At 37.7% G+C, this 272,500-nt stretch overlaps 7 protein-coding genes across 11 annotated transcripts in view; 6 read left to right on the top strand and 1 right to left on the bottom strand.

Annotated features, from left to right (window-relative positions):
* The window catches only part of tmem108 (transmembrane protein 108), a 67,653-nt gene extending 34,220 nt beyond the window's left edge, over window positions 1–33,433 (top strand). For both annotated transcript variants that reach the window (XM_039666663.2, XM_039666664.2), the window contains exons 2-5: window positions 14,690–14,773; window positions 28,614–29,843; window positions 30,075–30,226; window positions 32,835–33,433. In XM_039666663.2, the coding sequence (XP_039522597.2) occupies window positions 14,734–14,773; window positions 28,614–29,843; window positions 30,075–30,226; window positions 32,835–32,951 (1,539 nt within the window). In that variant the 5' untranslated portion in view covers window positions 14,690–14,733 and the 3' untranslated portion in view covers window positions 32,952–33,433. The remainder of the gene's footprint in view (window positions 1–14,689; window positions 14,774–28,613; window positions 29,844–30,074; window positions 30,227–32,834) is intronic.
* A 4,371-nt stretch (window positions 33,434–37,804) lies between these two features.
* Window positions 37,805–50,571, top strand: cdv3 (CDV3 homolog). 2 transcript variants are annotated; one of them, XM_039666661.2, is made up of 6 exons: window positions 37,805–37,885; window positions 37,990–38,244; window positions 43,942–44,018; window positions 44,317–44,444; window positions 44,527–44,692; window positions 49,257–50,571. In XM_039666661.2, exons 2-6 carry the CDS (start codon window positions 38,050–38,052, stop codon window positions 49,381–49,383), a joined length of 693 nt encoding a protein of 230 aa, XP_039522595.1. In that variant the 5' UTR covers window positions 37,805–37,885; window positions 37,990–38,049; the 3' UTR covers window positions 49,384–50,571. The 2 variants fall into 2 exon arrangements, with proteins under 2 accessions (XP_039522595.1, XP_039522594.1); XM_039666660.2 differs by having other exon boundaries at window positions 37,831–38,244.
* vps41 (VPS41 subunit of HOPS complex) lies at window positions 50,386–86,045 on the bottom strand. Its single transcript, XM_039666659.2, has 29 exons — window positions 85,832–86,045; window positions 85,194–85,232; window positions 80,958–81,065; window positions 75,362–75,439; window positions 75,180–75,254; window positions 70,409–70,471; window positions 69,882–69,947; window positions 64,655–64,774; window positions 64,420–64,566; window positions 64,273–64,339; window positions 63,282–63,379; window positions 61,686–61,815; window positions 61,453–61,568; window positions 61,302–61,358; window positions 61,123–61,184; window positions 60,943–61,024; window positions 60,028–60,120; window positions 59,297–59,424; window positions 59,064–59,208; window positions 58,787–58,828; window positions 58,653–58,703; window positions 58,421–58,558; window positions 53,904–53,958; window positions 53,639–53,779; window positions 53,408–53,544; window positions 53,233–53,332; window positions 53,105–53,149; window positions 52,313–52,392; window positions 50,386–51,229 (listed from the first exon to the last, which is right to left on the bottom strand). Exons 1-29 carry the CDS (start codon window positions 85,850–85,852, stop codon window positions 51,149–51,151), a joined length of 2,565 nt encoding a protein of 854 aa, XP_039522593.2. The 5' UTR covers window positions 85,853–86,045; the 3' UTR covers window positions 50,386–51,148.
* Window positions 86,046–107,932: 21,887 nt separating this feature from the next.
* Window positions 107,933–244,940, top strand: LOC120475868 (POU domain, class 6, transcription factor 2). 3 transcript variants are annotated; one of them, XM_039666655.2, is made up of 10 exons: window positions 107,933–108,175; window positions 109,693–109,858; window positions 142,182–142,279; window positions 153,161–153,383; window positions 184,738–185,150; window positions 214,652–214,789; window positions 230,728–230,937; window positions 234,278–234,434; window positions 236,019–236,187; window positions 243,339–244,940. In XM_039666655.2, the coding sequence occupies exons 2-10, from the start codon at window positions 109,699–109,701 to the stop codon at window positions 243,841–243,843; spliced, it is 2,073 nt and encodes a 690-aa protein (XP_039522589.2). In that variant the 5' UTR covers window positions 107,933–108,175; window positions 109,693–109,698; the 3' UTR covers window positions 243,844–244,940. The 3 variants fall into 3 exon arrangements, with proteins under 3 accessions (XP_039522589.2, XP_088981939.1, XP_039522590.2); XM_089125813.1 differs by lacking the exon at window positions 107,933–108,175 and adding an exon at window positions 210,198–210,272 and having other exon boundaries at window positions 109,139–109,858; XM_039666656.2 differs by lacking the exon at window positions 107,933–108,175 and having other exon boundaries at window positions 109,139–109,858.
* LOC148969589 (uncharacterized) lies at window positions 194,607–197,252 on the top strand. Its single transcript, XM_089125405.1, has 3 exons — window positions 194,607–195,691; window positions 195,809–196,323; window positions 197,155–197,252. The coding sequence occupies exons 1-3, from the start codon at window positions 194,700–194,702 to the stop codon at window positions 197,250–197,252; spliced, it is 1,605 nt and encodes a 534-aa protein (XP_088981531.1). The 5' UTR covers window positions 194,607–194,699.
* Window positions 244,941–263,611: 18,671 nt separating the features above from the next.
* Window positions 263,612–267,326, top strand: LOC148969588 (protein YAE1 homolog). The gene is made up of 3 exons (XM_089125553.1): window positions 263,612–263,890; window positions 264,133–264,254; window positions 266,567–267,326. The coding sequence occupies exons 1-3, from the start codon at window positions 263,780–263,782 to the stop codon at window positions 266,985–266,987; spliced, it is 654 nt and encodes a 217-aa protein (XP_088981679.1). The 5' UTR covers window positions 263,612–263,779; the 3' UTR covers window positions 266,988–267,326.
* A 1,552-nt stretch (window positions 267,327–268,878) lies between these two features.
* Window positions 268,879–272,500, top strand: part of LOC120475866 (uncharacterized) — a 13,040-nt gene continuing 9,418 nt past the window's right edge. The window contains exons 1-2 of the mRNA XM_039666653.2: window positions 268,879–268,983; window positions 271,136–271,550. Coding sequence (XP_039522587.2) covers window positions 271,402–271,550 — 149 coding nt within the window. The 5' untranslated portion in view covers window positions 268,879–268,983; window positions 271,136–271,401. The remainder of the gene's footprint in view (window positions 268,984–271,135; window positions 271,551–272,500) is intronic.

The raw sequence follows: 272,500 nt of genomic DNA, 5'->3' as shown, positions 1-272,500 counted from the left end.
ACGGGAGGAACCTCTGGGTGGTAAACGGGTTCAGGAAAGGTCTCCCGGAGCTTGAAGGACGCAGTCAAGGTGATGCGCAGAGGCGGGGCCGGCAGGGCGAGGCGCAGAGGCGGGGCCGGCAGGGCGAGGCGCAGAGGCGGGACCGGCAGGGCGAGGCGCAGAGGCGGGGCCGGCAGGGCGAGGCGCAGAGGCGGGCCCGGCAGGGCGAGGCGCAGAGGCGGGGCCGGCAGAGCGAGGAGTCTGGGCACGCTCACCGGGGCCTGGCGAACCAAACGAGTCCTCCTTCTCCTCCTCCTGCGGCGGCGCGTCACAGGGCTAGACACACTCGCTGGGCTGGACAACTCACTCACTTGAAGAGGAGATGCAGCACTCACTTGAAGAGGAGATGCAGCGCTCACTTGAAGAGGAGATGCAGCGCTCACTTGAAGAGGAGATGCAGCGCTCACTTGAAGAGGAGATGCAGCGCTCACTTGAAGAGGAGATGCAGCGCTCACTTGAAGAGGAGATGCAGCGCTCACTTGAAGAGGAGATTCAGCGCTCACTTGAAGAGGAGATTCAGCGCTCACTTGAAGAGGAGATTCACTCACTTGACTCGATTTGGACCTGGACACACTTGACTCACTTGATTTGGACCAGGACACACTTGACTCACTTGATTTGGACCTGGACACACTTGACTCACTTGATTTGGACCTGGACACACTTGACTCACTTGATTTGGACCTGGACACACTTGACTCACTTGACTCAGCCGTTGACTCACTTGACTCGGCCGTTGACTCACTTGACTCGGCCGTTGACTCACTTGACTCGGCCGTTGACTCACTTGACTCGGCCGCTGACTCACTTGACTCGGCCGCTGACTCACTTGACTCGGCCGTTGACTCACTTGACTCGGCTGGCACGCGCTCAGTGGAAAACTCTTGAGGCAGGAATGCAACGGAGCTCACGTGAAGTGTTAGAACAACAGGATTCACATGTCGCGTGGATTCGGGGGACTCCTCACCAAGTGCTGGTTCAACTGGGCTTTTATGTAGCGCAAACTCGGCGGAGCACGTGTGAAGCGCTGGTTCACCGGGAGACTCTAGATGCGTGGATTCAGTGGGTACCTTGTAAAATGCCGAATCGTCGGGTCCTCTGTGAAGCAAAAGTTCCAAAAAATCCACCGTAAAAAGCGAACCGCTCATGGAAAGGGCCAGACCAATATATTGGGAAAGAGTCCAGCTTGGACTCGGAAACGGTATATCAGAGCCGAGCGGTTCAGACAGTCCTCCCCGAAAGAATATCATTAAACAAAAATCATCCAAGTAGGACTGATGAGAGAGCTTCAAAAAATCCATCACAAAAACCTTTAGAGGACGTTCTCCTTGGCGGAGGCATACGATCTGTGCTGTGGGATCCATTGCAAGGTCCGTGTTCCTCTCAGCCGCTGGATCAGTAGTGGCTCAGTATTCTGTCATGAAACTGCACATGGAACAAGGACAGGGGTGATCCAAATGCAGGCTTTATTAAAGAGGAGAATCCAGAGACCGGTACAAGGAAACAGGCAGGGGTCAAAACCAGGTAAGCAGTCCAGATCAGCAATAAAACAATGCAGGGATTAGACAAACGGGAAGACCAGATACAGGCAGAGAGTCCAGGAACCATGAAACTAAGGAAACTAGCTAGGAAAACACTCGAAGCAGTCAGACATACACAAACAATACTGAGCACCGAACAAAGGGGAAACTCGGGCTTAAGACAGGTGAACTAAACAAGATGATAAAACACAGGTGCATGAAATAAACCATAATCAGTCCAGGGTAAAACATGAATGAAACAATAAACTAGGAAGGAGTGCCCCCCAGAGGCTCAAGCGGGCACTCCAGCCGCAGATCATCACAACATGTTGAAATGCTTTTTCGATAGAACACTGACCAGTTTCCTTGTCTTGGATTGTAGCTTCTGTGCTTGGGACGCATTTGTTCTGTTTAAATGTGGTCATAAACATACTACAAATAGGAATTGATCTATTGAGTTCTCTGCGCCCATAACACTGACCACAGATCAATCTCAGTAGAGCTAAAACAAGACAGAATCTACACAGCCTTATGGATTTCTTAGTTTATATCTTGATCTTTTACACGTTCTGGTCTTAACTATATTATTTTACCCAGAATAAGATTTCTCAGGAAGTTTTTAGATAAGTTATAGTAGCAAAAAAGACTATATAAATTTATACAATTATTGTACAGCATAACATTGACGATTTGGTCTTGGAAAATTTGATAAGAAATCTATGACTTCATATTTAATTTAACTTCTGATTGCAGACTTTGAAATTTTGGCAATTCTAAGCACTTTTTGTAACATTGTTGAGATCTCAGAACGTCTATGAGACACGTGAGCTATAGGATTTGAGAAACACAAGCTGGTGACAAAAATGTTGCTCTCCATTTTATTGTTTAAGAGAAACTGAAATATTAAAGGGCTCTCATTTTTGATGTTTCTCTTCTTTGAGTACTTTCTCTTTTCAGCATACTAATTAGTGTTTGAATAGTTGCATCTTGGGTATTTAAATGAGATTCTGCAAGTTTGGACACAGAGGACTGGAAAAGCGCTCTGCATTGTAAACGATCTTCGTCTGTCCCACTTGGGGTGGTTGGTTCATCTTTCCAAAGCATCCCTTTATCTTATCTTCCTTTATTATACTTGTTTATTTTTAATGTGCCCATGGGCTCTTTAGAGGCTTCTATAAGAAACCCATTTTACGATTAAAGTAGATCATGAATAACACCATTGTTAGCCACACTGTAGATTTTACAAGAAGTCTCTCATATGATCCAAAGGGACTTTCCATGCAGTATTTATTTATTGGTGGTATTTTTATTTGATAATTTAAGTATTATGCCTAGGATGATAAATGGATAGTGCAACATCTTTTGGCAGTGTGAATCACATTCAATTTCAACTGAAATTTGTGGGCAATAAGGTCCTAAGCAATAATGTGGGCAATAAGGACAATAATTGTCTATTGTCAATTGCAAATGTATGAAGCACACCTTATTCAAATCAAGCTTTCTGTTGGTCAACACAGTGAATTTACATGACCAACTTTAACCTGTTCAAATTTGCATTGGGGACATCCTTCGCCCTCACATGACATTCCTGATCATGTGGATTCCTATTGAAATGACTGGATTTCGGCTGTGAAATTTTGAATAACAGTACTGCATATTTTGCAATTGACTGCACTTTTAGCCAAGAATAATGAGCTTGAAAGGCATGTCTGACTGTGCCCAGTTATGTTGATAAACTGTACACCCATTACACACAAGCATAGTCCTATATGCATGGCCGCTCATGGTGAAAGAGGGAGGAAGTATGTAGCTTCCACTCATTTATTGTACCCTTACTCCTACATTACTCCAGACCACTAGACCTTTGACCTATGATCTCAGTTGATGAACGTGGAGAATGTGTCAGTATGTTTTTTGTGTTTGTATTTTAATCTTAATGGTTTTTGCCCAGCACTGAGCCAAAAGCAACTACGGTCTCTGAAATGAATTTGATGGTCACTTGGTGGCATTTCGTAGTTTTGTGACTTGTTTCTTACAATCGGATATTAAAATTGAAAATAATATAGAATATAGAAATATAGAAAATAATAATATTTGGGTTTTTTTCTTAAAGGTTTGACTATACATGAATTGCTCCAAGATAACTCATATTTTTTTTAAAAAAATCAACTTGGCACTCAACATAAAACAAAAGTTGTAAATTTGTATTGTCAACCAATATAGGTTTGTCAATGGCTCATATCTAAAGAGCAGGGTGGCTGATATAATATAGAAATATATGTGATCAAATTTACTGATATAAAATTATTCACTTGTTTTTTTTGTTTTTTGTATTATCTAAGGTTGTTTTGAAATCTACAGTAAGACTGGATCCTGTTTTTTTTTTCTCCCTAAATTGACAGCAACTTGTGCAGAAAGACAGTGTGAAATGTCAGTCCAAAGTTAACATATGCTAACTAGAATAGGTTTAGATGTTGTATGTGATAGGTGGCACGTATGAGAATTCAGCAAATAGCCGTCATAATATCCAGACTCTGTTTCACAGTTGCCCTGTCAGTTCTAGCCACGAACCAGCTCATCTTGCAAAAGGCAGCACAGAGTAGGTGACAGTTTGTCAGTGTGTATCCTCTCACACTGTCAGCCTCTCACTGAATCTGTTTATGGCTACATCCACCGAGTGCTCACACCATACTCTATTACAGCTGGAGTGCAAAACATCCCAACAAATGCTAACTCAAACAAGTTTGTTCAAAGACTATAGATATAGAAAGACGGTTCACTCCTACTTCTTATGAATGGGAGAAACTGTAATGTGCAATATGGTGAAATATGCCCCGCCTTCTAAATAAAAGAGCCAATTGCTGATCGGAAAAGTCATTGCATCACTACAGCTGTCGTTAGAAGCTCTGGTTACTAAGATTCGCTTAGGACTGCAAATGCATATTGGCTGGTCTAGCCTAAAAAAAAACATGCTTTTTTTAATGCTACTTGACCATAAGAAACAACATTTATGGGACAGTCCATGTCAAATTTCGTTGCTGATATGTTATTTAAATTTCAGTTTGGCAAACAGTTTTTGAGATTTCAGGATTCCTCCATTCAAATGGATATGACTTGGTCTTGGATGACTGAAATAGCTGCCCGAAGGCGTTGCGAATATGGCCCGCCAAGTGAACAGACATTTCTTGAAATGGACTTTGGTTTGTTCAATGTGTGTCTGTGTAGAATGCATATGGCATATGGGACGGGGCACCCTATGGGACTCTTGATCTTTGGAGCCTCCACGTGTGGCTCCTGGATGGGACGAAGCAGGTTTGAGTACCTACCACCAGCGGTGGCGGCAACCATCACTTCCTCTAGAGCGTGGTCCACGAGACACGAAGTGGAACCTCTTTCGTCAACTGGTGCTCTTCTCACCCAGAATACCCCCGGAGATGTTCGATCAGTGTCAGGCTTTCCTTCCTTCAAGATGGGTTGGAGCGAAGACTGTCTCCCTCCACCCTCAAGGTCTATGTCGCCGCTATTGCCGCACACCATGACCCAGTCGAAGAGAAGTCTGTGGGGAAGCATGACCTGATCGTCGGGTTCCTTAGAGGATCGAGGAGACTGAATCCTCCTTGCCCTCCTCTCGTACCCTCTTGGGACCTCTCAGTGGTCTTAACTGCCCTGCAGAGTGCTCCCTTTGAGCCTTTGCAATCAGTGGAGCTTAAGTTCCTGTCAATGAAGACAGCGCTCCTGGTTTCATTAGCCTCCATCAAGAGGGTAGGGGACCTGCACGCATTCTCGGTTGACGAAGCGTGCCTGGAATTTGGGTCGGCCTACTCTCACTTGATCCAAGGATTTGAGTCCAAGGTTCCTGCTACCACTCCCGATGGTCAACCTGCAAGTGCTGCCCCTAGAGCAGGCAGACCCAGCCTGGGCACTGATCTGTCCAGTACGTGCTCTCCGCATCTATGTAGACAGAATGCAGTGTTTCAGGACCTCAGACCATCTCTTTGTCTGTTATGGTGGGAACCTGAAGGGAACGCCTCTCTCAAAGCAAAGGGTGTCTCACTGGATAGTGGACGTAATTGCTTTGGCATACCAGAAGCAAGGTCAACCGTGCCCCCTTGGTGTGACTGCCCACTCCACCCGGAGTGTGGCGTCCTCTTGAGCTCTAGCGCATGGCACCTCGCTAGCAGACATCTGCAGAGCGACACCCAACACATTCGCCAGATTCTACAATCTCCGAGTGGAGCCAGTGTCCTCTCGTGTACTCGCTTCAACCAGCTAGTCCCGGACCCGCTCAGGTGTCTTCGCTTGATTCCTGTGCTAAATAGGAGTCCTTCGTCCGTGCCAGTCTCACGACAAGGATCTCAGATATACGCAGGGCACTGGAAGAGAGCAAGAAGGTGGAGTGATTAGACTGGTATCCCCACTCGTCGTCATCCGTGACAACGAAAGGGAACTGAGTAGGGAACGGAGACGATCCGTCTTCCTGCCACTTTCTTCCTGTCTTCCTGTTCAATCTCGACTCCTCAGTGAAGAAATATATCTGCATGTTGTCGGCATCCTCCTTTATACCCACAAGGTAAAGCGGAGATATGCTAATTCCACAGACCCATGGCATTTCTTTGCCATTGGCTTGTTTTGTATACTCGAAATCGATAGGCTTTCTAAGCGTAATTCCATTCGACGTCATCCGATGGAGCATCTCCGTTTCCCTACTCAGGGAACAAGGGTTATCCGTAAACGAGACGTTCACATGTGTCTGCCCTGGGTTCTCAGAATTGTCAAAATAAAAGTCCCACCAACGACACTTAACGAGGCTAAGGAAAAAACTTGTTAGCCAATGCTGATAATTAAAAATGGCAAATATTGACAGATAATATTGGCCTTGGTGATATATCGGTGGACCTCTAGTCAATTTTTTTTTTTTTTTTTTTGCATTTTATTTTTTTCAAATAACTGTTGTTATGATTGGCTTACCTCTGCGTATTTTTAATAATATGGTTTTGGTTTAGGGTTATTTGCATGTAAATATGCATAATTTACAGTTACTACTACAGTAAAAAAGTAAAATAACATGACTCTATTCTTTATTGTTTTTAGTTGATTATTCATTTTTTGTTTAATGAGGTGTGTAGTTTTTTTGTTTGTTTTGTTTTTTTATGTTTGCCTGTAAAGCGCTTTGAGAAATAAACTTTTAAAGGCGCTATATAAAATAAATGTATTTTTATTATTATTATTCTATAAGTGTAGTATATTTTGAGTGAATGGTTCGCTAATGGTTCGAGACTCATTCGACCCATTTCCCTCTTAGTGAAGCGTCTGAGCTGATTCACCCACACAGTATCAAACCCATGAGTTCTCAGAATGACTTTTGTGTTAATCTTTGATGGCACATCCATCATCTACACACACACTCATTCATACACCTACACTTGCACCTTTTTTGTGCCATGCTTCGTGACACACAGCTCAAACCCTCCATTTCTGAGCAGTTTCTAATGCCTCCTTTTGCCTGATGCCTGAATTTTAGATGCAAATTATTTACCCAAGAGCTCTCAACTTGCTAATAATAGCGGATTCAATATTCCTGACCTAGGCTAGATGGTTAGTTGTTTACATTAGTCGAGCAATAGAGTTGATGTCTAAACACAGCTATGTGTAGATTCCTAAGCTGTCCGTTCTAGTTTTAGTGACATACCAATATAAACATTTTGGGTGATACTGATACATATAATGGACTACAATTATTCTATTATTCTTTTTTCTAAATAAAAGAATAATAGCACACTAAAGATTAAAATGAATAATTAAAATGTTAATGAATTTAGCTGGCATCACAACATAATAATGTACAGTTTAAAAATAATGTCTTTTAATTTAAAGACATTTCAATTTTTATATTTTATTGTAAAAGATTAACCTTGAGCATACAATTAAATATCCAATACTGGGCTGATAAATAAAAAAATAAAAAAAATATTGACGAATAATTGATAAGGTACAGATCATTTGTGCATCTCTAATTTTACTGTTTTAAGTCTGTTTTGAACTGTTTAAAGTATCATAATATAAATTATTCAAAAGAAAAAGGCATAATTTAAATAATATATCAAACTTGTTTAATAAAACATTTTTTAAAAAAAGACCTTCATGTGCATTTAAAAAAAAATATTGAGGAAGTTATTACTTTTTTCCAGTTAAATCTCTGGCAAAAATAACTATATACTCTAATATAAAATGATTCATTTTGAAAGTCTGCCCCCACCCAGCTTGATTGAAAGTTTGTTTTTCAAAAGTGAACTGACATTGTTAAGACAACATCTTTCACGACTCATTTAGCGCTTAATAACTGAGCTAAATGCACTGTTGTGCTGTGTGTCTTATGAAGGGACATCATTTTAAGAGGCCCTTTGGCTTTTTTGGTGTTAGAGACTCTGACGTGTTTTGTCGCCTTCGTCGTGGGAGACGTGAAAGGCATGCTGGGAAGGTAATGCACTTTTAATGGGCTGGTGCAGAGCCTTGCAGCTGTGACGGCCCATGTCTGATTGATTACACGTCTCCCGGGGGCCGGCAGGAGTGACGCAGCAGCTGCAATTCATCGCTGAAGAACCAGTCGTGATTCAGCAGAACCCCGCACTGGTATTCACGCAGTCGTGCTCATAGGGGAGGTGTTATTGTCTCTCCTAGTGATTCATTTTTACATAGATTAATTTTTAATCTCGGGACATGGATAGAAACGTGGCACTTTTATTGAATCAGGTACTGAATACTGAGGATGCAGATGATGATTTTCTGATATATCATATCTGATGCTCATGAAACATCAAATCCTGTGGAGACAATCGGATATGATTGTAATTATTATAGGGTTAATAAGACAATATTATATGTGTGTATATATACATTAGTGTTCAAAAGTTTGGAGTAAGATTCATTCAATTATATAAAAAGTCACAGTTAAGACATTTATAGCAAAATATTTCTATTTCAAATAAATTATGTTATTTTAACGTTTATATTCATCAAACATATTCATATTTCAATATTGATAATAATAAGAAATGTTTCTTGAGCACCAAATCAGCTTATTAGAATGCGCGCAATGTGACGTCAGAGTGACGTCTTTTCCAAACTGAAATCTGATATTATTTTAGTCTTATATCTGATATTTAACAGTTGAGATGCACTCACCACTGTAAAAAAAAAAAAAATTCTTTTGTCAAATCAATTTAGATAATTTCTTTAGTTCAGATAACATAATATTTTGAGTTTCTGGTGATTAAATTAATCTCCTTCATTGTATTAACTTTTCCATTTCAATGAACTTACAATTTCAAGGCAACCAGGTTACTTATTTTTTTAAGTTAAACCAACAATATTTTTTTATTATGAACAGCTGTTCAATTTCTCATTAATGCAATTATGTAATCAACCAATCACATGGCAGGTGCTTCAATGCATTTAGGGGTGTGGTCCTCGTCAAGACAATCTCCTGAACTCCAAGCTGAATAAAGAGGGCCAAGTATGATTTCATGTTGACTAATTTACACAACAGTAGACCTACATGAAGTCAAGAGAGCATTTGCAAACTCAATTATGTGCTTATTCTCTGTGAGGTCAGAGTGAGTCTCTCATGGTATCTTGTTCACTATAGTCAAGGTGATTGACTTGGAATATTGACTGCACCCACTCACTAATTCATTTACAAGGACTCATTAATCCAATTAAACCTGGGCCACTCTCACATTCACTATGTATTACATGACATCATTTCCTCTGGGCTTCTGCATAAGCTAACAAGGTCTTGTAAATAAGATAAGATTGTTTGACATGTTGCTACTTTAAGAGGAAGCAATACAGTTTTATCTGAGCTCCTGAAAATGTTATTTGCATTTTAATGTGCGCTACACATGCTGTTTTTTTCTGTTAAAGCTGCAATACGTAGATTTTTCAGGTTAAAATTTATCCAAAATACATATTAGAGAAAATACTTAACAATGTCCTTCTGATATGTATCCTTGTTTTCGCATGGGTCCAGTTGCAGTCTCTTTTTTTCTGTAGCCACTCCGAAGTCTTTTGCATTTTACAGCAGGTGAATCTGTTGTCACAGGTGATTGTAGTTTGAACTTTCTGGATCCGCCATAAAATTGATACGTTTATTTATATCAAGTGCTGTGAGAAAAGGCTATAAATCTCCACCTCCAACATCCTCACGCGCAATATAGCCGACTAGCCGAGACTCCTTCTTTATGTGTACCGATGTGACGTAATGACGCAAAGACATGCTCGAATCTCTGTGGAATCACTGGAATTAAAAAAATGATTACAAGCTTACCGCTTTGAATCGAGCTACGGCAAGCAGATAGTTTTGAACATTTATTAATTGTGGCACAATTATTTATCTCTATAGTGTTGATATGGCAACTAGTAAATACACTAAGTTTCACATGTGTGGAAAGTTTTAAACCATGTGTGTTACAACTAGCCCAGCGTTAGTTTGTGCCCCCCTCACCATTATTTTTGCAGCAAATGCGGTTTCACAAACCTCTATTTCAAAACGGATGATGCAAACGTGCCAATTTCTCCGCCTTTGGGAGTCTAACTGTGAAATACAGACATACATAAAGACAGACGCTTTCTTATTCCTGTCGGCAGCGATCTGAGGGGATCCGTTGACAGCTTTTATTTCATGGCACCATCTCGGCTGACCTTGGCTCATCTCAAAGTCCTTGTCCTTCCAGACTGACAATTTAGAGGTGCTGTCTCAAAAATGACCCGGGACGTCTGCAAACCGTCATCATTAACGTAAACCAAACATCACCTTGGGAAAGGAGGGGCTGTTTTTTTTTCAGTCTGTTGGCTCAAGGGCTTAAAGCACACGTGGCTAATATCTCCATGTCAAGTTTGATTTTCTCTGTATGGTTCTCACAGTTGTGATGAGATTTAAATATCATTTTCAGTTCAGGTTGCCATGGTGACTGAAGCAGGGTCTCTGTATGTGCCAGTTACCATGCAGTGGTTTGTTAGAAAAGAAGTACAAATGCCACTGCATGGTATCTAAAAATTGCAGCGAGTTGTACCTCCCATTTTCAGGCTTTACTCGTTTTGTGGCCTCTCGATTTGTCTTGTTCTTGTAGTTTTTACTCTGCTGACCTCACATCTGTTGTCTGGGAAAATGTGCTTGCGTCTATTTGCCTCCTAGCGCAGGTGGGCATGACCCACAAATGGACTTTCTTCCTACACAAACTCACACACACGGTTGCTTTCATTGAAAATCTGTTGTGGATCACAGACTTTCTCACAGGTGCTGTGATGACGTTGCAGTGACTACTGCACACACACATAAAAGCGTTGTGTTCATTGATTGAGACATCATGAACTGTATTGATTGAGAAGTCTGAAAGCTCAGCGGTTGAATTTTCTCGACTGGCTGTGTTAAACAATAATGAGATGAATATTACAGGAACAGGTTTATAACCTCTCGCCTGTTGAACAGGTTGCAGATATAATGAACCAAATGGAAATTATTTGCAAAAATGTTCATTAACTTATTGTCGAAATCAAGTCTTATAATGGATAATAATTGAATTACATTGAGAAGTGAGGCAGTTTTGATGTGTGTGTGTGTGTGTGTGTGTGTGAGAGAGAGAGAGAGAGAGAGAGAGAGAGAGAGAGAGATTGTAATGCTCATTTCCATCATTTGATCAATTTTATGAATAACTGCTGCCATGATCTGTGAAAATGCACAAATATGTCTCATGAATAAAATTCAATTTAATGCCAGCTTTCCAGCACTAATAGCAGTTTTTGTGTGTGTGTGGTTTAATATTCTTTAAAGAGCATTATTAAAGGGATAGTTCACCCAAAACCTTTATGAATTTTTGGTGACACTTTATTTTGCAGTGCTGTTTCTCATGTACATACTATGTACATATTATAGTTATTATAACTACAATAACTGGGTAACTAGGTAGTAACCCTGAATCTACAACTAAACTTAACCCATGTTTTTACCTTATTAACCACTTTCTTCGGCAAGAACACTGTACGTACATGTACTGTAAGTGCACATACTGTAAAAAAAAAGGGCATCTGAATTTTTTTCTTCTGCTGGATACAAAAGATATTTTGAACAATGTCGAAAGAGAATCAGTTGATGCGCCCTATTGACTTCCATAGTAGGCTATGGAAAAAAAAAAATCATATGGAAGTCAATGGGGCGCATCAACTGATTGGTTACCCACATTCTTCATAATATCTTCTTTTGTATTCAACAGAAGAAAGACGTTAATACATGTTTGGAACAACTTGAGGGTGATTAAATGATGACAGAGCTCGTTTTACCACTCTCCCAGAGTTAACATGTTGAGTTTTACCGTTTTTGAATGTATTCAGTCGATTTTTTTTTTATATTTAGAAGAATATCAGTAAACAGACAGTTTCTGGTCTCATTGACTTCCATAGTATATATTTTTTCCTACTATGGAAGTCAATGAGACTAGAAACTGTCTGGTTACTGATATTCTTCTAAATATAATAAAAAAAAAATCGACTGAATGGATTCGAAAACGGCAAAACTCAACTGTTTAACTCTGAGATGAGCCTATTTCCAAAAAAAAGTGGAGTATGCCTTTAAGTATATTCTTTTAGCTTATGTGTTTCCATAATAAGTAGGCTACTCACAGGACAGTCCAAGTATGCTAAATCAAATTGTTATTTTACCACACAGAATGGTGTCAACTTTTTAATGAATTCAACTCTTTTTCTCTGATGTGTTTTGTTTACAAAAATAACAGATTTTTTTTTATTATTTTTTTTTTTTTTAGGAAAACATTTTAGCCATCTTTCAAAATCCCGTGAATCTATTGAGCCTTGTATTAGGCTGAAGTGATGTAGAGAGCTGTTTTACTTAGCTGCTTACTTTGTGGTACACATTTAGATTTACTTAGACTTGTAGCCTTCAAAATCAGTGCTGTCTCTTTAAATAGCATTGATCAAAAGCTATTTAGACGTGGTTTAGGTTGCTTGTGAAAAGGCTTGATTTGATCCAATGCTTATGAAAGACAGACAGCTCTTAATGAAAAGATTATGAAAAAGGATCAATGATGCGCTGTATCATGGTCAATGTGGTTGTGTTGGCGAGACGTTTAGATTAGCATGTGATTCAGACTTCCTCTCACCCAAGGGGGCTCAAATCTCATTTCAGATACTTTATCGCCTCAATGTCTTGTGCGGTGGGATGAGGTTCAGTCGCAGTACCCCAAGGACAAGATGAGAGAGTGACAATTTTGACACCTTGACAATCACACACACACACACACACACACACATATTCATGGACTCTTATCTCTTGAGAGAAAATGTGTCCGTGTCCATTTGCATTTAGCACTGTGACAGTTTCCTAAGAATGAAAGTGTCGGCTTATGTCAAATGCCTGAACACTGGGGAATAATTCTGGAATTTGAATGATAGGTCAAATAAATTTCAGCTTGTGCAAGTTATTATTTTCAGACCTAAACCTTTTATGCTCTTTTGTCTTTCATTTGTTGGAAAAATAGATACTCATCACATTATTGTTTGAGCTAATGTTGCTCTTTTGGGCTGGTTGCCTCACATGTACTGTAATAATACAATCCTTTTTAAAGGAGCGTCTCACCCATTTCAACATTAATCTTTATTGAAAGTGGATCATATATGTAGTCGAAATGTAAAATAATTTTTCGATTTGGTGCCCTCTTGACCGAGAAAAGACAGAAAATAACCCAGAGGCGCATTTATATGTAAGACAACAACTCCCACAATGCACCACATTGCACAGATCACTCTTCCGTCTACAAGGCTAACGTTAGCTGCCACCAGAGTTTGAAATTCATTTCACACAAAATTTCTAGTTAGTTGGCTGTGGCGAGGAAGACGATTGAGGGCGAGGGACGTAAGAGGACGGCGTGAGGCCGGTGGCATGAGTGATAATGAAAGACCTGTGAGACGCACGCCGGGTCTCGCGTTTCTCACGGAGGAGCGAAAGCATAAAACAGAAAGCGACGACTGCAGCGCGAGAGAGAAACAGGCCTGATTTTATGTTGTGTTTTGTTTCTGTTGTGTGTAACGGTAAAGCAGTCGTCAATGAGTGGCTGCTGGCTTATACTTTCGTTTTGTATTTGTTAATTTTTCTATTAAAATGTTTAAATCTTCGCCGGTTCCCGCCTCCTTCTTCCCACAGCAACAAACCCTGTTAACGTTACATTGGCAAACTCATTAGTGAACTACTTCTCGTTTGTATTCATTTCTATATGGTGAATTACTGCATGATACCTGGATGTTCAGTCAGGCGAAACTAGGATGGTTCGCATCACAACACAATTGTCTGTGTGCTCGTCTGATTCAGAGATTTCGTTCAGGAGAAATTGCCATCGTTGAAATTCTCTGCAGCAGACGGACTCTATGTGTCCGTAGTTAACAGCGAGAGCACCTGCACAGCAGTCCGCCTCAGCTCGAGCCAGTCCGGGCTCCTCGACTGCAACAGGCAGCCGCCTCCTGTTCCTCCATCAGCCTCAGATGCTCTTCACTATACTGCAACTCGTAAAGATAGCCACGAACATCGGATTCGAGCAGCAGAATTTCAAAATCCTCTTCTTTCATATCATGTTTAGTTTCTTCCGTCATTATCATACTCCCTATCTCCACAGCGCTTGTTAGCTTAGCTTCCAAACAAGATGGCGGATATTGATTCCGTGTCTGCAAGTGAAGTCCCACCCACTGATCTGTAATAGGCCTGTAGGGTGAGTGGGTCCCACACCCTGGAATAATAATGAGCTAATGTTTGTAGTCTCTACACTTTTAAATGAAATGTGACCTCCTGCTTATTATGACACAAAATGACGATTTTTACTTCACAATAAGCAGGAAGTAAAACACTTAAATCCTTATTTCTCCCATCTCAGAGAAAAATAAGGGAATAAACCATGGCCATTCAAAAATATGACTGGGTTTCTAAAGATGCAAAGCTTAATGCAAATGGGTGAAGTGTCCCTTTAATGATAGCAAAGTTCATTATGTTCTTTAAGTTCATTAAAAGTTCAGGAATGCACTGGCATGATAATCAGATTATAATTAATTCCCGTCTATCCTTTGTCCTGCAGAGAACCATGAGCACTGTGGAGGAGGAGCCGGACCACATGATACCATGAAGAGAAGCCTGCAGGTCCTGCCCCACCAGCTGCTGAGTAAGTCTCATGTTAATAAAGCCTTTTAATACTGATAAGCCATTTATAGTGTTTTTAAAAACTCTGTTCCTTCATGGCGGTTGAGAAAAAACGATAATGTCCAAGCAACTACTGTATGTGGAATCCTCATATGATTAATTTCAAAATATATTTATTGACATTTTCTGCAGATACAACAACAAAAACGCGGTAAACCACAGTTCAGTATTTTTCCCTCACTCCCCACCCCTAGCATCCCAAGGACAACCACCAAACAAATACCCTATAACAACAATACTATATATATAATAATATACTGTAAGTATAATAGTTGAAGGGTCACTCCACCTCTGGAAAGATGAATGCGTATTTAAAATGGGTCATTTATGTAGAATAAATGTGAAATTATTTTTGAATTTGGAGCTTTCTAGACTGAGAAAAGATTTTTTTTGTATTTTTTGGCTTATGTGGATGAAAGACAACAACTCCCAGAATGCACTTACTTCGCTGCCCTAGGAGGCCACGCCTACTGGTAACAACGCATTAGTTAAACAACAAGTCTAAACTACTAGTGATTCTCCGTGATGAGTCTGCCCGAAAATTTGTTTCGAGATCGTCCAAAATGTCCGGGATTCGGCTTTTGCGTTCTGATAATGGTATCAATGTAATTTAACAAAAGCTAACATGTTTTGTGCTAGGTTTTTAGAGACCTTTTTAAAGAGAAACTGATTTGTTCAAGCTTTAACCACAGGGATTTCTTTTATCCTTATGAAGCAGGAGATGCATGTTTCCACTTAAATAGAATAAGCCTCCTGGCCAATAGGGTGGTTAAAGCAACAACCTCTTGTATGTATGAGGCCAAATTAGGCTTAAAAAGGAATTTCAAACTAAGCTGTCGAAGGGTTTGGAGTGACTAATATATTAACTTTTTTTTTTTTAGTGCCACATATTTTAAACCAAATCTCTGTGAGTATGATTGGCTGAATACTGTCCACATCTATTGCAAGTGTTGTTTCTGTCTGGGTATATTTTGGCTAGTCTGGCATTGATGTATAATTGTATATACTTATACAGTTATATACTTCTAACATTGCTTCATTTATTAAACACAGTATAAATGAGTATTTATAGATGAGTGGTCTTTATCATTTCTGTGGATCAGACAGCAGAAAGAAATCCGGCTAATTTAACCATTTTAAAAATCCCATCGGCACATCCCATCGATGTTATCTTGGTGTGTTATTTTGGCTCTTGACTCAGAAAACTTGCAGAATATTAGCATTGGTGACACGCGCTTGATATCAGTCTGGCTGAGATCCAACACGAAAGTGTGAAATGTATCAGGAACATGAGGTCGGAAAGAGACTTTCTCTCTGTAGAACAACTTTAAAAAGAGATTTCATCACAGAAAATTCTGTTTGACTCCATGCTCACAAAAATCCAACATGAGTGTTATGAAAAGGTCTGATATCCATCAAAAAGTTTCAATGAAACATATTTTTAAGGCTGTGTGTTTTAGCGATTTTTTTTAAAGTGATCTCAATAGAGTTAGTGTCTAGGGAAAAAGTGTTTTCAGTGCTTGGAGAGATTCAGGTCATTTTTTTATTTGAATTCAGTGTTTCTGAGGCTGTCTGATCTGAGAATGTAGACACTGAAGACTACGGTGGTTCTGGTCCTCTGCAGGTGACTTTGAAATCTCCATATATGTGAACTGTTTAGTAATCGTACATCTATCATACAATCGTAAAGTCATCAGCTAAAGTATTTGTGTAAATAATGGGTCCCTTTTACCCAGTGGTGGAATGTAACGAAGTACAAATACTTTGTTACTTTACTTAAGTACATTTTTCACGTATCTTTACTTTACTTAAGTAGAATAAATAGTGCATACTTTTTACTTTTACTTTGTTACATTTTGCAGCAATTATTTTACTTTCTACTCCACTACATTTCTACAACTTCTGTTACTTTTTCATTACATTTTCTGATCAGTTTTTCCCCTTCCAAAATGTAATCTGACCGTCCGTTCGTTGCACGTTTGTCTCACCAGTGACATTTGGTTGCCATAGATACATCAACTAAATGCGTCTCACACGCAGTGTGTTTATCGTGCAATTTATACGCGAAAATTTGTTTTTAAGTGCATAGGAAACACACCGTGTGTATACGTTTCGTTAGGATTATGGCAAGCCAAGAGGTTCATAATTATACCATAAATGAATCGCGTTTACTGCCAAACATAGTTATTAACATAAGTTAGTATATGGTTTATATTGCCTAATTGCAAGCTTGTTTCAGAAATGGTGACAACAATTTTTTTCCATCATTATTGAACATCATTATAGGAGTCTTAGTTTGAATGAATTAGAATTAAATGTTTTATCAATCATTAGAAAATAGTCATTAAGAGAATCAATTGTTATGCAAGTACTTTTACTTTTAATGCTTAAAGTACATTTAAAATCAGGTACTTTTTACTTTTTAAGTATGGTTGTCATTGTGTTACTTCTACTTTTACTAAAGTAAATATTTATCTGATTATTTGTACTTTTACTTAAGTACTGAGATTCAGTACTTCCTCCACCACTGCTTTTACCCCATGCTGGTGAGCCTGTTACGAGGTAAAAAGCCAGCATATAGCCACATGAGCTACATTTATATGATTTTTACACAAAATAAACTTCGTTTGGGATTTATTTTCACACAAAAATGTTCAATACACACACATATTTATTGTCTGCATAATGCACTTTGGGAATAGTGAAAAGCAAATTTGTTCTTAAGGTGTGCCTTTAGCCCCGTTGTACCCTACTGATTACAAGCGCAATCTTCTTTGTCTCACTGTTTGTGTCTTCCATGTCTATCTATTCATCTGCACACTCATCTGCAGGGAATGCCACCATTCGATTAAAGTAAACTAAATTTAGCGGATGGCTTTCTCGTGCAGTTATGACATGATTGCTGTTCTCCCTGAAGTACAGATGGCAATTGTGGGGCTATTTGAATTAAAATGGCTTTTGCCAAATAACATCCTAAATTGGAAAATAAAAGGAATGCTCCTTCAAAAGTCCCAATGCACTGTTTCACTGCCTGGCCGTTATTTCATTGTCACAACTATTTTGAGCAGGAATATCCCAGTGATATTACTTATGTGTTAGGAATTTCCTGTTTAAAATGTTTACTTCCTGTGCAGCCAAAGGAAACTGTTGGTGCCCCTTTAAATGACAGACTTGATGTATTCGGCAAACAAATTGATTATTTTGTTGCCCAAAGCACCTCGTTCGTCCGCCCTTCTGATTGGATAAACATCCGAAAGTTCAGAGGCATTGCAGAGGACCAGCGCAACCTAAATCACAAAACAGGAAGCCATTATCAGAGGGTGTTATGGTTCACTCCTTATCTATGAGCTCACATCTGCACCACCCTGCCCCTCCCTCAACACAGGAAGTGCCCAAAGCAAGCCACAATCCTCTGGGGTAACTATCCCTAACTTTAAAAAACTGCCAACTCCCAAAGAGACACCGATGGAATTTTTTTGTTGTTGGTTGGATTCATTGTTTTGGTTTTGTTCACATTTATAGCTTAAAATAATCCTTTGTGCGACTGTCAAAGAGAGATTCGATTTAGCATCTCACTCTGTTAGCATGTCAACAGCTAAAATTTGGAAGACAAAGGAGATTATATTTTAGATCATGGTTCCAGTAAAAACGTTGTGTGGTCTGATCACAAGTGTTCAAATGAGACATATTGCCATTTACTGTACATCTGATATTGACGTGCATCTCAAATGTGTCAAATATGGTAAAGCATCAAGATCAGTTTATCTTTTAAAGGGTAACTAAACCCCTGGTCAGAGCCTGACTCCACCCACTGGCAATATTTGAAAAATGCTGGAAAAGTGGGCAGAGCCCATCGGAGGGGGGCGTGCACCTGAGACGCATCTCTTTGTATGGAACTTGCCTACGTCACCAACAACCGCTGTGTCACGTACCACCGCAAACATCCAATAGGAGAATTCAACTGCAGTAGCCACCGTTCCAACCTGAAGAGGGCAGCACTAAGACGTTTTTACATCATATATTGTAGAAATAGAACACTTTATAAACAAATGCCAAAAAAGTTACTCGAATCAATGACTGGTATTAATAAAGATCCATCCTTACAGATCATTAACTAAAAAAAGTTGGCTAAGTGTTTTATTTACTCTTTAAAATATCAGTTCATTTTCATTCAGGATGTAACATTTTGTGATCGAAACCTCTCAAAAATGAATTTTATTGATATTGATGTACTGTACATAGTAGTATTTATGAATTCAAAATATTTTTCAAGCAAAATACCACTCAAAAGATTGGGGTTGGTAAGATCTATTTATTGTATAAACTGTATTTTGTTGTATATTTAAGAAAAAAAGTTATTCTTCCCAGATACAGTTGTTAACACCAGGTGTATACATGTCTCAGAAGGTTTCTGCATCTTATTCTGTAACTTATTAGACTTTTATCTCAAGGTTAAAAACATACGCTGCTTCAGAATACTAATTTCAGCTGGTTTCCCAGACCAATTAATGTGACAGAGATTAAACACCATTTATAAAAGAGCGAGGGGGTCATGGGAGGATATAAAGGTTCATTACCAAAAGAACAGTGTTTACATCTGTTCTTTTGGGAAACCGCCAGACTTGCTAGTTATTGAGTGTCTCTGCAAAGCACTGTGCTAATCAATGCTTTGGCTAAACACCTAGAATAGGCCTTTTCCCTGCACCTTCCCTTTGCATTTTCTGCTTGACTCAGTGGCTAGTTTATCACTGTGAACCAGTGTGGTTTTCGCTACAGGGAAGCTTGTTCAATTTTCCACTGGGTGCTCATCATGTAGAGTGGACATGTCGCCGTCTGCTGTATGTGTGCAGCTAGCAAAGCATTAATGCTGATGTGTGCGATTGTGTCCTATTTTCATTCGCATATTGCCTTGGAAAACAAAAAAATATATATGTTTTTCACAATAAAACCCAATTCACAGTTTTATGCGAATGATTAGGCAGGATGTTTTTCAGATTTCAAAAGTAATGTGCATGGACGCATATTTCGTATGTTTTGTGGCCTTATTTCAGAAACTTTCATTTTTAGTTTTTTCAATAACCACGCATAACAATATTCTCTCAAAAATACAAACATATACATACATGTTGGTCACATATTATGGTAGCCCTGTTTGTGCTAAATATAGTGTAATTTCACCTGTGTCATTAATTTGTTTATAAGCAACTGAAAAAAGCACACGTCACATGACAAAACATCTCAAGGACCCCCAAAACACCTTAGACCACAGAGGGTTAAATATATTGTATAATAATGCAAAGGGGGGAATATTTGTGGGACCTGATAATGCCAAATGTCTTATGTTACTAGTAAAAACCAGCCTACATTATTTTAAATATATTTAGTCAGTGAAAGAGTGCAAGCATATTCATCTAATAGTTTTCAGCTTCAGAATCATGAATATTTTTATTTTGTTCACCATCAAAGTCAAAGCCTATTCGTTGACACCCACAATGTAATATTAAATTTAGCATTTTAATCAACAGTACATTTTTTGTTAACTTTTTATCATGTCTTGGAGTATTGCAATAATATCGTATAGTGAGTTCAGTATCGCAATATATGTTTTGAATCGTGACATGAGGGTATCGTTGTTTAGGGTATTGTGACATGAGAGTACCTGATGAATAGAAATGACATCATTATTTTTCCAATATTCACAGTAATTATCTAAATAATTAAATGGCCGACATAGTTTAAAAGAATTCGGGTCTTCTTGGGTCCATTCGGAAAAAGCACATTTATTTGAAATTACCTGAGACCCAAGGCCACTAATAATCGAACCCGACCCGTGTCTTTCCGATCCAAGCAGACCGTTTTGTCAGTCAACACTGTTCAGCCTCATACTGCAGATGCCATCTTGGCTCGTTGTCTCTGGAGGTGAGGCTAGTGTGTAATACTGAATGATGGATGGGAAGATAAGCTGTAAACCCATACAAGCTGTCGAGGCCATTTGAGATCTCAGTATCTGCAGCTTTAATGTGAGAGACATGCAGACAGTTCAAGGATCACAGTGTGCAGGATGGTTCTTTCATGTGATTTATTAATGTCAGCTATATGTATGATTTTAGGAATGTCACAGGCTACATAAACATTCCAAAGACTTTTCCTTTCTGTTAATTTCCCCCTTTCCGTGACCTTGCATACATTTGAAGATGGAAATTATAATCAAGATTGTGGTTCAGGCCTGCTGGAGCAATACATACTAATAGCTAGCTGGCTTTTGACCTGGCACTTAGGGTTAAACTGCCGCTCACTGATGCTTAATAGTATCAATATCACCGTTTCTTTTTTGGGGGGAATACAAAACATGTTTTAAAGATTGTTCACAAATATACTATGGGCTGTCAAGCTGTTGAAATTACAAGAAATTGCCATAAAGTAAAAAAAAAAGTCCATATGAGATTTAAGATGTTATCTGCAAAAAAAGTTCTTAAAAATTTGGCACGTGCTGCACAACTTATTTTCAGTAATTAATGGCTTAAATGATAATCATATGGACTTTTATGGTACTATTATAGCACTCTTTTCTTGTATGAGAAAAAGCAGCGTGAACATTTCTCAAAATTTCTTCTGGAGAAACAACATTTTCATAAATCTTCTTTAATTATTTTTAAGAAAGTTCCAAAATATAAAAGACCTGAAACAAAAACTGTGATATAATTCTACGTCAGAGAAAGACTCCTGCCCCCATCCATCTGTGAACGTTGTATTTTAAATCAGCAGTTGGCAGCGCATGTAATTTTGTAATGAAAGTCATTTTTTTAGCACAGAAACAGAGGAAGCAATTATTGCAAGGTTAATCATTCCATGTGCAAGCTCTAGCTTGTCAAACTAATTTATCTACTGAACAATAACAAAGAACTTTTGCATATGCGTTTTCAATTATATTCTACGTTTTATTCGGGTTCTCAGCTATTTTGTGCATGTTCTAGTGTCTTGTCACTCTCTTTTGATTCGCAACTCTCCTTTCTTTACAGCACCATTCACTCCGTTACATAATGAATGTTTTTGCTGGACTTTCCATCATTTTGGTTTTTGAATTTGCTTTCTTTGCTGACACCTCTTCTGTTTCTGTGTGAAAGAGGAGGTCTTTCTGTCTGTGTTAGACCTGGTTAGGTTTACTCTATCAGCATAGTGCTGTTGCTCTGGCTAATTACACCTGACCATAACATTGCATGCACACACACACACACACACACACACACATATGCTGTATGTGACATTGATTAATACACGCACACACACACCCCTTCATTCTGTGAATGGGTACTTCTTTCTAGGCTTGGCTCATTTGACTTGTTAAGGCTAATTTCATTGTGTGCATCCTAAATGCATATGATTTTAGATCATAAAATGATGTCAAATTATTGGTACTAGTGAATAAGAACTGTTGTTTTGAAATGCATCACAGTTTCCACAAAAATAAGAAATGTTTTTGAGAACCAAATCAGAATATTAGTGTCAGGTATATTCATTTGCTCATTTAGTTTCATTATAGTGGATTTCCTGTTGTCTTTGTTCATGCTTCCTGTGATCGTTAGTTGCTATGGCAATTCATCTGATCATCACACCTGTTAATCTTTTAGTTTGTTATCAGTGTGTATTTAAGTTCCTCGTTTCTCTACCTTGATTGTCTGTTATTTTTTTGGTCTTTCGTTACTTGTGGATTATCTTGTTTGTTTGATTAAATACTTTTATTTTTGAATTCATCTTTATCTTCTTCTGTGGACCTTATATTCACTGTGATCATGACAATTAGAATGATTTCTGAAGGATCGTGTGACACTAAAGACTAGAGCAATGATGCTGAAAATGAAACTTTGCTGTCACAGAGATAAATTAAATTTATTAAAATAGAAACCAAACAAGTTATTTTAAATTGTTATATTTCATTTACATTTATTCAATTACAATTGCTATGTCAGAGGTCGCACGCCTCTGGAGCAACTAGGGGTTAAGTGTCTTGCTCAGGGACACATTGGTGTCGATTTGAACCCGGGTCTCTCACACTAAAGGCATGTGTCTTATCAACTGCGCCATTACCACCCCACACAATATAAAAATGCATTTTTCATTAAATAAAGGTGACTTTAGTGAAGAAAAAAAAAATATTACCACCCCAAAATCTGGTATAGTTTTAATAAAAATCAAGCACCGAGGCATTAGAAGTGCATGTAGTTGAGTTAACTCCTACATGCCTCTTGTGGTCCAGTGCTCATCTTGCAAAGTATCCAGTGTGTGTTTTCACCCAGTGCTGTGATTGTGTTATGTGCTGTCCTCCTCTGCCTCCCCCGCCTCCCCCTCACTATTACACTGTGAGTCAGACAAGTATAAGAGTGTGTATGAGCATAAATGTCACAAGAGAGTGAGTCATTCGTTGATGGATGGGAGATAACCTTGGTAATGCCAGTGTTTTTAAAAGCAAAGAATAGTAATATTTATCTTGCCTTCTTCAGAACTTCCATTCATTCACACATACAACCACACACATACAGTATGTCATTCGTGGATTAACATGATTTGCTATTGGACATGTTTCTGGATCATCCTTTGTTGTTTCTGGAACAACATCTCATACTCCTCAAACAATCATACTCCTAATCTGTGACTCAGACAGACCACCCACAGTCTGTTCACTGATGGTCCTACAAGGAAAAATTACAAAAACAGCCTGAAATAATCAAACTGACGATTGATAATCTGGCAATTCATAACCTGTTATGCTACTTCTGGGATTCTGCTCAAGCTTTGGATTTTTCAAAGATCACCTTAGTAGTACCAAATCTTTTAAGGATACTCATCACTTTTCTACACAATTCCATAACTTTCTGTACATTCTAGTATATATGCTAGTTTTCCATATGGCAGTTAGATACAGTAAAGGTAGTAAAGGTACTTATCCACTATTCTATGCCATTTTGTAGTATAGAGTGTGAGTATGTTCAAGCTAAAAGTTCCAAAAAGAAAAATACCTGGATGATGTACTTAATTAACCAAAAAATCTGATGTGGGGAAAAGTGTGGAATGTTGGACACTTCAAGCATAGTATCCTTTCATATATTATCCTGTACTAAATATGAGAAGTACCTCCGCAGTCTGCATGGCAGTGGGTAGATCCTTCGGGGGGATAAAATGACAGGATTTAGAATAGTGATCCACAACTGACAGAACAGTTGAAAATTCCTGAGACGGAGGCAAATCAGTTACAAAATCTGCGGCGATGTGGGACCATGGGTGTTGAGGCACTGGAAGTGGCTGTAAGACACCGGCAGGTTTAAGGTGGGAAGATTTGAAAGTTACAGATGGAACAGTCCAGCCCATCAGCCCAGAGTGTGGACCACCACAAGCGGTTGGAAACTAGCTGTACTGTAGCAGAAATACTTGGGTGTCCAGCGCTGAGTGTGCAGTGAACCCATTGAAGCACCCGATCACGGAGTTTGAGGGGTACGAAAAGGCGACCCAATAGACATTCAGGCGGTACCGGAAGAGCTTGTTGTGCCTCAGTCACCTCCGAGAGAATATTCCACTGCACAGGAGCCGCAATCAAAGTAGAAGGAAGGAAGGGTTCTGGCTTGGAGATTTCGTTGAATTCCTCGAACTGGCGAAACAGAGCATCGGCCTTCCCCCGTTCTTAGACCCAGGTCTGTACATGATCTTGAAATTGAAGCGGGAGAAGAACAATGACCAGCGAGCCTGACAAGCATTCAAACGCTTGGCGGATGTGATATATTGAAGATTTCTGTGGTCAGTGAGAACGGTGAAAGGCTGACGTGTACCCTCCAGCTAGTGCCTCCACTCCTCCAAGGCCGCTTCATGGCCAGAAGCTCAATTGCATTCTGCTTGCGGGAGAAAAAGGCACAGGGAAACATTTTAGAGGGGTTACCGTGGCGTTGAGACAGGATCACACCCACTCCAGTGCCTCCACGGTGAACACCTCTAGGTTAGGATGATGGAGAATGGGTGCAGACGTGAACCTCTCTTTCAGCCGGGTAAACGCTGAAGTCTCCCCATATCCTAGGAAGGCGATCCGGGTTCTGATGAAACTCGCACTCTGAATCTTGGCATATAACTGGTTCTCAATTAAGCGTTTGAGGACTGCACGCACACCCTGGATGTGTTTCGAGGGTCTCTGAAAAAATCAAGTTGTCATCAATATAAACAATAACCTTCTGATTCAGCATGTCACGAAAGATCTCATTAACAAATGACTGGAACACAGAAGGACTATTGGACAGCCTGAACGGCATAACCCGATACTCATAGTGCCCTGTGCTTGTAGAAAAGGCCGACTTCCACTCATCACCCCTCCGCATGCGAATGGTGTTGTAAAGGTTTCTCAAATCCAGCTTGGTGAAGTAACAGGCTGAGCGAAGCATATCCAGGGCTGCTGGCACTAAAGGCAGGGGATAACAATATTTCATGGTTACCTCATTGAGACCTCGGAAATCGATGCAGGGTCGAAGACTCCCATCCTTCTTCTTTATGAAGAAAAACCCAGTGGACGGGAGATGTGGAAGTGGTGATGAAACTTTAGCAAGCTGCTCCTCGGTATACGAATTCATAGCCTCAGTTTCCGGTTGTGACAGTGGAAACACTCAGCCGTGCGGGGGAACGGCTCCAGGTAGAAGGTCAATAGCACAATCGCTGGCCCGGTGCAGGGGTAGAAGTGAAGCTTCTCTCTCGCTGAATGCCAGGGCAAGATCATGGTAGACCACAGGAACTCCTTGCATGTTCAACTTCTCGGAGGAACTGTGGCTTGATTCAGGACCACAGAGAGCAGGCAAGCAGTGGACCTGACAGAATGGAGACCATTGAGTAATTCTCCTCTCAGCCCAGGAAATTAGAGGGTTGTGTCTCTCAAGCCAAGGCAATCCCAGAATTACAGGATGAAGTGGTGAGCTGATTGTGTACAACTGAATTCTCTCTGTGTGACAAGACCCAAAGTTGAGAGTAAGAGGTTGCATGATGTATTGTACCTCCCCTGTCCCCAGGGGGCGTCCATTCAGGGCTGCCACAGCCACACGGGACTCAGAAAGGGATGAGAGAGAGATGATTAGACAAAGCAAACTCTAGATCGACAAAATTCCCTGCGGCTCCAGAGTCAATAAAAGCCCTTGTTTCACAAATACTTCCTTAGACTGGGAGAGTTGGGAGGATTAATCAAAGAACGCACCACAAAAGGATTTCTGGATCTGGATCTCACAGGACAAGAAGCTCTTAGATGACCAGCTTGAGCAGAGTACAGGCGCAATTTATTCCGCATCTTCTTCTCTCACATTCCTACGTGGTGAGACGTGTGAAGCCGACCAGCATGGGCCTGAAATCCATGCTGGCTGGTGGATTAGCGAAGAGACTGGGCGAGAAAGGTGCGCTTCGAGAGTGGATGAGATTGTCGAGACGAATGGCGAGCTCTCCGAGGGTCCTTCCATTCATGACAAGTCAATTCCCCTTGCAGATTCATATCCAAACCACTTCGGTAAAGCAACTTAAGTGGTTCCTCCGTCCAACCCGTTTGTGCTGCCAGGGTGCGGAAGGAAAGCGTGTAGTCAGCCTCGGTGGAACTCCCTTCACTTAATGCGAGGAGCAGCTCTTCTGGCTCCTTACCTCCTTAAATAGGTCGCACTGCAACAGAAATCCTCTACAGGCAGCAGATGAGCCATTCAACTTCTCAGGGAAAGATAATTTAGGGTTGCTTGAAGTCGTACTCACGCTTGATGTTAAGGGAGCAGGAGCTGCGGAAGCTTGAGCAACGGCCGCGTTCTGCTGAGAGAGGGTTTGCACGGACTTCACAAGCTCGTCTGTGAGATTAGTTAACTTGACCAGCTGTTGTTGGTGTGCGATTAACACAGATGCCTGGGAAGAAACCTCGGAAGCAAGACGCTGGAAGGCTGCTGGATCATGTGGTGGCGAAGTGTTCTGTAATGACGGAGCTGAGGCAGTCAAATCCATCTGCAATACATCTGCAAGGAATCAGTGCAGTTCTTGAACTGGGATGACAGGGAGCGTGTGAGGCCGGAGAGAGTTGAAGGCTCAGTGACAGCCGCGCGTTCAGTGACACTATGCTACTATTCCATATGGCAGATATAGTAAGATTAAATCAAGTCAAGTCAACTTCATAGCGCTTTTTACAATACAGATTGTTTCACTGCGATAAGATTGTTTTGGCTGTACAGCAGATTAGCATGCTAGTACAGACTAGATTAGCATGCTAGAATGCTTGTATTTTGTCTTTAACGATGGGATCTCAGAGTTTGTTGGCTTCTGATTTTCTCATTTGCTAATCTTTGATATTACACATCATTCATATCAACAGAACACAACCCAGAGGGAGGGAACAGACAAGCCATCAAAATACCAAGATAAAAACTCAGTCCAAACTGAGTAATCGCTGATTTTTTTTTAATGCTAACAGACTTGAAAGCCATTTCCAAACTTTTAACATTTTTTAAATTATAAATTATAAAACATGACTTGGCTAATAAGACAGTGGTGTGTTTACATGGGACCAAGGAGCTCATGATCAGATGATTTCAGTGGCTGTGTGAACCTTCAGATCCACGGCTTGTTAAACGCTCTGGGATGTGTTCAGAGGGGAGCGAGCTTGAGAGCTTGTGCCTGATCTAAACGCGCCACTTTGTTGTGAAATAAGCAGTGATTCATGTTTTATTTACAGGGTGATGTTTTATTAATGCTGTGTTAGATTGGAATGGCTGAATGGGAGATGTAATATCTTTTGATTCCAAAAAAAGGGACATGGCAAATACTTTCAATTCTGATGTACTGTTTTTAGTGAACGTTGAAATCAGCATGGTCATGTTGTCATCATAGCCATGTCGGTTTCTAGCATGGGCATGCTTGTGTTTGATATGGTAATTATGAATTAGCATTAGCACTTAAAAGAAAAACTGTCTGTTTTTCTCTTTTCTTCACAGCTTGTTCAGCAAGGGCAGATTGTGATTGGTAGGAAACTCCTGATTCACTAATCCTTTACACAATCAACTTGTTATCTTATTGTTGATCGATGCAACAGAGTATGTTTGTTCCAATGAAGTTTGTTATTCATGATAGTCACTCGTGAAGTGTTTGGGACTGTTTGTTTTTGTGTTGCAATCAGCCAATCAGTGGTGTCATGATGTAATTTTCCTTTACATCATGCTTTGGTCGGGTCATTAAGCTTTGTTGTCATTATTGAATAAAGAAAGAGTCTTAGAAGGGACCTTTGTGTATAGCATTAAGCACATATCTTAAAAAGAATGTCACATTTTGAACACTTACAGGTCAACAATGACGTCAACAATGACAATTGTTCAGTAGCTGGTCTTGAACTGACTCAGACTCAGATGTCTTCTTGATATTGTTTGTGATGTTGCTCTCTCATCTCTCACTGCCTTCCATCTTCTAAGAGCTGAATCTTGGTTTCTATAGCAACTAAAATAGCATGCAGATGAAACAATGTCCTTACTCTGATCATCAGGTGTTATCTATGTTTTTAAGTATGGATTGGTGACATAAAACACCATTTTGAACCATAAAGCAGGGTCCCGCCCATTTGTGCTGATGTCATCAAGACACTTAGTAACCATACCAGCATTCAGACTGTTCAAAAGTGTTCCTTGACTCATCTCTGAATGGCGCTGTAAGAACCTTATTGTGGACTAATAAAGCTTGAATTAAATGTTTCCTTGGTGCAGTGAGTACTTGATTTGGTATTTGCATAAAAGATTTTTGTCTAAATTCCTCTCACTGTTTTCCTTTCTCAGGTGTTCTACTGATTCTGTTTGCGCCAGTTGGGCTGGTGTTCTCTGCAGAAGAGCTTTACCCCAGCCAAACCCTTCGAGACCTTATCTCCATGTCAACGAGGACAAGAACCCTCTCCACGCTCTCACCGGGGTCCTTGAGCTGGCAGGAGGGTTCCAGCACTGGGGATCTGCACAACCAGGCACTGGCCTCTCTAGAAGCCATCCGTAGACCCACTACTGTCGACCCATTCCAGACACCGAAGACCATTGTACCTTCTGCCATAGTTCAGACATCAATAGTAGGGGTCCATCCAGTTGATCCCAGGGATCAGGAGCCACCTCGTAACCCTCTTTCAAAAGCAGAAGCCCCCCAAATGACCTCTGGAAGTATGTTCAATAGAACGACCTCTGGGTTTTTCGCCCCCAGAACACAAGAGCAGAACTTTAGCACTAATACAGATACGCCGAGTACAATCAGTAGAAAGCCAGTGAACCGGTTTGAGCCCTCAGGTTTGCTCTATAGGAATCAGATCAGTGCTACTGCATTGAACAGTGGAAACCAAACCACAAATTCTGGCTTGGGTCATTCTTTATTCTCAGGGACTGAAAGTGATGTGACCCCTAGTGCAAAGGGCCTTTTGGAAAATCCAGATACTGGAGAGATGGGAGTAGAGGACCCCATGGATCCTATACAACATCAGTCATCACCATTAATTTCACCCTTAAAAACCCACAAAGGGCAGAATGAGGACAAGTCGGCTCCACATCACACCATTACATTGCGTGACGTGTCGTCAACAGAGAATCCCACTCTCCCTTTGGAAACGTTGGGAGAGACTTTAGCACAAACTGACATCCAGTCTCCTTCTCCAGCTCTAGCCCCACCTTCTACCACATCCAATAATTCTTCAGGAGAGAGTGGAAGCTCTGCGGAAGTCCAAGGTGGTAGTAATGGAACCACCAACATGACCATTGATTCCCTTGTCTCCCTGACTAATGTCACAGACGTCATCAACAGCACTGGAGCCTCATGGCCTGCAGCGAATGATCCGGACACATCAGAAGCACCCTCCACCGCTAGCGGGAGCTTCATGAACAGGCAGGTCCCAGCCACCACACAAGGCCCATGGGGGTCTGGAAACCAGTCGGGCCCTGCGTTAGGTCCTAATCACAAAAAGTTCACCATCTGCCTGAACAAAATGGACATTGTGTGGTTGGTTCTTGCCATTAGCGTGCCTGTCTCCTCATGCTGTGAGTAACCAATATCACACTTCACCCAGCTTTGAACATTTGTGCTTTCTGTCATCATTTTTGACAGGAATTTTCCACAGAAGCAGCATAACATAATATTCCCTTTGTGGCTTGGTATATTTTGCGTACAACTTTTCTGAAACGCATCATACCAAATTCAAAAGTGGTCTTAAAGCTAATAGAGCTAGATGTTGAATTTTAATCTTTTAATTCATGTCTTCTTCTCTTCAGCCGTGCTACTTACCATATGCTGTATGAGGAAAAAGAAGAAGTCATCTTCTCAGGAGAACAACTTGAGCTACTGGAATGACGCCATCACCATGGATTACTTCACCCGCCATGCTGTGGAGCTCCCACGCGAGATACAATCACTAGAGACTGAGGTACTGACTGCTACTGCTTTTTGTGTTTATAGCTGTGATGTAACGGAAGTAGCAACACATCTTTTCTTCCGTTTTGTGATGTACCATTGACGTAGCCACGGGTGTGCCAGGGTGTGCTATTGCCACCCACACCTAAAATAAGATGCCGAATTCATTTTCTTAAGGGGGCACTTGGCAACTCTAGTTTTATCTTCACTCATTTCCACTTTTGTTTTGGCATGTGTTCTCATCAGCGCCCCCTACAGCTGTGCAGCATAGCTATATTTCACAACACTGTCATAAAAACACTCACTTGCGGCGCCTTCCTCCCCCTTTCTACCGCTGCTCATGTGCTTCTGTTATTATTGGAGCCGGCCAACTCTATCGCGTGGAGCTGTATCTACCGAGTGGGTAATAAATCATACACAATATGATAGAATTATGTCGAATTGCCACAAAGCTGTTTGTGTTTCTCGCTCGTTCTTGCTTCTCACGAGACATACTGGGACGTTAGTCCTCATGTTTCAAGGTTGGTTTCCCGCCTAGGGACGCTAGGAAAAGTGTGGAAAGCCACCATTCTCTCCAGAACAGGTTATTGAACCATTCAAATGGACCATTCTAAATGGTTTTATTAAGTTGAAATATTTGCCAAGTGCCCCTTTAATAAACAACGTCTTAATAAAAATGTTTTTCTCAACTCTGGCTATTGCATATTTGTTCATTTAAAATTTAATTAAATGCTTTAATTATCATTGTTAAAAAAATCCGACTAATGCCAACTAATCCGCAAACAGCCGCTGACTGTCTGACAGTAAAAAAGGCTTGTGCTTGCTTACTGAATACCATCCATCACGATTGAAAATGTGACTGATTTCATATGACAAGTTCAATAAACAAGTAATTCATATGAAGTCACTTACATTTTAGACACAATATTACATTTTTTGTGTGAAAATATTTCCAAATAAAGATCATAACAGTACCAGAACGCTTCTCAAAGGAACACTCAACCGCATTTTCATTTCTGAACGAATCAGCCTTTTGAACAGATCATTTGAATAAATGGCTCAATGACTCACTCATTAAAGGGATAGTTAAAATTCTGTTAGTAATTACTCAACCTCATGTTGTTCCAACCCCGTAAGTCTTTTGTTCATCTTCAGAACACAAATTAAGGATCACTGGATAACTCCTCCATAGGCTTCTCTAAGGGATCGAAACTTGCCGGCCCAAAAGTTATTAAAGACATCGTTAAAATAGTCCAAGTGACTACAGTGGCTCAATCTTAAATTGATCAAACGATGAGAATACTTTTTGTGTGCAAAAAACTAACAAAATTAAAGACTTTATTCAACTATTAATTTCTTTCTCTGTGGGCCTCGAGATAACGTTGTGAAACTGGGCAGCGCTTCTAGGTTGTAGGTCACACGCATCACACACATGACCAGCATTGGCCAATAGTGAGCCTACATGTGACGTACAACACAGAAGCACTGCGCAGTTTATTTCGGGGGTAATTTCTCAGCCAAATTTTATGTACGATTAATTGAATGCAATTCATGTAATTAATTAGATTACATTTTTTTTTTCTTTTTTTGCTGGCATATCATTGGCATATCATATCATTATGAAATGAACAGTAATCATTGCAATCAAGACAATGTGTGCTTGAAAACTCACTTAATGGTAACTGAGAGTGTTTTAACATGATTTCCCGTTCACGTTACATATCGCCACCTGGTGTCCAGTGTATAAGTTCTATATATAAAATGCACTAGTTTATAGTTGTTTTTTCCCCCTGAACCTTTTGCCAGATTGTTACCATAATCCCTTCATTGACATTTTCCATTTCAACATCTCCATGCTTCTTGTTTTCCACCTTTTCCTTCCTGCTTGCTGGCATTTTCTGACAGGAGTGTGATGATGATGATGGGGATGATGATGATGATGAATCATGTTTTGGATGCCGGTGACCAGGTGTTCATATCTTCCTTTATCTCTCTTTGAGAACCAACAGAGACATCCACTCCCTTCCTTTATTCCTTTGTCCTCAGTGTTTTTTAGTTGACTATTGTATCTTATGCCATTGACAATTTTTCGTAGTCCCTCAGTATATATATATATATATATATATATATATATATATATATAGATAGATAGATAGATAGATAGATAGATAGATAGATAGATAGATAGATAGATAGATAGATAGATAGATAGATAGATAGATAGATAGATAGATAGATAGATAGATTTGAGAATAGTTAAATCAATGGATGTATTTATTTTGATGTATGAATTAGAAATCCCAATATGTGTGACCAAATATGAATGAATGACAAAACATCGTATTAAAATCTAGTCTAGAGCCTCATAATAAGTTGTCTTTCCCCACAGGTGCAATTTAACCTGCTTCTTCCTTCATTTCCTCCCATTTATGTCACAGACGGCGTCTCCATGGCAATAGAGCTCAATCACTACACCATAGCACATTTGTGTCTATAAGAAGAACATAGAATACCTGTTCCTTTCACCTTAACTGCATTTAGCTTTGTAGCAGCTGCTTTTGAGTGATTAGCTTTTTAGTTAGCCTGAAAGCAAGTGCTAATGTTGTTTTTTGTGTGTTCAGGATCAGGAGACGTGTCTGCCCCCTAATGGTGACTACAGCGACAGCGGCGTGGTTCTGGTTAACCCCTTTTGCCAAGAGACTCTCTTTATCAACAGAGACAAGGCCTCTGACATCTAAACATATTATATTAAAAGGAGACAAAATCCCTGAGGATTTTCCAGTCTCTTTTCTTTGCTTGCATTTTTTAAGAATATATATAAATAAATATAAATATATATATATATATATACACATATATGTGGTGGACCTTCAAAGACTGCGGTTTATATATGAAACTGGTTTCAAGGAGCTGAAAGAATATTACAAAAATGAACAAATGTTATTTACTATGAGGGGGAGCCCTTGCATATTTTTCTGATGTGGATTTTCTACCAATGCTTCATTGTAATAAGGGTTTTTATGTCTTTTTTCAATAATAACAGTAAGTGTTGTTGCTCATATGTTCCAGTGGCTTTGGTTGTGCAGAGTGCTGAGAAACATGGCGCGTGGTGTAAGGATGCTTGTGTGACGTTACCCAAAATACTTAATATGATTACTTAAAAAAAAAAAGCCTGCCGCACTTGAATTACGTATGTAAGGGGATGCAAGGGCATTGATTCTGGAACGGTTCTGGGATGGGTCCAATGGGTACTACAGCAACCCTCACTTCCAAAATGGAGAAACTTGAGTTGATTGCCTGTTTGCATTTGATTGATGACGAATCATGACTTTCTGAGATGTTTGTCCCCAGATGAGTCACCAGCCAATTGTCCCATTCCTTAGATGTCGGAGATGTTTTCATGAGTGTATATGTCTTGTTGCATGCATCTGAGGTGTATGTGTCTTTAGACTATATGAAACAAGATTTTGTTTCTATCAAGGTTTCGTTACACCCTAACACCCTAAAATTCACGTCGACAGTTGCACAAGCAAGTAGAAAAAATTATTTAATGCAAATAAAATGTCTCATACAAAGGCCGTTGTATGGTAATATTACTGTGCTCCACATTTCACATCATATCTTTTCATATTGTATGTGTTTGTGTTCAACTTAGCAGGGCTAAGCATTATACTGTATAACTTAGTGGAAATGCATTTTTTGGCACTACTATTGCTTTACAGGTTGGCACTATATATATATATATATATATATATAGTTAGAAAACACTTTTTTCTTAGTGAAGGGTGAATGAGTGTGTTTGTTCTGTTTATCTCTGTCCCTTGTGTGAACATTGACAAGAATAAATGAGACCAAAATTAATTCCTTATATTTCTCTTTGATTCTCAGTGCTTACTGCTCTATTGTACAGGTTTTTTTTTTTTTTTTAATGAATGTCAATGATGTCACTGGATGTGTAATTGTTAGATATAAAGACATACAGAGAAACTATTTTATTTTGTACTTTCTTTGAACATGTGCCACTAATGTTGGTAACATGTTTTAAGACCATATTATCATCTTTTCTCAATACATATCTATTTTTTTTTTTTTTTTGCTGTATGCTTAGCAGATATATATATATATATATATATATATATATATATATATATATATATATATATATATATATATATATATATATACATTTAAATATATATATATATAGTTTAAATGTATTTGTTTTTTCATTGTTTCCGTCCTTGCTGGCATGAGTTTTAAATATGTAAGCAGAAGGAGCGATAATTGCTCTGCTGACAAGAAAAAACTGCTCTCACATATGAATCATGTCTAATCTTTTGTAGCACATAAACTGTACTTTTTACTGCTGAGCGATACAAATAAAAAGGCTTTTGAAGCTTACTCGGTCTGTAGTTCATTTTTTTATCTATCTTAGGGTTTTGTATCTGTTAAAAGTGTCAATATTTAAAGCAAAATATGTTAAAAAAGCAAAGTAGAGCACAAATGCCAATGTTTTCTTTTCCCCCTGATTTAAATGGGTTACATGGTTTCTGGAATTTTCCCTGTTCACACTATATGCTGAATGAAGCTTTTCTATTCACAAGCTGTTGTGCGTTACTACTGGGACGTTCACCCATTCATTCATCGTCTCTCAAAAGGCGACAGATGTTTGTATCCCTTTTACAAACCCTCTCGATCACATGCCAGAATGCAGTTAGGTGTTATAGTCTTAGTTTAGCAAACTCTGGATTGAGTTATTTGAGAAATATTCCCAATATAAAAACAATTCAAATATATTAGGCTATATAGACATACTGTAGACACTTGCGCATAGACGCTTTATGCTGGTGTGTTCCATCTGAAAAAAATAAAATAAAATCCAGTTCAAGAGGGATGCTTAAACTAGTAACTACAAATACTGGGTAATAACTAGTACTAACCCTGAACCTACCCCTGTTCCATGTACTTATCTTATATTAGCCAGTACTTTCTAGATAAGTACTACACTGTAAGTATACTGTAAGTACTGTACTGTACCAAGACTTTTGCATTAAAATATCCTAACGTTTCCACTTTTACTGCTGTAGAAACTAAGGCTGCATAAGCAAAGCTGCCTTTGATATCCCACAATCCTATGCATTCCATTTGCATTCCATTTGGCCTATTTGTTCATGTAAAGTTGTAACAAAAAGTAATAGTGTTGTCAACATATAACACTTGTAAGTGGTTTAACAAAATGTTTTTATCATGTATTTTTATATTCACCCACTTTCCGTTAGATTGTCAGAACGTAGCTCATGCACGCAATGTTGATGGATTTTGACAGTCTGACAAGGTTTGGTCAGTTTTGTGAAAAGATTGTTGGTTCAGTTGACTAGTTATAACAACACTACCAACTATGCCTCTTCAATCAACTTCCATTGAGTTCCAGGGGTATTAAAATTGTAAGTACAAAATATTTTTTCTCTTGTGCTTGTGAGTGGGTGGGGAATAGCTAATGTAAGCTTGGCATTCGAAATATTGCCATGCTACTCAGTGCGGCTGGCTACGCAATACTCGTTCCCTTACTCTCAGAGAACCAAAATGTATGTTAGTAACCGAGTTCTTTCTGATTGCATAGCTATACGCAGTGGGGACGCCATGCAAAATTCTGCACTGAGTAGCTGGTTGAACTGCAGCTCTAGAACTTACAGAGCCAGCCAGAAACCAGTGTATACACCGTCAGGCCTCATAATATACCTTTCTATAATGTAATTTCCAAACATTCATATTTTCTTTCAGCCCCCTAACATAAGACCAGACACAGTCGGGTCTTCGAAATTAAGGGAATGATAACCGGCCAGAGGCGGGTTTTTATAAAGAATGAATGAATGTGTGATTATGACATTTCACACTGAAAGGACCTTTGCCTGCAGGGAAGGAACCTCCATATTATAGAATTTGACAAACAGAAGGCGAGGACCAACCAGCCGCCTTACAGATATCGTGAATGGGAACCCCAGAAGACCAAGCCCAAGAAGAGGCAATGCCTGACCCACTGAGGTGTATACCAGAGAAATAGCATCAACTACTGTATACATCTGGATGTCCTCTGCTTTGTGACGCAACCCCTTGGACCAGCCACCAAAGCAGACAAGAGCTGTTCTGATTGTCTAAAAGATCTCAGTGCTCTGACAGGACAGAGTAGATTAGCCTTCCCATCCTCTGAGGAAGGGCCAATTAAGTGATAAACTAAGTAGAAAGCACTTTAGGCACATAGCCATGTCTGGGTTTGAGAACAACCTTCAAGTCACCAACACCAAACTCCAAACAAGAGGGGCTCACCAAGAGCACCTCAAAATCTCCAACTCACTTGACAGATGCCAGTGCCAGCAGGAGAGCAGCCTCGCAACAATATTATTGATCTGACAGTACTGATGCTGTGGTATGAGAACTGAAATGAGCTTAAATGATTATGGATTTTAAGATTTAATAATTGATGTTTTTTATTTACAACAGAACTGAATAAACACTGAACTGACTTGAGCTGAAAAGCAGCCGATATGCATAATTTGCCTGTTATAAGCTAATAAATTAATTAAGGTGGCTTGACTTGAACTGTTGTCCGTCTCCAGGCAACAACATGTTTCATTATTAAACGAATCTATGGCTTTGAATTAATCAGGAGAGTCAATAATTAAATGATCTATTCATAAATTACACTTCACTTGCTTTGCTTTTGAATGAATGAATCGTTCAGTCAATCAATCAATGATTCACTCATTAAGACAGTGACTTGTCGCCACCAACTGACGATTTAATTTAATATTTTAAAATAAATTTACCATCCTTTAACTTTTCTTTAAAACATTATCTCATGACACTGTTTATGCCATTGTAATTGCAATCTTGACACCTCTGAGCAGCATTAAACAGTGTGGAAATACATCTTTTGTTTCATTTGGTTCAAATTGTTGATTTAGTTGAATGTATTACTTTATTCATAACATCAATAATTTAATGGAATTTTAAGAATTTGACATTAAACATGAAAAATGTTATTAATGGATAAAAATGTTTTAATGGAAACGACGTGACTGCAGTCAGTTAAAGAGGGAGGTACGCTGAAGGATGTTTAATGCCCCCACTTTAAAAAAGTTTGGGAACATTTTTTATGCTTTACCTTTTGTTTTGACTACATTTTAAATATAAATAGGCATATTTTGTGGTTAAGTATCAGCTATTACAAAGAGTATATTATGTGTATTGTAAAGCACTTTGGGTCAACTCCTGTTGTTTTTAAACATGATCTAAAAATAAAAGTTGGGTTGAGTAATATTGAGAAAAGTTGAGTAATTTCTGTGTTCATCTTTTATGCAAACGTGTTTTTTTTATTCAGTATAAAACGGCACTACATATGTAAATGTATCAGTATAAATGTTTTCTTTCATTTGTTTTTGTTTACAAAATTACTCAACAGGTCTTGTATAACTACTAAACAAAATAGTTGCACAATCTGACAAAATCTCACTGTGCAGAATCTTCACCCTGCGATGTGATTGGTCGAAAACTAACATAGTGCTCAGCGATTGGATAGCACAACTGTCAAACACAAATCTGCTTTCCCATCCGGGTCAGATCGGAAGCAACCCTATCCGGTGCATTGGGCGAGTGTGTGTCACACTTTCAGCTGGTGAGTGCTAGGTTGCTCTCAGCACACCGTTAACCTGCGGATTCACATGAAACACGGATTATCGGGCAGGCACACACGCAAAGGCTCTTTTGCTGTCGTTTCAGACGCTGATCTGATCATTTCTGAGCTTGTTTAGTGTCAAGGGAAGGAGATTTGGGGATAAGATGGCGGATGTGGCTCCGGCCGGCGTGGAGAAGAGTCTGGATGACTTCTTCGCAAAGCGCGACAAGAAGAAAAAGAAGGAGAAGGTCAAGGGAAAGGAGCAGGCAACCGGAGGAGCCGTAATGGTGTTGAAAAAGACGAAAAGGGAGAAGGAGAAGTCGACGAAGAGTGAGAATCAGGACGCGCAGATGGAGAAGGTAATGCAGAGTCAAAAAACACACCGGCTGCGTCACAAACCCGTGAGCTGCCTTGCCTAGGCCAGCGAACATTCAAAATGCGCTTGAAACGTTGAGCAATGTGGGCTAAGCACTTTGTGACCGCTAAATGACACTAACAAAAGGTTATATGTTTAATTTGTCTATAAGAGAAAGTTAATGTGACGCTGTGTTGTAGCCAGCATGTGTTTGTGATTCGCAAAGCTATTAGACTGCTTAAATTTTACAATTAACTTTGGTTAATAAATTTCGGTCGTCATTGACTCCCCCTCCACGACTTTTCCTCTTAAAAAATAAAATACGAAAATATCAAAATGAGGTTTTTAGCAGAACAGTAAAATATTGACAGTGTCACTCATTTACTTGCGTTAAAAAAATAATCTTACAATTAAAGTCAATAGACCGAATAACAGTTCTAGTCACTAACATTTCAAATGGAAATGGAGCAACAGGAGGGTGTGTAAATGGTATTTTTGGGTGAACCATGCCTTTAATTTTGTCTTAAGTTGAAGTCGTGTCTGAAGTGACGTATGTTGGGTGATATGACATCATACTGTTCCATGGGGAATCAATCCTCTGTAAGTCTTGCAGCCGCAGGGGTCTTATCTGATCCTGTAACTGTCTTTTAACCCCACCATATGCTCGATTCTCATGTCATTGCAGAATAGCTACGTGGTAATGAGCGATGCTGTTGTATGATTGTACTTTTACAAAGACATCAGATCGCTTTAATTAAATCCTACGCTTTTCAATATTGTGATGCACATCGAGAAATATTGTAAGTCATTTGTGCTGCATTCCAATTTGCCCACGGTGCCCTAAAAGTACGTTCTCTTTTGAGAAGAAAACGTATAGCCTAGTTTTGAATGTGTAACACAAGGCAGATTTCGAGACATACTAGTAGTACCACGTCATAATTGTGTCTGAAGTCAGTGAAATGGAAATTCACTCTATCTATTTTCTAAATGCATGACATAGATATTATGTGATCAATGTATGCATGGTTAATCTTTCAGATTTGTTGACCTCTTAGTGTTTAGTCGAATCAAAGCTGGACCTTTCTGTGAAAATGACAGACTGGTGTCATATACAGGTCTTATCCAATTGTTTCGTCTGTTTAAAGTCGCCATAAAAATACAAATTAACCGCAATCTTATATCATGATAAACGATATGCTTTTGTGACACTGTAGCACAGCAACTATAACTCCAAAATCTCTACCGGTTAATTGCAGCAATTGCAAATGATCCAACTTTCCAACCAATTCCTGATGGACAAAGCCCCACCCTTACTTTTGTTTTATTGTTTATGCCATTTTATTTAGATATACATCAGAGAAGGAAGCACAATAGCAACTTCCGTCAGCTTTAAATTAGGGCTGTCAAACGATTAATCGCATCCAAAATAAAAGTTTGTGTTTACATAATATATGTGGGTGCACTGTGTATAATTATTTTATATGTATAAATACACACACACATGTATATTTAAGAAAAAAAATTATTTATATATAAAATGTTTATATGTATATACTGTATATGCATGAAAATTTTCTTAAATATATACATGTGTGTGTATTTATATATATTAGGGGTGGAACGGTGCACAGAAATCACGGTCCGGTTCATACCTCGGTTCAGACCTCACGGTTCGGTACGATTTCTTTACAATGGAGGGAAAAGCAAAACAAAAATACAGGCATTGTATTTTTTAAATACGTTTTATTAATAAAGGCATATAACCAGTTAATTTGTAGTGCACTGACAATAGTTTTATATAATTAGTCTATTAATTAAATGAATAAAAAGACTGTGCGATATGTTTGGTAATTGTTCCTGAATTCATTTAAAATTATTTTGCTATATTTCAGATCAATATATTTGTTTCCCTTAATTTTAATTAACATTATTAGTTAACAATGTAACATTATTCTCATCTGAATTATAATTAATTGATTTCTGTATAAAATAATACTACCATTAAAAACACATTTGATTTTCTTTTTTTTAATCAATGCAGAAGGTGTAAGATTAATGCTCCGAGGAATATGACGAATGTCCAATAGATGGGAGTTGGATAATTATGTTTTGCTTTTAAAACTGTGTGTGTGTGTGATTTTGGTTGGGTGACAGTTGTAGGTTACAGTTACAAGAGTTTACAGTGTGACAAAAGCACAATGTTATTGAGAATGTACACAAATATAAGAACAGTTTTCATGTTTCCACTGTTCTATCGCGTCTCTCTCTCTCACACACACACACACACACACACACACACACACACTCTCTCTCTCTCTCACACACACTCACTCCAGCATTGCAATCTTGACATCGCAGCTTGTTCATTATGCGGGCACACCAAAGTCGAATAGAGCGCCAAATTTGCGTCGATCGTGTCTAGTTCGGCGCTAGTCCAAAGCGAGGATGCGTGTATAAAGCCAACGTTTGAAGTGAACGCGCGTTCAGAGCATAGACGGTTCAGAGCTAGCCGATGGTACAGATTATTATGTGTCCCTAAAGAACCTGCGTATCTAACAGTAGTTCCGCATTACATTAATCAATTAGCACGCGTTTTTTATTTATTTTTATACCGTGTATTCTCTGTTTAAATTCGTGCACCGAACCGTGACACCCGTACCGTTTTCGCTTCAATACAAATATATATATATATATATATATATATATATATATATATATATATATATATATATATAAAGTAATTATAAACAGTGCACCCACATATATTATGTAAACACAAACTTTTATTTTGGATGCGATTAATCGCGATTAATCGTTTGACAGCCCTACTTTAAACCCACCCCTGCGCGGTTTTCCACTTCTCAAATCCAACTGACAGCAGATAGAGAGAAACCAGGACCACGCCCTTTTTCATTGTGACGTTAAGACCATGCTCCCACAGACACCCAACATCCTGTCAACTGGCTGGTCAATCATCGTGTCACTGATAACGTCTTCATATACACATTTTAGTTTTAGTCGATTCTATTGATGTTAATCTGCCACTCGTGGTTTTTTAAAATGTATTTGTTTATTTGTTTATTTTAAAGCTGCATAAAGCTGCAGTCCGGTGTTTTTCATTTGTTGCCATCTCTGTTCGAAATCTGCAATACATGAGTTGTAATTCAACACCCTCGACATGGCACAGGGTGGATGAACACAATGTTTGAGGAGACTGTGAGGCTGTCAGTCGCCGCGCCGGTGTGAATACTGACATTCAGAATCACAGATTATTCTTTTTGGAAGTATGACCAATATACCTGAATTTTCACCAGAAAATGTCATCTGAACAAGTAACATCCACTTTTGCTCTGGTTCTGACATTGCAGTAAATCGCGCTGATTGAATCTAACAGTGGCTTATAAGTTATCATATCACGCAAAACCGTGCAAATTATACTTTGTTCTCAAATTGTTAATGTTAACAACGTCAGCATTGCGTGACTATGTAATGTCCTTCCGGTATGTGTCCTTGTTTTCGCATGGTCCGGTTGCAGTCTCTTTTTTTCTGTAGCCGCTCCGAAGTCCGAACGAAGTCTTTTGCATTTTACAGCGGGTGAATCTGTTGTCACTGGTGATTGTTGTTTGAACCTTTCTGGATCCGCCATCAAATTAATAAGTTTAATTATATCAAGTGCTGTGAGAAAAGGCTATAAATCTCCACCTCCGGCTCCAACATCCTCGCACACAATATAGTCTACTAGCCGAGACTCCCTCTTTATGTGTACAGATGTGACGTAATGACGCAAAGACATGCTTGAATCTCCCGCGGAAATCCACCAGTAACACTGGAATAAAAAACATTATTACAAGCTTACCGCTTTGAATCGAGCTAAGGCAAGCGGACAGTTTTGAACACTGGCTGGTTATGTATTTTCTCAAATAAGCTACGAACTGCAGCTTTAATGGCCAAACATGTATTTTTAAAAGTTCACAATGTTGTTGCAGATGAAATTGCTTCACACAGCTTTTTCCAGCACTTCAAAGCTCTATTGTGAATGATTGCGTTGCAACTTGGAGGTCGATTTAAAAGTGTCATGACAATCCTTTATGTTTTAGCTTGGTCGGTTCACCTCGGAGTTGAAAAAATTTCAAAAAATGGGTGTGTGAAGCTGTGGAAAAGTGGGAGTCTAGTAGAGGGTGGAAATAGGGGAGAAAACAACCAATAAAACACAGACCTGCAACACTCTCATGAATATTAAAATATGACCTCAGAGAGAGAGAAAAAAGAGTTAAGGGTTAAACATCTAAATCTATAAAACAAACTGGCAAAAACCAGGAAGAAATGTCTATATAAATATACTAATTATGTCTATAACTTCACTTGAAACGCGCTTGCTCCGGTCTGTATATGAACGATATGATCCACATTGCGAGCGCTCGACACAGAAGCTAGTCTCGGAATAGTCTCGATAAGTCAAACCACGACCGTCGTGCTGAGTGATCTGAACTGTATGAAGTTCAGCAAACTTCTGAACTGTATGAACGGCATTCTGGGATCGACTTATCGTGACTATTTTTTAAGATGGCTCCTGTCTATACGCGAAGTGAACTGTCTTCAAAAAGTATCTTCTTATTAAACGATCTGTACACTTCTCAATGCTTCGTTTTGCATGTGTGGAGCCTCATTATGTTACTGTGTTAGTGTGGGGCTATTTTGAGCCTTGTTAGTGGTATAAACTAGTGATTTCTTTTTACTTAGTCAGTGCCCCCATTACTAGCATTATACGTTAAACAGTTTTTAGAGATAAAACTCTTTATATGTGATTATCATGAAAACAAAACTCAGAGAACGATTGACTAGGTACCAATGTTTTATTAGACCAAAGGTTCATTGTTCGCCGGAGTTCTCCTTTAATTCTTAGGCAGTTTTTTTTTTTCTCATTAGGGTTAGAACTTAGGTTTGTTTAATTCCTCCTGTGTGGTTGTTGAGAATATATTTGATTTACAATTAAGGGTATGTTTACACAACAATGATGTACTTTGCTTTTTTTACATACTGATGACAACATTGTCAAAACGACGGATGCGCAAAAAACTACTAAAAACACTGTATTCTGCTGCCAGGCCAGTAGTTGGCGATGTTACTTTGGAAAGAAACACTGAGCCTATAGACTGAACATGTAATGCACTTGTGAATGACGTTACAGTTTTTACAAATTCATGAGATGGTATACTGGTATTTTCAAAAACCTGCACTTTGAAACTTGTTTCAGGCCCCCAAAATGCTATTGTTGTGTAAATAAATGGGCAAAACGCATAAAATGTTCCATTTTTTTGGAAACGGTGTCAGTTAAATAGCTCCTAAGTCCCTCTTTTCTCCAAAAAAATGTATTATTGTGCTGGTAACCACAAACTTGGTTACATAGACTTCAATAGACCATTTTGCAAGATGTAAACAACACTGGTCCAGAAGCACTTCCTGTTTCAGTTTTTTAACACTACATAAAAGCTGGGATAAAATACAACCAACAAAAGATATAAAACTAAATCAAAAAGTTAAACAAACATCTTTCAGATGGTTTCTTTACATGTGGAATAAAGAAAACAGTTACAAACTGAAACAGGAAGTGTTTCTGGACCAGTGTTGTTTACATCTCGCAAAATGGTCTATAAAGTAGTTTTGCAACGTAAGTTTCATGTCTCTTTCCCTATCTCCCCAGGAGGATGAGGAATGGAAGGAATTTGAGCAGAAGGAGGTGGACTACACTGGACTCAGACTCCAGGCCCTGCAGATGAGGTGTGAAGAGAAAATGGTTGACTTAAATAATGCATTTCATCCTACTGATGATCACACATTTGATGCTGTTTGCATGACCATTTCTTATTCAAAATATTCTCAGTAGTTTTATTTAACACGACTATGAATTTCTATGGTCGCCCTGATGTTTTAATGTTTTCTGCTAGCAATTTCAGAAAGCGCATTTCAGCAACTACAGTTTGACCTTGGTTTCCAGCTAACACAAATGTCTCAAAGCACTAAATGAATTTAAACATGAGCGCATCTCTGTTGTAGTTCACATGTTTATGTTTGACAGTGATGAGAAGGAGGAGGAAGAGTATGAGAAGGAGGAAGTGGGCGAAGATGGTGAGATCATCCTGGTCAGCGGTGACAAAGTCTCTGGACCCTGGAATAAATCCGGCGCCCCCCCGTCAGCTGCTCCGGGTGAGTCTGAAGCATTAGAAGAAATGGCTAACTAATAGTTTTAGTTGAGATCAGTTCTTAATAATGTGTCTATTTCTGTTAGTCGAGGAAGTTGAGGTTCCTGAGCCCAAGGCACCTGGCGTGTATCGTCCCCCAGGGGCCCGGCTAACCACTACTAAAAGAGGCCCAACTCAAGGGCCTCCAGAGATCTTCAACGACGCCCAGTTCCCCTCTCTCCTCTCCACCGCCAGACACGTCGAGACTCGCAAGTAAGCAGTCACTGAGCTTGTTAGGGATGGCATACTCGTACTTTTTCTGCAGTGTGTGTACTGTACAGTGTGTGAATCTTCTCTGTGCGTGGAATAATCACAAAACAGTGTCGTAATTTTGTTAACTAAAATTAACTTGTTAATTTCAATAAATCCTAAATATAAATATTGGATGAAGTAAAAAAAGAAATGTTAAGGCACGTAGGGGTGTAACGGTACAAGTATTGGTATTGAACCGTTTCGGTTCGAGGCTTCCGGTGCGGTACGCATGCAAACGAACGATTCCTTGGACCGTTTTTCCTGCCGACGGAATTCGTGCTGGCGCGGCCACCACAACGGTGCGCAACATCAAATGGCAAGCGTAAAGCGGAACGAAACTGCGCTACACAATTATTATGTGCTTCACGGATCGTTTATCAGTTCGGACCAGCAACATCTGTGCAGCGCGAGCTGATCTTGATCAAGCGATACTGTTGCTACACAGCGCTAAGAGATCCAGTAAAAAAAAAAACATTTGAATTCGCCACTGAAGTAATAACATCACTGCGAGATCTAGTGAGAAGCATTTACATTTCTCTGTTATTAACTGTAGATCTCTATTAACCCTTTATGACCTGCCATAGAACAGTTCCACCAGAGTATATCTTTCTATTTTTACATGCTGTGCTGTCATTCTTTTGAGCATTTTCATATGCCATACATCAAAATAATCCTTACTTTCTCTACTTGAAGGCTATGTTTGTAATAAATCAAAAGTACCTAGAGAAATATCTCAAAAGTGCAATAAACCAATAAACAAAAATAATAATTTTTTTTTAAAATTCTACATATTTTATTCAATACAAAAATGATAAATGTCAACCTCAAACTTGTCAATGAGAAAAATGTGCATAAAACAGTTTAAAACTACAGAATTGATTTTGAACTGTTTTCATCAATTAGTTTTTAAAGGGCATATTGCAGGTTAGAGGACCCAACGAGTCAATGCATAGAAAAACAATGTAGGAACTAGATTTTCTTTAAAATATACGTATAAACACGCCACAGAAGCTTCTGCAGTCGTTTTTGTGAGAAAATTTTACTTCCGCGTCTGAAAATGGGCGTGGCGGGCGTGACGCAATGAGCGGGAGAGCGGTCGATTCACACAACAGGAAAACAATGAATCGCAATGACATTTCGGACGCTGAGGAAATACTCGTATGACGGATCAAGCCATAAAGTTATGAGCCTGCTATGCTAAAGAGATCAGGGACAGGCCAGGATAATGTCAGACAGAATGGTCAGAGAAAAATTGAGCTGTGATGTGAGGAGAACCAGTGGAAAACAGGACAGGTGCCTTTTAGGTGAGAGACGTACTTATAGTATACGTTACACGTTCGCTAACGATATACACTGTGCTCACAATATTGTACAGATTATTATGATCCTATAACAGGCCAGCAGACATTAGTATGTTTAGGGTAGATTTATATACTATTAAATGTATAAAAACTTTACTTGAGTATATTTAAAAGCATAGGCTATACTCGGGTAAATTTTTAATACATATTTTTCACCTTGGTTATAACATAAACAGAACATTAAAGGTTTGAGTATTTAAACAACCAATTTTGTTTTTCAATTACAAGTTTTATTTAGGGCATGACATGACTAAGTTACCTATATAACACTATTTGATGCCATTGGTACGACGATCAATATTCTTGCTTCGGCATACCATGTTGAACTCCATCATATCGCCGGGATGCTAATCATTTGATCTGGAGTGAACGCTACACACGACCGTGTTTTCCGAGCCGAGAGGAGAAATCCCGTCTCTTCACCTGCTCAAACCGCACCAGGAACGAAAGATAGGCTATATAGCACAGTCACTTTTATTGTAATGGAAACTTGTGGACTCGATCTTGAAGTCCTGACAGGCTGGAGTTTTTGCAATCTCCACAAACACAATATTTACCATGACGATGATAAATTAAAATGCAAAAACTAACGAAAGCACACACTGACTGACGAGCGCTCTCACTGAACACCAGCCTGCTCTCACTGAGCCGAGGCTGCGGCTCCCTGCTATGACGTCAAATGACGCGACGTTGAAAAAAAATCCGTTTTTACTAGCAGTCCAAGAAACGCTCACTTTATCTTCTAAATTAGTGTCCTTATGTTGTTTTAAAACATTTTAAATCCTGCATTAACTTTTCATATGGTATTTTCATACAAGGTTATCTATAAATTTCGATTTTTTTTTTACCTGCAATATGCTCTTTAAGATGCACTCATTCAAAAAAGGGAGTAAAATGCCATATGTAAAATATTAAATTACATTTGTGGTCAAACAGATAACATTTTGCTTTTGAATGTTGATTGAACATTGAATTGGTTAGAATATAAATTAAATAGACCCTGTCAGAACAATTAATAATAAAATAAATCAATTAAGGCGATGAGCAGACGGGACTCGGTGCGTCCGTGTACTTTCATTTTGACATAACGTTGCACGCATGCCCGCACGTGTGTGTGTGTGCGCGTGTGTGAATGTGCTTGTATTAGCGAGTGTATAAACGAGAAAGAAATGATGGAATGAAGCAATGGTAAAAAGACAATAATGATAAGAAGGAACATATAGCAGATGGGAGTCAAGTGCGAGTCAAACCTATTATAAGTCAAACGCATGGCCAAAAGACGCAGCTTCTGACGTCACTACATGCGACACAAGCTGGGGTCATAGTGCACAGGAAGTGATGTCGTGATCCGTCCATGGATCCGTCATCGGAAGACGCAACTATCAATTGCAGATCTACAGAACATGTGTGCAAAGACGTGCAATGCATTTTTGTGTTTTTTTGGAAACGCATTATTACAGACTCATTAGAGGTTGGAAACCGCGCAACATGAGCATGTTAAGGCTTGATCTGCCATAGTGCACCGAACGTGATAGCTCAATGCGCCATCGGAAGGCGTTACTATCAATCGCAGATCTACAGATCATGTGTGCAAAGACGTGCAATGCATTTTTTTTTTTTTTTTTTTTTTGAGAAACGCATTTTGTACAGACTCATTAGAGGGTGAAAACAACACAACATGCGCATGTTGGAGGCTTGATCTGACCATTTTACATCTCTGGTTTTGTATGCAAAAAGAATGATTGAGCTAGCCACTTGGTTTCAGTTTCTATAGGCTGTTAAACAGACACACGCAAACCGGAGCGCCGACGCCTTTGTCGGTCTTAAAGGGTTAAATCAAACAGCGCTGACGTGGAAACTGGGAGAAACATTGTGCCGTGATTGAACTAGTAATACTTTACGTCCACAGACCAGCAACATTCACCATGGATTTAATATAGTAACACTAACTGGAACCAGTTTGGCTGGAATAGTGAAATGCCAGCACTTCAAATCTTCACACATCTTTTTCCAGCACTTTAAAACTCAAATATTATATAAATAAATATATATTTAAATGTTATTTTTAATGTGATGACCAAAACATAATTTGTTAATCCTTGAAAGATGACCCCCGTTTATAAACCTGAAAGTTTTAAGATGTAGAAAACTGTATTTAAACATATTTTTTTTTCTTTTAAGAAATAGGAAATTTCTCTGGCATTTCTTTCTTTCTGCTGTATCAAAAACGTACTTGACTTTAAAACCGAGGTACGTACCAAACCGTGTTTTTTGTGTACCGTTACACCCCTAATCACGTGAAAAAGAAAGTACACCCTTTTAAATTCTATGGTTTTATGTATCAGGGCATAATAAAAAACAAATCATCTGGTCCCTGGCAAATCTTATAAGGATAGTTCACTTTGAAATAAATTTTTGATATGTTTTAGCTTACCTCAAGGGCATCTAAGATGTAGGTGTCTTTGTTTCGGCAGTATTTTCAATTTTGATATTTTTAGGTCAAACCGTTCTTGTCTGTCAGTCATGTAATGGAGGTCTATCGGGTCCACCTCAAAGAGCATGCACAGAGAAGTCCAAATTAAACATGATTTAATGACTCGTAAATGTAAGTACACATTGATGGCCTAAGACATGAAACGAGCGGTTTGTGTGAGAACTAACTGTATTTATATCGTTTTTACCTCGTGTAATCACAGCCACGACAAAGTGATCTGAGGATGCGGGCGCTTCGGTCTGCGCATGCGCCGGAAGTGATCTCTCATGCGTGTACGTCACTCATCATTTACACAGAGATTTCAGAAGTGTTACCTTTTACTGTGAACATCTAAACCTATTTAGATATACATGAAATTGCAATGGAAGGCGATTTCGATATATCAACAGAGACAACGTTGAATTTTTTTTCACAACCTTATTTAGATCACTTCCGGCGCTTGCGTAGACCGAAGCGCCCTCAGATCACTTGGACGTGGCTGTGGTAACGAGGTAAAAACAAAATAAATACTGTTCGTTTCCTCACACAAAACGCTCGACAAGATAGAATCGTTGGGTGACAGTTGTTGAGGATTTTGTTGGACAGTTGATTCATGGTAAATTTTAAAAAAAAAACTGAACCTAACTGATTATGCATAACGATGCTGAGAGAAACTGTTTGCTTGTCGTAGGGACCGAGAGATGGAGAAGACTTTTGAGGTGGTCAAGCACAAGAGCCGGGTCCGAGAAGGGGAAGGCCAGGGGTCCATGCAGCAGTTACAGTTAGATAATCAGTACGCCATCCTGGGGGACAAATAAAAGCCATCTCCCCCTCCCCCCTCCAAGCCTACCACCAGTGGTACAGTAAGACTCGCAGGGGGAACATGACCTGCAGCTGTCTGATGCAGTCCTGACTGAGCTGGAGACGCCTGTGCCCTTCCACACACACACACACACACACACACACACACACACACACACACACACACACACACACACACCTAAAATCCTTGTCAAGCAACATCCACAAATGAATGCATTTTGACACATTTAGCCATTGAAATCCTCTTACACACACACACACACACACACAGGGCCGATAAAGGCCCTCCCTTATCAACTGCATTCAGACGGGCTGCAGCAACAGGAACTGACTGAAATTTCAAATTCTGCTTTATATGACACCAAGTTCACCAAGACGTATGATACTGCATCAAACGAACAAGGCACCAAATGTTTATTTCGGTGGATTTCCTCATGGGGTTGGTTGGCCGGCAGAGCCACTGGACATCGGCCAACCCTGAGAAAATGAGAAAAGCCACTTTGAGGATGGAGTTCAAGACATTGTGTGAGAATTTAAAAAAAAAAAAAAAGAGAGAGAGAATGCCGATTTTTTTTTTCTTTTCTTTGCTACGTCAGTATAGCTCCTGAACCATTTGATTTTTTTTTCTTCTTGCAATGTGATGACAAAACTGGGAGTTTTCGGTTTGGGCAATAGAGGGGAGACTACCTCAGTTGCATATCTGTGGTTACCATGTCGACCAGGTCCTGGGCTCTGATTGGCTACAGGAATTAACACCAGTCCAGCCAAAGATGAGCGATTCAGCGTTTCAACTTTAAACTTGAAAATGATATTTTTTCCTCCCCTTGTCAGGTCTTCAAATTAATTTTTTAAAGTGGCCTTAATGTTGAAGAAACTAAAATACTAAAGTGTTGGGGGAGATGTATACATATATATTTAGAGAATGCGTTCTGGAAGGCACTTCCTTGTCGTGTTGCAGGTAAAGCCTGTTTGATTTGATTCTTACCACTCGTGAGGAGTAAAAAAAAAAAAGCCACCGTAACCCTCTGAGAATGTAGTTCTGCGCTAGTTTGTCGATACATTGCGAATAATGGATGTTCTCTAACAATGTCCCTTTAACCTTTTCATCCATGTTCCTCTCCTCATTTTATTTGATTCCATGATGATTGACGAAACATTATTAAAGTTTAACCTTTCTAATCTCACATCATGTTTCTGGTTTGATGTGTATTTGTATTTTTCTTGCTGTGGCCTGTAGAGGGCGCTGCGGTCATTGCTATGAAATATGCAGTGTCAAAAGCGTTCCTGTTTATGTGTGGAGCTGTTTTGCCATGTTAAACTATAAATGTACGCGTATAGTTAGTATCAGAATCCCTGCCAAAACCTCTCAGACTCACCATGTTATTTTTCTGACCGGATAAACACTGCTGGGTTGTTTCATTATCTGAACAACTATTGTAAAAATGTCTCTGAATTTGAAGTATATTACATCAGTAAAAATTACTAGAGGTAATAAGCATTTTGAATCCTACTAAAAGTCAGTAACTTTTAGCAATCAGATTTCTTAGTGGACCTTGAGATTTGATGAAAAAGGATATGTTGCACCATATCTTTTATTGTGAGTATTTTATTGGCGCTGTTTGTGTCAAACAATCTAACATGAAGATCACAAGCTTGGATTAATAAATACTGTTACTAAAGGGAAGCTCATTTAATCATTGCATTTGTAACTGTTTCTAATGAGTGTGTGGTAAATGTGTAACTGTAATTCTAGTAGAATGATTATTTCTTCATATCCAGTATGCCACTGCCCGGGCCTCTCCGCTTTGCACTGCAGATGTTACAATACTGTGTTCCTAGAACCTGTCAGAGAGGACACAAAATGGACTTTTATGGTGAAAAAGTAAAGATTGCTCAACTTTTAAGGCTTCCAATGTGAAGTGTGTCATTCCTGCATCTGTAGCATCATTGAATGCTATTATCATCATACAAAGTAATGGTGTGACGGTGCCACATATTAAATGAGTAGTTCACTTTTAAAAAGAAAACTTTTGCTGATAATTTACTCACCCCCATGTCATCCGATGAATAAGGGTCTTATCAAGCGAAACTATCGCTCATTTAAAAAAAAAAAAAGTTTTATAAGCTCAAATGGTCGCCTTGCTCTGTTCTGTGATGTGCGTTCGTGACTCTCCTGTTCGAACTCGTTTATCAAAATGAACGAATCTTTTTTCGTGTCATTTGGTTCATTCAACGAACGAAATGAACAAATTGACTCTGGGAAAGACTTCATTTTGATGAATGAGTTCGAACTGGAGAGTCGTGCATCACAGAATAGAGCAAGGTGACTATTTGAGCTTATAAAACTTAAACTTTTTTTTTTTTTAAATGAGCAATCGTTTCGCTTGATAAGACCCTTATTCATCGTCTGAAATCATTTAAAGCCCTTTAAGCAGTTTGCACTGAAACTGTCTTTTGGACCTTGGACCATTTGGTTGGACCAATGTTTTCATCAAAAACCTTAATTTCTTTTCGACTGAAGAAAGAATGACATGGACATCTTGGATGACATGGGGGTGAGTAAATTATCAGCAGAAGTTTTTTTTTTTTTTTTTTAAAGTGAACTACTCCTTTAAAGGAATAGTTCACCCAAAACATTTGTCTTTCCAAGCCTGTATGAGTTTGTTTCTTCTGTTGAACACGAAAGAAGATATTTTGAAGAATCAGTTGACTGTAGCCATTGTAGTATTTTTTTCCTATATGAATTTCCTATATGGTTACCAACATTCTTTAAAATATCTTCTGTGTTCAACTGAGGAAAAACTCATACGGGTTTGGAACAACATGAGGGGGTGGGTGAATGACACAATTTTCATTTTTGGGTGACCTATCCCTCTAAGGTGGATTTTAAAAATGTGCAATGTGTAAAAATGACAGAGAACTTACAGTTCCTGGGGACGGGAGACACTCCTTGTGGAACATGTGTCTGCAGTGAAAAACCACCACACCAAACGCTTGAGCCGTGTCTGAAACAAACAGAGTGCGTCAGTCAAGCAATGAGGAAAAAAAAAAAAAACACAACTACATAGTCAGCATCATTATCGCATGATTTGTGAGGTGGAAAGATGCATAAAATTTGGGAAAAAATTGATGATTGAAAGTGATTATTGAGCAAAGTATATATTGTGCACATCGTCACCTTAAAAAGATTTAAAACTTTGTTTAAGTAATTAATAAAATAATTACACATTAAATAAACATTATATATAAACACTGGTCTACAATGTTTTAGAAGTCAACTGCTTTAGAGATAAATCTCATTCCTGCTGATTAATGCTCACACCCAGCATAAAGCTGCCCCTCAGAAGAAAATGTAGTTATTTTTCACTGCTTATTGCACTTAAACAGTCAAATACACACAAAATAATGTCAAAATGTCAGTCTTGTCTATAATTAATTTTAACTCAGTCAGTTATGATTTAAGTGAACATTTAAGAAAGAAAACACAAGTTTAACAGTATAATTGATCCAAGTGTCAGGTCTTAAAGTGACAGCAGCCTAATGTACCTGCTGCCAAATTCGAAGATCATATTACAATATCTATACGGCACAGTTAATTTCAAGCCCTGTATACAAGTATATGCGAATAAATAAAAGAAAAAGACAAATATAATAGTCTTATACATGTTTGTTTGTTTTTTAACTGCATTTATGTATACAAACAGACACAAGGCGTACCTGGTGGTAGAATAGGAGTGTGGCAGGATTCACAGATATTTTCCTCTATGAGAAACGAAAGAGATTTTTTTTGTTGAATTTCTAGTGAAAATTTCCTATTTGTGACTAGAAGCCAAAAGTTTGATTACCATCCACCCGCACTCCTCTCTTCTGTGTCCTGTGCATCCTCTGTAGAAGAGACAGCGAATCGGCCACCAGGATCTTCTTACAGCCCTCTCTCAGTAAGATCTAGAGGACAAATGATCACAAAACGATTAAGCAAATGTATCTAGCCTGATCGACGTGTTTGGTTTTTCAGCACACCTGTAGATTGTAGTCCTGTAGGATTTTGACCAGAGAGTCTCTGAGGTTAGGAATCTCCATCCCTTCTTTAATGCGGTGAATGAGCAGGATGGGGTCCACGTGGGTTCCGATGTTATTCAAGAGGCCTGTGATGAACGCTAAAGTGAAGAAAACATGAGACAAAAATCATGACTGTAGTCTCAAACAAGCATCAGGAAGCAGAGAGAGCTAGCGTAGGTTGGGTTCTCGTACGTGGTTTGTCTATGGAGTAAGAGATGAGATCCTCCCAGAGTTCTCTGTCATCCTGCTCTTTGGCAAACTCGATGGCCTTGTCCACATCCGCCAGCTCCTCCATGATCATCTGTAGGGCACGTCTGCAGTTTCCCATTCGACCTGAGAGGAGAAACCATCAAATGTCAGAAACACTGCACTGGATTACACCTGCAGTGTAAAAAAAACGATAACACTCGTTCAATTTCCATGACAGAAATGCACAGATCAATGATTCAGAACTCACTGAGCAGGAAGACCGTCTCTTCTACAAAGTGCCTCTGCTGACAGATTTCCAAAGCCTGAAACAGACGACACAGAGCAACAGTTTAAAGACTGAGTGTGTAAGGATATTGTAGGAGCCATTTTGTGATTGTGACATTTACGTTGAAGTTAATTTAATGACCCCTGCTGGTGAATCATGATCTTGCGGTCTTGGAAGGCCTTGGAGCAGAAGGAGTTAAATTTGCACACCTGTGCCAATTAGTGGCATAAGGTAGACAAACAAGGAACCCATGTGTTGAACAGTTTTGGGAATTGGACGTTGGAAATGCATGGACGTGGTTTTCAATTTATTCACTTGTCGGTTTATTTATCAAGAGAATCAAATACTATATTGGAATGCTATACAGATTTGAAAACCTTGGCTGCATTGGAACATTTGCAAGTTACCTGTGTTTGGAAAGTTTGAAGTATGGATTTTCCCATAGGATACTTGGAAGAATGAGAGCTGCATTTCTAAAGTATGTGGATAATACATGTTTCCCACTGGGAGGATTTAACCTTTATCTCCTGGGATGTTGGTGAGTAAAACGTTGAATTGGAGGGAGCCGCTGCGCTCACACAATGACTTTGAACGTGAGCCGCCGTGCTTACACCACAAACTGAATGGGCTTTCACTTTTTTGGACTTCACCTGAACAAATGTATTGGGACAATGGCAGAGTTGCATTCAAAAGAACAGCATTTATTGTAAATATAACTTGTTTTAATATTTATTAATTTCATAAATGTCTTTTTAATTAATTTAATATGCCTTTGCTAAATAAAAGTTTATATTTATTTTTTAAATCTATCTCAACCCAAACTTTTAAATGGCATTGTATAACTAGAATGTAGTAAGAGAGAAAAAACTCTTTATAGAGTACTAGGGTACTCCATAAAAAAAAAAAAAAAAAATCACAGGACAGGTTAATAACTTTTGGAAGCTGGCTCTATTTATCATCAAAACAAAAATAAATGACAGCTAGATTAGGTGGATGAGGGCGAGGGTGATCCTCGCTCTGATGCGGGATAACAGGTCATCAAACTGGGCGCGGGACAGGCGCAAGTACAGCTGACAGAAATTAAGAAATAAGAAATTTTCACTAGAAATTCAAAAAAATAAAATAAATAAATCTCTTTCATTTCTCATCTGTGAATCCTGCCACACTCCTATTCTACCACCAGGTACGCCTTGTGTCTGTTTGTATACATAAATGCGGTTAAAAAAAAAAACAAAACATGTATAAGACTATTATATTTGTCTTTTTCTTTTATTTACTCACATATACTTGTATACAGGGCTTGAAATTAACTGTGCCGTATAGATATTTTAATGCACATTTCCAGAAGAAAATGTGAAGTGGTGCTTGCAGTGGCAAAACTCACCACCCGGTTGCTAGAGTGTGGTACATTGTTGCATACGAGCCAAAAACCATGTTTGTGCGATGTTCTTGTGCTGAGATATGGCTTGTTTGTGTGGTTACTAGGGTACTCTATATGGTTGCTATTGTGTGATTATACAGTTTATGAGATGATATTTAAAGACCAGTTGACAGTCAGTGTCAAAAAAGGCCAACTTCATGTTTCTTCTATTTTCTGGAGCTGATATTTGGCTTGTCAATGTTGTTTTATGGTTGCTAGGGTGGCCCTAAATGGTTGCTATGATGTGGCTCTGAAGATTTTAGGCCATTACTTATTGGCTGCTTGATGTGTCTGTGTCTGTGTGAAAGTGACAGTTGGGATTTGAATTTTTGAAAATTCCCCAATATTAAGTCAATGGAACTTTTTTTGGCTGCTTTTTCGTCCGCTGTGTGAACATCGTACACCCGATCTCTTATGGCACGTTCACACCGGATGCTAATAGCGAGTCAGGCGCGAATGATTTCAATGTTAAGTCAATGCAAAGACGCGTTACGCGCGTGAAAAATTCCTGCGGATTTTTGGAGCGCGACGCAGAAGACGCGGATACGTCTCATTCGCGCGAATTGAGTGTCTGGCGCGTTAAGCGCTAATGATTTAGTTAGTACCATTTGTGCATTCACGCGTTTGACGCGAATCCGAGTTAAAAAATCTGAACTTTGGCGTGAATTTGCGCCGCGTTAACCAATCAGGAGACTAGCTGCTTGCTCACGTGGTGAAGTGTCTGGATGCTTCAATAAATATTTTGTATATGACTAAATGCATGGTGGGATTATGCACAACAAAGCAAATATTTTATCACTTAAAACATAATTTCTATATAAGAGACATGTTCATTTTGTATTGAATGTTATTCATTCCATATCTAGATTATATGAAATAGTATTATGATGTAAAGACAATCAACATATGTGCATAAGTTCGTGTCTGGACGTGAGAGAGAGTGAGTAATGGGTGCTGAAATTCAGCTTTGCGTCACAGGAATAAATTACCTTTTAAAATATTTTATGACAAAAACCAGTTAATAGAAATTGTAATAATATTTCTCAGTAGAAATGTAGCCTTGGTGAGATTAAGATACTACTTTTAAAAATATAAAAAAAAACCTCAATGTTTCCAAAATTTTGACCGGTAGACTTACATACATGTGAAACTCGAAAAATTAGAATATCGTGCAAAAGTTAATTTATTTCAATAATTCAACTTAAAAAGTGAAACTAATATATTATATAGACTCATACATGCAAAGTGAGATATTTCAAGCCTCTATGTGTTATAATTTTGATGATTATGGCTTACAGCTTATGAAAACCCCAAATTCAAAATAAGAATATTGTGAAAAAGTTTTCATAGCAGTAAGCCATAATCATCAAAATTATAACAAATAAAGGCTTGAACTTTCACCAGAACATGTATGAATATACATGAATGAATGAATGTATGAATATACATGAATATACTATGTATTTTTAATAAAATGTTATTCATTTCACAAAACTTTGTTAAAGTCATTGTCTTATAACTAAAACATGTTAATTGAACCTAAAATATGTTATTTTTACCTTTTATTTGATGGTTGAACAATTTAGTAATTAAAAGTATTTAATTATTTTTAATAATGTTGTATAAATGTTTTTTTTTTTTAAAACATACACTACAGTAAATACAGTAGGGGGTGGTAAGATTTGTATTGTTAAAGGAGTAGTTGACTTTTAAAAAAACTTTTGCTAATAATTTACTCACCCCAATGTCATCCAAGATGTCCATGTCTTTCTTTCTTCAGTCGAAAAGAAATTAAGGTTTTTGATGAAAACATTCCAGGATTTTTCTCCATATAAATGGACTTAATTGGGAACCAAACGGTTCAAGGTCCAAAAGAGAGTTTCAGTGCAAACTGTTCAAAGGGCTTTAAACGATTGCAGACGATGAATAAGGGTCTTATCAAGCGAAACGATCGCTCATTTAAAAAAAAAAAGTTTCCGTTTTATAAGCTCATGTGATGCACGTGTGATGCGCGTTCGTGACTCTCCTGTTCGAACTCGTTCATCAAAATGAACGAATCTTTTTCCGAGTCAATTTGTTCATTTTGTTAGTTGAATGAACCAAATAACACGAAAAAAGATTTGTTCATTTTGACAAACGAGTTTGAACAGGAGAGTCACGAACGCTCACCACAGAACAGAGCAAGGCGACCATTTGAGCTTATAAAACTTATACTTTGTTTTGTTTTTAAAATGAGCAAACATTTTGCTTAATAAGACCCTTATTCATCGTCTGCAATCATTTAAAGCCCTTCAAACAGTTTGCACTGAAACTGTCTTTTGGACCTTGAACCATTTGGTTCCCATTGAAGTCCATTATATGGAGAAAAATCCTGGAATGTTTTCATCAAAAACCTTAATTTCTTTTCGACTGAAGAAAAAAAGACAAGGACATCTTGGATGACATGGGGGTGAGTAAATTATCAGCAAACATTTTTTTTTAAAGCGAACTACTCCTTTAATGTTAAAAATAAAGTAAAAAAACAATAATATAGTGAAATATGTCCTTTATTCTTGTGATGAAAGCTGAATTTACTCCAGTCTTCAGTCCACATGTTTCCATCCAAAGCTGTGAATTTAACTTAGCTCAAAATGGGAATATTGCATAAAACTAATAAAACACTGGTTTCTATCCAGTGAGTTGAAGAAAACCAAATTGTCACTTCCTGATAAACTGGCACTAAATATTAGCCTGGGTTTCCCCATTCTGCCTTGCCGCAGCGCGATTTTATTTGCGCTGCTAGGCAGTTTGGACACCATGAACCAAATTGTCCCCTGAAATAGGGAACCAATCACAGAACGGGGAGGGAGCACAGGTGCATTTGGTAGACGTATATGCGCATTTGATAGACATTCGTAGCACCCAATAATACGGCTCTGGGCATTCGTAAACCACGCCTCAAATACGAGAAATTGAACATGTGGTTTCCAGACAACGTTTCATTCTCAATGATATGTGGTCTGGCGTCTCAATGATATGTGGTCCTTAGAAAAGTAGGAGAAGCCACTGTATATAATCATTTTCATAGATAACAAATGACCTTCTCCAGCGGGCAGTGCATGCTTTCCCTGAGGAAGGGCAGTAGGTTGGGTCGGTCGAACTCCGCATACAAACTGATCTGCCTCTCATGGTACTTCTGCCCCTTATGGTGGTCTCGCTTAAACAGCTTGTGCAAATACTGGAAGAGAACAAGACGTAAATGAAGTTAAGCATCGTATTGTATTCTTCATACACATCTGCATGATTAAAACAGCTCATATTCAGCAGCATACCACATGTAACAGCTCAGGTCTGTCTTTTAATTCATCCACCACTTTGTCGATCTGAGGGAGAGAAACACAGATGTTCGACTTTGCAGAGAGTTTGAGGTTTAATCAGACGAGAGAAGCCACTGCAGTGAACTCACCGATATTTTATCTTCATTATCCAGCAGCATGTCAACAGCTTTCTGAAAAAACAAGAAAGAAATAGAGAACAAAGAGGCGTATGTATCCTTCAGACACATCACTGAGACTATAAATCACATTCTTCCAAAGTCATCTATAATATATATATATCAGCAAAACAATCCATAACTTCCTGAACTTATGCGCTTGACATTTCATTTCAAGTTTCTTGTATTAAATTCTAAAACAAAGGTCCTCAATAATGTCAAAAACAACAACAACAAAAAGATGTTTTGCCTCTTTGTCAAAATCCATGAGCAGGACAATCTTGTCCTTGATGGAGGAGAAGAGGTTGTGTTTGTGAATGAGCTGGTAAACATCTTTATGTCTCAGTTTCAGGTAGATCTCCAGAGCGCGATCGTAACGCTGATCATACGTGTACCTGCACACACACATATAAGACCAGACTTACTTTGGGTAGAGCTACAAGCTTTTAGTAACACAATGAGAAACTGTCAGCATTCACTGACAGCTCAGCCAGTGTGGTGAGGAGAATGCTGTTGGTTTGGTCCTTCTTCAGGTGTTCATTCACTGCCTGAACTATAGCCATGTTGTTATACAGCTCTCCTGGCCATTCACGAATCAGTGTGGCAAAACCCTGTGTGAGAAACAACAAAAGTAAAGGGATTTCCTTGCTACCGTAAAGGATGTTTCTGTGACGCATTCACTTTTGGAAACCTTAAAGGGATACTCCACCGTTTTTTCAAGTTATTCCCTTAACTAAGATGCATTGATTCCCTCTCTCGACTCTGGCGCACTAGACACTTTGAAAAGTGGATAACTATAATATGGTGGAATACCACAGCAAGTGCTTGGGAGCACTTCGACTCGCCGCAGTAATATCATGACTCGTGAAAAAGTCTTCTCCCGTTGAAAAGCGCAACGTTTTATTTTGTGTCACCATTTTTGGTCGAGTTACACTACTCGTGTAACTGTGTTTAAATAGGGAAAACATGGAGGTGTTTGGTCGCTTCTCTACTTGGATCCTAATGAATGAACTGGGCTAGTTCAGTGCAATCAAAGTGTCTCGCCCGCCAGAGTGATTGAGACGACAGAGGTATGCATCAACTCGTCTTAGTTAAGGCAATAACATAGTTTAATATGGAAAAACGGTGGAGTATCCCTTTAATCTTGTGGCATACCTAACAGGTTACAATGTCATGTTTGTGCAAATGAAAGAAATGTAAAGTAAAACACATACCTCATAATCAGTCTTGAGGAACTCATGAAGGATCATCTCATAAATCGCTGGTCTAAGACGTAGGTCTCCTCTTGGTAAGTACTGACTGATCGCCTGAGAAAAAGAAGAATGGAGATAGCAGGTAGTGGATGTGTAAATGCTGAAAAGAAGCATTTTAAGTTAAGATTATTATTTTAATATTTTTATATCTTAAAATGTTATTAATTTCTCAGACATTTTTTTAAAATCAGTGTAGTAACTATTAAGTGATAATTAATAATAATTATAATACCACACATATTATTATTATTATTATTATTATAACAACAAAATAGTAATAATAAAGACCACACTGCAAGTCATTTCTCAGAACTGTCAAAGTAGTAAATAATAATAATCAATCAGATTTTTTACATTATATATTAATACTTCTATTATTCATAATAATTTCAATAACATAATATTACATAATAGCCTAAAAATAAGTTTCACTTCTCAGAACTTTGTCAGTCTTCGAGGACTACCTCTAATAATAATATCATCAACCTGATTTTGTATTATCGTTTATTATTAATAATTGCAATAATAATCATTATTATGACAATTATTGTAGCAATAATAATAATAATTATTATTATTATTATAACAACATAATCATAATAAAGACCACACTAAAAGTCTTGGGGAAAAAATAAATAAATAAATAAATAAAAAGGTAAATTATGTTATTGTTCTAATAACACAAGGTTCATGGTTACAAGTTTTAATATATTATTCATATACTTTTCATATTAATCGTTAATTTCTCTTGGCATTAACTTTGTTAAAGTCATTGTGGTACATAACTAATATTTACAATAATGCTAATTATTATTATACAGATATTATATTATTTACTACAAAAGGTCTGCAGGGTGGCAAATAATGTTAACTCACTTTCAGCTGTCCAATGGTTTTGAACCTGTACACCTCATTCTCCCAGAGATCCATGTTCTTTCCAAGCACTTTTTGACACTTTCTGTCAATGAGGAATATAGAGAGAGAAAGGGGCATTGAAGCTTCTTCTTAATTTAAACAGGTAACAGGTTATTAAATCAGAGTCTTGATGTCCTGTACCTGGCAGCCGTGTCATAATCTCCTCTCTCCACCAGATGATTAATGTACGCCATTCCAATTTTCTATTCTCAAAGCACAGACAGGAAGCACACATATTGTGATTTCAGGATATCATCTGATAGTGTTATACAAAAAAGACACAGCATCAAATCCACATTTTAAGATTTATTTGTTTTCACCTGTACGTCATGACGTTTAATGTTTTTGAAGCTGATCTCTGCAGCCATCAGTGCTTCCTGTTACAAAGATCCAAATCAGAAATCATTAAAGTACAACTCAGATTTTTTAATGTTATGATATAAATGCATCCTTAGGCCCCCGAACTCATACCTCATATTTCTTCTTCTCCAGAAGCCAGTCGATGTGGTCATCCTGGTCTCTTTCTTTAGCCACTACAATGTCTTTAGGACTGATTATATAGAATAGAGACTCTCCCTCTGAGTGTTCTGGAAACGATTATATCAAAATGGGAATTGAATCGATTAAACTGTGGATTGAAGGCGATTTGTAAGCCTCTGCATCATTATGGTATTCCAGTTGTTTAATCATTGTCTTGATCATACCGAGCCTGTAGTCCCTGCACTGGTTCTCCTGGAAGTTGCGTACAGTGAGAGCATCGGATGAGATCTCCTCACAGCCCTCGGGTAACGGCTGGATGATGTCTAAACGAGGCCGTGTTCTGAACTCTTCCTCCTGTCACAAACACACTTACATTTATTAATTCGTGATAACTGGGATTTTTGAAAAAATAAAATATTTACAAATAGTCATTTCTACCCAATAATTTCAAGTTCAACATAACCTAATACAAGTTTATATCTATTTATTTGTTATAAATGCATATTTTTATTTCAATTCATATTTATTATAAAACATTCCATGACTTAAAATTTAAAACTTCAATTCTTTTCATATATCCAAGATTTCCAAGTTTTTTAATAAACTGGCAAGTGTTGAGGGACGAATTAAAATAAAAATGTCGGAAAATTACATCTTGAATTTTAGCTTGAATCAAAACTTTTTTTGTCTTATTTGAAATCATTTTAAGTCGTCTTGCTCAATGCAGAACCAAATGATGTCTATCTCTACCTCTGTGTACCTAATAGGTGGAGTTTGACGTAGTTGTATTGAGAGGCTACTCTCTGAGGAGCCAATAGAGGGGTGCAGCTATGACATCACTTTGTAGGCCAAAACACAGACGCGAGTTAGCATTCCGGTTCCATTGTCCTGAAGTCAATTGGTTTTTTGAATGGGGTTTGGGTTAAATGGCTGAAATAAGGTCTAAGACCTTTTCACGTTTTAGATTCTGTGACATAAATTACATCAGTATTACCCCATTCAGGATTTTTTGAAGCTGTAATGTGTTTTGAAAAAGGCGGTTGCTAACAATTGGCTAAATGGGTTTACAGAGGCTGTGGAGATTAAACGTCATCACGCAGAAAAGGTCAACTCAATCCGCTTTTACTGCATCTTTGCTTATAATTGTGCTCTTAGAAACTGTTCTAACTGAATCATTCTGGGAAAATGTTTTAGATAAAAAAACTGAAAGAGTTGTCAGAAGCTTGGTGATGGTGACGAAGTCGTGGGACTGTGGTGTAGTTCGTTTATAGCCCACCTTTAGCTTTTTACATGGCGACTGCAGCTTCAAAATCTTCATAAAAGTAGTGTTCATCTGTGATAATTATCTTGATGGACAAAACGTGCAAGTATCATACACTTTTGTTAAACATAGCCTGTTTTTTGCGATAATCTAAAAGCCTATGGGAAGATTTTCTTGAGGGAACCAGTGTGATGCTATCTGACAGTTGGCCTACAAAAAAGTGACGTCAATCATCAAGCTCCCTAACCCTAGATCACACCCTAACCCTACCCATAACCCTATTGCTATACATAACTCCACCCATTTAGTGGAGTTATGTTCTCCAGCCTATGTTTAGGCATACTGTTATTGGTAGTGTTAGGGTGTGGCTTGACTTTCAAGCTCCACCCATTAGGTCCACCAATTGGTTCTGGAGTTAGCAGCCTCTTGACCTTCTGGCCTCCTTGGATATTTGATAAAGCTGAGAACCACTGATCTAAAGGATATCCTGGAACAGTTTGGATACTACATCTAAAAGCAGACTTTTTCAGGTAGCACTGGTGAGAGTGGGCAAAATTACCATGTCCTCAGAGCTTTCTTTGACATAGTACAGAGTGACTAGCTGATCTGCTAAAGGCGCCAGTCCACTAATGAAGAACTCTGTCTCAAATGCTGACACTGAAAGAAATCAGAGAAACCAAAAAAAAAAAAAAAACCAACAAAAAAGTCATAAAGTTATGCTACTGTACAACGTGAGAGTGAGTTAATTAATGACAGAATTTGAAGTTTTGGATAAACTGTCCCTTTAAAGGGATCATATGATGCCATTTTAAAAGTTCACTATTTTGTTTATTAGGTGAAAACGATTAACCTGCTTTAATGTTTAAATATTTTTAAATAAATATTACATTACTGGAGCTCCTCTATTCCCAGTCTGTCTGAAACACACTGAGGTCAACAACGCCCCTCCTTCCAAAAAGCTCAGTGTTCTGATTGGCCAAACACTTCAAGAGTGTCAGAAATGTAACGCCTCATGCCATAATCACGAGCTTCAGCTTTCGAGGCTTTAAAAGGAATATTTCACTTAAAAATGAAAATTCTGCCATCATTTAACCGGACAGTTGATGGACCCCATTGACCAAAGAAAAAGAAAAAATACTATGGAAGTCAGTGGGGTCCATCAACTGTTTGTTTACTGACATTCTTCAAAATATTTTCTTTTGTGTTCAGCAGAAGAACTAAATTCAAGCAGGTTTGAAACAACTTGAGAGTGAGTAAATGATGACAGAATTTTCATTTTTAAGTGAACTATTCCTTTAAGCAATTGTAAACACACAGGTAAACTGCACTAACTATGAGTTGCATTGCTCCGGAACAGCTTTATAGATAAATCTAAACCTCTAATTCCTAATTTCATCCGTTTTTCTTTGAGTGAGACTACAAGCTTTGTAACTTTGCAGATAGTATAGATGCACTAAAGGAAAAGGAAAACATTAAAAAGCATCATATGACCCCTTTAAACTTGATGATGTTACATGTTCTCATTATGTGTATGCCTGTTGCTTCAATACCAATCTCAACGTAGCGACTGGGTAGATCTCTCATCTCTGTCGGGTCACGCTCTTTAACAGCACATATCTGAGAAAAACAAATGAACCAAACAACATCAAATTTCCGATTATTAAAATACTTGCTCTGTAGTTGTTCTGAACACACACCTTAACAGAAGAGCCCCATCCGATGATCAGTGTGGTGTTGTCTTTCCAGCAAAGACTGCAGGGATACATATCCGGCCTTAGACTTGTGTTGTCCCGCAACACATTAGTGATGCGCTGTTTACTGGCGATGTCATAGATTTTCACACCCTGAAACACATCAAGTACATTTTAGATAAAATCATGACTAGTAAGGCATCGTAATTAATATGTATAATGTTTCTAAATCTGATCGTACCACATTGTTTGCCCAGGCAATGAGGTTGCCTCTCCACTTCACATTGGTTATGTTTCCCTCTCCTTCATGCAGAACAGAGGTCTTCCAACGGTTCAGCCAGTTCCTCTCATAAAGCAAAAGCTGTGGGACGCATTTTATTAACGTTAGTGAGTATTTGCTCACAGAGATTCACCCACAAGAAACAAAATTTGCTGTATTGCTTGCGCTAGACACCAGAGGGCAATAGAACATAGAGCACAAATAAGTCGATGTGACTGCAAGGGCATTTAATTCTGATCAGAAACCACGTTTATCCAACACTCTCTGGGAAATAAATGCAGATTAGCTGTCACTGGGACTGTACCCTTTTAAAAGCCAGTAATATTATAATATAAAAATATATCATATTTTTAATGTTTTTGAAAGAAGTCTCTTATGCTCACCAAGGCTCCAAAAGTATTTGAGAGAAAAAAAGTAAAACAGTAAAATTGTAAATATCATTACAGAACCCTTTTCTATTTTGATAAGTGTTAATTGTAATTTATTCCTGAGATGAAAAGCTGAAATTTCAGCAGTCATTCATCCAGTCTTCAGTGTCACATGATCATTCAGAAATCATGCTGATTTGAGGAAACATTTCTTATTACCGGTATATTCAAAAACATTGGGCTGCTTAATCATTTTGTGGTCATTTTCGGGTTTCTTTTTATTTGATAATTAGAAAATTCAAAAGAACAGCATTTATTTGAGCTCTAATGTTACTTTTGATTAATTTAATCCATCTTTGGTGAATAAAAGAATTAATTTCTTAATTTCCAAAAAACGGTAGTATACATTTAAGGTACTAATATGCACCATCCTTTTATGTTTAACAAGGTAAAACAAAAATCGAAAGGCAGTTTTATGCAACATTTTTCAATATCAGGTACAATATTTTTCCAGTGTAGTACAATTTCTTTGCTTTATTATATTTTTCTAAAGTATCGGATTGGATCAGTGTATTAGGCAGATTTATTAGCCTTATCATGCTGTTAAGGTCATATCAGGCAGTAGATTCAATAAAAATCATAATACAAGATCCATTTCACAATCAAAATCCGTTTTACGAAAAGGCAACATTCGGTTCAACCTTTAGATAATGTGATATTCATAAAGTCACTTAAGCAAGGCGCAGTATGACACAATCAAACCTCAGAAACAAAAGCAATAAAAGATGCCGCGTATTGACATCTCATGAACAGACTCAAACAATGGAATTTCTATTAAAAGGTGTTTAACGATTCGCTTTCCTTTGATACGTCTGCGATTTTCTGACATTATAGGTGCAAGAAGGACATTTTCTGAAGGATTGTGTGATAATAATCACGTGCAAAAAGCGACAATGTGGATAACCTTGAATCGAAAAGTGTCAAAAACGCCACGCACAATCACACGCGGCCAACCTGACCTGACCGCGGAGAAAGTGACTGAAAAGCAAAGACGGTTCAATGTCGCTTCAGTTCTACACTTTTGGCCATGTTAACAGATCACAGCGCAGCAATAGGAGATGACACTCCAAGAGCCGAGCAGACGGAATTGAATTGCCTTTGACAAGATGCGTCTTCAGTGGAAGCCGTATTGATTTTCATGGCAGGGCTGCATTATGGAGACCTTAAGCCAGGGAGAGAGAAGGAAACAAGCAGAAGTGGGAGGAAAATGCAGAGCTTGGCCACCGTGGTGCACAATGGACGCCGTTAATTGCTTCTGATAAGCACAATGCAGTGACGGTGTGGAGCCATTTTATATGAATCAACCATGGCACGGTGGATAAAAATCTATGATTTACAGAAATCGAGAAGACTCTATTTGAGTGGTCCGAGATTTGTACGTCTCTAACAGTCCACTTCACAAAGAACCAGAGGAATTTATTCAAATTCACTTTCTCAACAATTGAAGTTTTTTTTTTCCAGCCACAAGATGTCTGATCACTGCATGCAAACAGATCAACTTCTTCTAAGAGCTTTTATGACAGACCCAAACCCTGTTTTCATTTCTATAGATGTATGGGCGTCTGGAATGTATCAGACTATGGCATCTTGGTTTGGTAGCATTGTGTCCTTTGAAAAATGAGTGTATTTGTTTAGTCCATAAGCCAAAGAGTGTTCTACATGTTGCGAACACTATGGCACTCTATGTAATGACAGTTATTTATTGCGCAAGAAGAGACAACATCTCTCTAGTGAACAACACTTTGGAGAAAATGGACCACTCTCTGTCTCTCTCTCCCTGATGTTGACCACGATGTAAGGCCAAGATGGTAAGAGCGTTTCATGCCGAACAGTTTCAGTTTGAGTAACCACTATACACGGCACTCAACGTGACGAAAAATGATTTCATTCTAATAATTTAGCTTAACCCTTGTGGTGAAACCTCAAGAGCATCAAATGATAGAGACCACACAATGTGTGTTTAGACTTCAGGCATGAATGTGGCTTTTGTTTTTATTTTTATTTTTTAAGGCATTCAAACTTCCTTTCAAAATTCAGAACAGTGGTTAAATAATGTGCCGTTTTCAATAAACGATTTTTCTTATTTTTGCAATAAGCCTGCACCCAATCTTAAATATTTATAATCCCGCTAAAAATTGAGATAGTAGTTTTTTTTAATGTTTTTGAAAGAAGTCTCTAAGGCCGTGTGTCCACCAAAGGGTTTTTAGCCAGCTGAAAACGCCAGACGCTCTGCTGAAGACGCCGCGCTTTGGGCGCTTGAGAGCGTTTTGGAAGCGCAGCGTTTTTTCTGTTGAGACGTTTCGTTGCTATGATACAGAATATCTGCTGCAGTTTGAATGTTGTGACAGTTGGTCGGTGTGGTATTAGTCCCGCCCCTCCTCCACTGTGATTGGACGGCTGGGTAAAAAGTGACAGTGATGAGCGCTGCGTTTTATCCAAAGTTGAACATTTTTCAACTCCCAGCAACCAGTAAAAACGCTGGGCGTTCGGCGCTTCAGCGTGAAAAAAACGCTCAGCGCCTAAATACGCTCATGGCGTTTAAAAAACGCGGCGCTCCCATTGAAATCAATTGAAAACATACGCCAGGCGTGTGAAAAAACGTTTTGGTGGACACACGGCCTAAAGCTCAGCAAGGCTGCGTTTATTTGATCAAAAATACAGTAAAAACAGTAATATTGTAAAAATATTATTCCCAATTTAAAATAACTATATTCTATTTTAATTTTAAAAAGCAATTTATTCCTGTAAAGGCTAAACTGAATTTTTAGCATCATTACTGCAGTCTTTGGAGCTGATTTGGTGCTCAGGTAACATTTCTTATTATTATGAAATGTGGTGCTTTTTGATGAACAGAAAGTTCAAAACAGCATTTATTTGATTTTTTTTTTTTTTTGGTGTGATTTTAAAGAGTTTACTTTCACTTTTAAACAATTTAGTGTGCCTCTCTGAATAAAAGTATTATATGTAAATAAAAAAAAAAATAGCATTGATGATTGATCCCAAACTTTTGAACGATAGTGATCCTGGTTCAATCCCTCAATGATGTGCGCGAGTCAGAAAGTTTAGTGGAGAACACTAAACGTGTTTAGTACTGCACTAACCACTACAGCTTTCCTTTAGCCAAACAGTAGAGAATAGGCGCTTGCAACGCCAAGGTCATGGTTTCATTTCCCAGGGAAAGCAAGAATTGATAAAAGTGTGAATGTGATCTTTGAAATGCAATGTAAGTCGCTTTGGATAATAGCGTCTGCCAAAGGCATAACATTTACATTTATTCATTTAGCGGACGCTTTTATCCAAAGGTACTTACAATTGCTTATTATATGTCAGAGGTCGCACGCCTCTGGAGCAACTAGGGGTTAAGTGTCTTGCTCAGGGACACATTGGTGTCTAACAGTGGATTCGAACCCAGGTCTCTCACACCAAAGGCATGTGTCTTATCCACTGCGCCACCACAGCCCGTTCTCATCCCAAGGCATCATATGCTGATGCTTTTGACATTTCGTCTACATCCAACGCACATGGCACCCTTTATGCTACGTTCACACTGGACTCAAATAGCACGTCAGGCACGAATGATTTCAATGTTTAGTCAATGGAAAGACGCGTTACGCGCTTAAAAAATTCCTGCGGCGCAAATGAGGTGTGGAGCGCAGCGCGGAAGACGCGAATATCAACATTATGTGCATAAGTTCGTGTTTGGACGTGAGAGAGAAAAAAAAAAATCACAGGACAGGTTAATAGCTTTTGGAAGCTGGCTCTATTTATCATCAAAACAAAAATAAATGACAGCTAGATTAGGTGGATGAGAGCAAGGATGATCCTCGCTCCGATGCGGGACAACAGGTCATCAAACTGGGCGCGGGACAGGCGGAAGTACCGCTGACAGCGGCCATCATCCAGGCGCAGCTCATGGAGCGAGCAAATGGTGAAACTAGCCAAACGGTTCGCCTCCAAAGGGTCCGGTGGACACAAATACGGCGACGATGATCCCCATGCCGTTGTTCTAGCTCTCCAGAGCAAATACAGTGCGGTGAATCTCTCGATGAATGCTCGATCAACATAAACAAAGATGGCCGTCAACGGGTTTCGGTTTTGACGCGCGAGTAAATTTCGCTTCAAACTTTTTATTTTACCTGCGTCAGTTTCGCTCTTGACGCGCAAATTAACACAAAGTGGTCAAGCGTCAAACTAGATGCGGTAGATGCGAATTTGACGTGCTATTCGCGTCCGGTGTGAACGTAGCATTAGCGTCAATATGAGACGCAGATATATATGGGCCAGAAGGCGCCTCCTAGTGGTGTAACCCTAAACTAACCCCAGAACTAAACCTACCATAACCGAACAAAGCAGACGCTAAAGGGTGCCATGTGCGTAGATGAAATTTCAAAAGTGTCACTATATGACGCCCTAGGATGAGAATGCGTTGGCCATCACCACCCTGCATAAACATGTAAAATGTACAAAAATGTGGGATTGGGACCTGACCCAGACCAAAATGTCCCACGAGCAAGAGGGCTCAAGATTCTGGAGCATGTGCATGGTTTAAAACTTTGAGCAGCTTCTGAGTGATTGGAGTCCTCTAAAAGTTGAGATCTATAAAGATATTTTATAACAACTGTGAGATTTGCTAAATAAATGTGTAGTAGAGAGGGAGGAGCTACTTGTGTGAGTACAGTGAGGGGAATGGTATCCAGGCATAGCTTAGACCAGATTCAAAGATGTGCCTCCAACACACGTGATTCTGAAACTGGACTCACCTTATTTCCTCCAGTCACAAACTGCTTATTGTTGGACTTGATGAATTGAGGGTGTAGCGCCATAACCTAGAATTGAAAAAGGCATTTCAGTTTAGTTTACAGCAATACCTGAGTTAATATCAATGTCCACTCCAGTATTTCCAAAGCCATATAGTGCCTCAGAGGGGGTTAGACTGCATCCAGTCAGAAAACATGCTCAATAAAGTCATTTTTAGCCCAGGAAAAGTTAAAGGATCGATCCTCACAGTCCAATACACAAAAAGTATCGATATTAAAAAATGACAGCAAAGGCTCTCTTTATGTGTGCCATAGGTGACATCACTCATGCTCAACAAACAGGCGGCTCATGCATGATATGAAATACCCTGGAGAAATCAATTAAGACGAGTAGCAGGGTGAAATTACATTGTTTTCGAGAATTATCAATGCTTGCTGTGACAGGAAATCGAAATCAAAGGGCTATTTCCCATCAGGCAGCAAAAACATTGCCGGGGGATCGACGACTCGCATTAACAGCAATAAGTTACCTTGATCGGACAGTCAAAGTTTTCGTGGAAGCCCTCCCTGGTGTACAGGCCGAACACTTGTACCTGAAAAAGACGAGAGAGAAATTGAGAAAGAGAGACAGAGATGTCTTTTTGAGGTAAAACCACCGTGGTCCCGAGATGAGTTCTGAGCTAACGGTTGACTTGGGCAAAGCATCAAACCATCCAGCGGGCTAGTTAACCGTCTGCCAGACTCCCAATTAGTGGAAAGGTCAACTCTTTCTGCCCTCGCACGCTTTTATGCTACCGACTTAATCGCTAGCTGTGCTGCAGTCCCCGACGGCTACAAACAAGCCTTAACACAACATTTCACCTACACCTGTCTGAAACAAGAGCGGTGAAAAATGATTGTGAGCTCTCCCTTTCTCTCTCTCTCTCTCAAAAAAAAAAAATCACTATTGAAAAGTAAAGTATCCTCTCACATTTAAGATGATGGTTTGAAACGAAACTACTAACTTTGAACTTTTCATATGTTTCCTTTTCTGGTATTTAGCTAATCTCAGTTTTGGAAAAACCCTATTCTTTCTCTAAAGAAATTTGTCATATTTTGCATAAAAATGGTATCAAAGCAGTCGGTAACAGTGGAGAGAAGACAACAATGGCCTCAATTTCGATTTTAATCAAAGTTTAATGTACAAAAACAGTCACCATTTTATCTTGTGAACTGCAAACATCACCACCAACCACTTCAACATTTATGCCATTAAGAAAACTGAAGATTAAAAATTAAATTTCAATTTCTAGTTTTACAGTTTGGGAGCAAATGATCAACTATATTTTAAAGCTAATACACCATCTTTATCACAAGTTTGTTCATGAAACGTCAGTTGCATCCTATTTTACTTCGGAAACTACTGAATTTGAATTGTTCATAAGTTTCCCAAAACGTATGAACAATTCAAGTCTCAAAATCATTATTTTCAAAGCGTAGTTTATATTTCTTGGGGATCGGGAAACGAATAATGAAAAAAAAAGACTCATCCTCTTTTAAAAAAGGTATCATATTTTGTGTACCGACGGTAGCAAAAGCAGTCGGTAAGCCAGGCTCAACAGTGCAGAGGAGCGAACAATGGCCTCCATATCGATTTTAATTGGTGTATGTGCGACAAGATCTCACTTTGCCATAGGAACAGGGATAAACGTGGTCTATCACACCACAGATCAGCCTGAGAAAGCCACACAAGGTGCTGATGATTAGCCTCCGTGGACTGATAACAGCCAGCTCATGATCAATGAGCAGATAGATGGAGAGGAGCAATAGAAATCACGGAAGGATCGTGGAGGAGAGGTGTTTTTTTTTTTTTTTTTAACCACACATTTTAAGATGGACCAAATGCACACACGCTGTTTCTGCAGGTGTCAGAGTTGACGGAGCTGGTATTGAGTAGGAAGACAGGCACTGCATCATCTCTTGCAAACAGAGAAAGATATGAAAACTCAAGTAAACAAGTTCCTAGATTCGCATGGGGAAATTCACTGAGAATGAATCGAGCAGTGCTGATAGCGAGATCCATTTAGCACCCAATTCACTAAAGAAACCTGCAAATCATGTAATGGCATAAACACAAGAATTAGTGCATGCATGATTCGACTGCAATTTTGCATACTTTGCTGAAAGTGTACAAACTCATTCTACAATGTAAAAAATGTTCAGTTGACTTAAAAAAAAATGCGGTTGCCTTAAAATTAATTAAAATAAATGTAATGATTAAAAGACAAGTTCTGTATTTTACAATTAAAGCCCTGTTTTTTTCTGATGAGATAGAATGGTTAAGATTGTTTTTTAGACAGATGCTGCTGTCCCGAGAATTTTCAGTTTCTGTGGTTGCACCCCCCCCCCCCCCCACCTTCAAATAGATGCACAGGAACAATCCTTCATAAAACGCATAAAACTTTAGTTTACAAAGACGTGAAACTCACTGAGTGGTCTGGGGTGTTCACTGATATGCTCATACAAAAATTGCTGCAAAAGAGGCTTTCCAAAAGGTGTTTTACCAATCGTTGTAAAACTGTAGGCCTATTTTTCCGAACACCTCACAACCGTACATTCTTCCGTTGAGAGCTTGAATAATAGACACTCCAGCCCAGTTGGTGGCGATAATGCACCTTTGCCAATTGCAAGCAAACCACTTGTATAGTGTAGCCTACGATACTGCGACTGCATAAGACTACAGAAAGAATACAAACAACCCCATTTCCGGCGGCGGAGTAATACTATACATCACAGAACATACAATACAAGTCAATGAAGTTGTACAAAAACTACAATAAAACCTGTTGGAAAGCGTCTTTTGCAGCGATTTTTTGCTACCATTGTGAAGGTGGGGGGGTGCAACCACAGAAACTGAAAATTCTCGGGACAGCAGCATCTGTCTAAAAAACAATCTTAACCATTCTATTTCATCAGAAACGATCTTAAAACAGAGCTTTAATTGTAAAATACCGAACTTGTCCTTTAAAGGAGCATTGCGGAAGTTCTGAAATTTCTAACCGTTACTGACACCCAGGGGCGTAGGAGCAATTCTGAACCTGGGGGGGACATTAAATGCTAGGGGGGTCTGGGGAAACCCCGTGAAAGTTTTTTGAAAAAAATAAACCATTAAATGACACTTTCTGGAGAGTTTTGTGCAAAGAAATGGAGAAATTGAGGCTTACCTGATGTGTGAAATAACTGCAAGGTTGAGAGCATATACTTTGCATTGTTGTATCAACATGTATTACGGTATTTAGCATTTACATTACTGTTAATCAGCCATGTACTGATTAACTCAAATAAATGGTTGATTTGATTTCCATTAACTATAAAATACTAAAAAATAAAATCATTCTATCCCTTGTGGAAAGGTTGCTTGGTAGCTAAAAGTAGGTCTAGAAATTATATTTCAAGTTTTTCACACAGATCAAACACAAATATTCTGACTGAATAGATTGCTAGTTTATTTTGAGTAGCCAGCTAGCAGTTCTCTTGGCAGTTTGCTTATAATCCGGTGTCTGAAGTAAAATGCTCAAAACATCTCCTGAGAAAGATACCAACCAAGCCTTGTTTTTTTTAATTTTGGTTTAGTCTTATTTTCCTTACCTTGTTATTCAAGGCCAGGGCACTTTTGTACATTTCTGTAACTTTTGCGCGCTTCCACATCCCGTGCAACTACAGATCTCCCAGGAACATATTGATGCGTACATTTATCCATGTCACCTAGATGCGCATGCGCGAGCGGTGCGCGATGCCGCGATCATGGTCGACTAACGACATAAGCAGCTGAAGAATACCGGCCGTTTTTAAGAATTTAATTATGTATTTAAAAGTTTCAGAATGGATTAATTGGGTGACTCCAAAATTGGTAGAGATAGGTAGGCAATGCAAAACAAAATCCTACATTGGGAAATAGTGGGGGGGACAAAACTTAGATTTTGAAATGTGGGACGTATAATGGCTTCTACGCCCATGCTGACACCAGTGGCCATTGCATAAACTGCAGCCAGTCTCATGCTCGATCACGGTGCATACGCTCGTTGGCCGCACTAGATAAGGCTTGTTGTGCTGGAGGCTGGTCACTTCTTTCCGTCCGTAGAGTCCATTTGAAACACTACTACTAACGATTGCCGCTGCTTACTAATGGCTGCCGTATGGATGTAAGCCCACCAACTCGGACCCGACTCCTCCACACACAGCCACCTACAGGCTGATCGAGGCAACTGTGGTAGACAGTCAAAGTGTCATTCTTTCTATTTCATTATGGTTGGCTCATAAATGTACAAATGAAGACTATCTAAAAGATTTTTTTTTAAGTAAAAAGCTACACATAGCCCCTTTAATTGAAAAAAAAAAGTTTATGTGAACATGACAATTACTTTTTTTTTTTGATTAAGCATGAAGTTTATTTACTCAATAAGTTTAAGGCAATGGGTTTCTTAATTTTATTTTTCAATTAAATGAACTGATCAATTTTACAGACTTCTGAACAGTCTTTTTAAAATGCCAATAGTTCAGTAGTCATTTTATGTACTGCATGTCTCTTATTTATTTTTCCTTTTAATTTAAAACTTTATTTCATTTTAATTAATTTATTCAATTCTTCCATTTTTATTTATTACTTGTTTTATAATTAATTATTTTTTTTCTTTATTTTTATGACTAATCATCTTTGTGTAAAGCAGTTTTAATTACCATTGTGCATGAAAAATAAATAATTAAATTAAAAATATGAATAAATAAAACTTGCCTTGCCTACAATAGTGTATGGTATGGTGATGGACTGTCTGGATATATGCGTGTTCATTATTATTCGTATTCATCATCAATAACTTTCTGCTACCATAATATAACATATACAAAAATGTTTCAACCAATTCATTGCCAAATTTCCGTGATTATGATTTCAGACCAATCTGTTCTGGCTTCTTCTTCTTCTTTTTTTTATGACAAGCAATCTAACAAAACCTAACTAGGTAGCCTAGTTGTGACAAATAATGTGTAATATGATTTACAGAAGCAGAACTTGTTTCTGGATCAAATTTTTTTGTCCTGAAGCAACGTTCTGATCAACCAATCATTGCCCTTTGATTTTAGGAGAAGGGTTCAGGAACTAAGCCTGGAAGTACTGACTGATAAGTCACTGGGGCTCTCATTTTTTTATGAATAGACTGAGGGTTAGGGTTTGGATTAGATTGGGCTATGATTGATTGATCATAAAGGACTAATAAAGGAAGATAAAGAGAAATGGGAGCTGTAGTGAATAAAGGAAATTATCACCTTTCCATCCTCAGAGCAGACGCCAACATGATCACCGCTCTCATCCAAACTAATCTGGTTTATTTTCACTGGACTCTATAAGGATAAAAGAGTACAAAGGAGGGAGAAACAGTCACTTCACGTAATCAAGACATAACATGGCATCTATAACAATCAATCACACAAGATAATTTCAGACTTACAATTTCAAACTTCTGTGTAACATTTCCTTGGATATCCAGAAGGTAAACCTTCCCAAAGTGTGTCCCAAGAGCCAGGAACTGAAGGCAACAGAGGACACAAACATGCCAGACACACAAGTGAAAACCATGGGACATTCTGCACTTATACAGAGTTAAAAGCTGTGGAGGAGGTATTAAAAATGAGCTTTACCAGGCATGGCTGCGAGGCCTCAGTGTTTGTGCGTGCATGTGAGAGAGTGTGTGTGGTTTCAGCTGGACCCTTCGGGGGCAAAAAGTGTGAAATTGCTGGAGGACAGGAAAGCCTATTTATCAGAGCGGCCCAGTGTGAAATAGCGTCTTTTCCCTCGACATATCAAAACGCTTCAACATAATATATGCACCACAGGTCACACATCTCTGCCCTCTACACCAACACTCTGCCTGTCAGACTAATGCAATTACATTTCATGAAAACTTTTCCTATTTTCTCTTGTGAATTGCCAGTATCACCACAAACCAATTCAGCATTTACAGTTTGGACAGTCTGGGAGAAAATTATAAAATTATGGTATAATTATGAATACTCACACACCAAGTTTGTTGAAAGCTACTTACTCCAAATTCTAAATTTTGCATGCATTTCCATTAATTCACTGAAGACAATTGCAATTCTAACTGAAGCTAGATATACAAACTTTAATTTGAGCAATCAGACATTAATATGATAGTGCAGAGTGACAGGTCGTTTGAGGGGCGGGGCTTATAAAGAGCTTTATGTGATGTCAGCAGAAAAGAAAAGTCATTTTAAAGGGATACTCGACTTTTTTTTGGAAATAGGCTCATTTTACCACTCCCCCAGAGTTAAACAGTTGAGTTTTACCATTTTCAAATCCATTCAGCTGATTTTCTGATATTTAGAAGAATATCAGTAACCAGACAGTTTCTGGTCTCATTGACTTCTATAGTAAGAAAAAAATATACTATGAAAGTCAATGAGAGCAGAAACTGTCTGGTTACTGATATTCTTCTAAATATCAAAAAAAAAAAAAAAATCAGCTAAATGGATTCGAAAACGGTAAAACCCAACTGTTTAACTCTGGGGGAGTGATAAAATGAGCCTATTTCCAAAAAAAGTGGAGTATCCCTTTAAGAGTCAGATCAAGTTAGAGTATTAGGCCTTCACTAAATATTACAAATAAACACTTAATTTTTTTGTGAATAACACATTAATGAATCATTTGAAGTGAGACCAGGAACGTCTATTAAGTAATAAGATACAGTTTCATGCAGAGTCACTCTTTAGTACAGAAGTATCAAACAAACACCCAGTGTTTCCTCACATATTCAAGCAGCAGAACATTATTTTTTTATAATGCATGCTGACAGGGCATTCGGCAGTTTAAAGTTTGCGTGAACCAGTAGTTGTGACTGACTTTACTTTAATATTGTGATATATTTTCTGAGTGAAACAGAAAATTGAATGAGGAAGAATAGAGGGTGTGGCTTGTTTATCAGCGCTCGCAGCAGCAGACCAACAGTGTTCAACCCAAGCCGTCAAACTGACATCATCAGTGACGGAAAGGCCATCCCAAAGGGGAAGTACATTTTCAGATTTTGATTAAAGATTACAAAGACAAATGGATGAATTGTTTATTGTGTGGTAACAAATTAAATAGGATCAATTTTTACTTCCCGCTGACTTGAATACTTTTTCAGCTGAATATGGATTAGTGGATGAAACAACTGTCCGACAGCTAAATTTCACTAGGACAAGTAGAAGTAAAAAAATACTAGAATCAATATTAATATTAAATATTTAAACGTATGTGTTTCAAAATCTTCACTGATTATTGGATGTCACGCTTTAATATTGATTCCTCTAATTTTGACTAAAATCAGGCCTGGGGATGCAATTAAAAGGAGTGTTTGTTTGTTTTTTTAGGCCAACTTTTTGCTAATTCCCTTTCTTTTACCTTATTATAGTTAAATGTTTCCAACCAAGACCAGTGAGTTTGTGTTTTCTTGTTATTGTTTGAATATGTGATTGTGTTATATGTCCTAATTACCAATTTCATATAATTCCTATCTAAATGTAGCCTGGTAATGCCAGACTCTGCTACTTCACTTTGTTTCGTAGACAGAGTCTGGAATGGCATAATAGAGAAGTGTTTTCTCTCTCGCAAGGGGGCGCTTGACTGAAGTTTAAAATCATTGGTTACCCGTAAGCCAATCAGATAAGTTTATTTGTGACGTATGTTATGCCCCGACACAGCCAGACATCATGCATCAAACTCAAATCTATGATCGAACTTCCACTGTATACAGGGAGCGGTGCTTTTGTGAGGGCTGCAAAATGTGTGCCAAACGGGACTGAACAATTCACAAACTAGGTTATTTATATGATTTACTGAGCTGCGACCGCCCCGCAACGTCGGCACGCCCTGCTCAGCTCTCACGAGTCATGACTGGGTAATAGGAAGTTCATTTTACTGACTCTCTGAGTCATTCGAGTCATTTTGTTTATTTAAGTGGCTTTAAATGTTATAATTTTAACAGCCAAATTCCCCGATCACATCCACCTACGCAATGTTGATCATATTCTGAATTAAGAAATTATAATACAGTAAAAAATTATTTACAGGGAACATAAAAAAATCTCTTTACCTTCCGAGTCTAACGTGACATACGCAATGAACAGATCGTTCATGAATCCCCTATCTGGGACTACTGCAGCATGGTGTCGCAACGAAATATGGTGGATTGTTGTTATTATTATGATAATAATAATATGATAAGAGCACGTCAGGAGCGTTCACAGCCAAGGAGACCAACGTTCTTGTCATGGCCGTAAAAGAGAGAGAAGTGACGTTGTATGGGCCAAATAGGCCAAACAGGTCTGATCCGTCATTACTACAATTAGCCTGAAAAATTTGGGTAGTCTAAGGCCGTGTGTCCACCAAAGCGTTTTCAGCTAGACGCTCTGCTGAAGACGCCGTGCTTTGGGCGCTTGAGAGCATTTTGTCAGCGCAGCGTTTTTTCCGTTGAGACGTTTCGTTGCTATGATACAGAATATCCGCAGCAGTTGAATGTTGTGACTGTTGGTCGGTGTGGTAGTAGTCCCGCCCCTCCTCCACTCTGATTGGACGGCAGGGTAAAAAGTGACAGTGATGAGCGCTGCGTTATATCCAAAGTTGAACGTTTTTCAACTGCCAGCGACCAGTAAAAAACGCTGGACGCTCGGCGCTTCAACATGAAAAAAAACGCTCAGCGGCTCGGTACACGCATGGCGTTTAAAAAAAGTGGCGCTCCCATTGAAACCAAATTGAAAACATACGCCAGGCGCGTGGAAAAACGCTTTGGTGGACACACGGCCTAAATGTGTAAGCTTGAAGTGTTAATATGTTTCATTGTTACAATGTATGATTTGCAAAAATAAAAATGGCTGTATCTGTGTTGATGAGAGAATCAAAGTGTATGCGCGTTGTGCACAAGCTACATAATGGCCAAGCATGCGTCCTTAAAATAGCATTATTAACAACGTGCAAAGCGCCACTGACTTTAGACTAGTTTTTTCGCGTTATATGTCATGTTGGTCTTTGTTTGTTGTTGCTGGTATACGTTGCAAATAGAGGGGCGGCAAAAATTGTTCTTCGCCTAGAGCGGCAGAAATGCACGCGCCGGTCCTGGCTGTAAACACTTGATGATGTGAGCAAAATACCGGAGTGAACATGGCTGTAAACGACTTTGGAATGTTCTGGAATGTTCTCCATAACAGAGCGAATTGCATCCCGAGTCTCGTTTCCCATTTCTGCGGTCGTTTCGGTTTTCGATTTCTCTAACCTGCAATGTAAAACTCGGCGCTTAGCACCTACGTCACGGCTCTCAGCCCGCCCTCTGTTCGTTGATTGGCCGGCTGTTTTCAGACCGGTGGAAAACTGAAAGATAGGCTGCTATCTCAGACGGACTACAGGAGCGAAATGAAATTAGCAGAAGTAGGTTCTAAATAATCGAAATGCCCCTTGTGACTGAAATTGGTCAATTCAATGTTCCCCTTTTGTTCCAGAAATACTGGTTATTAGAGCAGCAGAAGAGAATGTATTGTGCATGTGCTCTGCATAGTGTCACTAAGGTTAAACGAATAAAATGAAATCAGGCCACATAAGGTGATGTTCAGTCCAGTCCGACCAGCAATCTAAAATTAGTTTGACATCCATGCAGATTTAGGTCTATTGCTCTGCCAGCTAAAAAGTGGACCGAACTTTACAAAAGCATCCAGCCACACTATAAAACACACACAGAACGAGTCCATCTCTGAAACTGAGGTTACCCTGTGTCCAAACACATTCACACACACCTGCTTACACATGCACAGACCTTTCCCTGTCGCAGCACACCGAGCCGCCCCATGCTTCACTGCAGTCTATAATGAAATGCTTATATTTACAGGCACAGCCGAGCATGTCCAACAAAACCCCCCGCAATCTCCCCAAATAAAATCAGACAAAAATAAATAAATAAAAGGGGTGGCCTCACCAGCCTCAGTAGCTCTTAAAGGGATTTATCAAAATGGAATTGCTGAAATGAAATTCGGAATCCTGGCACTTAAAATATGAGGCAACATTAGGCAGGTGGTGCTCTTGTGTGTCTAGGTGCCGGAATGCACATTGGAGCGCATGCATAAAAGACTACAAGGGAAGAGACGGAAGAAGAGAACGATAGAGATGTGAAAGAAAAGGGGGGACTCTCATTTGAAATTCAGCTTTTCAACGTCTCCTCTTCTTGCAAGCTTGCCTTTTTTGGGGGGGAGAGATGGAAGAGGAGGAAAAGGAGGAGGAAGTCCCAAGGGAAAAGCAGGAAAAAAAAAGAGGGGGGGATTTAAAATCAATAGCGGTTAATAAAACATCAGGTGAGGAGACATAACTAGGTATGACTATTCCTCCACAGCGTCTGTGCATGAGTGAGCCGGCTGCCATGACGATTAACCAAACCCACGTAGAATGTTCCACCAACAAAAATATCAAACCCAGGGAAAAAACTGAAAGAAGACAGGCAAAAAAAAAAAAAAAGAAATCTAAAAGCAGAGGAAATAAACAGGAAAATTAGCGAAAGGGTGGTGACCCGTGAGCATGTGTGCGCAAGCAACTCTTGGTGATTAAATTATGGAACGTCACAGTCAAAAATGCTATATTCAGTATTATACAAGAGGCCGGTAATAAAAAATAAATAAACAAACAAATAAATATATATATTTTTTTAAATTAGAAGACCAATAAGTTATGACAATATTTTTTTTTTAAATTTCTTTTTAAATTGCTTAAATTTTCTACTTTTTTTTATAAGCTATACAAGATTCAACTAATTGTTTTAAATTAATAATAATTAAAAGCTCCCAGATTTTTTCTGCTTTTAAGAATTTAAAAAGTATATGGTTTTAGAATTTTATAATAAAAAAAACAATTAATCTACAAATACATTTTAAACACGCAATTCAAGTTGCAATTAGGTTTATAATTAAAATCAGTTCAATTTATTTCAGATTCTTTATCTGTGCTATCTGAAATGCATTAAAACGACATCATGTCTTCCTAAAAAATCTTTAAAGCTGAGTTCTGAGGACCTTGTCATGCACCGTCATGCAGCTGGCCGCATCATTCTGCAAGATCTCTGTCACGCCATTGGTCAGCCTCTCGTACTTCAGTTTAGGCTCCTCCTCCGTGTCCTCCTCCTGAACAAACACAAATACACCTTCCTTCATTAGTTTGGAATCTTCCACAGAATATACAATTGATTCAAACATTCATACATGTGTTCAAAAATATTATCCATTTAGCATTTTATTATCTTATATGTATTATGGTGCAATTAGTCTTTCCAGATATCCAGTAATAATTAAGCACAAATGTTAATGGGACCATGATTCATAGTACAATTTTTTTTTAGTAGTAGTAAATTTTTTTATCAGCCGAACCCTTTTGACCTAAAATACTCACCTAAATGATTATTAGGAACACCATACTAATACTGTGTTTGACCCCTTTTGCCTTCAGAACTGCCTTAATTCTACGTGGCATTGATTCAACAAGGAGCTGAAAGCATTCTTTAGTTTGTCACTAATATTTGTAATGTTTCTTTACAAAACAAGACAGTTCTATATTGTTTCTAATTCACTGCAGAATACAGTATGTTACATGGCCCATGTTTACATTACAGTAGAAAATTATTCCCAGGTTGTCCTCTTTTGTATATAGTAATGAAATTGAAAGAAACTGTAGTTCAGCTACATCGCATTGTTTTGATAGTGTTTCAGTTTTTAGATTCAGAATATATTTCAGTGGTATTACTGTCGTGATGTAGCAAATTGCTGTCTTTTTGTATTATGTTATGTTTTGAAAAGAAAATTCAAACTAAATATTTAAATAAAAATCTTGTATTTTCTAAAAAACTGTAATGGTAACATGGCAGAGGTAAAATATGTTTTTAGAACATTTTATTATTTTTATTAATATTATTTTAAAAATATTTAGTTATTTTATTTGTGCATTCTGATGATTTAATTAATTTTATTAGCTTCTCACCAACTTTTTAAAATTGAGTACTGTGACGATCTGCGGCTGGAGTGCCTGCTTGTGCCTCTGGGGGGCACTCCTTCCTAGTTTATTGTTTCCATTATGTTTTTTCCCCTGGACTGGTTATGGTTGATTTTGTGCACCTGTGTTTGATTATCTTGTTGACTGCACCTGTCTTAAGCCTGAGTGGCCTTTTGTCCTTTGCAGAGTTTTGTCATACTGCATGCAGGGCGTTTTCCTAGTTCCTAGTTTCTTAGTGTCAGTTTCACAGTTCCTGGACTCCCTGCCTGTATCTGGTTTTCCCGTTTGCCTTATCCCTGCATGGTATGTTTGCTGATCTGGACTGCTAACCTAGTTTTGACTTCTGCCTGTTCTCTCGTACCTGTTCCTGGATATTCCTCTCAATAAAGCCTCACATCTGTCCCTGCCTGTTCCATGTGCAGTTTCATGACAATGTAATGTATTCATTAATTTTCAACGCATTCTCACCCCAAGGCGTCACCTTTGACCATGCTTCAATATTTGACGTTTTAGGCGCCCTTTAGCGTCACTTACATGACGCGATCCTACGGCGTCATCTAACTGACGCTAAAGGAAAGCGTCTGTTAGAGGACGCGGTTAGGTTTAGGTGTGGGGTGGGGGTAGGGTACACGCGATCCTAGGGCGTCATCTAACTGACGCTAAAGGGCGCCTAAAGCGTCAGATATTGAAGCATGTCCAAATGCTTCCCAAGGCGTCAGTTAAGTGACGCCTTGGGGGTGAGAATGGGCTGTAATTTTTGATTAAAATACTTTGCAAATACTTTTTAATGCGCGAAAAAATATGAAACATTTAGCTAAACATTAGCTTCTTTGGTTTAGTTAGTTATCTTATTTTTGTTTGAATTATTACATAATTCAAATAAGTTTTATTCAGCAAGGATTCATATATATATATATATATATATATATATATATATATGCCTTTCTTTTGAACTTTGAATGTACCACGTTTTCCACAACAAAAATATAATAATAATAAATAACAATTATATATATATATATATATATATATATATATATATATAAAGATTTATAAATAAAAATAATAATAAATAATAATTATTATTTTTAATGCCATTCTTTTGAACTTTGAATGTATCACGTTTTCCACCAAAAAAAAAAATGTTTTCAACATTGAAAATAATAAGAAATGTTTCAGTCAGTGCCAAATCAGCATATTAGAATGATTTCTGAAGGATCATGTGACACTGAAGACTGGAGTAATGATGCTAAAAAATAATTTAATTTAATTTAAATTAAAAAATTATTTGAAATGATAGTCAAATAGAAATAGTTATTCATTATAATATGCATTACATTATAATTAATATATATATATATAATTAATTAATGAAATATAAAATATATATGTGAAGCGCTTTGAGTGTCCAGAAAAGCGCTATATAAATGTAACGAATTATATAAAATAATTACATTAATCTTACTGACACCAAACCTTTGAACAGTCGAAATATACACGCATATATTTACACATACAGTTTTTACAGAATAAATATTATTTTTATTGCTGGACAACTATGAATTCGATCACAGGCAGATTGACAGATTGGGTAGTTTCACTTTATCAAACATTTTGTCCTCCTCATCACAAACACCTCCATTGTCCATTTCCTGTTGTGTCCAGATGTGAAATTTCTAATGCCTGAGCATTTGTCATGGTCCACAAAGCCATTACAGACGGGGACAGAGAGACGGAGAGAGGAGGGAAATATCCTGACAAACTTTCTACGATGGGGAGGGGTGGATAATATCTCTCCTGTTTCGTATCCCATAATTTCTTCCTCTTGTTAGTGTTTGCCATCGCCACGCCGATGTGGTGGATGAGTGTTGTGCCTCATTCCCTGCCGCTCCTAATTGGTGCCCTTGGGAGCAGGGGATGAAGGGAAGGTTGTCTTTAATTGCCCCTTTTCTGGAGTGGTGTGACCATCCACACTCTCCTCTTTTGCTCATCCCTCATTCTGTCTCTGTCTTTAGTTACAAACTTTGTTGGAACGCTATACTGAAGAATCGGGCCTCAAAACCACAGATTAATGTCAAACCGCACAAGCATCTTTCCTCATTTTGCTGCATGACATTACATTTGGAAGCGGTGGGTGCGTCCTTCTTTCACGAGGCGGTCCATCTGAGATCACATTTACACAAAGCCTTCAAAACGTCCATGGTGACATCAGGAAGTGTTGAGAAGAGATAGATCAGGAGATCGAGCTCTACAATTATGAACCAAACAAACTGTGCTTTACAGTTATTCTAAGAAAAATACAACCATGCTCTCCGAGGTTCATGCAGCAGTTTGTGGACAGGAGATTGCTCCACGGACTTGAGATTTAATTTACGAAGAGGGCAAGGCTGTTGTTTCTCTCTTCCTGTTTTCATTTTGAATTGAGGGCTAGAATGTCTACTTGACATTTCATTCACTGTCTCACTTAAAGGCAAACTCTATCCTTTTTCAAAAGTATTTTCTTAAAGCTGGACTCAAGAAAATGGGCAAAATGTAATATGACCTTTTACAGTAGCTCTCATTGTAAACAGGTTACAGGCTACAAGTTGTTATTTTATATGATTCCACTTTAAGCATATTAAATAACAATTACATGACTGCATACTCCCAAAAAAGCATTTGAGTTGAGAGACACTTAAAGGCTAAGTTGGCTATTCTTATTTTTTTGGGGTGATCTTTGAAATCATTAATCAAAATAACTTCCCCTTCCTCTTGTAATGACATCTCTTCTCTATGACATATTTACTGGCATGAGGGCGGGACAACCTGTCACTCATATGACATGAGTCTTCAGCAATAACAAAAAGCAGAAACGTTCCAATCAATTCCTGATGGACAAAAGTACTAGCCTACATTTTTTTTCTTGTTCAAGAAGCCATTTCACTCAGATGTACGTTATATAGGGAAGAAAATCTTCCATTTCGTGCAAACTTCAAAAAAATAAAAAAAACAGTATGTGCACACAATAAAAATAAATAAAACCCAGTGGCATGTGCTAGGTTTTCGCTAGCTTTACTTTTTTTTTTTACATTTTTAATTGTAACCAAATGAGAGTAACCACAGATGTACAGTAGTTTAAATCAGAATTTAAATTATTATAGTTTTATTTTTATTTTTTTTTGCAATTATTCTTTAAAAGAAATACCATTTGGTTTCATACGTTGTTATCTAATCCATTTCAAAACTAGATCGATTATTCAGATAAATTGTGCAGTCCATGATTTTACCTCTGATTCATCTGTTGATTCTTCACTTAGTTTTCTTCCCTGGAAAAAAAAAACAAACAAAAAAAAAAAACAGATGTTTCAGAAAGATGTGTTAATATGAGATTTGCAGCTGAAAATATTATTAACAAGGCACCTGATTTGTCCACTCTTGTTAAAATATTTAGTATTAAAGGGAAATGCTGCACCAAAACATACAAAACAGTAATTATCTTAAAGTCCTATATTTAAAGTATCCCTCATTGTGTTAGTAAACTTGCAGAAGAAAAAAAAAGCCTCAGCTGATTTAAGACTGCCCAGTGGACAAGGGTCCAAAAGTGTCCAGTCTAGGAGAGCAACTAAAACCAAGACACGAGTTTAGCTAACAGTTTTAAATATTATTTTTCAACAGGGATATTAACATTAGCAGTAGTGGGCAGTGATATTGTCAAGTCAAGTGTCAAACTATCGCGTTAGCCTGACAGCTTACGTCTAGTAACACGTCTTAAAAATACTTGCATTAAAATATCCTGTACACAGCACACACAGTGCAACGTTACCTCGAATAGCCCACATGCCTTAAAAAATTAAACATACAGAAACAATGTAATATTCACAGGCGTTCTGTCATTTCACAAGATATTCTTCCTAGAGAAACCTACCTGCTCCTCCACTTCCGCCATGATACAGCCTCCAGATGTGCTATAATATGACAAATTTAGTCTTCGTCTATCAATATATGGTCTGTCAACAACGTAAATAATTTTTATTAACACTCAAATCAGTTAACGTTATTTGGCACAATATAAACCAGCGTAGCTAGTCATGCGATGTTCATTATCATGTATACCGGGTCACATGACAAAAACAGGAAGCGTCGCGAGTGCATCATGGGATTTGTAGTTTAAGGGCAAGAAAATGAACTGGCTTACAACCATTTTTTACAGCCTATGCTTACCACGGATCCTTTTTTCCAGCTTCGATAGATGCGATTTAATACATTTTTTAGCAGGAAACTCATTTTAGCCGACCTTCACATTTTATTAAATAAAATTGTAGGCCTAATTCAAAATCAGCTGACCCAAAAGAAACACTGTCGTCTTCCTTTGCTTATTCTAATAAATCAGCTAGGAGAACGTGTGATGTGATGTAATTTGACATTGTTACGTTTGTAACAGATAGACCGCCACAGGACAAGATCATTTGAGACAAGCTGTCAATGTGTCTCATACGTTTATGCTGATAGTGGCTGGCAGGGCGAGCTTTGCTCTTACTACAATACAGGTAATGAGTTGGAATATCAGCTCTATTGACTTAAATTTGGCGCTTACTCAGCAATTATTATAATTCATTGGCAAAGATTATGGAAATTAGCGTATAGCTAACACATCATAAATGTTGATCATAGGTATAAAATTAGACCAAAACCAATACAGCATTAATAATAAATTCTAAAATCAGCTCAAATGAAAACGTGGAACAGATAGGCTATTTAACATATTGCATCTTTCAATGTATTTTTGTGACCTATATTGTAAACATAAATGCATAAGTTAAATAGCCTATGATCTAATTTCATTGTATAATTTATCTTCAATGCCTTCTGCAGTGAGTAAAAGCTCTTTAAATAGTTGAACAGCTGGGGTCATTGCATCTCTGCCACATGTGTTGGTTCACCGTCTAATAATTTATGAGAAATGACCCACTGCGCCTCTGCTTATTGCTTTATTGGCTCAAGCCTTATAATGCTTCAGGCTGTTTTTAAATTATTCACTGGTAATGTACTATCTATTTTTATTTATTTTTTTACTATTTTTTACACATCCTATGGCTGATATTTATTCATTCTATAAAAGGGTCATGTTGAAGAGATGTTTTGTTATTCTTCTTTTTTTTTAATTAAACTGATATCCATCCCTGTAAAAATAAAATAAAATAAATAAAAGAGTTCATCTTTAATGATTAATTTTAGATACCAAAACGGTAGAAAATAAACAGAAGTTTGGGTAATTGCTTAAATAATTATTTTTGGGGGACCGAAATTGTACAACACAATGAAATTCTTTCTGAAGACATATATAAAGTAAAATAAAATAAATAGAAGCTCTTTGATAATTATTTTGGGTGAATAGAAATTGTACAAAATAAACTAAAATTTGAACAGAAATAAATAAAAAGTTTATCTTTATTCATTAATTTGGGGGGAACAAAAATGTACAAAATGAACAGATTTTTGAAGAAATTATGCTTAGTTAACCAGGCTATGCTGTACATCACAAATCTTCTGTGTCTAAAATGATGTGTCCTCCTATATTCCTGCACTCATTTCTCCTGAGGGAAAAAGTCTCGTCCTCAAGTTGAGACTGAGAGCCGTTCTCTTAGGAAATGACCTTTAAGTTCCATTTGGCGCGGAGGTCATTGTGGCGTCTCGACACACTCAAATCCACACACTCCTATCTCAGCTTCACCCCCGGCTTTCAGCCTCCTGAAGCTGCTTTTGACACATTGCCATCACAGTGCATTATTTATTAATATCTCTATTGTTTTATGTCTGATTTTGACCTGTCTTTTGAGTGGCTTTGGTTTCTACTAATGTTTTACGGCACAAACATTGTTATTTTTTTTTTTTAGAAAAAAAACAGACAAAGAAAAGTCATATGTTGCTATTGTATTTTTATAATTGACATCTCTGTTGAATTTGATTATCTGCAATGAGTCATATGGTTTAAGTGATTCTTCTTCAAAGAGACTAGGTCTTCTTCCGGCTTTGATTCTGCCACGTCTTCCACGGACTGTGAGATTCACTTTCTCCAGACCTTTGCCACGGTCAGCGAGGGGACGTGAGGTGAGAAAGAGATCACAACTGGACAAGTGTAGGCCTGTCTTTCTCACTCTGTCTTGTCTTGCCCTCTACAAACCACTTCTCTCTCTTAATATCTCTCTATCTAAACCTGCCCAGTGGCCCCCCATCTCCTCTCTTCTCCCCCAGAATCGATCTTGGCATGCTGGTGCAGCCTGACGTGGGCAGGGGGGCGAGTGTGGAGCGCTGGCCCTTCTTCTCACCCTCATCACCCTCGTTCTCCCCCACCGAGGCCAGAGAAGAAAGCCCTGCTGGGGATACAAACAACAAATTTTACCTTAGATTTATAGCCAATGCAACTGACCGATCCATAATTTTTGTTGTTTGAGAATCAAGATACTTTCGCTGTTCTCACTCAACTTGTAGGATTTACTTGATAAAATCACTGTAACAATTTGCACTCATTTTTTTCTAAGTAAATCTTACTGCTGTGATATCAAGTACAACTTACTTGCCGGTATCCCAGTATCAAGGAGTACTTCACTTTTCAAAAAACTTTTGCTGATAATTTACTCGCCCCCATGTCATCCAAGATGTCCATGTCTTTCTTTCTTCAGTCGAAAAGAAATTAAGGTTTTTGATGAAAACATTCCAGGATTTTTCTCCATGTAATGCACTTTACTGGTATACCAAACGGTTCAAGGTCCAAAAGACACTTTCAAAACAAACTGCAAACTGTTCAAAGGGCTTTAAACGATTCCAGACGATGAATAAGGGTCTTATCAAGCAAACGATCGCTCATTTAAAAAAACAAAAAACAAACAAAGTTTTATTTTAGGCTATTAAGTTCAAATTGTTTCATTGAATTTTAACATTGTGTTTTAATGCCTTTTGATACAGCATTGAGTTTGTTGTGATCTAAAGTTAGGTTTAAAACCATTACATTTTATTTTCATTAAAAATGTGACCACATAAAATGGCTGACATCATACAGGCGCTTGCTGCTACACATCAATGTTTAATTGGTGTCCAAGTTCACCCGATGAAAACGTAACGTTACTGCATTTTTTCTAAACTGTCCTTCTTTGGTGCAGACTAGCTTTGATAAATTACTTACTGCGAAATTGTCAGTGGATATAAAAACTAACGTTAGACGCTTTTAAATAAGGCTAACAGCTAACATTAAGTAACGTTACTTAATATTAGCCGTTAGCCTTATTTAAAAGCATTTCTGTCAGTGAAATAAATATGCCTACATTAAATTACTCATACATTAACTTGAATACACTTGTTCTGTGATAAGCATGTTGTAATTTCTGAAGTCAATTAATTTTTATGTTTTTTGGGGGGACAATATAATAGGTAAGTTAGGTAATTTAATAAAGAAAAAAAATCGAATTAAACAACGTAATGCTTGAAAAGAAAACCTTTAAAGTAGTTTGGCATTATTATTCTTTTTTTAGAAATTAGATTCTTTCAACAAAACTGATTCACTGTTTATTAAATGGACTTTGTGTAATATTCAGAAACCCTTGTTATTGGTGATATCGGTGGCCGTTAAGTGAACTGCAGCCAGCAACTTTTTGCACGTGATCGCACACGTGCCTACTACACACAACATCCACGCTTCAGACAGCGACGTTTGGATGAATGTGCTGGCGGTTTCCATTACAAAATAAACACATCAAAATGACAGCGGAAGACAGTCGTAACGAATCACCTGATCATATGTTTGCAAAAGCTCTGCAATTCAATGGCATCGTGTCGAGAGATCAGGTAGGCAGAATTATTGTTATTATGATAGTTTAATTATGATGTGTAGACCTACAGGCCCTTTTGAGATATGGCCTACTAGATCTGACTATATGAATTAAGCCATTTTCTTTGCATGAAACATTGATATTGCACAAATTGCTTTTATTTGGCATTATCCCGAACACTGAAAAAGAAGGTCAAGTGCGCATCTATGCTGCGCATAAACCTCACTTTTGATATTCCCGGCAAAAACGTCCCGAGTTCTTCACTGGCTTTCATTGACAATCTAAGTCAAGGAAGGTCTCGTTTTTTAAGTTTTGTTACAAGCTGTTTACACATTGCTATTTACACATGACATTGGCAAAACTAAAAACGATTAAAACATGAAAACCTATATATATATATATATATATATATATATATAGCAGTAGCACCTTTAATATTTGAAAAACTTTTGTCTGCAGCAGACGAAATTTCAGACAAAAATAAAACTGGAATTGAACGCAGCAATATCTCAATAAGTTATACCTATCAGATCTTACCTTTTTATGAAAAGACAAAATTAGTTGTCATGAAACAAAATGTATATTTATCAATGAATTATACAAATACATGATATTAAAAAAAACTGATTTTTGAAAACTGATTAAAAAAATAATTGTAAAGATGTGTAGCTACTCTCCTTTAAGTTGCAAGGAAATGATAATGGCATTTACATTAAATATTTAAGGCATTCAAATTGAGAGTTTTCTGGGAATTAAAAAAAGTGAAACCAACTTTAATTTATTACAAGGAGTACCCCCCCCCCTCCCATTTTTGTGGACCCATTTATAAGCTTTTAGTACTTTTGTGGAAGAGTGTTTTCCTAAGGAAAAAACCCCTCATCATTTAGTATTCTACATCGATGAATAGGACATCAAGAGTAAACTAATTGACATTCTTTGCTAGACCATTTCATTTTGATAGCTTAAATAATTAGGCCTATTTAGTCAAACTCATATTTTCCTATTAATTGGACATACTATATTTCTTAATCAAGTTCACAAAGTGCTTGCCTCTAAGTAATAAATACCCTTTATCTTATGCCTCACATTAAGCTGCATTCTTACTTGATTAAGTGAGCTATTTTATATTCATGACCAAAGCATAAATCACAAACAAGCCTCTTCGTTACATCCATGGCACCGAAGGGATAGCTACTAATTTTCCCCGAAAAGAGGACTAATATGGTACATAATTCTTATTTAATGTGGGAATTGGGCCTGAACCACACAATTATCTCCCAGCGGAGAAAGACAATGTCTTATTTCACTTACCGAGCTATTCCCTATAATTAGGATGCACCCCTGCATCAGAGCTGGCCCGATGCCCTCAGTGGCAATTAGTATTTATTACACAGTTAATGACCATGACATGTAAAACCCAGTGAAGTGGTAAATTTAGATCAGTCAGCGGTACTCAGTGGCTTGCTGCTAGATGTCGGGGAGTAGCTATTTGCCAAAGTGTCCACCTGTGTCGCGACTGAATTAATGTCCAAGCATCTCATGAATGCACAAAGCAAAAAAAAACACCAAATCAAATGAGCTAATTTGAACAATCTCGCTTTTTTTTCTCACTGTCCTTCTCTCTTTTATTAGCAAATACTTTCTTTCTTATTCATTGTTCTTGCATTTTAAAATCTAAACTGATGGCACTATGTTTAGGCAAACACAAACTTAAACTAATACAAATGAGATGTTCATTTATATGGGCGTTAAATGGGTTTTTATTTATTGAAATTGAACCCTTTTCTGTCTTCTTTTTCTATGATTCACTAATGCACTGTCACCAAGCTTAGGATATTTTTTTCTCTCTTTACAATCTACTTAGCAATGATTTATTGATCGTGGCCTCTTCCTTCATACTGAATTAGCAGGCCTTTTGGAAAATCACATTTTCTCACCTCTTGTGTGTGTGAATCTGGATGGGGGTTGACTTTGTGAATAGAAATTCACTGGGTGCCTTTGTTTGAGAGCCAGTCAAATTTTACCGTTTTAATCAGTGCTGTAGTGCAGCATTTAATATTACGTTACTTGTTACATGCTTTAGGCTACAACCAAAGACTTGTTTATATGACAGTAGAAGTTCCTCAAGAACATAAGTTTAGTACACTGTAAGAAAAAACGGTGAAATTTACAGTAAAATAGCAGAAGTGTTGCCAGCCAGTGGCATAAATTAATTAAGCTATTATTTCACAAATCATAGCCTATTGATCACTAATTTGTTTTTCACATTCACATATGCATTAAATACATTTTCACATACATTAACAGACACTAGTCTATGTGAAAACATGGTCCCAAAACAATGCAAAAGTCAATTTTTGTAATTTTTAAATTTGTTTTATTCACATCCACAGCCTCATTTGCATGGTTCAAGTGACCCAAATCCGATTTTTTTCCTCTCGTGTGGCACAGATCGGATGTGACCGGTGAACGTGTAAGCAGGAAAAAAGCGCATGGATTCTGATTTTCTCAGATTGGATTCAGGACTCACTCATACAGATGTGGTAATAAATCGGACATGAATCGGATACGTGTATTTGCTTGTGCCATGTAAGCAGACAAATCGGATATTTCCCAGTAAATGCGAGTCATCATTAATGAAGTGTGCGATTATAGGCGCAATGGAAGACAAAGGATACACATGCGGAGGTTTCATGTCTTTTGAGTGTTTGGGGTGAATAGTGCTGGTAAAAATTTAGGGTTGTTAATGTTACAGAAATAAATCCATATTTGAAGACATTTCACGAGATATGGAGGCACGGTTTAAGCGCTCGTGGCTACAGTGCCAACCAATGTTTTGATGACTTTTCAAAATATTGTGGAAAGAAAAACACTGGATAATTTTATTTGCATCTGCATCCATTGCATTTTGTGCTGTTTTAGTTAATTTTCCAGGTCAGAACGTCTATATTTGGTAGTTTCAACAGTGTACAGTGTAAATGCAAAAATCGGATACGGGTCACTTTTAAAAGATGACGTAAGCGGGTCGTCAAAAAAATCGAATGTAGTCAGAAAATTGGATTTGGACATCAAGACCTGCAGTGTTAATGCAGCCAATTTGGCCAACATGGTAATATACAAACAGCATGAGCAACAGCCCTTCAAACAATACAATATACAGTATGAACTTTTTTAACAAAATAAGTTGACCAACACTGTACAGTGATAACATAAAACACTGTCACTTTTAGTGTTTTGCTAGTGTTTTTATACTCTTTTCGTCAGAAAATGTCTTTACCTGCGGTAGAATCGTTCACAAGCTGCATGTAAAGGTTTTGGTTGGGTGACGTCTCTTTTTGTTGACGTTCGAAGTATTGCCAAACAAAACGAAGGCTAGATAGACCCTCCCCCCTCTTCATTCCGTCCCCTCCTCCTATAGTTTTATTGATACTTCTTTCAATGTGTAATGTCGCTAAGTTAGATAAATGCTTTCATATAATGCAGAACAGAATGCAGAAAAAGAGAAACATTGCCAGAAAAACACAATACGTTTCACCACCTGAGGTTATAACTTTAGCTCCCATACAAGGACGCAATAATAATAGCAAGTTAATAGATTCGCGTTTCCCAGTGAGCATAAACAACAGCTCTGTCGGAAACAAATTTAGTCAAAGTTGTCAATAGGCAATGAATGAACAATCATTCACACAAACTGTCACCATACTGTGAGTTTGCTTGTTCATTTACAATAGAGATCGATAGCTAGCTGCTACAAAACTATGTTGTATTCGTCAAAAGTTAGTGCTAACTGCATTGTTCTAGCTATCCTTGTGTTTGTTAGGTGATTCCATTTAGTCCATTTAGAAAAAAACAAACTGGATTTACCCACCTGTCTAGCAAAAACAGAGCTACCTGAATGTTGGATTGGAAGCCGGCGGAGTTCTCACCACCTTTCAAAGGCTTTTCCGATGTAAATTCGAAATTTTTTAGCGTTGTTTCAATTGTTTGAAGGCAAATATTCCCATAATCAAGCGCTTTTTGTTTATAGTATCGTATTACTGTTTCAAGTGAGCAGCCTAAATGATTATTCACTTGATAAGTCAATTATTCACAAATCAGTCATCGCTTGCTCTGATTCAAAACACAAGACAAAACACGATTGCTGAAATATGGTGAGAGAAAAATGTGTTTATCTCCCTTAGGTTTCATCTGTGATGTTTGCATCGTGGCAGGATCGCACAACGTGAGTTTGTAGATCCATACTGAAATTGGCTTGGTAAATTGACAGCCCCCCTAAGAGATGATGCCTTAGGCATATGGTTGCTACAGTACGTTGTTCTGAGTATTTTTAGTGTCTTGCTATTCTGTTGTTAAAATTTTTCAGGGGGTTGCTAAAGCTACTAACCCAAATCAAAAGGGCCCTCACTTCAAGATATTTTGGTTCCTAGATATGGCTTTCATGGTTTTCAAACTTTCATTGTAAGTATATGGTTTTTTTTTTAAATTTATTTAACCATAAGAAAATATGATTAATGATGATAAGCTTACTGTTTAGAGAAGTAGTAGTTTTTGAGGTATCATGTGAATAATTCAAATGATTCGACGCACCTTGTCTGAGCTGGCGAACTATAAATACATGGCGGATCAGAGCAGGTAAGAGCCATGAGGAAACGAGGAACTGAAGGGCGCCAGCAAAGGTGGGGCAAATAGCTTGGGCAGAGTGACCAAATAGCTTGGGCAGAGAAGATGGGACAGGGAGGTAGGGTGGATGTTTTATCCATAGTACTGAAGAGTTTAAACTGGGCAAGACCAGCGGTGAAGAAGTCTCTGAGGTGAGTAGGACTAGCGGTAATGAATGCTCAGGACTGGGTGGAATCAACGGAGGGAGGCTGTCTTCCTCTTCCAGCTCTTGTCAATCTCCCATCGGCTCATATGTAGAAGTCGGCAGACACAACTGATCAGACTAGGTGGCTGCTTTCGGCTCCAGGACAGATGTGGCCTTGCGCTCGGGCTCCGATTTGGGCATGTGCGTTCCCTCATTGTCCGTGCCGGGCATCAGCTTGGTCTCCAGCTCTGCGTTGGGCTCAGGTTCCTTTCCTGGAGAATCTGGTGGAGTACTCCAAGATTTCTTCCAAGCGGTTCTCCCAGGTGAGTTCAATAAACTGGGCTGCAATAAACATTGTTCTTACTCAATTTTAGGGTCCATTGTTTTGTCACGTTTTAGTCCAATGATGACAAAGAAGATTCAGGTAGAACCGTGTTTATAAAAAGAAAGTAAACTCAGTTAATCCATATAGATGTGAGACAGCATGCCATGCACAAACAATAGCAGACAAAGGAACAGAGGAAATTAAATTCACAAGGTGACAAGCTCAAATACAAGCAGTTGTGCTCTAATTATGAACATAACGAATCACCATGACAACTGATTAATGATTTGCAAACAGGATCATAGATATACAGCAATAAAGAGGAACATAATACGAATCCATGAAAATGAAACTAAACTAAGGGCCCTTTCACACCTACACTGTTTGGTCCAGACTTTCTGACTTTTCAGTTTGGTCCGAATCGAAATAGGTGTGAAACCTCTCCAGGACCAAACAGTTGAAATTTGGTCCGACGAAAAGAGGTAGTCTCGGTCCGGATCAAACTGAAAAAAGGTTTGGTTCGTTTATAGTGTGAAAGCATTTATGTATGGTTCAGTCTTTAAGACCTTTTACAGGAAGTTCTGGTGGTTCCCAAAAAGCTGAACAAACAGAAGGTGGCAGGAATAATGAGCCGTGTTGCACATGGGGAGATGAGGAGACGAGGAAAGGTTTTTAAGTAAAGTATGATCTGAGGACATAAGAAGAAGTCAACTTGCAGTCTTCTCCTCCTTTCCTGCCAGCGACGATAAAATGTTCGCACGACAAGGACGTTCATTTGGTGAATTTGAACTAGCCTTGTGTATAGTTGGTGCTGCAGGTAATTATGCCATTAAAATAAAAATATAGTTGCAACGATGTGCGTCTGTTCGTTCAAGTTGTCAAAGTTACCCGCCGAATCAATAGACCCATCTCCGCCGAATTGACAACGCGCTGACGTCAGATGCACGTCCATTTACAAACCAATCAATGTCAAGATGCAGCCCTCATAGATGATGACGACAGGACATGTAAGCATAAGTATGTCACGTATAGTTCTTTAGTGCGCTCGCAGTGTGAAACCTAACCAAAACTTTCTGAAAGTATAAAATGTATCAAAACATGAACTTTGGTTCAGACCTTGGTGCGGACTTTCAGGTATGAAAACAACTTAAAATGAACACAATGGATTTTCGCACCAGAGGAACCTTTTCATAGTTCCTAGAACTACTGTACCCGGAAGTACCCGGATTTTGGCGTGTTCGCACCACAGGAACTAGGAGCGATTTTAGTTTTAGGTACTCCTTTTGGAGGAAATAATTTAGCTCATACTTTAGAGTAGGTTCCAAACCAGCACTATAGGAACTATCCATGAGAACTATCCATGGGTGTGTTTCCCGAAAGCATCGATAGCCAACTATGGTCACAAGTTCTGTCGTTATCAGCATAGTTCATCGAGTCTGTGTTTCCCAAAACAATCGTTCCAACAAACATTCGCAAACAGCATCTCAAAGTTGTGTAGTTTGAACGACAGCTCTCGACCTGTGGTTAGAGGCATCGTTTCTATATTGCATGACATTTGGACGTGATAAATCCTTATCTTGAGCTAAATAAGAAAGCTGACATTCAGCACAACTGGTGCCTTTTACGTCTTTTAGTTTGTTAAAAGATTTAAAGCACCGTGTTTGAAGAGTGCGCATGTGCAACATGCTCTACTATGTAAGAACGAGCCAAATATTGAGTCTGGTAATAAAGCAAAATAACTGAGAACAATTAGAAATAGTCCTCAGATGACATGTCTGTAATTTATATTTAAAAAAATCTAGCGTTAATTGGATCTCAAACAGTTTCATTAAAAGTAGTTATTACTCCACCACGTGCGAAACCAACGTGGTTGAATGATACTTTGCGACAATGGGTTTCGGGAAAACAGCCGTGACTAGCTAGTTGATTTCTCCAACGATGCATCGTACTATGGTAGTAAAGCTGCGAACTATATAGTTGTACGGGAAACGCACCCCAGGTTGCTAGTTTCTAGAACTAAGTTCCTAGAACTACCCAGTGCGAAAGCCCCTATAATGGTGACAGTTGCATTTTTTTTGTCTTTTACTGTTAAAATTACAACCTTGTTTACAGCATTTTAAATGTTTTTATACCACTCAGTTTTTAATTAATTGTTTATTATTTGACAAATTAAATAGCATTATATTGAATTTTGACTTACCTTTTTGTTCACCTTTTATATTACAATAATGCAGTACCTAATAGGGTACATACAGTATGTGTATAATATACTGTATATCCAAAACAAATAGATATCGAATCGATACATGAAATCTGTTACCGGTAATGCCCAGCCCGAATAGTGTCTTGCAGTCATACATAGTTCCCAAGACAGCAAAACTTACCACTAAGCGATAATGTCCATGAAACTGTGAGTATTCATACACTCTAGTCTAATATCTCTTGTCCACTATACATGCTGGGCAGAAGATGCTGGAAATTCAAGGTATTAAAAACTATTTGTCAGTGTCAGACAACAGACAGGCCCTGAGAACTGCCCTGCCTGTCAGCCAATGAGAATCCAGACAATGTTACCATCAGTGACCTACCAAGGAAGCATGCTGATGAAGACCTTTGAGTAGATGCTTCTTATGTGAGTATTTGGACTTTCTCTTTTTAATATCTCTCACTAACACGTGCGAACCCCACTTCCTCCCGCTAGCTTCTCTGTATTCTCTGTCTCTTTCACCCCCTTGAACGCTATCTTTCTGTGCTCAGATCATAATACAGAGGGCAGATTAGCTCCTGTAGGCTTTGATGCACCATAAGGTCAGCTCTGAGATCGATGTAGCAAAAAAATAAAAAATAAATAAAAAAAAACAAGTGAAAAAAACCCCTCATGCACACAAACTCACCCTTCTGAACAATCAATGACTCTTTATATATATCTGAGGGGGGCCTGATAGTGTCTGAACCATCAGAGCTTTCACCAGCACTCATCTTTGATAGGCTATGACACATTTTCTCACTGTTCTCTGATCCTAGTCAATTAAGTAGATTCATCTGAGCAGCATCACAAAGACACCGGCTGTTGCTTTGACAAATGCACCATAAATTCAGCCACGCATCAATTTTCCTTGAAAGTAAAATCAATTAGGGTTCATTCTACAAACATAAATATTACAATTGTATGAATGTAACAAGATTGAGTGCACTGATGTAAATGAATTGATTTTAAATATTATGTAAGATATAGATGGAGGAATACAAGGGCTTCATTATCTTTGTCATTATAGGCACATCTAGCCATTATTAGAAAAACATGCATTAAGTTGAAAAAAGTGGTTTACATCTAAAAAAAAATTTAAAAATACAATAAAATTGTGAGGATTTGCAGAGTTAGTCACTCTGAGTTACGTCGGATGACAGAGAATGGGGGATTCGCATAGAAAGCCAATCCTCTTCGAGTATTAAAAAATGAGCCAATGGCGTGAAAATGCCTTGGGTCTGCGGAATTTGCATAGCGTATCTCCGCCCCACCTCGTGGGTATAAAAGGAGGAATCAGATGCAAACGCAGTATGTTTTCGCTTCGGAGCCAAGAGAACCTCTTCACTCCACAAGCCATTCATACTGTGTTTATCTCTTCGAGACGAGCATCCTCTCCAGTGTTGGTGTGACTGCGGTAGCCAGCGAGATTCTACATTGCCTGCGATCTGTGCAGTGGTCTGCCAGACTTTGTGCTTCTCCCTGGTCGCCTCAGCGCTGCAGAGTGAATTTCCTCTCTATTGAAAGAGCTGCACGTGGCACGTCTTTTTAAAGATGGTTTGCCTGTGTTCTTCTGGGTGCGGTCGATATCTCTCCTCTTCTGATGGGCATGAGCGCTGCTTTGTGTGTCTGGGCTTTGAACACGCTAGAGCAGCGCTTGTGGATGACTCATGTTCCTTCTGTGGGAACATGACCATCGCAACACTTAGATCGAGACTCAATGATCTTACTGTGAGAGTCCCCGCGTCTGTTAACCAATCAGTTTCCTCTTCCAGGGGGAGCTCTTCGGCTCGCAGACAGGGTGATCTGACGGTGACAGTGTGGAACAAAAACCTGACCCTTGCTCCTCGGGCCACACCCCCCTCAGCCGTGTTGCAACCAGAGAGTGCTGCTATGATTCACACGAGCGCTTCTTCGAAAGTGCCGTCTGTTTCGTTCGGCGCTTCAGAGGAGGATGCGATGTCGATCGCGGCATCACAAGGTGGGCTTGATTCGGCCATGCTGTCTCGGGCCGCCGTGAGCATTGGTTTAGAGTGGAACCCTCCACCTTGTCCCGATCGCTCACGGATGGATGATTGGTTTTTGGGCAAGGCTGCCGCCTCACGGCCACAGCCGACCCCAATCCCTTTCTTTCCTGAGCTGCATGCGGAGCTGACGAAGTCATAGAAGGCTCCTCTGGCCTCCTGTGAACGATCGTCAGTCTCCCCCACCTTTCCCCCCATCGACGGCGCGGACGCCCATGGGTACACTGGGATTCCCCCGGTGGAGCGCTCTGTTGCGATGCAGCTGTATCATCAGGGCGCCTCCTCCCACGGTAATCCTAAGCACCCGTCCAGGGCCTGTAGGTTCTCGTCATCTATGGTGGCGAGGTCCTATAAAGCTGCAGGACAGGCGGCTGCTGCCCTGCACGCTATGAGCACCTTGCAGGTTTTTCAAGCAAAGCTGCTCAGAGATATGCACGAGGGTGGGACTGAACCGGGGGCATTCAACGATCTGCGTGCTGCTACCGACCTCGCCCTCCGGGCGACTAAGGGCCTTTAAGGGCCATTAACGTGGTCCAGGAGCGGCATCTTTGGCTCAACCTGGCTGATGTGCGGGACGGCGAGCGGACTCGTCTGCTTGATGCCCCCCTCTCCCAGGCTGGCCTCTTCAGTGGTGCGGTTGAGGACTTCGCCCATCAGTTCTCGACCGCCCAGAAGCAGACTGAGGCTATCAAACATATTCTGCCCCGACGGCCAGCTGCTGCCTCCACCCAGCCGTCGGCACAGACGCCTCAGCCTGCTCGCCGCCGAGGGTGCCCTCCCACGGCTCCCCTCCCTCCAGCATGGCCTCAGCAGCAGCCTTCACCCGGGCCGAGTTTTGGAGGAGGCCGCAGGAAGGCGCCACAGCCACCTCAGTCCCCGCGCCCCGTTAAACGCCAGGCAAAGCGGCGTTCCTGAGATGGGCTGCTCAGTGTTGACGATGAGTCTTTCTCCAGAGGCGGTAGCAGGCCCCCTCTTTTCCCCGGTGGAGGGCCGGGGGCGAATCCTTTGTTCTCAGCTCCCCGCTGCTCACCCACGGGTGGGCAGCACCCTGAGTTGGTTAAAGAAAGACTTGACACCATCACTGAGCACACAGAGTAAAATGATAGTGTGTTACGCCCCTGGGCCTCGCCACTCTCATTCTCCTCTGTCTCTGAGGGCACGGAAGGAAGTGGCTGTCGTCTCCGGACCACGCTGCTCCCTTCCCCCTCTATCGCCAGACCCCCGGCAGAGCAGACCCCCGTGGAACGCTGGTCCTTTCCTGGTCTCCTCTGTCGGGGAGCGGAGCTTGATTCTGCACACGCGGGGGGTAACTCCTCCGCGTCTGCAGGTCTCTCTGCCCCGCTGCCCCTCCGGGGGGACGTCTGTGGCTCAGATAATCCCACTGGACCGGTTCCTGGGAGCTTGGCTAGAGCTCCCCGGCCTATCTCGCTGGGTCGCCCGAACTATCAGGCTCATCTATGCGATTCAGTTCACACGGTCTCCTCCCCGTTCGCTTTACGGTGGTCGGTGGCAATGCCCCAATCATGAGAGCGGAGATTGCTACCCTGCTGGTAAAGGGTGCGATCGAGACTGTCCCTCCAGCCGAGATGAGGTCAGGGTTTTACAGCCCCTACAACCCATCCTAGATCTGCGCGTTTTAAACCGCACTCTTCATCGACTGCCGTTCAAAATGCTCACGGCCAAACGCATTTTCGAATGCATTCGGCCCCAGGATTGGTTTGCAGCGATAGACCTGAAGGACGCATATTTTCATGTCTCCATTTTACCTCGACACAGACCGTTTCTGCGGTTTGCTTTCGAGGGTCAGGCATATCAGTACGCGGTTCTCCCATTCAGGTTGGCTCTGTCCCCTCGCGTCTTTATGAAGATTGTCGAGGCAGCCCTTGTTCCCCTTCGCGAACACGGGGTTCGCATCCTGAACCACCTCCATGACTGGCTGATCCTAGCACACTCTTAAGATCAGATTTGTGAACACAGAGACCTTGTGCTCCGGCACCTAACCCGTCTGGGCCTTTGGGACAACTGGGAAAAGAGCAAACTTTGCCCCGTGCAGAGGATCTCTTTTCTCGGTATGGAGACAGACTCGGTCGCCATGTCCACGCAGCTCACGAGCGAGCGCGCACACTCAATGCTGGCTTGTCTTCGACAGTTCGAGGGCAAGAGTGCGGTCCCACTGAAACTTTTTCAGAGGCTCCTGGGGCATATGGCATCCACAGCCGCGGCAACGCCGCTCGGACTGCTTCATATGAGACCGCTTCAGCTGTGGCTTCGCGATCGAGTCCCGAGGTGGGTATGGCATCGCGGTACGCTCAGAGTTCCAGTAACTCCGACCTGCCGTCAGACCTTCTTCCCGTGGATGAACCTCAGCTTCTTGCAGACCGGTGTCCCTCTGCAGCGAGTTTCCAGGCATGTTGTTGTCTTTACAGATGCATCTGCCACGGGTCTTGCTGGTAGCCCCATATTGGCCTACCAAGACCTGGTTCTCCGAACTGGTAATCCTCACGACAGCACCTCCTTGGCCTATTCCTCTGAGGAAGGACCTCCTTTCTCAGAGACTGGGCACCCTGTGGCACCCTCGTCCCGATCTGTGGAGGCTACACGTGTGGCTCCTGGATGGGATGAGGCAGTTTTGAGTACCCTGCCACCTGCGGTGGCGGCTACCATCACTTCCGCTAGAGCGTCGTCCACTAGACGCGTCCATGCGTTGAAGTGGAACCTCTTCGTCTACTGGTGCTCTTCTCGCCGAGAAGGCACCTGGAGATGCTCGATCAGTGTTGTGCTTTCCTTCCTGCAAGAAGGGTTGGAGCGAAGGCTGTCTCCCTCCACCCTTCAAGTTTATGGCTGCAATTGCCACATTTCATGAAGCAGTCAAAGGTAAGTCTTTGGGGAAGCACGATCTGATCATCAGGTTCCTGAGGGGAGCGAGGAGACTGAATCCTCCTCACCCTCCTCTCGTACCCTCTTGGGACCTCTCAGTGGTTTTAAATGCTCTGCAGAGTCCTCCCTTCGAGCCTCTGCAATCAGTTGAGATTAAGTTCCTGTCTATCCTGCCCTCAGACCAGCTCTTTGTCTGTTATGGTGGGAGCCAGAAGGGAAGGGCTCTCTCAAAGCAGCGGCTATCTCACTGGATAGTGGACACCATCGCTTTGGCTTACCAGCAGCAAGGTCGACCGTGCCCCCTTGGTGTGACGGCCCACTCCACCCGGAGTGTGGCTTCCTCTTGGGCTTTAGCGCATGGCACCTTGCTAGCAGACATCTGCGGAGCTGCAGGCTGGGCGACACCTAACATATTCGCTAGATACTATAATCTCCGAGTGGAGCCTGTCCTCTATTGTACTCACTCAACCGGCCAGTACTGGACCCGCTCAGGTGTCTTCGCTTGCTCGCCACTCCACTCCACGGACTGGATAAGTGCGATAGTTCCTCAGCTGAGCCTTCCGTTGAAGCCCTGAGTCCTCCAGCACTGTTGATGCTGGCGCCAGTGTATGTTGCCTGGACATCGGCTAGGTGCCTCCGTGTGCATTGTTCCTGCTAGTAACCTCCACATGTGTATTTTCCACTGTAAGCCTCTCTGAGCATGTGTCTTCCCTCGGCAAGCCACCTTGCCACCCTTGGAGTTTAGATTTTAGCCACCCTTCGGGTTGGTCACTCCAGTATCCTCCGTATGGAGCCCCACGGGGCCATGTGTATTCTTAAGTCCTCCCTATGGTAGGCATACTGCGGCATATTCCCCTGGGATATGCTCCCCAGTATACCTTGGTATTCCTGTGTCAAGTAGGACTCCTCGTCAGTAAGCTAAGTGTGACAAGGGTTCAGACTTGCGCAGGGCACTGGAAGACAGCTAGGAAGGTGGCGTAATTACACGGGGGACCCCCATTCTCCGTCATCTGACGTAACTCGGAGTGACTATGAAAGGGAACGTCTCGGTTACGTATGTAACCCTCGTTCCCTGAGTAGGGAACGGAGACGTTACGTCTCCCTGCCACTTCCACTGTACCGTTGGGTAGACGCCTGAGATCAGTCTCGGCTCCTCAGCGAAGACATACTGTGGTTGCGTCTCCTTCCTCCTTTTATACCCACATGGTGGGGCGGAGATACGCTATGCAAATTCTGCAGACCCAAGGCATTTTCACGCCATTGGCTCATTTTTTAATACTCGAAGAGGATTGGCTTTCTATGCGAAACCCCAATTCTCCGTCATCCGACGTAACATCTCCGTTCCCTACTCAGGGAACGAGGGTTCCATACGTAACCGAAACGATTCTAATATTCTAAATTTGTTTTTGTTTCTTCTATTTTTTAACAACCTTCCTAGAGGTTCCTAGAGAGAAAAAAAATGCCTATTTGCTAAATCTACTTTTTTTTATTATTATTATGTGTATTGTCCCTGATTAAATAAATCAATAAAACAGGCACTCCTTTAACTATAATGAAAGCAATGTACTAACTATAAAGATTATTAATCTTTAGTGTCCCACTTTTTTATTATGAAAGTCAGAAAAGTAGCTTTATTATAAATTAATAATTTAATATTAATTAATGTCTGCAACTAATGATTACTTTGATAACCAAATAATCTCTCTGTAATTCCTTTGATGTAAGAAATTAATTAAAAAATATTCATTTTAATGAAAAAAAAGTTAATTTTAAGCGTTATTCCTCCAAACAATGTGCAGTTTAGTATAGTGAATGAATCCATGTATAAATAGGCTAGACCAGTGTTTCCCAACCCTGTTCCTGGCGGCACACCAACACTGCGCGTATTCTTTGTCTCCCTTATCAAACACACCTGATTCAACTCATCAGCTCATAATCAGATGGGTTAATGAGCTGATGAGTTGAATCAGGTGTGTTTGATTAGGGAGACAAAGAATACGCGCAGTGTTGGTGTGCCGCCAGGAACAGGGTTGGGAAACACTGGGCTAGACAGTGTGCAAAAAAAAAATAAATAAAAAAAAATAAAAAATTATAATAAGCAAAAACAATAGCACAAATGTTCTTTTAAATACTGTTTTCCTTAATATAAAGCAATGAAAAACCTTGTCCTTTTCCACAGACAAGGATTAAGGTTTTCCCAGACTAAAATGCATATTTGAGCTGTCTTAACTAAATGCGGGTTTTAGTTTCAACTTTGCTCACCAGTAATGTTATAAGGCACTTTTTTAAAAGCTTCCTAGATGTCCTAATTTAATTAAGGCCTACTCCTGGCTTAATCTAAGCCCTGTCTAATACCAGGCTGAAATCTGTATGCAATTTAGGCTATATTTGAGAAAATGTGTCTTTTAAGGTCCCAGAGACTTAGAGAAAGAGATGATATGTGTCCAGCCCTATCGGGGAGACAGACCTTTAACACAAAAGCCAGTTCTAACTGAGTTTAAACAGAGCTCAAAGGATTTGTATCTGCTTACACACATTCCTCTTAAAATCCACCTAAACAAAAATCACTTACATTTTTGATCTGTATTAACTCAAAGCAACTTGCACTGACATATTTTGAAGTCAGTTTTTCTCGCAATAAATGTCTTAATTTAACTAAAACTTACTCATGGCTAAACTAGGCCATATTGTATACTTTATATTGATTGTTTAAACCAATGAGACAATCGGTAACAGTTAACTTAAAGCTTTTACTGTATTGCATTATAAAGGTATTCGTAATGTAAGTTGTAATGCATTACTGTATATCTTTTCAGAAATAATTGTAACCAAAGTTCAAATGAATTATAATATTAGCTGATTCCTTAACATCTGAAACTGGTTGTTGGTTGTGCATTTTAAAGGTGTAACATAATTATTATAATGTATTATATTATAACTGTGGTTACAATTATTCATAAGAACAATGCATACGGGGCATTACAAAACCTAATTAATGCATTATATAAAGGCTTTAAATAAATATTTAAATATTATGTTATTAATACTGTTTCCAATAATATTTAAACTATTATTTTAATGTTATATATTGTATTTTATGTAATGAAACAAGCAGATTTTTATATCTTTTGGTTATCGATGATTATGTGAATGGGGAAACAGAAGTAAGATAGCGGGAAAACATTGCTCAGCAAATGGCATGTGTGAGCAGAAGACTATTCAGGGGTCTTCGGACCATTCTAAGACCCTTTTTGTGGCCCCGGGGGACGGCAGAGGCCCTGGCAGCTAAGGCCATTAGCAATTAGCATGGATATCTTATGAGGAAAAGGGTCAGAAATGACCCTCAGAGTAGGCAAAGGAGAAAGAGAGGGAGAGGGACTCGAGTGCTTTTTCTTGTTTCTCCTCCTGTGTGGCCGAGAGGGAGTAAGGCGATCCCAAACACACACGCATACAGTACACACACACTGACACGCGCGCACACTCCCCAGGTCCCTTCACATATGCTCTTTGGCATGAAGAACTGCCATGGGAGCCCCTGTTTCATTAGTGTAATTAACTGTGAGAGAAAGCCAAGAAAAAAGGAGAAGGCAAGACTTTGAGGTATATGACTTTACATGGATTCTTTTATTATTATATATATATATATATATATATATATATAAAACGAACAAAGCAGTGTTAGACTTGATCTGGCACCAGCAAATAATGGACACAAACAGTTATAAATATTTAAAATAGAAGTTTTAAAGACTAAAATGTAAAATTACATTTAGTAATTTTACTTTTACACTTTTATGCTGACCAAGGCTTTTGATTTTAAAAATTCAGTTAAAAACAGAAGTATTGTGAAATCTTCAAGTATTTCAATCTTCAGTGTCATATGATCCTTTACAAATTATTCTAATATGTTGATTTGATGCTCAGGGAAAAGTTTTATTATTATCAATGTTATAAACAGCTGTGCTGCTTCATATTTTTCTAAAATTTCAGTGTGTCCTTTCTAAATATTTAAGAAATATTTGCATGTATATACTGTGTAAATATATATATATTAGGGCTCTCAAATGATTAATCGCGTACAAAATAAAAGTTTGTGTTTACATAATATATGTGGGTGGACTGTGTATAATTATTTTATACATATAAATACACACACATGCTTGTATATATTTAAGAAATATTTTCATGTATATACTGTATATAGATTTATATATAATTTATATTATATATAAATCTAAATATTTTATATATAAATATTTGTTTCTTAAATATACAAGCATGTGTTTATATATATATATATATATATATATATATATATATATATATATATATATATATGAAGAGTTCAGATGCAAAAGCCTCTAAGTGCCATTTGAAATTTTCTTCTAAAATGATCATTTTTATCAAGCTCGTATATTTAAGTTCAGTAATTTCACTTAAATGGCAATGAAGATTACCTATTAATTGTTATTTAAGTGAAATTACTGAACTTAAATATACAAGCTTGAAAAAATGGTCATTTTAGAAGAAAATTTCAAATGGCATTTAGAGGCTTTTGCATCTGAACTCTTCATATATATATATATATATATATATATATATAAAATTATACACAGTGCACCCACATATATTATGTGAACACAAACTTTTATTTTGGATGCGATTAATCGCGATTAATCGTTTGACAGCCCTAATATATTTATATATAATTTGTATTGTGCACGTGTGTGTTTTTATATTATACAAAATAACATATATTATGTAAAAACAAACTTTTATTTCGGATTAATCACGATTAATCGTTGCCCAGCACTACACAATTTAAATTTCTTTAACAAACTTATACTTTTGAATAGCAATATTTATTGAATTACCCCAAAATAATAAAATGAGCAACTAGCAATATCCAAGAACCATCTAGATCTTACACATCTTACACACCTTAGCAACCACATAAGCACCCCGCAACCACTCAAGATGAAAACAAGCACTTTCTTCAAAAAAATGCCAAAATCTGGTTATAACTTGTGGAAAAATTCCCATTTTCTCTTCCCTCATTTTTTTTCTTGTAATTTTCCTTCTGTTTTATTGTTCCCTCTTTTCTTCAGCAGCCCGTGGTGAAAATTACATTGTATTGCATCCTCTCAGGCCTGTCCTCCCTCTCTCTCCCTCTCTGCCTCTCACAGCTCTCGTTCAGTCAACAGACTGTAAAGAATAAATAATAAAAAAGTATTGATTATTTTGATGACTTCACAATTCAATTAGGTATTAATTTTGCCCTCCACTGGACCTATCAGGCAGCTCAAAGGGGAAAGAAGGGACGGGAGGAGGGATGGATAGATGTTGTGACTTAAATGAGTGCAGCATTAGAGGCAGCGTTTCGAGATAGAGGGGCACGTCGATGCATTGGTGAGTCGCTTGTGCATAAGTGCACTGAAGGAAAACTCCAGTGAAGCGATGACAAGAGACATCGTTGCAAAGCATATGAGTATTGACCAAGCGGGCCGTACCGCAAATGACAGCTTAAACTATTCCTATTGATTAACATTTTCATAGATTATCATGTGTCATATCAAACTCTCATGCACTCCATCTGATAAGCACATTAACAGAAGCCCCACGGGCTGCCATTCATCGACCCTCCTGAGGTGGGGCAGAATTAAGGGGGGCAGAAGTCCCGTGATGACGCTTGATTTCCTCCGTTCCCCGCAAGGCTCGATCCAAACTGGTCATCTGGCCCCCGTCTCTGACTCATTTGGACACGACTCTATAAATGAGGGAGCCTGAAAAGAGAAAAGCAGCTTTTTTTGTCCTCCCCATGTCTGCACATTTGTTTGTGCGTCTCACCATCTGAAGGTGTGGGGGGAGGTACTTCTGAAGCGCACGAGAGAGAGAGAGAGAGAGAGAGAGAGAGAGAGAGAGAGAGAGAGAGAGAGTGGAGGTGACATCTCGAGCAAGTCTCCAGAGGCAATCCCATGCTTGCACCAGCAGTGCTCACTTGATGTATTTGCGTTATTCACACTGGTTTTTGGGCTTTGTGACAAGCATGCACTGACTGATCTCGCATCACATCCTAGCATGCTCTAACTGCTCTTGGATTTTAGCAAAGTAAGATTATTGGAGCGTCAAAAATTCTAATATTTTTCTCTTTCATCTGGAAGCACCTTTCTGGTAAGTTCAATGTTGTCGTAGAACTTTTTCTCGCTTCTTTTTATCGATTTAAACTTGACCTATTCTATTCATTTCTTTGCCTCTTTTCTTAAATTGTCTTTAATTTTGGTAACACTTTAGTTTAAGGTCCAATTCGCACTATTAATTACACTGAAAAAAAAATATTGTTGGTTTAACTAAAAAAAAAAAAAGTAACCTGGTTGCCTTAAAATTTTAAGTTGATTGAACTGGAAAAAGTGAGTTTATACAACAAAGGAGATTGATTTAAGCATCCGAAACTCAAAATAATAAGTTATCTGAATTAAATAAAGGATTTAAGTTGATTTGACAAAAGAAAAAATGTTGTGATAACAAATCTTGAAAATAATTTTTTCTACAGTTAGCATTAATATTGCTAGCATATTGGCTGTTTCACTGAAAAAGAATATTTTCAAGATTTGTTATCACAACATTTTTTCTTTTTGTCAAATCAACTTAAATAACTTATTTAGTTCAGATAACATATAATTTTGAGTTTCTGATGATTAAATCAATCTCCTTCATTGTATTAACTCACTTTTTCCAGTTCAATCAACTTAAAATTTTAAGGCAACCAGGTTACTTAATTTTTTAAGTTAAACCAACAATATGTTTTTAAGGACATAGTGCATTATTTTGCATGATTATATTCTACATCCATTAATCTAAACTTAACAACTACCTTACTCAATATTAATAAGCATCAGTTAGGAGTTTATTAAGGCAAAAGTAACTGGTTATAGTTAATAGTGAGAATTGGACTCTAAACTAAAGTGTGAACTTAATTTTTTATTTGGATATCTTTATTGTGTGTATTTAACGATAAGTTATTCAAAAGAACTCACAAAATAAAACATCACAAAATTGCTTTATCATTCAACAAACTGATTGGGTGAGAACAATCTGTGAATACTATGAGATTATGTAAATCAAAGTTGACAAAAGTGGGTCTAAATTAAGTGTTTCTGATTCTTTCTCAAATATACATGTTATTGGCAACCACAAATAGGTTAAGATAATCAACATTTGAAATCTTATACTGTTAAGTGCAAAAAGTTTTGTCAATTAAAACAAAACACTTTTTTTGCTTAACAAATGTGCCACGTTTATATGTAACTTAAGTGTTCTATTTTAATGCTGATGGCTCTTGGGCGATACTCGTGAAAATGAGTCATTTGACAAGTGGAGCATTTTTAACCAAAATCTTTTCAAATTTCTGCCATACACAAGAGCTCTTCAGCGCTACAGCCAGTAGCAACAGCCAGAGTACCCTCAAAAAAAAAAAAAAAAAAGAGAGAGAGAGAGAGCAAGCGCTACCACTGAGAGTGTTAGAAGAGGTGGCGAGTTTCAGAAAGCAAAGAGAGAGAGACAGAAAGCGAGGAAATGAACGGACATGTGTGTGCGTGAGACCCAGTGAGAGTGAACCAGTGCGTACCAAAGCTAACATCACTTTGCCTTCCCCCCCCCTCATTGTCCTCCCGACCTGATCCTTCCTCCAGGATCCGATGATCACAGGGCAGCTGAGCAAACCGCTGCTCCCCCTGCGTGCCGATATGGACGCCTGCGAGCTGCGGGATGACGACACAGCGGCCAGCCCGGACAGCGATCTCAACGATGAGCCCTTGCTCCTGTCAGCTGACACAGACTCGGAAGAGAAGATGTATGGTGAGTCCCAGCCTTCGTCGTCCTTGTTATTGTGACTGACACCCCGGGGTCACGTGCGGGGGGGGGAACTCAACACCGACGAGTGTGTTTGTTTGTTTGTGTCTGCGAGATGTTGTGGTAGAAAGTGCTGGAACAGAGCAGGTGAAAGTTGTGGTTCAGGTGTATTGTGTCTGAAATGACCTCGAATTATGTCTCATAATTCCTTAGATTTGAGTTTGAGTGTAAACGTTTATAAAGTCCAAATGAAGTTGTTCTTCAAGTTTTCTGAGTTGTTGATATTTCATAACGCGTTTTACCGGCCGGTCTGTCAAATTTCCAGTGTCCTTTTCCTGTGACGCTGGTGGGGTGCAGCCATGCGGTATGTGGGGACCAGTTTTTTTGTTGGTGTTCATAAAGCAGAAAAATGTGACAGAATCTGGGGCAAATAGGCAACAGGAGACGTATAATGTACACGCACACACACTCATCTGTCACACAGGGTGACATTTCTTCACATTTGAGATCTCCTCGGCTTAGGCTGAAGATAAAATGAGAGAAAGTGAAGAGGCCTGAGGGAGAGAAATGTGATTGTTGTGGCTCCACGGCCTCATGAGGAGTTCACGTCTAAGCAGACTGAATGGTATATTCTTGATGAGGAGCAACGTATACCCTGAATCTCTTTAAAAGACGCCGCTTACATTCAAACGTGACATAATTATTATAATAACAACAATAAATTGATGCAGTGAATATTATAATGTATTACTACATAATTATTACTAATATTATATGTAAACTTCACCGTAAAAAATCATGATTTGTTATCATAACGCTTTTTCTTCTGTCAAATCAACCTTAGATCATTGATGTGGTTCAGATAACATAATATTTTGTGTTTATGATGGTTAAATCAATCTCCTTCATTGCACTAACTCAATTTTTCAATTTCAATGAACTTAAAGTTTTAAGGCAACCAGGTTACTTCATTTTCTTACAGTTAAACCAACAATATTTTTTACAATGTTGTATGGAAATATCTGTTTCAGTGCAGTACTATTTCAGAAGTTTAAAATTGTTAATATGCTAAATGAGGTTTAATTTAAAAACACAAATTAAACGGGTTTTTAATTATGCTTTCTGAGTATTGAGCATACACTTTATCGAATTTTGGCATATTTGATGTGCGCTGACAAAATATATTTTAAAATTATAACATGTTGGATATAATTAACATCCTAAAATAATATGCTCTTCTGTATTATGTTAAAATTTGATGTACCTTGCGGTCAGGATATTTGCTGAGACATTGTTTTACAGCAAAAAAAAAAAAAAAAAAAAAAGCCTTTCGAATCGTTCCAGTGATGTAGTGTCGTGTGAAAGACAGGTTTTCAGCTCTTTGGATTGAGCGTGCATTGATGGACTGTTTGCTGTGATTGTCAATTTTGAAACGTTAATGATACTTTTTAGGACTCGTGTAACCTTGCTGCTGGCTTCTTTCAGACAGATTTACATTTTTCAATTTGAATAGAAGTCAAAAACACTTAAACCATTCAGAATCAACCTACAATTTTCTCAGTTCAAAATCATGCTATTTAGTTTATAGACTCCAAACATCACCTTTACATTTTTTTTTAAAGACATTCACCCTTAGATTTCATTTCCTAAAGTAGCATATGCACTACTACACAGGAATTTTATAACATTCATGTGTTCTATAATGGCTTCTACCTTAAAGAAATCAAGACATTTTATTTTGTGCTTATTAATTTGTGTGCATTCATTACAAACAATTTATTCTTACTGATGAATGCACTTTTACTGACAAACGAAGCACAAGTGCGGACACGCACTCCACCACTAGAACATTCGCAATATGTTTCATTAGAAAATTACATTAATAAAAGTGAGTCTCAAAGATGCATTAAAATAGGTATTTCAAATAAATGTTAAAGGGCACGTGCTTAAAAACGAGCAAAAAAAAAAAACTTCTTTATTAACCATGCAGCCAGTAAAGTGACCTCCTCAGAACACTTACAGGCTATAGAAGTGTTTTGCACTCGGCCTTGAACTTGTTCTGCTGTTACTTGCATTCATCTCTGTAATTCCTGGCCATTTATCACAGTGACATTTCTAAAGCTTTATATTTTATTTTAGTTGATACAATGTAAAGCCAGACAGGGTGGATTCTGTGCTCTAGGTTTGATATTCAATAGCGGTGACTGCATCTCCCTCTTGTCTGTGTTCACAGTTAGACTGACTGATGCCCGTAGGGAGCTTTTCTATTGCTCTCTATGTTAGAACTAACAGTATTACATTAATGACAATAGATTTGAACCCCCTGCCACTTACCCGATTAGAACAAACTTTGAATGCTATCAGAGGACTTTTTATACCTACATTAAAATCCAAACTATTCATTTTTTCACCATATCTTCTAGGTAGGTTATTTCAGAAATATATAATTTGCCATTTTGTTAAAAAAAAAAAAAAATTATTAGAATGCGTTTTATTAGAATGTTGCAATTAATGTAGAAAAATGATGTCAGGTTTAAATGTGTATTTTTCTTTCTGAGGTCGCAATGATGAATTATGAAGCTGAATTCACGTTGTTTTTTTTTTTATTCCATAATAACCTTGCTTTTGATGAACTGGCTCAGGTACTCGGCCCTCATTACAGTCCGGTTTGAGCTATCACTGAAGCTGTGTTACATTAGACATTAAAAGAACAGAATAAAGAGTATTGCTCGGTGTTTTGAGATGAATTATACATCAAACATCGGCTACCCCCTTATGTGCACCAAACGCACATAACAAGAGTGTATGTGTGTGTTTGCGTGGGGCGCATATAGTTTAGAACGCGGTAGACAGGATTTTTTGGAGAGGATGGATATGAGAGCGGGCGAAGTGTAGGCTGTCACCACGGTGATGGCGTGTCACCACGGCGGGTCTTTTTGCTGATTTGATTTGGGGGGTGTGGGGGGGGGGGGGGGGGGTCTGGGTTTGGGCAGGGGGGGGCGTTTGTGTCTGATCCCCGTCCGAACCTCTCTGTCAGGCCCTGATCAGTCTTGTGGTTCCCGCTGTCAGTCTGATGAATTTTTTAGAATATCCCAAGGCAAGAAAAGCCCAGTTACTGTTTCATAATGCCAGTGTTACAATTTTCTTTAATAAGCATCAAACCTGCTTTTGTTTGCTTGTTGCTTTTTCTCTTTACGCTCAGCTTTACAGCTCATTGTCTATCTGTCAATCTAACCCTTTTTGTAAAAATCTCACTTTTTTTTTGCACGCTTACACAAACATTTTGATGTAGGCGCATTCTTTTTCAGACCTTTTTTTACTGAATGAATACATTTATATCTTATTTTTTTTTAGCATCTGGTCAGCCTAGGTTTAACATTATTTAAAAAAAATATGACCTTCTTTTTAAGGCCACCAAATGGAGCATCCCTTGTTCTTTTCTTGCCCCGTGAGAGGTACACTAGGCAGGGGGCCGTGGGCAGTGCCAGGGGGCTGCTCGGGGCAAGCGGGCACGGCTGAATCTGTCCTTGGGCACAGTTGTCCATCAGTGAAATGTCTGAAAGGTCATTGTAGTTTGGTTACAGAGAGGTTTGAGAAGGAAAGATTGGAAATAACAGGAAAAAGAAGTGCAGTTGACGTGTTTTTTTTTTTTTTGAACTTTGGCGTGCTTCTTTGGTACTTTTTTTTGTTTCATTTGTTTAATAAATTGCCTTTTTTTATTTGTTATTAAATATGTAAAATAACTTTTTGCCAACGAATTGAATTAATATAAATTACACACACACATATATATATATATATATATATATATATATATTAGGGCTGGGCAATGATTAATCGCGATTAATCGCATCCAAAATAAAAGTTTGTGTTTACGTAATATATGTGTGTGTGGTGTGTATAAATACACACACATGCATGTATATATTTAAGAAAAATGTGTTCTTAATATATCAAATATTTATATTTATACATAATATGAATTATGTATAAATATATATAAAGTATATACGTGCAAATATTTCTTAAATATATACATGCATGTGTGTGTATTTATATATACAAAATAATTATACACACCACACACACATGTATTACGTAAACACAAACTTTTATTTTGGATGTGATTAATCGCAAATAATTATTTGATATATATATATATATATATATATATATATATATATAAGGGGTGAAATGGTACATGTATTCGTCCCGAACTGTACGGTACGGACGTCTCCAATCCCCCAACAGTCTCCAATCCTCCAATCCAGAAGGGGGCGTGCATGGTAATCCAATGCTGTTTGCCAAAATAAAAGTTTGTGTTTACGTAATAAATGTGTGTGTACTGTGTATAATTATTTAGTAAATACACACACACATGTATATATTTGAGAAATATCTGCATGTACTGTATATATCTATTTATATATAATTTATATGATATATAAATATTAATATGTTGTATATAAATGATACATTTTTCTTAAATATATAAATGCATGTGTGTGTGTGTTTATATACAAAATAATTATACACAGTGCACACATTTATTATGTAAACAAACTTTTATTTTGTATGCGATTAATCGTTGCCCAGCTCTAATATTTCTACATCTCTCAACCAGTGTTTCAACTGAGAAAAGATATCAATAAAACAGCTTGAGAATATCATCTCACATAGCGTTACATGTACTTCAGGCATTTTGTGTTGACCATGTTAGTTCGCTTCGGAAATAAACTTGAGAAGCATTTTGTATATGCATTATATTAGCCTAATTCATTATATTTACTTAACCTGTTGGTAATATCTTGATTCTTTAATGTATGTTTAAATACATTTGTCATGAAAACAAGTTGACAGCCACTGTGTAAATGATTCAATTTCAAAAAGTAATTGGAGTAGAAAATTAACTTTATAATTAGATTTAGAAGTTAATGCAACACTTGCCTTATATGCAATTTACATGTTTTTTTTTAATTTGAGTGTTGATTATTATATCTAAAAATAAATACTAAATGAATTATTTAATAATTTGGGCTCTGTTGTTTACCTTTAATATTATATTAATGAGTAAGCAAGGGCTCCCTATGTAGATATTAGCCAAGCATTAGCTAAAATAGATATTTCTATCCTTAAGATAAATGTAATTATAATTGAATTATTAAAATAAAGAGACACATTTGTCCCCCCCACAGTTTAAAATAATCAAAAGATGCAATTTTATAATTTTATGTTTAGTTTTCTCCCCCGTTGTACCAAACCATGGCTTTGAATCTGTCAGTTAATTCTAATTAATTGAATTAATTCGAATAATTTAAAGTTGTGTGGTATAAAAAAAAATACGCTACGCTTCATTTAAAGTCACCTGCTGTTGGATCTACATTATCTGCATCTACATGCTGGATGGATCTCAATTTTTAAAGCTTCATATTGAACATTCAAGAGGCTGTGTTTTTCTCCATATGTCAATTTATGCTGAAGTGATTTATTTCCTTTTGCTAGACATTGTTAGATTAAATCATCTACTGCTGCCCTCTGAGGAGATTCTGTATGTTTAAAGGTCATAGAAGTGAAACACACAAGTCTAACAACTCAATTGATACGCCGGAGCACAGCGGCATTGAATGAGCTTTTGCATCGCCTGTTTAAAAAGATCAGATCAAGAGGATGAGGAAATTAAAAAGCTTCTTTTCATACCTTTCCTTGGCTGATTTTCAACACCGATTAAGTGTATAATGGGTGATGATAACAAGAATGCCGCCTAGATGTTTTTCAATGAAAAATTCAGCAGAAAGGGCCACATCAAAGAATCACTTGTGCATGTATGGACAAACGTGCAGTCTAATTTCCACACAAACACATACGTGTGACGGCCGACAAAAGACTGGCCTTGACATTTGCTTTAAAATGTTGAGAGGAGAGGAGGGGGGCTTTCTACAGGAGTATAAAGGGCCGCAGAGAGAAAAGATGGAGAATATGGTGGGTTTTATCAAGATGTTAACTTCACCGAAGCTCCCAAAGCAAACATGATGGAGTTTGTCATGAGGACAATAGAGCGAAATAGACGATTGAACAAATGCTGAGACTTTTTTTTTTGTGGTGTAGATTTGAAGGTAACTTAATGGAAGTGTGTTTTATTTTACACTACTGAGAGGTGATGATAAAATAAATGTATTTGATATATACTGTCAAACCAAAATGTAGACACCTTCAATATTTCTCACATTATCACAGTTTATTCGGTAACACTTTACAATACGGGTGCACTAATATGCATTAATTCATGCTCAACTAATGCACAGATAAACATGAGTTAATATATAACTCATGAAGAACTAAACCATTAATTAATGATTACTGCATCAGCCACTAATAAATAGCCTATATGATTAATAGTTTAAGTAATACATGAATTGCTATTAATTCAATGTGTCATTGTGTATTAATTCCTCAATAACATATTTTAGTAACTAATAGTGTAAATTAATGTGTTAATTACCACAATTAGTCAAAGCTATGCACTTCAACTTTCAGTTGTCTGCTTTAATTAATCATTAGCTAATAATTTGCAAAGGTATCATTATGTTATGACTTTACTTGTTGGGGCACATCATTATTAACTAGTCATTTAGTAATTGTAGTAATTTGCACATGAATTTGCACTAACAATGAAGTAATTAATCATGTTTTAATGCATATTAGTGTACCTGTCATATTATCTGGAAGTTGAAATACAAGGCTTTGACTCATTCTGGTAATTAACATATTAATTAACACTTTTAGTTAAAAAAAATGAGTTATTATAGAATTGATCCACAATTACATATTTAATTGAAAACAATTCATGTATGAACTAATACATTAACCTTACAGACTCTTAATTAGTTCCTAATGTGGTAATCATTAATTAATAGCTTAAATAATCATTAGTTACACATTAATTCAGTAATATCTGTGCATTAGTGCTTATTAGTGCACCCGTGTTGTAAAGGTAATAAAATATGACAAGAATTTTGTTGAATTGCTGCCAGCTGTTACATTTAAGTACACAATTAGATAATACCAATTTACTGTAGGTCAACCAATTACCAAGCAATGCTTAATTTTGTTAAGTCTGTGGTTGTAAAAAGGTCGCATTAGAAACTAATGAAAAAACTAAGGCTGTCAAACGATTAATCGCGATTAATCGCATCCAAAATAAAAGTTTGTGTTTACATAATATATGTGGTTGCAGTGTGTATAATTATTTTGTATATATAAATACACACACATGCATGTATATTTCAGAAAAAAATATTATTTATATATAAAATATTTACATTTATATATAATATAAATTATATATAAATCTAAATACAGTATATACATGAAATTATTTCTTAAATATATACAAGCATGTGTGTATATATATATATATAAAATAATTATACACAGTGCACCCACATATATTATGTAAACACAAACTTTTATTTTGGATGCGATTAATCGCGATTAATCATTTGACAGCTCTAGAAAAAAAACACTTAAGCAAAACGTGGTCAGGACGAAGTGTCTGAATAATTTTTGGTCCCAAATTTTTTATACATTTTACTGGAAGTCCACTGTATGAAGAATTTTGGGGTATAATATGTCACAGTTTACTTTATTTTGCTATCCTCGCTTACATACTATGGTGTCCTGCACCCACTAGTGAAAAAATATCAAAAACGATATCTGGCATCTGAATAATCTTTGGTTTGACAGTATATATAAAACAGGTACTTTTAAATGACGTCTTTTTTGTTAAAACGTTAAAAACAACTACCAAAAAAGTGAAACATTGTTCTAAAATGTCTTATGATCCAGCTCTATTTGCATCTGAAAACCATTGATCGATTCATCCGTCCTGCTCAGGTGGTGTTTTATGAGAAAAGAAGCAGATTAAATCTCAACCGTGTGTTTATACAGTCTACTTAAAACCACTTTTGTTGGATTATGACTACATTTTAGGCAGTCGACTCCCTCTCACTTTCAACTCCCGATGTTTTTCGACCTCCCCCGCTTTTTAAAAAGGTAATTTCTCCAGGTTTCAATCCAGCTATCACAAGTAAACATCCCCAACAACCCCGTCCCTATTTATTGTAAGGTACATTAGCTGCAAAAGCAGTGGTTAGGAGGCCAAACTCCTGTTTTTTCGCTCTTACTTGTGAGATGCGGTTGTGTGTGTGTGTACAGTGGCTGTCTACTTTTTTCTAAGAGACCCGCCTCCTCTCCAGCATCCCAAGACAAGATAATAAGGCACTCGGAGGCACAATCCGGCATTATATTCAGCCACCAAAGCATCGTCTCTTGTCAGTTTGCATTTTATTCGGGCCCAGGATGTGACGCTTCTATCATCAGCCTGTCACGAGGAGAGGACCAGAGAGAGACAGGGCCACTCATTTCATACACTTAACGTCCACGCCAAATGGCCAGCACTTATACCGATTCCGCCGAAATGGAGGACACGTTCCAGCCCAGGGGTCACCTTCAGCGGGGAGAATGGGAGGAGAAAAAAAGGCATGAAAAGATAAAAGAAATGTGTATTGATTTGTGTAATTGAGGGGGAGTTTGAGAGGAAAATGTATCTGTTGTAGACAAGAGAAAGGGGAGAAGGTTTATGACTTTAAGAGAAGAACGTACCATTCAACTGGAACACCCAACAATTCGAGTCGGGAAAACGTACTTTAAGCTGAGCTGATGTTTTTTGCCAACCGATCGTCATTTAAAAGTAACGCTGAGTGTCTAAAAGTCAACCTGGAGCTATAGATTAGTGTATTTTAATTGATAGCCACGAGCGAAACACATTAGTAGCTTGTCCTGGTCCTTTTTTCGGCCTCGTTCTCACACATAGACATTAGCCTCTTATTCTCCCTCTTCTAAGGCCTCCCGAATAAAACACACACACACACACACACACACACATTATGTTTGTGTAATCAGCTTAGCTTAAAATAGTGGGGAGGGGGTTCGGTGCTAATGCAAAAGGGCCTTGATGTGCCTCACTCAGGTTAAGTAATAAAGTGACACAGACACAGTCTTTTAAATGAGGCTGGCCCTCTTTAAATAGAGCGCACTAGCCCCGAGTGCCTCTCCTCAGGAGTTAGATCTCATTATAGGGCAGGCTTGGGCCTTTAGTTGGCTGCTTTGAGCTGAGATCTGCCTCCATCTCCCTAATGCATGCCTACCAAGCATGTGTAATCCACTCGCTAATGCGTCTGTACCGCCAGCGGCTACAGATAAGATGCTATTCAAGCAGGGGGAGGGTGGGGGGGTGCAGGGGTTGGGCAGGAACGGTCCTGGGTCCGCTTTTGTTTTAGAAACATTGCTGGTATAGGGTCAGCGAGGACAGGAGAAATTAATTGGCACTTCAGTCGAAAGTTTGTAATGGATGGAGGAAGGGATTTTTCTGCTCAATTGGAGAGAGGGCTGTTATTGAAGATATTTTGGGTTGTTTCACAAGTGAATGTTTCTTGTGTCGTGCTTAAAGTTAATCTCCGAACTGCCTCTCAGCAACGTGTGGAGTTTCTGTGTCTATGTTTATATTTCATAATCTATAATGCAAAACATATTCCCTTTCCCTCATTGCCCTTCATATTAGAAATGTGTTTTGGATGGTGGATCGCAGTGTGAGATGATGATATGCTGGTGTCAGTACTAGGCTTTGTAACTTTTTAAGATTTTTTTTCCAATGATGATTTTTTTTTGTAATGAAATTTTAAAATTTCACAATATTACAGAAAAACTTTTTTCTTTAGAAAAAAAACATTTGCAACAAGCTGAAAATTATACCGTTGTAATTTTATAAATTCATGAACTTTCAATGTCACCTTACCTGAAAACTCTTGCTCTGGGCCAGCGGGCTGTTCTTGATATCGATCCTTGATCAGAGAGACCATGAAAGGGCATGTTGGGTTGACAAGGTTGATATTTGATATGATGGTTCAATGGCATGAAAACCAGTACTGAACCAAGCTCAAACCATGTATGCTACTGTTCAAAAGTTTGGAGTTGTTAAGATATATATATAAATTTATAATCACCAGTGCAACATTTAAAAACTATTTAAAGCTACACTGTGTGATTTTTACCCCCATCTAGCAGTGAAAAAGTTATGACCATCCAGTGAATATTAGTTTCTGTTCCTCTCAATTCCGATTTCGTTTTAACTCCTACAGTGGCCAATGTAGTCCAAGATTAACATGGCTTCCAGTTCGACCTCGTCCATGAGTGTTAACTCAAACGTAAAAGTGAAAGGCAAAGCTTGAATTAACGAGTATGTCCCTCTTTGGCTAATGTACTTTCAAGATGGAGGGTCAACATGGCGACCGACATTAGAACCCCTTACCCGTATGTATTTTCAATGGCATATTATACACTCACGAGAATACTTTATCACTTGAACGAAGTAAATGTGCATTAATGAGCACATATATTTTTGAAAGAACTAAGTGTTTTTAGCTAAGAATAAACTAAAAGAGTTACACAATGTAGCTTTAAGAAGTTTTCTGTATTACAATATTTTAAAATGTAATTTATTCTTGTGATGGCTTCAGTGTCACATGATCCATGATGCTGATTTGCTGCTCAAAAACATTTCCTATTATTATCAATCTTGAAAACAGTTGTGCTGCTTAAAGAGTAACTAAACCCCTGGTCTGAGCCTGACTCCACCCACTGGCAATATTTGAAAAATGCTGAAAAAGTGGGCAGACCCCAGTGGAGATAGAGGGGACGAAATAGATGCTAAAACACTCTATCCTGATCGTTTTCAATACTCGCAATTCCAACTCCTGACTCGCTACAGTGGTTTTGACAAAACAAGCTGGTTTTTATACTGCCAAGGGCGTAGCTAAGAGCGTGGTGAGCTGAAACCTGCGTACGTCACGAAGAACCGCTAACATCCAATAGGTAAATTCAACGGCAGTAGCCACCGTTCAACCTGAAGAGGGCAGCACTTAGAAGTTTTTACACCATATATTGTAGAAGTAAAATACTTTAGGGCTGTCAAACGATTAATCGCGATTAATCGCATCCAAAATAAAAGTCTGTGTTTACATAATATATGTGGGTGGACTGTGTATAAGAATTTTACAAATATAAATACACACACATGCTTGTATATATTTAAGAAATATTTTCATGTATATACTATAATTTTATATAATTATATTATATATAAATATGAATATTTTATATATAAATGTTTTTTTTTCTTAAATATACATGCATGTGTGTGTATTTATTTATATATATATATATATATATATATATACAAAATAGTTATACACAGTCCACCCACATATATTATGTAAACACAGACTTTTATTTTGGATGCGATTAATCGTTTGACAGCCCTACTTTATACACAAATGTCAAAAAAGTTACTCGAATCAATGACTGGTATTAATAAAGACAGATCATTAATTTAAAAAAAAGTTGGTTTAGGGTTTAGTTACTCTTTGATAGTGGAAAGCAGATTTTTTTAAGGATTATTTAATGAATTCTTTAAAATGAAAATATTTTATAACATTACTGTCACTTTTGATTATTTTAATGCATCATTGATGAATTCATTGTATTATTATTTTTTTTTTCTCTTTTTTTTTTACCAACCTCAGGCTGGGACATAGTCCTAATTCATCTTTCATCATGAACAGTTTTCCCCTTCTGACTAAAAAAACAAACAAACAATTGAACAAATGATAGAAGAAAAGAATATGTGCATTCCATATGCTACGCTTTATTATTCTGAATGTAAAAAGAAAGACACAAACAGTACAGCAAGTCGTCTTCTCCTCTGAGATATGGACGAATGTTCCTTCGCAAACATTCCCGAAATGTATGTTGCTTCCATCCCGTGGGATAATTGAAGCCGCCAGCTAATCATACGGGTAGAGAGGGTGGTCATCGTTGGATGAAAAATGACAATCTTGTGTTTGTCTGGTACAATGCGAAGCGCAGTGCGTAGCCGGTAACTAGAGTCTGGATGTCCTTCACAGACCCTTTATTATTTATGATGGAGTCTCTTTGAGCACTGACCAGTACTAATGCATAACCCCCTGTCCTTCTGCCTTATAGCATCCCTTTGAAACCAAAGATTGAGGAGATGAGAGACAGGAGTGACGGCGTATATACGAGGGGGTAGAGGAATGCTAGTGCTTGCGTCCAGCAATCCACAGAAGTTATAATGTGATTTTTTTTTTTGTCAAGGCATCCTTCCTGTCATATTTAAATACGTGGAACAGGAACGGAGGGTGTCGCTCTTCTAACGTGATGGAGTTCTAGAGCTTCAAAGCTCCAGACTTTCTCTGCAACCTTCATTTTGTGCTAAGACAGGTTGGAGGATGACCTTGCGTAGGGGGAGTTGGGGAGATTCGCCACGCTCGCGCTCCGATTGCTTGTGTTTATGATGATGTCTATTGATGCTGCCGAGTGACCTGGGAGAGAACGAGATGACTGCTTAGGATGAGATGAGCAATGAGATGAGAGACTCATGTGTAGATGCGGGAATGAACACGAGAGGTGGAAGAGTGAGACTAACAGGCAATCGAGGTTTACAATATTGTTTTTTCAGGATCTTTCTGAACATCAATACATTTATTTACATGTTCCATTCAAAACCTCACACTGCATTACCTTCTTGAGGCTTTTAGTGGAAGGAGTAGTTCACCCAGAAATGAAAATGATTAAACCTAATGTCTTTCAAAACCTCTAAGACTTACTTTCACAAAAGGAGATGTTTAGCAGGATGTTCACGCTGCTCTTTTCCATACTATGAAAGTAAATGGTGAGCTAGATTTTCAAGGTATAGTGACCCAAAAATCATCACCCTCATGTCATTCTAAACCTGTATGACTTTCTTTTTTCTATTTATATTGCTGTCAGGACTACTATTGTCAAAGATGATTGACATTGTCAATTAGCATAAATTTTGGATTGGCAGAATAGTTCTGTTTTGGACAAGAACTCCCACCACACCGTTCCCGCAGACTTTTAAGTTTTAACCACCTTAGTTAACGTGAACTAAGAATGAACTGTATTTTAGTAATCTAACTTAATATTAGATTCAGCATTTACTAAAACGCTATTAAAGTCAAAGGTTGTATTTGTTAACATTAGTTAATGTACTGTGAACTAACATGAACAAACAATGAACAGATGTATTTTTAATGACTAACATTAACAAAGGTTTATAAATACTGTAACAAATGCATTGCTCATTGTTAGTTCATGTTAGTTAAAGGAGTAGTTCAGTAGTTTAAAAAAAAACAAAAAAACTTTAGCTGATTATTTAGTCACCCCCGTGTCATCCAAGATGTCCATGTCTTTCTTTCTTCAGTCGAAAAGAAATGAAGGTTTTTGATGAAAACATTCCAGGATTTTCTCTATATAATGCACTTTACTGGGAACCAAACGGTTCAAGGTCCAAATGAGAGTTTCAGTACAAACTGCAAACTGTTCAAAGGGCTTTAAACGACACCAGACGATGAATAAGGGTCTTATCAAGCGAAATGATCGCTCATTTCAAAAATAAATAAAAAAGATTAAGTTTTATAAGCACAAATGGTCTACTTGCTCTGTTCTGTGATGAGCGTTCGTGACTCTCCTGTTCAAACTCATTCATCAAAATGAACAAATCTTTGTCTGGTGAACAAATCATCGTCTGGTGTTGTTTAAAGCCCTTGGACCTTGAACTGTTTGGTTCCCAATGAAGTCCATTATATGGAGAAAATCCTGGAATGTTTTCATCAAAAGCCTTCATTTCTTTTCGACTTTATCAGCAAAAGTGTTTTTAAAAGTGAACTACTCCGTTAATACTAATGTCAGCTAATGAACCTTATTGTAAAGTGTTACCAAAATATATACATGGCAGTTTTTCCTGGTATCGATGTCCAAATTGTGGCAACTCACTTTGAAAAACCAGTACATAAATACAGTACAAGAAGTTATGCTGTGAAATATTATTAGATTTCAAATAAAAGTTGTCTATTTGAATATATTTAAAAATAGATTTTATTTTGTGACGGCAAAGCTGAGTTTTTTTAGCATCACTACTGTGTCACATGATCCTTTAAAAATCATTCTAATATGCTAATTTTGTGCTCAAGGAAAAAAATAATCAATGTTGAAAACAGTTATGCTGCTTAATTTTTTTGTTGCGAAAACTTTGATACGATATGACAGCATTTATTTGAAATATAAATCTTTTGTAATATATAATTGTGTCTTTACACTTTTGATCAATTTAATGCATCCTTGCTGAATAAATAAAAGGGGAAAAAAATCGGTAACGCTTCCTTTTACAGTCCAGTTACCCATGTAAATACTATGTACTTATTTTAATAACTGGGTAATAACTAGTACTAACCCTAAATCTACCCCTGTTCCATATACTTACCTTATATTATTTAGCCAGTACTTTCTAAGTACACTGTAAGTACTGTACTGTAAAAGGAAGCGTTACCAAAAAACCTTACTGACCACAAACTTTTGAATGGTAGTGTACATACTGTACTAAAAGGTTTTCTTTGGCTCGTAGACGCCTGCGTTACGGGGAGGAATGGACACTAGTGTGGCTATACAGCCTTAGGGTCAGTGTGCGATGTGCTGGCCTTGACATGTCGGCATCTGGCGTCTTGCTAACACCATCCGCAGACTTTTTGTTGGCTCCTATAAACCCCCACCTGCATTTCTATGTAAACGCTATAAACAATGACAGAAATGACACGCTTGCAAGAAATGACATATGTGGAAACTAATATTTTTTATGAAAATAAGATAGACATTTTGAGATTGCAAACAAAATTGGCCATTTTTTTAAAAGCAACAATGTGGAAACAAAGAATTGGACTGTAATTAGATGGAGAATACCAAGCAAAATATGTGATTTTTTATTATTACTATTATTTTAGGTTTTGTTTCTTCTGCTTTGCTAGTCTGCAAGCTGCGACTTTTACACGACAAAGACGAGCAAGCGTGCTGCAAGTATACAGACTACACCTGAGAATACAAGATGAATGAGCTTTTATTTCCAAGCGCAAAGACTTAAGAAAGACGAGTTAAGAAAATAATGAAAAATGTGTCCCTCATTTTCTTTCCCCTGATTGTGAGAAAATATTCTTATTCACAAAAAGTCAGAGAGCGAGCGTTAAATCGCCGAACAGAACACGTATAGAAAAAGAGAGCGGGATGCACTCACAAAAACGGCGAAATAAGGAGAGACCTTACGCCGAAGACGGGCGATGTTGGAGGTCAGAAGGCGGAATCCTATTTGCCACAAATATGCTTAAGGTAATTTAGGAAGAGCTCGGCGTCAGTGAAAAGCATGGCGACCCTGGCATTTTTCTGTCTTCGCTCTAAAAGGGTTTGATTTTCTTCAGGCAGGGTTGGCCTCACATCCTGGCTTTGCAGATGGGCCTAAAAGGATGAGGAGTCATGTGGATGGATCTTTGTCTCTTTCAACCCTGCGGTAATCGAGTTGACATTGCCTGAGGATGAGAGAGGAAAGGCTTCTTCAACAGATGTGGCCGTTTGTGTGTTAATCTTCAGATCACGCAAAATCAACACCCTGTCCTTTTTTTTTTTTCCCTGGACTTTCATTTGCCTCTTTTTATCCGTCCTTTCTCACAGATGGGTTCTTTGAGTTTCTATCACTCTTTTAATAAAATAAATGCCCTTACCCTTTCTTCTGCCCCTTGCTTTAATTCTGTTTTCCTCTATTTTTGTCTTCACCTCGGTTTCTCCCGCTCAGACACATCGATTCATCCTCATGGTTGTATATGTTCTATTTTATATAACTAATGCAGTTCTCAAATCTTTCTGCTGTTGGGCATTGAAAGCTTCCTCTTATTGAGTTTTTGTTGAAAGAGCACCTCCCTGTTTCTTTGAAAGGTTTTTTTGGGAGTTCTTCTGTCCACAAGGAGGTTTAGATTAAGAAGTGTATACAGATGAACCAAATTAGTGCTATTTATTGTTTTGTAGAAATAGGTTAGGATTTCCCTGCATGTCCATTAAGAGGATAAGACAAATGCCAGTATATTTATCTCATTATATATGTCAATGTCTGCTTTGGGTTTTATTCATCCCTGACTTCTCTATATCAGTTCGTCACACTACCATGTTCAGAATACTGATATTGTTTTTTGCAGCATAAAGTATGTATAATATCTATAGTGTACAAATGTCAAAAAAAGAACTCTTTGAATGAACATAAAGGTTTTCCACATGATTAACTTGCTTTATTTCAGCATTATGCAATTCTGTTATTCCAATTTAATACTTGCGTTGGGTCAACTTAATGTATTAAGGTTGATTCAACTTATTTACTATGGCTGGGCACAACTTCATATTGTCAGTGAATTTAAAAAGGCTCCCTGATATGATTTAGGTGGTCAGATTCATAATATTCATTCAATAAAATGTATTTTAGTGTTACACTAATACATTTCTAGACTATAACCAAGTATTAGCTATATAGCACTTGTTAGCATCTTAAATTATAAGATTCACATGCTTCATCAACCAAGGTTTACTGAAAGTATTGCTGAATCGGTTTCTCATTTTCTCAAAAACACATAAAATAACACTTCATTTAGACATTTATTCTCTCTTAATTCAGCCCTATGCAAAGCATGCTGGGAACTAACAAGCACAGGCCAGTTTTAGTTAATGCAACACAAATCATTCATGTAATCCAACACAAACGGATTAAGTAATCTTAAATTGTACATATTTAAGTAGATTGAACACAATCAAATTAAGTTTGGACAAAATGTATAGCAATTGTGTTGCTTAAGCTCATTTTAATTTCGCAAGCAATTTCGACAAGCAGCACGGATTACCCGGGGGCTACGTCTGTCAAAATATGCAGAATACATAACATACACTCTAAAAAATGCTGGGTTGTTTTAACCCAACTTTGGGTCAAATATGGACTAACCCAGCCGTTGGGTTAAATTTTTACATTACATTTTTAACCCAACATTTCGGGTTTGTCCATATTTGACCCAAAATTGGGTTAAAACAACCCAGCATTTTTTAGAGTGTAGCACAATTAAATAATGTATCCCACAATGTAGTGCACTTGAGTCGAACTTCCAAATGTGTTTTTGTTTTTTTGTTTTTTTGTTATTAAAGCCGATATTTATGGTGGAAGTGGTCTATAAATATATCGATAAATGGTTTATATTGAAATTCTAAATCATTTTAATTAATAAATTCATTAAAAATAAAACACTAAAATGCGTCAAGTGAATGTACTGTAAAAAATATTTTCAAGATTTGTTATCACAACATATTTTCTTTTGTCAAATCAACTTTATAATAATTTATTTAGTTGAGATAACTTATTATTTTGAGTTTCTGATGGTTAAATTAATCTACTTCATTGTATTAACTCACTTTTTCCAGTTCAATCAACTTAAAATTTTAAGGCAACCTGGTTACTTACTTTTTTAAGTTAAACCATCAATGTTTTTATAGACATCATCACCATATTATAATGTATAGTATGGAAAATGTCATTTTTTTGTGAGATTTGCTTAAGGTTACATTTAGCAATGTTACATATTTTAATTATCAAATGAAAAAAAAAGTTGTTTATAAAATTTAATTGTAACTGAAGACTACAGTAAAAGTAATTTTAACACTGTAAAAAAAAAATCAAGATTTGTTATCACAATTTTTTTTCTTTTGTCAAATCAACTTAAATAATTTATTTCATTCAGATAACTTATTATTTTGAGTTTCTGATGATTAAATCAATCTCCTTCATTGTATTAACTCACTTTTTCAAGTTCAATCAACTTAAAATTTTAAGGCAACCAGGTTACTTAATTTTTTTAAGTTAAATCAACAATATTTTTTACAGTGAATGTAAAAATAGCAGATTACTGTAAAAAAAATATTGTTGGTTTAACTTAAAGTAAGTAACCTGGTTGCCTTAAAAATTTAAGTTCATTGAAATGGAGAAAGTGAGTTAATACAATGAAGGAGATTGATTTAACCATCAGAAACTCAAAATTATATGTTATCTGAACTAAATAAATTATTTATGTTGATTTGACAAAAGAAAAAATGTTGTGATAACTAATCATGAAAATATTTTTTTTTCTACAGTGTACTCGGGCACAATTTAATATTTCCAAATTTGGCTGAGACCCTCAATTAAGCCACTACAGTTTATCACTACTGTTTGACATCTTTATCATTACATACTAAAAATAAACATGTGCGGTATTCAATTCTATGTGTTTAGTTCCATAAGCAGTAGGCAAGATTCCAACATGGCCTGTGTCTATTTCCCTGGTTTCAACTGCTACATTAACAAAATCAATAACCCAACAATTTGAACACAATTGGTTGATTATTGACAGGATTTACAATTGTGTTAAATGTGACCTGTCAGTCATGTGGCCAGGGCTTTAAACTTTAAACTCTCTGTAGCACCGATGCAATCTATTGTCTTCCATGGGTTTTAACTTAGATTGATCCAATGGTCAACAAAACATCAGCGGTGCTTAAAAATGAAAGTGTGTTATGTGCCCTAAGCAAAATTATGAATCAAATCATAAGCTTTTTGCCAATACAGTTTAATGTGTTTCAAAGAGGTCACTGCATCAGACTTAATGATTTGTATTTACAGTGGCTTCAATCTCAGTCATATTTTAGATCCCAATGGAAGATCAATACATCACTAAACATTTTTCAGTTGGATTGGTTGGATCAATAGATAATTCAGATAATATCATGCACTCTATTTTGAGATAACCCAACACATTTATGGCCTGTGCCTTTTAGATGGCACAAAAGCGAGTGGGACACTTGCATTGCGCTTTGTAATTCAAATTGGTTTAACCGCGTGATAGTGAACGAGATGATGAATAGACAAAAGATCACAAAGAGGACACACACGTGTGGGTTGTTTAAGATCAGGTTTGGGGGGGGCTGTCGATTCTGAATAGCCTGAAAGAGCATCTCTCACCATCACTGAAGTTATGACATAATGTATTTCCTTTGAAAGTGTTAAAGACCCTCTTTCATGGAAGGAAAAATTGATTCATAAATGTCCACGGGGGTGATTGCCAACCCCTAACCGAGCCCTCGACAATGGCTGTTTAATTCAGCCGTGTCGATTTAGTGTTGCTATCTGCGAGCTATTTGGCAATAAACGAGATGACAACAAACGCATTGGCTTTTGTCATGTTTGCATGCGCTGTCCTTGGCGGGGTGGTGGGGGGTGTTCACTCGCCATTGCAATGTAACACAGCTGAGATCAATTAATGCCATTTTGATTCCTGGCATTCCTGCGCTGTGCCCGTTCAACCTCACTGGATATTTACCACTCAAAAGAAAAGTGGAATTTGATTATAGACATTTATAATGTTATAAAAAAAATTCCTTTTCAAATAAATGCTGTTCTTTTAGACTTTTGAAACAATCTTAGGTCAAGTCGTGACGTATCACATTTCTGAGTCCAAGTCTCCACTCCATTTAAAGTGAGAATACTATCTTAAAAGCCATTTATGAGCACTTTTCATTAACAGCACATCTTTAAGCTACATTTTTTTTTAAATGCATGGTGTGTCCTGGACACCTGAGATTTTGATATGGAGAAAAGGAGATTTCAGTAGTGTATTTGCACTTTATTTGTTGTTTTTTGCTTTTGAGAGTTTGGACCCATAAACGCTGATGTATGATGCCAGCTTTAACAACCAGGGGCGCGTTTTCCCGAAACCATTGTTATCCAAATATGGTCGCAAGTTCTGTTGTTACCAAAATAGTTCAGATTTGGTGTTTCCAAAAACCATAGTTCCAATGAAAGTTTGCAATTGAGCCAATTCTCACGCTCTCACACCACACCCCCGATTTCTCACGCTAAAGTGTCAAGCCGTCGGTAAAACGCCTGAAAGATGAGTTTATCTATAGATCCACCAGTTGAGCCACTCGTGATCGACTAGTTTTACCGCAAATTAGTTAAAATATCCTCTAATCTAGAGCGATCGTGCTAACACAGTCTCATCCCAAAAAGTCATATAACTGACGTCTTGGGACGTCTTTTGACCATACGTCAATATCCGCCTTTTTAGGGCCCCCTTAAACGTCGGTAGATGGCGATCCCGGGCCGTCATACAACTGACGCTTTACCTTTAACGTCAGTTAGGTGACGGGTTAGGTTTAGGGTTAGGTTTAGGTCTGGGGTAGAGTTAGGATCCCATAACCTCATCTACCGACGTTTAAGGGGGTCCTAAAAAGGCGAATATTGACGGAATATTGTCAGTTGTATGACGTCTTGGGATGAGACCAGGTTGATCGTGCATGCGAGACATATGTTGAGCTCTTAATGGCGTGGATGCAAAACCAGGACTGGAGTCAAAGCACATTCCTCTCTGCACTCTAAGCGTTCTGTTATCACTCCGATTTCATCCACTACGGGTTTTCTAGTCTCACTCACAGGAAAAACTGCTCCGTGTTCAATCGATTTTAAAAATATAATCTTATGTTTTACTGACTGCTCCCCGAAAAAATTTTTACATTTTAATTTAGGTTAAATGTATCAATCTCGTGCTCTTTGAGAGATCAAAATTGAGAGCCTCAACCCATGAACTGATTGTTAAACAAAGATAAAGCATTGATTTGTACCAGGACAATAAAGAGGGCTCAAACATCTTTTTAAGAGAGTCTCAGTCTACATTACATTATCAATGGTGTTTTAGAATGCCAAACAATAATTATAATAATGTAATAATGATTTATATAATTATTCCTATGACGTAAAATCCATATAGCCTATAAATGTAGGCTACATCAAAATACTTTTGTCCTTATTTCTACACTGGCAATAAATAAACCCTTGAGCTTTTATTTAGAAGAAAACACTAGATGACCATGCTGATTGCGTGAGCAAAGTCCACACGTTTCTCTAAATCACCCAGCACAAACAGAATGCCTATTCTTAAAGTCTTGTGCTGTTTTATGAAGGCAAAATGCCAAATCATGGTTTTGATTTTAGTTCATTGGCAAAATATAACGATTTTAGTTCATTGGCAAAATATAACATTTTATATTTTATAATATAAAAATATAAAATGTTAGTTTATACATTTTACATCTTGTATGTTCGGCAAAAGGCGGATTCGAACTCGGGTCCGAGAGCATCAAAAGCTCTTTCACGTCACGTTTCTCTACACGCTCGACGCCACTGTAGATGTTCTGTAACTGGAGTGTTGACACTTAGTGCAAATATAGGCTACACCCTGTTTTATCAGACCAGCCTTTGCGGCCTCGAAACACTAAGACCCCCCCCCCCCCCCCAATAGATTTGAGAAGTCTCACACCAAGCTACACTTAAAAGTTGGCAGCTCTGCATTGTAAACTTGTGTGGTTGGAAGCATAGTTAAATGACATAGATATAAATAGATAATGCTCTTGGCAACATTCAGTACATTCCATATTTACATTTGTGTTTGTAAAATTCACAAGGGAGCTCTGAAGTATGAGGGAAACTTTGATGAATCAAATAAAGCAAAATGACACGGAACAAAAAGAGTGAAGCAGTCATTAGGTGCCATGTTCGTTACAACAGCATCTCTGAGATCACGAGAAGATGCATTAGCAGAAGTATTACTCCTCCACCTGCGTGTGACAACTGTTCATTAACAATAACAACAGCCCTATATTGTTGAACCAATGTGGTTCCAACTTCCAACGATAGAGGTGCAAACATGTCCCTACCATTTTTGGGAAACAGTCGTGACTTGTTGGTTAGTTTCACTAGGTCTGCTGTACAGCAGAAACAAACTTTGTTGGATTGTTTTATTGCTTTATCACTGTAAAGCTGCTCTGTATTGTAAAAAGAGCTATATTTTTTCTCATAATAGCGATGTTATGCAATATCTCACCTATTATTTCTTATTTTTAATTTGTTATTAAAGGGATAGTTGACTTTGAAATAAATTTTTGGTATATTTTAGCTTACCTCAAGGGCATCCAAGATGTAGGTGTCTTTGTTTCCACAGTATTTTCAATTTTGATATTTTTAGGTCAAACCGTTCTTGTCTGTCAGTCATATAATGGAGGTTTATGGGGTCCACCTCAAAGAGCATGCACAGAGAAGTCCAAATTAAACACGATTTAATGACTCGTAAATGTAAGTACACATTGATGGCCTAAGACACGAAACGAGCGGTTTGTGTGAGAAAACAAACTGTATTTATATCTCTTTTGCCTCATCTGAGGACGCGGGCGCTTCGGTCTGCGGAAGCGCCGGAAGTGATCTCTTGCACGGTTGCGGAAAAAAAAAATCGACGTTGTCTGTTGATATATCGAAATCGTCTTCCATTGCAATTTCCTATATATCTAAATACGTTTAGATCTTCACAGTGAAGGGTAACACTTCTGAAATTTCACAGAGTGACATACACGCGGGAGAGATCACTTCCGGCGCTTGCCCGTGACTGTGCTTGGGCGTGACTGTGATTACAAGAGGTAAAAACGATACAAACTAGGGATGCACCGATCCACATTTTTTCACTTCCGATCCGATCCCGATACCTGACTTTGGATATCGGCCGATACCGATACTTTTCCGATACCAGACCTGTGTTTGCTTTAACATTATTTATCATTATTGTTGATTTTATATGATGCTGAAATAAACGCCTCTCTACAAGCAAGGATGATACGTACGTATGTAGCCTATGTCAATATATATATATATATATATATATATATATATATATATATAATAGATATATTAAACAATAGATAGACAATTAAACAAAGATATACGCATTATACAGGCCTACACAGTGCTTTAATTTCAGGAAGGTCTACTAACATTATTCAGGTATATCGTCTAAAAAGAATTATAATAAAGTAATCAAAAGTAAAATAGCACTGCAAAGTTTATCATAGATAGATTTATGCTTATTAAAGCTGAAGTTATTCATTCAAGAGCTGTGAGTGATTTTCTCTTTGCCTTTGGTTGTTTTATTCTCAGTAATGTCGCAATCGTCACATTTATACTGCTGCCCCTTTAAGAACTAGTGCGGATTTCATAGTCTACTGATGCACCATATTTTCTCCCAACTATTTCCATAAACCGTTTATGTCTAAAATGAACGTAGTTAAGTGATAATCTCCAAGCCGCTCGTTTTGACATTTTTGTACAGGCTACATTTGATCGTTTAGACGCGCATATGAAGCCCAAAGTATAATTTGCTTGTCTGTTTCGGAGCGCGCGCCGCCCTCTTGCGCAAATTTTGTGCTTTTAATAGCTCTTTTTATTATTAAAAGCGTCCCGCAATTTAGCAACAGCAGAGACGGCATTTTACAACAATTACCGATCGTGCTGATTCTGTCTTAAAGTTTGAGTTTTACGGAGAAATGACAGTGCACCGCCGCGATGGGAAGGAAGTTGGCTACACAGAATGCGGCTATTGTTTAATGTTTTTTTTTTTACCTCAATATATTCTTTAATCTTTGGAAATCAGACTAATATCACAGATCTAAAGTGTAACCAGGCTATGTTTTCTCTGTCGTCACTCATTAAGCAGGGCTGTCGTGTGCGTGCTGTGGCACCGCGTGAGAGATCTCTCTCTCTTTCTCTTCTGGACTGCGAATTGCAAACATGCATCACTGACAAATAGTTTAATTTATACGGCTTTGCAAACATTGCATTTTGCTGTCTTGCTCTGCTGCGGTGTCTCCAGTGTGAAGTATTTCCACCATAGGATTTCCACACAGCGAACATATTGGTAGCTCAATGCTATCCTGCTAGCTGGCTGCAAACTGCGGAATGGATTTCTTGAGCGGGCGTCTGTGTGTCTCATTGAGCCCTATTTTTTACAGTCTATGATTGAGCTGCACCTCCGTTCAGGATATCCATTCCACAGTTTGCAGCCAGCTAGCAGACTAGCAGCCCCGGGGAATCCCTTTTGGAGTCATTTCAGCAGCCAACGTTAAAGCGCAGACATGGATCATAAATATCGGATTTCTCCGCAGGTTGGATCGGAAAAATCCGATACGTGAATTACGCTGGTATCGGTACCGATACTGGATCGGATCGGCCCCATCCCTAATACAAACGATATAAAATGATATAAATACTGTTTGTTTTCTCACTCAAACCGCTCGTTTCGTGTCTTAGGCCATCAATGTGTACTTACATTTACAAGTCATTAAATCATGTTTAATTTAGACTTCTCTGTGCATGCTCTTTGAGGTGGTGACCATAAACCTCCATTATATGACTGACAGACAAGAATGGACAAGAACCTAAAAATAACAAAATTGAAAATACTGTGGAAACAAAGGCACCATCATGGATGGGTTTGAGGTCGGCTAAAACATACGAAAAATTTAATTAATTTGTAAAGCATATACACACGCTTGTTACATTTTGAGTTAAACAATTAGGTAAGTGTTAAGGCACTTCCAATCACCCTGCCTATAAATGATGGCAGCCATTGACATTTTTTAAAAATAATTTAATATAAATATATATATATATGCAGTCTACATAACATCATAAAAATATTCGGAGGTCATTGTCTCACCCCTGTTGAGGAAGTTTTTATAAAGAAAAAAAAAAAACAGTTAAACTCTGACCTCTTGGAGTCTTAGCCACTTTATCAGAACTGGCACATCCAGACTCACTAGGTGAGGTTTTCTCCCTCTCGCTGTCGGCCCAGGTCTCTGTTGTGTTTAACCTATAGATAGGCCTACACAGAGGAGATTACAAATGAGACACTGTCTGACCAGCTCAGAGAAACCCATCGCCCGCTGTGTTAGTGGATGGGTGAATACGCTCAATTATCAATAACTTTATAAATTAGTGAGCGAGGGTGAGTATCCATAATGGTCCTCGGCAGTTTGATAAGTGGTTTCTTTGGGATGCTGACTGCTGTAAGTCTGTCAACCTTGAAAAGCATGCATTAGTATTCTTTAGGACTCGCTATCTGCGCTCTTTTAAACTCAAGCAATAACTAGTACTAGCAGTTTGGCTGCTAGTACATGGCATTTAGTTTGGTTGAGGGAAGTGATACTTCCTAGGAAAAATTCTCCACGGCTAGAGTGCGTATCAATTCTTTAGACAAAAGATATCCTCAGCGCTCAAAGAGTAATCCACTTAAGGCACAGGCTGTTTTAATAAACAGGTCATAAGAACAATGGGATTGGGTAATGGGAGTGAATCGCTGTTGATAATCCCCAGACACCCCATCACTCTTCCTTCAGCTTTTTAATTTTGTTGCATGGAGGAGGAGAAAAGAAAAAAACACACACCGAAACCCCCTTGAGATGAGGGGCTTGTACATTTATTCATCATTGATCCCCTCCTCTTTCACAGCCCGTTCAACTAAAATGTGTTAACTTTACTATTATTTGCAAAGGGATCAAGCGTTCCCCACTCAACCAATGAAAGACACCGGTTCAATAGGCCACGCTTTGCTGCTTTACTTATAGACGAGATATATTATTCACGACTCGCCAAGTTACACCAAAAGCATCAATGCGTAACGGAAGCATTATTTATATATGATATTGTCATGTGCTCTGTCAATGCGATGCTCCTCATCAATTATGGAGCAGAGCAACTCCTTTGATTAGAAGCAGAATCTGCTTTGTTTTTCATTTTTGATATTGAGCTCGTGAACATATGATAATGGAGTCTGACACCAGAGATTTTCCTCTGATGTTTGTCATTTGCCAAACTTTGAGACAAACATGTCGTCCCTGCATCATTAGTTCCGTCGCTCATCTGGAACATCAAATACGAGACAAAAGAGCGCTGTGATAATATGTGATCATCCCACAATTACATAAAACAATGGTGATAATGCAAAACTTTGTTTGTGTCATCTTTTTGCTTTATTAATCTATTAATGTATTTTTCTAAAGGATTGTGTGACACTGAAGACAGCACTGTAAATAAATATTTTTAAGATTAGTTATCACAACATTTTTTCTTTTGTCAAATCAACTTAAATAATTTATTTAGTTCAGATAACTTATTATTTTGAGTTTCTGATGATTAAATCAATCTTCTTCATTGTGCTAACTCACTTTTTCCATTTCAATCAACTTAAAATTTTAAGGCAAACAGGTTACTTAATTTTTTAAGTTAAACCAACAATATTTTGTTTACAGTGTGGAGTAAAGATGCTGAAAATTCAGCTTTGCGATCACAGGAATAAAATACATTTTTAAATATATTCTATTGATAAATTAAATAATTTACAATATTAGTGTTTTTGATCAAATAAATGCAGCATTGGTGAGACTTCTTTGAAAAACCAACAAACAAAATCTTACAGTCCCTTGAGCAATGACTTCATCACAGCAATGACTGAACTACTGTATATTATTGAGTGATTTGTTTTAATAAAAAATGCATTAAATTGAATACATTTTTATTTTGATTGATTTAAAAAAGACTATTCAATTGTTAGTATTTTATAAAATATTTTTATAAAAAAAGTATGTAATTATATATAATTCTAGTTTATATATAATTACATAATTTTTATAAAACATATTTTATAAAATATTAACAATTAAATAGTTTTTTTTAAATCAATCATAATAAAATGTATTCAATTTAATTAAAAAATATTTTTATAAAAAAAGTATATAATTATATATAATACTAGTTTATATATAATTATATAATACTTTATCATTTAATTTCTTTTTTTAATAATCAATTTATTTAGGCATTATATCTCTCAGTCATTGATTGATGGATGGATGGAAGGAAGGAAATTGTATGATAGTCCTCAAAGAAACACAAGCCTAACACAAGAAACACAATTCAACACAAAACACTGTTACTGTCTCGGAAACAGTCCAAACTACATGATTTCATTTTTTGAGTTATGACACATTTATTATTGACTTTACTTTTCTGGCTCAATTTTCCTCGCAGACAAGATTTATGTTTTTGCTGCAATTCGGAGGAAACCAGAACTAGCTAATCATAATCTTGTGGTGTATATTAAAGCACACATCAGAACGGCTGACCGCTAACAGTGGGGTTAAGCGTTCCTCGGTCATCAGCAGATGTTCTTCATAAGTGTGCGGGGTTGCTTGATTACAAACTCTTTTATTAGGTTTGACCAGTGTGTGTGTGTGTGTGTGTGAGATTAGGGCCTGGGAGACAGGTCTTTACCCTCCAGTGATCTCTGGAATAATGAGGATATGTTACCATGGTGATTCTCCAGAAAAGCCTCTGTAAGTGAAGAACCATTTAAAATCAGTTGCTTTGTTTTTGTTTTTTGGCCATCACTGCCTGTTGGTTCCCATTTATTAAATGTACAAGAACCGCACGGAAGTGTAGGAACAGACTTTGTACCTTTTTAAAAAATGTAGTAATGACACAAGTTACAGCAAGCTAGTTTTGTCAGTATTAGTTTTAATCTACTCTGTGTTTCATGGTACAGCTTTTGAAAGAAGGAGAGAAAAAGCGTACTACATACTGTGTACTAGAAAAAGCAATATGTAGGATTTGCGTAGACCCTGACCATGAACCAAAGGCAGTGTACCACAAAAATAGATGACTAGCTATAGCAAACAGCAATATAGCTATTATTAGCTAGCTATACCACCCAAGACCATGCCTCATCCTTTAAATAGACTTGGCTTGGCATGGCATTAGCTCAATGAGTTAATTATGCATGATAACGTATTTGAATGATGCTTTATTCAAGCCAATGCGATGAACTCTGATACTAGCCTCATGTCGACTATTTAACATTGCTGAAAGAGGATCTACGAAATGGATGTAGATAAATAATAATAAAAATAATAATAATAAAAAAAGATTAAACTCTGTCTTCCAAAAAAAGGTTGGAGTCAGAATCAGAAATAGGGTAACACTTTAGAATACGGTTCCTTCGTTAATGAATAACTACACAAGAACTAATGAGTAACACAATATTAACAATCTAGTAACTATTATTAACTAACAAGAAACTCTGATTAACGAACTAGTAAGTAATAGCGCATAGACGAAAGTGGTAGTTCACTATTAACTAATCAATAACTACTATTTTTTTAATACTTCCCAGAGAACTACTGAAAAAGTTTATTAACAATCTAGTAACTACTATTAACTAAAATAAATTCTTATTAACGAATTAGTAAGTAATAGCTCACAGATGAAAGTGTTACTAGATACTTCTGTGGGAATTACTAATTATTTGGATCCGTATTATAAAGTGAAGATCATTGGAACTAACTAGTAATTACTCAAGTGTTACTAAAGACATTTTCTAAAAGTATACTAAAGTTCACCAAAAATCTCAAACGTTTGCACAAATCATGACTAGATCATGTAGTAACACTTGAGTAATTACTAGTTAGTTCCAATGATCTTCACTTTATAATACGGATCCAAATAATTAGTAATTAATAGCTCACAGATGAAAGTGTTACTAGATACTTCTGTTGGAATTACTAATTATTTGGATCCGTATTATAAAGTGAAGATCATTGGAACTAACTAGTAATTACTGAAGTGTTACTACATGATCTAGTCATGATTTGTGCAAACGTTTGAGATTTTTGGTGAACTTTAGTATACTTTTAGAAAATGTCTTTAGTAACACTTGAGTAATTACTAGTTAGTTCCAATGATCTTCACTTTATAATACAAATCCAAATAATTAGTAATTCCCACAGAAGTATCTAGTAACACTTTCATCTTTGAGCTATTACTTACTAATTTGTTAATATGAGTTTCTATTAGTTAATAGTAGTTACTATATTATTAATAAACTTTTTCAGTAGTTCTCTGGGAAGTATTAAAAAAATAGTAGTTATTGATTACTTATTAGTGAACTACCACTTTCGTCTGTGCGCTATTACTTACTAGTTCGTTAATCAGAGTTTCTTGTTAGTTAATAATAGTTACTAGATTGTTAATATTGTGTTACTCATTAGTTCTTGTGTAGTTATTCATTAACGAAGGAACCGTATTCTAAAGTGTTACCAGAAATAGCTTTATGTAGCATGATACAAGGCATTTGTGACAGAAGCTACATGTACAGACAGAATGACAACGACAAGACAGATTGTAAAAAAAAGTTTGACCACCCTACATATAGTTTGGGTCACACATTGTCTAAATATATATATATTTGTTATATACATAATCAAAAATGAAATGTTTAAATTACTTTAACATATTATAATGAGTTTGCTATAAATGGTTAAAGGCCTCAAGGACACCTCAACAAACTCCATACCTCCGACCAGATGGAACTTGATAAATATTGTGAATTTTCTGATCCTATAATGTTGCCTGAATCATAATCATACACTGTTTGTTTGTTTGTTTGTTTGTTGGCCAGAGGAGAACTGGTTTCTCCCAACTTTTTTTTTCTTTTTTTTCTCCAGTCCCTTATGGCGTTTTGGTTCCTTGCCACTGTTGCCTTGGCTTTTGGCTTGCTTAGTTGGGGACATTTAATTTTCAAAAATATTGATCTACCTTATTTAAGGTGGACGATGACGCAATTTTCTTCTAGAAACAAACTTCTTGTATTATTTTCATGTTATCACTGTGAAGCTGCTTTGATGAAATCTATATCATAGGCCATTGAATTATCAGAACAGTAATGGACAACCAAGGTGGTAATGTGGTCACAATGCAAAACCATGTTATTATATTGTTCGAATAATTGAACAGAGTCCGTTATTCCGCGTATACTATTGTTACCACACCTTAAAAATATTGATTAGGTTTTGCCCTTAACACGCTCTTGTGTGTATAATTTATTTCTTACACATTAGCTCTTTCCCCGAGTTATCTCGTCATTTTTGAACATACGCTTCCCTGCCTTTGACGAGTTGTTATTGCTTTTAGTGTTTTCACTGCAAACACTAGGGGGCGCTACGACACATCTCCTGAACGAGCATAGAATCTCCAGATCAAAACGCAGTCAAAAATGAAGCAGAAACAAACAATTTCATATGTAAGCAGAGCAGATGCATATGAAAATAATGTGATCGTCAACAATAAACAGCATATATAAATCAAAGCCTAATGTTTCTGACTGAAATTGACCCGTAGTCTTAGACAAAAACTTTATTTTCGCAGCTCAGATATTCAACAAAATATTCTAGGGGCCATGACATTTTTTGTGAAAATGTCCAGGCCTCTGTTGCTAATTCCAAAATTTCATTTTAAAGCTAGTTACAGAGACTCAGCCACTGACAGTCTATTGCGGTTATTTATGCAGTATAAAGAGAGAGAGAGAGAGAGAGAGAGAGAGAGAGAGAGAGAGACAGAGATTTAAAGCCCAATTCATGCTTCTGCGTCAAACCAACCCGATCTCACAGGAATTCGTACGAATTTCACAAGGTGGCTAATTCGTAACAATTCACACGACCTCACTCGTTCAAATTAGTACAATTTTGCTAAATCGTACATATTTTACGAATTGGCCAATTCGTATGAATTCGTACGAATGACCTACCCCTGACCCCACCCCTAAACCTAACCATCACGTGGGTTTAGACAAATCGTATAAATTCGTACGAGTGAGGTCGTACGAATTAGTATGAATTAGCCGAATTCGTACGAATTGGTCGTGAGATAGGGTAGGTCAAACTCACGCTGTAGCTATGTCATAGGTTGTGTGTAGCACCCGTAGCCTACGGCGTACCCTGAAGTGCACCTCTCTAAAAATGTAACAACACGTCAATTCTACGTGAACCACAAGCGCTGCGATTGGTCTGCTAGAACCCCTACTTCAGGTTTCAAATGCTCCCTCTGCATGTGTAATTACAGGTCAATGCGGACAACCGGTGTAGGTCCGACGTAGAAGTATAAATCAGCCTTAAGCGTGTGTGAATTACCTGAGTCTGTGCATCTCTCAAACTGTGTTCGGCAGCAGTGTCTCTAACAGCAAACTGTATGTTTATCTGTTCCAAGAACAGTGCTGTTATAGTGACAAATTCAAGTTTTTAAACTCATTTAAGTTGTTAAACTATTTTACTTTAAAATTTCAGAGAAGCTCAGACAACATGCTTCTGTTCTAGTGTGTGAGTGTATTATATGTGTGTGTGCGTTTGACTGGGAGAGAGAGAAAGGGAGAAAGGGAGAAAGAGAGTATATGCTTTCCGTACATACTAAAACATGATTTTAGGGCAAAAACATGGAATTAAACATGGAATAATTTGTTGTTTTTAACCTATTATTCACTTGGTTAGTTGTTGCCGTGGGCTTTGGTTGTTTTGCTGTTGTTGGTTGTAAGGACTTTTAAATAACTGAAATCAATTGATGAGGTGATATGGAACTGTAATGCGATCAAGATCTGCCTGGAACTACTTTAGCCGTGCGTTTCCCTGAAAATAACTGCACACACCAGAACGTTCATCAACCAATCAGATCCAAGCATTAAATAGTATAAATAGTGTTCTGCATTGCCCATAATGAGTCCCCAAGTTCCATCGACTCTATTGACAACATCTGTAACATTCTGTCAGTTACCACAAAAAATACACTGCTGTTTAAAAGTAGGGGTCTGTATTATTTTTTGAATGTTTTTTAATAAAGGACGAAAAATAAAAAGACAACGATAAAGATATAGTTTAAAATCCTTCTCAATATTAAATAATAGCTGAGTTCACACCACAGCTGTAATGATAACGGCTGAGAGAAACAGTATCGTTGGAATCACTTTCAGAATGATTTTATCCAGCTGATGAATGATAAAAACATAGACAGCCAATCAGAATCCATCCAGCTCAAGCATTTAACGAGAAATAGTGTAGGATAATCAGAACAATATTATCTTCTTGTGTGAACGCTAATATAGACCGTTATAGTTATCTGTATAGTTATCGTGCTTTTTGTGAACGGACCTTTATGCTGACCAAGGCTGTATTTGTTCAACATAATTTGAAATATTTTTATACTTTAAAATGTTGCATCTGTGTTGAAGCGCAATATCTCATGTCAGCCTCGTGTTGACAGATCAGCGCAGAACTCAAGCATGTAAATTGATGTGTGGTTTGAGTCGCTGAATTAAGGATTCACTGCGAAGTGTGTGTAACAGTGCTGATGGGTGTTGTTTAGCAGAGAACGCATGGTGTGCAGGCTCTTTTATTGGTAAAACGGTTTACAGCAGCAGTTACAGAGCACCCTACTGAGGGCTCACTGCCGTCACAGCATGATACTGTCTCTGAGTGTTTGTATATGTGTTATGGGAGGGGAAAATGGAGGAATTTATTGAAAAGGATTTTATTCTTTAAGAATGGAGAAATAAGTCTATCTTTTCTCTCTCTCTCTGTGTGTCTCTCTCAGGTGTTCGAGTTGGTTCAGTTCAGTCTGATGCCAGCAGCAGTCCCACAGAACATGGTCATATGGGTCAATCTCATCCCACGTACCCCATTGGACCACAGGTGAGAACACACACTTTTTCCCCTCACTCCATTCATTAACATTCGCATCCCATTTTACTGTACATCTGAAATGGGACATTTCTGAATGATAAAATTAGTACAGGGCTTGATTTTATCCATCACCAGCTGATTGGATCATCAAAAAAGAGGGTTACAGACTGAATGCGAGTTTGCAAACTTTGGCAAGCATTTTTCACTGGCCTGTCCGACTAACTAAAAATAACATTGCTACTAACTTAAAGGTTTAGTTCACCCGAAAGTAATTACTCATCCTCATGTTGTTCCAACCCGAAACACAAATTAAGATATTTTTGATTAAATCTGAGAGCTAGCTCACTCCTCCATAGGCTTCTATTGTAATTGAAACCTGCCGGTCCAGAGAAGAAACGTAGGCTCACTATTGGCCAGCATCACACTCATGACCAGCGTCGGCCAATAGTGAGCCTACGTTCTGACGTAGTGCTGCGCTGTTACACTACGTGAACTCACTCTGAGGTCCATATTGATTAAAAGTATTCTCGTCACTTGATAAACTTATGGTTGAGCCACTGTAGTTGGACTAATTACCATGGACTATTGGACTATTGGACTATTTTAACAATGTTTTTATTAACTTTCTGGGTCGGCAAGTTAAAATTAGAATAGAAGCCTATGGAGGAGTGAGACAGCTCTCAGATTTCATCAAAAATATCTTAATTTGTGTTCTGAAGATGAATGAAAGTCTTATGGGGTTTGAACCATAGACTGTAAAAAAAGATGGACGACGCCCCTTCGCTCTTTTCCATCAGAGAGAACTGAAGCCGCCAGTGTCTCGATATGACGCTGACATCTTGGAACTTGAGACTGCACACTTGCCCTTTTCGGGACCAGACATGCGCAGTCGTGAGCAGGAAGTAAAGCCGCGAAATCAAGGCCCCGCCCTCATTCTTGCTGAATCAAACGCAAGCACACGCCCCGCACTTTCATTAAGTTGCCTCTGTCTGCTTCGTTCTTCTTCAATGATGTCTGCTGATTGCAGAACCTCGTTAAAATAAGGTAAATACAACTACTAACCACATAATCAACATTATTAAAAAAAGTCAGCTGGTGCTTCAGTGACTACCTCGCACAGAGAACCTGTCAATCACAGCTGTCAATCATTATGTCAGAGCACCGTTTTTATCATCACATAACTAACTAAAAACAAACTTATTTAAAAACAAACACTTGAAATTACATCAACGTGATAGAAACTACAGTAAATGACAGAAGCTATCTTTGGAAAAATTATATGTGAAGTGTAATTTAGTTGTTTAGTTGGTCTCGCGTCCCATTGAATAACATGGGGAGGCGGGGGTTATGAGCTATACGATCGAAACGTTTTGGCTTCACTTTTGAGGGCTTGTGCGACACGCTTGGTTTGAACAACATGAGGGTGAGTTACTGACAGAATTTTTATTTTTGGGTGAATTAACCCGTTAATGTAGCTAGTGCAGTTACAAGCTACTTTTTACAAGAAATATCATAAGTATCATAAGTGACAAGATCTGCCATTATTGGTCGACCAATATCTATCACTAAGGCTGAAATATCGGCTGATATTGGCATTTGCTGATAATTTGGCCAATAAGTGTTGAAAGCGGAATCTTTATTTTGACAGATGGAACTTTTATTTTGACAGTTCTGAGTACTTGCAGCCAGTTACGAGTTCTTATACTTTTGTCTTCATTAGTTTACTGTATTAGTTTAATGAATTATTAAACAGAGCTGTTACGCAAAGGCAGTACGCGTAGTATAATGTCTTACAGTTTTTGCCTGCAAATGCTATAATGCTCTCATATACTGTCGGCATTCAGCAATTATCAATCATTATTTAAAGACGTCTTTGAATGTCTAATAAATATCGAATCCCTACATTTTCACAAACTTTAGCAAATCCAGCTGTTAGATCATATCAAATGTGTGCATTATTTAGATTCACTTTTTTGGTTTTCAACTTTTTTTTTAAATGCACCAATAAACAAAAGCACTAACTAAAACTAAAAGTAATTCAGTCAAGTCCATATGACTGATGCACAGAAATGTTGTTACTGATAATCTTTCTCTCTACTGAGTAAGTGAGTTGAATTTGAGATCTCAAATCTAATTCAGACTGGTTTTATGAGTCAGAATCAAACCAATTGACTAACAATAGTGTTACACACTTTGAGATGCTCATGAGAAAAGGAAGAATGTGTAACTCCTTAAGTTTTAGTATGTTTCTCACACATATCTCAAATGGCTTAAAACTTGAAATAGATGTCATACAGACCACTTTTTTTGATACTTTTAAAAACCTCATTCCCATTCATTAAAGGGATACTCCTTTTTTTTTTTTTTGAAAATAGGCTCATTTTACCACTCCCCTAGAGTTAAACAGTTGAGTTTTACCATTTTCGAATGTATTCTGCCATTTTTTTATATATATATTTAGAAGAAAATCAGTAACCAGACAGTTTCTGGTCTCATTGACTTCCATAGTATATTTTTTTCCTACTATGGAAGTCAGAGACCAAAAACTGTCTGGTTACTGATATTCATCTAAATATCAGAAAATCGGCTGAATGGATTTGAAAACGGTTAAACTCAACTGTTTAACTATGGGGGAGTGGTAAAATGAGCCTATTTCCAAAAAAAAAAAAAAAAAAAAAGTGGAGTATCCCTTTAAAACTGCATTTGGAGAAGCACAGACAACTCTTCACTTATTTTTCTTCTGTAGAAATAAAGCTATACATTTTTGGAATAACATGATGACATGTAATTTTCGGTCAACTATCATTTTAAGGAAATAATAGGAAAAAACATTTTGATGACTCAACAAGGAGCATACCATCCAACCCAACACCAAACCAATGTCCCAATAAAACAAATAGACACCCACATACTCACAGAAAATCAACTGTGGTGTTTTATAGGCTGAGTAGAACAAACAAGCTCTTTTAAAAGATGGAGAATGATCATTTTGTGTTGCCATATCCAGCTCAACACGCCACAGCTATGTCCAAGCCCTTGTCTCCTTGTTCCCCTGAGCTCTGCCTTAATAGATGAACCCTGTCAGGACAGTCCCACAGAAACAAACACTTTTCAGCCACACTGCTCTCTCTCTGCGCCATGGCCAATTCCCTTGTTTCTGGATCAATATGTTTTGATGGATTCTCACTCTAGAGACGGATATTGTGTGCACTGCCATTACGGAACTGGATCAGTAAGAGGGCAGTTAGCCCTACATGGGTCCAAAGCTCTCCTGTGCCTCTGGCTTCATTCACACACACTGCTATCAGTCTGATTACGAGTAATCTTTCAGCGTTTCCTCCGCTGAGCCGCTCCCTCAGTTCTTATTAGAAAGAGGAATGGGATGGGGGGGGGGGGGTTTGGGAAAAGAAAAGGGTAATTTAATCCCAAAAGCCAGATCAAGAAGGTATGGAGTGTTGCTTATGGTTGAGAGTTTCTTGGAGCCTCATACATTAAGTACTTATTCTATTAAATTGGTCTTTTTTAATGATTTCATCATGCCTTGGATGGTTTATTGTCAAGATTAACATTCCGTAAAGTCTCCCTGTGGTGAAAATCAAGCTTTTAATGTTGTTTATTTGTCTATGTGGAGTGTTTAATATGCTTTAAGACAAAGCATCCACCGGCAGGATTGGAGGCGGGGCTAATGATAATGGGGCTAAGGGGGGGGTTCCACTCAATGATCCACACAATTGAGTGGAGGCGGAGCTAATTAGCATATTCATAGAACAGCATATACCAAATGAGGCAAGGGTGTAGAGTTAATTTCAAGCTATTTTAAGGCATGACACGTAAAAAAACTTTTAAATATGTTATTTTGGTGATCAAAGGTGAGTTTTAAGGGATAAAATGATTGACTGCTTTAACAATAACATAAGTTGATTTTAGTTTTTATTCATGAGCCTTGTCGTATTGTGTAAAATTATTCAAAGTGACTTGCTAAACCGACTTTTCTCGCTGACTGACGTCACCATGCCTGAACACCCACTTTTCACGATTCGGTTCAAACCTGATGGATAAGATAAAGTTACGCCCTTCATTCTCTGAATTAGTATCCAGTTTAACTTAAAATATATTTTCAACTCTATAATGAAGAATAATAGCAAAAAAACAAACAAACTAAAAGCCAAAAGCTATATGGTATTTTCATGTTTTTTAGGAATACATTTTACCATAGTAATGCCTATTGTTTTAATTTAACGTAAACCAGGGTTTGCCAAACTTGGGTTCATGAAACAACTGCAGAAGGTTTTAAATTGAAGAAAAGCTGAGAAACTAAACCATAATTAAAATGGTAAATGTAAAAATAAATACAAAAAATAAAAACAAAACAAATTTTAAAAATAAAAACAATCAATATGAAACACTTACTAAAAAGGATTTGACAACCAGCATCAGAGAAATGTAGAGAAACATTTAAATGTGTTGTTAAATGATTGAAATATGAACTCAAAATCTCAGGGGGTACATAAAGTAAATATTTTTCGTCAAAGAGTTTTTGCTGACAAAAAAAAAGTGTGTGAATCTCTGAGAAAAGTTTATCTTTTCTATTCTATTGTTTACAGTACCTGTTACATGTTATGTATGAAAGTACCATGGCAGATGGCATTATGATGTAAATGTGTTATGTTATGTTTTTAACAAAATTATACAGTAGCAAAAGAAAAAAAATACTTTTATAAAATACAAAATGCACATGTACAATGAAAAACAAGATCTTATTGTAATTATCACAAATATGCCACAGGATGTTTGAAAAGTGTATGCAAATGGACATTTAGGAGCAGCGATGTGGTAGTGTGACGTAAGCATCCCAAGGGTATTTTGAGTGAGGAGTTGTTCAGCCATTTTAAAGTGTGTTTTGATCCTGGGGGATCCCATTTCACAGACACGCTGGGGTTCAGATCAGTTTGTCAGCTGCCTTGTCGCTTAGAGAGAGGGCTGATGGGAAAACGGTGTGAGCCATTAGTAAATCTAACACACAAAAAAAGAAAGAAAAGATCTGGTTTTCATGCTGAGTCAAGGAGTACGACCCTCCCATGATTCCTGACAGGCGTTTTGCTGGACACAACACAATAGTTTGTATTCAAAAGCACATGAAAATTCTAACAACTAAAGTTTTATTTTATCACAGTTTCGATTCCGAAATCAGTTGTCATTATGTTCACACAGGTGTCCTATAAAGTGACCAAAAGTGTAGTTAAGAAAGTCTCCTTAAAAAAAAAAAAGAAAAGAAAAAAAAGTATATTATTTTATTCAGATAAATCTAACTTGAAATTAATTAATTAATGAAAGTTTTTGTACTTTGTGCAATTTCCATTTTTGGTCCCACTATATTAAGTGGCTTTAAGTACTATGTTCTTACATTGAAACGAATAATTTGATACAATAGACTTATTGTGTACATACATGTTTTTACATTGGACTTATATTTTAAAAATACCAGCATGTAATTACAGCTGTAACTAATTTATGTAGTTACATCTGTAATTACACAGCTGACCCATCCCTTACACTTTAACCTACCCTTAAACCTACCCATACCACCACACCTGTCCCTAACTTTAACCTCAATAGCAGTAAAAGTGTTTTACAATAAAACATGAGCACAATAAACTGTAAAAAAAAAAATATTTTCAAGATTTGTTATCACAACATTTTTCTTTTGTCAAATCAACTTAATTTATGTAGTTAACTTATTATACTTATTTATATAGATAACTTATTATTTTGAATTCTGATGATTAAATCAATCTTCTTCATTGTCACTTTTTCCAGTCCAATCAACTTAAAATTTAAAGCAACCAGGTTACTTACTTTTTTTAAGTTAAACCAACAATATTTTTTTTTTTACAGTGTACATTATACTTATTTTTCCATATAAGTACATAGTACTTATAAGCCACTTAATATAAAGTGGGACCCAATTTGTATTTACATTTTCTTGTACTAAATATAAACGCAGTTACTTTGATCACTAATCACTCAAAAAAAAAAGAATAATATAAATAATGACCTATAAGAGCATGTGAAATATGATTTATGATAAATATAAAAACATGCATTTTGCTTGATTTTTCTTTTTTTTCATAAATAACTGACAATGTTGACAAAAGGGGCACTGCTGTAAAACCTTAAAAGAGGTGTGTATATATTTCTTAGTATTAATAATACAATCTGTATGAAGTTACTTTTAATACTCTGGTTAACCAGCATCATACTAAAAGAACTTCTATAAAGTTTGTCTGAAGCTCTGAGCTATCAATCTGGTTTTAGTCATTTTCAGACTGATGGAGGCTGTTGATCTCTGTTGTTTAGGTCAAGTGCCCTTTAATCATTTCCTCTGTATGAGTGGGGTTCAGAATGAGCCATCTAGAGTTAGTTGATTTGTACAAAAATGCCAAGCTCAGTGCTATAGAAAAATGTCATCCTTTAAAGTCTTGAAATAAAACAAATGGGAAATGTGGGTCATGGAGGTTCTTAATTTAACCCTTTATTTATAGATTGAAGAGCAATCTACTGCTGTGATAAATATTTTATGGTCCTATTTTTCTTAAACATTGATGTCTTGGTTTAAATGTATGATCTCAGTATACACACTGCTGTTAAAAATGTGTACGTTACCCACACTTTAGTTTAGGGTCCAAATCTCACTATTAACTATGACTTTCATCTCAATAAACTCATAATTACTGCTTATTAATAGTTGGATAGTTGTTAAGTTTTGGAAATGGGTTCATTTTATGTGCTTTATACTTGATAAAAATCAGCCAATGTCCTACTATGCTAAGCAACTACAGTAGTTAATAGTGAGGATTGGACCCTAAACTAAAGTGTTACCAAATTATATTAAAAAAAAAGAAAACAATAATTTTTATTATTTTAATTGAAATATTATGTCTTTTAATTTTAGTGTGTTTTTGATTAAATAAATGCAGCCATGGTAAGCATAAGGGACTTCTTTCAAAAGACACATTTATTCAAACTCCAAACTTTTGCACTGTATAGTGTATATTCTTAGCGCTCAAGAATGTGTCAACATATGGATTTTCAAACTGACTTATTCAAAAAGCAAATATTTCAAGCATATGAGCACAGAGGCAAACCAGGCAATGGCATTCGCTTTGAGATAGAGATGAGATGCTGGCAGACAATCTTTGATTTTGTGCCTCAAATAACCGACATCACACACACTTAAAACAGCAAGATTAAGCATATGTCACACAGCTATGGCAGAAGAGTCTTTGTTGTCATCCACTGACTCGTTAATTGATTTTTTGCACTTTTTATGTCAATGTTTAAAATGAATGAAATGACAAATGTCATCTCTCAGTAGATCCATATGAAAGACGTTTTTTGTCTTTTTGACAAATTCTTTTTGTCTGTTTGTTTTTTTCCATTTAGATGGAGAAAGAATATTTAATAGTGTTGTTTTATGCTGATTAGCCTACCATTGGATTTGGATCTAATCACACAGAAGTCACATCAGTGAACCTCTTTCAGTTTTAAAAGGTTTCTCTAGAACCGCCCAAACCTAAAATGTTGGTTTTTAATTTTGGAATAATGCCACCACATATCTTTAAAGGCATTATATTCCAAGTCATTCCATTCTTTTTTTCACTGTGATAAAAAAATAGGAAAATTGCTTCAACCAGGAATGTTTTTTTTGCCTTCCACTAAACTTTAAAGTCCCCATATTAAAATTCATGTTGATCCAAACCTGTAATTTTCATTCATCTGTGGAGCTCTAAAGAGTTTTAAGAAATTACAGTGCTGTCTGTACACTGAGGAAACAATGCTCGAATAATCTGACTTAAATGAAAAAGTCTTCCGTAATACAGGTTGACTGTACAAGATCAAGCTAAAGAAGCAGCAATGAATACTAATGGGAGCGATAATAATGTAGCCAATGTTTAAAAACAGAGAGAGAGAGAGAGAGAGCGAAATTGCTGACATGTATGAAGGGGCATTATCTCTCCATACTTCGTCATTTTTTTTCTGACCATAAATCATTATAGTGCAGCAGATTAATGGCATATTTCACGAGCAGTGTTGTAGTCGAGAACAGCTTACTCGAGTCCGAGTCGAGACCGAGACCAAAGAGAGTCGAGTCTGACTCGAGACCGAGACCATAGAGGGTCGAGTCCGAGTCGAGTCCGAGACCAAAGAGAGTCGAGTCTGACTCGAGACCGAGACCATAGAGGGTCGAGTCCGAGTCGAGACCAAGACCATAGAGGGTTGAGTCCGAGTCGAGACAGAGACCATAGAGGGTCGAGTCCGAGTCGAGTCCGACACCAAAGAGAGTCAAGTCCGAGTCGAGACTGAGACCATAGCATAGAGGGTCGAGTCCGAGTTGAGTCCGACACCAAAGAGAGTCGAGACCGAGAGCAAAGAGAGTCGAGCCCGAATCGGGACCGAGACCATAGAGGGTTGAGTCCGAGTCGAGACCGAGACCAAAGAGAGTCGAGCCCAAGTCGAGACCTTAGAGAGTCAAGTCCGATACCAAAGAGAGTCGAGTCCGAGTCGAGACCGAGACCAAAGAGTGTCGAGCTCGAGTCGAGACCGAGACCATAGAGGGTCGAGTCCGAGTCGAGTCCGAGACCGAAGAGAGTCGAGTCCGAATCGAGGCCGAGACCAAAGAGAGTCGAGTCCGAATCGAGACCGAGACCATAGAGTGCCGAGTCCGAGTCGAGACCGAGACCAAAGAGAGTCGAGCCCGAGTCGAGACCGAGACCATAGAGCAGAGGTCACTAATAGGCGGACCGCGGTCCGGATCCGGACCCAGACGTCGTTCTGTCCGGACCCGGACCAATAACTAGAGAATTATTAACGAATTATTAACGTTTGACGGAGCGTTTCTATTTTAACTGCGCAGCTTTTCTAGCATTTATGGTACTGGTTTAGCGCGACCCAGGAATGTCACAGACCAATAGACGAATCCGACGAGCGTTCTTGTGTAGGCTGCCATCTTGTGGCGACGCCATTACTGAGCTGTTACACCGGCATAGACATATGCACCGGTATGTAAACAAACCTCGGAGATAAGGTGATAACGCACCCTTGATGACAGCTACAGCCAGGCAGACTTGTTAGGTTGATGATGTTAGACATTGGCCTCCAGTCCAGTCACAGATGAAGGTACAAACGATCTTACAAATTATTTATGAAAATAGCTTGGCAAGCAAGCTAGGCTAACGTTTGCTACCGAGGAAACTAAAAAAAGATCTGTCCATTTGGCAACAATAAATAAATAAATAAATAAATGAAATCAAATAAACAATTTCATGTTTTTCATTTGTGTCCATTATTTATCTCTCTATTGAGACGCACATTTTTCAAAAGCTCTCTGTTGTGTTTTATTTATTTATAATTTATTTTTAAATGCAGCCTTTATTTCATTTAAATTGATAATTTATTATTAGAGTACTTATTATTTATGATCCCTACAGTTCAATATATAAACTGACAATAAATATTGTTGAAATATTATTGAATTGGACTTTTATTTTATTTGACAGTCGTCTGTTGACTAGACTTCTTACATATTTTCATACAACTAACGTTACTAGGCTGTGGCACTGAAAGATAACGCTTGACATTTAAAAATTATAAAGTTAGTCATTGTGATGTTGCGGACCTTTGCTTGATGGAATTTTCTCTAACTGGACCTCTTAGAATTTTAATTGAATACCTCTGCCATAGAGGGTCGAGTCCGAGTCAAGACCAAGACCATAGAGGGTAGAGTCTGAATCGAGACCGAGACCATAGAGGGTCGAGTCCGAATCGAGACCGAGACCATAGAGGGTCGAGTCCGAGACCATAGAGGGCCGAGTCCGAGTCGAGACCGATACCAAAGAGAGTCGAGTCCGAGTCGAGACCGAGACCATAGATGGTCGAGTCCGAGTCTAGTCCGAGACCATAGAGGGGCAAGTCCGAGTCGAGACCGAGACCAAATAGAGTCGAGTCTGAGTTGAGACCGAGGCACTAGAGGGTCGAGTCCGAGTCGAGTCCAAGACCACAGAGGGCCGAGTCCGAGTCGAGACCGAGATCAAAGAGAGTCGAGTCCGAGTCGAGACCGAGACCATAGAGGGTCGAGTCCGAGTCGAGCCTGAGACCAAAGAGAGTCGAGTCCGAGTCGAGACCGAGGCACTAGAGGGCCGAGTCGAGTCCGAGACTAAAGAAAATCTAGTCCGAGTCGAGACCGAGACCATAGAGGGCCGAGTCCGTGTCGAGACCGAGATACTTTATAAAGACAGTTCACTTCGAGTATACAGGCAGCAGCCATCTTTGGAAAACAGTCTCGATTAGTCAAACCACGAACGACGTGCTAAGTGAGCTGAACTGTATGAAGTTCAGCGAACTTCTGAACTGAATGAACGGCTTCGTGGCTCGACTTGTCGAGACTGTTTTCCAAGATGGCTCCTGCTTGTATACACGAAGTGGACTGTCTTTATAAAATATCTTCTTATTAAACGGTCTGTACACTTACAAAGTTCTCAATGCTTCAGTTTGCATTTAGGGACCCTCATTATGTAACCGTGTTAGTGTGGGGCAATTTTGAGCCTTGTTAGTGGTATTAAATAGCGTTTTCTTTTTACTTATTATATGCCCCCATTACTAGCATTATACGCTAAACAGTTTTTAGAGATGAAACTCTTTACATTCTATTATCATGAAAACAAATCTCAGAGAACGGTCGACTAGGTACCAATGTTTTATTAGACCAAAGGTTCATTTTGTGCCGGAATTCTCCTTTAAATAGCCTTCACTTTCTTCTGTTTTGAGATTTTGGCCAAATGACAGAATCTCCAAATCATTGAAAAAATTCCTTTCAAACTTCTTGTCTTTCAGTCTCTACTGGTTGCTCAGCAGCTGGCGTCGGCAGTTAGCGGAGTGATGTCCGGTGGAGCTCCGGGTCTGAATCAGCCCATTCTGATTCCCTTTAACGCTGGTGGGCATCTGGGTGGACAGCAGGGCCTGGTACTCTCTCTACCCACTGCTGCCAACATACAGGGCCTGGTGGCCGCTGCTGCTGCGGGTGGCATCATGACACTCCCTCTACAGAATCTGCAAGGTATGAATACTTCTTGATTAACCCACTGAGCTTCTTTGTTTAGGGGTTACACTTAGCTTCCTCCCAGTCAAAAAAGACAGAAGCCTTAAAATTGAACTCCCCCCAAGGAAAACCAATCAAATATATTTTTGATCAATAATTTTTAAGATGAAGCCAATATATATATATATATATATATATATATATATATTTTTTTTTTTATTTATTTTTTTTTTATTTTTTATTTTTTTTTCAATAAATGCAACATTTCACATCAAAATAGAGTGCAGGTTGCAGGCAACAAAAAATTCAAGTGAGAAGTCTGCCATTCGCCATCCAGTGGCTTTAAAAATATTTAAATATGTGTAATGTCCTTAACGGCCTTTAGGCTGCCTATACGCCTTATTCACGGCAGCGCCATCTTTGATTTTTAATGAGAATGAAAGCGAGGCTGTGAGAGATAGTCATGCATCTCTTCAATGGGCTCTACTGTTATTTAAAGTGTTTTCGGATTGTTCTGCTTATGAAACACAAATTTATTTGTATAGCGCTTTTCACAATACATATTGTTTCAAAGCAGCATTTACAAGGAAAAGCATTTGTACATGAAAAAACAACAAAAAAATAGCTTTTTTGTTGTTTATTTAGGTATCTATTTAATCTATAAACTGAACTAATAATTTAAAGAGGCCTTTATTAACCCCCGGAGCCATGTGGAGCACTTTTATAATGGATGGATGCACTCTTATGGACTTCAAAACAGAAACTGCTATTATACATTTTGGAAGAGCAAGGACATTTTTAACATAACTCAGATTGTATTCGTTTGAAGAAAGAATGTCACATACGTACGGTACATCTAGGATGACTTGAGAGTGATTAAATCATGGGCTAATTTTCATTTTTGGGTGAACTATCACTTAAAGCAAGGGTTAAAAAGTACCATCAGAACCTGTGAAGTCAAATTCAATGAGGATAGCCTATCATGAAAACGTTGTGTGGTTTATAGCATTCGTTCTTCGACAGTTTGTTGTTTTTTTGGGACTTATAAAAGTTGTGCCATCTCAAAGTACCATCACCCCATCCAAACAGCGCACATTTAAGATATACCTGGGAAAAGTGCTCGGAAAGGCCGAGGACAGGAGGATCAGAGCAATATAGGCGGGGAAAGTAGTTCACATTCATTACAGGTCAGCGTTTTGCAATGAAGCGCAAAAGCACTTTAAGGCTCTTTCTTCTTTCAGTAGGAGTATTCGCTATGCTTGTGTCTTCTCCTCTTTACCTCTATCTCTCCCCCTCCTCTTTCCTTCCGTCCGCACGTCCATACTTCTCCTCGGCTTTTAAACTTTAATGCACGAATGTTCTCTTTTGATCATAGTTGTAAATGGTTTTCATTTTAATGTTTAAAACATTGTCTCTTTTATACCATTAGATTGAGGGGTGGAAGGGGGAAACCGTCAGTCATAAATCTTAGATGAGGTGCCTTCTCTAATGCCTGACTAAAAAATGATAGGTTATAAATTTGAGTGCATGTAAAATAGCACGTTTTCCTTTTTCGTTCGGAGGAGGAGGCAGAAGATTAAAATAATGCACTGCGGGAAACAGGTTGTCCCGAAGAGATGGATGGACAGGATGGCTAAAATAGAGGGATGGAGAAGAAGTCTCTAATGGACACAAACATGCATAAATAACAACACGCATCTAGGCTTTTAATAAACTCTCACATGGGCTAAATAAATAGCTAAAATTTCCCAGAATTCCCTCAGTCCACAATAATGTGCTTGTGGGGCCTTCCTCACATTTCAAGGACTCTCTAAAATGGACCCTAGGAAGAGGTTCTATGTTGGGATGAATTTTAATGGTCCATTAATTGTCTGTCTTAACTGGACATTTACTTTTTATGCTTGTTGGGCAACAATGCTGTGAGTGAGTCCTTTTTCGTCTGAGATTCTTTCTTTCTTTTTTTTCAAATCGTCATGAACGGGAGTCTTAAACTACATGGAAAATCTAGGTTTCAAAATACAAATTTAAACTATAATATATATATATATATATATTAGGGCTGTCAGTTAAATGCATTATTAACGGAGTTAACGCAAACCCATTTTAACGGCGTTAATTTTTTTATCATCTTTTTGGCCTAGCAAACTTTGTAGTTTTTTTCACATGCTTTTGCAACAGGACGCGGTATGTGCGGAACTGCGCTGTGAAACCCATTCGCACGAGGACGTTTTGAAAGCGCAAGGTAGACCGGAAACAAAACAACAGGCACGCCGCCACCGCACACACTTGTTTGGGCTTGCAAACCGGCCAAATAGTCGGTTAACGTTACGTTTTGAGTGGATGACGAGCACGAGACACCAAAATGGATGCCAATAAGATTCTGAATGGAAAGTTTACTAATAACAAGTTGCCAAATGGTTCCATTGACAAGACCAAAGTGATTTGTGTGTTTTGTCATTGTGAACTGAGCTATCATCATCGCAGCACGTCCAGTTAAATATCGCTTGATGATGATGGCCAAGCACACACACACACACACAGCTGATGCGAATTCTCCACCCCCACGTCAATATCAGGACCTTGTCAGTATTTATTTCACCCTTTTATTGATGGACAGTGTTACATTGTGTGAGAGATTATTTGCTCCAAGTGAGAATGTTAGTGTGAAATTGAACACAGTATGTGTCAATGTTGTTTTCAGTAAAAAAACATTTGCACAAAGCAAGCCGATCCACCTTTTCATGTTAATAAGAGCATTAAAATGAGAAAAAAATAATGGGACAAAAAGAAATCAAATACATTTAGAATAGATACAAATGTGCGATTAATCGCGAGTTAACTATGATATTAATGTGATTAATCGCTATTAAGTATTTGAATTGTTTGAAAGCACTAATATATACAGTATATACGATATATATATATATTATATATAACAGATTTTCACCCAAAAAAAAGATTCATGTCGTTAATTTTTTTTTATTCTGTGAAACATTTTCCCACAGTCATTTGAAGTCAGAAGGGTCCAGCGTTTTTTCACTCCCTTCATTCTTCAAATTATCTTCTTTTATTTTATGCCAATGAAAGCAAGTAATACAGGATTGGTGATTTCATTTTTGAGTGAACTTTTCGCTTTAAGCAGTCAAATTGTGAACTGTGACATTGTGTTTATCTGTGGTGCAAATGCAAACAGAAAAGTCCTCCTCAAAAAATGCCCAGTGATAAACTAGTGTGACTTATTCTGACTAGGCCTCTCAGTTTTAGAATCAGAACCTGGGGGATTCTCTAAGGGCGTAGTGTCACGGGTGCCATGTGACATTAAATGATTTGACTGTGTCTGCTCTCCCTACAGCCAGTAACACTGTCCCACAATCCCCCAATCCTATCGCATCATCCCCCCTACCCCCCATTGATGGAGAGCTGCTGGCACAGCGCTTCTGCCAGACAGTCTTAGTTGAGCTCAGCCCGCCAGGCCTGATTAATCACAACCTGCAGAGATCTAGACCTCAAGCACCAAAAAAAGACACATAGATCAGTGTACTTGTGTAGTATGTTCTTATTAACTCTAGATCAAACACTTGTCTCTGTTCAAAGAAGATGAAGCAGACAGGCCACTTTCATGTGTTTAAGTCACACTAATGAGCAGCAAATAAGATCTAATAGCTCATGTCAGGGTGAGAATTCAATTAAAAAAAGAGAGTGAAAAGTAATTTATGATGAATGCATTGTCTATCAGAGCAAGATACCAATTATTTACACACTATTGCATAAATGAAACGAAGATAATAAAGTCCTGATGACATCACCATCAGTACAGTTACGCATTCCTAATAGGGATACTTTTTAACATTAGTTAACTACATTATTTAACATGCACTAACTATGAAAAATGCATCTAAAGCATGTTATTAATATTAGATAAATGTTCATTTTAACCTTTACTAACATTATTAAAATTAAAAGGTGTTCTTGTTTTAGTTGCTATGTTAACTAATTGAGCCTCATTGGAAAGTTTTACATAAAGGATTCAGTGATTCCAGTTCTAATTCCTCTATTAACAATTGTGTAATTAGGAAATTGTTTGTCAGAAATGAGTATTATGTATTTATTAGTTGTCTTATTTGGCTATTTATCAGGGTAAATGCACATTTTTGGAAATGCACCAGAATTAGACAGTTTTCATCTGTAGTCTCTGGACAGAATGTTATAGAGTCACCCTAAAAAAAAAAAAAAAAACACTGAAAACTACAAAATTATTAAAATTGTACAATGCAAAATATATTCAAACTGTTTCTGCAAAAAGTGTGTACACAGACTTTTTACACTTTTTACAGGTGGTAATAATTCACCTTATGTATACATTAAATAACAATACTAAACGTTTGTATTCATTTTATAAATGACTAATTTAGAATTAGTGTTTTTGATTCACGACTCATTATTTGCATTCGTTACAGTATTATTTTTAAAAACTAAAAATACACTCTCAGAAAAAAAGGTATGAAAGCTGTCACTGGGGCTGTACCTTTTCAAAAGGTAAACTTTTGCCCATTTTAGGTGCTAATATGTACATTTTTGGTGCTAATATGTACATTTTAAGTGTTGATATGTTCATTTAGGTGCTAATATGTACATTTTAGGTGCTAATATGTACATTTTAAGTGTTGATATGTTCATTTAGGTGCTAATATGTACCATTAAGGCACCAATATGCACATTTAGGTTCAAAAGTGTACCTTTTGAAAAGGTACAGCCCTAGTTACAGCTTTTGTACTTTTTTTTTTTTCTGAGAGTGCACTCTACCTTTAACTTATGAAGAGTTATAGTTGTCATATTAAATTGTGTAGCAAGTTGTCAAACTTCTAATTTTGCATATTGAGATGGGATAAGAGATTTTAAAGGTTTCTTCATCCAAAAATCCTCATGTCGTTCCACCGATGACTCTCTGTGGAACATAAAAGAAGATATTTTCAAAAATGTGTGTTTTTGTTCATACAATGGAAGTCATCATTTTTGTTTGGTTTGTAAGGACACAAGGGGGACTAAATTAAGATAGCATTTTCACTTTTGGGTGAACTTTCCATTTAACATATACATGGGTAAAATACATGTATAGCTGATAGAGCCACTTATGACACCATACCACTCACCTTTTGCAAATTAGCAGATTGCCGCCTCACTGGGACCGTCCACGTGAGCGTGCGGAGCAGAAGGCTCAGCGGTGCGTATGCACACTCGCCACTGCGTCTCTCCACTGATATATGGCCGCAACAGCGACGGGGCAGCTTCATGAAGTTCGGCACGGTCGTCTAAATAAAAGCCTGTGCTTGCGTTACTCCGCGCTCATTTTAAACCCTGGCGCCGCTGTAGCTTGTTATTTTGTCAGGAAGATTAATGTCTGGACATGTCAAGTAAAGAAAGCGAATTCCCTCTTGAACACTACATGTACGATTCCAGCCGTAACTTGAATAGAATAAGAATCAGCCTCATGTTTGTCTGTCCATCAGACTGTAAACATGGTGTTAGGAATAGAATTAATCATTAGAAATTGTTTGGAAAAAGAGAGATTGGAAATAATCATGTGAGTAGATGTGAGGTAGAGTGGTGTCTCAAAAAACAGGGAAAAATGAAAGTCTGTTTGCCTGGCGCTGTGACATTTCTTCATGTCACAAATAACATCGTTTGATTTCATTTGACTTGATGTGAGACTTAATGATATGATTTCGCTGTTTTGAAAATTACAAATCCCTCTGCTGTACATTCCTTCCATATTCTGTCTCATAACAAACCAAATGACAGAATGTGCTTCTCCTTACATCAAAGTGTCTTTCAATAAGCTGCGGAACGAAAATAACATCTACGTGGTTGCTCATCAGCTCAGAAAGCCTCCAAACAGGCCTCTCGCAAAATAAAACATAAGGGTGTAACCCTCAGATCATGAAATAACTGTCTTTTCATGACCTATGAAAAAGCTTTTTGGAAACATCCTTGTAATAGCGCATATATATTCCCTAAAGAGATGTACGGCAAATGAAAGATCAGTGCTACATTGTCAGCCTACTTTGAGTTAATGCAGAACAAATGTATACTCTGGCTCTTTCATATTCATATTGTAAGCTGCCTGATCGCTGCACATCAGAACCTGCAGCGTAGCGTGTAGGGGGAGTGTGGGGGGTTCTGGGAAGGAATAGTGCGCGCGTTCCCTTTGCAGGAAACATAAAACGGCACTCAGGGATGAGGAGTAATTGCCTGAGTCTCTCCACGCTCGTAGGCTAATGAGGAACCATGTTGGCTCTAATCACAACACTGCTCCTCTGTCTCAATGAAAGAGCAGTTGTAGTCTCACAGGAATCGCTCGCCTGTCAGACCCGGGCATCGCTGTAGACTGAGTACTGACACACACGGGGAACTTGAAGCTGCTAACTCACTTAGATTAGCTGAAAGTAGCCAAGTCAAAGAGAAACTTGAAGCCTGAAGGGTGATAAAGTTGAACACAGGAACAAGACAATAGAAAGCTCATAATTTGCTAGCGACTTGTTTGTAGCTAAAATAACAAGAACTGTTACTCTCGCCGTATAAAAAAAAAACTGCAAGTAAAAGTTAATTTAAGAGAGTTTCGTTTTGAGCCAATTCTTACTAAAGTTATCTGCTACTGCAAATGATACCACCCTAGAGAACATGGGTTTACAACTGTGACACCATAATAAACAGAATTATGATAAAATCTCAAAAGAATTGTCTATTTATGACCCTTGAAGACACTAGGCCCTTCAAATGCCGGTTGTGTGTACACTGTCCATGGTGCTGAACGGAACCTGTTCACTTAAAGGAGTAGTTCACTTTTAAGATACTTTTGCTGATAATTTACTCACCCCCATGTCATCCAAGATGTCCATGTATTTCTTTCTTCAGTCGAAAAGAAATGAAGGTTTTTGATGAAAACATTCCAGGATTTTTCTCCATATAATGGACTTCAATGGGAACCAAAAGACAGTTTTAGTGCAAACTGCAAACTGTTCAAAGGCCTTTAAACGATTTCAGACGATGAATAAGGGTTGTATCAAGCAAAAAGATTGCTCATTAAAAAAAAATAACAACGTTTAAGTTTTACAAGCTCAAATGCTCGCCCTGCTCTGTTCTGTGATGAGCATTCGTGACTCTCCTGTTCAAACTCGTTCATCAAAATGAATGAATCTTTTCCAGAATAAATTCCTTCATTTCGTTCGTTGAATGAACCAAATGACACGAAAAAAGATTCGTTCATTTTGAGAAACGAGTTTCAACAGGAGAGTCACGAATGCTCATCACAGAACAGAGCAGGGCGAGCATTTGAGCTTGTAAAACTTAAACGTTGTTATTTTTTTTTAATGAGCGATCTTTTTGCTTGCCCTTATTCATCGTCTGAAATCGTTTAAAGCCTTTTGAACAGTTTGCAGTTTGCACTCAAACCTTGAACTGTTTGGTTCCCATTGAAGTCCATTATTTGGAGAAAAATCCTGGAATATTTTCATCAAAAACCTTAATTTCTTTTTGACTGAAGAAAGAAAGACATGGATATCTTGGATGAGTAATTATCAGCAAAAGTTTTTTTTTTTTTTTTAAAGTGAACTACTCCTTTAATGGTACTGTGTAGACATGAAAACACTGATATTACTAGCCAAGTCAAAGAGAAAATTGAAGCCTGAAAGGTGATGAAGCTGAACACAGGGAAAAGACAATAGAAAGCGCATAATTTGTTAGTGACAAGTTTGTAACTAAAATAACAAGAACTGTTACTCTTGCCGTGTTTAAAAAAATACTGCAAGTGAAAGTGACACGTCTCCAGAGAACATGGGTTTACAACTCTGACTAAATGATAAAATATACAAAAAATGATGATAAAAAGAAGTGTCTATTTATGACCCTTGAAGACACTAGCCCTTTAAAATGCTTGTTGTGGGTGTGCTGTCCGTGGTGCTGAACTTAACCTGTTCACTTAATGGTACTATATAGACATGAAAACACTGATGTATCTTTTTGAGGAAGAAGTAGAGAGTAAAAGACGGAAGATTCAACACGAAAGAGGTTTAATGTAACCTGTATTTGTGTTTTAATGTTCTACCACCGAAAATAACTTTTTTGACTTAATTAAAGGGATGTTCTGTGCACTGTAAAAATGAATATGCTTTATCTAATTAATAAAATTGTGGCAACAGATTACAAGCAATATTATTTATTAAAATTGAACAAATTAGAATTGAGTAATAGTTAATCAAATTAATATTCTAATTAATTCTAATTTGTACAATTTAATTAATAAAATTGCTTGTAATATGTTGCCACAATTTTATTGATTAGATAAAGCATATTATTTATTTTTTTCAGTGTTTTAGATAGAAGTTAAACACTCGTAAACTGTCAATTACCACTGAAAATAATCAACTCTAAAAACAAATTATAGTAATCCAATGGTATGTATAGGCACAAATTGCAAAGATACCTGAAAGATACAACACTGTTCATAAGTTTGTTTTTAATATTGTGACATTAATACAGTCTAAAGTAACTGTTGTCAAACTGTAATTTGAATGTATTTATTTCTTATTAATAACTTAATAATAACTTAGTCCAGTGATGTGGCAAAAAAGCCATAACTCCCTTCTTCAGTGTCACATGATCCCTCAGAAATCATTTTAATATGCTGATTTGGAGCAATAGAAACATTTCTGTTGCTTAATTTTTAAGGTAGAAAGATCCAAAGAACAGCATTTATTTGAAATAGAAATCTTTTGTAACATAACTGTCACTTTTGATCAATATAATGTACTGAATAAGAGACAATAATTGACCCCACATTTTTTGGAATAGGAGTTAACCTGTTTACATAGACAAATCCCTATATACGCATAGCAAGTTCATCTATTTAGAATGGGAATCCAGCCAGTAAAAGGACAATTTAGACAACTTCTAAATAAATTTCAAAAATTACATTTTGTTACAGAAGACAATATGCGTGGCAGATTTTTGGTTTTTTGTCCATTGCAATAAGTTGTTATAAATGCCGGTCCATAGAATTCAACCTATTTTGGACCCTAAACATGTATTTAATATTTAAAAAATAGTACCTTCTCTCTCTCACACACACTCTCTGCCTGCATCTCTTGGTTTAACTTTAAAGTACTGTATTCCCAGCTTGCCTTCCACATTGTCCTTTAATGTTTTAAGTTTGAGGCAGCCAAATAATTGAGAGTGAGAGGTGGTGTGTGTGTGTGTGTGTGTGTAGGGGGGTTACACCACATGTTCTCCTAGACAATCCAGGAAGAGTCAAAAGATTCTCATGTGCCATTGGGTATTGTTCAGTTTTCTTTTCTTTCCCTCTGAGTGTGATGCCGTGTGACTGCATATGACAGTGGCATAGCTACAAAAATAACACAAATCGTATTGTACACGTACACACACAGTGAGGTTGGCCCACACATATTCAGGCGTTCAAACAGAAAGCACCTCACGTCACAAATAATAAACATCATTGTACAAGTGTAAACACATTTTACCACATCACACTCAAATGAAGTATCTGCACACTCACTAGAAATGTTTTTTTGCTTTTGCGTTTGCTTTCTTGGCAGAATGACTTTAAAGACATCATGTCATTTAGCAGGACAGGTAGAAAAGTGTAAAACATTAGCTAAGCAAAGCCTCAAGCAATACGCAGCATACAGTATATGTTGCAAAACGGCGTCATTCTTTCATGTTTCTATCTGTTCGAACCTTTTACAGTTGCTTTTTTGATTTGGCATTTAAATATATAGTTTATTTTATTTATCGTTCAAAAGTTTGGGGTCAGTATTTTTTTAAGTATTTAATACATGCTATTATTCAGTATTCATCTACTGTCAATGTTACAAAAGATGTCTATCTTAAATAAATGCTGTTCATTTTAACTTTATACTCATCATGGTTTCCAGCACAACTGTTTTCAGCATTGATAGTAAGAATAATAAGAAATGTTTTTCTTTTTTAAGCACCAAGTTAAGAAACATGACCATGTGATACTAATGACTACAGTAATGGCTGCTGAAAGTTGCTATGCCATCACAGGAATAAATCAACATATATTCAAATAGAACAGTTAATAATAATAAAACTGTTATTTCAAAGGGTGTTAGTAATCTAACATTATTACTCTTTTTGAGCAAATTAATTAAGCTTTAATGAAGTCTTCTTTCAAAAACATGAACAAAATGTTACCAGCTAAATATTTTTAGTTATTTAGTCCTTAAGTATTTATCATGGTATGGATGGGTAGAAGAAAGGAAAAAAATGATAACGGCAAATATATTTGTAGCCCTCAAACCGTATTCACTTTATAGCCCATATCCTGTAATTGTGGACAAATGTGGGCACAGAGGACAAGGTGTGATCCTAATTTTTATTTATTATAAATGTTATATCACTGTGTTTGATAAAGTTTTGTCTATCCATTTATGGTGTTTTTTTTAAATTTTGTATTTTTGAATTTATTTACTTAAAAAAGTACCATATTTTCTATGTAAATTATTTGTAATATATAAATTTATGTTAAATTAATTACTATGTAGTTTTTTTTTGTTGTTTTTTGTTTTTTACTACATTAAAATATCATTCCAATAAGTTCTTAGAGCTAAAACCTAAAGATGAAGTGACTTTGCTGTCACCTTATGTCTTATTTTGGCTTATTTTAGAATTACAGTTTTTCCCATTCATTTCTATGGGTGCCCATTTTTGACCCAAATACAAGATTAAGGAGGTTTTTTTTTCCACCCACTTAACATTGTAGAATTGAGTCAAAAAAAATAAAAAATGTGTGTGTTCAGGAGGCAAACTTAGGAAAAGTAGCCAAGTCTTGTACCGCTCAGATAAAGGAAAGTATTTTTTTTTTTAAATAAATCAAAACTATTTTGCCCACATTTGTGCAGAATACGGTCTTAGGGTTAAAAAATATAACATTTGAGTGTTTAGAGAGAGTTATCCTAATATATATATATATATATATATATATATATATATATATATTTATATATATATATATTTTTTTTTTTAATATTTAGATCCATTTACATCACACCAATTTTTCCAAATTGTTCTTTAATCTTTTAGGTTCAGCCTGTTCAGATTTTGTAATCAAAACTGATGATTTCATTTTGATTTCCTTACCTTGTTGGTTTTAATCCGCTGCTTTTGATCACACTGAATATTATTAACTTTAGTCTAAACAGAAAGAAGACCTAGCTACATCAATTGTGCGTGTGAAACATTAAGGGCACGGAGTGTCCTTCGGGTGTCATATAAAATCGAGCCGTTAATGTTTGACATATTGGTGGCGTTTGTCATCTTGAAATGGCTTCACCAGCTGCCTGTCCTGCCACATACTGTTCTGTCCTGCATGACTGGTGGGATTGTCACTCTCTTTAAACTGTGAAAAGAGGAAACATCCCCCTCCTCAGAGAGAGAGAAAGGGCAAGAGAAATAGAGGGGGGATGTGAAGGAAGATTGGAAAAGACAATAATAATGGTAATCGGATATGGCTTTGTCCGTTTCGATCGCGGAGGCCGCATTGCTTTGGCCCTCCTGTGGTAAAAGCGAAAGAGACACACATATATACTCCGTATAAGCCGCATATACAGTATGCCTCTGTGATTCTGCTGGGATTTAGCTTCCCTCCACTCATCCATGTTCGATACATATTTTATGGTAATTGCATCAGTCTACAAATAATTGGGAAGTGCCAGTAATGTTTTTTAAAGGAGTGAACTGGCAGTTTTCTCTCCCGTTGAAGAACTGGTGCAGGGAGGCCTGAAATAACTTAAGCCTCTCAAACTGGCATTAAATTAAACCTATCGTTTAGTGCGCGTTCACCGCGCCTCCTCCTAACCCCCTCCCGAACCGCTGAGACTGCGGCTCCTCGGAGGTAGAACATCTGAAGCAAAGCCACATGTCTGAGTCCAGCTCTGAGCCCATGCTCACTCAGATATGTAATGAAAGAGTAGGAGGTTGTTGGAGTAAGGGATATACATACATACATACATACATACTGTACTACGAACTGCTCAGGACACACTAGACATGGGATAAAAAAGCTATTAAAGTAATGATGGAGAAGGAAGGAGAAACATAAGAGGTTTTGGAAATATTGGAATGGGAAGATTATTGCGAGTGTCTTATCCAAAGAGGAAGTCTAAACTAGATTTATATTTACTGCAAGGTAAAAAATAAATAAATAAATAAATAAATATTTACTTTTTTTATAATCTTTTTTTTTTAGATTAATGTCAAAACATTACGATAATACAGTCTTCCATAGAAGTGTGTGTATTCATAACATTGAGTGTAGCCTACACTGGCTCAGAGCGTGCGTGTGTGTGTGTGTGTAAAGAAATGCACTTGTGAAGTTGATCCGCCATAATGGATCAACACAAAAGAGTTGCTTTTTACTTTTATCCTGTGATTTTCCTCAGATTTAATAACCACTAATGGTGGTTGAGGAGAGATTATCTGATATGATTGTTGTAAATCGCTTTGTGTAGGCCTAGTAGACAAATGAAAGTGCTATATAAATGCCTCATTCATTCATGCTGGATATCTCCATCCAGTCTGAAAAGTGTTTTCCGGGTTTGTTTTGCTATAGGCTAAAGTGTATTCCGGCGCATTATATGTCGGAAGACGATCTCGTACTCCCGGAACGTTTCGAGATTAAAGTTTCGACTTTAATCTAAAAAAAAAATTGTAAAAAAAAAAAAAAATTAAAATATAGCTTTTCGAGATTAAAGTCGAAACGCTTCGAAATTAAAGTCGAAACGTTTCGACTTTAATCTCGAAATGCTAGATTTTTTAAATATTTTTTTTTTTACATTTTTTTTTTTTTTACAGGTATGTTGCGGTTCAGGGCTTCCGTAATATGTGTTCGCCTGGTGAAAAGTTGCTGCCATTATGTGTGAATTGTTGTCAGGATGGTTGATTATGCTCTTTCAAATTTTATACCTCATGTACTGTATGTTTGTTTCATTGTGTTCTGTTCCTGTTTTGCCTAGTTTGTTAGTTCGTCTAGTTAGATTCTCTGGTTGTTAATCAGTTCCCACTTCTGTTCCGTTTTTATCCTTGAGATAGTGCACCCAAAAAATGAAAATTCTGTCATCAGTTACTCACCCTCAAGTTGTTCCAAACCGGTTTGATTTTCTTTCGTCTGCTGAACATAAAATACGATATTTTGAAGAATGTTGGTAACCAAACAATTGATGGGCCCCATTGACCTATGGTATAGTATGGGGAAAAAATATTATGTAAGCCATTGTCAATCGCTAACCATCAATTATCTGGTTACCGACATTCTTCAAAATATATTTTGGGTAACACTTTATTTTGATAGTCCACTTTAGACATTCAACTTACTATGAGTAACTTTGCTGCTACATGTCAACTAACTGTCATTAGAGTATTAGTAGACTGTTAGCTTAATATCTGCTAACACTTTATTTTGTTGGTCCCCCAACAGACATTCAACTGACTGTAAGTAACTTAGCAACTACAAGTCAACTTGTTCTCCTAACCTGAACCCTAACACCTAACCCTAACCTAACAGTCTACTGACAGTCTACTACAGCCTACTAATACTCTAATGACACTTAGCTGACATAGTTGAAAAGTTACTTATAGTTAGTAGAATGTCTAAAGTGACTATCGAAATAAAGTGTAACCATTTTGTGTTAATTTTTGAGTGAACTATCCCTTTCCATCCATCCATCCGTGTTTATATCTACACTATCTCACGACCAATTCGCACGCATTCGACGAATGATTAAAAAGTGTACGATTTGTCTAAACCCACGTGATGGGTAGGTTTAGGGGCGTAAGTAAGGGGTAGGTGGGTAAGGGGTACTGTAGGTCATTCGTACGAATGCATACGAATTGGCCAATTCGTAAGATATGTACGATTTAGCAAAATCGTACTAATTCGCACGAGTGAGGTCGTATGAATTGTTACGAATTTCCACTGTCAATTTTGCTTCAATTCAAATTTTTTTTCTAAACTTTTAAAATGTCCACCCCCCCCCCCAAATATGATATAATTCAAAAGAATATTTTTTTATTGTGCATCATTTCTAATCAAGGTGTAATTTTGCTAAATATTATTTAATTTTTATTCCAAAATGTATAAATTGAATTTTTACCACATTTCCACCAACGAAAAGCAATAAAATAAAGTTTTAGAAATTTGAGATTTTGGTGGGAATGACACTGTGGTGGAGATTTTAATGACTTTCTGGAAAAAAAAAAAACTCTCTGGACAAAATTCTACTGGACTCTATGTGTGTAACTTGGAGTAAAACAAGTTGAGAACCACTCTCTTAGAAAAGTAATAGTGCATCTCTCTTAAACGATTTATGCGCTGTAGTCTAATACTTAGGGTTTGATAAACCGGTTCGGACTGGTTCTGAAGCTGCTTAAAGCGTAGTCGTTCAGCACAGAGGTGTTGTGATTTTCAGTACCTTGTCCCCTATCTTATTAAAATCTTTACATAGACTTCTGAGACACCTTTCATACGCTTTCTGTTGTCAAGCTGAAATGGAAATTGATTAGTGATTTACATGGTCAGTGAGGGGAGCATGAACTGACGAAATGTTGTAAATGAAATATTTGAGTCAGAGCAAGCAGAAGGCGAAAGAGAGAGATGGTAATCTGTGGGGACTGTTATTCCTGTCTGGGAGAACCGGGTAGCGTTTTTTTACATTTATCTGGGTTCTGCATGACTCGTAATGCTAATGGTAATTTCATGGGAGTGAAACGGAATGAAAATGGGGTTATCACACTCCACTGACAATGTGCGATTGTGCTCTGTCACAGGACCTCGTAAACCATATTTCATTCTTTTGTTGAGTGTGTTTGTGTGTGTGAAGTGCATGTGTGTATGACTTATGGCTGAAACTCCCCTGCAATTCACTGTAAGAACTCGAGGTTTCGGCTGAAACAATTAGACTAGAGCGAGAACAAAATGCGTTTGAATGAGGAGATGGGGTTTGTCGCGACCCTCTCGTGTGAGTAAATGGCATTTTATGCAAAAATATGATAATTGGCCTTCTTAATGGATGAAAACAAAGAATGTTTGGGGGCATTTGAGTGGCACGCATTGCTTTTATTTAATCTGGACTGAAAGAAACACACTTTAAAGCCGAGTTTCCCCTCAAGTTCGGCATTGTTACAGCACCCCGGGAAGTTTCAAAGAAAGCTCAAAGATGCGTAGGTGTTCAAATGAATTTTGCTCTTGCCACTTACGGCTTAAAAGAAGAAACATTTTGTCGATAAAGTACAGTGAAATCTCCAAATGAAAACAAGTGTATTGAATGTCCAAAACGATCAATAGCAACCTCGCAGCTTATCATTGCCAACTTACAACGGGATCAATAAAAACCAACACGAATCCAGCTTCGTCATTACGCCTGTGCCGTTCAATCGATATCTGAAGAATCAGCCTATCAATACACATCACGCGGCGTTTTAATACAAGTGCCATAACTTTCTTTTCCTCTTTCGCTTAAGCTGCTGCAGGTATATTAACAATTCAAGCCATATAAACCCCGGCGGACGCATTTTAATAAGGATCACCGTTCCAGCCGATAGTGAGTGACACATGATAAGTGTTTCATTTGTCATTTCATATCAGATGAAAAGCCTAAATATGAGAGGGTCTAGAATTTGACCCTTCGGTCGGGTGAAGGTCTGTATCTCAGATAACGTGGCTCGCCCTCCTCTCTCGGAAACACAAGATGCTGTGGTGATTTCTGACGCGGCAGATGGTGCTGAAACCAAGCCTTTTTGGAAGCGGCAGACGGGCTAAAAGCTATCTGCGGTTTCTAATTGCCATCTCAGGGCCTAATTACCTTAATTAATAGATGTGCTTTCTGGGGAAGGGCTTCAGATTCAAGGGTCTTCTGTAAGTGTTAAGGGGCCCTAAAAGGCCCCAGAGGAAGGCAGGGTGGAGTGTAATGGTCCCTCAGGGCTCCTTGCTGAAAACACAGCAGGCGCATCAGAGTTGGATCATGTGGCTGGTAAGTAGACCACAGACGTGAGAGAAGAGGAGATATCGTCACATTAAACTCGTACATCTTTCACAAACAGGGCTGAGTGTCGGACACCGCTGGGAGAGGAGGGGGAGGGGGGGGGGGTGAGGGCAAAGAGACACACTGAATGTGTCATTTTGCCCTTAAAATGTGGAACTTTTCATCCACTCGATTGCCCATTGCTTTCTGATGTCCTTTTTTTCTCTCTCTAATCTTGTCATTTTTCATTTGATTTTGCTTGATCTGTTTATTCTCTGTTGAATACTGTATGCTCCACAGCAGAATAGTGTGTTTTATTATCCTACAGATGTAGTGTTTTAGAAATTCCCAGGCTTGGAAATGTCTTGAAATTTAATAATACTTAAAATTACAGCAACAATAATCACAGCAATAAGGATCCAGCCAGACTCTTAAACATTTTAAAAGCTTTTTAAAAGTTTTTTTTTTTTTTTTGACAGGCAGTGAATAATGATGAAATATATTGTTTTTTACTCATTTATATGGCCACCCAGAGTAAATGATTTTTGGATACGTGTGGTTTCAGTTCCTACATTTTTCTTCATAAATGCAGAGTAAAATTTAGAACGAAAGTTATTGATGTGTCATGAAAACGTTTTTCATGTACAGCGTTCGCACACTTAGTGAATGAAACCCAGTGAAACTAAACTTGATCATGACAACACCATATTAACGCATAGTAGTACTTTATTTGTAAGGGTGTAAGGTAAATGGCAAAGAATACCATAATATTTGTCATCTTCATCTGGTTTATCATCTTATTTTCTTTCTTAACGTTCAAATGGTCTTCGTTTCCTGTTTACACTTCTGGGCTTCGGGGTCTATACGACCCCAACAATTGATTGAGTAATTGTACAAAAAATATACATTTTTAATCATACAAATAATATATATATTTTTTTTTGTTTACTCCTCATCTATTCATTAATGCTGTGTTTTGGGAGATATAAAGTAGGCCTACTTTTGTACCATATACCACACAATTCCTCAACTACACCATTAGCTTTAGCATTAGCATATGAAATATTATTTTTAATGATACATTGCATTTATGCTCTAGTACTAGGCCTTCCTTTCTGTGTAAAAATTCAGATTTACGCCGAATTTTTTTTTTTTTGACACATAAAGAAAATATTCTGAAGTTTTTTTTTAATGTGTAAACATTGTTTTACATACCTTCAGAACAACCGAATCAAGCCCAGTTTTTTTTTTTGTTTGTGTGTGTGTATAGATAGATAATGTATGAAAAGTCACAAAATCTTATTCCACTGAGATGAAGGGAACCTTTTTTTTTATTAAGTAAAAGTCGATTGGATCCCATGACCCGATTGAGGGCTACAGAAGCCCTCTCTTAGCATCGTTTTCCATAACTATTATTTCATTTAAAAAAAAATGTATTTTATTATGAAACTTTTGTGAAAGTTTTAATCAGATCTTTTATTTAATGAAATATGACTAACTTTAAAATTCTCATTTGAGATATTTAATATTATGTTAATAATGTGATTTTTTTTTTTTTAAATCCTCTTCTCAGAGAAAATGATGACCTTCATTGACAAAAAAGTCCAACAGAGATGCATTAACGTAATGTGTTCACAGCTCATGTGCATTACAGCATTTCATCATGATGAATCTCCTCTCTATGAAACCTATGTGTGATATTAGCCATGGCAAGTTCTAGTTGCTTTCCCAGCCTGGGCAGTTAATGTTATTTTTTTTTTTTTAAATGAAAAAGAAACCATGTCCATCAGCTAATAGGAAATCCGCTCTGCTACCACACATCCCAGACCATTTTTTCTTTCTTCTCCTTCTCTCCTTGTTACCCTTTCCCTCCATCTTTTTTTCTTCAACGTTTTCCACCCTTTTCTTCTTCCTCCTCCTCCTCCTTCCCATCACTGCCTGTTGTCGGTGTCCTGCACGAGCGTGAGATGCGCACGTGTACGTCTGGGCCGCATACATTTGCTCTGATGATGTATTGTCCTGCTGAGGAGTTTCATTTACTGTGGCTGGCCTCTGCTGAACCTGTTGCTAGTCACTGAGCACGATAAGCGCATAAGTAGCACGCCACTTCATTCATCATGTATCGCTCAGACCGCTCAAATACCTCATAGGCCATGCAGGAGAGAAACTACTAAACCGGCAGAAAGGATCACTGTGCTTGTCTCAAAAAGCTGAGGTCGTATTAAATGCCATATGCTTGTTTTTTTCCCCCCCTCCAAAGAATTGTGCAAGGAGCTCCGCTGTTTAAAATGTTGTTGCAAAACTGTTTGCGAGCTCATAAAAGGGTTCAGTGTATGTCAGGGACGCTCGTCGCAACCAAAACAAAAGAACAACGCACACAAATTTGTACGTATTTGATATTCCGGGATAATTCGCGTTTCGAATCAGTGGGTGACTTTTCTACTTGCGTTTTTCTAGCCGCATTGGAATTTATTAAAGTGCATTAGGAATCACAAGCGGTGTCATGTCACTTAGAGCTCTACGTTTCAACAGACCGGCTGCCCGCGGGCACAGCGCTCCTCTCCCCTTCGTTTGGTTGAACGCAATAGCGCTTACATGCTCCGCGAGACGAGCAAAAGGAATAATTAAAGAGGTGAATGATAGTGGGAGAAGGATTTAGGGCAAATCCTATTGTTTAAAGCCGTTTCGTTCCATTGAAACTTTTTCCTTTACACCCTTTCTCAGAGCTCCGGTTTACACCCCGAATTGGTTTTTCAGATACATGCGTACACATTCCCTCTTGGGTTTTCAAAGGCTAAAGGAAAGCACAATGCTGGCAAGCCAACAACAAAGACCTTATGATGTATGCACATTGTCTTTAAATCACTTCATTTCGACACCGCTGCCTGCGCAGCTTGCGCTTATCAAGATCAGGAATACAGCTGAGGGCAGAACAACAATGGTATACATATATATAAAATGCTTTTTTAATAGCAGGTAGAACAGGAGTTTATTCCTCAAATAGGTCTTTTCTGAAAACATGTCTTCGTTTAGATTTAGAATATGGAGGGAATTGCTATCGGAATCAGACTTTAAATAAGGCTGTAATGTGATGTGGATAGGCCAATTCTGTGCTGTCGTCCACCTTTCCTCGCTTTAAAAGTGCCCCCTCGATCCCCTCCTCATGCTTTTACTGTCAGTCAAAGAGCACTCCTTTTCCCTGGCGCATCAGAGCCCGGCGGTATTGATTTTTCCACCCACTGAAACCACCTCGTGAGCATAAATTTTGCATTAGACACTAAGGGGAAAACGGGCGGGGGGTGGGGGGGGGGACAGGACCTCGGGAACTGGGCGCATGGGACAGCCAAGCCAGACAGGCCAAAGAGACAGACAGAGCACAGGTAATGTTAGTGAGTTAAAGTAGGTTGTGATGAGCTGGCCCTTATGAAAACGAAGTACACTTAAGCAGAAATACATGTGGAAATAATATAGTTTAAAAGAGGATACTTTTTTGTGAACTGAATGTAATGTTTTTTGGACACTTAATTGCATTAATTGCAATAAAATGAAAATGTATTATAAATATAAATCATACATTTTATATTTATATAATTTTACATTTGTTTATTATTAACTTTAAGAGTAGGACTTCTATATGTGTCATTTCATAATTACTTCTATTGTCTTTTGAAATATGGTTAAAGTGTGCTGCAGAATGTTCTGACAAGCATTTATGGTAAACTAAAACATCTGGGGTCTAAGGTGTGTTTTTGGGGTCCTTGAGATGTTTTAACATGCCCTGACATTTGTTTTTTTTCAGTTGCTTTTAAACACATTAAGGGCACGGGTGAAATTACACTCTATTTAGCACAAACAGGGCTACCATAATATATAAGCAACATGTATGTAGAGAGAATATTGGGCAATGCTTCCTTTTACAGTCCAGTTACCCATGTAAATACTATGTACTTATTTTGGTAACTACAATTACTGGGTAATAACTAGGACTAACCCTGAACCTACCCCTGTTCCATGTACTTACCTTATATTAGCCAGTACTTTCTAGGTAAGTACACTGTAAGTATACTGTAAGTACTATACTGTAAAAGGAAGCGTTACCGAATATCGTTTATGCATGGTTTTTGAAAAAACAAAAAATTAAAGAAATAAGGCCACAAAACACATTCTAAATATGTGTCCACAAGACTTTCGACTTGCAAATAGGTTTCTTACAGAAGAAAGAATACAAAATAAAAAGTTTTAATTGCCATATTTCCGCCCAAAATACATTCAGAGAACATTCTGTGGCTCGATGAAATATTTTTTTGTTTTGTTTTTTAATCATAAAACCACTTTTACACCTTGTTCTCTCTGGAAGACAGCCCAGAATTCCTTTAAATCCCCAGCAGAGTCCATAGCAGTAATACACTTTGATCAGACGTGCATGTCAGACGAGGGGCTTTGTGGTCTGATCCTAACACGCTGTCCACTTCAGTGCTATAAACACTCAAGGCCTCTCACTTGCAGTCTAACATCTCTGCCTTTAAGCATTGTCTGATCCCAATCCAAATCACTGTTAGGAAATCATTTAATAATGTCTGAGCCCCACTGCAAGCATTGGAGATATCATCAAAGATGGTACTGATATTTTATATTTTTACTCTGGAAAAGATTTCTTAATTTATATTTATATTTTTACTCTGAAAATATTATATATTTTCTTTTCTGGAATCCTTTGCTAGAGTTACAGTATTTGATCATGCTATCATTCAGTCTTTAAAAGTGCTTTTAAACCATTCAGCCACTATACGATACAAAAGAGAGCTAAATTATGTACTGGTGAACACACACCCGAAACGGGCACATAGAAAGCCGCTTCTCAGAACTGATTAGAGTTCTACGGAGCCCCTAACTAAATAAATAAAGACTATCGTAATAGTCTTTATTTTTCATTTTTTTTGCAAAGGTTCCTTTAGGGGCTCCGTAGAGTTCCCTCTTGGGGCGTATTGTGCTTGAAAGGACCTTTTTAAAAAAAAAAAAAAAAAAGTCTATTTGGCGAGTAAGCGCAGTCTTAAATGAGTTAAAAGGACTTGAATGAACATAACGGTTTGGAATGTTTTGTCAGATCCGCGTCATGTGCGTCATGATCTTAAAGTGACGGCATAAAGTCAAATAGTAAGAAAAAGAGAAAATTAGTGGTAAACCGATGTGAAAATTGTGGCCGATACTGATAACCGATATTAATATTGCTGTTATGGCCGATACCGATATTTACCGATTTCGATATCTCTGTATAGAAAACACATGGTGATGATTAGGGCTGCACAATATTGGTAAAAAATTACATTTCAATTTTTTTGCTGTTATGGCTGATACTGATATTTATCGATGTCAATATCTCTGTATAGAAAACACATAGTGATGATTACGGCTGTACAATATTGGTAAAAAATTAAATTTCAAATTTTTTCGAAAAGAGATCAAAAGATCTTAAAATTGCGGTTATGGCCGATACTGATATGTACCAATGTCGATATTTCTGTATAGAAAACACATAGCGATAATTAGGGCTGCACAATATTGGTAAAAAATTACATTTCACATTTTTTTTTGCTGTTATGGCAGATACCGATATTTACCGATGTCGATATCTCTGTATAGAAAACACATAGCGATGATTAGGGCTGCACAATATTGGTAAAAAGTTACATTGTGAATTTTTTTTCTGTGATACATTTTGAATTTTTTTTCTGTGAAATATATATTGTGTTATTTATTGTGATAAAAAAACAATTTTACCAGAAAAAAAAACAAACAAACAAAAAACTTCAGTCTTCCGACCTTTTAACGTTGTGTATACTCAAAGATATTTAGTCAACTCAAGTCATTAATATGCATGAGGGAGGAAGAGAGAAAGACAGTTTGAAGAGTGCTCACACGCGACCAGGGCTTTCACTCTCTCTTTCTTTCATAAACATCTCATTTCTCTGCACAAGCGCCGCAGTCAGTCATCTACATCACTCACCGGTCAAATAAGGCTAATAAGAGACAAAAATATGCCTTATTAAGGCTGACAGAAAACAGCACGCAAGTTCCAGTCTTCTTGCACTTGGTTAAAACTGACAGGACTTGCGCATGTAATGTATGCACTCGTGAAAAAAACAAACATCCCCGCCCCAACACTCACATCTACACACACGTCAAATACTCAGGAATGATTATCAGCCTGTTCGCATCGGCCCTATTTTGACATCGGAACGATACCGATGCATAAAAAATTGACCATACCGGTCGATATTATATTGCCGGCCGATATACCGTGCACCACTAGAGAAAATCCATCAACGCTTTTGACTGAATAACTTGTAAGAGCACACATAACACCACCAGGTCTCTCTTATTCTGCTCCTTTGACTAGTTTCTTCCACCACAGTCATTTTCCAGCGATTTAATTAACTCAGGGTTACTTACTTTTGACCTTGCCATTGGCCTTTAATTCACTGCGCAGCCTATGTGTGTGTGTGAAATTTTAGTAGTGTACAATTTTTTTGCTGTCAATCACTTCGACAGCTCTTTAACAGGATTAAAATGTCAGTCAATATTTCTTAGAGAATAAGATGTATGCATGCATATAATAGATTTAGCATTTTTATTGTCAGTTAATCTCTATCTCCAACTGATTTTACACACAGATATTACCGATATTTACCGATGTCTATATCTCTGTATAGAAAACACATAGCGATGATTAGGGCTGCACAATATTGGTAAAAAATGACATTTCAATTTTTTTTTGCTGTTATGGGCCATACCGATATTTACTGATGTCGATTTTTACACACAGATCAGACCCAGACATAAGTTGTTGTGTTTCGTCGGGCGGACGCCCCAAGAGGAAAGTGTGTTGTATGGGACAGATAGACAGTGTATTAATGAGATATTCTGCTTTGCCTTGTACACTCTCTTTGAAACTAGAAACAAAAATAGTGTTATCACCCTGTCGCTTCTTGATGACCTCCGCGATGACCTCTGACAATCTGCTGCGCCGCGCTTCACTCACACACACATCAAACACACCACAGGTGATTTTTACACTGGGAGTTTGGCACACGCAGGGTCGTTGAGGTGAGGAAAATGAGTTTGTGTTAAACAGAGGCGTCTCTGTGATCTGTTCTGGAGAATTGTGTTTGCTGCTGCTTTGCTCGAGTTTCAAGAAGAGGGAAGAAAGAAAAAAAGTACTAAATTGGAGTGGATTCAGGTGCAGGGAGGCGAAAGAGAGCATCCATACGTCAGGCAGGTCACAGAACCTGTCAGGATGGGCCTTGGCTTCATTTGTGTGTGCTTTGAGAAAGTTGTCAGGTTTTATTTCATAACTACTGTATAGACTTCTGAGGGTTTGACAAGGTTTATATGTCTGCTCTTTGCTTTTGCTTTTGGAATACAAATGAATTAAATAGTGAGGTAATCTACCTGTCAATTCATGTTTTAATATGACATTTGAATGTATTATGACCTTTGAAAAAGAAAATATAGTGCGCTACAAATCTAGATGCTTTGTCCACTGGCAGTGCATTTATTATTTATGTTTTATTATATTGACTTCTGAACAATGCTGGGCTATTCTGTGGCTTCGTATACGTGTGAAAAAAGATAAAACAATGTAAATAATATTAAAAATAATAATATCAAATATGTATTTTATATACAAAGTAAAAGTAACTTTTTTAATTTTTATAATTTAAAGTAACTTATTTCGGTTGGTTTGGTGCTCAAGAAATACTTATTATTATCAGTTAATTCAGATCAACTTTTTTAGATTGCCTAAAAATCAATAATATATCTCAATTATCCTCTATTTCTATACTTTCATTTGTGTAATAAATAAATCATGGGTCATAAATGAAAAATGAATCATTTTCATTACCTTATTTTAATGTCTTAAAGTCTTTAACATGCCCTGCGCTTCATATGCGAACTGATAGATTATGCCCTGCATCCTTGAATTTTTGTCATTTCTATAGATGCGTGAAGTTAATATTTACTGCTTTCTGCATCTCCAATGGGATGCCGACCGACACGCGTAATTTTCTGGTAAATTTTCAGTGGAACTGAATAGAGAAATGTGTATTGTGTATTTTTTATTACATGCTTTTGTCATCAAGACAGAAAGATTTATTTCTTTTCATCTGCTCTTGCATGTCCTTGTCTTCTTTTCATGTAAACACTCCAGCAAAGTAAACGCAGTATTTCTGCTCTGCATTTGTGTGGATATTGTGTTTTCATTGCATTCAGACCAGCTCTGCCGTTGCACCTGACTCTTTGGCTCAAGGTCTGCATCACAGAATCCTCAAAGTCTGCATCCTCTTTCGTACGCAGCGAGACCGAGTGTGTTTAAAGGAGAACGGAAGGTTAGCAATGTTTCGTAACGAGATGACAGAGTTTATAAAGCACTCGCTCTCAACCAGTTTTACCTGCAGTGCTGCCCATATAATAGGGCCACATGGGGTTTGTCTACCATCCTGTGGCTCTCTCTCTCTCTCAGTCTCTCTATTTGTTTTCCTTTTCTTTATATTCTTTTGTTGTTCTGTCTCTTTCTCTGGTCTCATGACTGCTGCGGGAGGAGACCCTCCCTCAACTTTGATCTTCCCCTTGGTTTCGATAATATTTTTGACAGGATTCAGGCTTTCTCTTTTCTTTGTCCTGTTTTTTCCTGTCCTCCTCCTATTCTTTTTCACTTATTTTCTACTTGTAGCAGCTCGCTCGGCTTCCTCTATAGTTGCGCGATGCGGCGCCACATATGTGCGCCCTGTCAGGGCCTGCGAGACAACTTGCCCCAACATTTCAAGCGCGAATTGGACTCTTGGAATTTTCCCGGGCGCAGATGATATATATAATTCATGCTGGGGTGTGAGAGCGGTGTCAACGTGTCAGGCGATTGAAGAAATGTAAAAGTGTGCTGTTTACTGGTTGAGAGACACTTTTTTTGTTTTTCTTTTTTTCTCGGAGTAGGGGAGAGAAGGCTTATGGTTCGTCAAAACCTCGCTTGCCTGTCCGGTTGTGATGCTCGAGTAGCCACACTAATCAAAGAAACGTCAGCACCAATGTATTTACTTAGTTATCTGCTGCAAAAAAAAAAAAAAAAATCTCCTGGTTTTAATTATTCATCTGCATCAATTAATTATGAACACTTCTTGTCAAGTACGCTGTGCACAAACACATGCTTGCCGAAACAAGTCTCGCTTTGTAGCTGAACATCGATCCATTGTTCAGTTATTTGGTGATTTATTTTATGGCTTACACTGGGCTGTGATTTAAAAATGAATGCAAATTATTCCTGATAGCAAGCTAGATGGTATATGTCTATAGATGATTTATTTGTTTGTTTGTTTGTATGTTTATATATATATATATATATACACACACAAAATGTTATATAAATACATAACATTTATTAAATAATAACTTGTCAATTAGGACACACAGTTTGAAGGATGGATGGATGTCCTAATTATTATAAACAGTTATATCTTAAAAAAGCTATATTTACTTATAAGTAAAAGATGTTGGTAACACTTTACAATAAGGTTCATCAGTTGACATTAGTTCATGTATTTACTAACGTGAACTAACAATGAGCAATGCATTTGTTACTGTATTTATTAATAATTGTTAATTTTAGTTAATAATAATCAAGCTGTTATTTATTTGTTCATGTTAGTTCACAGTACATTAACTAATGTTAACAAATGTAACCTTTGATTTTAATATGAATTAGTAAATGTTGAAATGAATATTAATAAATGCTCAAGATGTTTTTATAGAATGCATTTTTATTTTCCTTACCACACTGGCAAGTAGTTTTTCTTGTTTTAGGTATAAATTTATACATTATTTAAATTAAAAAAATATATTTATATATATATATTTTTTTTTAAAATAATTTATATTATAATTATCATTTTAATTATAATTTATGTATATTTTTTGAAGATGTTCAAATATATTCTCTGAACAGAAGACATGACATACAAAATTTTGCCGTAAAATGATAAAAATACTGAAATGATTTTTGCAGTGTGCATGAACAGAATCACTTGAGAGTTATATAGTTAGTTTATATACAGTATATTTAGTTATATGGTTGTCAGTCTCAAACACTGTGTGGATTCAACACCTAAATTGATTCAAATATTGAGATATTGCTGTGCGATATCATCTTGGAGCCACCAAAGGAGGACATCTTGGTGGTTTTATTTCTGTTATAACTTCAAAATAATGGTGCCCATAAAATATATTTGACATCTTGGGTTTAAGTGTAGTATAGAAGAAACATCTCTGTTTGATGACTTTGCAGTGAAGAGTTCATTATCAGAACGTTGAGCAGAGGGCAGGCATTTGTCTGCAGAGCAGTGCTCTGGTTCCTGCCGAGAAGACAGAAGGTCATTTTTTTCATTCTGATATGTTGCCATTCTGTTTTTCAATGTTTTCGTTCATAAGGTATATGGATGATTTGAGTTGACACTTTCTGGTATACGAGTCATGCTTCAGTCTGTGCAGGAATAAGGTTGATTTTGGCATGAAGATGTGAATGGAAGAGGCTTTAAGAGTCTAACCTAGGACATCTTGTTCTGTCATGGACTAAATGAGTTCCAGGTCAGTGTATAGGGTTTTTTTTTTTATTTGAGTAAGGTTGTTGCTCCGATCCCAGCAGAGTGTCTGGTGAGTCACTCTGCGGAGATTAGGCTCTATTGCTTTCTTACAAAGATTGTCTAATGAATTCATGCGAATTACAGTGAAATGCTTCTCTTCATGCATCACAAAAATAAAAGCTCTGACATTCAGAGTTTCCAGTACACATGGATTCTGTTCTATTTATTCAGAGGAAAAATATACCCAAGAAACATTCCTTCTTTAGTCATTTTTGTACTGAAAATGTATTTTCTTTTCACTGAAAAAAGAACTGTTCCCTTGCTAAACGAACTTTGATGCTGCGTCATGCAAGCCATTGGTGCTATGGGAACACATCCGTGTAAACCAGTGTCTGAAACACGTGTCAAAACGAGCCATTCTATTGGTCAAGCTTTATGGACATAACATATATGTCCAAAAATATAAACCTGAAATACATCTCATCAGCTGCTTTGTCTTCAGAAGCTGTATGTTTAAGCAGGTGTCTAGGCTTCTCAATTTTCAAATGTGTGTGGAAATAGTCTTTTGACATGGCAGGGTTGAGAAACAGTAAATGGTAATGCTTCCTTTTACAGTACAGTACTTACAGTGTACTTACAGTGTACTTACCTAGAAAGTACTGGCTAATGTAAGGTAAGTACAGTACATGGAATAGGAGTAGGTTTAGGGGTAGGTTCAGGGTTAGTACTAGTTATTACCCAGTAATTGTAGAAAATAAGTACATAGTATTTACATGGGTAACTGGACTGTAAAAGGAAGCGTTACCCAGAATGTGTGACTGTTCATCCGCTTTATTATGGTGGACGATACACACTCAATGTGAGTTATGTGTTTAGGTGAGGAACATATAAGTTCAGTCCTTGAGGGGGCTGACTGTGAGCACTGCAATCTCTTCAACATCCACAAGCTACGATACCATTTGGCCCTCTCCTTACGGGAAAAGGACCGAGCTCCTGTGCTTAATGGTTCGGGTCCCGTTGCTGTCGAGGCAGTGTCGCGGCTTTGGTTATGTGGTTCGCAGCTTGAGTCAGCGGAGGTTCTAGATCTTGAAGCTTGCTTTGCGAATTCTTCAGAACAGAACGAGGAACTCATGCTATCTGCGGCTGATTATGAGGGGTTGGATGTAGATAAGCTGGCGGGTTCTTCGGCAGAGCAGATTCCGCAGTCTGCCATATTTGAGGAGTTGCTTGAGGTGGTAACTTTTGCTGTGGCCAAATTAAAACTGGATTGGCCAGATGAGAGGCAAGTGGTAAGTACAAAATTGGATGACCGCTTTCTCACATCCACACATGAGCAGCCTCCCCACTGCCATCTCCAGTTCTACCCTGATTGTAGAGGAACCCATATTCCACTTGAGTATATAACCAAGCCACAGCCACATATACCATAGTGGTCAAGATGCGTGACCAGGGGTATGGGGCAATGAAGAGATTAGGATCATGGTGTGGGATTAGGGCCTCAGGCGTTAGAAAAACTACAGCATGCCACAGCTTTAGCCCTTCATGCAACCAAGCAAATGGGGGCCGGGCTATCATTGCGCTATTGCTGCCATGGTTGCCACGAAGAGACATCTGTGGATCAACAGGCATCATAGAAAGAGATGAGTCCTTACTCCTTGATTGCCGGATTTTGCCTTCTGGCCTGAATCAGTAAGGAATCCTACTTTTAGTTGGTTTGGCAGTTCCCTGCCAACAAGCCAATTCTATCAAAAAAAGTTATCTCTTTGTCAGACTTTGTGGCAGTGTGGCTACTTTTGCCTAATGTCGTTCGCATCCCCTTTTCAAACAGGTGCAGTAGACCCTGCTCTATGCTGAAAACTAATTTCTATCTTTGAGAGTAGTTTACATTACAGGGCATACAAATGAATGAATAAATGAGGCATTTATATAGGACTTTCATATGTACTTCTGTACACCCAAAGTGCTTTACAATTGTATCAGGGGATATCCCCTCAACCACCACAGCCACAGTACAACAGTACAACTGCACCAGTGCGCTCACCACACACCAGCTGTAGGTGGAGAGTGATGGGCCCAATTCAATGGAAGGGGATTATTAGAAGGCCATAATTGGCCCTGGCCAATGAAGGGACATTGGTCTGGACATTGGGGTTCCACTCCTACTCTTTATGAGAAGTGACATGGGATTTTTAATGACCACAGAGAGTCAGGACCTCGGTTTAACGTCTTATCCAAAGGACGGTGCTTGTTACAGTATAGTGTCCCTGTCACTATACTGGGGCGTTAGGACCCATAGACCACAGGGCGAGCACACCCCTGCTGGCCTCAATAACACCTCTTACAGCAGCAACCTAGTTTTCCCTGGAGGTCTCCCATTCAGGTACTAACCAGGCTCAACTCCATCCATAATTACTGTAGTCCATGTGGAGGAGGTATAGCAGAGCGGAAGTGGATCTGTTTGCCTCTGAGGAGACAACCCCCTGCCCCTTCTGGTTTGCCCTCACACCTACAGCTCTTCTGGGGTTGGATGCTATGGTGGATGCTATGGTGCAGGCATGGCCAAATCTGTGCCTGTACTCCTTTCTCCTGAAAACTCTGATCCTAGGAGTTCTAGCAAGGGTTCACCAAAATCGAGTTCACCTTCTGTGTATCTAGTGTCTCTCCTGGATGGTCTCCCATTGAAGATTCCAGTCCAGATGGATCTTAAGGACAGTAGATGATATTTCATCCCTGACCAGATATCTGGATACTTCAGCTCATAGATTCTGGTCTCTCGGCTGACGTTGCTAATACAATTCAAAACTCTAGAGCTCATTCTTTGTGGAAAGCTGTATGCCCTGAAATGCCATTCTTTGTATCTTAGTGTCAGCAATATAATGTGAACCAAGTTAAAAGCACCGTCGGCTCCTTACAGAAGTTCCTTCAAGAACATCTCTCAAAGGGGCTGGCTCCTGCTACTTTAAAGTTGAATGTGGCCACTCTCTCTGCTGGCTACTCACTTTGTGATTGAGCTTTGGTGGGTAGACATCCTCCTGACCTCCTCTATTACTTGCAAAGTAGCTTTATTTCTAGCCTTGACGTCACTATAAAAGAGTAGGACAACTTTTATTCTTTCTGGGCTGGTCAGCCAGTTATTTTGCAGGCTTGCTGGAGTGTGAAAGCTTGCATCTGTTATGTCTGGTCCATGCCTTGAGCATCTCTGTCCACCGCTCAGGCAAGTGATGCTTTGGTGGTCGCAATAGAGGTAATGCAGTCACCAAGCAACGTATTTCGCATTGGATTACGTATGCTTTCTCCTAAGAGGCATATGTGGAATGGCCTCTCTGGACACATTTAGGTTTTACAGTCTAGATGCAGATTCAGCCCCAGGATCTCGCATACTTCACGGTTGGTCCAAGTTTGATTTGGGCTGAAATGTGTTTTGTGCTTGTTGCAGGATTAGGCGGAATTGGTATGGAGGTTCCCATAGTGTCAATGCAATAAAGCAGTGTGGAACCTGAGACATTTTCTTGTTATCATTTTTTTCTATCTTTCAAAAAAAAAAAAAAAAAGAAAGAAAGAAATAAAATCTTTTCACTCACCAGCTATTTTAGCTACTAAATCTTTAAGTTCCTTGCCATTTAGGGTTAGGTTACATATACTGTTAAAACATCGTACAAGTTAGTCATCTTTTTTTTCCCCTTTAAGACTGTTTGTTACTTAAAAACGTAGATTGGTCTAATTTGAAACAAAAAGTAAGACTGATTGCGTCACATGCTAGGTGGTTGTACTAGTTCTTAAGACACAGTCTTAGTACAATGGCTATATTTATGCAACTGACCTTAACTTCTAGCCTAGATAAAAATATCAGAAACAAACCCTATTTTCAGAGTCACAGCTTAGATTTAAATTAAGTTATTATTAAATCTAATTCTGAGTCATTGTATTATTACATTGTTGAGCAAAGCAATAAAGATGCTAGGGCACTTTTTTGCCCAAATGTCTTGAACATGCAACATTTATGAGAACGGTTTGGAAAAAAAGGCCTCTTAATTGTCTCCTAGTGCTTCATCTCACAGTCAGGCTTATCACACACCAGACACGTCATTCTGTCCTCACGTTCTCAAGTTCAATGCGGCAGTCCAAAACAGTAAATCTAAGCACCATACAAGCAAGAGTTCACGTAAAGTCAAGAATGAACAAAGTGGTGTCAATGAGTTTAAAGTAAGGCATTTGAAAACACAGCGCAAATGGAAAGAGAAATGGTGATCTATATTAATTCTCTTAACTGTATGAAGCATATTTATTCAAGCCACAAAAACAAACCTGTTACTGTTTCCTTTGGCTTTTGGCTTGCTTAGTTGGGGACACTTAATATCCAATATTATTTGATCTCCCTGCATTGACCCAATTATATGAGAACTAAGCTGGACGTTGACAACACTGTTTTCCCTAGAGCGTCTGTGTACATAAATTAACTTTTTTACAACCATCACTGAACTTACTTAAGCTGGCCTATGACACTATTTTCTTCTAGATCTTGTAAATCTGCTGTACAGCCAAAATCCCTTGTTGTTAAATTGGCAGCTTAAAATAAACCAGCTTGAATTGGCTTTTAATATATATATATATATATATATAGATATATTATAAATAATTGGCTTAGATCATGAGAAAAAATCAACATCTTTCTTCCTCTTTTTCTCATCACAGCTACCTCATCCCTAAACTCTCAGCTCCAGCATCTCCAACAGCTCCAACAGCTCCAACATCACCAGCAACAGCATCATCATCATCAACAGCAGCAGCAACAACAACAACAGAGAGAGCGAGAGCGAGAGCGAGAACGAGAAAGAGAACAGCGTGAAAGAGAACAACAACAACAACGAGAACGGGAGCAGCACCAACATCTCTGTGGCCCAACGCATCTCCAGCCACCCAGCCATCATCAGCTCACTCCTCCGATCCAATCACAAGCGTCTGGACCTTCTCCGGGCTCCGCCTCCACCTGTACCACCTCTAATCATAGCTCAGCCCAGCCTCCCCAGTCTCCGCCCCCTCACAGGCAAAACCAATCACCAGCTCGCAGCTTGCCATCACCTGTTACGCCTCCTCTACCACTACAGGTAAGATTGGAAAAGAAAATTTTATTTATTTATTTTATTATTTCATTGTATTTTGTTTTATTTTATACCTTTAATATAATGAGTCGAATTCACTTAACAACGTCACAACGTCTCCTTTAAAATAATAACTGCATTTTTCTGCATTCTTCTAATTTTGCAATCTGTATTCCTTCTTTTTCAATGTATATTATTTTATACAATTAAAGTAATGGGACGAATTTGCGTAACACTTCCCATTTAAAACAATAACTACCCTGTTCTCCATTTTTTAATGAAGAATACATTTATTATTTTAAAATACATTTATTATTTTGTATTTTGCAGTCTTACATTTATTTTATTATTTTATTTTGTAATATTTTTTTTTTATTTTATACCATTAAATTGGTGGTACTATTTCCTGGTGTGCACTTATAAGGTTAGTATGATTTTGACATAAAAAAAAAATGTCATAATTTAGAAATAAAAGGCATTTTTCCTCGCCTGATTTTAGCCCTCTGATTTGAATGATCTGATTTAAGGGGCGTGTCTGCTGTGAGACTTCAGTGTAAATGCCCACTGCTGTGATTGGCTAACATATTTGCATATGAAATAGAATTACATGTGAAACTCTCTCGAAAACTTTGAACCCCCTTTTTTTAACACAGTCTCATCCCAAGACGTCATATAACTGACGTCTTGGGACGTCTTTTGACCATACGTCAACATCCGCCTTTTTAGGGTACCCTTTAACGTTAGTTACATGACGATCCTGGGACGTCATACAACTGACGCTTTACCTTTAACGTCGGTTAGGTGACGGGATAGGTTTAGGGGTAGGTTTAGGTCTGGGGTGGGGTTAGGATCCGATAACGTCATCTAACCGACGTTAAAGGGTACCCTAAAACGGCGGATGTTGGCGTATGGTCAAAAGACGTCCCAAAACGTCAGTTATATGACGTCTTGGGATCCGACTGCGCTGCTTTTTTACTATTACAGCTCTCAAGGTTGACTAATCGTGAGTTGACTAATCGTGAACCTCACGAAACGTTGACTAAGGTTGACTAATCGTGACTAATCGATCTATAGCATCAGATTTAGATTGTGGTTTGAAAAGTTGCTTTGGATGAGCATTGTAGCCGATCACAGACAGGTTGAGGGCATAAATGAAGTGATCTCATCATTGCAACTCGACTTTGCATCATTGCATCATTGCAACTCGACACGCTAACACATACTTTCATCATAAATAGTGCAAACACAAATATGAATAAGAGATTCGTTGATTATAAGAGCAGTTTTGGCGAGAGTCCAGAACAGAACTCACTGATGAACTGTTTGATTGAAAACTCTAGATTTTGTAAATGGAGCGTTCTTTGATCACTTTCTAATTTAATCACAGTTTGAGTAACAGATTATTTTCATTCTTCTTAGAGAAACAGTGTGAAGTTGACCGTTTAATTACTGGTTTGATTTACTGACACATAGACAAAGAACATCTGACTGTACATGATTCATTACATATCAGATGCCACTGGTCACAGGTCAGGCATTAGAATACCAAACTATCTGTAATTACAAACAAAGCAATAGTGACAATGTAATAAAAAACTGTTATTCACACTTGTGTGGTGCGATATTACTGTCGGATCCACTATAGTCGGAATAAGCATTGTCTTTTAGTTTCAATCTTTTTAAAAAGTCTGCATGGAATTGTACCTTGAACAAAGGAACAAGTTCTTACTGAAATGGTCTGGAACTTCATTCAAAATAAAGTTCATCCACTATTTCCTAATGTTGTGGTCAGAAGGAAGGTGTTTTTCCACAACTCTACGTTATTTTATGCTAGTAATGGGTCAACATCACTTAACACTTTCCATTTCAAATAATAACTGCATTTTTCTGCGTTCATATGACTATAGTCCGGAATTTTAGGTGGTTTTGATCTGTGATATCAAAATAAATTCCTAATATTTCCTGACAGCCGTAGCCAGCAGCCTTCCTTGGATTGCTGCTCACCCAGTTCAACTCTTGTTTACACACTAAAAGTGAAGTTATTTAAAGCTATAATATAAGTTGACTTGCGACGGGGAGCAGCTCCAGAGTGCTGCATGCCACGGGGGCAGCAGAGACCGATCGACTCAATGTAATGACCCCTAAATATGATGTCGCCTCACTTAAAGAACTCGTTCTTCTACATTATTCACAACATGTCTGGAAGAATGCAGCTTTGGAGTGAGACGAGGTCTAGGATGAATTTTAGAGAATGGGGCAGTAATTCAATTGAATGATTGAATCTGTCTGGGGAAATCTTGGATATTACAAATATTGTTTCTGGAGGAGGTGCCTGTTTGCCAAGCCTGTCCCTGAAAAAGAATGAAAATTGAAAGTTTATTGTTAAGAGTTTATCCCAGCCATCTTGCTAGCGACAGCAATAGACTATTATTGGAAATGAAGAGCTGCGGAATATTGAATTACGAGTAATGATGCTTTTGGTGTAACTGGATTTGAAACAATTTTATGATAATCACTTATTGACATGTTGTGAAAATGTATAGCATATGCACCCGATTGAACCAGATTAGTTTTCAACATATTTTGTTTTTTGCAAATAAGATCTTGCAATTGGGAAGTCCAAAGCACCATATGTCAGTGATGACTGGCTAAGATGAGTTTGTTGAGCTTTTATTTTGTTATCTGTTATTGTCATGCAGGCTTATACAATTTAAACAAACTCCACAGATGGCACACATGAATCTTTGTTGCTTCAGTAACTATAGCTTATGTCTTTTAAAGGGGTCATGTCATATCAAATTTGCCTTGATCTGACATTTTCATTAATAAAAAAGCTTTTTTGGCTATTAAAACGACTATGACTCCCTCAAAATGAGCATTTATTGGAACTAATCTCAAAAAAACAACTGCAACCTTGTGTGAAACTAAATATGACATAAAAATGTTACTAACATTATCATGTAGGATCTGACCCCTAAATGGCAAAAATGGTGTTTTAAATGGCAAAAATAAGTGATTTTTTCATATCTTCCTCCCTCAGTCTGTCTGTCCATCAATTCCTCCTCTTCCTCTTCTCATCTGGCTGTCTGAGTCCGTCACTAATAACATGTCCTCCTCCCTACATGTCCCAGTGGTTTCATTTCGGTTTGAGAGAGGCCAGGGTCGCCTCTCTTTCCTTCCCCGCATTCATCAGCGTCACAGCCCTTATTGCTCTGTGCTGTACCACAACCCCACTTCCCCTTCCCCCTTTTTATAGCTGCCATCAGTTTAGTCATTTATTTCACCTTCTGTCCCTCTGTATCACCAGCTGGACCCTATGGAGCCCCACACTTAATGGTCTCCAGAGCCCAGAACTAGTGGTTTCCAAGGGATTCCTTAGGAAAGGCCAGCCATATATTTCTTCATTTATAGTTGAAGCACACCTAATTCGACCCGTCACGTTATCATCAAGCCCTTCTGATACGTGACTCAGATGTTTCAGAGGTGGAATAGATTAAATGGGGGGGTGACAATAGGGTCTCCAAAATATTGGTTTGGATGCATGATGTTGCCTGCATCAGGTCTAGATGTTTGTGAATTGTATTAAATGGAATTAATTATCTGAGCATCTGTGCACAGGTTTATTACATATTTGTGGTTATATATTGTAAGGTGTGCTGCAATTTGATCTGTAATTTGAAGGGATGATGTACAAACTAGTCAAATGAACCCTGACATGGTGGTCAGGAAAAGGTTTATTTTGCGATAATTACTGGTTGCCTATAGATTATTCTGGTTCAGGGTTGCTAAAGTTAACTAAAACCATAAAAAAACTTTTCCATTGCTTAAAGTACAATACACTGAAATAACATAAATGATCAAATGCCAGCTATTTTCTCACTTCTATTTAGTTTTTAGTCAACTTAATTTAGTCAACTTAATGCACTTAGCTAGAACTTATAAACTGAAATAAAAAGTAATAAAAAAGGGTTCTCTGTTCAGAATCTGCAATTGCAGCTATTCGCGGAATTATCAACTTTACGTGGGTTGTGCCCCGGCAAGGAACAGTGCGGATGAATCCAATGTTTTGAGGAGAATGTGCAGCTGTGAGTCATCGTGGCGGTTTGGATACTGTCATTTGGAATCACAGATTCTACTTTTTGGAAGTACCGTATTTTCTAAAAAATACACCATGAAGAGGAAAAAACATATATAAGTCGCACTGTCACATTTATTTAGAAATGTATTCTAAATCCAAGACCAAGAACAGACATTTAAGGCTGAACAGGTGTCCGGTATGTTAACGTAACACATTAACGGTTATACAATAGCATAAATAACATATACCTGGGAGGCTGAATTGGCTAAATTAACATAAGCCAGCAAGTTCAACAAGCACGTTACCGGTAAGCAAGTTCACCAAGCTCCCGCGATTTCATTCCACATCTTTGAATCCATTGAATTCTTCATCCTCGGTGTCGCTTCTGAACAACTAGAGCGCCCTCTCGCAGCTGTAGACGGTAATGTTTTAAATCTCAGTCTAAATGAATTTTAAATGTAAGTCGCACTTGACTATAAGTCGCAGGACCAGCCAAACTATGAAAAAAGTGTGACTTATAGTCCGAAAAATCCGAAGAATTTTCATCTGAACATGTAACATCCACTTTTGTTCTGACCAAATAAGGGGAAAAAGCATTGCAGTAAATCGCGCTGATCATGTCACGTCACATCGTGCAAATTATACTTTGTTCTCAAATTGTTCATGTTAACAACAACAGCATTGTGTGACTACATTTATTGTGTATTAGGGCTATCTGTAGTTCAGTAGTCCTGAACTGTATGAATTAAGCGAACAAGTGTGCTACTGTTACTTGAATTACTACCACTGGAATTAAAAACCGTTTTGAATCCTTGCTCAAAACATAATTTTGGATCATTTTTAATCCAAAAAAGTTAAGGAATGCAGCTTTAAATAAATAAATATTGATGAACAGCTACGTAAGAAAGTGTCCTTGATAATACCGAAGCAACCCTTTTTAAACATATTTATAAAATTACAAGATTCATAGTTGTAGCCTGCACTTTTATCTCAAGTATTGCTTATGAAATATATAATATTGCCCAATCCAATTAATCCAGTACAAGTAAATATGAGTTGTGTGAGCAGGTTAAATACTTGTACTTGTAAAACTGCATGAGGACCCAGAACAAAGCCTTGAGGATCACCCTTCGCCTGGGGTGTGTTAAGAAAGCTTCTCTACAGGTTTTTGATCCGTACCCTCTGGTTTCTTTATCCTTGGGGTGCATGATTAGATTTTACTGCTAAGAGTCATGTGCGACCCCCTTGTTAATAAAAAGAGAGAGTGGCACCAGAGACAACAGCGTCATTACCCAGCCCTCCACTGTGTGAGAGTGAGAAAAACAGAGCGATAAGTGTGCAAGTGTGTTTGTGTCAGGAGTCAGAAGGGGTTTGAAGTTCCCGCTTCATGGGGGTCCACATTACCACTTAACCAATGTGATTGTGTGTGTGGCAGGGTTTGCAGGCTGCCTCTCCTGAGGGGCTGGAATCCGTAATTGGGCATATGTGTGCGTCTGCTTGAAAAAGTTACAGCATACTTCACCTGAGTGCTAATACTAGCCTTTAGGGACAGCCACAGTTAGACACTGCGAACACCTAGAGAATTTTGGGAATGTGTATTTCTAGGGTTAGTCATAATTATCCCTTCTGGTCACACAGGTACTACCCCACCCTCTTGCTTTCTCTTGCCTCTCATTTCTCTTTGGGTGTAATCAATTTGGTAAGGGAGGGCAGACAGGTCTCCTATTATCTGAAGACACCTAAAGACCCAGATAGAGGCCTTCTGTTGCTGAACTGACAACATGACAGCATGTTAGCATCCCACCCTGATAATACAACAGTCAGTGTGTCCAGTACTCACTGTCTGCACTTTCTCTCCCTCTTTCTTTCTCTCATTTTCTTGTCTCGTCTTTTTCTTTATTTGGTCAAAATTTCAAGTCTCTGACCCTGAGTTCCTTTAGATAGTTCAAATTTATGATTTTCCTGTCAGACTTTTTTCTGTAGGCTGTGATGTTTATACACTGCGTTTGATGCAGATTCGTACATGTAATTTGGTTTAACTAAAACGGCAAAACTGAGCTTTATTAATTATGACCTTCAATTTGAAAATGCAGCTAGCTAAACTACAAATCACCAATATTAAAAAAAAATAAAATTAGCAAAGTTTATTAAAGCCAGATCATTGAGAACATATTAATGTACTGTAAATACAAATAATAAATTAAACAAAAAAATCTATGAATTAACAATAAATTCAACTTGAGGGTTAGTAAATGATGGCAGAGTTTTAATTTTTAAGTATTTTTACTATTGGATAATGGCCCATTTAATTATTATATTTTTTAACTTAATGAAAAACACCTTTTTATAGCATAAACAAAAAAGGCATAAAATAACATAAAAACAGCAATGAAGCAATATTTTGTCAAAAAAGTACACTATTTACACAATTTCAAAGTCTGAAAAATGTGCTTAAATTGATAATTTTCCTAAAAAAAATAATTCTGTCATCATTTACTCATCCTCATGTCGTTCTGAACATATTCAACTTTCTTTCGTTTGCAAAACACAGAAGGATATTTTGAAAATGTCTCATGTTGACTCTATTGACTTAGCTATTCCACAAAACTGTTACCAAAATATTACCATCACAATTATGTAAACAGAAAGTTTAAAACCTCTCCCATCCTTCTCTCCATCTGTTTTTGAAAAAGGGTGATTCTTTTTACCTCCCAGTAAACTCTCCTTTGGAGAGCCAGCATCGGGGAAAAAACAGGTAGGGGAGGTAGAGACTGCATGGCTTTTGTGACGACAACCAGGCGGTAGAGATTATGAAATTTGCCTAAGTGTGTTAATTGGCTGATTAGCAGGGTGGCTGGATTTGCAGGTGCTGATTGATTGGAGCGACGGGGTTTCTCCACGCTGAGGGGACTCGGGGATTTGAGGAGGAGGGGGCGGCTCGGTGGGCAAGCTGGTTACACCGGAATTGATCTTAATTAGATCTGAGAGACCTGCCACAGCAGAATGGTCACAGCGATTAAAATGAAAAACAGGAGAAATTACTGATCAAATTAATCATAATGTCAGCCTACAGCTGTAGGTCTGCTGTAATTTGCCACTCCACTGGCTTACATCAGCCCTGAGCCACACGCACACACTGATCTGTGGCACAGGGAGAAGGAGAGAGAGGGAAGCAGAGCAGACCATACACACACACACTGATGTAGGCACATATACAGTAGACGCACTCGAGTTGCGATGATTTGTGTGTGTGCTCTTGTATTATGGTTTATGAAGACACAAATGTGTATAATGACATGGCTATTACAACATAAACATGGTTTACGAGACAATTTCCTGTGTCCTCATGAACCAAATGGCTTAAAAACATATAAACTGCTGTGTTTTTGAAGTAAAAAAAAACCCTAAACCTACCCATACCATACCCTAAATACACTCACCTATAGTATTATTAGGAATACCTGTTCAATTCCTCATTAATGCAATTATCTAATCAACCAATCACATGGCAGTCACACATGCATTTAGGGGTGTAGTCCTGGTCAAGACAATCTCCTGAACTCCAAACTGAATGTCAGAATGGGAAAGGTTATTTTTAGCAATTTTGAGCGTGGCATGCTTGTTGGTGCCAGGCGGCCTGGTCTGAGTATTTTACAATTTGTTCAGTTGCTGGGATTTTCACGCATAAACATTTCTGGGTTTACAAAGAATGGTGTGAAATGGGAAAAACATCCAGTATGTGGCAGTCCTGTGGGAGAAAATGTCTTGTTGATGCTAGAGCTCAGAGGAGAATGGGCCGACTGATTCAAGCTGATAGAAGAGCAACTTTGACTGAAATAAGCACTCGTTACAACCGAGGTATGCAGCAAAACATTTGTGAAGCCACAACACAAACAACCTTGAGGCGGTTTGGCTACAACAGCAAAAGACCCCACCGGGTATCACTCATCTTCTCCACTACAAATAGGAAAAAGAGACTACAATTTACAAGAGCTCACCAAAATTGGACCGTTGAAGACTGGAAAAATGTTGCCTGGTCTGATGAGTCTTGATTTCTCTTGAGAATTTGGCGTAAACAGAATGAGAACATGGATCTATCATACCTTGTTACCACTGTGCAGGCTGGTGGTGATGGTGTAATGGTGTGTTGGATTTTTTTCTTGGCACACTTTAGGCCCCTTAGTGACACTTGGACATTGTTTAAATGCCACGGCTTACCTGAGCATTGTTTCTAACCTTGTCCATCCCTTTATGGCCACCATGTACCCATCCTCTGAGGGCTACTTCCAGCAGGATAATGCATCATGTCACAAAGCTCGAATCATTTCAAATTGGTTTCTTGAACATAACAATGAGTTCACTGTACTAAAATGGCCCCCACAGTCACCAGATCTCAACCCAATAGAGCATCTTTGGGATGTGGTGGAACGGGAGCTTCGTGCCCTGGATGTGCATCCCATAAATCTCCATCAACTGCAAGATGCTATCCAATCAAAATGGGCCAACATTTCTAAAGAATGCTTTCAGCAACTTGTTGAATCAATGCCACGTAGAATTAAGGCATTTCTGAAGGCAAAAGGAGTCAAACACAGTATGGTGTTCCTAATAATCCTTGTGTATATTGTTAGAAATGTATTCATGTTTTTGAAAGAAATGCTCACCAGAGATGAATTTATTTAATCAAAGATACAGTAAAAAAAACAGTAATAATGTAAAATATTTTTTACATTTTTAAAGAACCGTTTTCTGTTTTAATATATTTTTCAGCAGCCACCCAGTTTTAAGTTTCACATGATCCTTCATAAATTAAACCAGAAATACTCAAGAAACAGTTCTTATTATTATCAGAGTTTAAAACAGATGTGTGCTTAATATTTTTGTGGAAACTCGGATACATTTTTATTTTTTTTATGTTTTTATGATTCTTTGATGAATATAACTGTCATGATTCTGCCTTCTTGTCTTTGATTTTCTCTAGTCGTGAGGCAGGATCATGACAGAATCATGTTTTGTGTGCAAGCGCATGGCCTGTTTGGGCCATGTGCTTGTGTTGTCTCGTTAACTTACCCCGCCCCCTTGTTATCCTAGTCTTGTGATTATTGTCTAGTCAGTTTCACCTGTCCTGGTCATTAGTGTTCCCCTTTATAATCCCCTTGTGTTTGCTGTCCGGGGTCGGTTCATTGTGTGTGAAACATTGTTTGAAACCTGCCGTGAAACCTGCCGTGAAACCTGCCGTGAGATCTGTTTGTTGTTTTGTGAAGTTTGCTGTGAGTAATCCCTTGAGTTAACTGTTAATCCAGAGTCTGTTCGTGTCTTAGTATTGTTCCTGTCTTGACCTCAGTTTAAGTCTAGTGTTTGTTACCCAGTCTTGTTTTGCCCCCTCGTGGGCTTTGTTTTCCTATTTTTGTCCTAATAAACCCTGAGTTATTTGTACACTGTCTGCGTTTGGGTTCATCATCCTTCCACATCATAACAGAATGAACCGACCAAAGAAGAACCCAGCAGACTGTTTGTCTTTCCCCAATAGACCACAACCGGCTGACCAAGAATTATGGTGGCAGTCGGCCATCGCAGATAGTAGAGCTGGAAGACTTCCATTTCCTCCCCAGGGTGAGTTGTCCCTGCAGAAGTATGCTCAAGTCGTTGAAGAAAGGAGATTCTTTCTGCCTGAGGTCCTGGTTTCTCGCTATTTCATCGCCGGTCTCAACTCTCCACCTCCGTTGACTGAACGGGAGGAGCTCACTCGTCGCCCATTTCAAGCTGTGGTGGATAGCTTATCCCGGAGAGAGTCACAGACACCCACAAGCTTGTCACCACCTGCCAGGCTGCCAGTGATCCCGGAGGGTCACATTTTAGCCGTGGTTACGCAGGGGAACCAGGCTCACTCCACTTCGGCTCCCGACGCATCAGCTGCACCCGCAAGTCTCCGTGGCAAGCGAGAGAGACGGCTGTCGTGGGAGTCTACTTCGGAGTCCTCTTCAACTGAGACCACACTTCCTGTCGTGCTTCCCCAACCGGTCACAAGCCTGGCTATGTCCTCTGCTCCACGACCCAGGAAGAAGAAGAGGAAGAAGGGAGCCTCTGGTCCTCTGTCTCTGTCTCTCCCAGAGCCCGCTCCAGCAGGCGCCGTCCCAGAGCCCGCTCCAGCAGGCGCCGTCCCAGAGCCCGCTCCAGCAGGCGCCGTCCCAGAGCCCGCTCCAGCAGGCGCCGTCCCAGAGCCCGCTCCAGCAGGCGCCGTCCCAGAGCCCGCTCCAGCAGGCGCCGTCCCAGAGCCCGCTGCGGAGAGAGTTGTGGCCGATCTAGCCGCAAGAGAGATTCTGCAGTCGGTTTCTGCTCGTCAGGAGATGCCCATCTCTCTGGCTGCCAAGACCCTGTCTGACTATTTGTCCAGTCTGATCAAGATCCTCGAAGTGCCTGTCCTGTCTTGTCCCGAGCCCACTGTGTCTGTAAGCGCTGTCCCTGAACCTGTGTCTGTAAGCCCTGTCCCTGAACCCGCTGCTGTAAGCGCTGTCCCTGAACCTGTGTCTGTAAGCGCTGTCCCTGAACCTGTGTCTGTAAGCGCTGTTCCTGAACCTGTGTCTGTAAGTGCTGTCCCTGAACCTATGTCTGTAGGCGCTGTCCCTGAACCTGCAGCGGAGAACACCACTCCCAAGTTGGAGAGGTTGATCGTCGGATCAGAGTCACCTTCGGTGAGCTCTGTCCCAGTTTTCCCTCTGCGATCTCCTACCACACCCCCCGTCATGAGTCCAGCTTCGTGTCCATCGTTCGCTGTACCCCCAGTTGCTATCCCTGTTGTGACTTCCACTGTTCCCAAGACCTCGTGTGTTTCCCCGGTCAGTCCTGTCTGCGCTCAACCCCGGTCCCGGACTGTTTCCCCATTTGTCCCTGTCCCCACGGTCCCTGGACTTCCGTTTGTTTCCCCTGTCTCCCCTGTCATGGCTCAACCCCGGACTGTTTTTCCCTTGTCCCACACCACTCCTCCCAAGCCCGCTCGGTCCTCTCATCCTAAGTCCACTCCCTGTGGTCCCAGGACCCCTGTCCCGCCCACCCACCCTGGAAAGTCGCTCAAAGACTCTGTGCTTCCTCCACCTCCTCTGCCTTGTATGTTGTTTTTGATGTTTCACCCCAATCCTGTTGTTGTGTATTTTTGTATGCCTTTGTTAGTTTTTGCTATGTACTGTTGGTTTGTATCTTTGTCACAGTCTGTCATGTCCCGTGTTTAATGTCCCCTTGAGGAGCGTCTGGAAGCCGCTCCTTAAGGTGGGGGTTCTGTCATGATTCTGCCTTCTTGTCTTTGATTTTCTCTAGTCGTGAGGCAGGATCATGACAGAATCATGTTTTGTGTGCAAGCGCATGGCCTGTTTGGGCCATGTGCTTGTGTTGTCTCGTTAACTTACCCCGCCCCCTTGTTATCCTAGTCTTGTGATTATTGTCTAGTCAGTTTCACCTGTCCTGGTCATTAGTGTTCCCCTTTATAATCCCCTTGTGTTTGCTGTCCGGGGTCGGTTCATTGTGTGTGAAACATTGTTTGAAACCTGCCGTGAAACCTGCCGTGAAACCTGCCGTGAGATCTGTTTGTTGTTTTGTGAAGTTTGCTGTGAGTAATCCCTTGAGTTAACTGTTAATCCAGAGTCTGTTCGTGTCTTAGTATTGTTCCTGTCTTGACCTCAGTTTAAGTCTAGTGTTTGTTACCCAGTCTTGTTTTGCCCCCTCGTGGGCTTTGTTTTCCTATTTTTGTCCTAATAAACCCTGAGTTATTTGTACACTGTCTGCGTTTGGGTTCATCATCCTTCCACATCATAACAATAACGCTCAAAAGATCAGAATTTATTTGAAATAAGAATGTGCTTTGGTGTCTGTCTCTTTCCCTCATATGTTCCGTATCTCCCAGCTTGTCATACTACTCTCCCAGCTTGTGTGCTGTCTGTTCAGTCTTTGACCTTGCCACTGTGTCTGCCTCCATGCTTCCAGACAGAGAGACAGAAGACTCTGATGCCAAAAACATTTGTTCATTGCTGGCCATATTCTGACGCAATACACTTTTTTTTTTTTTTACATTTTTATTTTTTAATGACTTTTAAAGGGATAGTTCACCCAAAAAAGAAAATGTTGTCAACATTTACTTGTTCCAAACAGGCATGACTTTTTTGTCTTCTGTGGAACATCAAAAAATGTATTCTGATTAATGCCTCAGGGTTTTTACTTCCCCATAAAGGACAATGGAAATCAGTTACCCAAACTATTAGCTTACCAACATTCTTTAAAATATATAAATTTTTTTTCCACAGAGGAAAGTCTCACAGGTTTGAAACGGCATGCGGGTGAGTAAATAAGGACATAATTAAATTTTTTGGGGTGAGCTATGCCTTTATATTAACTGTGTGTGTGTGTGTTGCAATTCTGTAATTTCATGTGGCTCCAGAAGTGATTAGTCAAATAACATTTAGGATACAGCTCAAGTGAAAAATGTATTTGAGCCTGTGCCCATCAGCAAACATGCCAAAATTCAGATTTTGTACATCTAGGGGGTTCTGCACCACCTAAAGGACTGCCACCGAGACAGCTTTAACAGACTATTTTCTCCAGGTATTATAGACCACCTTGGTCTTAGCTGTCTCTCTTTCTCCCTTTTCTCAGACAGAGTGGCTTTACAGGTCTGCCAGGACCCCCCGACCCAAAATCTTATGGCAGTAATTACAGGCTACTGCCCGGTATTCAGCCAAAGCCAATTTATTGGCTCAGAGTATGGCAGACTCCCCTTGTCTCCTCTTGCTCTCTCTGTCTTGCTCTACCGTTCCTAACTTTCATCGCTCTCCCATTTCCCTCTCACCTATCCCCTTTTCTATCTCACTCTCTCGCTCATTCATACTTTCCTTCAACCTCTCTAGGCTGTACTGCGCCCTTACTTGTCCATCCTTTACCCCCACTTTCTCTCCCACTCACCCGTCGCTGTAAGACACTCCCCTCCTGATGTACTGATGTGTGCCACGGGAGGCTCAGACTCACGAGTGCTGCAATTACACCAACATCCTTTCTATTTCTCTGCTCCTCTCTTCTCTTTTCCTCTCATCTACCTCCCTCTATCTTTGTCCATTCTCCACCATTCCCCAGCAATCAGCCATCATTATAGCTCGTTCCTGAAACCCCATCCCTGCCAAGGTTAGGCGCCCTTCCAACACTCATATGATCATGGACAGACACGTATACGCTCACACATGCTGTTTTTGTTTCTCACAGTGCCCCTTATGCAGTTTTTCCCGTCTCCATACACTGATCCTGAACCCTGTCCTTGAATTTTCCCCCAAACACTAATTATCTCATTTTTATTGAAAGGGAACAGCCAAATTTTCTGAAAAATTATCAAATTTAGACAACCGTTCAAAAGTTTGTGGTTGGTATTTTTTTTTATGTCAAAGTTGCATTTATATGATAAAAATACTTATTTAATATAATTATTAACAATTATACAATTATTAAAACTGTAACAAATATTGTTACAATTTAAAAGAACTGTTCTTTTTTAACATATTTAAAAGATATATAAAATTTTTCAAACTATATTGTCACAAATTTGTCATTCAACCATGTCTGTCTCTTTTTAATAATTTCACACAGGTGGTGGAGTAATAACCACTTTTAACTAATTAAATTGAGATTGAATTAATGCCATATTTTTTTGTTATATATTACGGACATGGCTTAATAAAGTTCCATGGGCTATTTCTAATTTTTCCAGATTCAATCATAGGCTCCTTACGTACTTGAGCACGTATTCACATGCACACTTTTCAAAAACAGTGCTTGGCAAACTAAAAGACGTAAAAAAAAAATATTACATTTTTTTTTTAAATGAAAGATATAGTAATAATTGTCATCTTAAGTATTTTGCTCAATATAAGGATGTATTAAGTCCTAAAGTAATGCAAACAAGAAAGTGTGCTTCTAACCAATGGTAGAGAGCCGTTTTTCCTACCACACAAATTTGTGATGCTTAGTTAAAACCAAGGTTTCCTGAAACATAGTCTCATTGAACTATGCTGATAACAACAACACTTACGACCATAGTTGATTAACAATGCTTTTGGGGGACACACCCCAGAAAGGCAGCACAGCTGAAAGTTTTGTTTGAGCCACATCCTCTACTGTACAGGTGTGAATTTTTATTTCCTTCAGTCTGAAGCTTATTTATTTCACTTTTGGTGTGAAAGGGTCTTTACATTAGCCAATAATAGAACTTACTATTAAAAAACATCTCGGGTTATGACTGTAACTCTGGTTCCCTGAGAGGGGTTGACGCGCTGCATCGAGACGCTGTGGGAACGCCCCTGTGTAATTGCTTCGTGAAGCCCGTGTATAATCAGTCCAAAGGAGAGGTGAGATGTCATCGACATTATTGACCAGGAAACTAGAAAGCACACCTGAAAACAGACTGCACTAGCTTCTGATAGGCCTAAGCATCACAGGCATGCAGGGAGTATGGCAGAGCGATGCAGCGTCTTGTTCCCTCTCAGGGAACCAGGGTTACAGTCGTAACCTGAGTCGTTCCCTTACAAGGGAAATCGAGCTGTGTCGAGACGCTGTGGGAACACTATACCCACTACGGCATAATATCAAATGCCTGTTCTGTGTTAAGTCATTACGCACACTAACAAGCAAGCACCCTAGACCTCAGAGTCGAGCCTAGATCCAAGACATTGTCTTTTAGGCAGCCATACTCCTAGTATCTTGGTCACGCGCCTCACATTGCCGCGAAGGAAACGTACTACAGGGTGTCTCCCCAAGAATACACCACTTAAAGGGACGTGGTAAGCAGCTAAGGCCGCCATGTACACCTTTAGTGTGGAGGGGGATAGACCTGCTGAGAAACGCTCCTGCAGGGACTCCAGCACTGCAACCACAGGGCAGATAACTGGGTCCAGCTGGTGCTCTCTGCACCAGGAAGTGAACAATTTCCTTTCAAGGTGTAGAGTTTCCTTGTTGGAGGGAGCTCTGGAGTTGAGGATGGTCTCAACAACCTCAGTTGAGAGACCTGAACTTATGAGCTGGGCCCCCTCAGAGGCCAACCCAAAGTTTCCACAACTCTGGGCGGGGAAAAGGATCAACCCACTTAACTAAGAGAAAAAGTCCCCCCTGAGCGGAATCTCTAGAGGAGACTAAAATGGGATAATAACAGAAGATGGGCCTCGTCCCGGCGAACTCTTTCCAGAACTCCCTAGAGCAGAGAGATCGGGGAAAAAGTGTGCAGACGTGACCTCGGCCATGTCTGCATCATAGCGTCCAGCCCCAGAGGAGCTGGCTGGCTGACTGAGTGAGAACCATAGTGGACAGTGTGTTTTCTTTAAGATGCGAAAAGGTCTACTTCTGCTCGACCAAAGTTTTTCATAGGAGCTCCACCACATCGGGGTGGAGTCTCCATTCTCCGGGCCTGGGCCCCTGCCTCGAGAGGATGTCTGCTCCTGGATTATGTATGCAGACAAGCACATGGTGACCTCTCAGGTCTGGCAGGAAGTGCTTGAGAGAGATTGAAACAATGCCATAATTTCTAGCTGACTTATGTGCCAAGAAAGTAGATGGTCCTGCCCACCTTTTGCCGAGTGACCACTCATGATCGCCCCCCAACCTGTGAGGGAAGCATCCGTCGATAGCTACATGTGAACAAGAAGCCCCCAGCACTGGGCCTTGGGCGTGGAACCAAGGTTTGTTCCACATGACCAAGGAATGTAGGCATCGCCGCGTGACCTTGATCATGCAAAACGGATTTCCCCCCGGAGAAAACCCCTTGGGTCCTGTGCCACCACTGCAGGGGTCTCATGTACAGGAGGCCAGAAGTTATTACGTTGGACACAGGTGCCATGAGAGAGACCCACCAGTCTCTGAAACTGTTTCGCAGTAAGTGACTGGCCTAGTTTTACCTAGGCCGAAGAGAAGAACTCGTTATTGGTACACTATCAAGCGAACCTCAGGGACTTCCTGTGTGGAGGACGGATGGCTACATGGAAGGATGCGTCCTTCAATCTATTGTGACAGACCAGTCCTGATTCTGATTCTGTGACACAATCTGTTTGAATGTAAGCATCCATCCTTCTTTGGAACAATGAAGTAACGGCTGTAAACCCCTGGCTCCCTTCTGGGGAAGCAGGAAAGCAGGAACCCTTTCTATAGCCTCCTTTCGCAGAAGAGTCTGAACTTCTTGCTCCATAACCAGAGCTTGCTCGGGTCCACCACGTAGGGAGAACCCCTAGAAATCTAGGCAGAAGAACCAAACTGAATTCTGAAACTATTTCTATAGTAAGCAGGACCCAAGATATATTTGACAGTAGCTTGCATGCTGCCAGAAAATCTACTAAGGGGACTAATCTCTCAAGACTGGCCTCCGGTATTGGTCGAAAAGCCACTTCGGTGCCAAATAACAGTGATCCGGCAGGGAACAACCGAACTGCCGGCGCTGCGACTCTCCTCAGAGAGTCGCTTCCCAGGAATGATAACATAACCAGAGCCTGGTCAGGGTCCACCACCATAGGGAGGACCCCTAGAAATATGGGTGGATAAGAACCGAACTGAATTCTCAAACTCTTTTCTATAGTGAGAAGGACCCAATGAGATATATCTGGCAGTTGCTTACTCTACTCTACTAAGGGGACCAATCTCTCAAGTCTGGCCTCTAGTATTGGTCGAACAGCCACTTCGGCCCTGTAATGGTGAACCGATAGGGAAAACCGAACAAACCATCAGGGAACAAACGAAATGGCAGTGTGTGTATATATATATATATATATATATATATATATATATATATACTATATTCAGTATATATATGCCTGTGGACAAAGAAACAATAAATAGACCAGATGCAAGATCACACAGAGCGCTTGTCTGTTTTCAGGTGTGCTTTATAGTTTCCTGGTCAATGACGTCACCCGCCTATGACGTTTTGTCTCTCCATTGGACTGATTATACACGTGCTTCACGACGCAATCACGCAGGGGCATTCCCACAGCGTCTTGCCGCAGCTTGAGTTCCCTTGAAAGGGAACATACAAGCAAGCCCAATCCAGGTTATAAAAAGTAATGCAAAATTAACGTAACATTACTTTCAATAAAAAGTAACTAACGGCCTTAGTTACTTTTCTTTAGGTTGTAATGCAATATTGTAACACATTACTTTTAAAAGTAACTTTCTCCAACACTGGTTGCAACTCTCCACAATTCACAGCTTGTCAGCACTTTTCAAAATCCAATAAATTATGACTGGATAAAGTTGAGTCACTCTGCATATTACAGAATAAAATCGTGTTCTAGTGTTTCAAATTGACATTTTAAAATGCTTGTAACATAGTACAACCGGCTGCTTAAAGAGTGTGTAATTAGGGTTATAGGCAAGGCAAGGCAAGTTTATTTATATAGCACATTTCATACACAGTGGCAATTCAAAGTGCTTTACATGGAAGAAATTAAAATAATCAAAAGAAATCAGAATAATTAAAACGGTTTAGAATAAAAAAAATCATCATAATAAAAATAAAATACAGTATCAAAAATAGAATGAAGTACAGTAGTCGGCACAGTGCTCATTCAGTAAATGCAATCAATATAAATAAAAACAGTTAAAAGTAAAAATAAAATAAAATAAAGTAATACCCCTATTATAGGATGATTATTATGATTATTTGATTTACTAGTAGTGTTTTGTTAATTACTCAAGTTAACTGTGTAATTGGAAGTTCACATCTTATATTGCAAAGAAATATCTAACTTCTGTCCTGTTCTCATTTTTCTTTTCCTCACTTGCTTCATCCATGACCTCTATGGTCTATTTTCTCGCTCTTAGCTTTTTCTAATCTTCCTTCCTATTCCCCCCCCTCTCTCTCTCTCTCTCACACACATACACACACACACTCTGTCACTCACTCATTAATGCAGCCCAATAGACAGCCCTCCTTAAGAAGGCAGAAAATTGCCTTACATAACGAAACTCCCACTATATGAAAATACAAATGTGCACTGGTGACTGAAGCAGAAAATAAGACTATTGCCCATCAAAAGTAGTACTGCATTTGGTATGAATAATTATAAAGCATGTGATGCAGCCAGTGAGGAAAATCTGAGTGCTGAAAGCAAAGCAACTTTTTATTTACTCAAAATGAGGGATTATTTTCAGAAAAAAAGGCAGCACTGGCGTCAAGGAATTACAGTTTATAAGAGCTCCACCTTTAGACATGTGGATCTAAAATTATCAAGTAAGTCTTTGTACAATGACAATTTGAAAGTTTACAATTAGTTGTCACTTGCAGGTTATGATTACTTAAATGTGAAGTGACACTTTTGTGAATAATTGTGAATAAATGTGAATAATCACTATTGTGAATAATTGGCTATTGGTATTGGTGGGAAAATGTAGTATATTTGCATCTCTAGATTTAATGTTTTGTTTTTGTTTTGTATTTTTGCTGTCCAGACTTTCAAAAACACATCTGTAGAAAATCTGGCAGTCTAAAAATAGCGCCAGTACCTCTTTTTCCCTCTCTGTTAATAAATGTCTGGGGTAATCCTCAAGGTTCTGTCCTGGGCCCCATTCTGATATGTTTTTTTTTCTTCTACAACTCCACTGCGTACTGTTCATCAAAAAATGTATTACTGTGTTATTAACACAGGATAATGGTGTGGCTGCAGAAAACACTTTTTTAATATCATTCAGCACCTTTTTAAACTGCCCAGAGAAACACTGGGAAGTTTCTGATCAATGTTGTGTCCAAATGTTGTCAATTCATCATTCCACTTAGGGATGAGTGTTTGTGTTAAGGTTTGGTTGAGTCTATTTGCATGTGTGTGTGCGTATAAAAGGATGAGTGGGTTAGGTTTGTGTGTGTGTATTATCGATCAGACCTCTGACCACATCATAGCCACAGAACCCTGCTCAGATACCATTAATCTCGGTGCTCCGAGTTCTCAAATGGCAGCTGGCAGCCCCAGCTCCAAACCCAACCATTTCTCTTCATTAGCTCGGCTCACTCTGAGACGCCATGTGGAGGAGTAATCATTTACCATTATTCTAGTTATGAAACTCGCACACAGCTGACGTTGGCCTTTATTGAATAGAGGCCATCAAAAGATCACCAGCCATTGATTAAGCCAATATTAAAGTCATTCAAATGCGGATCTGTATGTCAAACAACAGCAAGTGAAAAGAGATGGCATTCTGTTCAAATGCCGGAGAGGAGAATTTGACATGATGAATTAAAATAGTTGAAGTTACCTCAGAAAGAGACGTGCTGTTCCATATTTTCCGCTTAGATTAAGACATGCAATATTTTGCTCTCAGTCATTTTAAGACAAACAACCATTGATCATTTTGCATTTGATGGTTTTATTATTTTTTTTTATCATTTTTTCATCATAGGAAATCTGATAGAGACCTTGTCTCTGGTGGCCAACGGGAAATGTAATATTAACTTTTCGCAAAACTGATGGTCCTGCTGCACTGTTCGGATCTCTTCTTCTTTATGGAAATATCAGTGCTATATGTGTAACGCTGCAGTCAGCAGTTTTGCTCGGAACTTTAGTATTGCAGCAAACACATTCTTTAATAAATCACATGGAAATGTGGCCAAAACATGCAGGTAATTTTTCAACAGGAAAAAAGATAAAAGATGGAATTTGTAAGTTAATGGATAAATAAAATGTACATTTGTTTAAACTGTACTGGAGAGGCCTGCCTCTTTGCAGCGAAAATAGAGCAAGAATGACTAATGGCTTAAAATTACTCTATGGATTTTGAGGGCCACCGTTATGGAAGCAGAATTTAATATAATGACACCAAAAGCAGTTAATTATGCTTGAGTTAATGAGTCGCATGATTGACGGCCAGCACCGGGCAGTCCATCACACCTTTATAGGTACATTTGTCATTCATTTCCTTCCTAGTTCCTCTGTCATTTGCATTCCAGGCCGTTAAACGTGACCCCTTTTGCCCCCTCTTTTACCAACATTTGTGCTTTTTATCTGATGAAGTGCAGCCTTTTAAACAGCCCTTATGTCCGTCAGAAGATGAGGCCCTTTATGCCGCCAGCGCAGTGCATCATGGGAGGGCTGACCCAAGACTGCCAGCTTAGCTTTTTTCAACTTTTTAACATCGCATGTCTCTTCATTCCTGTTTTTCTTTTTACTCTCTCACCTATTCTTCCCTCGAGTCGGTATATTTCTGTTTTTCTCTCAGCTATTTATTTATTTGTCAATGGGCAGGTGAAATGGGGCTCTGTAAGTAGCGTTGGTAGTGTGAGGAGAGTCCAGAGGAGATGGCAGGTGATGTGCTCCAGGGGTCCAACAGGGGAACTGAGGTGTTTGGGACAGTCTAATGGTGTTTTTATGTACCCGGGCAGAGGGGAGGCTCCAGGCTGGGGAACGTGGGAGAAAGAGAGAGGTTTTTTTTTTTTTTGGAAGGAGGTAGCATAAGGTCTGGATGTGACGCTTGGGAGACTGTGAGCATGCTCAGATGTGTCACTTCTGATTATGTCCTCTCTCTATAATGGGAAAAAAAGAGAGACAGGGAGAGAAAGGGAGAGAAGAAAAAAAGGGTAAAACAGAGGTGTGATCGTCTTAGGAATTGCTATGATGCAAAACAATTTTCTTTCGCCTTTTCAGATGTGTAATAACAGTCCTTGTCAGATCTGTCCAGACACTGGAGCCATTGTCTCTTGTCCCATTTAAATGACAAAGTAAATCTGCACATTGAACAAAAAAAAGATTCTTAATCAATGTTTTTGTTTTCAAGTAAAAACCTATGTAAATACACTATACTTTATATAATATATCTTGAATTAAGAATAAACCCTTTTTTCCCCCTAACTTTTTAAAGCATTTTTTTCTTTTCTTTTAAGCATACAGCAAAGGCCCTTGCACACTGAGTCCGGAATTTGCATCCAAAAATGTATTAAAAAATAAATACGACCTCACGTTATGTCAATCACGCTTGCACACTGCCTCCGAAACTTTCGTCCGTCTTAAAAAAAAATCGAATCGGGTTCGATTTTCTGCGTTTTTTGCATCCGTAGCAAGCAGTTTGAATGGAGTTTGAATGGTGTTTTGACAATTCAGAGCCACTGAATAACTAATATGAAAAAACACATACAAAAATTTCAGACTTTAAGGGATACTCCACTTTTTTTGGAAATAGGCTCATTTTACAATTCCCTCAGAGTTAAGCAGTCGTCGAGTTTTACCGTTTTCGAATGTATTCAGCTGATTTTCTGATTTTTAGAGGAATATCAGTAACCAGACAGTTTCATTGAAGTCTCATTGACTTCCAAAGTATATTTTTTTTCCTACTATGGAAGTCATTGAGACCAGAAACTGTCTGGTTACTGATATTCTTCTAAATATAAGAAAATCATCTGAATACATTCGAAAACGGTAAAACTCAACTGTTTAACTCTGAGGGAGTTGTAAAATGAGCCTATTTTTAATTTTTTTTAAAGTGGAGTATCCCTTTAAATCTTATAAAATTTTGAGGTTTAAAAAAAACGTTTGGCAGTCAGTTAAGAAAAATACATTTGTTAAAGTTACATTCTGTGAAAACATCCTGCCAAAATACTTTTTTAAGCTCTTTTTTTCATCTTTAGAGATGGTTTTTTAGCTCTGTTTGTACTTATAGTGTTGGCAGGAGTCTTTCCCTTGAGGCCTGCCTCTTCCTATTGTATTAGCAGAGAAAGAGATTAAGTCTAAATTTGCAGTCTGAACGGAACGGGCGGAAAATGAACTCTTGCCTCACTTTGATGTCCAGAAGTCCCTTGCCATGGTAACAGCAAGCTGTTTTTTCCCCTTGTTCAGGAGATTACATGGGTTGTTGCTCCATATGACCCCGCTGGTCAAACGGCCATTGCGGGCCTTGCAGAACTTAATAGAGTTTAAAATGTACTCACCCACTTTGCCATGAGGCGCAAAACCTGTGAGAAGGGTCTTTCTTTCTTTCTTTCTTTCTTTCTTTCTTTCTTTCTTTCTTTCTTTCTTTCTTTCTTTCTTTCTTTCTTTCTTTCTTTCTTTCTTTCTTTCTTTCTTTCTTTCTTTCTTTCTTTCTTTCTTTCTTTCTAAACGCTACAATTTCATATATGTACAGCATTTTTTTCTGTATATGAATATGGATATTTATTTAAAGGAGAACTCCGGTCAATTTTAACATTGAGCTCTTTTTTTTTTTTTTTGTACATTTGGAGTGCTGTCAGTACAGACAAAAACGACAAAAATTGGTGTTACCTACACCGTGTTATCCTCTTTTTAAAATTTGCACCCTGTTGACTTCAATGGGGCATGTTCTAAACCTGCTTTTAGCGTCTTAACATCCTTGATTTGTCATTATGAGTGCACAGCCATGTGATTGGTGTTATTAAGAGTGAGCACGGTCAACCTGACTGCAGTAGATGTGAAAGATCATAAAAATGATGTTAATTCAGCCAGCTCACATACCTGTATTTACTTCCTGTTTTCGGTCGAAGTCCACTGTAGTCGATTGTCGAGTTTGAGCACGCGATCATTATTAACTAAGTAACAGAGACTCAGACTGTCAGCTGTCAGCCGATGACGCTGTGTGGTGTTCTGAAAATATCAGCTCAAATGGATAGTTCATCCGAATCAGATGCTGAACACCAATGATCGCGCGCGCGAAATCGACAATCGACTATTGTGGACTTCGACCAAAAACAGGAAGTAAATACAGGTATGTGAGCTGGCTGAAATAACATCATTTTTATTCATATCTTTCACATCTACTGCAGTCAGATTGACCGTGGTCACTCTTAATAACACCAATCACATGGCTGTGCACTCGTAATGACAAATCAAGGATGTTAAGAGGCTAAAAGCAGGTTTAGAACATTTTTGTCGTTTTTGTCTGTACTGACAGCACTCCAAATGTACTAAAAAAATTAGCTCAATGTTAAAACTGACCGGAGTTCTCCTTTAAATGTGATTTAATTGTTCTCAAAACTCATAAGACGTGTAAACTTTTCAGCCCCTTCATTTTCCCCTCAAAGAAACAAAAACAAGCCGAAGATGGCTTACAACAAGTGGACTTGGCAACTATGATTCTGATATGATGATTCGGTGCTCAGTAAACATTTCTTATAATTTATCATCAATGTTCAAAACAATGATAAGCAAATGTGCTGCTTCATACTTTTATGGGAGCTGTGATACATTTTTTGTACCTTAAATACTTTAGGTTTAATGTAGTTAGTTACTCATCGCTAGTAGCTGAGGATTGCAGCGACATACATTTTCAAAAGGGTAGCTTGATGAATGAATTAAATTATGATAAGTCTGTATCTTGGTAAGCTACAGTTTCAGAGTAGCTTCCTCAACATTGTTCATTAGATCCTCTCCTCAAACCCCTTCAACTTTAACCTGCACCTCTCCAAGAGGAGAAAAAGTGATAGTGTGAAAGAGCAGGCGTTTTTTTCACATTTACTCAGAGGTTTACCTGCTGTTTTTCTATAAAAAGGATGCCAGCTGTTTAGATCCACACACAAAAGATACAATCAACACAAATAGTGGAGCAGTAACACAGTTTCCTGCCTCCCCACATGGCTCCAAGTGGAGGCAGCCTGCCGGAAAATCACCTGTTTAGATGACAAACACTGCAATCCCCTGCAATCCGCACATTCTCCATGTCTCCTTCCTGCTGCCCCACCAGTAACAGAGTCTTTATCTGCCCCGCTGTGCTGCTGAGTGTTTTATAATGGGCTTAAATGCTATTGATCGAAATGGTAAACAATAACTGGACTTTTCTCCATATATGCCAAAATATAAAAATGACAGTCTAGGCTCTTTTTTGTATTTACTTGACCTGCTTAGGTTCTTAGATAAATAACCTTAAAGGAGTAGTTCAAAACTTTTGCTGATAATTTACTCACCCCCATGTCATCCAATATGTCCGTGTCTTTCTCTCTTCAGTCGAAAAGAAATTATGTTTTTTGATGAAAACATTCCAGGATTTTCTCCAGATAATGGACTTCATTGGGAACCAAATGGTTCAAGGTCCAAATGAGAGTTTCGGTGCAGCTTCAAAGGGCTTTAAACGACACCAGACGATGAATAAGGGTCTTTATGTGTCCATTAAATGGAGAAAATCCTGGAATGTTTTCATCAAAAACCTTAATTTCTTTTCAACTGAAGAAAGAAAGACGTGGACATCTTGAATGACATGGGGATGAGTAAATTATCAACAAAAGTTTTTTTTTTTTTTTTTTTTTTTTAAGTGAACTTCTCCTTTAAGATCATTGATTGCATTATTTTGGTGTACATTAAGGTGTACATATCCTCAAACTGAAAATTATAAAGATTCTGTCTCATACCAATATATGCTATGACCGAAAACGGCTTGTTAGCTACTTTTTACAATAACAATAGCAATTTACAATAACTGGGTTATAGCTAGGTAGTAACCCTAAACCTAACCTTAACCTATGTATAGTGATTACCAGTACTGTCTACACTGTTAATGTAAAACAAAATATAGCCCCGATAACTGACCAATATTCAAAAGGATGCTGTTTTGTCTAAATAAAAGGGAAAAAAAGAGCTAACAATTATAAATTCACAGCATTATAAAGTACAGTATGAAAATGTATATTCATTTGCTAAAGATTGCATTTAACTGTGAGTGTTAGAAAATGACAAAGATAATCAAAATGTAAAAATAAAAATAAATGAACATGCACTATTAGAAGTATTCAATATCAGCAGCTACCGATTTTTTTTATAAGAATACAAAAAAAAAAAATAGATCTTAGTTTGATGTTTATGTGCATGAGACCATATTTGGGACAGGGTGTACACCTTTAAGATACTTGCTCGGAAACAATGTTTGCCTTTCCTTTTAAGTTAAGCTTGGAAATGAACTAAAGCAGATTCAGATGTCAGTGGATCACTAAAGATGATCCTATATCTATAAGCTGATGTAATTCATTGGACTTCTTATCATTCCAGGAGAACGTGTTTCATCTTCTCCGTCAAAGTGAGAGGGAAGGGGAAAGAAAGAGAGAGTGTTTGCCCTCAGATAGGGTGAGAGGATTATCTATGATTTCAATCCCTGCTTGATATTGCCATCCTTGTCCATCTCTCTCTCTCTCTCTCTCTCGTGCGCTTTCTCTCTGCATCTCGCCCCTCTCAGAAATACATGTTTTTATTATCTGAAGATGTTAGCCCAAGATAAGATGCTCTCTACACAGGCACCTTTCCTGCAATCACAAAGCTATTCTCCTTTTCTGTTTAACAGCATAAGCACTCACTGTGTCACTGGGTTACTCTGCAAGGAAATCACAAGCAGTTTGAAATTATACTAATGCACAAGGATAAAAAAAAGGCTGAGCGTATTTGTTTTTAAGTAACATCTCCATGTTGCCTCTGCATGCAGAAGAATCATTTGCAAATCTCTTGACAAATGCTAAAGATGAAAGGCTGAAATGTCCTGAAGTCTTTGAGAGCTTTTACCGCTCACAATAGCCACATGGTGAGGCATTGAGGAGCTAAAATCGTTGCCCTTAACATTTTGGGTCGCTGATATTATCAACCGGCACTTGACTTTTGCAGAAGGACAAAGAAATGCCGGCCACAAAGAGGCGATTTCTGTGATTAGTGATAAAAAAGGGTGACTTTCAGTCCAGGGGACATAGTATCAATCTCAGCCAATTTTAGGCCACCAACATGAAATATGATTTCATAAGACAAATGCGGTGTCATTCTTAATGTGCTTAACCTTTACTGTCAATGAAAAAGTATTGATCGCTCCGTGGTATTTTCTCATCATTTGATTTCAGAGCCTGGTAATATATGATGGTGTGATAAGATGAAAGATGAATGGCAGCTGAATGCTCTCACTTTAACAAAGCTGAATGGCCCCTGCTGAGAGATGGGGGGTGCGGACTGCGGACAGAGGAGACACGAATGTAGGCTAAATATTTGTTAGAGATGGATACTTCTTTAGTTCCTCCTGATACTTCTTTAGTTCACCCCAAAATCAAAATTATGGCATCGTTTACTCACCCTTGTGTCATTCCGAATCTTCTTTCTCTAAGAAATAAAAAGGAAATAGAATAGAATGTTCTGGTCATGCTTTTACATAGCATGTAAATAAATGATGATTCGCAATGACATTCATTGACAATTTTGTTCCAAAAAAGAACAAATCATTCGTGAAATGCTACTTCATTCATAAACTCTTATCAACATGGGGGGTCAGTAAGATTTTTGTAAAGAAATTAATGCTTTTTTTAGCAAGGATGCATTAAATTGAAAAAATAAATAAATAAATAAAAATCCAAAAAAAAAAATAAAAAATATCACAGTTTCCACAAATATATTAGGCTGTTTTCAACATTGACAATTGAGCTTTTTCTTGAGCACCATCAGCATATTAGAGTGATTTCTGAATGATTATGTGACCCTGAAAAGTATTGATGCTGAAAATTCAGCTTTGCCATTACAGGTATAATTTACATTGTAAAATAGAAAACAGTTATTTTAATCAGTTACATGCAGCATTAGTGAGCATAGGAAACTTTTGAATGGTAGTGTGTGTCCTTTTTAAAGCTTAAAGCTTCACCCACTTTATTATTACAAATTTTTTGTTGATGTTCCACAGAAGAAAGTCGCTGTTAAGGGGAATAAATGATGTAATTTTAATTAAGTGTGAATTCTCCCTTTAAGGCGCAGTGGCATCAAAAATATCATCACCGCACACCTGTGAACTCTTGTTCTGACAGCATCTTTTGGGATTATACGCTTTGTGATTCGTAGCAAAAGCAAACTCAGAACTTGTCAAAAAAGAATAGCAATTTGATTTCAGAAATAACCTGCTGTCTATATCACTGTTGACTGCCATTAGGTTATGCAGTTTTTTTTACTCTTTCTGTCTGCTGTCACCACGCCTGCTCTCCTACGTCTGCTCTCAGTGCTGTTTCCATTACTGCCTCATAGTGATGAGTAATTGGGGACTCTGTGTGCAGTCCTGCGTGAGCTCTTGATCTACTTAAAGAACCTAATAAGCCTGTATTCTGCAGCCCTGCAACCAAATAAGCACTGCATTCACCCGGCTTATTAGGAGGTTAGCTTGATTTATTCAGCTGTGCGTTTGTATGTGTGCTTGTGTGTGTTATCAACATGAGATGAGAGTTTAAAAAAAGAGTAAAAGTTTGCCTGTCTGCCCTATCTATCTATCTATCTATCTATCTATCTATCTATCTATCTATCTATCTATCTATCTATCTATCTATCTATCTATCTATCTATCTATCTATCTATCTATCTATCTATCTATCTATCTATCTATCTATCTATCCATCTATCCATCTATCCATCCATCCATCCATCCATCCATCCACTCAATTATAAGTAATTGAAATCGCTTAAAGGGATACTCCACTTTTTTTTTTTTTTGGAAATAGGCTCACTTTACAACTCCCCCAGAGTTAAACAGTTGAGTTTTACCATTTTCGAATCCATTCAGCCGATTTTCCGATATTTAGAAGAATATCAGTAACCAGACAGTTTCTGGTCTCATTGACTCTCATTGAAACTGCCTGGTTAAAGAGATTCCTCTAAAAATCAGAAAATCGGCTGAATGGATTTGAAAAAGGTAAAATTTGACTGTTTAAATCTGGGGGAGTTGTAAAATGAGCCTATTTCCAAAAAAAAGTGGAGTATCCCTTAACACATGACTACTGCAGTCTCAAAATTATTCAACCCCCTGAATAGAATCCCTCACAATAGCACAAATTTGCAAAACAAGTGTTGTCTCAAGCACACCTGATGCAACTAATCAAGGGCTTCATTAGTTGCACCAGGTTTTCTTGAGCTAAAACACATGAAATATTAAAGGCAAAAGTTAAAGGAACAGTGGTTACACTACCTGGATGGGCCAGAAAAATGAAACTATCAACGGCTGCAAACCGATTTCTGACAAGGCAGGTTCAGAAAAACCCTTGCAAAAGACCTGCAGCAAGATTTGGTGACAACAGGCAGAGGCTTCAGCTTGCACAGTAAAGCACATAGGAAACGCATGCCAGAACTCCAAGACCCAAACGCAAAGAAAAGTCAACTCCAATTTGCTCAAAATCAGATAAATAATCCCAGGTTTGGGGATTCTGTTCTATGGAGCGATGAAAGAAAACTCTAATCAAAAAGGAACTTTTCAGCCCTATGGATCATCATTACGTGTGGAGTAAGAAGAATGAATCATGTTAAAAGAACACTATGTCTGTTAAGCATGGTGGGGCTCTGGGGTTGCTTTGCGTCCTCTGGCACTGGAAACCTGAAGCGTTTGGAAAGCGAGATGGATTCCTTGAAGTATCAAGAAATCCTTGGAGAAAACGTCATGCTGTCGGTGTGGAAGCTGAAGCTTGGACGTCATTGGACCTTCCAACAGGACAATGATCCCAAGCATACCTCAGATTCCACCGATGCTTTGTTGCAGACTAAGTCCTGGAAGATTCTACAGTAGCCATCACAGAAACCTGACTTGAACCCCTAGAAAACTATTGGGATATGAAGAAGGCAGTTGGAGCAGACAAACACAAGAACATTACTGAACTGGAGGACATTGCTCATGAGGAATTTCCTCAGAAACGCTGCCAGAAGCTGGTGTCTGGTTGAGAATTTTTGAATTAATGAGAACACTGTCCACAAGTGGCCCTCATTTAATCAGAAACATGTCTTCAATTTTGTCCTCTTATTCCTCTTCCTCTCTGCCTCTGTTCTTCTTTCCGGCTGTTGACCCTGTTTGTTTCCTTGTTGTTCTTCCATTGTCAAATTTTGTAACACTGAGTTGTGCTCTGTCTATGAAGGCTTGGCAAATGATGCTTCATGAGATAAACCTCTAAGCTATCTTAGAGAACTGGAGAACTGGTTAAGAGATCTATAATGTAGAAGTAGAAGTAATGTCTAGATGTTTTGAGAGGTAAAGGAGTAGTTCACCTTTAAAAAAACTTTTGCTGATAATTTAGTCACCCCCAGGTCATCCAATATTTCCATATCATTCTTTCTTCAGTCGAAAAGAAATTAAGGTTTTTGATGAAAACATTCCAGGATTTTTCTCCATATAACGGACTTCAATAGGAACCAAACGGTTCATAGTCCAAAAGACAGTTTCAGTGCAAACTGCAAACTGTTCAAAGGGCTTTAAACGATATCAGACGATGAATAAGGGTCTTATCAAGCGAACCGATCGCTCATTTAAAATGTTTAGAACTCAAAATGAACGAATCTTTTTTCGTGTCATTTGGTTCATTCAACGAACGAAATGAATGAATTGACTCAGGAAAAGATTCATTCATTTTGATGAACGAGTTCGAATAGGAGAGTCACTGACTGTGACCAATAGGAGAATTCTGACTGTAATCAATTTGTCAAATCATTAGTTTATCATTCTGTGTTCTCTTCCTTAGCTCAACCCTCTGGCCAGTCAGGCAGCGGTTGCCGCGGCAGCAGCGATGGGTTCAATTGCCGGGTCACAGGTGTTTGGGAATGCTCTCTCCGGTCTGCAGGGGGTCACTGGACAACTAGTCACCAATGCACAAGGACAGGTACGTGCATAAACAAACCGCACATTTAAAAGATTATGCCCACATGAAATGCACATATAAGCCACATAAATCATAGAACTATAAGACGAAGTACAAGTAGATATGGAGAAGTGTTCTGAAGTGGTGTGAACGTGATATTCGTTATTAGTGTAATGTAACTCCGATATCTAAATCCACTCTTCAGTACTGACCTCCGTGCCCCGTCTTTAGCCATGTTAGAGCGAGCCAGAGAGGGGCGTTTTGTTTAAATGGGACGACAGTGTGGGAGTGCAGGGGATAAAATGCTGACCTTGTCATATTTACGGAGCCGGCTGCAGAATTGTTCCATCAGTATCCAGAGGCTTGAACGATGAGGCTTGTCAGACCAGGGCACTATCTAATGAATCATCTTATCGCAGGTGCGCACCGCTCCCATATTAAAGGAAAGATTGTATAGCCAATGTGCCCTTTCACGCTACAAACAGCATTATTTACCTTAACCCTTGTCTCATCATTCCCCTCCTCGCATTGACACTTTCTCTTCTGTACGATGGAAAGCATTATTTGAGAAATTGCATGCTGGGGGCCACTTTATGTAGCCGACCCACTCTTATTGAAGGCTTTATGGGTGCTTTTAACAGTTTTGGCTGTAAATGTAATAAAAAAAAAATCTAATGACATTTTATATGTAAAAGGAACCATGTGCACAGTGACGGCAGCACAATAAATCGGCTTATCAACTTTTAACGGGGAGGAGAAAATGGTCTCCATATCTTTTGTGGTTGACGTTAAAGGTAAATGATTGATTGAATTGTAAATCATACTCATCTATAACCTAGTACAAACAGGCCACATTACGCAGATATATGTGTAAAAGATACGTTTAGTACACACAAATTTATTTAATATACACTGCCACTCAAAAGATTGCGTTCAGTGCGATTTTTGTTGTTGATTTTTTATATATATATATATATATATATATATATATATATATATATATATATATATATAATATATCATGGTTTCCATAAAAATATTAATCGGCACAACTGTTTTCAACATTGAAAATAAGAAGAAATACTGTATTTCTTGAGCACCAAATCAGCATAAGGATGATATGACACTGAAGACTGGAGTAATGATGCTGACAATTCAGATTTGCATCAAAGGAATAAATTAATTTCTAAAAGATATTGAAATGGGAATCAGTTATTTTAAATTGGAATAATATTTGACAATATTACTGTTCCTTACTGTATTTTTATTCAAATACATGCAGTTTTGGTGAGCATAAAAGTCTTCTTTCAAAAACAACAAAAATATTACCAACCATATACTGCATATAAAATGTGTTATTTTATAAATTTTTATTTAATTTTAATTATTATAAAATTTTGACATATTTAAATATGTATGTTTTTTTTATCTTTTTTATTATTATTATTATTATTATTATATGAGAACATTTTACAAGAAGGTCTCATTTGTTAATATTAGTGAGTTGTTTTATTAGTTTAGATATTAGATAGTAGTTTCTCTCCAAATTGCATGACAATTTTTTTAATAACACGCAATTGGGAGATGTAAAGTCAGAATTGCATGATATAAAGTCGCAATAGCGTGTTATAAAGTCAGACTTGTGAGACATAAACTCACAAAAAAGTCAGAATTAATAAAACGTTTTTTTAAAGAATTTAAAAAAATAAAAATCAACAATGATTGCGACTTTTTATCTCATAATTGCGAGTTGGAAATTCTGACTATATAATAGGCAATTGTGAGTTTATGTCTCATAATTTTTACTTTATAACACGCTATTCTGACCTTATATCTCGCAATTCTGAGAAAAAAAAAACTGAATTGTGAGATGGAAACTCACAATTGTAAAATATAAAGTCACTTATCTCACTTATCACTTATCTAAAAAGTTTTATTCTGTGCCGGATACAAGCTTACATAAGTTAACAAATCTTACCTAATGAAACATTATTGGAATGAAATGAACTTTATTGTCACTTGGTCACAAGTACCAGCGAAATTGGCCATCAACCTGTCCATACAAACATACACTCTCAGAAAAAAAGTTACAAAAGCTGTCACTGGGGCTGTATCTTTTCAAAAGGAACACTTTTGTACCCAAAGGCTGCATATTGGTACCTTAGTAGCACCTAAAATTAACACCTAAAATGTACATATTAGTACCTAAAATGTACTGAACACCTAAAGTTTACATATTAGCTCATGAAATGGACATATTAGCACCTAAAATGTACATATTAACACTTCAAATGTCCATTAGGACCTAAAATGGACACATTAGCTCCTGAAATTAGCATATTAGCACCTAAAATGTAATTATTAGCACCTAAATGTACATATTAACACCTAAAATGTACATATTAGCACCTACATTTTACATATTACTTAAAATGTACATATTGGCACCTAAAATGGACAAAAGTTTACCTTTTGAAAAGGTACAGTGACAGCTTTTCTACCTTTTTGTCTGAGAGTGTATATACGATATGACAAGGGTATTACCAATTATATTTATTTCCATTTTGCGACTATTGTTGGGTCACCACATGAAATAACAAAGGGTTAAGAACTATTGTGTTCAGGTATAACTTTTGATAAATATTCTAAAGATTAATGCACAGTTCTAAACACTGACATTGTGTACTTCAGTGGATGATAAATTGACACTCAAGTGTGTGCATGTGTATGGTAGATGTTACCTAACAAACTGGTACGGCCTTGTCTATACTGAAAGTGCCTGCAGGGCTTGGCTGGACGTATTGGCATGGCGATGCCGTTGATGGGATGCGCTGTGTTTGTAGTGTCGTGGCGGCTGACACTGGCTGACATAATCAGGTCACTGAGACGGTCAAAGCCCAAGGCTACGGGCTCTGCTCTCGACCTTATTACTGAGGCACATTATTCAGTTTGAGCCTGCTAAAACACCCACCACCCTTCTGAGCCTCGTCCCCTGCCCTTCTTTTGCTTTTACCATTAAAATGATACTAATACAGGCCGCAGACGTGGCCAGGGGAACAGCAGATGCTGCCACAGACCCAAAAAAAGAAGAAGAAAAAGGAAAAGGTTGGAGTAAAGGGATGAGGCAATGTGTTGTTTTAGACTGAAGCGCTCTTTGTGCGGATAGGGTGTTGATTTAGCTCGTAGGCGTTAATATTGGCCTGATAAAAAGATTTTGAACACAATTGTGGCCGTGTTGCTTTGAGCATAGTCTATAAGTAGCAGAGTTTTCCCTCAGCTGCCACACAGCTGAATATCACCTCGTTTGGGTCTTAGAAAAGGATGCGCATTATGTTTGTGGACGATTGAGCGTTAAAGGAATAGTTGTTTCAAACCTGTATGAATTTCTTTCTTCCGCTGAACACAAAGGATGGTATTTTGAAGACTGTCGGTAACCAGACAGTCAAAGAACCCCATTGACTTCCATTGTAGGAAAAATGCGCATATGCGACATCAACTTTTTGATTACTGACATTCTTCAAATATCTTCCTTTGTGATCAGCAGAAGAAAGAAACTCATACAGGTTTGAAACAACTTGAGGGCGAGTAAATGATGACAGAATTTTCATTTTGAAGTGAACTATTCCTTTAATGATAACATTTGAAGGAAATAAATAGGAAATGTTACTGTCTCTTAGAATAGGCTTTATGCCGTGCGTCACGTGACCAAACCGGAAAACGGGTCTCATCGCATCCGCTTGTCAGAGAAAGTGTTAACGGCCGTAAGAACTGACTACGATATCTATGGATTTTTAAGGTAATCAGCTAACCTACCTAGTTCACTTTGTTATTGGCGTTTTATTCCATTTAAATATCTAAACGTTACTGTTAAGAAAAAAAATATAAAATGTTCAAATATCAATCTGGACATGTGAGGGACATTGGTTATGCTAGTCTTTGCTCGCTCCTTTTGAGTAAAACCGCAAAAAAATTCATGAAGCACATACAAAAGACCTGAACCGGAAGTGATGCGATCTGTTTTACAGAATGCGGAAGTAAGTTGTGCTATTACACATACCACACATCCAAGCGTGTTTATTACTTAGCCTGATATGTCTCACTGTATGATTTATTTGCCAAATAATAGATTTATGCCAAACGTCACATGAACATACAGGTCTCATTGCATCCACTTGTATGGCAGTATGAACTGATGGCGTTATCTATGGACTTTATTGGACTTTTTATTGTTGGCGTTCTGTTCACTTTAAATATCAAAATGTTTGTGCGAAGAAGAAAAAAATATTAGAAAATGTACATTATAGAACCTTAAAAGGTTCTATCAGCGCTACATATTTGGAACCCCTAAAAGGTTCTGTACAGAACCCCTTTTAAGGGTTCAATAATAAGAACCCTTTAGGAAAAAAGGTTCTATATGAAACGTGTTGGGTTCATTCATTATCATTTGTTTTGTCCTTTCCGGATTAAATATTTCATATTATTGACGAACATCAAGACCCTAAAATGTGTTTATGAATCCATGAGAATGATCACAAAATTCAAGAAATGGGGGTTAGAAAATGTATATATTTATATCATTTTATGTGATTAATCAATATCACACGAAGAGTGCCATTTCAGTTTTTCTCCTCTAAAAAATCAGCATGATTAAAATGTGATATTAAGTTACAACAGTTTAATAAACAATAATTTAATTACAACTACAAAATGTTCCAGAATAGTGTAATATATGAATGAAAAATAGCCTATAAAGAGGTTCCAAAGAGGCCTTTTCTTGTCATTATAGAACCTTTTATTAGCATATAAAGTTCTTTGGAGTTGAGTAAAGAACTCATATATGGAACCCCAATGAACCCTTTTTTCTAAGAGTGTAGATAGCAATCTGCATATTTGACTGACATCACATCAGCAGACATTACAGCAGTATTTGGTAAAACAGTCCACTGTCAAGTCTAGTCATTTGTCTTTTAGAAGGAAAAGAAACTTTTTTTTTTCCTGCTTAGCATCAAATGAGTAGGAAGATCAACGTTTTTCACCACAATGACTTTAGCAGTCTCTTCTGGCCTGACTGATAGCGGGGGCAAAATTCCCATCTCTTTTAAAGGGATACTCCTCTTTTTTTGGAAATAGGCTCATTTTACCACTTCCCCATAGTTACCGTTTTCGAATCCATTCAGATGATTTTCTGATATTTAGAAGAATATCAGTAACCACACCGGATCTGGCCCCATTGACTTTCATAGTTGGAAAAAATATATACTATAGAAGTCAATAAGACCAGAAACTGTCTGGTTACTGATATTCTTCTAAATATCTGAAAATCGGCTGAATGGATTCGAAAATGGTAAAACTCAACTGTTTAACTCTGGAGGAGTGGTAAAATGAGTCTCCCTTTAACACTGTTTGGTTTAAACATCTCCCTCCTTTGAGTTTTTTTAAACTTGGTTTCATCCTTAGTTTAAATCATTCTAATTTTATGTGGGTAAAGAAATAACTAAGTAAATAAATACACACTAAACTACAATACTAAGTGCAAATAGCTCGCCTTGTTGGCAGAGGACACTAACTCCCTCAGGGGGACTTCTGATTGAGACAGACAAAATTATGGAAGACACTAGATTTTCAACAGTAGCAATAGTGTTGGGGTACGGCGCGTTTCCTATCACATTTCAGATCAGTGAGGCATTTATTTTCAATAAAAATTAAGAAAATATTTAAAAAGTGGAAACAACGTGCCTAACGTTTGTTTAATATTTATAATAAAGCGTTTATTGGTTAGGTGTAGGTAACTTTATTAGAGAGGGCTTCATTGTCCCAATAAGATTGCATCCATTTAATAACTTAATAAATATAATCATTTACACTCTATATTATTATTGTATACCGTATAATATACAACAACACTGAGGTGCAAATATTATCTGCCAATATTTCTAAGTATAAATGTCATCAAACTAATACACATCATCACAACATTATGTAGTCAACAGTGTAGTGTATGAACTTAAATAGATGAATAATAAACAAATAAATAAGGGCTGTCAAACTATTAATCACAATTAATCGCGTCCAAAATAAAAGTTAGTGTTTACATAATATATGTGGGTGCAATGTGTATAATTATTTTGTGTATGTATGTATATATATATATATATATATATATATAAATACACACAGCCATGTATATTTAAGAAAAAATATTTATATATATATATAAAATATTAATATTTGTATATAATATAAATTATATATACATCTACATACAGTATATACATGAAAATATTTCTTAAATATGTGTGTGTGTGTGTGTGTTTATATATATATATATATATATATATATATAATAATTATAATCGTTTGACAGCCCTAAAATAAATAAATGTTTTTTTGTTTTGTTTTTTATTATAGTACTATAAATTTAAATGTAAACATTTATTAAACACTAATGAACAGTTTATGCTTGACAATAAAATTATAATTGTCGTATAATTAGATTAATTATATGAATATGCAACATGAATAACATGGATCTAATAGACATTATCTAATAGAAAATTTTTTTTTTGTTATTCAACCATATTGCTAAGCAGTTGATAACTTTGACCAAGAATGTAGTGTTTGACCGTTTCTGATCTGTGTTTTTTGCTCAGTGACGGGTGTTAGAAGTTAGGAATTCTCTCTCAATATGTGTCCCCATCCTATTCCCCTCCAAACAGCGGGCAGTAGGGCAGAAAATGGGCAGGGATATTGCCTGGCGGCCATGGCTAACGCTGAAGATTGGCCTGGCTGCTGGAAGAGATGACATTCCCTGGGAATCACTGCCAGTATAATCCTAATGAGTTCTGCTCAAAGAGGAGAAACAGAGAGAGGGAAAAAAGTAGGAAGGGAGATGAACGCTCACCACAGTGTAAAGCATGTATAAAGTGCAGAAGAACAAAAGCAAGTCTTAAGAACAAGACAATAACAGATGACACAATATATGGACCCTTTAGAATTTACTTCATAGTAATTCTTTTATCTCCTGCCATTTCAGGCAGGTGTTTCTCATGCGGACACATACATGATCAGATTTAAGAGTGTAGCACAGCCTCATGCCGCATTGGTTGACAATGTTTCAGCAGATTGTTTACATCAAACACCCAACGTGATCGAGTCACTGGCAAAGTCCACTTATGTTTCACACGGTTTTACCAAATCAGATGGATTTTTATTTGCTACTTATAAGGATTCATGAGGTACATGTCAAACCTTGGAAGCAATTTACATTTAATTTGTCCTTCAGCATATGTTTTCCGGCTGTTTTAAGACAAACATTGTACAGTACAAAAACAATTTCAACCCACATCAACCTAAAAAACTTAAAGGGATAGTTCTCTCAAAAATGAAAATTCACGATTCGATACTTATTACGATACTGAACACATGATGCGATATTATTGCAAGACATATGGTAAAAGGTTAACGGTTGATTAAAATGCTAAATTCGGTTTGACATTGTGGGTGTAAATGAATAACCTTGGACTAAGGGCTGGTAATCCAATAACCAGGACAATGGTTACACCAGAATAATAATATTGATGATTCTGAAGCTGTAAATACAGAATTAGTTTAGACGAATATGTTTGCACTCTGTCAGTGACGAGATATTTTTAAAATAATGTTGGCAACTTTTTACTGGTAACATAAGACATTTGGCATTATACGGACCCTCAAATATTCCCCCCATTGCATTATTATTCATTATATTCAACATATAGTATAGTAGTTTAATGTAGTGACACTTAAACTCTGTAAACTTGAACTTTTTCTCTAAGAAATCTTCATTTTGGGTGAATTATACACAATAGATTGTGTCACTACACTCAGAAAAAAGGCACAAAAGCTGTCACTGGGACTTTTGTACCCAAAGGGTGCATATTGGTACCTTAGTGGTACAAATATTAGCACCTAAAATGGACACATTAGCACCTAAACTGTGCATATTAACACCTAAAATGTGCTGAACACCTAAAATGTACATATTAACACCTAAAATGTACATATTAGGTCCCGAAATGTACATATTAAGACCTAAAATGCACATGTTAGCACCTAAAATGTACATATTAACACCTTAAATGTATTTATTAGCACCTAAAATGTAAATATTAACACTTAAAATGCACCTAAAATGTACATATTAGCACCTAAAATGTACATATTAGCACCTGGACATATTAGGAACTAAAATGGACATATTAGCTCCTGAAATGTACATATTAACACTTAAGATGTACATATTAGCACCTAAAATGCACATATTAGCTCCTAAAATGTACATATTAACACATAAAATGTACTTATTAGCACCTAAAATGTACATATTAACACTTAAAATGCACATATTAGCACCTGAAATGAATATATTAGCACCTAAAATGTACATATTAGCACCTAAAATGGACAAAATGTTACCTTTTGAAAAGGTACAGCCCCAGTGACCGCTTTTGTACCTTTTTTCTGAGAGTGTATCCATGATATATATTGATGCATTTTTGTATTGCGATATACTGTTACACCCCTCATACCTGTATGTCTTTATTTATTTTGCGGAACATAAAAGAAGAAATTTTAAATAATGTCTAATCTAACGACCGTTAATACGATCAAAAACATAGAATTGGATTCGATTGATTGTTATTCTTTTCTTTTTCTCAAAATATCTTCCACAGAAGAAAGACAGTTATACTGGCAGGTGGCAGAATTGTCATTTTTGGGTGAACTTCTTCATTAATTTTAATTTCTGAATCAGATCAATTTTAATCCTCACTTAGGCTCCATGTAGAGTCGATCAGCTTTGAATTGTCCGTTGTTAATTAGAACGTTTAGATAACCAGCCTTGACATATCCCTATTAAATGATCTGAACAGACTGAGGAGCCATCAAATTAAAATATTAGACACTCTTACATGTAGCAAACAATAACGGTAATCTGCATAATTTACTTTTGCCACAGTGCCTGCTGGGAACCAAAGTACAGCATAATTGATTGCATAATTGAATTAGTGAATGGAATCGAATCTCTAAAACTTCATAATAAAGTGCAGAAAGTCCACTTTTTTTTCTTCTTCTTGAGGTTAGTGCAGTTGCAGTTGTAAGAACAAGGTCCTGTATGCCACAGTAAGCTGAGAGCGCAGTAAACGTGGCTATTCAGAGCAGCCCGGGACAGTATGTAGCTGTCAGCTCGTGTGCTGTATTATTGCTCGTGTTAGAGCAGCCACTTAGTCCAATGAGAGTGAATAATTGAGTGGAACAAGCTCTGAGACAAGACGGCATGCAAATGCCATGTCGGGGGACACGAGCGCCACACCGCACAATAAAATATGCTAAGTGGCAGGAGAGAGGGCCTCGGAGGATTGAGAGGGAGCGATAAAGAGCGACGGAGGGAGGGAGAGAGAGAGAGATAAATTATCTGTCGCTTAATGCGAAGCAACGCAACCAAATGAGCCGTGGTGAGGGTGAATTACACATAGTCAGCCCTCCTTTTTTCCACCGCTCCATCGTCATTATGTCAAAGAGAGGAGGGAACAGGCGGAGGAGAGGAACGGTCAGAGATTATACAGATGCAGAGCTTGTTAGCACAGCTGGGGGTCCGCTAGCAGACGAGGTTAAATTAGACGCGATAGATCAATGGTGCTTTTTCAGTCCAGGTGGACATGTGCGCACACACAGACTAGCAGAAAAGCACTTTTTAACACATTCAGTTCCTCTTTGTTTTTTTTAAATTGTTTTACCCTTTTATTTCTTGACAGTATGTGCTAGACTCGAACTTGCAACTCTCACCTGAGCACCACAGCTCAATGTGTCTGTGTGTACCAGCACTGTATATAGCATGTTCATTTATTCACAAACGTTGTGATGTTCACTTTGAAAAGCCATTAAAACAAATACCGGTGGACAGAGTCATATAGAGAGGATGTGAAAATTATATTTTAATTTTACTTACATTTTAATGTGGGAGTGGCTGTCTTGACTTTAACTTAATATTGAGCTTCTGTTTTCGTTTAAAGGGATAGTTGACTTTGAAATTAATTTTTTATATGTTTTAGCTTACCTCAAGGGCATCCGAGATGTAGGTGTCTTTGTTTCCACAGTATTTTCAATTTTGATATTTTTAGGTCAAACCGTTCGTGTCTATCAATCATATAATGGAGGTCTATGGGGTCCACCTCAAAGAGCATGCACAGAGAAGTCCAAATTAAACAGGATTTAATGACTCGTAAATGTAAGTACACATTGATGGCCTAAGACACGAAACGAGCGGTTTGTGTGAGAAAATGAACAGAATTTATATCGTTTTTACCTCTTGTAACCAAAGCCACAAAGCGCCCGCGCCCTCAGATCACTTGGACATGGCTGTGGTTCATGAGGTAAAAACAATATAAATTCTGTCCATTTTCTCACACAAACCGCTCGTTTCGTGTCTTAGGCCATCAATGTGTACTTACATTTACGAGTCATTAAATCATGTTTAATTTGGACTTCTCTGTGCATGCTCTTTGAGGTGGACCCCATAGACCTCCATTATATGATTGATTCACACGAACGGTTTGACCTAAAAATATCAAAATTGAAACTACTGCTGAAACAAAGACACCTACATCTTGGATGCCCTTGAGGTAAGCTAAAACATATCAAAAGTTAATTTCAAAGTGAACTATACCTTTAAGGCAGATTTTAAAAATGTTGACAAAAATTAGTGTGAAGTCAAGAAATAACCCCCTGCCTCAATGCCAAGTGTAAATACTAAAACAGTATATTTTACTATCATAATGTGACGTTTCAAAAGAACCACATTTCATTGAAATGGAAATCTTTTGTTACATTTAAATCTATTTACTGTCACCTCCTTGCTGAATAAAAGTATTATTTTCTTTTATTAAAAAGTTCGAATTGATCCCATACTTTTGTGGACCTGTGAACATCACCAAGGCCGCTTAATTTTCAACCACCAGGTGCCGGTTGTGTTTCAGGAGGAGACTAGTGCTATCCACCTTTTTGCTATGACCATGAAAATTATGGGGGTAACTTCCGTTTAAACGATCAGTTCCGAAAAGTTCTCTTTATGTTTGCAGTTGTAAGCATTTTCAAAAAGTGTGTACAAAGAGATAGCATCATCTGCTCACCGTTCAACCATTAAAAGGACATTTAAAAGTATATTATAAATGAAATCAGAAGAACAGACTACAAATGCGCAGTATATGTTGTCTGAAAGATCAAAATAATCTGGTGGAAACGAATTCAGCGACTAAAAAAAGCTCTTACCATAGATATTCTTGTTTTGTCATGTCACATTAAAAAACAAAACTGACATAGCACAACCTGATATGAAATGTGTTGTTTCAGTCTTTTTTTTTTAAGTGGAACTTCCCCAAGGAACGAAAAAGGCGGATAAAACTGACTGTATGCTAATCGAATCCATTAAAAATGGCTAAAAAATGTCAAGCCTTGACTAGGACATTTTATTTCCTGACTGAATATCCATTTCCATTTGAAAATTTATATTCGTCAAAGTATCCTAAAAAGAAGTGGGTCACAGGTTCCAAAAAAGTAGCACAACTATTTTCAACATATTGAAATTAAATAATAGGAAATATCTCTTCACCAAATCAGCATATTAGAATGATTTCTGAAGGATCATTTCATCATGTGATGATGAAAACCCAGCTTTGCCAATCACAGGAATTAAAACATAACAGTTATTTTAAATTGTACAAATATTTTACAATATTACACTGTAAAAATGAATATGCTTTATCTAATCAAAACAATTGTGGCAACAGATTACAAGCAATATTATGAATTAAATTGAAAAAATTGGAATTGAGTAATAATTAATCAAATTAATTCCTTAAAAGTTAACCATTTAAAATGAGTAAAACTTACAACAACCAAAAAAAAAAAAAAAAAAAAAAACATAAATTGAAGTCACCATTATGGTGATCAGTGTTTGTTTCAGGTTTGTTTTAAAATGACGGTTTTCTCCTTCAGTGATTCTGCTTGTTAACATCACGTGTCTTCAATGTTGGCAATATAAAATTATGAGTTATTAATCTTTGACGTCTGTATATTTTGTTATGTTTTTTGGTGTAAACGTTACTCATTTTAAATTGTTAACTTTTAAGGAATATTTGATTAATTGTTACTCAATTCTAATTTGTTCAATTTAATTAATAATATTGCTTGCAATCTGTATTCTGTTACCACAATTATATTGATTAGATAAAGCATATTCATTTTTACAGTGCGCTGCTTTTACAGTATTTTTGATTTAAAAAAAATAAATGCAGCTTTGTTGAACAACTTCTTTCAAAAACAAAATCTCACAGACCCTAAAACATTTGAACGGTAGTATAAAGTGTTTTGATCTCATGGTGAGTAATACACTGTAAACATGAATAGGCTTTATAATCAATAAAATTGTGGCAGTAGATTACAAGCAATATTAACAAATTAGAATTGAGTAATCAAATTATTCCTTAAAAGTTAACTATTTAAAATGATTAAAGTTTAAACCAAAAAATTCAACAAAAATATCTGAATAACAGACAGACGTCAAATATTGATTAAGAACTCTTTTTTTAATGTTTTACTCATTTTAAATGGTTAACTTTTAAGGAATTAATTTGATTAATTATTCCTCAATTCTATTGTTAAATTGAATGAATAATATTTTGATATTATTGTGAAGTGTAGTGTATTATGATTATTATTACATGCAAATGTTTTTATTATTATTATTATTATACTCTTACTTGACTCAAGCATTTCGATGTCTTGCATTAATGCATTTCATGAGTATAGTTGTGGTGCTCTGGATGAAAGAGGCTTTAAGTCTTGCAGTTCCACTGACATAAACCCTTGTTGTGTGTCGGCGTTGTGAGGCGTTGAGTCCTTTTCTCCAGCGCTGTTGTTCTACATGGCTCATTGAAGCCGTGGCCTTGAGAGGTAAAACACTGCAGCTACAAAGGGTTACGGCCTTTGATCTGTGACAACTGGAGAAAGGGGGTGCAGAAGACCAGTGAAAAGGATTGTGGGAGGAGGGCGTCCCTTATAGGACCAGAATTATAAAGGGGTGTGTGTGTGTGTGTTTTATTAGGGGACGAGTGGTTGAGAGGCTACGTTATTAACTCGGCCCTTCTCTGCATTTTACACACACTCACACACACACGGTTTTCCTCTGGTCTTATGATAGATAATACAGTCAGTGGTGTGCACCAGCACACATAAAGGTACTCAGAGCCTGACCTTTAGAGAGGAGCAGAGAGCACATTTTGTGTGGGGGGCTTTCATGTGCACATATACTTGTGTCTGTGTGTAGACTATGTACGTTCAGCCTGGTTTGTGGTTCAGTGCAAGTGGTAATGTATGAGTGTGTGTATTCAATTCAGTCTTTCAAGCCTCACTCAAAAATAAAAAGGTTATACAGTCTATTTTCTCCGCCCAGTCCTAAGTAGCCCTCGATCCTGTAAAATCTGAGGGCTTTGATACTCTGACACTGATGAGCTCCTCGGAGTGTATGAAGTGCTCTAATTTGATGTCTTTGTTGTTTTGTCAGGTACAAAGATTATGAGTGTGACTACACATTTTTCTCATGTCCATCTCCTTTAATACTCTGTACTATATATATATACTGTATATATATATATATATGACTATTTTTGTGTAAACATAAATTAATATGCTCGAGTATCAATCAATCTGTAAGATTTTTTGGTAACACTTTACAATAAGGTTCATTAGTTAACATTAGTTAATGTATTAACTAACATGAACTAATCATGAGCTATCCATTTGTTAGTCTATTTGTTCATATTTGTTAACGTTAGTTATGTCAGTTCACAGTGTATTAGCTAATGTTAACAAATAAAGTATTAGTAAATGTTGAAATTAACATTAACAAAGATTAATACATGCTTTATACGTGCAGTTCATTATTGGTTTGTTAATGTAGTTAACTAATGTTAAGTAACAAGCCTTGTAAAGTGTTACTGATTTTTTTTAACCCTTCAACTGACTTCTTAACCAAACGTTTGAGCACATTTTGAGTCACTACAGTATATTTTATTGAGAGGAGTAACTCAAGTAACACAGTCTCATCCCAATAAGTCATATAACTGAAGTCTTGGGACGTCTTTTGACCATACGTCAACATCTGCCTTTTTAGGGTACCCTTAAACGTCGGTTACATGACGATCCCGGGCCGTCACACAACTGACGCTTTACTTTTAACGCCGGTTAGGTGACGGGGTAGGTTTAGGTCTGGGGTAGGGTTAGGATCCGATAACGTCATCTAACTGACATTAAAGGGTACCCTAAAATGGCGGATGTTGACGTATGGTCAAAAGACGTCCCAAGACGTCAGTTATATGACGTCTTGGTATGAGACTGCGCTGACTCAAACTGATTGAGCCATCTCTAACATCTGGTTGAGGTATATTATGCCAAAAAATCTACTAGATTTCACAGTGTCAACCAATAGCACTTGTCACAACACTTCTTCTAACATGGATGTCAGAAACAAATAAATCACCCCAGCCATGTGAACTGTTTTTGGTGAAATTTTGCAAGCTAAGCATATTTATTTATTTATTTATTTTTTTTTTTTTTTACATATTACACTGTGAGAGCCCTAACTTTACAAAATTGTGTTACTTGCTGCTATGGAAAAACTTAAATATATTTTTAATAATTTTTCAAAAAAAATGATGATTTGGCACATAATGGTTAACTGTCACCCCCCTTTTTGAGAATGGACATTACAATGCCCTATTAAAACTTGGTTGTAATTCAAGTATGCTTTGGAATAAAGATTTAAGTTTAGTCTTGTTTTAAAGAAAACACTCAAAAAAGAAAGCACAGATTATTGCTGAAGTAAAAGCACTTCAAAAAAATAAAAATATGAAAAAGTTACATTAAATCAAATATACTGTACAAAATATTTGTTCTTTTATATAAAATATATATTTTACAAAATATTTTTTCCTATAAAATTACTACAAAATCAAAGCCGGATATCTAACCAAGTTGTGTTCCAAATTTGAAGTTGACATCACAAAAAGTTCTCATGAGATTTTGTTACCAAAAATGACATAAATTCCATTGAATTTAATTGTATGCCTTATGCTGTATCAAATTAATAAATTTCTGTCCAAATATCACTTCTGTTACAAAATATGGAACCTTGAGACCTTTCTGACAATGTGTTTTGTCAAGACTAGAAAGGGTTTTGATGTGTATGAATTCCGGTACCTTTTATTACCATTAAGTGACATCTTAACTATTTGGTAGAGGCCAATATTTTAAAAATTATGGGATGTGTTGAAAAAAAAAATGCATTGAGTGTGGTTACTAGCGACATAAGAGTATAAGAAATGGAAACAAAAAATTTTTCCATCACTTTTTTTCTTGGTGTGTACTAAATTCAGCAAGACTGCAAATGTTTTCAACATAATAATAATAAATGTTTCTTGAGCCTCGGATCAGCAAATTAGACTGATTTCTGAAGGATCATGTGACACTGAAGACCGGAGTCATGACCAAAGACCCTTTGAGGCAAGTAATTTCACTCATCGGCCATCTTTGTAATGCCTCTCGTACAGCTTGAATAAGGAAACATCAAACTCTCCAAAGCTGTTCACCAAGCTATAAGTATTTGAAAGCACCAATAAAATCTAACAACAACTGCATCATAAACATTGTTTCTAAACGGAAACGCTCAAATCATGACAAACAAATGACTTAATTATTTGCTGTGTTTGATTATTCAAAGATAGCAGAATAGACAACAAAATGTCATATGGCATCACCTATATAACACCAAAGGATGAGAACGGGCTTGAATGGATTATACATATGGTGGATCACTGAGTGAATTGTTTAACCTGGATTGTATTTCTCTTTTCTTGCGATTTTTATAGATCATCGGTACGATCCCTCTGATGCCAAACTCTGTAGGACCTTCCAGCCAATCTGGGGGTGGCACTCCCTCCCTGCAGGTCCAGCCAATCACACCACAGCTGCTGACCAATGCACAGGGTCAGATTATAGCCACTGTGATTGGCAACCAGATCCTGCCAGTGATCAACACCCAGGGAATCACACTGTCACCCATTAAACCTGGACAGCAGGTACGTAATGACTGTTTAAAACAATGATTTCAAAAACCGCTGTGATGTGAAATTATGTGAAGCTTAATATGCCGTAGTAAAATACCAGGAAATATGTCCTAATAATCATGTAATAACATATAATATACAGCATAATATAGCCCAAAACATGTGTAAGAGCCCAATACAACTTGCACATAACAATAATTCTTCAAATAACAATGATCAAACTCCTATATTAAATAATAATCAAGAAGGTAGTAAGAATACACAGTTAAAGAGCCTAACAACAGTGCAAAACAAAAGAGACTATAGAGACACGCATATTATCCCGGCCGGTCCCACCCTGTAATCTACAGCGGTCGGCTATAAAAGCATCTATAGGTCAAGCTCATTTCTGTTGGAGCAACTCTGTGGCATATTTACTGGAAACTTTGATCACGGACGTAAACGCGGTAATGCATTTGTAATAATGTTTATGGGTCTGTCTGCGTTTCAAATTGACTCCCGAACATTTTCATGCAGCGATAATTTATGGCTGTCAAACACGGTGGCGGCAGAGAGATCCACCGAAGCTCGGTAATTCTCACAGACCTGTCAACAGTTCTGACAGTGTGTGCAACACTACTGACATCTTTCAGCATCCAAAGAAAAACACACTCACGCACAAACACACAGAGGAGAATTAATAGTGCAAGAGAACAGCAGAGAGAAGCCAACCCACTTTTAGACAGATGAGACGCTTGTTTCTTGAAGAGTGGAGATGCGCCATCTACAAGAGGCGCTCGATGGTGCATAAAACATGAAAATGTATGGTGCCGCAGTCATGCCACATTGCCCATAATAATGACTCATATTGTAGCCACATAATTTTGATTTCTGGGCTCTGTAAATGTGCGTGTTTTCCTTTTCGTGTTAAGGTTTCGGTGCTGAATAGCCAGACGCTGTTGTTTCTTTTGTGTACTTGAAAGTATCTGACAGCCGTGTTGAATGAGAAATTGCACGGGGAGTGAACGCAACCTCCAGCATCTCCACCGGTCCGCATCTCTCATCTCTAATAAACAAGCAGACGAGTCTAGATTTGCTCGTTCTAATAAACAGACTCAACACTTTTACCCAGTAAACAACCACAGGACAAAAATCTTTTAGCTCTTAAAATCCAAATAGCCTCTTTATTTTATTCTCTGTGGTTTCATGTTCAGATTTTATGTTAAAAGTTGTGATGCTGTTCTAAATAAACCTTAGGAAGAAGAACCTACAAAGAAGAAGAAACAAAACGCCACTAAATAAAGGCCACTAAATTATTATTATTTTTTTTTTTAAAAAGGGAACCATCTTAAAATTAAAGATTACTGTTTCAATCAACAGCACTTGATAAAATAATAATAATAATAATTTTATAAATTATACATATATTTACTATTATATTAGCTATTTACAAAAGAAAAACTAAATTGGGCCAATCTGTAAATGTTAAAGTACTCATTGTTTCAATAGAATAGCCACGAGACTTATATGGGCCCTGTCTTGCACCCGGCGCAAATTACTTTATACTAGTGCTGTCAAACGATTCAAATATTTAATCGCGATTAATCGCATTAATGTCATAGTTAACTTGTGATTAATCGCAATTAATCGCACATTTTTATCTTTTCTAAATGTCACTTGATTTCTTTTTGTCCCATTATTTTTTTCTCATTATAATGCTCTTATCAACATGGTAAATTGTTTTTATTGAAAACAGCTTTGCCATATACTTTGTTCAATTTCACACTAACATTCTCGCTTGGAGCAAATAATCTCTCAATGTAATACTGACCATCAATAAACATCAGCTGTGTGTGTGTGTGTGTGTGTGTGTGCTTGGCCATCATCAAGTGGTATTTCAGACTGGACGTGCTGCGATGATGATAGCTCAGTTCACAATGACAAAACACACAGATCACTTTGGTCTTGTCAACAGGACCATTTGGCAACTTTTTAAAAGTAAACTTTCCATTCAGAATCTTATTGGCATCCATTTCGGCATCTCGCACTCGTCATCCACTCAAAACGTAACTTTAACCAACTATTTGGCCGTCTCGCAAGCCCAAACGAGTGTGTGCGGTGTTGTGTCTGTTGATTTGTTTCTGGTCTAGCTAGATCCGCTTGAGCTTTGGTCGACGAAGCAACAACGTCCTCGCATGGCGCAAGCCATTGAAATGAATGGGTTTCATAGTGCAGCGCCGCGCATGCCACGTCCTGTTGCAATAGTATGTAAGAAAAACGACAAAGTTTGCAATGACAAAAAGACCGTTAATCGCGCGATAAAAAAATGACGCCGTTAGAATGGGTTTGCGTTAACGCCGTTAATAATGCGTTTAACTGACAGCCCTACTTTATACACTGACGCATTTATCATTCCTATTTTGCACCCGCGCAAAGTGGGCTTTTCCCTCCACAGACGTTCATCGGTAAACTAGGGAATGAACTTGCGCTCCCTGGGCGGGTTGGCGCAAAAAAGGAGGCGTGTTTCGGCGGCAAACAATCCCTGGTGCTATTTTGCAGGTCCAGAAAACAATTGCGCCAATGACCAGAAAAAACCTAGTCTAAAGTTAGTGGTCCATTGCGCGTACGTACATTCAGATGCTATTTTAAGCACTGTAGATGATTCTCTCATCTACACAGATGCATTTTACTTTTTGCAAATGATAAATTATCATACGGAAAACTATTTAAACACAAGGGAAATCATTGTTGTGTCCATGACGATGGGAAAAATAGGCATAAAGATTACACATTTACCCAAATGGATATATGCATGTTTAAACGAAGCTAATTTGGGTGGGTTTGTCCCGTCCCCAATGTCACTTCTCTTTCTTTTATGGCCCTGAAGAGAACATCGATCTCCTCAGCTTCAACTTATTGTGAAGCACGCCCGGTAAATGCTCTAAATAATAGTAAATTATTTAAATTAGCGCACCTCGTTCATCACGCTCTTAAAAGGAATGTGATACGACGCTCTTATTGGTTCGTTTCCCGTTACGTCCAAACCACACCTATGAATAATGAAGCTATCTGACCAACCCCTTTTAGAGTTGTGTTGAGCGCAAGAGTCAATTATCTCGCCGGCTAAATATCAACAGCACCCAAGACCCGCCCACAATACTGATATTTGCGTTTCAGATCGTTAAAATAGTGCCCTATGTGTTATATTAGAGTTATTTTAAATATTGAAAATATCAGTATCAAAATCATTTTAATAAACATGTCCTTGGTGCAGAAAATTATTAATCTTACTGACCACACTGACTTTTGAACAGTGGTATAAATTGTGTTCTCGTAAGTGTGTGTGCAACTCAACATGTGTGTTTTTCCACAGCTGCCACAGACCGGCCAGACTTCACAGGCTCCTCCCGTGTCTCAGCCAAACCTGCTCCGCATGCCCCACAGCCAGAGCCCTCTCCGCCAGGCCTCTTCCTCCTCCTCAACATCATCATCCTCATCCTCGGCCCTCAGCGTCGGCCAGCTAGTCAACAGTGAGTGCGCACTGTATCTCTGCATGTTTGCTGATCCATTTTTTACTGCACATAAGCACTTTACACTTTTGTTTTTAATGTTTTTATGAAAGTGTTAATGAAAATATGTTACCTTTTCATTCATTTTTTATCAGATTTTAGTTGATTTGGTCATCTAGCTGACCAAACCGTAGACCTAATGCACGGAAGGTTGTGTTTAGAACGGCTTTGGCCTCCAGAAGCACCACATATAAATCACTCCCTCCAAGCCTGTCAGAGCCACGGCGGCCCTTTTAAAAACTGTTTTACTTAGATAAATTCTCATTTGTCAAAGCCAATTGGCCTAAAACCATCTGCAGTGGAGTTTTTAAATTCAATAAACAGGAAGTTTCCATTGATCAACTTGCTGTGGATCTAACCAATGGACTTTGGTTGTGTTTTCATTCCCCCCCCCCCCCCCCTGTTTTGTTCAAAACATAGACAATACCTTTAGCATTCTCTTTTCATTTCATCAGTTTAGCGCCGTGGTGCAGCTCTCCATGCCAGATTGTGTTTGTCGCGATGTCCTTGGCTAACATTAATTCCCCAGAACATGTTTTGAATGGAGAGGGGGGGTCTGACTGACCCCACAGCCACCATATTCAGCTCAGATAGAATACATCCCGGATTTTCAAGGATCGTAGACGTTGCATTTGGCAAATCTTTTTTTTTTTTTTTTATTCATTGAAGTGAATGTTATGATAACAATATCGAATCACAATGCTGGGCTTTGTTAAGACATTTCATGATTGAGTCAAGATTGCCCTTTTGGGCTCAAAATCTTCAGTCTTTGAGTATTATGATAAAAGAATTATTTTTTTATAGATCAGCAATGAATAATAACATGGCAAAGGGCAATGTGCCATTTGTCATAAATCATTATTATGTGGTCAAAAAGACAAAACTGCTTCATGGTGAAGGAATTTTCAATATTGCCTGGGAGCAAGTTCAGGTTTCAACAACTAATTTGCATATGGGGTGTGACAGGGTGCTGGTTCAATAGATTTTGACTTTAAATATGGCTGATGGATTCTTTTAATAATTCATTCATAATGACGTCCATGAATTATTTAGTCGGCCAAATTTTTCTCATGTAAGCAGGATGCTAGACCACCTGGCATTGATGTATAATGGCCAATCACATTTTATTAAGCTAAAATGCACAAAATAAAATCTTGAATCTATAAAGCCTGAAGTGCTAAATGAATCAAATTGAAATCTAACCTCTGCATACCTCTGTTTTCATAGCTAAATATCCAAGCAAAGAAAGAACTTGGCATAAAAAATGAATATTTCTTAGAAAGGCATTTTAGAATGCTATTCACATAAGCATTCATTTGGGAAGTGCCTAATACAAGCATTATTTTATTCTCACTGGCATTCAGCCGGACTGTTATATCTCAGGAAATATCTGTCAATAGTTGAAAAATATGCAGAAATGGAAGCTATTTTGAAGTAGTTTTTGTTAAAGTCATATTATAACACTTCTATTCAGATCTGCATTTAGTGTGTGAATCCATGTGAAATGTGAGCTGCAGCTTCATTCATTTCTCTTCTGTTTTCTAGACCCGCAGACTGCACCCAGTGAGGTGGATGGTGTAAACCTGGAGGAGATACGAGAATTCGCCAAAGCGTTTAAGATTCGCCGGCTGTCTCTGGGTCTGACTCAAACTCAGGTGGGACAGGCTCTCAGTGCAACTGAAGGACCAGCCTACAGCCAGTCTGCCATCTGCAGGTATGGAGGTCACCAAACAGATCAAAATGTACTTGCACATTTAAAATAAAACACTATTGTATTATTCTAAAGTAGCTTTCTATAAAAATATAATAAACCCGGGTTTACATACAAGTAGTACCCAATTCATATTTCATCACAAATAATTAAAATGTTAAAGAGAGATGTTAAACATTCATAACTGATGAGCAATATATGTCAGAGGCATCCATTTTATTCCAGTCTGTGCCGGCCTCCAATCTTCTTTGCACAGTCTGTATGAAAAGATTCAGTTACTAATGTAAAATACATCAGCTTTGGTATTACGAGAAGCACTTAAACCCCTTAATAATTTCTAAGGGCCAATGCCATGTATTCACATGACATTTAGCTTAGCTGAAAGGAACTTGACATAACTTTTAATAAAACGTGGTGTTCCACAGTGGAAACTAAACTAGGACATTATGCAGTATGAGTAAATGAAATATTTAACATCATCATTAGAGTGCTATTTTGTGCGTCTGTGTGTGTGTGCATTTTGAGGAGTTCAGTAGTTACTGTATACATCAGGGGACAATTTGTACCAACACATGGATACATGATGTTAGATTACATTTATAAAGATGTTAGATTACATTTATACATAATATCTTATCACACAGAACTATTGAGTCCTGTGCTATTAAGAAAAGAAAGGATAAAGCACACAACCTATATTGCAACTACTGCTTTCTACGAACTATAACTTTGCAATTACATTTCAAGTAACTCTCATTAGAGTATTAGAAGACTCTAGTAGGTTAGGGTTAGGTGTTAGGGTTCGGGTTAGTAGAAAATTTGACGTGTAGTTGTAAAGGTACTTATAATCAGTAAAATGGGGGAACATCAAATTAAAGTGTTAACAGATATTAAGCAGACAGTCTACTAATACTCTACTTACGGGTAGTTGACAGTTTATAGTTAGTAGAATGTATAAAATGGACTGAAATAAAGTGTTACCTTGTATTATTTAAATTGTGTAATACATTGTTATAAATATATCTAAAATTTATTATAATTCTCACAACAAAAACATGGGACCTGCAATACTCTAGAAGAGTAATTGAAAGTAGGGCTGCACGATTAATCGAATTTTAATCACGATCACGATTTTGATCAAATTCGTGCGATCGAGCGATATTTAAAATGCGTCGTTTCGTTCACAGAACGCTCCATTTCAAAGTTTTTTTTTTTGCAAAGCCAATCTAGCGCTTCGTAAATCACTGTCTGATCACGTGCCTCCATGAGCCCCAGTGCGTGAGAGGCCGAGTGTGTCTGAACGCGAGCGACAGTAGGCTACACGAAAGAGACGAAGAGCGCGCTCGAAAGTGCGCGAGAGATAACGAGTATGTCTGTGCGCGAGCGATACCGAGTGAAAGTGCACGTGAGAGACCGAGTGTGTCTGCGCGCGAGGGACAGTATACAAAAGAGACGAAGAGCGCGCTCAAAAATGCGTGAGAAATAACAGCCTGTTCTCACCCTTTAACGTCATATAGAACGCTATCTGCAAAAACGGCGCTATACTACGCACATGGCTCCCTTTATCGTTAATATAACACGCGAACCCAAGACGTTATAAATCCTTTAGCGTGAATATGACACGTACACCCTACCCCACACCTAAACTTAGCCCTCACAGTACGTGTTATATTAACGATAACGGGTGCCATGTGCGTAGTATAGCGCCGTTTTGTCACTAGCGTTCTATATGACGTTAAAGGATGAGAATGCGTTGGAAATAACGAGTATGTCTGTGAGCAAGCGATACCGAGTGAAAGTGCGCGTGAGAGACCGAGTGTGTCTGCGCGCGAGGGACAGTACACGAAAGAGACGAAGAGCGCGCTCAAAAATGCGTGAGAAATAACATCAACTTTCATATAGAGGATTAAATAGATTAAATCTATGCAGTAATATTTCACAACTGAAGAGTTCAGATGCAAAAGCCTCTAAGTGCCATTTGAAATTTTCTTCTATAATGATAATTTTTATCAAGCTTGTATATTTAAGTTCAGTGATTTCACTTAAATGGCAATGATGATTACCTATTAATTGTTATTTAAGTGAAATTACTGAACTTAAATATACAAGTTTGATAAAAATCATCATTAAAGAAGAAAATTTCAAATGGCATTTAGAGGCTTTTGCATCTGAACTCTTCAACTAATCACTGACACTGTACCTAGTGTTTTCATGATACCAAAATTATTGTTTCGATACTGATACCAAGTCAAGAATCACGATTTCAATACTTTTTCGAAACTTTTCCGGTATCCAGTCTGTACCACAACATTTTACATTTCTTAAGCGTCAAATAACAATGACTCTGAATTTCATCCATTAATCGAACTTCTATGCATAGTTCGGCCTTGACATGTTCTCATTTGGTTACATTCTATTATGGAATATTTGTTTTTTTATTGCTTGTATATTTTGTGCGTTTTATTCACATCCATATGCAGGTACCGTACAATGCAAGTTTATATTTTGCTTCCTAAAATATATTTACACAATATTAAAAGTAAAATTGTGCCCTGTTGAAGTTTTTCTACACTTTATTTATTGTTGTCTTTATTTTTTCCTTTATTCTTTAAAGAGATGCACTGAATTTTGGTGAATAAGAGGACCTATTTTATTTTTATGCACATAGTTATACATTAGCAGGAATGTAGCACAATATGGACGTGAAATCAGTTATAATTAGCCTATTAGTTTTGGTTAAAATCAACAAATAATCGTGATAATTAATCGTGATCTCAATATTGATTAAAATAATCGTGATTATCATTTTGTCTCAAATCGTGCAACCCTAATTGAAAGTGTGCCCTATTCAACAAAAGTTGAAAATATGAATATGAGAGCAATATGAATGATTCTCTCGATAATAAAGACACATTAATTACCACTTGAACTCTGATCTTACCGCACAATGTCTCCATGTGCATTTGAATGCTTATAGGATTGTCTGATGAGACACTTGTGTTTATCTGACATGCAGCCGTCGCACGCTTGTTAAAATTTCATCATATCAGCAACGAGCGACCGATAAAACCTGAAATTGCTCGGTGGGGGTAGAGTGCGGGAATTCCTTATGAAGCTTCAAACTAGTGCAGAAAGTCTTAAAAATCCTGCATGAAATATTTAGCCGCATGCATTATTTAGATATTTATAGCATACATTAAAAGCCATTAGTTTCCAAAATAAACAGGTGATGTGATGTTTTTCTCTATATGCGTCCTTTCATCCCGTCAGAAAGGAAAGGGGATTTTGTTTTTTTCATTATTTGTTCATTTGTGTGACATTGGACATGACAGTGCGCAGAGTGTTTTTGGCTTTAAAGGCAGACTTCACATGCTTTAGTTTAGTTAACATCAGCAGAGACAAGAGGGGAAAGAGGTGAACGTGCTTTCGCTTGTGAGTGTGTGAGCTCTTGGGGCTCTTGTAGTCTTTGCTCAGTCAAACTCGGCCTGACAGATGTCTCTATCTTGTCCGATCTCATAGTTCACAGCGGAAAAAAAGCATTATTGGTTCGTCTGAACAATCAAAAAGGTGCATCGTCAAACTGATCAGAGGCAGGGGTCATTATTAAAGCCCGGAGAATCCAGATGCCTTATGACTGATGTGAAGCATTTGACATAAGTGGAATGAAATCATAAAATACACGTTTGACATACTCAGTTTATTGAAAACAACAATGCAATAAAATTTAAATCATATTAATAAAATCATTTGCTCTCTCGTTTATTTAAATCAGTTAAATACACCATACAAATTAGATTTTATACAGCATGGTTCGCGGCCTTTTCTCTTTTGCTTGCACCGTTGCACACAGACGCTTATAAGATGTCATATCATCACATAATTGCGAGATGGGAATCGCTTTTCCACTTTTAAGCTGTGTGGATTTACAACATTAATCCACACCGAAACACTGGATTCACATCAATGATTCATGTCTCAGGCGGCAAAGCTGCCATCTATAATTTGCACGACAAATTGGGCAGAAGAGCTGCTTAACATGACTGTATATATATTTAATCGCACCTACTTACCCAATGCCTTTTGATTCACTCTGTATTTGCCGCAAAAAAACATTTCCAGACATCTTTTGAATGGGGAGAGTGGAGAGAATCGGAACATTCATTAAATGAATTAGCCTGCCCAAACTTTTGAAATTTAATTTTAAACATCCTTGAAAAGTAACTGCCATTACAGCCAATTCAATTTATTAAAGAGTTAATTCACCGAAAAATGAAAATTACTCACCCTCATGTTGTTCCAACCCCGTAAGACTTTAGTTCATCTTCGGAACACAAATTAAAATATTTTTGATTAAAGGTTACTTTGGTTTAGTTTTGTATATAATTTTGTATATAAATAATGTTTTAGCTTACCTCAAGATGTAGGTGTCTTTGTTTCCGCAGTAGTTTCAATTTTGATATTTTTAGAGTCAAACCGTTCTTGTCCGTCAGTCATATAATGGAGGTATATGGGGTCCTCCTCAAAAAACATTAAAATAGTCCAAGTGACTACAGTGGCTCTACCTTAAGTCTATCAACCGACGAGAATACTTTTTGTGCGCAAAGCAAACAAACAAACAAAAAAGCTAAAATAACTTTATTCAACTTCATTTTCTTCCGTGTGCTTCTGGGTTGTCAGAACGTAGGATCACTATTGGCCAGCATCACACACATGACCAGCGTCGGCCAATAGTGAGCCTACATTCTGAACAACCCAGAAGCGCTGCGCTGTTACACTACGTGAACTCACTCAGAGGTCCACACAGAAGAAAATGAATGTAAAGACATTTATAAAGTTACAAAAGATTTATATTTCAAATAAATGTTGTTCTTTTGAACTTTCTATTCATCAAAGAATCCTGAAAAAATGTTGCAGAGCTTCCACAAAAACTGTTTTTAACATTGACAATAATGACAAACTTGAGCAGCAAATCAGCATATTAGAATTATTTCTGAAGGAACATGTGACACTTTAAAATGGAAAACTATATTGCTAATATTTTATATATTGCTAATATTGCTTAAGTCAGATCTCAAAATAGCACAAAACCTTAACACAATTATTAAAGTTATGTACGATTTGAATTATTGTCAACAAATAACTGACCAAATACAATCACCCCCCCCCCCCACACACACACACACTTTAAAAAAAAATAAAAATAAAATAAAAAAGTAAAACAATGTAGTCACTACTAAAACCCACTCAGTTTTGATAAAGTAGTGATTTTGTTGATCCTGCATTACAATTATTTTATCCCCGCTGACTCTCTCCAACCAGAAGCTGAAATATTTAACTTATTTCTGGTGTAACTGCAGTGAACAGGATCTAAAATTAAGAAATTAAATAAGACATGACTATAAATAAGTCAGCATCTCAATATGCCTGGGCTTTTTCCTGCTCAGTTGTGCTTTAACAGGGTGCTGTCACTCATCTTCATTCTGAAGGAAAAAAAACGTCTTTTCGTTTGAGGACCTGGGAGAGCGAGGGCCTTTGCCCCCGCTTCAGGCGTCTTTTCAAATGCCAGTTAAGATTCCATCAAAGGCCTCCTCACAGGAGCCTGTCCAGGAGTTCAGGACCAACAGAGACTGTGTGTTGTTTCAGAGAGCAGTAGTTCACCTCTCTCGCCTCCCTCAGCTGGGCTTTTCTCTGTCTGCCTGACAGATGTCCATGTGTCGGATAGGAGCGCAGGTCAGGGAACTCACTGAAACATCTCCCCATTAAAGACACACCTGAAAAATCTGAGAGTCTTTGGAGACAAAAGCTCTTTTATGGTTCTTCTGTAACTATATACTGTACTTATACAGGCTATAGATCAGAATCAGTGCTTTTCAAGGGGTTTTACATTGAACATCCTATAGAGACGCACCACAACAATGATTATAATATATACAATTATGTAATTCTAAATAATAATGCAAAATGAAACGTTTTTTTAGTTTTTGAACCACCAGTTTTTACTGCTTTAGAGACACGTAAACTGCTTGTATACCGATATATCTATCCAAATGATATCTATTCAAGTGTAATATATATATATATATATATATATATATATATTCAAGATTTGTTATCACAACATTTTTTTTTCTTTTGTCAAATCAACTTAAATAATTTATTTAGTTGAGATAACTTATTATTTTGAGTTTCTGATGATTAAATCAATCTCCTTCATTGTATTAACTCACTTTTTCCAGTTCAATCAACTTAAAATTTTAAGGCAACCAGGTTACTCACTTTTTTAAGTTAAACCAACAATATTTTTTACAGTGAGCCCAAATAAAGAGCCACATAGCGTACTAAACTTTGACCAGGTATTTTCTTTTCTTTCTTGTAGCTCATGTGGCTGCTGTGTCAAATGTATGTTTTGAGTGCTTAGTTTAAACAAGTGTAAAACTAGTAACCGTGACAAATTTTTCATTATTGTTTAGTTTTGTTCAGAAAGCAAAGTTGCCAAGTAAGACCTCCATATTAGACTGATTTACCTCCCTGGAGACCCTAAACTTGCAGGCATATTCAAAAGTGAAGGTGAAAATGTATTAGCATTAAACATTAAATGAGCATCAGGCTTGCTTGAGGAAGACGGAGAAGTTTTAGGAGTGTATTCAAATGTGTGTGCATTTGAGTGAATAATTTAAACCGTTTGTGAATTAATAATGCTTTTAATGTTTTTATTGCATGCTTGACAATACTCTCACAGAAAAGAGAATTCCTAATCATATGTGAAGCCATCTGTGGCTTCGATTGTACCGAGGAGCTAGAGAAGGCAAATAAATGAATTCATTCTTTATGATATCAGTCAGGCTCTTGTTTGTATTTGGACCGGCCCGTGGAAGTGTCCTCTTGGTTCGATGCATCATGGGTACAGAGAGTCAACAAAGGCATCATATGAGGGAACATTTGATGTACTGGAGTGCAAAAACTAGCTCTTTGGGCTTAGATCCATTGGTTTCCCAGCACGCAACAGCCGAAGCAATGCAGTAGAGGCCATGAAACTCTCTGTCCCATTGGCGGCTTGGACCAAGAGACCCCTTCTGAGCAACTGGGTCAGACAGGAAACCCCTCACCCGGTCTGGGCACTTGAGTAAGCTTGTTCTCTCTCAATTCTCCCCCAGACACACCATCCTGAGAAGCCACTTTTTCCTACCACAGGAAGCCCAAGAGAACACTATAGCTAGCAGTCTGACAGGCAAACTGAACCCTGGCCTTTTATATCCTGCCAGGTTCGAGAAGTTGGACATCACCCCAAAAAGCGCCCAGAAGATTAAGCCCGTGCTGGAGCGCTGGATGGCCGAGGCGGAAGCCCGCCATCGCTCCGGTATGCAGAACCTGACCGAGTTTATCGGCAGCGAGCCCTCCAAAAAGCGCAAGCGGCGGACCTCTTTCACGCCGCAGGCTCTGGAAATCCTCAACAGCCACTTCGAGAAGAATACCCACCCCTCCGGTCAGGAGATGACCGAAATCGCAGAGAAACTGAACTATGATCGCGAGGTGGTGCGCGTCTGGTTCTGCAATAAGAGGCAAGCGTTGAAAAACACTATTAAGAGGCTGAAACCGCCCGAGCTCGGGCCGATCGCGCCAATGGACCCTCTGGTCGACAATATGGAAGAACATCCTTAGCTCGACGAGGCGGAACACGCACCGATGGCGAAACTTCTGATGTTGCGGACTTAAACCCGGACGATTAGCATCCGACGCGGATGAACTGTCGACAAAGACAAAAAGAAATATTGTCAGTGTTATCATCACAAAAAGCAAAAACCAAAAAAGTCAAGAAAAAAGAGAGTTAAAGTACCGATTCATTAGCAGTGTGAACAAGGATCATGTTTAAATCAAGGATGGTGAAGAAACTACTTACCAAAGTTTGTTGCATCTGATTCCTGAGGTTTTTTAATTGTAAATGTGTTTTACATTTTTACATTTTTACGGGGGGAAAATGGCAAAAAAAAAAAAAGGAGAAGAAAGAAAATAATTTGTGTGATGGGGTTGGTGGGTGTGACTTTGAATCTTTGTGTTATTTTATCTCTTGGGTTTTTATGTAAATATTTCTGTCACTAAATTGACATCACAAGATCCAAAAAAATATCTTTGAGAAGTTTATTGTCACGTTTCTGCTGTCCATAGAAGGCCATCGTCAACCGTGTCATCTCACTCTGTTTATAAACATTAAGGCATCCGTCATAAAAGACTGCACTTGGGAGGAATATTTTGCAAAGAGATTCTCAGTGAATATACCATAGATATCCACATTCGTTGCAGCTGTGATTAAAGCTATTTTACGGTGTTGCCAAAGCCTCCTAGCCAAAGAACAAGGACATTGTGTCATACCTTGGCCTGAACCCTTCTCAAACCATTTTATTCATGTGATTGGATGTTTTTATTTTTTGTCACTAAACTGAAAAAAAAAATATTTATATATATATATGAGATGAATTACTTTATTTCACTTGGGTTATGCAAGTTATCTTTTGTCTTTTACATTTTTTTTTTTTGGTGCTTAAGGTGCTTTTTTTTTTTTGGCAAAAACTCAATTGTGTCAGTCAGAAAGACTTGCTCAGATGGAAGAAAGGACTGTAAAAATGCTCATTTTTGTTGTAAGCCAAACATTTTACTGAGTATAAACCTTAAAGGAACATTCCGACTTTTTTGTCTTTAGCGTATTCACTGTATCCCCCAGAGTTAGATAAGTCCATACATACCTTTTTCATTTCTGTGCGTGCTGTAACTCTATCTGACACACCCACCACTAGCCTAGCTTAGCACAAAGACTGGATGTAAATGGCTACAGCTAGCATACTAATCATAATAAGTGACAAAAAACGCAAACGTTTTCCTATTTACATGTTGTGATTTGTTTAGTCACAGAGTGTACAAATCACAAGGTCATACGAGGCACAGTCATATAAATATTAGGAACAATATTCTCAGAAGGCATCACGGCTACTTGGGCGGAGTGATAACCGCAGCACCTGAGACGCACTGTAGCAGTGCTTCGCCTTCTGAGAATATAGTTCCCAATATTTATACGGTTAAAGGATATCTGTGTCTCATATTACCTTGTTATTTGTACACTCTGTGACTATACAAATCACAACATGTAAATAGGAAAATGTTTGCGTTTTTTGTCTCTTATTGGGATTATGCTAGCTGTAGCCATTTACACACAGACTTTATGCTAAGCTAGGCTAGCGGTGGGTGCGTCAGATAGATTTACAGCACGCACAGAGATGAAAAAGGTATGTATGGACTTATTTAACTCTGAGGGATACAGTGAATACGCAAAAGTCCAAAAAAGTCGAAGTGTTCCTTTAATGTATATGAAAACAATAATAATTCATTGTCCCAAATACACCATCATACAAACCTACAGCCTATCTTCCGGTTTCATTTACAGTAATTTTATGATTCTTTTGTTGTATAATTCTTATATTGTATCTCTTCATACTTACAGACAAAAACAATAAAAGGTGTCCGTTTACAGATAAATTTTAATATTTTTTTCCTGCAACATTAAAAAATTCAATTAAAATTGGTTATCTGTATGGCATTTATATATTTAACGCAAACACAGTTATCAAAAGTTGCTAAAAACTACTTAGTAACGATACTGTTGATATTTCGGTAACGCTTCCTTTTACCGTCCAGTCACCCATGTAAATACTATGTACTTATTTTAGTAACTACAATTACTGGGTAATAATTAGTACTAACCCTAAACATACCCCTGTTTCATGTACTTACCTTATATTAGCCAGTACTTTCTAGGGAAGTACACTGTAATTACCCTGTAAGTACTGTACTTTAAAAGGAAGCATTACCGATATTTCTTCCTACACAGTTTTGCCATTTAATTCAGTCTATATCTGTCCATCATCAATGGCATTATTTGAGGTATTTATTCAAATGCAACACATCACATTGTGTAGACATTTGCCATAATTATAGTTCCAGAGAAACTGTCCGGCTTCTGGCAGCTATACGCAACCGATATCTTGACTCACACTAAAAGAGCTGTCTAATAACATTAACTCAACTCGTATTGTATAATATGACGTTCTCCCAGCTCGTTCATTTTCATGAATTCAGAAGCATGGCATCTTAGTATGGTTGCAGAGACTGGACGTCTTAAGGTATACATGCTTACGAACCAAAAATTAAAACCAAGAGACGAAAATCTGCGTTCTGCCTTTGCTCATCTTTTCAATGCTGGACCAAAGCTCAATAGTTTTATGCACATTGTACAGAAAAATGGCTAAATGTCGTTGACAATCTTGAAATATGTAACTGATTGAAGAAAATTGATTAAATGGAGTATATCATAAATTACCTCAGCACTGTCCTGCTAAGTAGTGAGCAATGTCATGACGATACCTTTCTGCAAAGGTTCACCACAAACCATAATGGACTCGTGTATATGTTTGTAAGTAGTTTTTATGACCGTCATAGATTGATTCTCACCTGCTTTTCTTTACGGTGTGCTTTCCAGGGTCACGTGTATAGAGCAGACATGATTTCATTCTTTCTTTTATTGTTTAGTTTCTGCATTGTTTATGTTTGTTTATCCCCTTTCACTATGTAAGAAACATTTTTGAGTTTGATTGCCTGGAATTGCCCTGTATAAATGGGAAACAAAGAAAACTTTTTGGTTCAACTCAATTGTTTTCGAAAGATGATGGAAATTCTTTTGAGATTTATTGATGAACACACACACACAAACACATACACACACACACACAGTCAAGTTTGAAACGTTAACGTTGTTATTATTCTCAAGACCTCGAAACCAAAGCTGTTTAACCTGCTAAGGATGCTTTAAATTTTATAGACTGAAAACTGTATGTATTATATAGAGCAATATCTGTTCGGTCAGTTAAGCTGCACTTTGTGTATTTCTTAACAGCTTCAAGTCTGTCACATTAATTTGTACCATAATAATTAATAATAAACAATTGTTTGAGATGAAACACAATGGCTGCATTTCTTACTGAAGAATATTTTACAAAGCAGTAGAAACAAAGATTTCTTAACATTTACACATTTCATGGTCTTCACAATCCTGTTTTAAAGATTAGTACCAGAATTAAAAGAAGAATATACAGAGGGGATAAAATACACTTTTACCAAGCAAGTGAATACTCAATATTTATTAATACACCACTCTCCTGAATACTTGATTCTGATTAGTTAATGGCATTCCATAATTGTTATTTTAATCTCTCATAATATTTGTATGTATATATATATATATATATATATATATATTAGGGCTGTGAAACGATTAATCGTGATTAATCGCAACCAAAATAAAAGTTTCTGTTTGTATGTGGGTGCACTGTGTATAATTATTTTGTAGGCCTATATATATACACACACATGCATGTATATTTAAGAAAAAAATATTTATATATAAAATATATATAAATAAATAAAATAATATAAATTATATATACATCTATATACAGTATATACATGAAAATATTTCTTAAATATATACAAGCATGTGTGTGTATATATAAATATATACACAGTGCACCCATATATATTATGTAAACAGGAACTTTTATTTTGGATGCGATTAATAGCAATTAATCATTTGACAGCCCTAATATATATTGGATTGGACTTTTGGGGGGGGAAGCAGATGGTAAGATTAAATCATTTCTATTTAAATAAATATTGCACAAATTTACTTGAATATTATGGTAAAATAAATTAAAATAAGGAATAAAAAATTCCTTAAAAAAGGACAGCAGATCCCTGATCCCTCATAGAGCTATTCCACAGGGCTGTCGAATGCTTGATTCTGATTGGTTGATGAATGTAAGGTGTCCAATTATTTTCCAGTAAACGCTGGAAAGGTCTTTTGACCACATAATTAATAATTATTTCAAAGGTCTTAAGCAAAAGAACCAAGACACAATAACAATACCAACATATATGCCTAACAATAGGATATAAATGTCCATATTTTTTTCCACTATATGACCTTTTATTATCTAGGGAAAGCACACTTTCTTTCTCCTGCTCTCTCTCTCTCTCTCTCTGCACTCACACACATACAAACACACACTCTCAGAGAAACTTGTCAGTACTACTACCCCGCGATTGACTTTTTTTGTTAAGTAAAAATAAAGCTATGATGATGTGAAACATATGTTATATAACATATGTGAAACAACAAAAGGTTAAAAACTTTATATAACAACTATATGAAACAACAAACGTTTAAATGCTTGTATGATGATGATGGCAAATAATAGCCATGTAGTGATGGTGGTAAATATCTTGCACACATAGTTTTGGACTAACAAGAGTGAAAATTTCAAACATTCACTCTGCAAAATAATCCCATTTATCCTTTAAAAGACACATTGTCTTGCTATTTTAACCATGTTAAACCCACTTTACTTCCCAGTGATTCGTCTCTTCCTCTGAACAATAGCCGTCTTTCATTCTGTCCTCCGTAATGCTCCGTCCTTCCATGTAATCGCTGATATAAAGTGAAGAGTCACACACAAATGCTTTTCTCCTTACAGCCGAACAAGCTTTCAATGCTGAATTCACACCTAAAAGCAAACCGACAGCCCACAGGCTTCCAGGGTCAGCAGCAATTCATTTAGATTTCCATTGGGTCAATAGAAAGGAATCCATGCCAGGGTTATTTCGCATCAATATTTCATTTCTTTGCTGCAACAGATAACAATAATGAGCTGTCTCTAAGAGAGAAAGCACATTCTCTGCTGAAAGGCATTTGAAAGTTTGTGACGGCTTCTCTTGTCCATGAAGTCTTTGAAAGCTTGACTGGCTGGCAAATTGAAGAGCGGTAAATAAATAAATATTAATCATAAAGAAAGCACACACAACATAAATTATTAACATTAGGCTGAGAACTGATGTTGAAGATGTTTGCGCTGTCCTCTCTTCCCTTCCTGCTCTTCTTTTTAAGTTTTTTTTTATTTTTGTATTCTTTTGTTTTGTGTCCCATTTCATCATATTTGCCATTATATCTCTGTAATGAACGTGCAGAGATGTGCTATTTTTGCAGCCATAGACTTCAGCATTCAGACTGAAGCTTTTCAAAAACTTTCTCAAGTGGGAAGACATGGAGTACATCAGCTCCATATTTTTTTTAACCAATTACATGGATATTTTGCCAAATAAGCCAGTTTTCTAGTTGGAAACTTGGGCACTGAAAGGAAGTGTAGTAGATGTACCAAAAAGTAGAATCCAAAAGTCTGAAACCATAATAAACCATGTATTTTTTTTTTTAAATTACAAACAATGTTATCAATATCTTTCAATTGAAAAATGAACATGAATAGAATGTCTTATTTAGCTAGTGTGTTCCTGTTTGATTTAATGACAGCAGAACTCAAGTAGCAAGAACTGAAGTTTGTGTCAAACCTCATGATCACGATCAACATTTTTAATCCTAGATCCCTTGTGTTCATTCCCAGGTGTAGATTAGAATCGTAGATCATAATGACTCACCTTTACCAAAGCATTGCTTTTTGACCAAAACTACATTGGGTTGCAAAGGTAAAGGCACGCTACACATTCTCATGGTAGTTTATCTGTGGCGAATTTGTACAATCTGCTTAAGGCTGGCTCACACTAAAAGATTAAAAAAAAGATTTTCGAAATGTGAGAGACCACAAACATGACGATAAAAAGAAAAAATCACAGATTTAAGAGTTTTGCACTCTTAATAAACAAACTCCAGCTGGTCCAAAACGCAGCAGCTCGAGTTCGTACTAGAACCAGGAAGTATGACCATATTTGCCTGATTCTGTCAACCCTGCATTGGCTGCCTATTAAACATTGTATACATTTTAAAATACTTCTGATCACTTACAAAGCACTAAATGGTTTAGCTCTGCAGTACTTGAGCGAGCTCTTAACGCATTATCTATTGCAATCTCAAAATTCTTGCCAGTTGATAATACCTATTGACTGCTGGCAGTAGATCCTTTTCCTATTTTAGCACCAAAACTTTGGAACAGTCTTCCTAACATTGTCCGGGAAGCAGACACACTCTGTCAGTTTAAATCTAGAATAAAAACATATCTCTTTGGCTCAGCAATGCATACACATGACACATAATAGACTTCTATAATTCAATTTAGGCTGCATAGTTTAGATCAGCCAGAACCGGGAACACTCCCTATAAATCCTGATGTACTTTTGTTACATCATAAGAAGGATGGCATCTACACTAATATTAGTCTCTCTGTTTATCCGAGGCTTATCGCAGTCCGCCGGATCCAGGCCGTATCCAGATCTGATGCAGGACCTGCGCCTGGACTCGATGACAATGCAGTCCTGAAGTGTCAACCAGTCCTTTCCCTGTTTACTGAAATCTGCAGGATCCAGGCCACATCTAGATTAGATGGTGGACCTGCGCATGGACCCATCCAAGTGCCAGCCTCATCAGCACTAGGCCTCATCGGCACGACAGGCATCGGCATTGATCCTCAACAAACTTGTCTCCATACCGGCGCGACGACACCAACTTTCAACCAGATGGAACTGGATTCATTTTCTGAATGTTCTGATCCAATCTGATTTCTGACATGTAATGCTGCCCGGATCATAATCATATACTGTTTGCTCGTTGGCCAGAGGAGAACTGGCCCCCAACTGAGCCTGAGTTCTCCCAATTTTTTTCTTTTTTTCTCTATTCTCTATCTGATGGAGTTTTGGTTCCTTGCCACTGTTGCCTTTGCTTTTGGCTTTCTTAGTTGGGGACATTTAATATTCAACAATATTATTGATCTGCCGGTAAAACTTTACTTGAAGTGGTGTGCATAAGACTGGCATGACACCTTCATGACCATGACATGAATATGAAATAGGGTTTATGCATGTTTATGACAACTGTCTTTCGCTCAATTATAACATTTTGAATGCAAATATGACATTGTTTAAGATGTCTTTGTTATGACATCTTGACATAAACCATTACATCATAACCTGTCAGTGTCTTTGTCATGACAACTTGACATAAAATTAAGTTAAACTGTCATGTGGTTGGCTTTTAGCTGTCATGAGGTTATTATAACTGTGTCATGAATATTTTTCGTGACCTCAACTACAGTGTTGTCTTAGTAGTGTCAAGTTGCCATAACAAATACATCTCAAACAATGTCATATTTGCATTGAAAATGTCATAATTGAGCGAATGACATTTCCTTCATATTCATAACAAGTGTCGTGTCATGAATATGAAGGTGTCATGTTAGTCTTATGCACACCCCTTCAAGTAAAGTGTTACCCAATTGGTATTGTAAAAAGCACTATATAAATAAAGGTGACTTGACTTGACTTGATTCAGGCAGCATTATAGGTCAGAAGTCAAGATTGGTTTAACAATCAGAATATTATCCAGTTCCATCTAGTTTAAGATCAGAGTCATCACACTGGGATGGAGAAATGTTTGTTGAGGATCAGTGCTGATGGCTGTCGTGTCGATGAGGCCTTCGATGAGTTGACATAATCTCTGCTGACACTTCAGGAATGCGTTGTGGTCGTGTCTAGGTGCAGGTCCTCCATCTGGTCTGGATACGGCCTGGATTACAGTAAACCTCGGAATAAGCAGATAGACTCACATTACCGTAGATGCCATTCTTCTTATGATGTAACGAGTACATCTGGTGTTATAGGAAGTTTTCCCGGTTCTGGCTTACCTAATTATGCAGCCTAATATTCATTTAACTGACGTGACAATTTTAGTATGATTATGACAATGAGTGGGTCCTGCCCATAGACTGTAAAAAATTTGGACAAAGCGTCTGTGATGTCACCCATAGACTTTCTGAAGAACTGTTTTGAGGCTGTTTATGGGGGGTATGGGCTGCGCCATATTGGAAAATCTTGAGAAATACAAAATACAAATGTTCAGAAAGAGTACAGTATGATGTGTTGTGTCAGATCATGCCGAGACGTCAAATTCCACTCGGCGCAGCCCGTTATCAGCTGTCAATCAAAGTTACCCGCCCTTATTTGTCATACATTTTATATCTAAATATGATCTAAACTAACGAGTTAAAAAAAAAAATCACCCCCCTCACAGTTGTCAGGCACTCTGGACCAATCGAAAAATACAATAAAAGTCCATGGGACCAACCTGTAAAAGCATGAATTTATGCTGCGAAAACGGACATTTCAACATGGGATCTATGGATATTTGCTCCCTTTTGGGACCTCCCTCTAGCGGATTTTAGATGTATTGCAGTTTTTCGCACTTCCGAATGTTGCCGCTTGGTCCTTACAGGTGTTGCCTAACTCCAATAGAGTTCAGAATGTCTCTAAATGCCAATCCCAATGCGTCTTTTTCGTTATCTACATGGATATTAAAATCACCAACAATTAGAACTTTATCTGCACCCAGTACTAACGATATTAATACGATAAAAAATCAGCAAATTCTTTGATAAAGTCTGTATGGTGCCCTCGTGGCCTGTATATAGTAGTTAGCACAAATGTTAAGCGCTATTTATCATTTACTCTAGATAGTGTTACATACACCTAGGATGGCTTGAGGGTGAGTACATCATGGGGTTATATTCATTTTTGGGTGAACTATCCCTTTAAGAATATCTTGTAGTGTGTGCAGGTCTGAGATTTGAAAGAAGAAAATCTCTGATGATTCTCCTTATGTGACACAACCAGATTTCAAAATCGATTAAGTTTTACAAACTGTGGTTGGAATAGGGGTGGAACTTTATTTTAATTTTTCCTAAAACTAGGGCGTTTTCGTATAATCAACAAACATTTTCGTACGATCAACAAATCAAATCATAATTAAAAATCAGCCAATTGTAAAGTAGGTCAGTTGTCTTGTGATATCAGGTTGGCCTGGTCACATTTACCTTCCAACGATGAAATCCTGCTGGCGACATGTTGACATCTCAAGAACTTCCCCTTGCGGATATCACGTCAGGGTTCAAGTTTGCTGAGCTTTAACATGCATCGATGAGTGTTTGGCACACATTTGCGTCATTGACCACTTGATAACTGCTTTGACATTTGTGACCTTTGTGCTTCATACATCACTACACTATTGTACAATGGACCTTCTTCTACAACAAAAATGTCTCAAATGCAACTCACACTCTGAACCTGATAAACATTTTTAGGCCTACTTAGTTGGTATACAGATTTTAGTGTTTTTGGCACTGCCATATGACATAAGTATAAGTTATTCATAATTATGAATTTACCAAAAAGTTCTTGTTAGAATACTTATTTCTCATTGGTCAAATGTGATATTCTATCAAACAGTTGTATAATGACCATTATACCCTGTCCCAGGCACATTACTGTTGGGATAACATTTACTAAACTGAAATATTAATTTAAATTCAATATTCACATCCATTTATTTATTTATATTATAAGTAGTGTATGATAACTGTAAGATAATGTGCAGTTAGCCTGTCATCTTTAGAGCAAACCTTAAGCTTAATGGATATAAACCCTGACTTATGCAATACAGATACATAACTAAATACAAATACAACTTACTAATTTTGCCAGTGACTGCAAGGTCTATTTTCTGGCTATAATTTGTAAGAACATGAACAATGCACCAGTGCTTGTTTTCCCTCTCCTTTCCTCAATGTTTTCTGATCCATTATGAAAAACAGAAGTGTGTCTTGTGGACCAACTTCTGTTAAAAGCACAAGTCTTCATAATGCAGTGTATCTGGATCGATTTGTTCAGGGCAGTGAAAGCTATAATTATCCTCACGCTAGACTTCACGCTGCTTTTCAAAAGCATATCTCGTATTTCACCCACCTCTCGTCATCACCTCTCATATTTACGGCTTGCTTCAATGGAACACGTTTCTGCTCAACTTCCAAGTGTCAGAAATTGCCCTGAGAGAGAAAGAGAGAAGGAAGACAAGAGAGGAGAAAACATTATGAAATGTCAGCAGCTCAAATGGATTACTGTTCAATATCAGTCAAGACACTCTGAAAAAGGAAAGTGAGAGAGAATATTCGGCTGTGGGTGAATGTTTGCTTGATGCCGATGCTTTTTAAATTGTTCTTTTTGTTTTTCCATCAGCGGAGAGGTGCTCTCTTGGCTTATCTCCTCAGCAGTGGACGTGTGGCGGGACGATGTTCTGGGAAAATGAACTGTCGCCGTATCCCTTGAACGCATCTACCTTCGCACACTCCGAGGCGCATACACAAATATATGGCCACTCAGGCATCTCTGCTGTTTGTGCACACCTTGTTGCCTCCGGAGGGGCAATTACCGATGCTCACAGCCTGTCTGAGGTGTCAGTGGATGGGCTCCCATCCCAATCCTCTCCCTCTGTCCATCTCTCCTCTCCATTATCAGCAGGGTAAATAATGCCCCTCGCCTCTGATGCTGATGGAGATGTGACTGGGACAACAGATCCAATTGCACTCCGCTCCATTTATCTTTAGCAGCTAAAGCGGCGTTTTAGCGTTCAGTAAGTTGGAGGTGAGACCAACAACAAACCTGCATGCTGGGATGCAATGCCATACATAATATTCTAGTTAATCGTTACCTGTAATTTTTTTATTTATTTTTTATTTTTTTGAAATACATGCTCGTTCTTGTTATTTAATAGGCAGTGAAATTCAGTTCTTTCTCATACAAGTCACAAAAAATATATTTTTATTTAGGTTTTATAAGTCTCATTCATGTCATTAAAATGACATGAATGAAAAAGACCATCTATAACTTTTTTTGTCTTGTGTGTCAGTCACTGGATTTCCCTAAAATAATTGTGATAAGGTATTCAGTAGAAAAAAAAAGTAATAAAATGATTCTAAATAAATATATTTGCAATTTTTTTAACCTTTTAACAGTCCTAATATTTTTATTTCAAGTGATTCATTGCCACTGAAAAAAAATATTTTCAAGATTTGTTATCACAACATTTTTTCTTTTGTCAAATCAACTTAAATAATTTATTTAGCTCAAATAACTTATTATTTTAAGTTTCTGCTGATTAAATCGATCTCCTTCATTTGATTAACTCACTTTTTCCAGTTCAATCAACCTTTTAATTTTAAGGCAACCAGGTTACTTAATTGTTTTAAAGGTGCCATATGTAATAATTGAGGTAACAATATACGAAAAATGAGCTACACGCATCAAAAGAATGAGAAGAAATAAGTGCAAAGATGTCATTAAAAAACTGACAAGTTATAGTGCTGCCGAGATATTAACCTGAATTAGCATGCTAAATTACTAGCCCCGGCCCGGCAGGTATCGTAATACCAGTTCCGGCCATGGGAGGTGGTATGCGGACGGGCAACGTTAGCACCAGCCAAACTGCAATACGCGAGTGAGTCGCGCTCGCGCCGGCTTGTGTGTGTACTTGAACCTGATGTCAGTCGTGTGGAAATACAGCCCTACATTTCAGTTCAGGGAAGAGTTCAAAAAATGATTGGTCGACATTATGCATGAGGAATACATTTTGGTAAGTTGTAGCATACTGTATCTTTCAACAGAGTTCATGTTCTTTTTCCAGCTAGTAGAGACGATCGGTTCACGTGCGCTAGGGATCTGTAGTGTAACATGTACAAACGCCAAAACGGTATTTATTCTTTGAATTGCGTAATATAATTGACAGAATCTGAGAGCTTAACTAACCTTAAGTGTCAGCGTAAGCTTGCTAAGTGTCAATTGCGTGTGTCTCACGGTGAATTCACGGCGCTAGCTTGATCAACATCAACGAATGCTGTCTGTCAAATTAATTCACTAACAATAAAAGTGTAATATGAACAAAACGAATACCATAAACTTCAAATAATTGCCCAAGCTTTTATTTTCCCATACCGTCGAAATGCACCAGCTTGTTTTTGAGATCTATGAGGCGGTCTTCATCATTTAGTGTTGAGATTCATAGCGTTTAGTTTAGTTCACTCTAGTGTTTAGTTCATTGAGTCTCTGATCTCTAAAAATCTCCAAATGTTCCACGTGAAACTGCGGTCTTCCAACCTTTTACTATCATGTCAAATGATTTGAATAACATGCGCGATGGTAGGAGCACAAGTCATTTTTTGGAGGTATACTGCCCCCATCTGTTATGGAATATGGAGTAGGATTTGATTTATTATGTTAGATGGCACCTTTAAGGCAACCAGGTTACTTTTTTTTAAGTTAAACCAACAATATATATTTTTTTTTTTACAGTGTATAGTCGTAGTTTCTCGCCTGTAAAAAAATATTGTTGTTTTAACTTAAAAAAAAGTAACCTGGTTGCCTTAAAATTTTAAGTTCATTGAAATGGACAAATAGAGTTAATACAATGAAGGAAATTGATTTAATCATCTGAACTACATAATATTTAAGTTAATTTGACAAAACAAAAAATGTTGTGATTACAAATCATGAAAATATTTTTTACAGTGCTAACTACAGTATGGACCGGCTATGTAACCCACTTCTAGCTAAAATAATCTTGGATTTGGTTTTTCCAAAATAACTTGCGAGGTGTATGATATTATATCATGTAAGCAAAGTCAACAGTGATTAAGGTCTTTGGTTTTCATTTCTTTGACATGTTCAATGCGTAGCCTGTGTGTCTATTCTTGGGCTACGTTTAACATAGTCTCGTCCCAAGACGTCATATAACTGACGTCTTGGGACGTCTTTTGACCATACGTCAACATCCGCCATTTTAGGGTACCCTTTAACGTCAGTTACATGACGATCCTGGGACGTCATACAACTGACGCTTTACCTTTAACGTCAGTTAGGTGACGGGGTAGGTTTAGGTCTGGGGTAGGGTTAGGATCCGATAACGTCATCTAACCGACGTTAAAGGGTACCCTAAAACGGCGGATGTTGACGTATGGTCAAAAGACGTCCCAAGACGTCAGTTATATGACGTCTTAGGAATTTTCACTGACAGGCCAAATTTTGCCTTGTTTTAGGCTAGACGTTGGGGCTGTGTTTGGATGGCTGTTAGACGTCTTTTAAATGCAAAATGGCTTACTGGGTTGTTTACCACAGCAAAATCTAAAACTTTTTAGATTACCCTAAATTCCCCGACCTGCATATCCCAGGCTAAAATAATCACTTAAATAGAGGACTTTTCTCCTACGCTTCAAGGACAATGTAGTTGACCATTACACAACGATTATCATGACTTCCATCACTTTATGTCCAATTAATCCAATTAAAGTCACGATGTTACGAATGTTGTGAGTATTGACATATCTTTTCTTATATGTGACAGAACTTCCCACTGTTAAAAAAAATATTGTTGGTTTAACTTAAAAAAAAATTAAGTAACCTGATTGCCATAAAAATTTAAGTTCATTGAAATGGGAAAAAAATGAGTTAATACAATGAAGGAGATTGATTTAATCATCAGAAACTCAAAACGTTATGTTATCTGAACCACATAAATGATTTAAGTTGATTTGACATAAGAAAAAATGTTGTGATTACACATCAGTGTGAAACAGATTATTGAAAAAGAAAAACACGTGGAACTAGCCAGGAAAATAACATTAATCCGCTATAAAAAAAATGATTAAATTATATTAAGTTTATCTCTGTAAAGCTGCTTTAAATGAGGATGACTTGACTTGACTTGGAACGGGGACTGATGGATGATCTTGAGTTGATTGGACTAAATAATTTAAGTCAGACATACGTCACCAGAAAGTATAGAGTTGTGATGTTTGATTGACAATAATGAGATGTATACAATTTTCTAAAGGGATTTTGCTTACTTTAAATATTACTTTATGTAAATTCCCCACGTTTTTAAAATGTAGTTTTCATGTTTAATTGTTTGAGACATAGGATTCACTGTGGACTTGTCTTTTTCTGCTCTGCAAGAGACAAGTGAGTGTCAAAATGAGCTGGAGCTCTGCCGCAAGAGACAGGTTGAGGATCGAGGGTTTATGAAGGCCGTTCAGGAGGGTCCACTCATTAGTGGTCAGCTGCACATTGAACATTCGGACTCTCCTGTCCCCTCCTCTCCTCCTCTCCAGCCCCTGATGAAACCCTTTTCACCCACTCATGGTAAGAAAATGGCTGCAGGAGGAGGAGAACATCTTAGAGGTGCATTGCACAGAGAGTCCTGGATGTCAACAGGCCCATAATGATACCTGATAGCCCCTGGAAAACACTCCTCTCTCTTTGCCTCGTTCCTTCTGTCTTTTAATTTCCCTCTTTTCCGTTTCCTATAGAGCCCTTCTCGGTCCTACGCGCCTCAGATGCGATGCACTTGAAAGCATAATTAGAGGTAAAACAGTGACTGTATCTCCATCACCCTTACACGTAACCATCGCAAAGACCTTTGTTATTTAAACCTCTCTCCTCAAAATTCTCCTTTTCTCCCTGACTTTTTGAAAAGCTGCTCAAAAGGAGGTGGGGGGAGGGGGAGGGAGTGAGAGGGTGAAAAGTGGGAGCAAGAGAGAAAGAGAAAACGCAAGAGAGTTCCCTCTGCGAGTCGCCAAGGTGCTCTCTAGTCCATTGTGCAGTGTGCTGTCAGGTTAAATTAGGGAGTACAGGCTCTGTGAGTGTAAAAAAATCAATACTTGATGGAAGATTGCTCCCCGGAAAATCTGTTTTGATTCCAGGATTAATTCTTGACCAAAGGCTCCGCTGAAATGACATGCCATTAGGGCCGAAAATGAACACATTCGGCAGTGGAAATTGGATGGAAATGTGTCAGGTGATTGCCCCGGCTGCTTGTTTTGCTCTCCTGGAGAGCGAGAGAGGAAGGGAGAGTGTGCGAGGGGGAAAAGTGCGGCGCTGGAGGAAGGTGTGGCGGCAGAAAGCCTCGGATCCGCAGGCCCCTCGGAATCCATTTTCAGGCCTTCGACGCGGCCCTCCCGAGTATTCTCTGGGCCATTGTTGTCCGGCTCCTGCAAATGCACTCTCTGCAAGGTGAAATGCATTTTGTCCACTGGCTGCATCTCTCCTGTGTGTTCCCTTAAAGCGCAAGATGAAGAATAGCCCGTCTTAAAATAAAGCAGGGACCTCTTTTCTTTGTCTCTGTGGTGCGGAGGAAAGAAAGGGAAAATGCAATATTGATGAGAGTAATGTGTTTGTCATCACTTGTAGCGTAAAAAACAAAAAAACAAAAACAAAAACAAAAAAAAACAAGACCCTGCCCGCTATAATGGTGCTCAATAAATGAAGTTCAAATTCTGAAAAGTAATCAATATAAATTCAGTTTTTATTAATTGTTTATTTTAAAATGATTTATTAAAAAAAACATATTAAAGCTTATTAGGAGTTGATAATGCATTCTACACTCATTTTCTAATTCACCTCACATACAGGTAAGTGAATACACTTTCAGTTCTGCAATTCTAGCTAAAAAATACATCTATTTTTAAGTTTTATTTAGAAATTATTTGTTCATTTATATGTGTTTTAAATATCTTCCATATTTTGAAGGTAGGCTACTACACTATGCAACTTTGATTGTTCAAAACTAACAAAATGGACTCAATAGACTTCTTCCAAAACACGTTTTTGTCCAACACTATCTCACGACCAATTCGTACGAATTCGACGAATGATTAAAAAGTGTCTACGTGATGGTTAGGTTTAGGGGCGGGGTCAGGGGTAGGTCATTCGTATGAAATCATACGAGTTGGCCAATTCGTAAAATATGTACGATTTAGCAAAATCGTATTAATTCGTTCGAGTGAGGTCGTATGAATTGTTACGATTTAGCCACTTTTTAATCATTCGTCGAATTCGTACGACTTGGTCGTGAGATCGGGTTGTTTTGTCTTACCCTGATATATAGTAAGTCCCTCCCGTTCCGGTCCACCACCATGGGACCTTATTTCAGAAAAATATTGTATGGTAGTCAATTGCGAGAGACAACAAATATTTTGATCTCGTTTAAATTGTGCCCTGAATTACACATATAATGTTTGTCAATTTAAAATGTTCATTTCAAAGTAAAGAAAGTCGCAGTTTGATGTAAAACCGTTGAGGTATAAGACTGTGAAAATAAGTAATTACAAGACTACAAACCCCAAAGGCGCACATTTTCTCTCAATGAATGAAGCTAACTTTACTGAGGCTATTGTCTGTCATTGTTTCAATAGTCTTACGTTATAATTGTAATGTTACGCCGTCATGCCTGAGTGTTTTGTACCAGACTGCACACACACGAGCAGCGGATCTCGCTCGTTGTTTTGCCTCTCGGGAGAATGTAGTTCATTTAGCGATTTTCACATAAAACTAAATGTTACCCTTAAGTTTTACGACAAACTGCGACGTTTTTGACTTTCAGAATTATCTTTTAAATTGACAAACATCGTTATGTGTAATTGAGGGCACGGTTCAGACGGAATAAAAAGATAAGTTGTCTCTCGCCATTGACTACCACACATATTTTTTCCGAAATAAGGTCCCATGAGCCGGAAGCGGAGGGGCGGGACTCTCTATAGTCAAGCCTGTTAGCCTATAGGCTAGGTGTTTATATTTTAGACCGGGATGGTTTTTGCAGGAAATTGCGTATCACTCACCCTTGCATATTAAGGATTTGAAATTTTGTAAAAAGGGCGTGGAAATTGCGTTTTTATTACTCAACAGATAAATAGCTCTCTAACAGAGTTTGTTGTTAATAATTTAATTGAAAGGGTCATTTCATTGTGGTTGCTGTATCACTGTGCTGGAATTTATTTTCACAGAAGTAGCCTACCGTGTTTATTACAGTAACATCTTCAGCTTGAGATCCTTTCCATAAACTGGTCAGAGCCTAGAAGTAGGCCTACTACTGGAGAATGGCAGGAAATTTCTCTCTCTTTTTAGTTACGAGAAAGAACCATTCATCCGCACAGTCACGCAGAGCCGAAGCGCAGCCAATATAATGTTCTTCCGCTAAATGCACGCAGTTTTGTTTTTAACCGCTAGATGGCCAAACGTTACATAGTGTATTACATAGTAATTTTAGATAATTACTGTACCCTAGTACAAAGCATTCAAATTGCAAAATATATTATATGCTAATTTCTTCATTGCACTTTAAAATTCAAATTTTCTTATGAAGAAATACATTTAAAAATCTTAGAAAAAATAATTACTGTAACTAAATAGGCCTAGTTGACTGCATTCAAATCAACCTTAAAACGGGCAGTTTATAATTTTTCGCTAGGCTAAATGCTTGCAGCGATGAGTGCACTTTCAGTTCTGAAAGTCTATTAGTAAGCTGAAACTTGCTTAGCTGTTTAACTTTTCCATAAGCAGGAACATCACTGTATGGTAGGGTTTTTTCAATTAAATTTCACCATGGATTCCTGAGGGTTCCCAGCACCTGTGATGAATTTGGATTTTCCACTCTGATATCAGCACTGAACAAAGTGCTAACGGTGAGGAAAAGGACCCTAAATGGCTACATTTATACCCACTGGGCAATAGAGGATGATTCTCTTCTCATAAAACTCTTACACCTGCTGCGCCACTTCACTGTCTGAACCATCACACAAGCTCACACAAGAATCGGGCCCATTATGAGACATAATTTATAACCATGCAGGGCCCAGCACTATTCACAGTTACACAAGGCAGCTTGGAGGATGACAGATGTCTCATATGGTGCTTATTTTAAAAGTTGCGTTTCTGAAAATTAGCCCTGTCCTGAAATAAACATAAAGATAAATGAGGTGTTTTAATTAGCATAATTGTAAAGGTCACTGTTCTGTTGAGGTAGATTAATCTCCCCATTACAGTAGGCTAATGCTCTCTGTTTAGCATATGTAACATACTTCAGAGAGCTAGACTAGTCACACTCATTAGACTCCTCATTAAACATGGCACTTTTGACAGATAAAGTCTTGTTTCTTAAGTGTATTGACACTTTAATTCAATGTAGTCTTATAAGGATTTCATTCAGTTTAACTGTCCCAGTCAGCTAAAGTAGTAAAACAATCACTGTCAGCTCCTTTCATTTCAAATGAAGAGTTAAAAATGTATTTGTGTCGTTGAGCAATGACATTAGCTACACTAAATATGTTTTCATTTTCGATTCATTCATTCATTGCAAAACTGACTATCCGGTGATCAACCTAAAGCAAAGCAGTCCGTCGAAGCAGAGCAGGCACAGTTTAATATGAATCTAGCGCCATCTAGCGGTCATGAAAGACACATACCTTTACTGGGCTCAATATAACACTTTTTTATTTACTTTGAATTTATTTGACTTTTTGCGTGCACTATTAAAATTTAATTTTGGTAATATTATTCTTATTAATGTTTCATTTTATAATTAATATTTTACTTCTTTTTTTTTTCTTAGATTAAGATTTTAATAGAATGTTTTAAATACTGTAAGTAAAATATTTATATAGTAGCGGTAATAATAATTATAAAAATACAATTAATGAAACTCATTAGGCTCATTTTCATTGGGTACTATTCATAATATAATAAAACAAAATCCAAAATAGTTGCAGGTATTAAAATGCCAAAATACACACTGTTTAACTACAGCATTATTGTTATTGATATACAGTAGTGACAAAATTGTTTAGAAGTACATTGCTTAGTTCAATTGATTTGTGATGACACAATGAAACATGCTGAACTTTGAGCACATCATTTTTAGCCAGTCTGTCATACAAATGATGAATTATGAAATTATGAACACACGCAAAAACGAGAGAGATCCAATGAAATATTAACGGATAACTTGCCTAGTAAAATAATACCTGTAGGTTTTGTCAGAGAAAAGCCTTCATCATACCTTTAAATATGATTTTTTTTTTTAAATGACTTATTTCACATATCTGATATCTCAATAAAACTAAACAAATATCTGCATCCAATAAAACTAAACAAAAAAGAGTGATTTTACTTTGATCCTCATACTCATGTAACTATTTCATTTTTGAATCTCAGGTAAATTATATATATATAATGTATCATAGACAGAAAAATATATATTTATATTAAATATATAATACATATACTAAACACACTTAAAGTCCCCGTGAAATCAAAATTGAACCTATTTACTTTGTTAGAGCATATTACTAGTCTTGTGGTGAACAATTAATCCGTGCAAGTAAAAATATATTTAAAAAATGTTTTACCTTAGTAATCTTTAATCAAAATCTGAAAAGTTACTTCCGGTCTGGAACGGTTTCTTTTTCTGATGACGTAGGTTTCACAACTTGGGTGGGGAAACGCTTAACCACTCCCCTCAAACCGTTAGTTTACTATGAGCGAAAGATGGAGAGGAGGAGCGCTAGAGTAAAACCCTGCCCTCTGTTCAATATTCCGTTTCACTTGGAAATACGTCACAGCACTGGAGAAAAATCTTTTGCAACTTCCGGTTCACGGGGACTTTAAATAAAACGATATGCTGCACATGCCGACCAGCAGGCGGTGATATGATGGTTTGAGCACTCCCAGAAGCGACCAGAAGAAGAAAACAGATGACGTCAGTCACATGACCACGTGGATGTGGAAATGGTTTATGAATCCTGTCAAAGAGGCCGAAACGAGCATCTTTTACCAACTGGGCACCTTTAACGTTGAGTTCACACTCTGTGAGATTAACTGTGGCGATTCGTAGATTGCAAACATGTCGTGGCTGAGATCAGTGGCGTCTAGTGAGGATGTGTTCGACGAGGATGTGGATGATATCAGTCTGCAGAACAAAGAATGGAAATACAACATGGAAAAACGCGCAAAGGTACGTCAACAGTCATTTATCAACGACGAACCTTTCACAACATGCTTGTTCTGAAATATTGTAACGGTTTTTTATTCGGATTTGTTTTTTTGTCCCCAACCCAAATGAGTGTTCTCGTTCATGCACTGTAAGAGTTTGTAAAAAATACCGGTGAGGTGACACACAAAAGCAACATGATTCACGATGTGTAGCTAGTGGAAGCAGCGCAGTCTAGAAACGACTGCCGTGTGGTTTTCTGTCAGGATGGTTTCAGAGATGGTGTTGATGCAGGGAAAGAAGCGTCACTACAGGCTGGTTTCAACATGGGATACAGAGAAGGAGCCACTAAAATGACTGTCATCGGTCAGCTTAAAGGAATCATGAGGTAAGCAGGTGCATTCGTCTTATTTGTCATCGTTTTTGCGCATGCAAAATACACCCCCCAATGAAAATAAATTATTCTTATAGTTGTCAGCATTTTAGAAGTGTTTTGTGGGTGTAAGTAAACACCACTTATTATAGTTCTTAAACAAAAATCTCCATGATTCTCTATGGTGTGAGCATACTATTACTACTGGCAAACAGAAGGTTCCACTAATAATGTTAGTTTGTTGTCCCTGTTTGGCATTGTTTTGGGAACAGATTCCTAACGTTCTAGGGTTGTGTTAGGTTATACTTTGTAACTCTAAAACTAAAGTGCTCAGGATGTCATTTAAAAGTATGGATGTCATTGCATTAGACAGCTAAACATCAAATTAAAGGGTTAGTTCACTTTGAAATTAATTTGTTATGTCTTAGTTTACCTCAAGGGCATCTAAGATGTAGGTGTCTTTGTTTCCACAGTATTTTCAATTTTGATATTTTTAGGTCAAACCGTTCTTGTCTGTCCGTCATATAATGCAGGTATATGGGGTCCACCTCAAAGAGCATGCACAGAGAAGTCCAAATTAAACATGATTTAATGACTTGTAAATGTAAGTACACATTGATGGCCTGAGACATGAAACGAGTGGTCTGTGTGAGAAAACGAACAGTATTTATATTGTTTTTACCTCTTGTAACCACAGCCACGTCCAAGTGATCTGAGGGTGCGGGCAGTTTGGTCTGCTTAAGCGCCGGAAGTGATCTCTCGTGGATGTCACTCATTGTGTTTACACAGATTTTGGAAGTTTTACCTTTCACTGTGAAGATCTAAATATCGAAATCATCTTACAATGTGATTTGCTGTACATCTAATGTTTATGTCATATGTTCATAAAATCCGAAATCTCTGTAAACTCAATGAGTTGCGTACACGCGCGAGAGATCACTTCTGGCGCATGTGGATGTGGTTCATGAGGTAAAAACTATATAAATACTGTTCGTTTTCTCACATAAACCGCTTGTTTCGTGTCTTAGGCCATCAATGTGTACTTACATTTACGAGTCATTAAATCATGTTTAATTTGGACTTCTTTGTGCATGCTTTTTTTAGGTGGACCACATAGACCTCCATTATATGATTGAAAGACACAAACGGTTTGACCTAAAAATATCAAAATTAAAAATACTGTGGAAACAAAGACACCTACATCTTGGATGCCCTTGAGGTAAGCTAAAACATATCAACAATTAATTTCAAAGTGAACTATACCTTTAAGTGAATTTGTTTTAACAAAAAAAGCTCAGACGACAGTCATTTGGGTTCTTGTTGGTTGTCAACTCAAGTAGTGTTGTTGTTATTAACTAAAACTATCTGAAATAAAATAGAAATAACACAAAACTAACAAATAGTAGAAAATGTTCCCTTATCAACTAATTGAAATACAAAAAATATTATATTGAGATATAATATATAAACGGGTAAAAGCAAAATAATATGGCTGAAATATAAAAAAAAAGTCAAAAGATATATAAAAATGTACATAAAAATGCTAAATACTGTAATAAGCTGATGCATGATTCTGGGAAAATTGAGAATCACAATTATCTGTCTAAAATGGAGATCAAGATTTTTCCACAATTTTGAATAAACAATTTATTAGTGGTTCTGACAATGTTAATTGTTCTAGTTTATTTAAATAATATTTAATTAATAATTAAAAAAAATAATTGGTTCGCCTGAATGATTCAATGACTCACTCATAAACACTTCACTTGTTTCCTAACTGGATGAATCAGCGTTTTTGAATGAATTTCTTGAATGATTCAATGAAAAAACAAACAAACAAAAAAAAAAAACACTTTTTAACTGTCACTTGTCACCACCTACTTGTGTAACAATGTAATTGTCATTATTTGAAGCATCTAATTACTTTCAAAAGATGAAAAGATTTTTTTTTTTTACTTTATATTGATCGCTATCATATACATCAATGTTTATATCTGGTATATATTGGATAACTTCTTGAATTATTGTGACAGAAAGAATGATAATACGATGTTGGTGAAGCTGTTTCATACTGCTCTCTCTGGATCGACGGCAGCGCAAACGTAGATTTGAAGGTCAAATCCAAAGGTCACAACTGTGATGAGATTTGTCGTTTCGACTGCTCTCAGACCATTATGACTTGCCAAAAGTTTAATAGACAGGAAACGTCATTCAGATAGTGTGGGTGCTTGAAATCATTATTTTTTTTAGGCCTCTATACCTGAATCAAAATCCTAAATCTATTCTATCCAATGTTCTGTGGTTTTTGACCTTGTCTTCTTTCACAGTGCGGTGCGTTGCTGGTGTCAGGTTCATCATCCTGAAAGCCCAGCTTTAGCGTCCGTCACCGATCTGCTCCAGAGATTGGAGACGCATGAGGACGGGCTGGTGGAGGCCATGAGAAAAGCCCAGCAGAAGCCTCTGCCCAGTGTGACCGAAGTGGTGGATGACATGGAGGACCTAAATGTTGAGCAAAGGGACCATAATGAAGAATCTAGATGCTCAAACAATGCAGGCTGTTGTGGGAGAGATGGAGCGAACAGTGACTGCTGTTGCAATGTCAGAGGTGCGAATGAAGGTTCTCAGAGAATTCTTTCCCATGGTTCTTTCTCTACAAGACAGCTGCTGAAGTGCTGCTTGGACCTAGTAATAGAACTGGGGCTTCCTGAAGAACTAAAACTTCACATTCAGCAGCTCATAGACACTTGAAGTGGATCCAGAGTGTTTGTGGTGAACACTGTCTGAATAACATCCTGTGTGGGCAAGAAACAAGCAGCACAATTCTGGAAAGAAAATATCTTGTTCATTAGTTGACTCAAATTAATAGTGTACTGAAGAGCTGTGATTCTATTAAACTGCATTTTGCTGGATTAGTAGCACTAATGGTTCTATATGTATGACAATTTTCACATATAATATGGCTAACACATTTTATAATGATATACATTACCTTTGTACTGCATATTGATTTGCGTGATTAACACTAGTGAGCTGCAACTTCATTTAATGAGTTGCAAATTTACCACCAAATAAAAGTTATTTATCTAATCAAGTGGTTATGTAATTTATTTATCTGAAGTTAATGTGCTATTTAGTTAAATATCTATTTATGTATTCATAACTGTAATTTAAGCTTGGAGCATGGGTTGGATAGCAATTAAGTATAGGCACACAGTTTCTAATGTGTCTTGTTTTTGTAGTGTTTCGTCTATGGAAATATCAGCAGAATCATGATTAAACCAACAGTTATGTTTCGTGATGCAACTATTTGAATTTTAACCATTAAAAAAATGAACTGCCTTTGTTCATTTTTATTCAATTTTATTGAATATGCACTTCAAATATATATATATATATATATATATATATGCACTCTTTAACTACATTTAATTCATTCCTTTTATTTCATTCCATGTTCCATTCATTCAATTTATTAAGTTATATATATATATATATATATATATATATATTATATATAGTTGTACTATATATATATATATATATATATATATATAGTTATACAATATTATATATTACTTGCAGTTAATTTGAATGAATGGAACATGGAATAAAAGGAATGAATTAAATGTAGTTAAAGAGTGCACTTTTATGAAAAGTAATAATGTCAAATTAAGGTTTACTTTTAAAGCATTATGTTTTAATAATCTTTTTGTATTTTTAAAGAAGTAAGTAAAGAAGTAAAACAACTATTTTGATCTTTTATGTGGCCTGCAGCACTGTACTTGATTTAATTTCTGGCTAGTGTGTTATTCTATATTACATTTAAGGTCAATCTTTTTTTTTTTTAAATTAAATTACTTGATCATTATAAATATGTGGAAGTACTTCACTGTTTTGTTTACCATTAATGCTAGTCAGTATATTCAGTAGAATTGAACCATATTTAAAAGACAAAAGAAGTAATTATGAAATTACATATAGGTCTGGTTTCACACAGGATTTGGCCTTTATTCAAATAGGAAGTTTAAGGAGCTTAAACATTACTGGTGCTCATCTTGAGACAAAACAATGGCGCAGACATATAAGATATACCAGTCCATGTTGCTTTAAGTTTAAACTTGAATTTTATAGGCTTAAACCTTGTCTGTGAAACTGGGGAATAAATGTCAAAAAAAAAGTTTAGGTTAAATTAAGTGCATTTAAATATAAATATTAACCATGGCATTTTCAAATAAAATGCAAGTAAGTGTCTGAAAACTACATTCGGGTTGCACTTAAGTCTGTTCTATAAAAGCATTTTAAACCTATGTTAAAGTGTCCTATTTTTCATAAGGGTGGATAAAGCAGCTGCCATTTTTCCTAGTTTAGACACTGAGTTAATAGGTTCAAGATAGTTGTATACTGTATGTGTGCGTCTAATGGATGTGGAGACCTTTGGAATCAGATTGCACTACATTCCTTTAATCTTAGACATTGCTCTATTCAAGTATTTTAAATGAAGAACGAGAGCGAATAAAACAAACGAAGCAACTCGCTGGCTTGACCTTTTCTTGTTAGGATTAAAAATTAAATTACTCTGTTAAAAAAAAACGATATTATCAGCTCGAGAAACCTTAAGTTCACAGGGTTTTCTGTGGTAGTATATATAGACTGAAAGTGAAACTTCAGTCATAATACACGTCGGGTCTTCCTGGACGCAAAAATGGTTGTCTTGTCAAGTAAAGGGAGAAATCTTCGCAATTAGGTAGGAATTATGACATTTGTGTATTTTAACATTCATGGATAAAGATTTTTTCGATCTAAAGTATCGATTAATCTCTCGAACAGCCACGCGATGATGTTGACCGTTGTTATGGTTGGCTCTTATTAAATAACACCGAGCTTGGAAATCTCCGTTAAATACATTCGGCTTGCTTAAATAATATTTTAGCCTACCCTCTGTTTGTCGAAGTAACGTTACTTTAAATTTACATGTCGGAGTTGCAATATTATCTCTGGTAAACAATGTCAACATTCAGAATGCTGACGCTTGTGCCATGCGCCGCAAAACACCATGTTCATGTTGTACAAACAGACTTAAACTCAAATCATTTAACATAATATGGGGTAGATTATTGTGAAACTGAACAAATAATACGAAACTGAGTGTTAACCTTGTCTATTTTAGCTGGTCTTCTGAAAATAGATAAACTTATTTATAGTTTTCTAACTAATTACTGTTGGCTACATTAATAAATTGTGTGTTATTCTGGAACAAGGAATAACTTATGAAATAGTTTGTGATTTTAGCTTTAAGTTTCAATTTGCTCATGTTTTTTTTAAGTGTATTATCAGTCAAAGATATTAAACAAAGAATGGAAACTCCCCAGCAAAAATGTACCTTTATTGGGGGTTTTAATTCATTCCGCTGACTCGAGTCTCTTGAATCTATTCCGCCAAAAGATTTGTTTTTTAGACTAATTTACTGTTTTTAAGTGACTCAATCTTTCTGTCATTGTCTTTGAATCATTCAATGATTTGATTTGTTTAAAAGCACAAAGTGCAAGTACTATATTTTTTATATTACATCATTAATAATAGTCTAATAATAAGTAACCAGAGAGAAACACGGGTATTTTCTAGTGGCTAGCTTCGGAGTGTAGTTGTACACTCATTATTTAAATGCATTATGGGATTGAGTGCTCTCAGTAGTGTCCAATATATATGGTTTCAGACATTAAATAGCTAGATAAAAAAAAAACCCTACAAGTTTTCACATGTGATCACATTGATTTCACATGGGAACCACATTTTCTGTGTGCTAAGTACAGTATGTGTTTCACATGTGTCCAGGTGTTTTTGCACATGTGAAATTCATGTGGTTTTTCTCACCTCAAATAGTGCACTAAAGGGAGAGATTTCGGAAACAGCCAGAGTCAAAGCAAACAAGTGGAGTGTCAGCAGTGCCTGTCCACTTTTTCAGAAGTGTTGGTTCTGGAAAGAATTTTTTTTTCCATTAGGGATTTTAAAAAAATCTTTAAAGAGCTACAGTCATGGTCAGAATTATTGGCACCCTTGGTCAATATGATCAAAGAAGGGCAGGCCTTTGATCTTTCATTAAAAAAAAAACATCATTATAGTTACAATATAACAATTTATAAATAAGATCACATTAATGTAAGATGCATTCAGAGTCTTATGATCTTGACTTAGTTTAATTTTTTAACTGTGATGGTTGCTTGACCCTCAAATCGGGTCATGGGGTCTATACAACCCCAATCGACTTTTACTTAATAATAATAAAAAAAGGTGTGTAAAAAAAATGTTTACAATTCTGGTCTTCGGGGTCAATATGACCTCACATTGAAATGAATTGGAAATGTGAAAAAAAAAAACACACAAAATATATTTTCTTCATGACATTGTGTCAAAACAATTTTAATAAATAAATCTGAAAATTTTTACACAGAAATGAAGGCCTAGTACTAGAGCATAAATGCAATGTATCATAAAAAAATAATATTTAATGGTGTAGTTGAGGAAATGTGTGGTATATGGATACTTTATATCTCCAAAAACACAGCATTAATGAATAGATGAGAAGTAAACAAAACAATATATTATCTGTATGATTAAAAATGTGTATTTTTTTACAATTACTCAATCAATTGCATGAAGCCCAGAAGTGTAAACAGGAAACAAAGACCATTTGAAGGTTAACCATGTTACCGCAGTTTTTTATGCCATTTTTCATTTATTTATTTTTTTGCAGAAAATGTGGTTACCATGGTAAATGTGTGCAAATCAAAAACTTCTGAATGTTGACAACTGATTTTCATGCTAAACCTGTATTTTTACTTGAAGAAATGTCATGTCTAATACTCATGTGGGACTTTGTGTTTGTTTTTAATCTGCAGGTTTGAACAGATGACCAGATACTTAGAAGTACACTTTACGGTCAGCTCCTGTAGCTGGACTAGTCTTACAGAAATACTTTTTTTTCACAGACACTGCTCAAATGTATTGGTACGAGACATGTAAGATCTTGTCTGGAGAAATAATATTTGTATATGGCTAGCCCTCTGGAAGTGGAAGCTGCTTGCACTTGATAACTGCACATCAGTCAGAACTTAAACCCAGAAAAGTGGATTTATTGAAAACTATCCCTGGATCCTGTGCCAACATGGGGAACAGTTGGGACTGTTGTGGAAAGGAAAACCCATGTGACCATACAGAGGATGAGACTAAAGGTTTGCTGAACAGCTCTGAGTCAAAGACATCAACTAGAGCAGGGACAGATGTCGGCAGTCCAATATCAGATGAGGAGGACAGGTAAAGTACTTTTGACTTGTTGAATTTCTCTTATTTATACATTTTTTGGTGTAACAATCTCTCTTTCCCAAAATCGTCATGAAACTGAAATAGCAATTATCTTTTCTTCCCTATTGTGACTAGGGCTGTGAAACGATTAATCGCGATTAATCGCATCCAAAATAAAAGTTTGTGTTTACATAATATATGTATGTGTATAATCATTTTGTATATATGAATACACACATGCATGTATATATTTAAGAAATATTTCCATGTATATACTTTATATATATTTATTAGGGCTGTGAAACGATTAATCGCGATTAATCGCATCCAAAATAAAAGTTCGTGTTTACATAATATATGTGGGTGCACTGTGTATAGTTATTTTGTATGTATATATATATATATATATATATATATACACATATGCATGTATATTTAAAAAATATATTATTTATATATAAAATATTTATATATAATAAAAATTATATATAAATCTATATACAGTCTAAACATGAAAATATTTCTTAAATATATACAAGCATGTGTGTGTATTTATATATATAAAATAATTATACACAGTGCACGCACATATATTATGTAAACATAAGCTTTTATTTTGGATGCGATTAATCGCGATTAATCATTTGACAGCCCTAATATTTATACAAAATTAATATTATACATAAATAGAAATATTTTATATATTAATTTTTCTTAAATATATACATGTGTGTATTTATATATATATATATATATATATATATACACAAAATAATTATATATATATATATATATATATATATATTATGTAAACACAAACTTTTATTTTGTATGCGATTAATCGCGATTAATCATTTCACAGCCCTTGGGATGCACTGATCATGATTTTTTTCATGGCCCATTGAGACTAAGGCATTACAGTATATGGAGTAAGAGGAAAATAATATGCCATTGAAAGTGTT

The sequence above is a fragment of the Pimephales promelas genome, chromosome 22 (genome assembly GCF_988280905.1).
Source record: "Pimephales promelas chromosome 22, fPimPro1.hap1.1, whole genome shotgun sequence".
NCBI classification, from domain to species: Eukaryota; Metazoa; Chordata; class Actinopteri; order Cypriniformes; family Leuciscidae; genus Pimephales; species Pimephales promelas.
Note: the sequence above shows the minus strand (reverse complement) of the source record. Positions and strands in the feature narration are given on the sequence as shown.

Coding starts and splice junctions, on each gene's coding strand:
- cdv3 (XM_039666661.2), top strand. CDS start 38,050: ATGGCGGATGTGGCTCCGGCCGGCGTGGAGAAGAGTCTGGATGACTTC. Junction 38,245..43,941: donor AGGACGCGCAGATGGAGAAG/GTAATGCAGAGT, acceptor CTATCTCCCCAG/GAGGATGAGGAATGGAAGGA. Junction 44,693..49,256: donor AGACACGTCGAGACTCGCAA/GTAAGCAGTCAC, acceptor TGCTTGTCGTAG/GGACCGAGAGATGGAGAAGA.
- vps41 (XM_039666659.2), bottom strand. CDS start 85,852: ATGGCGGAAGTGGAGGAGCAG. Junction 61,569..61,685: donor GTGCAGGGACTACAGGCTCG/GTATGATCAAGA, acceptor AATCGTTTCCAG/AACACTCAGAGGGAGAGTCT. Junction 53,545..53,638: donor TTACTCCATAGACAAACCAC/GTACGAGAACCC, acceptor TCTTCACTTTAG/CGTTCATCACAGGCCTCTTG.
- LOC120475868 (XM_089125813.1), top strand. CDS start 109,699: ATGATCACAGGGCAGCTGAGCAAACCGCTGCTCCCCCTGCGTGCCGAT. Junction 109,859..142,181: donor CTCGGAAGAGAAGATGTATG/GTGAGTCCCAGC, acceptor TGTCTCTCTCAG/GTGTTCGAGTTGGTTCAGTT. Junction 142,280..153,160: donor CGTACCCCATTGGACCACAG/GTGAGAACACAC, acceptor CTTGTCTTTCAG/TCTCTACTGGTTGCTCAGCA.
- LOC148969589 (XM_089125405.1), top strand. CDS start 194,700: ATGAACCGACCAAAGAAGAACCCAGCAGACTGTTTGTCTTTCCCCAAT. Junction 195,692..195,808: donor AGCGCTGTCCCTGAACCTGT/GTCTGTAAGCCC, acceptor TGTGTCTGTAAG/TGCTGTCCCTGAACCTATGT. Junction 196,324..197,154: donor TCCTCCACCTCCTCTGCCTT/GTATGTTGTTTT, acceptor CTGTCTGTTCAG/TCTTTGACCTTGCCACTGTG.
- LOC148969588 (XM_089125553.1), top strand. CDS start 263,780: ATGTCGTGGCTGAGATCAGTGGCGTCTAGTGAGGATGTGTTCGACGAG. Junction 263,891..264,132: donor ACATGGAAAAACGCGCAAAG/GTACGTCAACAG, acceptor GTTTTCTGTCAG/GATGGTTTCAGAGATGGTGT. Junction 264,255..266,566: donor CAGCTTAAAGGAATCATGAG/GTAAGCAGGTGC, acceptor CTTCTTTCACAG/TGCGGTGCGTTGCTGGTGTC.